The 249,894-nt window shown below is 39.7% G+C and overlaps 1 protein-coding gene across 5 annotated transcripts; it reads right to left on the bottom strand.

Annotated features, from left to right (window-relative positions):
- Positions 1-6,907: 6,907 nt before the first annotated feature.
- LOC142918193 (uncharacterized) lies at positions 6,908-248,629 on the bottom strand. Of its 5 annotated transcripts, XM_076062320.1 has the most exons (17): positions 248,053-248,438; positions 239,702-239,815; positions 237,388-237,467; positions 230,472-230,636; positions 227,280-227,347; positions 225,972-226,045; positions 225,562-225,620; positions 225,360-225,429; positions 224,989-225,062; positions 224,223-224,331; positions 223,988-224,082; positions 222,904-223,079; positions 219,654-219,721; positions 219,423-219,475; positions 216,896-217,000; positions 216,600-216,703; positions 6,908-9,055 (listed from the first exon to the last, which is right to left on the bottom strand). In XM_076062320.1, the coding sequence occupies exons 2-17, from the start codon at positions 239,760-239,762 to the stop codon at positions 8,779-8,781; spliced, it is 1,638 nt and encodes a 545-aa protein (XP_075918435.1). In that variant the 5' UTR covers positions 239,763-239,815; positions 248,053-248,438; the 3' UTR covers positions 6,908-8,778. The 5 variants fall into 5 exon arrangements, with proteins under 5 accessions (XP_075918435.1, XP_075918436.1, XP_075918433.1 ...); XM_076062321.1 differs by lacking the exon at positions 239,702-239,815 and having other exon boundaries at positions 248,053-248,629; XM_076062318.1 differs by lacking the exon at positions 248,053-248,438 and having other exon boundaries at positions 238,935-239,810.
- Positions 248,630-249,894: the final 1,265 nt, after the last annotated feature.

The following is a 249,894-nucleotide window of genomic DNA, read 5'->3' as shown; positions in this document are numbered from 1 at the left end:
ACCACTCACCACCACTCAGCGCACCACTCACCACACCCCTCACTCACCACTCACCACCCCTCACTCACCACTCACCACCCTCACTCATCACTCACCACCCTCACTCACCACTCACCACACCGCACTCACCACTCACCACCCCTCACTCACCACCCCTCACTCACCACTCACCACTCACCACCCCTCACTCACCACTCACCACCCTCACTCATCACTCACCACCCTCACACACCACTCACCACACCGCACTCACCACTCACCACCCCTCACTCACCACCCCTCACTCACCACTCACCACTCACCACCCCTCACTCACCACTCACCACACCTCACTCACCACACCCCTCACTCACCACTCACCACCACTCACCACCCCTCACTCACCAGGTGAGCAAACGTGGGAACCTTCTCAGCTACACCACCATGGACCTCATGAGGCTGAACTGCCGCAGCCAGGAGGCCGTGAAGGAGATCTACCTCATGTCCAACGTGTGAGGGAACACCCCTACCCCAGGCAGAGTGTGGTGGACTAATCTCCATCTGTTCCTCGACTCACTGCCCCTTCTACCTGTGGGGGTTGCAGAGGAACCCTCTGGCTATGCACTGCACTACTATACACTACACTATACACTACACTATACACTACACTATACACTACACACTACTATACACTACACTATACACTACACTATACTATTATACACTACACTATACACTACACTATACACTAATGTACACTACACTGTATACTACACTATACACTACTATACACTACCCTATACACTACTATACACTACACTATACACTACTATACACTACACTATAGACTACACTATGCTACTATACACTACACTATACACTACTATACACTACTGTACACTACTACACTACACTATGCACTACACTATACACTACACAACACTATACACTACTGTACACTACACTATACACTACTATACACTACACTATACACTACTGTACACTACTACACTACACTATGCACTACACTATACACTACACAACACTATACACTATACACAACACTAGTCTAACTCAAACTGAATGTTAAAGGCAATTATTCAATAAAAGTGATCAAATGCAATTTTTTTCACGCAGAGATGGTTACAGTAAAACAAAGAGTACAGTTACTTAATCAATTTTCCAGTAGGAAACAGCCAGTTTCACCTTAGACTCCACCCTGATTAGCCAAATGTGTCTGAGCACATGCTTAATGTGCAGTTGTATTTTTTATTTTACTATTTTTCTGGATGCATAACTATTTATGTTCCAAATTGTAATATCGAAGCCAATACACAAGGCAGGGAAATTCCTACTGGCAGCAGATCGATGTCTCAATTTGGAAAGATGCCACAAGAAACACGAGAATATCTTCTGGCATCTCTTCAAGAGGTCACACTTAACCAGCACATTCCTGTGCTCCATTAGAGCAGTTCAATGCGTGTCAGTCATCTGACATGTGCTACTTATATCTCACTCTCAGAGTTGGTCGAATCCAAATTAAGTTAAACGAAAAATGCAAGGTGGCTCTCTGATGTAGGTGTAACAATGATGTCACTAGTTACACCTCATGATTAGATGAATTGCCGCAATTTAAATAAAATCATCTATCCGTTTTTTAATAACATTGTGGTGATTTTGGGCCCATTGCATAAACATTCAGATCAAAATAATCCATTGTTTTCATATTCGATTCAAAGCATGCTTAATTAAATGCGAAATCGATATTGATATCAATTAATCAATCCATCATTCCATTTTACTGTCTGTCATTAAAAACGGTGCTGGCTCATTCTAATGTGGGTATTAGCTGCCCCAAGTGATACAGCCAACTTGGAGGGATGGATGAGTAAAGAATCCGCTTATTTGGCCAATCTTAGCAAAGGTCAAGGCAATGGTCGAGAAGACTTAAACCTATCACCTGGCTCACCTGTGGAGTCACGCCGTGAAATAGGTGACGTTGGGTCATTACGACGTCTTCCTTCTATTTAAACAGTAACATGAAAGTGTGGGGGCTACCGTCCCCCGCCATCACTGAATTGTCGGGGCCGCTGCCCACCGACTCCCCCGTTCCACTCACACCGCTACCCCCCGGCTGCTCTGTCAGGTCCAGACTAACGACCCCTAACGTCTCGCCCCCCTGTACCTCTGCCTGGGATGTCGACCGCGTTTGCATAGTTTAATTAGCAGCTCGTACGCTTCGCGCTTGCGATGTGTTACACTGTGCAACGGCGGGGTGGGGCTGTGAGCGCGCTCGCCAGTAAATGTCCGTACCGCCCTAAACAAACAGGCGCGGCGCGTGTTTCCCTCCCACCCGCGCTTCACGCGTGCCGACAATAACAAACACGCCCCTACCCTCTGCCCGTAAACAGACCAATCGCACACGAAGGGGTTGGAGCCGGGGGACGGGCGGGCGGGGTTTCTGCCGTGCGCGCGCCGCTGATTGGGGACGCTCGCTTGGCTCTGAGTTAAAGGTCCCGCTCAAACAGTCGCGCGAATACGCGCGCGCTCGGCGCTCTAACTCGCTATCTCGCGACCAGACCCGTGTGCGGGTGCGTGACCGCGGCACCGCCACCCAGGTACGCGATCGCTAAGCACTATTGTGAGCAATCCTGCGGGCACGTAAACACCCCCACGCTTCGTCCCGAGGTGCACAGCTGCGCATACACGTAGACACCCAGCGCACACTGCCCTCCACTTCACACTCCCGAAACGACCACGCAACACAGTTTTATCCCCCCACTAGCGAATTTTATTTACCTGTGATGGTATGGTCAGTGGACGCTAAGCTATCCCTCGGAGGTCTTCGGGTCGATTTCCCCTACCGCTCGCCCCGCTCTCTATCCTGGATTTAAAATGCCTAAACTTACGCTTCTCTCACTCGTACTTACTTCTCCCCGATGTACTGACCGCTGTAAGGAAATGAGGCGGCGACCCTGCCGATGCTGGAGTACGTCTCACGGACGTCTCGGATGGCTGACTCTCCTGCTCCCGGGACCGCGATGATCTTGAACAAGAAGAACCCCCCTGCTACCCCAGCCCCCCTCCTTTTATTCTACCTACAACAAAGGAATTTTTGCTCTTTCAGACCCTTGGCCTCCCGTCCAATCAGGGGCTCGGATTCTCCCGCCCTATCGATGCCCGGATCCCAGCTCGGGTGACGTCGCCGCAGTGATCTCACCGATGTCCGCTCTCTGTTCTCCCGCTACCAGTCCACTGACCCGTGCTTGTGCGTGTGTGGCTCCACTCGCGGTGGTTCGATGGCCCTTGCCGTGACCATGCAACTTTAATATTAGGTCGCGGTGCCGCAGTGCATGTCAGCTACAGGGGGAAGATCGCCCAATTTCCCGGCCGCAGGAAACCATGAAGTTCGATCCCATTAGGGACTTCTGGACAAAAACCTATCAGCCGGGTGACCTCCCCTCCTGGCTCTACGTGGGGCGTGTGTACGTTCGTGTGGGGGGGGGGGGTGGTGAGGGTGCGCAGCGTCAGCGTCGACATCCCCCGGTGGCGGCTTTGCGGTGGTGGGCACGACCTCGGCAGAGCGGCCCTGCTGCAGCGGCCTCACGACTGTGCAGGGGCCACAACGCGGACGTCTGAGAAGGCACCGGCTCCGGGAGAGTGGCGGGAAATCCGAGGCATCGGTGACGGCGTCACGGTGGTGGGCGCGGCTCCGCTGCGGCGGCACCACAACTCCACAACATAACATTTAACAACACGTAAACGTGTGAATGTATTTGTGCAAAAGCTCTGAGGCCGTATCCAGACCACTGAGAACTGAGTGTGTGCACAAATAGCAGTTATAATGAAAAATATTTGTAAGTAGTGCTTGGAATCAAGCTTTATTATAGTACCATACCTTATCTAGAAATGTCACGGACTTCACTCCAGCCAGAATGAGGTTCTTCACAACCTCAGCTCCAAGCCCTTTCATCCCCACGATCTGCAGCTTGGAAGCCCTCTGTCTGCAGAGGACGATTTACCGTTATTGTCGTCAACGTACCAGCATCACCACCATCACAACCGTCACCAGCACCACCATTACCACCACCACTACCATCATCACCACCATCGTCACCATCATCACCATCATCACCATCATAACCATCACAACCATCACCATCATCACCACCATCATTAACATCGTCGACAATATCGCCATCACCACCACCATCAACTCTCTCACCTGACCTGGCGATGGCCCGCCACGTAATAAAATATCGTGTGGGAGGAGGATTCTCTGGTCCCTCTCCCCTTCCTCCCCTCCATGCCTCTCGTTCCGTTCCTCTTCCTCCCCCCTCGCCTCTCTCCATCTCTTTTTTTTCGCCTCCTCACTCCTCTTCAATGACGAGCTTCTTCCTCCCTCTGCTGCTGCTGCTTTCACTGCCCCTCTCTCTCTCTCCCTGTGCCATGCCTCTCTCCCTGCCTGCCTCTGTCACTGTCCTCTCGTTTTTTTAAGGATCAGAAGACTCGCTGGATTCGGCAACTTGGTTCCGTTCATCATTTCGTTTTTTTGGGGATTTTTTTATGCTTTGTTTAACGTAACCCCCCCCCCCCTTCTCTTCTTTTCTAGAAGGATTTTTTTCATTTTTTTGGGTTTTCTTCACGGCTCGTGCCGCGCGGCCCCCCCGTGCCGCGAGGCGGAGCGCGTGGGCAGCGCAGCGCAGTACCGGAAGCCCGACCGGGGTTAATTCTCACAGGAGGCAGGGGATTAATTGTGTATGTCTGTGGATGTCTGTACGCATGTATCTGAACACCCGGATAAAATGGGAGGGGTGGGGCTGGGTGGAGAGGGGTGGGAAGTGGCTGGGTGGGGAGGGTGGGGCTGGGTGGGGGGTGGGAGGGGTGGGGCTGGGTGGGGAGGGGCTGGATGGAGAGGGTGGGGAGGGGCTGGGTGGGGAGGGTGGGGCTGGGTGGGGGTGGGAGGGGTGGGGCTGGGTGGGGAGGGGCTGGTCACCCCGTGGTGCCCTTTTAAAACTCAACGTTTAACCTACTCACGCCGGCTTGTGCCCGCCCTCACAGATGGGCATATTTGCTGAATGCACCACGTGGTGCCGCCGTTGACCCTGGCCATTGACCGAGCAACCCAACGTTCCTACCAGCTCCCTCCGCAGGAATGTGTTTCAACAAAGTGCGATCACCACGCGTGTGCATCCACTAAAAAGCGCCATTGTCAAGCCACGCGCAAGCTTCAGCGCTTTGAATTTAAAGACGTCACACGAGACGGGGGGGGGGGGGGTGTGTGAGCCAGCAACCACGCCTGGCCGCCTTTGTCTCTCCCCCCCTCCCCCCCCCCAACCCCAGAGGGACCGGTTACGTCTTTGATGGTGTTGGGTAGGGTGCATCCGTGAGCGGGAATCGAACTCGGGTGTCTGTCGGGCGCCTCTCTTCGGATGTGTTTGGCCGTGAATTGTTTTGTACTTTGTTTTGGCTGCGCGCGAGTCTATGGGTCTCTGTGTGAGTCTGTGTGAGTCTGTGATTCTGTCTCTCCGTGTGAGTTGATGGCTCTGTGAGTGTGTGGCTCTCTGTGTGAGTCGATGGCTCTCCGTGTGAGTCTGTCTTTGATTCTGTGGCTCTCAGTGTGAGTCTATGGCTATGAGTCTGTGGCTCTCTGTGTGAGTCGATGGCTCTGTCATTGTGGCTCTCTGCGTGAGTCGATGGCTCTCTGTGTGAGTCGATGGCTCTGTGTGAGTCTATGGCTCTGCGTCTGTGGCTCTCTGTGTGAGTCGATGGCTCTGTGAGTCTGTGGCTCTGTGAGTCAATGGCTCTCCGTGTGAGTCTATGTCTCTGATTCTGTGGCTCTCCATGTGAGTCTGTCTCTGTGATTCTGTGGCTCTCCGTGTGAGTCTATGGCTCTGAGTCTGTGGCTGTGTGAGTCGATGGCTCTCCGTGTGAGTCTATTTCTCTGATTCTGTGGCTCTCCGTGTGAGTCGATGGCTCTGTGATTCTGTGGATCTCTGTGTGAGTCGATGGCTCTCCGTGTGAGTCTATGTCTCTGATTCTGTGACTTTACTGAAAAAAACAGAGAATATGAATAAGCGGTAAGGCTCTGTGTGAACGGACAGAAGTAAGAACATCACAAAACAATGACGTGAACAATTATCGACGGATCCTACTAATGTAGTGTCGTAGTGTATAGTGTAGTGTATAGTGTGTAGTGTATAGTGTAGTGTATATAGTGTGGTGTAGTATATAGTGTATAGTGCAGTATATATAGTGTAGTATATATTGTGTAGTGTAGTGTATAGTGTAGTATATATAGTGTAGTATATATAGTGTGTAGTGTAGTGTATAGTATAGTGTGTACTGTATAGTGTAGTGTATAGTGTAGTATATATAGTGTAGTGTATAGTGCAGTGTAGTATAGTGTAGTATATATAGTGTATAGTAGTGTATAGTGTAGTATATATAGTGTGTAGTGTAGTGTATAGTGTAGTGTATAGTGTAGTGTAGTATATATAGTGTGTAGTGTAGTGTATAGTATAGTGTAGTATATATAGTGTGTAGTGTATAGTGCGTAGTGTAGTATATATAGTGTAGTATATAGTGTAGTGTATAGTGTAGTGTAGTGTCTAGTGTAGTGTATAGTGTAGTATACATAGTGTAGTATAGTGTGTAGTGTATAGTGTAGTGTATAGTGTAGTGTATAGTGTAGTGTATAGTGTAGTATACATAGTGTAGTATATATAGTGTGTAGTGTAGTGTATAGTGTAGTGTATAGTGTAGTATACATAGTGTAGTATATATAGTGTGTAGTGTAGTGTAAAGTGTAGTGTAGTACACTAGTACAGCACACTGGTGGGTTGGCAAGCCAAGCAACAACATTTGCACTCTGGATACCGTGACATTTCGCCAGTAATCACAACAACCAGCTTCATCAGGCGACAGCCACATTTGTACATTGATTTATTTACACAATCTAACCCGGATGATATCGGTTCGCCGAAAACCAACAGCGTCAAACTATGAAAGTACCGCGGCATCGCGGGAGCGGCCGATGAAACTGGCCGGGTTTGGGAAGAAATAAAAAACCGAGACGCTGACAGGGCGCACGAAGGCTCACGGTGTTGTACGCGCCATCGTGACGCCGCTTGTCGCCCCGATAAAACAATAATACAAACCGCCGGCCGGCACGTGCGGAACTCCCTCTCCGTGCCGGACGTCGTGATGGACCGTGCCGATGTCGCCGCTCGTTGACCCCCGGCCACGCGAGGGCGAATTTAAATTCTCCCCCCACCCCCCTCCCCCTGGCTCCCTGGCACGACGCCCAGTCGCCTCCCGTCCAGCGGCACACCACAAGCTGGGAGAAAGCGCTGGGAGGTGAGAGACCGTCGCGAGTCTAAAATAAAATAACAAAAAACTGCGTCCAGTAACAGAGAGAGCTCTTCGTGTGGTGAGTCTATGGGTCTCTGTGTGGTGAGTCTGTGGGTCTCTGTGTGGTGAGTCTGTGGGTATTATTTTGGCAATCGTCATCAGGAGGAGAAACGAGGGGGAAGAAAGCTGCTGAGCAGGCAGCAGGCTGTTTTAAAGTTGGGTGTAGCCCAAGGGTCATAAACAAAGTGGGCACAACTTTACCGAAAGACCCAAAGAAAATAAATTCCTGCAGTCACGAAAGCTTTAGGTCGAGTCTAACTGTTTCTCTGTATATGCACTACACTATACACTACACTATACACTACACTATACACTACTATACACTACACTATACACTACACACTACACTACACTATACACTACACACTTCACTATATACTACACTATACACTACACTACTATATACTACACTATACACTACACTACACACTAAACTACACTATACACTACACTACACACTACACTATACACTACACTATACACTACACTATACACTACACACTACACCATACACTATACACTACACTATTATACACAACACTATACACTACACTATACACTACACTACACACTACTACACACTACACTATACACTACACTACAATATACACTACACTATACATTACACTATACACTACACTACACACTACACTATATACTACACTATACACTACACTATACACTACACCTCACACTATACACAAGTATACACTACACTATACACTACACTATACACTACTATACACTACACTACTATACACTGCACTATACACTACACTACTATATACTACACTACACACTTTACACTACACTATACACTACACTACTATACACTACACTATACACTATACTATACACTACACTATACACTACACACTACACTATACACTACACTATACACTACACTACACACTACACTACACACTACACTATACACTACACACTACACCATACACTATACACTACACTATACACTACACCATACACTATACATTACACTATTATACACTACACTATACACTACTACACACTACACTATACACTACACTACACACTACACTATACACTACACTATTATACACTATACACTACACACTACACCTCACACTATACACTACTATACACTACACTACTATACACTACACTATACACTACACTATACACTGCACAACTATACACTACACTACTATACACTACACTATACACTACACTATACACTACACACACCATACACTACACTATACACTACTACACACTACACTACACTATACACTACACTATACACTACACTACACTCACGTAGCCACGGTCACCCTCCGCGTTTCTCCGCGGTGCCTTGGGGAGCGTGGGGGGATCCTCCCTGCACGCATGTGGGTAGTGGGGGGGTTAGTGGGGGGTTAGTGGGGGGGTGGTGGGGGGGTAGTAGGGGGGTGGTGGAGGGTAGTGGGGGGGTAGTGGGGGGGTAGCGGGGGGGGTGGTGGGGGGGGCACAGCGGCAGGTCGTCACACAGACGACCCCGCGGGCACCGTCGACGTCCGCTGACGCTGACGGCGGTGGCGGTAGAGCAGCAGCAGCAGCGTGGCCACCAGGGCGAGGGACACGGCGAGGATCGCGGCCGGAGCGGCCCAGCTGGCCCGGCCCGCCGCCGCCGCCGCCGCCTTCTCTGCGTGGCCAAACAACGATCCCCCGCATGGCGTCAGTGTGCCGCCGTAGCACGACGACGACGACCGTCGCGACGGTAACCGCCGCAATGACGACACGCGCCAGGCTAGGTGCGCTTTGAGGCGTTGCGGGTTAAGGGAGTGAGATGAAGGGACAGACGGAGACAAAGAATCACCCGTAAAGGCCCTGGCGGACTGTCGGGGCGGGTGCCGTCTGCATGTAAGTGTCTCAGTGTCTGTATGTAAGTGTCTGTATGTAAGTGTCTCAGTGTCTGTATGTAAGTGTCTGTATGTAAGTGTCTGTATATAAGTGTCTCAGTGTCTGTATGGAAGTGTCTGTATGTAAGTGTCTCAGTGTCTGTATGTAAGTGTCTGTATGTAAGTGTCTGTATGTAAGTATATGTATGTAAGTGTCTCAGTGTCTGTATGTAAGTATATGTATGTAAGTGTCTGTATGTAAGTGTCTTAGTGTCTGTATGTAAGTGTTTGTATGTAATTGTCTGTATGTAAGGGTCTTTATGTAAGAGTCTGTATGTAAGTGTCTGTATGTAAGTGTCTAAGTGTCTGTATGTAAGTGTCTGTATGTAAGAGTCTGTATGTAAGTGTCTGTATGTAAGTGTCTAAGTGTCTGTATGTAAGTGTCTTTATGTAAGAGTCTGTATGTAAGTGTCTGTATGTAAGTGTCTAAGTGTTTGTATGTAAGGGTCTGTATGTAAGTGTCTGTATGTAAGTGTCTGTATGTAAGTGTTTGTATGTAAGTGTCTGTATGTAAGTGTCTCAGTGTCTGTTTGTGTCAGTATGTAAGTGTCTGTATGTAAGTGTCTGTATGTAAGTGTCTGTATTTAAGTGTCTCAGTGTCTGTAAGTAAGTGTCTAAGTAAGTGTCTGTATGTAAGTGTCTCTATGTAAGTGTCTGTATATAAGTGTCTGTATGTAAGTGTCTGTATGTTAAGTGTTTGTATGTAAGTGTCTGTATGTAAATATCTCAGTGTCTGTATGTAAGTGTCTGTATGTAAGTGTCTGTATGTAAGTGTCTCAGTGTCTGTATGTAAGTGTGTGTATGTAAGTGTCTGTATGTGTCTGTATGTAAGTGTCTGTATGTAAGTCTCTGTATGTAGGTGGCTGTATGTAAGTGTCTGTAAGTGTCTGTATGTAAGTATCTGTATGTAAGTGTCTGTGTGTAAGTTTCTGTATGTAAGTGTCTGTTTGTAAGTGTCTGTATGTAAGAGTCTGTATGTAAGTGTCTGTATGTAAGTGTCTGTATGTAAGTGTCTTCGTGTCTGTATGTAAGTGTCTGTATGTAAGTGTCTGTATGTAAGTGTCTCAACGTCTGTATGTGTCTGTATGTAAGTGTCTGTATGTAAGTGTCTCAGTGTCTGTATGTAAGTGTCTGTATGTAAGTGTCTCAGTGTCTGTATGTAAGTGTCTGTATGTAAGTATATGTATGTAAGTGTCTCAGTGTCTGTATGTAAGTGTATGTATGTAAGTGTCTGTATGTAAGTGTCTTAGTGTCTGTATGTAAGTGTTTGTATGTAATTGTCTGTATGTAAGTGTCTTTATGTAAGAGTCTGTATGTAAGTGTCTGTATGTAAGTGTCTAAGTGTCTGTATGTAAGTGTCTTTATGTAAGAGTCTGTATGTAAGTGTCTGTATGTAAGTGTCTAAGTGTCTGTATGTAAGTGTCTTTATGTAAGAGTCTGTATGTAAGTGTCTGTATGTAAGTGTCTGTATGTAAGTGTCTGTATGTAAGTGTCTGTATGTTAAGTGTTTGTATGTAAGTGTCTGTATGTAAGTGTCTTCGTGTCTGTATGTAAGTGTCTGTATGTAAGTGTCTGTATGTAAGTGTCTCAGCGTCTGTATGTGTCTGTATGTAAGTGTCTGTATGTAAGTGTCTGTATGTAAGTCTCAGTGTCTGTATGTCAGTGTGTGTTTGTAAGTGTCTGTATGTAAGTATCTCTATGTAAGTGTCTGTATATAAGTGTCTGTATGTAAGTGTCGGTATGTTAAGTGTTTGTATGTAAGTGTCTGTATGTAAATATCTCAGTGTCTGTATGTAAGTGTCTGTATGTAAGTGTCTGTATGTAAGTGTCTCAGTGTCTGTATGTAAGTGTCTGTATCTAAGTGTCTGTATGTGTCTGTATGTAAGTGTCTGTATGTAAGTGTCTGTATGTAAGTCTCTGTATGTAGGTGGCTGTATTTAAGTGTCTGTAAGTGTCTGTATGTAAGTATCTGTATGTAAGTGTCTGTGTGTAAGTTTCTGTATGTAAGTGTCTGTTTGTAAGTGTCTGTATGTAAGTGTCTGTATGTAAGTGTCAGTATGTAAGTGTCTGTATGTAAGTGTCTTCGTGTCTGTATGTAAGTGTCTGTATGTAAGTGTCTGTATGTAAGTGTCTCAGCGTCTGTATGTGTCTGTATGTAAGTGTCTGTATGTAAGTGTCTATGTAAGTGTCTCAGTGTCTTTATGTAAGTGTCTGTATGTAAGTGTCTCAGTGTCTGTATGTAAGTGTCTATATGTAAGTGTCTCAGTGTCTGTATGTAAGTGTCTGTATGTAAGTGTCTGTATGTAAGTGTCTGTATGTAAGTGTCTCAGTGTCTGTATGGAAGTGTCTGTATGTAAGTGTCTCAGTGTCTGTATGTAAGTGTCTGTATGTAAGTGTCTGTATGTAAGTATATGTATGTAAGTGTCTCAGTGTCTGTATGTAAGTGTATGTATGTAAGTGTCTGTATGTAAGTGTCTTAGTGTCTGTATGTAAGTGTTTGTATGTAATTGTCTGTATGTAAGTGTCTTTATGTAAGAGTCTGTATGTAAGTGTCTGTATGTAAGTGTCTAAGTGTCTGCATGTAAGTGTCTTTATGTAAGAGTCTGTATGTAAGTGTCTGTATGTAAGTGTCTAAGTGTCTGTATGTAAGGGTCTGTATGTAAGTGTCTCTATGTAAGTGTCTGTATGTACGTGTCTCAGTGTCTGTTTGTGTCAGTATGTAAGTGTCTGTATTCATAATAAAGGTTTTTGCGTTAGATCGCGTTTATTTATAAATGTGTCGTAACCCTCCACCACCCGACACGGCCAATCAGCAAAAAAAAGTGTCACGTTGACAAAAGACAAATAATTCACTACTTCAGCCCACCGGTGTGTTGAAGAGTTAATCCACATTTACAGTTTGAGTATGTAAGTGTCTATGTAAGTGTCTGTATGTAAGTGCCTGTATGTAAGTGTTTGTATGTAAGTGTGTGTAAGTGTCTGTATGTAAGTGTCTGTATGTAAGTGTCTGTATGTAAGTGTCTGTATGTAAGTGTCTCAGTGTCTGTATGGAAGTGTCTGTATGTAAGTGTCTCAGTGTCTGTATGTAAGTGTCTGTATGTAAGTGTCTGTATGTAAGTATATGTATGTAAGTGTCTCAGTGTCTGTATGTAAGTGTATGTATGTAAGTGTCTGTATGTAAGTGTCTTAGTGTCTGTATGTAAGTGTTTGTATGTAATTGTCTGTATGTAAGTGTCTTTATGTAAGAGTCTGTATGTAAGTGTCTGTATGTAAGTGTCTAAGTGTCTGTATGTAAGTGTCTTTATGTAAGAGTCTGTATGTAAGTGTCTGTATGTAAGTGTCTAAGTGTCTGTATGTAAGGGTCTGTATGTAAGTGTCTCTATGTAAGTGTCTGTATGTACGTGTCTCAGTGTCTGTTTGTGTCAGTATGTAAGTGTCTGTATTCATAATAAAGGTTTTTGGGTTAGATCGCGTTTATTTATAAATGTGTCGTAACCCTCCACCACCCGACACGGCCAATCAGCAAAAAAAAGTGTCACGTTGACAAAAGACAAATAATTCACTACTTCAGCCCACCGGTGTGTTGAAGAGTTAATCCACATTTACAGTTTGAGTATGTAAGTGTCTATGTAAGTGTCTGTATGTAAGTGCCTGTATGTAAGTGTTTGTATGTAAGTGTGTGTAAGTGTCTGTATGTAAGTGTCTGTATGTAAGTGTCTCAGTATCTGTATGTAAATGTCTTTATGTAAGTGTCTGTATGTAAGTGTCTGTATGTCCGGCAAAACAACCCCCTACCTCCTCGCGGTGCCGGACGGGCAACTCTGTCGTGGACAGTGCTGTGGGGGGAGTTCCAATTTTGATTGGCTCCTCCCCTCATGGCATATGTGTCCACCACAGGGGCTAAACGGGGGCTCTGGACGGGTGCGAGGGGCTGGTAACCCCTCCACCTTCAATTAATTACCACAAAACCACGAATTAAAGTGAAATATGTAACAACTAAGCTTGTGCCGGAGGCCCCGGGGGGCCAGGCGTCTATGACGTCTCCTGGCCAAACCCCAATTGGCGGAGCCAGGAGATTGAATACCTACCCTCGGGGCTACTCCAGAAACAACGAAAAGCCACTACGGGTGGCCACGTGGAATGTTCGAACGCTCACTGCAGAGGAGAGGCTGCCACTCCTCTGTCGGGAGCTGGACCGGTACCGCCTGGATCTATGCGGCATTCAGGAGGTCCGGTGGACCGGCTCTGGCTCCTGCCACCATGAGGGGTGGACAGTCCTCTACTCGGGGCAGCAGACTGCCAAACAACAGGGTGTGGGTCTTCTTTTGAACAAAAGAATGAAGGGGGCGTGGGAGCGTGGCGGTGAGGTGTGGGAAGCTGTAAGCCCCAGGCTACTTTGGGCTCGCCTTCCCATCAACCGGAGGCGAGGAATGGTGGTCGTGGTTACTTATGCCCCCAACGAAGATGAACATCCGTGGAGGGATGCAGGCAAAGCCGATGAGTCAGATGCCTTCTATGACCTCCTGTCACAGGTGCTGGCTAAAGTGGCCCCTCGGGATAGAGTCATCATGTTGGGTGACTTCAATGCCCGAGTTGGTCATGATACTGGCACCTGGTCTGGAGTGATTGGAGGGCATGGGCCAGATCAGCTCAATAACAACGGTAGGAGGCTGCTAGATTTTTGTGCAGCCCATGGGCTTGTAATTACCAACACGCTGTTCCGGCATCGGCGCATCCACACAACATCATGGATGCATGCCGGGTCCAAGCAAGAACATCTGCTGGACTACATAGTGACGGACCAGCGAATGCGAGCCCATGTCCTTGACACCAGGACCTACCGTGGAGCTGATCTGCCCTCTGACCATCGACTAGTCATCTGTAAGATGCGCCTGCCATTCTTCCACTCCGGTGGTGGGTGTACACCCAGGACCCCATTCCAACCTAAAGTGGCCTGGTCTCAGTTATCTGATGAAAGTTGCAAGCGAGAATTTCATCATCGCTTGCGGCTGGGATTGGCATCGTCCCCGACTCCTCCTGATGTCGAGGGTAAATGGGCGAGGTTTAGGACTGTGACTCATGCAGCTGCAATGGCTGCTTTGGGTACGCGGTCCAGACCTCCCCAGACACCCTGGATGACAGAGGAGTTGTTCAGGATGGTTGAGAAAAAGCGACAGGCCCACTGTCATCGGCTACAGAATCCCACGTCAGAGAATGAGGAGGCTTACCGCAGCCTTCGCTCGGAGGTTCGGAGAGCCGTGAGGCGCTGCAAGGATGGGTGGTGGTCGCGGGTTGCTGAGGAGATGGAGTCTGCCTCAGTGGCCCGTGATCACAAATCGCTATTTAACTCCATCAAAAAAGTAACCTGCAGCGCCACACCTATTACCATCATTAGGGGAAAAAACGGTGATCCAATTTCCGACCCCCAGGAACAGGTTCGCAGATTTGCTGAGCATTTTTGTGAGGTCCTGGGGGAGGGAAAATCCCACAGCCAGGAAAACATCGTGGCACAAAGTGAGGATGACCCTGCTGAGGCTGCGGTGCCTCAAATATTGGATGAAGTCACCCCCTGTGAGTGGCTGGCTGAGGTGCCATCTGCTGAGGAAGTATTGAAGGCGATCCGGAGTCTGAGACCAGGAAAGGCAGCGGGCAGAGATGATCTCCCAAGCGAAATGCTGAGGGAGGGTGGCGTTTGTGCACAGACTGCCCTATATGACATCATAACAACAGTCTGGACCACTGGACGGGTTCCGCAGGATTGGAAGGATGCCCTGGTGGTCCCCCTTTTTAAGAAGGGGGACCGCACAGACTGTAACAACTACAGGGGCATCTCACTCCTCAGTGTGCCGGGAAAGGTCCTGGCAAGGATTATTCAGCATCGCCTTGCCAGGCACGCTGAGGAGAGGCTTGCGGAGCCCCAATGCGGTTTCAGGAAAGGGCGGTCCTGCACAGATGCCATATTTTCTGTCCGTCTGCTACAGCAGAGGTGTAGGGAATTCCAACAAGACCTACATCTCTGCTTTATTGACCTGGTCAAGGCCTATGATACCATCAGTAGGCCTGGGCTCTGGGTCGTTCTTCGTGCTTTTGGAGTACCTGACCCTCTGCTCACGATCATTAAGGACCTTCATGATGGTGAGCGGGCCCGGGTAAAACTACGTGGCCGGGAGTCAGAGCCATTCCCTGTACACCTTGGGGTGCGACAGGGATGTCCTCTGGCTCCCACATTATTTAACATCTATTTTGACCACGTAGTTCGTGAAGCCTTCAATAGCTGTACCGGGGGAATCTCCATATGGTACAGATATAATGGGAGGCTAATCGATGCCCGGGTGCGGTCAAGGGATGGCTCCCTATTGCTCAACCACGTTATGTATGCTGATGACTTGGTAATAGCTGCTCAGTCAGAGGAGGAGTTGGAGACGCTGCTGCTGAGACTGGAGCGTGCCACTAAGAGGTGGGGCCTTACCATCAGCCCCACCAAAACTAAGCACCTGCCTGGGTATTTTGTACCATCGGACACTCCACCCCCACAACTCCCAATCGGTGATGGGGCAGTTGTGGAGAGAGTGGAGAGTTTCCCATACCTGGGCAGTGTGCTTATGACTGGCTCCAGTTTAACAGCAGAGGTCTCACTCCGAATCAGTCGAGCGGCAATATCTTTTCATCGGTTGCGTAACGCTGTGTGGAAGCTACCTGGTCTGTCGCTCCGCACTAAGCTTCAGGTCTTCTCGGCCACGGTCATTCCCTCCCTTCTCTACGCTTGCGAAACGTGGACCCCCCTAATGGAACATCTTCGCCGGTTAGAAACATTTAGGCTGACCTGCCTACGATCCATCCTGGGTTTAACCAGACTGGATTGTGTGAGGAGCTCACAAATCCTTGAAAGATCTGGGCAGGGTCCCATCGGTGAGCTCCTCCGGCAGGCAAGGCTGCGATGGCTGGGTCATGTAGCCCGCATGCCCAGCCACCGCATGCCGAAACAGCTTTTGTTTGGCCGGATTGAGGGGGCTAAGCGGGCGCGGCACGGGCTAGAGAAGAGATGGAGTGATGTGGTACAGGAGGACGTGGAGCTGAGTGGACTTGCCGATGACTGGTACCAGCGGTGTCAAGATCGGCCTCTGTGGAGGAGGCTCGTGAAGGATGCTACTGGGCAGTTGGAGGCAGTCGCCCTCCAACAACAACGGAGGGCGGAGGAGCGACGCTCACAACAGCGAGCGGAGCGCCGGGTGGCTAAAGCACAGCAGGTTGGCACAGTAGGGGGCACAGGTGGTGCATCAGCCAGTCATCTCAGTCAGTCGACCCGTGGCACCTGGGTCTGCCCCGTGACCTCCTGCCAGCGGGCGTTCGACACTTCACGTGGCCTCAGGGTGCACATAGCCTGGCACAAGCGTCGTGGTGACGTCACCGCCACTTAGTGGCGAATGGCGGTTGTTGTTGTTGTATGTAAGTGTCTGTATGTAAGTCTCAGTGTCTGTATGTCAGTGTGTGTTTGTAAGTGTCTGTATGTAAGTATCTCTATGTAAGTGTCTGTATATAAGTGTCTGTATGTAAGTGTCGGTATGTTAAGTGTTTGTATGTAAGTGTCTGTATGTAAATATCTCAGTGTCTGTATGTAAGTGTCTGTATGTAAGTGTCTGTATGTAAGTGTCTGTATGTAAGTGTCTCAGTGTCTGTATGTAAGTGTCTGTATCTAAGTGTCTGTATGTGTCTGTATGTAAGTGTCTGTATGTAAGTGTCTGTATGTAAGTCTCTGTATGTAGGTGGCTGTATTTAAGTGTCTGTAAGTGTCTGTATGTAAGTATCTGTATGTAAGTGTCTGTGTGTAAGTTTCTGTATGTAAGTGTCTGTTTGTAAGTGTCTGTATGTAAGTGTCTGTATGTAAGTGTCAGTATGTAAGTGTCTGTATGTAAGTGTCTTCGTGTCTGTATGTAAGTGTCTGTATGTAAGTGTCTGTATGTAAGTGTCTCAGCGTCTGTATGTGTCTGTATGTAAGTGTCTGTATGTAAGTGTCTCAGTGTCTGTATGTAAGTGTCTGTATGTAAGCGTCTGTATGTAAGTGTCTATGTAAGTGTCTCAGTGTCTTTATGTAAGTGTCTGTATGTAAGTGTCTCAGTGTCTGTATGTAAGTGTCTATATGTAAGTGTCTCAGTGTCTGTATGTAAGTGTCTGTATGTAAGTGTCTGTATGTAAGTGTCTGTATGTAAGTGTCTCAGTGTCTGTATGGAAGTGTCTGTATGTAAGTGTCTCAGTGTCTGTATGTAAGTGTCTGTATGTAAGTGTCTGTATGTAAGTATATGTATGTAAGTGTCTCAGTGTCTGTATGTAAGTGTATGTATGTAAGTGTCTGTATGTAAGTGTGTTAGTGTCTGTATGTAAGTGTTTGTATGTAATTGTCTGTATGTAAGTGTCTTTATGTAAGAGTCTGTATGTAAGTGTCTGTATGTAAGTGTCTAAGTGTCTGTATGTAAGTGTCTTTATGTAAGAGTCTGTATGTAAGTGTCTGTATGTAAGTGTCTAAGTGTCTGTATGTAAGTGTCTGTATGTAAGTGTCTTTATGTAAGAGTCTGTATGTAAGTGTCTGTATGTACGTGTCTCAGTGTCTGTTTGTGTCAGTATGTAAGTGTCTGTATTCATAATAAAGGTTTTTGGGTTAGATCGCGTTTATTTATAAATGTGTCGTAACCCTCCACCACCCGACACGGCCAATCAGCAAAAAAAAGTGTCACGTTGACAAAAGACAAATAATTCACTACTTCAGCCCACCGGTGTGTTGAAGAGTTAATCCACATTTACAGTTTGAGTATGTAAGTGTCTATGTAAGTGTCTGTATGTAAGTGCCTGTATGTAAGTGTTTGTATGTAAGTGTGTGTAAGTGTCTGTATGTAAGTGTCTGTATGTAAGTGTCTCAGTATCTGTATGTAAATGTCTTTATGTAAGTGTCTGTATGTAAGTGTCTGTATGTAAGTGTCTGTATGTAAGTCTCAGTGTCTGTATGTCAGTGTGTGTTTGTAAGTGTCTGTATGTAAGTGTCTGTATGTAAGTGTTTGTATTTAAGTGTCTCAGTGTCTGTAAGTAAGTGTCTAAGTAAGTGTCTGTATGTAAGTGTTTCTATGTAAGTGTCTGTATATAAGTGTCTGTATGTAAGTGTCTGTATGTCAAGTGTTTGTATGTAAGTGTCTGTATGTAAATATCTCAGTGTCTGTATGTAAGTGTCTGTATGTAAGTGTCTGTATGTGAGTGTCTCAGTGTCTGTATGTAAGTGTCTGTATCTAAGTGTCTGTATGTAAGTGTCTGTATGTAAGTGTCTGTATGTAAGTCTCTGTATGTAGGTGGCTGTATTTAAGTGTCTGTAAGTGTCTGTATGTAAGTATCTGTATGTAAGTGTCTGTGTGTAAGTTTCTGTATGTAAGTGTCTGTTTGTAAGTGTCTGTATGTAAGTGTCTGTATGTAAGTGTCAGTATGTAAGTGTCTGTATGTAAGTGTCTTCGTGTCTGTATGTAAGTGTCTGTATGTAAGTGTCTGTATGTAAGTGTCTCAGCGTCTGTATGTGTCTGTATGTAAGTGTCTGTATGTAAGTGTCTCAGTGTCTGTATGTAAGTGTCTGTATGTAAGCATCTGTATGTAAGTGTCTATGTAAGTGTCTCAGTGTCTTTATGTAAGTGTCTGTATGTAAGTGTCTCAGTGTCTGTATGTAAGTGTCTCAGTGTCTGTATGTAAGTGTCTGTATGTAAGTGTCTCAGTGTCTGTATGTAAGTGTCTGTATGTAAGTGTCTGTATGTAAGTGTCTGTATGTAAGTGTCTCAGTGTCTGTATGGAAGTGTCTGTATGTAAGTGTCTCAGTGTCTGTATGTAAGTGTCTGTATGTAAGTGTCTGTATGTAAGTATATGTATGTAAGTGTCTCGGTATCTGTATGTAAGTGTATGTAAGCGTCTGTATGTAAGTGTCTATGTAGGTGTCTCAGTGTCTGTATGTAAGTGTCTGTATGTAAGTGTCTGTATGTAAGTGTCTTAGTGTCTGTATGTAAGTGTCTGTATGTAATTATCTGTATGTAAGTGTCTTTATGTAAGAGTCTGTATGTAAGTGTCTGTATGTAAGTGTCTAAGTGTCTGTATGTAAGTGTCTTTATGTAAGAGTCTGTATGTAAGTGTCTGTATGTAAGTGTCTAAGTGTCTGTATGTAAGGGTCTGTATGTAAGTGTCTCTATGTAAGTGTCTGTATGTAAGTGTCTGTATGTACGTGTTTGTATGTAAGTGTCTGTATGTAAGTGTCTGTATGTAAGTGTCTCAGTTTCTGTATGTAAGTGTCTGTATGTAAGTGTCTGTATGTAAGTGTCTGTATGTACGTGTTTGTATGTAAGTGTCTGTATGTAAGTGTCTGTATGTAAGTGTCTCAGTATCTGTATGTAAGTGTCTGTATGTAAGTGTCTGTATGTAAGTGTCTGTATGTAAGTGTCTGTATGTAAGTCTCAGTGTCTGTATGTCAGTGTGTGTTTGTAAGTGTCTGTATGTAAGTGTCTGTATGTAAGTGTTTGTATTTAAGTGTCTCAGTGTCTGTAAGTAAATGTCTAAGTAAGTGTCTGTATGTAAGTGTCTGTATGTAAGTGTCTGTATGTTAAGTGTTTGTATGTAAGTGTCTGTATGTGAATATCTCAGTGTCTGTATGTAAGTGTCTTTATGTAAGAGTCTGTATGTAAGTGTCTGTATGTAAGTGTCTAAGTGTCTGTATGTAAGTGTCTGTATGTAAGTGTCTGTATGTAAGTGTCTGTATGTAAGTGTCTGTATGTTAAGTGTTTGTATGTAAGTGTCTGTATGTAAGTGTCTAAGTGTCTGTATGTAAGTGTCTTTATGTAAGAGTCTGTATGTAAGTGTCTGTATGTAAGTGTCTAAGTGTCTGTATGTAAGTGTCTGTATGTAAGTGTCTGTATGTAAGTGTCTGTATGTTAAGTGTCTGTATGTAAGTGTCTGTATGTAAGTATCTCAGTGTCTGTATGTAAGTTTCTGTATGTAAGTGTCTGTATGTAAGTGTCTCAGTGTCTGTATGTAAGTGTCTGTATGTAAGTGTCTGTATGTAAGTATCTGTATGTAAATGTCTGTGTGTAAGTGTCTGTATGTAAGTGTCTTAGGGTCTGTGTGTAAGTGTCTGTATGTAAGTGTCTGTATGTCTGTATGTAAGTGTCTGTATGTAAGTGTCTGTATGTAAGTGTCTGTAAGTGTCTGTATGTAAGTATCTGTATGTAAGTGTCTGTATGTAAGTTTCTGTATGTAAGTGTCTCTATGTAAGTATCTGTATGTAAGTGTCTTTATGTCAGTGTCACAGTGTCAGTATGTAAGTGTCTGTATGTAAGTGTCTGTATGTAAGTGTCTGTATGTAAGTGTCTGTATGTAAGTGTCTCAGTGTCTGTTTGTGTCAGTATGTAAGTGTCTGTATGTAAGTGTCTATGTAAGTGTCTGTATGTAAGTGCCTGTATGTAAGTGTCTGTATGTAAGTGTGTGTATGTAAGTGTCTGTATGTAAGTGTCTGTATGTAAGTGTCTCAGTATCTGTATGTAAATGTCTTTATGTAAGTGTCTGTATGTAAGTGTCTGTATGTAAGTGTCTGTATGTAAGTGTCAGTATTTAAGTGTCTGTATGTAAGTGTCTTCGTGTCTGTATGTAAGTGTCTGTATGTAAGTGTCTGTATGTAAGTGTCTCAGCGTCTGTATGTGTCTGTATGTAAGTGTCTGTATGTAAGTGTCTCAGTGTCTGTATGTAAGTGTCTGTATGTAAGCATCTGTATGTAAGTGTCTATGTAAGTGTCTCAGTGTCTTTATGTAAGTGTCTGTATGTAAGTGTCTCAGTGTCTGTATGTAAGTGTCTCAGTGTCTGTATGTAAGTGTCTGTATGTAAGTGTCTCAGTGTCTGTATGTAAGTGTCTGTATGTAAGTGTCTGTATGTAAGTGTCTGTATGTAAGTGTCTCAGTGTCTGTATGGAAGTGTCTGTATGTAAGTGTCTCAGTGTCTGTATGTAAGTGTCTGTATGTAAGTGTCTGTATGTAAGTATATGTATGTAAGTGTCTCGGTATCTGTATGTAAGTGTATGTAAGCGTCTGTATGTAAGTGTCTATGTAGGTGTCTCAGTGTCTGTATGTAAGTGTCTGTATGTAAGTGTCTGTATGTAAGTGTCTTAGTGTCTGTATGTAAGTGTCTGTATGTAATTATCTGTATGTAAGTGTCTTTATGTAAGAGTCTGTATGTAAGTGTCTGTATGTAAGTGTCTAAGTGTCTGTATGTAAGTGTCTTTATGTAAGAGTCTGTATGTAAGTGTCTGTATGTAAGTGTCTAAGTGTCTGTATGTAAGGGTCTGTATGTAAGTGTCTCTATGTAAGTGTCTGTATGTAAGTGTCTGTATGTACGTGTTTGTATGTAAGTGTCTGTATGTAAGTGTCTGTATGTAAGTGTCTCAGTATCTGTATGTAAGTGTCTGTATGTAAGTGTCTGTATGTAAGTGTCTGTATGTACGTGTTTGTATGTAAGTGTCTGTATGTAAGTGTCTGTATGTAAGTGTCTCAGTATCTGTATGTAAGTGTCTGTATGTAAGTGTCTGTATGTAAGTGTCTGTATGTAAGTGTCTGTATGTAAGTCTCAGTGTCTGTATGTCAGTGTGTGTTTGTAAGTGTCTGTATGTAAGTGTCTGTATGTAAGTGTTTGTATTTAAGTGTCTCAGTGTCTGTAAGTAAATGTCTAAGTAAGTGTCTGTATGTAAGTGTCTGTATGTAAGTGTCTGTATGTTAAGTGTTTGTATGTAAGTGTCTGTATGTGAATATCTCAGTGTCTGTATGTAAGTGTCTTTATGTAAGAGTCTGTATGTAAGTGTCTGTATGTAAGTGTCTAAGTGTCTGTATGTAAGTGTCTGTATGTAAGTGTCTGTATGTAAGTGTCTGTATGTAAGTGTCTGTATGTTAAGTGTTTGTATGTAAGTGTCTGTATGTAAGTGTCTAAGTGTCTGTATGTAAGTGTCTTTATGTAAGAGTCTGTATGTAAGTGTCTGTATGTAAGTGTCTAAGTGTCTGTATGTAAGTGTCTGTATGTAAGTGTCTGTATGTAAGTGTCTGTATGTTAAGTGTCTGTATGTAAGTGTCTGTATGTAAGTATCTCAGTGTCTGTATGTAAGTTTCTGTATGTAAGTGTCTGTATGTAAGTGTCTCAGTGTCTGTATGTAAGTGTCTGTATGTAAGTGTCTGTATGTAAGTATCTGTATGTAAATGTCTGTGTGTAAGTGTCTGTATGTAAGTGTCTTAGGGTCTGTGTGTAAGTGTCTGTATGTAAGTGTCTGTATGTCTGTATGTAAGTGTCTGTATGTAAGTGTCTGTATGTAAGTGTCTGTAAGTGTCTGTATGTAAGTATCTGTATGTAAGTGTCTGTATGTAAGTTTCTGTATGTAAGTGTCTCTATGTAAGTATCTGTATGTAAGTGTCTTTATGTCAGTGTCACAGTGTCAGTATGTAAGTGTCTGTATGTAAGTGTCTGTATGTAAGTGTCTGTATGTAAGTGTCTGTATGTAAGTGTCTCAGTGTCTGTTTGTGTCAGTATGTAAGTGTCTGTATGTAAGTGTCTATGTAAGTGTCTGTATGTAAGTGCCTGTATGTAAGTGTCTGTATGTAAGTGTGTGTATGTAAGTGTCTGTATGTAAGTGTCTGTATGTAAGTGTCTCAGTATCTGTATGTAAATGTCTTTATGTAAGTGTCTGTATGTAAGTGTCTGTATGTAAGTGTCTGTATGTAAGTCTCAGTGTCTGTATGTCAGTGTGTTTGTAAGTGTCTGTATGTAAGTGTCTGTATGTAAGTGTTTGTATTTAAGTGTCTCAGTGTCTCTAAGTAAATGTCTAAGTGTCTGTATGTAAGTGTCTGTATGTAAGTGTCTGTATGTAAGTGTCTCAGTGTCTGTATGTAAGTGTCTGTATGTAAGTGTCTGTATGTAAGTGTCTCAGCGTCTGTATGTAAGTGTCTGTATGTAAGTGTCTCAGCGTCTGTATGTAAGTGTCTGTGTGTAAGTGTCTGTATGTAAGTGTCTTAGGGTCTGTATGTAAATGTCTGTATACAAGTGTCTGTATGTGTCTGTATGTAAGTGTCTGTATGTAAGTGTCTGTATGTAAGTGTCTGTAAGTGTCTGTATGTAAGTATCTGTATGTAAGTGTCTGTATGTAAGTTTCTGTATGTAAGTGTCTCTATGTAAGTATCTATATGTAAGTGTCTGTATGTAAGTGTCTGTATGTAAGTGTCTGTATGTAAGTGTCTCAGTATCTATGTAAGTGTCTTTATGTAAATGTCTTTATGTAAGTTTCTGTATGTAAGTGTCTGTATGTAAGTGTCTGTATGTAAGTCTCAGTGTCTGTATGTCAGTGTGTGTTTGTAAGTGTCTGTATGTAAGTGTGTGTATGGAAGTGTTTGTATTTAAGTGTCTCAGTGTCTGTAAGTAAATGTCTAAGTAAGTGTCTGTATATAAGTGTCTGTATGTAAGTGTCTGTATGTTAAGTGTTTGTATGTAAGTGTCTGTATGTGAATATCTCAGTGTCTGTATGTAAGTGTCTGTATGTAAGTGTCTGTATGTAAGTGTCTCAGTGTCTGTATGTAAGTGTCTGTATGTAAGTGTCTGTATGTAAGTGTCTGTATGTAAGTGTCCGTATGTTAATTGTCTGTATGTAAGTGTCTGTATGTAAGTATCTCAGTGTCTCTATGTAAGTTTCTGTATGTAAGTGTCTGTATGTAAGTGTCTCAGTGTCTGTATGTAAGTGTCTGTATGCAAGTATCTGTATGTAAATGTCTGTGTGTAAGTGTCTGTATGTAAGTGTCTGTATGTAAGTGTCTGTATGTAAGTGTCTTCGTGTCTGTATGTAAGTGTCTGTATGTAAGTGTCTGTATGTAAGTGTCTCAGCGTCTGTATGTGTCTGTATGTAAGTGTCTGTATGTAAGTGTCTCAGTGTCTGTATGTAAGTGTCTGTATGTAAGTGTCTCAGTGTCTGTATGTAAGTGTCTGTATGTAAGTATATGTATGTAAGTGTCTCAGTGTCTGTATGTAAGTGTATGTATGTAAGTGTCTGTATGTAAGTGTCTTAGTGTCTGTATGTAAGTGTTTGTATGTAATTGTCTGTATGTAAGTGTCTTTATGTAAGAGTCTGTATGTAAGTGTCTGTATGTAAGTGTCTAAGTGTCTGTATGTAAGTGTCTTTATGTAAGAGTCTGTATGTAAGTGTCTGTATGTAAGTGTCTAAGTGTCTGTATGTAAGTGTCTTTATGTAAGAGTCTGTATGTAAGTGTCTGTATGTAAGTGTCTAAGTGTTTGTATGTAAGGGTCTGTATGTAAGTGTCTGTATGTAAGTGTCTGTATGTAAGTGTCTGTATGTAAGTGTTTGTATGTAAGTTTCTGTATGTAAGTGTCTCAGTGTCTGTTTGTGTCAGTATGTAAGTGTCTGTATGTAAGTGTCTATGTAAGTGCGTGTATGTAAGTGTCTGTATGTAAGTGTGTGTATAAAAGTGTCTGTATGTAAGTGTCTGTATGTAAGTGTCTCAGTATCTGTATGTAAATGTCTTTATGTAAGGGTCTGTATGTAAGTGTCTCTATGTAAGTGTCTGTATGTAAGTGTCTGTATGTACGTGTTTGTATGTAAGTGTCTGTATGTAAGTGTCTGTATGTAAGTGTCTCAGTATCTGTATGTAAGTGTCTGTATGTAAGTGTCTGTATGTAAGTGTCTGTATGTACGTGTTTGTATGTAAGTGTCTGTATGTAAGTGTCTGTATGTAAGTGTCTCAGTATCTGTATGTAAGTGTCTGTATGTAAGTGTCTGTATGTAAGTGTCTGTATGTAAGTGTCTGTATGTAAGTCTCAGTGTCTGTATGTCAGTGTGTGTTTGTAAGTGTCTGTATGTAAGTGTCTGTATGTAAGTGTTTGTATTTAAGTGTCTCAGTGTCTGTAAGTAAATGTCTAAGTAAGTGTCTGTATGTAAGTGTCTGTATGTAAGTGTCTGTATGTTAAGTGTTTGTATGTAAGTGTCTGTATGTGAATATCTCAGTGTCTGTATGTAAGTGTCTTTATGTAAGAGTCTGTATGTAAGTGTCTGTATGTAAGTGTCTAAGTGTCTGTATGTAAGTGTCTGTATGTAAGTGTCTGTATGTAAGTGTCTGTATGTAAGTGTCTGTATGTTAAGTGTTTGTATGTAAGTGTCTGTATGTAAGTGTCTAAGTGTCTGTATGTAAGTGTCTTTATGTAAGAGTCTGTATGTAAGTGTCTGTATGTAAGTGTCTAAGTGTCTGTATGTAAGTGTCTGTATGTAAGTGTCTGTATGTAAGTGTCTGTATGTTAAGTGTCTGTATGTAAGTGTCTGTATGTAAGTATCTCAGTGTCTGTATGTAAGTTTCTGTATGTAAGTGTCTGTATGTAAGTGTCTCAGTGTCTGTATGTAAGTGTCTGTATGTAAGTGTCTGTATGTAAGTATCTGTATGTAAATGTCTGTGTGTAAGTGTCTGTATGTAAGTGTCTTAGGGTCTGTGTGTAAGTGTCTGTATGTAAGTGTCTGTATGTCTGTATGTAAGTGTCTGTATGTAAGTGTCTGTATGTAAGTGTCTGTAAGTGTCTGTATGTAAGTATCTGTATGTAAGTGTCTGTATGTAAGTTTCTGTATGTAAGTGTCTCTATGTAAGTATCTGTATGTAAGTGTCTTTATGTCAGTGTCACAGTGTCAGTATGTAAGTGTCTGTATGTAAGTGTCTGTATGTAAGTGTCTGTATGTAAGTGTCTGTATGTAAGTGTCTCAGTGTCTGTTTGTGTCAGTATGTAAGTGTCTGTATGTAAGTGTCTATGTAAGTGTCTGTATGTAAGTGCCTGTATGTAAGTGTCTGTATGTAAGTGTGTGTATGTAAGTGTCTGTATGTAAGTGTCTGTATGTAAGTGTCTCAGTATCTGTATGTAAATGTCTTTATGTAAGTGTCTGTATGTAAGTGTCTGTATGTAAGTGTCTGTATGTAAGTCTCAGTGTCTGTATGTCAGTGTGTTTGTAAGTGTCTGTATGTAAGTGTCTGTATGTAAGTGTTTGTATTTAAGTGTCTCAGTGTCTCTAAGTAAATGTCTAAGTGTCTGTATGTAAGTGTCTGTATGTAAGTGTCTGTATGTAAGTGTCTCAGTGTCTGTATGTAAGTGTCTGTATGTAAGTGTCTGTATGTAAGTGTCTCAGCGTCTGTATGTAAGTGTCTGTATGTAAGTGTCTCAGCGTCTGTATGTAAGTGTCTGTGTGTAAGTGTCTGTATGTAAGTGTCTTAGGGTCTGTATGTAAATGTCTGTATACAAGTGTCTGTATGTGTCTGTATGTAAGTGTCTGTATGTAAGTGTCTGTATGTAAGTTTCTGTATGTAAGTGTCTCTATGTAAGTATCTATATGTAAGTGTCTGTATGTAAGTGTCTGTATGTAAGTGTCTGTATGTAAATGTCTGTGTGTAAGTGTCTGTATGTAAGTGTCTGTATGTAAGTGTCTGTATGTAAGTGTCTTCGTGTCTGTATGTAAGTGTCTGTATGTAAGTGTCTGTATGTAAGTGTCTCAGCGTCTGTATGTGTCTGTATGTAAGTGTCTGTATGTAAGTGTCTCAGTGTCTGTATGTAAGTGTCTGTATGTAAGTGTCTCAGTGTCTGTATGTAAGTGTCTGTATGTAAGTATATGTATGTAAGTGTCTCAGTGTCTGTATGTAAGTGTATGTATGTAAGTGTCTGTATGTAAGTGTCTTAGTGTCTGTATGTAAGTGTTTGTATGTAATTGTCTGTATGTAAGTGTCTTTATGTAAGAGTCTGTATGTAAGTGTCTGTATGTAAGTGTCTAAGTGTCTGTATGTAAGTGTCTTTATGTAAGAGTCTGTATGTAAGTGTCTGTATGTAAGTGTCTAAGTGTCTGTATGTAAGTGTCTTTATGTAAGAGTCTGTATGTAAGTGTCTGTATGTAAGTGTCTAAGTGTTTGTATGTAAGGGTCTGTATGTAAGTGTCTGTATGTAAGTGTCTGTATGTAAGTGTCTGTATGTAAGTGTTTGTATGTAAGTTTCTGTATGTAAGTGTCTCAGTGTCTGTTTGTGTCAGTATGTAAGTGTCTGTATGTAAGTGTCTATGTAAGTGCGTGTATGTAAGTGTCTGTATGTAAGTGTGTGTATAAAAGTGTCTGTATGTAAGTGTCTGTATGTAAGTGTCTCAGTATCTGTATGTAAATGTCTTTATGTAAGGGTCTGTATGTAAGTGTCTCTATGTAAGTGTCTGTATGTAAGTGTCTGTATGTACGTGTTTGTATGTAAGTGTCTGTATGTAAGTGTCTGTATGTAAGTGTCTCAGTATCTGTATGTAAGTGTCTGTATGTAAGTGTCTGTATGTAAGTGTCTGTATGTACGTGTTTGTATGTAAGTGTCTGTATGTAAGTGTCTGTATGTAAGTGTCTCAGTATCTGTATGTAAGTGTCTGTATGTAAGTGTCTGTATGTAAGTGTCTGTATGTAAGTGTCTGTATGTAAGTCTCAGTGTCTGTATGTCAGTGTGTGTTTGTAAGTGTCTGTATGTAAGTGTCTGTATGTAAGTGTTTGTATTTAAGTGTCTCAGTGTCTGTAAGTAAATGTCTAAGTAAGTGTCTGTATGTAAGTGTCTGTATGTAAGTGTCTGTATGTTAAGTGTTTGTATGTAAGTGTCTGTATGTGAATATCTCAGTGTCTGTATGTAAGTGTCTTTATGTAAGAGTCTGTATGTAAGTGTCTGTATGTAAGTGTCTAAGTGTCTGTATGTAAGTGTCTGTATGTAAGTGTCTGTATGTAAGTGTCTGTATGTAAGTGTCTGTATGTTAAGTGTTTGTATGTAAGTGTCTGTATGTAAGTGTCTAAGTGTCTGTATGTAAGTGTCTTTATGTAAGAGTCTGTATGTAAGTGTCTGTATGTAAGTGTCTAAGTGTCTGTATGTAAGTGTCTGTATGTAAGTGTCTGTATGTAAGTGTCTGTATGTTAAGTGTCTGTATGTAAGTGTCTGTATGTAAGTATCTCAGTGTCTGTATGTAAGTTTCTGTATGTAAGTGTCTGTATGTAAGTGTCTCAGTGTCTGTATGTAAGTGTCTGTATGTAAGTGTCTGTATGTAAGTATCTGTATGTAAATGTCTGTGTGTAAGTGTCTGTATGTAAGTGTCTTAGGGTCTGTGTGTAAGTGTCTGTATGTAAGTGTCTGTATGTCTGTATGTAAGTGTCTGTATGTAAGTGTCTGTATGTAAGTGTCTGTAAGTGTCTGTATGTAAGTATCTGTATGTAAGTGTCTGTATGTAAGTTTCTGTATGTAAGTGTCTCTATGTAAGTATCTGTATGTAAGTGTCTTTATGTCAGTGTCACAGTGTCAGTATGTAAGTGTCTGTATGTAAGTGTCTGTATGTAAGTGTCTGTATGTAAGTGTCTGTATGTAAGTGTCTCAGTGTCTGTTTGTGTCAGTATGTAAGTGTCTGTATGTAAGTGTCTATGTAAGTGTCTGTATGTAAGTGCCTGTATGTAAGTGTCTGTATGTAAGTGTGTGTATGTAAGTGTCTGTATGTAAGTGTCTGTATGTAAGTGTCTCAGTATCTGTATGTAAATGTCTTTATGTAAGTGTCTGTATGTAAGTGTCTGTATGTAAGTCTCAGTGTCTGTATGTCAGTGTGTTTGTAAGTGTCTGTATGTAAGTGTCTGTATGTAAGTGTTTGTATTTAAGTGTCTCAGTGTCTCTAAGTAAATGTCTAAGTGTCTGTATGTAAGTGTCTGTATGTAAGTGTCTGTATGTAAGTGTCTCAGTGTCTGTATGTAAGTGTCTGTATGTAAGTGTCTGTATGTAAGTGTCTCAGCGTCTGTATGTAAGTGTCTGTATGTAAGTGTCTCAGCGTCTGTATGTAAGTGTCTGTGTGTAAGTGTCTGTATGTAAGTGTCTTAGGGTCTGTATGTAAATGTCTGTATACAAGTGTCTGTATGTGTCTGTATGTAAGTGTCTGTATGTAAGTGTCTGTATGTAAGTTTCTGTATGTAAGTGTCTCTATGTAAGTATCTATATGTAAGTGTCTGTATGTAAGTGTCTGTATGTAAGTGTCTGTATGTAAGTGTCTCAGTATCTATGTAAGTGTCTTTATGTAAATGTCTTTATGTAAGTTTCTGTATGTAAGTGTCTGTATGTAAGTGTCTGTATGTAAGTCTCAGTGTCTGTATGTCAGTGTGTGTTTGTAAGTGTCTGTATGTAAGTGTGTGTATGGAAGTGTTTGTATTTAAGTGTCTCAGTGTCTGTAAGTAAATGTCTAAGTAAGTGTCTGTATATAAGTGTCTGTATGTAAGTGTCTGTATGTTAAGTGTTTGTATGTAAGTGTCTGTATGTGAATATCTCAGTGTCTGTATGTAAGTGTCTGTATGTAAGTGTCTGTATGTAAGTGTCTCAGTGTCTGTATGTAAGTGTCTGTATGTAAGTGTCTGTATGTAAGTGTCTGTATGTAAGTGTCCGTATGTTAATTGTCTGTATGTAAGTGTCTGTATGTAAGTATCTCAGTGTCTCTATGTAAGTTTCTGTATGTAAGTGTCTGTATGTAAGTGTCTCAGTGTCTGTATGTAAGTGTCTGTATGCAAGTATCTGTATGTAAATGTCTGTGTGTAAGTGTCTGTCTGTAAGTGTCTGTATGTAAGTGTCTGTATGTAAGTGTCTTCGTGTCTGTATGTAAGTGTCTGTATGTAAGTGTCTGTATGTAAGTGTCTCAGCGTCTGTATGTGTCTGTATGTAAGTGTCTGTATGTAAGTGTCTCAGTGTCTGTATGTAAGTGTCTGTATGTAAGTGTCTCAGTGTCTGTATGTAAGTGTCTGTATGTAAGTATATGTATGTAAGTGTCTCAGTGTCTGTATGTAAGTGTATGTATGTAAGTGTCTGTATGTAAGTGTCTTAGTGTCTGTATGTAAGTGTTTGTATGTAATTGTCTGTATGTAAGTGTCTTTATGTAAGAGTCTGTATGTAAGTGTCTGTATGTAAGTGTCTAAGTGTCTGTATGTAAGTGTCTTTATGTAAGAGTCTGTATGTAAGTGTCTGTATGTAAGTGTCTAAGTGTCTGTATGTAAGTGTCTTTATGTAAGAGTCTGTATGTAAGTGTCTGTATGTAAGTGTCTAAGTGTTTGTATGTAAGGGTCTGTATGTAAGTGTCTGTATGTAAGTGTCTGTATGTAAGTGTCTGTATGTAAGTGTTTGTATGTAAGTTTCTGTATGTAAGTGTCTCAGTGTCTGTTTGTGTCAGTATGTAAGTGTCTGTATGTAAGTGTCTATGTAAGTGCGTGTATGTAAGTGTCTGTATGTAAGTGTGTGTATAAAAGTGTCTGTATGTAAGTGTCTGTATGTAAGTGTCTCAGTATCTGTATGTAAATGTCTTTATGTAAGTGTCTGTATGTAAATGTCTGTATGTAAGTGTCTGTATGTAAGTCTCAGTGTCTGTATGTCAGTGTGTGTTTGTAAGTGTCTGTATGTAAGTGTCTGTATGTAAGTGTCTGTATTTAAGTGTCTCAGTGTCTGTAAGTAAGTGTCTAAGTAAGTGTCTGTATGTAAGTGTCTCTATGTAAGTGTCTGTATATAAGTGTCTGTATGTAAGTGTCGGTATGTTAAGTGTTTGTATGTAAGTGTCTGTATGTAAATATCTCAGTGTCTGTATGTAAGTGTGTGTATGTAAGTGTCTGTATGTGTCTGTATGTAAGTCTCTGTATGTAGGTGGCTGTATGTAAGTGTCTGTAAGTGTCTGTATGTAAGTGTCTGTGTGTAAGTTTCTGTGTGTAAGTGTCTGTTTGTAAGTGTCTGTATGTAAGTGTCTGTATGTAAGTGTCTGTATGTAAGTGTCTGTATGTAAGTGTCTTCGTGTCTGTATGTAAGTGTCTGTATGTAAGTGTCTGTATGTAAGTGTCTCAGCGTCTGTATGTGTCTGTATGTAAGTGTCTATATGTAAGTGTCTCAGTGTCTGTATGTAAGTGTCTCAGTGTCTGTATGTAAGTGTCTGTATGTAAGTGTCTCAGTGTCTGTATGTAAGTGTCTGTATGTAAGTGTCTGTATGTAAGTGTCTGTATGTAAGTGTCTCAGTGTCTGTATGGAAGTGTCTGTATGTAAGTGTCTCAGTGTCTGTATGTAAGTGTCTGTATGTAAGTGTCTGTGTGTAAGTGTATGTATGTAAGTGTCTCAGTGTCTGTATGTAAGTGTATGTAAGCGTCTGTATGTAAGTGTCTATGTAAGTGTCTGAGTGTCTGTATGTAAGTGTCTGTATGTAAGTGTCTGTATGTAAGTGTCTTAGTGTCTGTATGTAAGTGTCTGTATGTAATTGTCTGTATGTAAGTGTCTTTATGTAAGAGTCTGTATGTAAGTGTCTGTATGTAAGTGTCTAAGTGTCTGTATGTAAGTGTCTTTATGTAAGAGCCTGTATGTAAGTGTCTGTATGTAAGTGTCTAAGTGTTTGTATGTAAGGGTCTGTATGTAAGTGTCTGTATGTAAGTGTCTGTATGTAAGTGTCTGTATGTAAGTGTTTGTATGTAAGTGTCTGTATGTAAGTGTCTCAGTGTCTGTTTGTGTCGGTATGTAAGTGTCTGTATGTAAGTGTCTGTATGTAAGTGTCTGTATTTAAGTGTCTCAGTGTCTGTTTGTGTCGGTATGTAAGTGTCTGTATGTAAGTGTCAGTATGTAAGTGTCTGTATGTAAGTGTCTTCGTGTCTGTATGTAAGTGTCTGTATGTAAGTGTCTGTATGTAAGTGTCTCAGCGTCTGTATGTGTCTGTATGTAAGTGTCTGTATGTAAGTGTCTCAGTGTCTGTATGTAAGTGTCTGTATGTAAGCGTCTGTATGTAAGTGTCTATGTAAGTGTCTCAGTGTCTTTATGTAAGTGTCTGTATGTAAGTGTCTCAGTGTCTGTATGTAAGTGTCTATATGTAAGTGTCTCAGTGTCTGTATGTAAGTGTCTGTATGTAAGTGTCTGTATGTAAGTGTCTGTATGTAAGTGTCTCAGTGTCTGTATGGAAGTGTCTGTATGTAAGTGTCTCAGTGTCTGTATGTAAGTGTCTGTATGTAAGTGTCTGTATGTAAGTATATGTATGTAAGTGTCTCAGTGTCTGTATGTAAGTGTATGTATGTAAGTGTCTGTATGTAAGTGTGTTAGTGTCTGTATGTAAGTGTTTGTATGTAATTGTCTGTATGTAAGTGTCTTTATGTAAGAGTCTGTATGTAAGTGTCTGTATGTAAGTGTCTAAGTGTCTGTATGTAAGTGTCTTTATGTAAGAGTCTGTATGTAAGTGTCTGTATGTAAGTGTCTCAGTGTCTGTATGTAAGTGTCTGTATGCAAGTATCTGTATGTAAATGTCTGTGTGTAAGTGTCTGTATGTAAGTGTCTGTATGTAAGTGTCTGTATGTAAGTGTCTTCGTGTCTGTATGTAAGTGTCTGTATGTAAGTGTCTGTATGTAAGTGTCTCAGCGTCTGTATGTGTCTGTATGTAAGTGTCTGTATGTAAGTGTCTCAGTGTCTGTATGTAAGTGTCTGTATGTAAGTGTCTCAGTGTCTGTATGTAAGTGTCTGTATGTAAGTATATGTATGTAAGTGTCTCAGTGTCTGTATGTAAGTGTATGTATGTAAGTGTCTGTATGTAAGTGTCTTAGTGTCTGTATGTAAGTGTTTGTATGTAATTGTCTGTATGTAAGTGTCTTTATGTAAGAGTCTGTATGTAAGTGTCTGTATGTAAGTGTCTAAGTGTCTGTATGTAAGTGTCTTTATGTAAGAGTCTGTATGTAAGTGTCTGTATGTAAGTGTCTAAGTGTCTGTATGTAAGTGTCTTTATGTAAGAGTCTGTATGTAAGTGTCTGTATGTAAGTGTCTAAGTGTTTGTATGTAAGGGTCTGTATGTAAGTGTCTGTATGTAAGTGTCTGTATGTAAGTGTCTGTATGTAAGTGTTTGTATGTAAGTTTCTGTATGTAAGTGTCTCAGTGTCTGTTTGTGTCAGTATGTAAGTGTCTGTATGTAAGTGTCTATGTAAGTGCGTGTATGTAAGTGTCTGTATGTAAGTGTGTGTATAAAAGTGTCTGTATGTAAGTGTCTGTATGTAAGTGTCTCAGTATCTGTATGTAAATGTCTTTATGTAAGGGTCTGTATGTAAGTGTCTCTATGTAAGTGTCTGTATGTAAGTGTCTGTATGTACGTGTTTGTATGTAAGTGTCTGTATGTAAGTGTCTGTATGTAAGTGTCTCAGTATCTGTATGTAAGTGTCTGTATGTAAGTGTCTGTATGTAAGTGTCTGTATGTACGTGTTTGTATGTAAGTGTCTGTATGTAAGTGTCTGTATGTAAGTGTCTCAGTATCTGTATGTAAGTGTCTGTATGTAAGTGTCTGTATGTAAGTGTCTGTATGTAAGTGTCTGTATGTAAGTCTCAGTGTCTGTATGTCAGTGTGTGTTTGTAAGTGTCTGTATGTAAGTGTCTGTATGTAAGTGTTTGTATTTAAGTGTCTCAGTGTCTGTAAGTAAATGTCTAAGTAAGTGTCTGTATGTAAGTGTCTGTATGTAAGTGTCTGTATGTTAAGTGTTTGTATGTAAGTGTCTGTATGTGAATATCTCAGTGTCTGTATGTAAGTGTCTTTATGTAAGAGTCTGTATGTAAGTGTCTGTATGTAAGTGTCTAAGTGTCTGTATGTAAGTGTCTGTATGTAAGTGTCTGTATGTAAGTGTCTGTATGTAAGTGTCTGTATGTTAAGTGTTTGTATGTAAGTGTCTGTATGTAAGTGTCTAAGTGTCTGTATGTAAGTGTCTTTATGTAAGAGTCTGTATGTAAGTGTCTGTATGTAAGTGTCTAAGTGTCTGTATGTAAGTGTCTGTATGTAAGTGTCTGTATGTAAGTGTCTGTATGTTAAGTGTCTGTATGTAAGTGTCTGTATGTAAGTATCTCAGTGTCTGTATGTAAGTTTCTGTATGTAAGTGTCTGTATGTAAGTGTCTCAGTGTCTGTATGTAAGTGTCTGTATGTAAGTGTCTGTATGTAAGTATCTGTATGTAAATGTCTGTGTGTAAGTGTCTGTATGTAAGTGTCTTAGGGTCTGTGTGTAAGTGTCTGTATGTAAGTGTCTGTATGTCTGTATGTAAGTGTCTGTATGTAAGTGTCTGTATGTAAGTGTCTGTAAGTGTCTGTATGTAAGTATCTGTATGTAAGTGTCTGTATGTAAGTTTCTGTATGTAAGTGTCTCTATGTAAGTATCTGTATGTAAGTGTCTTTATGTCAGTGTCACAGTGTCAGTATGTAAGTGTCTGTATGTAAGTGTCTGTATGTAAGTGTCTGTATGTAAGTGTCTGTATGTAAGTGTCTCAGTGTCTGTTTGTGTCAGTATGTAAGTGTCTGTATGTAAGTGTCTATGTAAGTGTCTGTATGTAAGTGCCTGTATGTAAGTGTCTGTATGTAAGTGTGTGTATGTAAGTGTCTGTATGTAAGTGTCTGTATGTAAGTGTCTCAGTATCTGTATGTAAATGTCTTTATGTAAGTGTCTGTATGTAAGTGTCTGTATGTAAGTGTCTGTATGTAAGTCTCAGTGTCTGTATGTCAGTGTGTTTGTAAGTGTCTGTATGTAAGTGTCTGTATGTAAGTGTTTGTATTTAAGTGTCTCAGTGTCTCTAAGTAAATGTCTAAGTGTCTGTATGTAAGTGTCTGTATGTAAGTGTCTGTATGTAAGTGTCTCAGTGTCTGTATGTAAGTGTCTGTATGTAAGTGTCTGTATGTAAGTGTCTCAGCGTCTGTATGTAAGTGTCTGTATGTAAGTGTCTCAGCGTCTGTATGTAAGTGTCTGTGTGTAAGTGTCTGTATGTAAGTGTCTTAGGGTCTGTATGTAAATGTCTGTATACAAGTGTCTGTATGTGTCTGTATGTAAGTGTCTGTATGTAAGTGTCTGTATGTAAGTTTCTGTATGTAAGTGTCTCTATGTAAGTATCTATATGTAAGTGTCTGTATGTAAGTGTCTGTATGTAAGTGTCTGTATGTAAGTGTCTCAGTATCTATGTAAGTGTCTTTATGTAAATGTCTTTATGTAAGTTTCTGTATGTAAGTGTCTGTATGTAAGTGTCTGTATGTAAGTCTCAGTGTCTGTATGTCAGTGTGTGTTTGTAAGTGTCTGTATGTAAGTGTGTGTATGGAAGTGTTTGTATTTAAGTGTCTCAGTGTCTGTAAGTAAATGTCTAAGTAAGTGTCTGTATATAAGTGTCTGTATGTAAGTGTCTGTATGTTAAGTGTTTGTATGTAAGTGTCTGTATGTGAATATCTCAGTGTCTGTATGTAAGTGTCTGTATGTAAGTGTCTGTATGTAAGTGTCTCAGTGTCTGTATGTAAGTGTCTGTATGTAAGTGTCTGTATGTAAGTGTCTGTATGTAAGTGTCCGTATGTTAATTGTCTGTATGTAAGTGTCTGTATGTAAGTATCTCAGTGTCTCTATGTAAGTTTCTGTATGTAAGTGTCTGTATGTAAGTGTCTCAGTGTCTGTATGTAAGTGTCTGTATGCAAGTATCTGTATGTAAATGTCTGTGTGTAAGTGTCTGTCTGTAAGTGTCTGTATGTAAGTGTCTGTATGTAAGTGTCTTCGTGTCTGTATGTAAGTGTCTGTATGTAAGTGTCTGTATGTAAGTGTCTCAGCGTCTGTATGTGTCTGTATGTAAGTGTCTGTATGTAAGTGTCTCAGTGTCTGTATGTAAGTGTCTGTATGTAAGTGTCTCAGTGTCTGTATGTAAGTGTCTGTATGTAAGTATATGTATGTAAGTGTCTCAGTGTCTGTATGTAAGTGTATGTATGTAAGTGTCTGTATGTAAGTGTCTTAGTGTCTGTATGTAAGTGTTTGTATGTAATTGTCTGTATGTAAGTGTCTTTATGTAAGAGTCTGTATGTAAGTGTCTGTATGTAAGTGTCTAAGTGTCTGTATGTAAGTGTCTTTATGTAAGAGTCTGTATGTAAGTGTCTGTATGTAAGTGTCTAAGTGTCTGTATGTAAGTGTCTTTATGTAAGAGTCTGTATGTAAGTGTCTGTATGTAAGTGTCTAAGTGTTTGTATGTAAGGGTCTGTATGTAAGTGTCTGTATGTAAGTGTCTGTATGTAAGTGTCTGTATGTAAGTGTTTGTATGTAAGTTTCTGTATGTAAGTGTCTCAGTGTCTGTTTGTGTCAGTATGTAAGTGTCTGTATGTAAGTGTCTATGTAAGTGCGTGTATGTAAGTGTCTGTATGTAAGTGTGTGTATAAAAGTGTCTGTATGTAAGTGTCTGTATGTAAGTGTCTCAGTATCTGTATGTAAATGTCTTTATGTAAGTGTCTGTATGTAAATGTCTGTATGTAAGTGTCTGTATGTAAGTCTCAGTGTCTGTATGTCAGTGTGTGTTTGTAAGTGTCTGTATGTAAGTGTCTGTATGTAAGTGTCTGTATTTAAGTGTCTCAGTGTCTGTAAGTAAGTGTCTAAGTAAGTGTCTGTATGTAAGTGTCTCTATGTAAGTGTCTGTATATAAGTGTCTGTATGTAAGTGTCGGTATGTTAAGTGTTTGTATGTAAGTGTCTGTATGTAAATATCTCAGTGTCTGTATGTAAGTGTGTGTATGTAAGTGTCTGTATGTGTCTGTATGTAAGTCTCTGTATGTAGGTGGCTGTATGTAAGTGTCTGTAAGTGTCTGTATGTAAGTGTCTGTGTGTAAGTTTCTGTGTGTAAGTGTCTGTTTGTAAGTGTCTGTATGTAAGTGTCTGTATGTAAGTGTCTGTATGTAAGTGTCTGTATGTAAGTGTCTTCGTGTCTGTATGTAAGTGTCTGTATGTAAGTGTCTGTATGTAAGTGTCTCAGCGTCTGTATGTGTCTGTATGTAAGTGTCTATATGTAAGTGTCTCAGTGTCTGTATGTAAGTGTCTCAGTGTCTGTATGTAAGTGTCTGTATGTAAGTGTCTCAGTGTCTGTATGTAAGTGTCTGTATGTAAGTGTCTGTATGTAAGTGTCTGTATGTAAGTGTCTCAGTGTCTGTATGGAAGTGTCTGTATGTAAGTGTCTCAGTGTCTGTATGTAAGTGTCTGTATGTAAGTGTCTGTGTGTAAGTGTATGTATGTAAGTGTCTCAGTGTCTGTATGTAAGTGTATGTAAGCGTCTGTATGTAAGTGTCTATGTAAGTGTCTGAGTGTCTGTATGTAAGTGTCTGTATGTAAGTGTCTGTATGTAAGTGTCTTAGTGTCTGTATGTAAGTGTCTGTATGTAATTGTCTGTATGTAAGTGTCTTTATGTAAGAGTCTGTATGTAAGTGTCTGTATGTAAGTGTCTAAGTGTCTGTATGTAAGTGTCTTTATGTAAGAGCCTGTATGTAAGTGTCTGTATGTAAGTGTCTAAGTGTTTGTATGTAAGGGTCTGTATGTAAGTGTCTGTATGTAAGTGTCTGTATGTAAGTGTCTGTATGTAAGTGTTTGTATGTAAGTGTCTGTATGTAAGTGTCTCAGTGTCTGTTTGTGTCGGTATGTAAGTGTCTGTATGTAAGTGTCTGTATGTAAGTGTCTGTATTTAAGTGTCTCAGTGTCTGTTTGTGTCGGTATGTAAGTGTCTGTATGTAAGTGTCAGTATGTAAGTGTCTGTATGTAAGTGTCTTCGTGTCTGTATGTAAGTGTCTGTATGTAAGTGTCTGTATGTAAGTGTCTCAGCGTCTGTATGTGTCTGTATGTAAGTGTCTGTATGTAAGTGTCTCAGTGTCTGTATGTAAGTGTCTGTATGTAAGCGTCTGTATGTAAGTGTCTATGTAAGTGTCTCAGTGTCTTTATGTAAGTGTCTGTATGTAAGTGTCTCAGTGTCTGTATGTAAGTGTCTATATGTAAGTGTCTCAGTGTCTGTATGTAAGTGTCTGTATGTAAGTGTCTGTATGTAAGTGTCTGTATGTAAGTGTCTCAGTGTCTGTATGGAAGTGTCTGTATGTAAGTGTCTCAGTGTCTGTATGTAAGTGTCTGTATGTAAGTGTCTGTATGTAAGTATATGTATGTAAGTGTCTCAGTGTCTGTATGTAAGTGTATGTATGTAAGTGTCTGTATGTAAGTGTGTTAGTGTCTGTATGTAAGTGTTTGTATGTAATTGTCTGTATGTAAGTGTCTTTATGTAAGAGTCTGTATGTAAGTGTCTGTATGTAAGTGTCTAAGTGTCTGTATGTAAGTGTCTTTATGTAAGAGTCTGTATGTAAGTGTCTGTATGTAAGTGTCTAAGTGTCTGTATGTAAGTGTCTGTATGTAAGTGTCTTTATGTAAGAGTCTGTATGTAAGTGTCTGTATGTACGTGTCTCAGTGTCTGTTTGTGTCAGTATGTAAGTGTCTGTATTCATAATAAAGGTTTTTGGGTTAGATCGCGTTTATTTATAAATGTGTCGTAACCCTCCACCACCCGACACGGCCAATCAGCAAAAAAAAGTGTCACGTTGACAAAAGACAAATAATTCACTACTTCAGCCCACCGGTGTGTTGAAGAGTTAATCCACATTTACAGTTTGAGTATGTAAGTGTCTATGTAAGTGTCTGTATGTAAGTGCCTGTATGTAAGTGTTTGTATGTAAGTGTGTGTAAGTGTCTGTATGTAAGTGTCTGTATGTAAGTGTCTCAGTATCTGTATGTAAATGTCTTTATGTAAGTGTCTGTATGTAAGTGTCTGTATGTAAGTGTCTGTATGTAAGTCTCAGTGTCTGTATGTCAGTGTGTGTTTGTAAGTGTCTGTATGTAAGTGTCTGTATGTAAGTGTTTGTATTTAAGTGTCTCAGTGTCTGTAAGTAAGTGTCTAAGTAAGTGTCTGTATGTAAGTGTTTCTATGTAAGTGTCTGTATATAAGTGTCTGTATGTAAGTGTCTGTATGTCAAGTGTTTGTATGTAAGTGTCTGTATGTAAATATCTCAGTGTCTGTATGTAAGTGTCTGTATGTAAGTGTCTGTATGTGAGTGTCTCAGTGTCTGTATGTAAGTGTCTGTATCTAAGTGTCTGTATGTGTCTGTATGTAAGTGTCTGTATGTAAGTGTCTGTATGTAAGTCTCTGTATGTAGGTGGCTGTATTTAAGTGTCTGTAAGTGTCTGTATGTAAGTATCTGTATGTAAGTGTCTGTGTGTAAGTTTCTGTATGTAAGTGTCTGTTTGTAAGTGTCTGTATGTAAGTGTCTGTATGTAAGTGTCAGTATGTAAGTGTCTGTATGTAAGTGTCTTCGTGTCTGTATGTAAGTGTCTGTATGTAAGTGTCTGTATGTAAGTGTCTCAGCGTCTGTATGTGTCTGTATGTAAATGTCTGTATGTAAGTGTCTCAGTGTCTGTATGTAAGTGTCTGTATGTAAGCATCTGTATGTAAGTGTCTATGTAAGTGTCTCAGTGTCTTTATGTAAGTGTCTGTATGTAAGTGTCTCAGTGTCTGTATGTAAGTGTCTCAGTGTCTGTATGTAAGTGTCTGTATGTAAGTGTCTCAGTGTCTGTATGTAAGTGTCTGTATGTAAGTGTCTGTATGTAAGTGTCTCAGTGTCTGTATGGAAGTGTCTGTATGTAAGTGTCTCAGTGTCTGTATGTAAGTGTCTGTATGTAAGTGTCTGTATGTAAGTATATGTATGTAAGTGTCTCGGTATCTGTATGTAAGTGTATGTAAGCGTCTGTATGTAAGTGTCTATGTAGGTGTCTCAGTGTCTGTATGTAAGTGTCTGTATGTAAGTGTCTGTATGTAAGTGTCTTAGTGTCTGTATGTAAGTGTCTGTATGTAATTATCTGTATGTAAGTGTCTTTATGTAAGAGTCTGTATGTAAGTGTCTGTATGTAAGTGTCTAAGTGTCTGTATGTAAGTGTCTTTATGTAAGAGTCTGTATGTAAGTGTCTGTATGTAAGTGTCTAAGTGTCTGTATGTAAGGGTCTGTATGTAAGTGTCTCTATGTAAGTGTCTGTATGTAAGTGTCTGTATGTACGTGTTTGTATGTAAGTGTCTGTATGTAAGTGTCTGTATGTAAGTGTCTCAGTATCTGTATGTAAGTGTCTGTATGTAAGTGTCTGTATGTAAGTGTCTGTATGTACGTGTTTGTATGTAAGTGTCTGTATGTAAGTGTCTGTATGTAAGTGTCTCAGTATCTGTATGTAAGTGTCTGTATGTAAGTGTCTGTATGTAAGTGTCTGTATGTAAGTGTCTGTATGTAAGTCTCAGTGTCTGTATGTAAGTGTCTGTATGTAAGTGTCTCAGTGTCTGTATGTAAGTGTCTGTATGTAAGTGTCTGTATGTAAGTGTCTCAGTGTCTGTATGTAAGTGTCTGTATGTAAGTGTCTCAGTGTCTGTATGTAAGTGTCTGTATGTAAGTGTCTGTATGTAAGTATATGTATGTAAGTGTCTCGGTATCTGTATGTAAGTGTATGTAAGCGTCTGTATGTAAGTGTCTATGTAGGTGTCTCAGTGTCTGTATGTAAGTGTCTGTATGTAAGTGTCTGTATGTAAGTGTCTTAGTGTCTGTATGTAAGTGTCTGTATGTAATTATCTGTATGTAAGTGTCTTTATGTAAGAGTCTGTATGTAAGTGTCTGTATGTAAGTGTCTAAGTGTCTGTATGTAAGTGTCTTTATGTAAGAGTCTGTATGTAAGTGTCTGTATGTAAGTGTCTAAGTGTCTGTATGTAAGGGTCTGTATGTAAGTGTCTCTATGTAAGTGTCTGTATGTAAGTGTCTGTATGTACGTGTTTGTATGTAAGTGTCTGTATGTAAGTGTCTGTATGTAAGTGTCTCAGTATCTGTATGTAAGTGTCTGTATGTAAGTGTCTGTATGTAAGTGTCTGTATGTACGTGTTTGTATGTAAGTGTCTGTATGTAAGTGTCTGTATGTAAGTGTCTCAGTATCTGTATGTAAGTGTCTGTATGTAAGTGTCTGTATGTAAGTGTCTGTATGTAAGTGTCTGTATGTAAGTCTCAGTGTCTGTATGTCAGTGTGTGTTTGTAAGTGTCTGTATGTAAGTGTCTGTATGTAAGTGTTTGTATTTAAGTGTCTCAGTGTCTGTAAGTAAATGTCTAAGTAAGTGTCTGTATGTAAGTGTCTGTATGTAAGTGTCTGTATGTTAAGTGTTTGTATGTAAGTGTCTGTATGTGAATATCTCAGTGTCTGTATGTAAGTGTCTTTATGTAAGAGTCTGTATGTAAGTGTCTGTATGTAAGTGTCAAGTGTCTGTATGTAAGTGTCTGTATGTAAGTGTCTGTATGTAAGTGTCTGTATGTAAGTGTCTGTATGTTAAGTGTTTGTATGTAAGTGTCTGTATGTAAGTGTCTAAGTGTCTGTATGTAAGTGTCTTTATGTAAGAGTCTGTATGTAAGTGTCTGTATGTAAGTGTCTAAGTGTCTGTATGTAAGTGTCTGTATGTAAGTGTCTGTATGTAAGTGTCTGTATGTTAAGTGTCTGTATGTAAGTGTCTGTATGTAAGTATCTCAGTGTCTGTATGTAAGTTTCTGTATGTAAGTGTCTGTATGTAAGTGTCTCAGTGTCTGTATGTAAGTGTCTGTATGTAAGTGTCTGTATGTAAGTATCTGTATGTAAATGTCTGTGTGTAAGTGTCTGTATGTAAGTGTCTTAGGGTCTGTGTGTAAGTGTCTGTATGTAAGTGTCTGTATGTCTGTATGTAAGTGTCTGTATGTAAGTGTCTGTATGTAAGTGTCTGTAAGTGTCTGTATGTAAGTATCTGTATGTAAGTGTCTGTATGTAAGTTTCTGTATGTAAGTGTCTCTATGTAAGTATCTGTATGTAAGTGTCTTTATGTCAGTGTCACAGTGTCAGTATGTAAGTGTCTGTATGTAAGTGTCTGTATGTAAGTGTCTGTATGTAAGTGTCTGTATGTAAGTGTCTCAGTGTCTGTTTGTGTCAGTATGTAAGTGTCTGTATGTAAGTGTCTATGTAAGTGTCTGTATGTAAGTGCCTGTATGTAAGTGTCTGTATGTAAGTGTGTGTATGTAAGTGTCTGTATGTAAGTGTCTGTATGTAAGTGTCTCAGTATCTGTATGTAAATGTCTTTATGTAAGTGTCTGTATGTAAGTGTCTGTATGTAAGTGTCTGTATGTAAGTCTCAGTGTCTGTATGTCAGTGTGTTTGTAAGTGTCTGTATGTAAGTGTCTGTATGTAAGTGTTTGTATTTAAGTGTCTCAGTGTCTCTAAGTAAATGTCTAAGTGTCTGTATGTAAGTGTCTGTATGTAAGTGTCTGTATGTAAGTGTCTCAGTGTCTGTATGTAAGTGTCTGTATGTAAGTGTCTGTATGTAAGTGTCTCAGCGTCTGTATGTAAGTGTCTGTATGTAAGTGTCTCAGCATCTGTATGTAAGTGTCTGTGTGTAAGTGTCTGTATGTAAGTGTCTTAGGGTCTGTATGTAAATGTCTGTATACAAGTGTCTGTATGTGTCTGTATGTAAGTGTCTGTATGTAAGTGTCTGTATGTAAGTGTCTGTAAGTGTCTGTATGTAAGTATCTGTATGTAAGTGTCTGTATGTAAGTTTCTGTATGTAAGTGTCTCTATGTAAGTATCTATATGTAAGTGTCTGTATGTAAGTGTCTGTATGTAAGTGTCTGTATGTAAGTGTCTCAGTATCTATGTAAGTGTCTTTATGTAAATGTCTTTATGTAAGTTTCTGTATGTAAGTGTCTGTATGTAAGTGTCTGTATGTAAGTCTCAGTGTCTGTATGTCAGTGTGTGTTTGTAAGTGTCTGTATGTAAGTGTCTGTATGGAAGTGTTTGTATTTAAGTGTCTCAGTGTCTGTAAGTAAATGTCTAAGTAAGTGTCTGTATATAAGTGTCTGTATGTAAGTGTCTGTATGTTAAGTGTTTGTATGTAAGTGTCTGTATGTGAATATCTCAGTGTCTGTATGTAAGTGTCTGTATGTAAGTGTCTGTATGTAAGTGTCTCAGTGTCTGTATGTAAGTGTCTGTATGTAAGTGTCTGTATGTAAGTGTCTGTATGTAAGTGTCCGTATGTTAATTGTCTGTATGTAAGTGTCTGTATGTAAGTATCTCAGTGTCTCTATGTAAGTTTCTGTATGTAAGTGTCTGTATGTAAGTGTCTCAGTGTCTGTATGTAAGTGTCTGTATGCAAGTATCTGTATGTAAATGTCTGTGTGTAAGTGTCTGTATGTAAGTGTCTGTATGTAAGTGTCTGTATGTAAGTGTCTTCGTGTCTGTATGTAAGTGTCTGTATGTAAGTGTCTGTATGTAAGTGTCTCAGCGTCTGTATGTGTCTGTATGTAAGTGTCTGTATGTAAGTGTCTCAGTGTCTGTATGTAAGTGTCTGTATGTAAGTGTCTCAGTGTCTGTATGTAAGTGTCTGTATGTAAGTATATGTATGTAAGTGTCTCAGTGTCTGTATGTAAGTGTATGTATGTAAGTGTCTGTATGTAAGTGTCTTAGTGTATGTATGTAAGTGTTTGTATGTAATTGTCTGTATGTAAGTGTCTTTATGTAAGAGTCTGTATGTAAGTGTCTGTATGTAAGTGTCTAAGTGTCTGTATGTAAGTGTCTTTATGTAAGAGTCTGTATGTAAGTGTCTGTATGTAAGTGTCTAAGTGTCTGTATGTAAGTGTCTTTATGTAAGAGTCTGTATGTAAGTGTCTGTATGTAAGTGTCTAAGTGTTTGTATGTAAGGGTCTGTATGTAAGTGTCTGTATGTAAGTGTCTGTATGTAAGTGTCTGTATGTAAGTGTTTGTATGTAAGTTTCTGTATGTAAGTGTCTCAGTGTCTGTTTGTGTCAGTATGTAAGTGTCTGTATGTAAGTGTCTATGTAAGTGCGTGTATGTAAGTGTCTGTATGTAAGTGTGTGTATAAAAGTGTCTGTATGTAAGTGTCTGTATGTAAGTGTCTCAGTATCTGTATGTAAATGTCTTTATGTAAGTGTCTGTATGTAAATGTCTGTATGTAAGTGTCTGTATGTAAGTCTCAGTGTCTGTATGTCAGTGTGTGTTTGTAAGTGTCTGTATGTAAGTGTCTGTATGTAAGTGTCTGTATTTAAGTGTCTCAGTGTCTGTAAGTAAGTGTCTAAGTAAGTGTCTGTATGTAAGTGTCTCTATGTAAGTGTCTGTATATAAGTGTCTGTATGTAAGTGTCGGTATGTTAAGTGTTTGTATGTAAGTGTCTGTATGTAAATATCTCAGTGTCTGTATGTAAGTGTGTGTATGTAAGTGTCTGTATGTGTCTGTATGTAAGTCTCTGTATGTAGGTGGCTGTATGTAAGTGTCTGTAAGTGTCTGTATGTAAGTGTCTGTGTGTAAGTTTCTGTGTGTAAGTGTCTGTTTGTGTCTGTATGTAAGTGTCTGTATGTAAGTGTCTGTATGTAAGTGTCTGTATGTAAGTGTCTTCGTGTCTGTATGTAAGTGTCTGTATGTAAGTGTCTGTATGTAAGTGTCTCAGCGTCTGTATGTGTCTGTATGTAAGTGTCTATATGTAAGTGTCTCAGTGTCTGTATGTGAGCGTCTGTATGTAAGTGTCTATGTAAGTGTCTCAGTGTCTTTATGTAAGTGTCTGTATGTAAGTGTCTCAGTGTCTGTATGTAAGTGTCTCAGTGTCTGTATGTAAGTGTCTGTATGTAAGTGTCTCAGTGTCTGTATGTAAGTGTCTGTATGTAAGTGTCTGTATGTAAGTGTCTGTATGTAAGTGTCTCAGTGTCTGTATGGAAGTGTCTGTATGTAAGTGTCTCAGTGTCTGTATGTAAGTGTCTGTATGTAAGTGTCTGTGTGTAAGTGTATGTATGTAAGTGTCTCAGTGTCTGTATGTAAGTGTATGTAAGCGTCTGTATGTAAGTGTCTATGTAAGTGTCTGAGTGTCTGTATGTAAGTGTCTGTATGTAAGTGTCTGTATGTAAGTGTCTTAGTGTCTGTATGTAAGTGTCTGTATGTAATTGTCTGTATGTAAGTGTCTTTATGTAAGAGTCTGTATGTAAGTGTCTGTATGTAAGTGTCTAAGTGTCTGTATGTAAGTGTCTTTATGTAAGAGCCTGTATGTAAGTGTCTGTATGTAAGTGTCTAAGTGTTTGTATGTAAGGGTCTGTATGTAAGTGTCTGTATGTAAGTGTCTGTATGTAAGTGTCTGTATGTAAGTGTTTGTATGTAAGTGTCTGTATGTAAGTGTCTCAGTGTCTGTTTGTGTCGGTATGTAAGTGTCTGTATGTAAGTGTCTGTATGTAAGTGTCTGTATTTAAGTGTCTCAGTGTCTGTAAGTAAGTGTCTAAGTAAGTGTCTGTATGTAAGTGTCTCTATGTAAGTGTCTGTATATAAGTGTCTGTATGTAAGTGTCTGTATGTTAAGTGTTTGTATGTAAGTGTCTGTATGTAAATATCTCAGTGTCTGTATGTAAGTGTCTGTATGTAAGTGTCTGTATGTAAGTGTCTCAGTGTCTGTATGTAAGTGTGTGTATGTAAGTGTCTGTATGTGTCTGTATGTAAGTGTCTGTATGTAAGTCTCTGTATGTAGGTGGCTGTATGTAAGTGTCTGTAAGTGTCTGTATGTAAGTATCTGTATGTAAGTGTCTGTGTGTAAGTTTCTGTATGTAAGTGTCTGTTTGTAAGTGTCTGTATGTAAGAGTCTGTATGTAAGTGTCTGTATGTAAGTGTCTGTATGTAAGTGTCTTCGTGTCTGTATGTAAGTGTCTGTATGTAAGTGTCTGTATGTAAGTGTCTCAACGTCTGTATGTGTCTGTATGTAAGTGTCTGTATGTAAGTGTCTCAGTGTCTGTATGTAAGTGTCTGTATGTAAGTGTCTCAGTGTCTGTATGTAAGTGTCTGTATGTAAGTATATGTATGTAAGTGTCTCAGTGTCTGTATGTAAGTGTATGTATGTAAGTGTCTGTATGTAAGTGTCTTAGTGTCTGTATGTAAGTGTTTGTATGTAATTGTCTGTATGTAAGTGTCTTTATGTAAGAGTCTGTATGTAAGTGTCTGTATGTAAGTGTCTAAGTGTCTGTATGTAAGTGTCTTTATGTAAGAGTCTGTATGTAAGTGTCTGTATGTAAGTGTCTAAGTGTCTGTATGTAAGTGTCTTTATGTAAGAGTCTGTATGTAAGTGTCTGTATGTAAGTGTCTGTATGTAAGTGTCTGTATGTAAGTGTCTGTATGTAAGTGTTTGTATGTAAGTTTCTGTATGTAAGTGTCTCAGTGTCTGTTTGTGTCAGTATGTAAGTGTCTGTATGTAAGTGTCTATGTAAGTGCCTGTATGTAAGTGTCTGTATGTAAGTGTGTGTATAAAAGTGTCTGTATGTAAGTGTCTGTATGTAAGTGTCTCAGTATCTGTATGTAAATGTCTTTATGTAAGTGTCTGTATGTAAATGTCTGTATGTAAGTGTCTGTATGTAAGTCTCAGTGTCTGTATGTCAGTGTGTGTTTGTAAGTGTCTGCATGTAAGTGTCTGTATGTAAGTGTCTGTATTTAAGTGTCTCAGTGTCTGTAAGTAAGTGTCTAAGTAAGTGTCTATATGTAAGTGTCTCTATGTAAGTGTCTGTATATAAGTGTCTGTATGTAAGTGTCGGTATGTTAAGTGTTTGTATGTAAGTGTCTGTATGTAAATATCTCAGTGTCTGTAGGTAAGTGTCTGTATGTAGGTGTCTGTATGTAAGTGTCTGTATGTAAGTCTCTTTATGTAGGTGGCTGTATTTAAGTGTCTGTAAGTGTCTGTATGTAAGTATCTGTATGTAAGTTTCTGTGTGTAAGTTTCTGTATGTAAGTGTCTGTTTGTAAGTGTCTGTATGTAAGTGTCTGTATGTAAGTGTCAGTATGTAAGTGTCTGTATGTAAGTGTCTTCGTGTCTGTATGTAAGTGTCTATGTAAGTGTCTGTATGTAAGTGTCTCAGCGTCTGTATGTGTCTGTATGTAAGTGTCTGTATGTAAGTGTCTCAGTGTCTGTATGTAAGTGTCTGTATGTAAGCGTCTGTATGTAAGTGTCTATGTAAGTGTCTCAGTGTCTTTATGTAAGTGTCTGTATGTAAGTGTCTCAGTGTCTGTATGTAAGTGTCTGTATGTAAGTGTCTCAGTGTCTGTATGTAAGTGTCTGTATGTAAGTGTCTGTATGTAAGTGTCTCAGTGTCTGTATGGAAGTGTCTGTATGTAAGTGTCTCAGTGTCTGTATGTAAGTGTCTGTATGTAAGTGTCTGTATGTAAGTATATGTATGTAAGTGTCTCAGTGTCTGTATGTAAGTGTATGTATGTAAGTGTCTGTATGTAAGTGTCTTAGTGTCTGTATGTAAGTGTTTGTATGTAATTGTCTGTATGTAAGTGTCTTTATGTAAGAGTCTGTATGTAAGTGTCTGTATGTAAGTGTCTAAGTGTCTGTATGTAAGTGTCTTTATGTAAGAGTCTGTATGTAAGTGTCTGTATGTAAGTGTCTAAGTGTCTGTATGTAAGGGTCTGTATGTAAGTGTCTCTATGTAAGTGTCTGTATGTAAGTGTCTCAGTGTCTGTTTGTGTCAGTATGTAAGTGTCTGTATGTAAGTGTCTATGTAAGTGTCTGTATGTAAGTGCCTGTATGTAAGTGTTTGTATGTAAGTGTGTGTATGTAAGTGTCTGTATGTAAGTGTCTCAGTATCTGTATGTAAATGTCTTTATGTAAGTGTCTGTATGTAAGTGTCTGTATGTAAGTGTCTAAGTGTCTGTATGTAAGTGTCTTTATGTAAGAGTCTGTATGTAAGTGTCTGTATGTAAGTGTCTGTATGTAAGTGTCTGTATGTAAGTGTCTGTATGTAAGTGTTTGTATGTAAGTTTCTGTATGTAAGTGTCTCAGTGTCTGTTTGTGTCAGTATGTAAGTGTCTGTATGTAAGTGTCTATGTAAGTGCCTGTATGTAAGTGTCTGTATGTAAGTGTGTGTATAAAAGTGTCTGTATGTAAGTGTCTGTATGTAAGTGTCTCAGTATCTGTATGTAAATGTCTTTATGTAAGTGTCTGTATGTAAATGTCTGTATGTAAGTGTCTGTATGTAAGTCACAGTGTCTGTATGTCAGTGTGTGTTTGTAAGTGTCTGCATGTAAGTGTCTGTATGTAAGTGTCTGTATTTAAGTGTCTCAGTGTCTGTAAGTAAGTGTCTAAGTAAGTGTCTATATGTAAGTGTCTCTATGTAAGTGTCTGTATATAAGTGTCTGTATGTAAGTGTCGGTATGTTAAGTGTTTGTATGTAAGTGTCTGTATGTAAATATCTCAGTGTCTGTAGGTAAGTGTCTGTATGTAGGTGTCTGTATGTAAGTGTCTGTATGTAAGTCTCTGTATGTAGGTGGCTGTATTTAAGTGTCTGTAAGTGTCTGTATGTAAGTATCTGTATGTAAGTTTCTGTGTGTAAGTTTCTGTATGTAAGTGTCTGTTTGTAAGTGTCTGTATGTAAGTGTCTGTATGTAAGTGTCAGTATGTAAGTGTCTGTATGTAAGTGTCTTCGTGTCTGTATGTAAGTGTCTGTATGTAAGTGTCTGTATGTAAGTGTCTCAGCGTCTGTATGTGTCTGTATGTAAGTGTCTGTATGTAAGTGTCTCAGTGTCTGTATGTAAGTGTCTGTATGTAAGCGTCTGTATGTAAGTGTCTATGTAAGTGTCTCAGTGTCTTTATGTAAGTGTCTGTATGTAAGTGTCTCAGTGTCTGTATGTAAGTGTCTGTATGTAAGTGTCTCAGTGTCTGTATGTAAGTGTCTGTATGTAAGTGTCTGTATGTAAGTGTCTCAGTGTCTGTATGGAAGTGTCTGTATGTAAGTGTCTCAGTGTCTGTATGTAAGTGTCTGTATGTAAGTGTCTGTATGTAAGTATATGTATGTAAGTGTCTCAGTGTCTGTATGTAAGTGTATGTATGTAAGTGTCTGTATGTAAGTGTCTTAGTGTCTGTATGTAAGTGTTTGTATGTAATTGTCTGTATGTAAGTGTCTTTATGTAAGAGTCTGTATGTAAGTGTCTGTATGTAAGTGTCTAAGTGTCTGTATGTAAGTGTCTTTATGTAAGAGTCTGTATGTAAGTGTCTGTATGTAAGTGTCTAAGTGTCTGTATGTAAGGGTCTGTATGTAAGTGTCTCTATGTAAGTGTCTGTATGTAAGTGTCTCAGTGTCTGTTTGTGTCAGTATGTAAGTGTCTGTATGTAAGTGTCTATGTAAGTGTCTGTATGTAAGTGCCTGTATGTAAGTGTTTGTATGTAAGTGTGTGTATGTAAGTGTCTGTATGTAAGTGTCTCAGTATCTGTATGTAAATGTCTTTATGTAAGTGTCTGTATGTAAGTGTCTGTATGTAAGTGTCTGTATGTAAGTCTCAGTGTCTGTATGTCAGTGTGTGTTTGTAAGTGTCTGTATGTAAGTATCTCTATGTAAGTGTCTGTATATAAGTGTCTGTATGTAAGTGTCGGTATGTTAAGTGTTTGTATGTAAGTGTCTGTATGTAAATATCTCAGTGTCTGTATGTAAGTGTCTGTATGTAAGTGTCTGTATGTAAGTGTCTCAGTGTCTGTATGTAAGTGTCTGTATCTAAGTGTCTGTATGTGTCTGTATGTAAGTGTCTGTATGTAAGTGTCTGTATGTAAGTCTCTGTATGTAGGTGGCTGTATTTAAGTGTCTGTAAGTGTCTGTATGTAAGTATCTGTATGTAAGTGTCTGTGTGTAAGTTTCTGTATGTAAGTGTCTGTTTGTAAGTGTCTGTATGTAAGTGTCTGTATGTAAGTGTCAGTATGTAAGTGTCTGTATGTAAGTGTCTTCGTGTCTGTATGTAAGTGTCTGTATGTAAGTGTCTGTATGTAAGTGTCTCAGCGTCTGTATGTGTCTGTATGTAAGTGTCTGTATGTAAGTGTCTCAGTGTCTGTATGTAAGTGTCTGTATGTAAGCGTCTGTATGTAAGTGTCTATGTAAGTGTCTCAGTGTCTTTATGTAAGTGTCTGTATGTAAGTGTCTCAGTGTCTGTATGTAAGTGTCTATATGTAAGTGTCTCAGTGTCTGTATGTAAGTGTCTGTATGTAAGTGTCTGTATGTAAGTGTCTGTATGTAAGTGTCTCAGTGTCTGTATGGAAGTGTCTGTATGTAAGTGTCTCAGTGTCTGTATGTAAGTGTCTGTATGTAAGTGTCTGTATGAAAGTATATGTATGTAAGTGTCTCAGTGTCTGTATGTAAGTGTATGTATGTAAGTGTCTGTATGTAAGTGTCTTAGTGTCTGTATGTAAGTGTTTGTATGTAATTGTCTGTATGTAAGTGTCTTTATGTAAGAGTCTGTATGTAAGTGTCTGTATGTAAGTGTCTAAGTGTCTGTATGTAAGTGTCTTTATGTAAGAGTCTGTATGTAAGTGTCTGTATGTAAGTGTCTAAGTGTCTGTATGTAAGGGTCTGTATGTAAGTGTCTCTATGTAAGTGTCTGTATGTACGTGTCTCAGTGTCTGTTTGTGTCAGTATGTAAGTGTCTGTATTCATAATAAAGGTTTTTGGGTTAGATCGCGTTTATTTATTAATGTGTCGTAACCCTCCACCAACCGACACGGCCAATCAGCAAAAAAAAGTGTCACGTTGACAAAAGACAAATAATTCACTACTTCAGCCCACCGGTGTGTTGAAGAGTTAATCCACATTTACAGTTTGAGTATGTAAGTGTCTATGTAAGTGTCTGTATGTAAGTGCCTGTATGTAAGTGTTTGTATGTAAGTGTGTGTAAGTGTCTGTATGTAAGTGTCTGTATGTAAGTGTCTCAGTATCTGTATGTAAATGTCTTTATGTAAGTGTCTGTATGTAAGTGTCTGTATGTAAGTGTCTGTATGTAAGTCTCAGTGTCTGTATGTCAGTGTGTGTTTGTAAGTGTCTGTATGTAAGTGTCTGTATGTAAGTGTTTGTATTTAAGTGTCTCAGTGTCTGTAAGTAAGTGTCTAAGTAAGTGTCTGTATATAAGTGTCTGTATGTAAGTGTCTGTATGTCAAGTGTTTGTATGTAAGTGTCTGTATGTAAATATCTCAGTGTCTGTATGTAAGTGTCTGTATGTAAGTGTCTGTATGTGAGTGTCTCAGTGTCTGTATGTAAGTGTCTGTATCTAAGTGTCTGTATGTGTCTGTATGTAAGTCTCTGTATGTAGGTGGCTGTATTTAAGTGTCTGTAAGTGTCTGTATGTAAGTATCTGTATGTAAGTGTCTGTGTGTAAGTTTCTGTATGTAAGTGTCTGTTTGTAAGTGTCTTTATGTAAGTGTCTGTATGTAAGTGTCAGTATGTAAGTGTCTGTATGTAAGTGTCTTCGTGTCTGTATGTAAGTGTCTGTATGTAAGTGTCTGTATGTAAGTGTCTCAGCGTCTGTATGTGTCTGTATGTAAGTGTCTGTATGTAAGTGTCTCAGTGTCTGTATGTAAGTGTCTGTATGTAAGCATCTGTATGTAAGTGTCTATGTAAGTGTCTCAGTGTCTTTATGTAAGTGTCTGTATGTAAGTGTCTCAGTGTCTGTATGTAAGTGTCTCAGTGTCTGTATGTAAGTGTCTGTATGTAAGTGTCTCAGTGTCTGTATGTAAGTGTCTGTATGTAAGTGTCTGTATGTAAGTGTCTGTATGTAAGTGTCTCAGTGTCTGTATGGAAGTGTCTGTATGTAAGTGTCTCAGTGTCTGTATGTAAGTGTCTGTATGTAAGTGTCTGTATGTAAGTATATGTATGTAAGTGTCTCGGTATCTGTATGTAAGTGTATGTAAGCGTCTGTATGTAAGTGTCTATGTAGGTGTCTCAGTGTCTGTATGTAAGTGTCTGTATGTAAGTGTCTGTATGTAAGTGTCTTAGTGTCTGTATGTAAGTGTCTGTATGTAATTGTCTGTATGTAAGTGTCTTTATGTAAGAGTCTGTATGTAAGTGTCTGTATGTAAGTGTCTAAGTGTCTGTATGTAAGTGTCTTTATGTAAGAGTCTGTATTTAAGTGTCTGTATGTAAGTGTCTAAGTGTCTGTATGTAAGGGTCTGTATGTAAGTGTCTCTATGTAAGTGTCTGTATGTAAGTGTCTGTATGTACGTGTTTGTATGTAAGTGTCTGTATGTAAGTGTCTCAGTGTCTGTTTGTGTCAGTATGCAAGTGTCTGTATGTAAGTGTCTATGTAAGTGTCTGTATGTAAGTGCCTGTATGTAGGTGTTTGTATGTAAGTGTGTGTATGTAAGTGTCTGTATGTAAGTGTCTGTATGTAAGTGTCTCAGTATCTGTATGTAAGTGTCTGTATGTAAGTGTCTGTATGTTAGTGTCTGTATGTAAGTGTCTGTATGTAAGTCTCAGTGTCTGTATGTCAGTGTGTGTTTGTAAGTGTCTGTATGTAAGTGTCTGTATGTAAGTGTTTGTATTTAAGTGTCTCAGTGTCTGTAAGTAAATGTCTAAGTAAGTGTCTGTATGTAAGTGTCTGTATGTAAGTGTCTGTATGTTAAGTGTTTGTATGTAAGTGTCTGTATGTGAATATCTCAGTGTCTGTATGTAAGTGTCTGTATGTAAGTGTCTGTATGTAAGTGTCTGTATGTTAAGTGTCTGTATGTAAGTGTCTGTATGTAAGTATCTCAGTGTCTGTATGTAAGTTTCTGTATGTAAGTGTCTGTATGTAAGTGTCTCAGTGTCTGTATGTAAGTGTCTGTATGTAAGTGTCTGTATGTAAGTATCTGTATGTAAATGTCTGTGTGTAAGTGTCTGTATGTAAGTGTCTTAGGGTCTGTATGTAAGTGTCTGTATGTAAGTGTCTGTATGTCTGTATGTAAGTGTCTGTATGTAAGTGTCTGTATGTAAGTGTCTGTAAGTGTCTGTATGTAAGTATCTGTATGTAAGTGTCTGTATGTAAGTTTCTGTATGTAAGTGTCTCTATGTAAAATATCTGTATGAAAGTGTCTGTATGTCAGTGTCACAGTGTCAGTATGTAAGTGTCTGTATGTAAGTGTCTGTATGTAAGTGTCTGTATGTAAGTGTCTGTATGTAAGTGTCTCAGTGTCTGTTTGTGTCAGTATGTAGGTGTCTGTATGTAAGTGTCTATGTAAGTGTCTGTATGTAAGTGCCTGTATGTAAGTGTCTGTATGTAAGTGTGTGTATGTAAGTGTCTGTATGTAAGTGTCTCAGTATCTGTATGTAAATGTCTTTATGTAAGTGTCTGTATGTAAGTGTCTGTATGTAAGTGTCTGTATGTAAGTCTCAGTGTCTGTATGTCAGTGTGTGTTTGTAAGTGTCTGTATGTAAGTGTCTGTATGTAAGTGTTTGTATTTAAGTGTCTCAGTGTCTCTAAGTAAATGTCTAAGTGTCTGTATGTAAGTGTCTGTATGTAAGTGTCTGTATGTAAGTGTCTCAGTGTCTGTATGTAAGTGTCTGTATGTAAGTGTCTGTATGTAAGTGTCTGTATGTAAGTGTCTCAGCGTCTGTATGTAAGTGTCTGTATGTAAGTGTCTCAGCGTCTGTATGTAAGTGTCTGTGTGTAAGTGTCTGTATGTAAGTGTCTTAGGGTCTGTATGTAAATGTCTGTATACAAGTGTCTGTATGTGTCTGTATGTAAGTGTCTGTATGTAAGTGTCTGTATGTAAGTGGCTGTATGTAAGTGTCTGTAAGTGTCTGTATGTAAGTATCTGTATGTAAGTGTCTGTATGTAAGTTTCTGTATGTAAGTGTCTCTATGTAAGTATCTATATGTAAGTGTCTGTATGTAAGTGTCTGTATGTAAGTGTCTGTATGTAAGTGTCTCAGTATCTATGTAAGTGTCTTTATGTAAATGTTTTTATATAAGTTTCTGTATGTAAGTGTCTGTATGTAAGTGTCTGTATGTAAGTCTCAGTGTCTGTATGTCAGTGTGTGTTTGTAAGTGTCTGTATGTAAGTGTCTGTATGGAAGTGTCTGTATGTAAGTGTCTCAGCGTCTGTATGTGTCTGTATGTAAGTGTCTGTATGTAAGTGTCTCAGTGTCTGTATGTAAGTGTCTGTATGTAAGCGTCTGTATGTAAGTGTCTATGTAAGTGTCTCAGTGTCTTTATGTAAGTGTCTGTATGTAAGTGTCTCAGTGTCTGTATGTAAGTGTCTATATGTAAGTGTCTCAGTGTCTGTATGTAAGTGTCTGTATGTAAGTGTCTGTATGTAAGTGTCTGTATGTAAGTGTCTCAGTGTCTGTATGGAAGTGTCTGTATGTAAGTGTCTCAGTGTCTGTATGTAAGTGTCTGTATGTAAGTGTCTGTATGAAAGTATATGTATGTAAGTGTCTCAGTGTCTGTATGTAAGTGTATGTATGTAAGTGTCTGTATGTAAGTGTCTTAGTGTCTGTATGTAAGTGTTTGTATGTAATTGTCTGTATGTAAGTGTCTTTATGTAAGAGTCTATATGTAAGTGTCTGTATGTAAGTGTCTAAGTGTCTGTATGTAAGTGTCTTTATGTAAGAGTCTGTATGTAAGTGTCTGTATGTAAGTGTCTAAGTGTCTGTATGTAAGGGTCTGTATGTAAGTGTCTCTATGTAAGTGTCTGTATGTACGTGTCTCAGTGTCTGTTTGTGTCAGTATGTAAGTGTCTGTATTCATAATAAAGGTTTTTGGGTTAGATCGCGTTTATTTATTAATGTGTCGTAACCCTCCACCAACCGACACGGCCAATCAGCAAAAAAAAGTGTCACGTTGACAAAAGACAAATAATTCACTACTTCAGCCCACCGGTGTGTTGAAGAGTTAATCCACATTTACAGTTTGAGTATGTAAGTGTCTATGTAAGTGTCTGTATGTAAGTGCCTGTATGTAAGTGTTTGTATGTAAGTGTGTGTAAGTGTCTGTATGTAAGTGTCTGTATGTAAGTGTCTCAGTATCTGTATGTAAATGTCTTTATGTAAGTGTCTGTATGTAAGTGTCTGTATGTAAGTGTCTGTATGTAAGTCTCAGTGTCTGTATGTCAGTGTGTGTTTGTAAGTGTCTGTATGTAAGTGTCTGTATGTAAGTGTTTGTATTTAAGTGTCTCAGTGTCTGTAAGTAAGTGTCTAAGTAAGTGTCTGTATGTAAGTGTTTCTATGTAAGTGTCTGTATATAAGTGTCTGTATGTAAGTGTCTGTATGTCAAGTGTTTGTATGTAAGTGTCTGTATGTAAATATCTCAGTGTCTGTATGTAAGTGTCTGTATGTAAGTGTCTGTATGTGAGTGTCTCAGTGTCTGTATGTAAGTGTCTGTATCTAAGTGTCTGTATGTGTCTGTATGTAAGTCTCTGTATGTAGGTGGCTGTATTTAAGTGTCTGTAAGTGTCTGTATGTAAGTATCTGTATGTAAGTGTCTGTGTGTAAGTTTCTGTATGTAAGTGTCTGTTTGTAAGTGTCTTTATGTAAGTGTCTGTATGTAAGTGTCAGTATGTAAGTGTCTGTATGTAAGTGTCTTCGTGTCTGTATGTAAGTGTCTGTATGTAAGTGTCTGTATGTAAGTGTCTCAGCGTCTGTATGTGTCTGTATGTAAGTGTCTGTATGTAAGTGTCTCAGTGTCTGTATGTAAGTGTCTGTATGTAAGCATCTGTATGTAAGTGTCTATGTAAGTGTCTCAGTGTCTTTATGTAAGTGTCTGTATGTAAGTGTCTCAGTGTCTGTATGTAAGTGTCTCAGTGTCTGTATGTAAGTGTCTGTATGTAAGTGTCTCAGTGTCTGTATGTAAGTGTCTGTATGTAAGTGTCTGTATGTAAGTGTCTGTATGTAAGTGTCTCAGTGTCTGTATGGAAGTGTCTGTATGTAAGTGTCTCAGTGTCTGTATGTAAGTGTCTGTATGTAAGTGTCTGTATGTAAGTATATGTATGTAAGTGTCTCGGTATCTGTATGTAAGTGTATGTAAGCGTCTGTATGTAAGTGTCTATGTAGGTGTCTCAGTGTCTGTATGTAAGTGTCTGTATGTAAGTGTCTGTATGTAAGTGTCTTAGTGTCTGTATGTAAGTGTCTGTATGTAATTGTCTGTATGTAAGTGTCTTTATGTAAGAGTCTGTATGTAAGTGTCTGTATGTAAGTGTCTAAGTGTCTGTATGTAAGTGTCTTTATGTAAGAGTCTGTATTTAAGTGTCTGTATGTAAGTGTCTAAGTGTCTGTATGTAAGGGTCTGTATGTAAGTGTCTCTATGTAAGTGTCTGTATGTAAGTGTCTGTATGTACGTGTTTGTATGTAAGTGTCTGTATGTAAGTGTCTCAGTGTCTGTTTGTGTCAGTATGCAAGTGTCTGTATGTAAGTGTCTATGTAAGTGTCTGTATGTAAGTGCCTGTATGTAGGTGTTTGTATGTAAGTGTGTGTATGTAAGTGTCTGTATGTAAGTGTCTGTATGTAAGTGTCTCAGTATCTGTATGTAAGTGTCTGTATGTAAGTGTCTGTATGTTAGTGTCTGTATGTAAGTGTCTGTATGTAAGTCTCAGTGTCTGTATGTCAGTGTGTGTTTGTAAGTGTCTGTATGTAAGTGTCTGTATGTAAGTGTTTGTATTTAAGTGTCTCAGTGTCTGTAAGTAAATGTCTAAGTAAGTGTCTGTATGTAAGTGTCTGTATGTAAGTGTCTGTATGTTAAGTGTTTGTATGTAAGTGTCTGTATGTGAATATCTCAGTGTCTGTATGTAAGTGTCTGTATGTAAGTGTCTGTATGTAAGTGTCTGTATGTTAAGTGTCTGTATGTAAGTGTCTGTATGTAAGTATCTCAGTGTCTGTATGTAAGTTTCTGTATGGAAGTGTCTGTATGTAAGTGTCTCAGTGTCTGTATGTAAGTGTCTGTATGTAAGTGTCTGTATGTAAGTATCTGTATGTAAATGTCTGTGTGTAAGTGTCTGTATGTAAGTGTCTTAGGGTCTGTATGTAAGTGTCTGTATGTAAGTGTCTGTATGTCTGTATGTAAGTGTCTGTATGTAAGTGTCTGTATGTAAGTGTCTGTAAGTGTCTGTATGTAAGTATCTGTATGTAAGTGTCTGTATGTAAGTTTCTGTATGTAAGTGTCTCTATGTAAAATATCTGTATGAAAGTGTCTGTATGTCAGTGTCACAGTGTCAGTATGTAAGTGTCTGTATGTAAGTGTCTGTATGTAAGTGTCTGTATGTAAGTGTCTGTATGTAAGTGTCTCAGTGTCTGTTTGTGTCAGTATGTAAGTGTCTGTATGTAAGTGTCTATGTAAGTGTCTGTATGTAAGTGCCTGTATGTAAGTGTCTGTATGTAAGTGTGTGTATGTAAGTGTCTGTATGTAAGTGTCTCAGTATCTGTATGTAAATGTCTTTATGTAAGTGTCTGTATGTAAGTGTCTGTATGTAAGTGTCTGTATGTAAGTCTCAGTGTCTGTATGTCAGTGTGTGTTTGTAAGTGTCTGTATGTAAGTGTCTGTATGTAAGTGTTTGTATTTAAGTGTCTCAGTGTCTCTAAGTAAATGTCTAAGTGTCTGTATGTAAGTGTCTGTATGTAAGTGTCTGTATGTAAGTGTCTCAGTGTCTGTATGTAAGTGTCTGTATGTAAGTGTCTGTATGTAAGTGTCTGTATGTAAGTGTCTCAGCGTCTGTATGTAAGTGTCTGTATGTAAGTGTCTCAGCGTCTGTATGTAAGTGTCTGTGTGTAAGTGTCTGTATGTAAGTGTCTTAGGGTCTGTATGTAAATGTCTGTATACAAGTGTCTGTATGTGTCTGTATGTAAGTGTCTGTATGTAAGTGTCTGTATGTAAGTGGCTGTATGTAAGTGTCTGTAAGTGTCTGTATGTAAGTATCTGTATGTAAGTGTCTGTATGTAAGTTTCTGTATGTAAGTGTCTCTATGTAAGTATCTATATGTAAGTGTCTGTATGTAAGTGTCTGTATGTAAGTGTCTGTATGTAAGTGTCTCAGTATCTATGTAAGTGTCTTTATGTAAATGTTTTTATATAAGTTTCTGTATGTAAGTGTCTGTATGTAAGTGTCTGTATGTAAGTCTCAGTGTCTGTATGTCAGTGTGTGTTTGTAAGTGTCTGTATGTAAGTGTCTGTATGGAAGTGTTTGTATTTAAGTGTCTCAGTGTCTGTAAGTAAATGTCTAAGTAAGTGTCTGTATATAAGTGTCTGTATGTAAGTGTCTGTATGTTAAGTGTTTGTATGTAAGTGTCTGTATGTGAATATCTCAGTGTCTGTATGTAAGTGTCTGTATGTAAGTGTCTGTATGTAAGTGTCTCAGTGTCTGTATGTAAGTGTCTGTATGTAAGTGTCTGTATGTAAGTGTCTGTATGTAAGTGTCCGTATGTTAATTGTCTGTATGTAAGTGTCTGTATGTAAGTATCTCAGTGTCTCTATGTAAGTTTCTGTATGTAAGTGTCTGTATATAAGTGTCTCAGTGTCTGTATGTAAGTGTCTGTATGCAAGTATCTGTATGTAAATGTCTGTGTGTAAGTGTCTGTATGTAAGTGTCTTAGGGTCTGTATGTAAATGTCTGTATGTAAGTGTCTGTATGTGTCTGTATGTAAGTGTCTGTATGTAAGTTTCTCTATGTAAGTGTCTGTATGTAAGTGGCTGTATGTAAGTGTCTGTAAGTGTCTGTATGTAAGTATCTGTATGTAAGTGTCTGTATGTAAGTTTCTGTATGTAAGTGTCTCTATGTAAGTATCTGTATGTAAGTGTCTGTATGTCAGTGTCACAGTGTCAGTATGTAAGTGTCTGTATGTAAGTGTCTGTATGTAAGTGTCTGTATGTAAGTGTCTGTATGTTAGTGTCTGTATGTAAGTGTCTCAGTGTCTGTATGTAAGTGTCTGTATGTAAGCGTCTGTATGTAAGTGTCTCAGTGTCTGTATGTAAGTGTCTGTATGTAAGTGTCTGTATGTAAGTGTCTCAGTGTCTGTATGTAAGCGTCTGTATGTAAGTGTCTATGTAAGTGTCTCAGTGTCTTTATGTAAGTGTCTGTATGTAAGTGTCTCAGTGCCTGTATGTAAGTGTCTCAGTGTCTGTATGTAAGTGTCTGTATGTAAGTGTCTCAGTGTCTGTATGTAAGTGTCTGTATGTAAGTGTCTGTATGTAAGTGTCTGTATGTAAGTGTCTCAGTGTCTGTATGTAAGTGTCTCTATGTAATTGTCTGTATGTAAGTGTCTTAGTGTCTGTATGTAAGTGTCTGTATGTAATTGTCTGTATGTAAGTGTCTTTATGTAAGAGTCTGTATGTAAGTGTCTGTATGTAAGTGTCTAAGTGTCTGTATGTAAGTGTCTTTATGTAAGAGTCTGTATGTAAGTGTCTGTATGTTAGTGTGTAAGTGTGTGTATGTAAGGGTCTGTATGTAAGTGTCTGTATGTAAGTGTCTGTATGTAAGTGTCTGTATGTAAGTGTTTGTATGTAAGTGTCTGTATGTAAGTGTCTCAGTGTCTGTTTGTGTCAGTATGTAAGTGTCTGTATGTAAGTGTCTATGTAAGTGTCTGTATGTAAGTGTCTGTATGTAAGTGTGTGTATGTAAGTGTCTGTATGTAAGTGTCTGTATGTAAGTGTCTCAGTGTCTGTATGTAAGTGTCTGTATGTAAGTGTCTGTATGTAAGTGTCTGTATGTAAGTCTCAGTGTCTGTATGTCAGTGTGTGTTTGTAAGTGTCTGTATGTAAGTGTCTGTATGTAAGTGTCTGTATTTAAGTGTCTCAGTGTCTGTAAGTAAGTGTCTGTATGTAAGTGTCTGTATGCAAGTGTCTGTATGTTAAGTGTTTGTATGTAAGTGTCTGTATGTGAATATCTCAGTGTCTGTATGTAAGTGTCTGTTTGTAAGTGTCTGTATGTAAGTGTCTCAGTGTCTGTATGTAAGTGTCTGTATCTAAGTGTCTGTATGTGTCTGTATGTAAGTGTCTGTATGTAAGTGTCTGTATGTAAGTCTCTGTATGTAGGTGGCTGTATTTAAGTGTCTGTAAGTGTCTGTATGTAAGTATCTGTATGTAAGTGTCTGTGTGTAAGTTTCTGTATGTAAGTGTCTGTTTGTAAGTGTCTGTATGTAAGTGTCTGTATGTAAGTGTCAGTATGTAAGTGTCTGTATGTAAGTGTCTTCGTGTCTGTATGTAAGTGTCTGTATGTAAGTGTCTCAGTGTCTGTATGTAAGTGTCTGTATGTAAGTGTCTCAGCGTCTGTATGTGTCTGTATGTAAGTGTCTGTATGTAAGTGTCTCAGTGTCTGTATGTAAGTGTCTGTATGTAAACGTCTGTATGTAAGTGTCTATGTAAGTGTCTCAGTGTCTTTATGTAAGCGTCTGTATGTAAGTGTCTCAGTGTCTGTATGTAAGTGTCTGTATGTAAGTGTCTGTGTGTAAGTTTCTGTATGTAAGTGTCTGTTTGTAAGTGTCTGTATGTAAGTGTCTGTATGTAAGTGTCAGTATGTAAGTGTCTGTATGTAAGTGTCTTCGTGTCTGTATGTAAGTGTCTGTATGTAAGTGTCTCAGTGTCTGTATGTAAGTGTCTGTATGTAAGTGTCTCAGCGTCTGTATGTGTCTGTATGTAAGTGTCTGTATGTAAGTGTCTCAGTGTCTGTATGTAAGTGTCTGTATGTAAGCGTCTGTATGTAAGTGTCTATGTAAGTGTCTCAGTGTCTTTATGTAAGCGTCTGTATGTAAGTGTCTCAGTGTCTGTATGTAAGTGTCTGTATGTAAGTGTCTGTATATAAGTGTCTCAGTGTCTGTATGTAAGTGTCTGTATGCAAGTATCTGTATGTAAATGTCTGTGTGTAAGTGTCTGTATGTAAGTGTCTTAGGGTCTGTATGTAAATGTCTGTATGTAAGTGTCTGTATGTGTCTGTATGTAAGTGTCTGTATGTAAGTTTCTCTATGTAAGTGTCTGTATGTAAGTGGCTGTATGTAAGTGTCTGTAAGTGTCTGTATGTAAGTATCTGTATGTAAGTGTCTGTATGTAAGTTTCTGTATGTAAGTGTCTCTATGTAAGTATCTGTATGTAAGTGTCTGTATGTCAGTGTCACAGTGTCAGTATGTAAGTGTCTGTATGTAAGTGTCTGTATGTAAGTGTCTGTATGTAAGTGTCTGTATGTTAGTGTCTGTATGTAAGTGTCTCAGTGTCTGTATGTAAGTGTCTGTATGTAAGCGTCTGTATGTAAGTGTCTCAGTGTCTGTATGTAAGTGTCTGTATGTAAGTGTCTGTATGTAAGTGTCTCAGTGTCTGTATGTAAGCGTCTGTATGTAAGTGTCTATGTAAGTGTCTCAGTGTCTTTATGTAAGTGTCTGTATGTAAGTGTCTCAGTGCCTGTATGTAAGTGTCTCAGTGTCTGTATGTAAGTGTCTGTATGTAAGTGTCTCAGTGTCTGTATGTAAGTGTCTGTATGTAAGTGTCTGTATGTAAGTGTCTGTATGTAAGTGTCTCAGTGTCTGTATGTAAGTGTCTGTATGTAATTGTCTGTATGTAAGTGTCTTAGTGTCTGTATGTAAGTGTCTGTATGTAATTGTCTGTATGTAAGTGTCTTTATGTAAGAGTCTGTATGTAAGTGTCTGTATGTAAGTGTCTAAGTGTCTGTATGTAAGTGTCTTTATGTAAGAGTCTGTATGTAAGTGTCTGTATGTTAGTGTGTAAGTGTGTGTATGTAAGGGTCTGTATGTAAGTGTCTGTATGTAAGTGTCTGTATGTAAGTGTCTGTATGTAAGTGTTTGTATGTAAGTGTCTGTATGTAAGTGTCTCAGTGTCTGTTTGTGTCAGTATGTAAGTGTCTGTATGTAAGTGTCTATGTAAGTGTCTGTATGTAAGTGCCTGTATGTAAGTGTCTGTATGTAAGTGTCTGTATGTAAGTGTGTGTATGTAAGTGTCTGTATGTAAGTGTCTGTATGTAAGTGTCTCAGTGTCTGTATGTAAGTGTCTGTATGTAAGTGTCTGTATGTAAGTGTCTGTATGTAAGTCTCAGTGTCTGTATGTCAGTGTGTGTTTGTAAGTGTCTGTATGTAAGTATCTGTATGTAAGTGTCTGTATTTAAGTGTCTCAGTGTCTGTAAGTAAGTGTCTGTATGTAAGTGTCTGTATGCAAGTGTCTGTATGTTAAGTGTTTGTATGTAAGTGTCTGTATGTGAATATCTCAGTGTCTGTATGTAAGTGTCTGTTTGTAAGTGTCTGTATGTAAGTGTCTCAGTGTCTGTATGTAAGTGTCTGTATCTAAGTGTCTGTATGTGTCTGTATGTAAGTGTCTGTATGTAAGTGTCTGTATGTAAGTCTCTGTATGTAGGTGGCTGTATTTAAGTGTCTGTAAGTGTCTGTATGTAAGTATCTGTATGTAAGTGTCTGTGTGTAAGTTTCTGTATGTAAGTGTCTGTTTGTAAGTGTCTGTATGTAAGTGTCTGTATGTAAGTGTCAGTATGTAAGTGTCTGTATGTAAGTGTCTTCGTGTCTGTATGTAAGTGTCTGTATGTAAGTGTCTCAGTGTCTGTATGTAAGTGTCTGTATGTAAGTGTCTCAGCGTCTGTATGTGTCTGTATGTAAGTGTCTGTATGTAAGTGTCTCAGTGTCTGTATGTAAGTGTCTGTATGTAAACGTCTGTATGTAAGTGTCTATGTAAGTGTCTCAGTGTCTTTATGTAAGCGTCTGTATGTAAGTGTCTCAGTGTCTGTATGTAAGTGTCTGTATGTAAGTGTCTGTATGTAAGTGTCTGTATGTAAGTCTCAGTGTCTGTATGTCAGTGTGTGTTTGTAAGTGTCTGTATGTAAGTGTCTGTATGTAAGTGTTTGTATTTAAGTGTCTCAGTGTCTGTAAGTAAATGTCTAAGTAAGTGTCTGTATGTAAGTGTCTGTATGTAAGTGTCTGTATGTTAAGTGTTTGTATGTAAGTGTCTGTATGTAAGTGTCTTCGTGTCTGTATGTAAGTGTCTGTATGTAAGTGTCTGTATGTAAGTCTCAGTGTCTGTATGTCAGTGTGTGTTTGTAAGTGTCTGTATGTAAGTATCTCTATGTAAGTGTCTGTATATAAGTGTCTGTATGTAAGTGTCGGTATGTTAAGTGTTTGTATGTAAGTGTCTGTATGTAAATATCTCAGTGTCTGTATGTAAGTGTCTGTATGTAAGTGTCTCAGTGTCTGTATGTAAGTGTCTGTATCTAAGTGTCTGTATGTGTCTGTATGTAAGTGTCTGTATGTAAGTGTCTGTATGTAAGTGTCTGTATGTAAGTCTCTGTATGTAGGTGGCTGTATTTAAGTGTCTGTAAGTGTCTGTATGTAAGTATCTGTATGTAAGTGTCTGTGTGTAAGTTTCTGTATGTAAGTGTCTGTTTGTAAGTGTCTGTATGTAAGTGTCTGTATGTAAGTGTCAGTATGTAAGTGTCTGTATGTAAGTGTCTTCGTGTCTGTATGTAAGTGTCTGTATGTAAGTGTCTGTATGTAAGTGTCTCAGCGTCTGTATGTGTCTGTATGTAAGTGTCTGTATGTAAGTGTCTCAGTGTCTGTATGTAAGTGTCTGTATGTAAGCGTCTGTATGTAAGTGTCTATGTAAGTGTCTCAGTGTCTTTATGTAAGTGTCTGTATGTAAGTGTCTCAGTGTCTGTATGTAAGTGTCTATATGTAAGTGTCTCAGTGTCTGTATGTAAGTGTCTGTATGTAAGTGTCTGTATGTAAGTGTCTGTATGTAAGTGTCTCAGTGTCTGTATGGAAGTGTCTGTATGTAAGTGTCTCAGTGTCTGTATGTAAGTGTCTGTATGTAAGTGTCTGTATGTAAGTATATGTATGTAAGTGTCTCAGTGTCTGTATGTAAGTGTATGTATGTAAGTGTCTGTATGTAAGTGTCTTAGTGTCTGTATGTAAGTGTTTGTATGTAATTGTCTGTATGTAAGTGTCTTTATGTAAGAGTCTGTATGTAAGTGTCTGTATGTAAGTGTCTAAGTGTCTGTATGTAAGTGTCTTTATGTAAGAGTCTGTATGTAAGTGTCTGTATGTAAGTGTCTAAGTGTCTGTATGTAAGGGTCTGTATGTAAGTGTCTCTATGTAAGTGTCTGTATGTACGTGTCTCAGTGTCTGTTTGTGTCAGTATGTAAGTGTCTGTATTCATAATAAAGGTTTTTGGGTTAGATCGCGTTTATTTATTAATGTGTCGTAACCCTCCACCAACCGACACGGCCAATCAGCAAAAAAAAGTGTCACGTTGACAAAAGACAAATAATTCACTACTTCAGCCCACCGGTGTGTTGAAGAGTTAATCCACATTTACAGTTTGAGTATGTAAGTGTCTATGTAAGTGTCTGTATGTAAGTGCCTGTATGTAAGTGTTTGTATGTAAGTGTGTGTAAGTGTCTGTATGTAAGTGTCTGTATGTAAGTGTCTCAGTATCTGTATGTAAATGTCTTTATGTAAGTGTCTGTATGTAAGTGTCTGTATGTAAGTGTCTGTATGTAAGTCTCAGTGTCTGTATGTCAGTGTGTGTTTGTAAGTGTCTGTATGTAAGTGTCTGTATGTAAGTGTTTGTATTTAAGTGTCTCAGTGTCTGTAAGTAAGTGTCTAAGTAAGTGTCTGTATGTAAGTGTTTCTATGTAAGTGTCTGTATATAAGTGTCTGTATGTAAGTGTCTGTATGTCAAGTGTTTGTATGTAAGTGTCTGTATGTAAATATCTCAGTGTCTGTATGTAAGTGTCTGTATGTAAGTGTCTGTATGTGAGTGTCTCAGTGTCTGTATGTAAGTGTCTGTATCTAAGTGTCTGTATGTGTCTGTATGTAAGTGTCTGTATGTAAGTGTCTGTATGTAAGTCTCTGTATGTAGGTGGCTGTATTTAAGTGTCTGTAAGTGTCTGTATGTAAGTATCTGTATGTAAGTGTCTGTGTGTAAGTTTCTGTATGTAAGTGTCTGTTTGTAAGTGTCTGTATGTAAGTGTCTGTATGTAAGTGTCAGTATGTAAGTGTCTGTATGTAAGTGTCTTCGTGTCTGTATGTAAGTGTCTGTATGTAAGTGTCTCAGTGTCTGTATGTAAGTGTCTGTATGTAAGTGTCTCAGCGTCTGTATGTGTCTGTATGTAAGTGTCTGTATGTAAGTGTCTCAGTGTCTGTATGTAAGTGTCTGTATGTAAGCGTCTGTATGTAAGTGTCTATGTAAGTGTCTCAGTGTCTTTATGTAAGCGTCTGTATGTAAGTGTCTCAGTGTCTGTATGTAAGTGTCTGTATGTAAGTGTCTGTATATAAGTGTCTCAGTGTCTGTATGTAAGTGTCTGTATGCAAGTATCTGTATGTAAATGTCTGTGTGTAAGTGTCTGTATGTAAGTGTCTTAGGGTCTGTATGTAAATGTCTGTATGTAAGTGTCTGTATGTGTCTGTATGTAAGTGTCTATATGTAAGTTTCTCTATGTAAGTGTCTGTATGTAAGTGGCTGTATGTAAGTGTCTGTAAGTGTCTGTATGTAAGTATCTGTATGTAAGTGTCTGTATGTAAGTTTCTGTATGTAAGTGTCTCTATGTAAGTATCTGTATGTAAGTGTCTGTATGTCAGTGTCACAGTGTCAGTATGTAAGTGTCTGTATGTAAGTGTCTGTATGTAAGTGTCTGTATGTAAGTGTCTGTATGTTAGTGTCTGTATGTAAGTGTCTCAGTGTCTGTATGTAAGTGTCTGTATGTAAGCGTCTGTATGTAAGTGTCTCAGTGTCTGTATGTAAGTGTCTGTATGTAAGTGTCTGTATGTAAGTGTCTCAGTGTCTGTATGTAAGCGTCTGTATGTAAGTGTCTATGTAAGTGTCTCAGTGTCTTTATGTAAGTGTCTGTATGTAAGTGTCTCAGTGCCTGTATGTAAGTGTCTCAGTGTCTGTATGTAAGTGTCTGTATGTAAGTGTCTCAGTGTCTGTATGTAAGTGTCTGTATGTAAGTGTCTGTATGTAAGTGTCTGTATGTAAGTGTCTCAGTGTCTGTATGTAAGTGTCTGTATGTAATTGTCTGTATGTAAGTGTCTTAGTGTCTGTATGTAAGTGTCTGTATGTAATTGTCTGTATGTAAGTGTCTTTATGTAAGAGTCTGTATGTAAGTGTCTGTATGTAAGTGTCTAAGTGTCTGTATGTAAGTGTCTTTATGTAAGAGTCTGTATGTAAGTGTCTGTATGTTAGTGTGTAAGTGTGTGTATGTAAGGGTCTGTATGTAAGTGTCTGTATGTAAGTGTCTGTATGTAAGTGTCTGTATGTAAGTGTTTGTATGTAAGTGTCTGTATGTAAGTGTCTCAGTGTCTGTTTGTGTCAGTATGTAAGTGTCTGTATGTAAGTGTCTATGTAAGTGTCTGTATGTAAGTGCCTGTATGTAAGTGTCTGTATGTAAGTGTCTGTATGTAAGTGTGTGTATGTAAGTGTCTGTATGTAAGTGTCTGTATGTAAGTGTCTCAGTGTCTGTATGTAAGTGTCTGTATGTAAGTGTCTGTATGTAAGTGTCTGTATGTAAGTCTCAGTGTCTGTATGTCAGTGTGTGTTTGTAAGTGTCTGTATGTAACAACCCCCTACCTCCTCGCGGTGCCGGACGGGCAACTCTGTCGTGGACAGTGCTGTGGGGGGAGTTCCAATTTTGATTGGCTCCTCCCCTCATGGCATATGTGTCCACCACAGGGGCTAAACGGGGGCTCTGGACGGGTGCGAGGGGCTGGTAACCCCTCCACCTTCAATTAATTACCACAAAACCACGAATTAAAGTGAAATATGTAACAACTAAGCTTGTGCCGGAGGCCCCGGGGGGCCAGGCGTCTATGACGTCTCCTGGCCAAACCCCAATTGGCGGAGCCAGGAGATTGAATACCTACCCTCGGGGCTACTCCAGAAACAACGAAAAGCCACTACGGGTGGCCACGTGGAATGTTCGAACGCTCACTGCAGAGGAGAGGCTGCCACTCCTCTGTCGGGAGCTGGACCGGTACCGCCTGGATCTATGCGGCATTCAGGAGGTCCGGTGGACCGGCTCTGGCTCCTGCCACCATGAGGGGTGGACAGTCCTCTACTCGGGGCAGCAGACTGCCAAACAACAGGGTGTGGGTCTTCTTTTGAACAAAAGAATGAAGGGGGCGTGGGAGCGTGGCGGTGAGGTGTGGGAAGCTGTAAGCCCCAGGCTACTTTGGGCTCGCCTTCCCATCAACCGGAGGCGAGGAATGGTGGTCGTGGTTACTTATGCCCCCACCGAAGATGAACATCCGTGGAGGGATGCAGGCAAAGCCGATGAGTCAGATGCCTTCTATGACCTCCTGTCACAGGTGCTGGCTAAAGTGGCCCCTCGGGATAGAGTCATCATGTTGGGTGACTTCAATGCCCGAGTTGGTCATGATACTGGCACCTGGTCTGGAGTGATTGGAGGGCATGGGCCAGATCAGCTCAATAACAATGGTAGGAGGCTGCTAGATTTTTGTGCAGCCCATGGGCTTGTAATTACCAACACGCTGTTCCGGCATCGGCGCATCCACACAACATCATGGATGCATGCCGGGTCCAAGCAAGAACATCTGCTGGACTACATAGTGACGGACCAGCGAATGCGAGCCCATGTCCTTGACACCAGGACCTACCGTGGAGCTGATCTGCCCTCTGACCATCGACTAGTCATCTGTAAGATGCGCCTGCCATTCTTCCACTCCGGTGGTGGGTGTACACCCAGGACCCCATTCCAACCTAAAGTGGCCTGGTCTCAGTTATCTGATGAAAGTTGCAAGCGAGAATTTCATCATCGCTTGCGGCTGGGATTGGCATCGTCCCCGACTCCTCCTGATGTCGAGGGTAAATGGGCGAGGTTTAGGACTGTGACTCATGCAGCTGCAATGGCTGCTTTGGGTACGCGGTCCAGACCTCCCCAGACACCCTGGATGACAGAGGAGTTGTTCAGGATGGTTGAGAAAAAGCGACAGGCCCACTGCCATCGGCTACAGAATCCCACGTCAGAGAATGAGGAGGCTTACCGCAGCCTTCGCTCGGAGGTTCGGAGAGCCGTGAGGCGCTGCAAGGATGGGTGGTGGTCGCGGGTTGCTGAGGAGATGGAGTCTGCCTCAGTGGCCCGTGATCACAAATCGCTATTTAACTCCATCAAAAAAGTAACCTGCAGCGCCACACCTATTACCATCATTAGGGGAAAAAACGGTGATCCAATTTCCGACCCCCAGGAACAGGTTCGCAGATTTGCTGAGCATTTCTGTGAGGTCCTGGGGGAGGGAAAATCCGACAGCCAGGAAAACATCGTGGCACAAAGTGAGGATGACCCTGCTGAGGCTGCGGTGCCTCAAATATTGGATGAAGTCACCCCCTGTGAGTGGCTGGCTGAGGTGCCATCTGCTGAGGAAGTATTGAAGGCGATCCGGAGTCTGAGACCAGGAAAGGCAGCGGGCAGAGATGATCTCCCAAGCGAAATGCTGAGGGAGGGTGGCGTTTGTGCACAGACTGCCCTATATGACATCATAACAACAGTCTGGACCACTGGACGGGTTCCGCAGGATTGGAAGGATGCCCTGGTGGTCCCCCTTTTTAAGAAGGGGGACCGCACAGACTGTAACAACTACAGGGGCATCTCACTCCTCAGTGTGCCGGGAAAGGTCCTGGCAAGGATTATTCAGCATCGCCTTGCCAGGCACGCTGAGGAGAGGCTTGCGGAGCCCCAATGCGGTTTCAGGAAAGGGCGGTCCTGCACAGATGCCATATTTTCTGTCCGTCTGCTACAGCAGAGGTGTAGGGAATTCCAACAAGACCTACATCTCTGCTTTATTGACCTGGTCAAGGCCTATGATACCATCAGTAGGCCTGGGCTCTGGGTCGTTCTTCGTGCTTTTGGAGTACCTGACCCTCTGCTCACGATCATTAAGGACCTTCATGATGGTGAGCGGGCCCGGGTAAAACTACGTGGCCGGGAGTCAGAGCCATTCCCTGTACACCTTGGGGTGCGACAGGGATGTCCTCTGGCTCCCACATTATTTAACATCTATTTTGACCACGTAGTTCGTGAAGCCTTCAATAGCTGTACCGGGGGAATCTCCATATGGTACAGATATAATGGGAGGCTAATCGATGCCCGGGTGCGGTCAAGGGATGGCTCCCTATTGCTCAACCACGTTATGTATGCTGATGACTTGGTAATAGCTGCTCAGTCAGAGGAGGAGTTGGAGACGCTGCTGCTGAGACTGGAGCGTGCCACTAAGAGGTGGGGCCTTACCATCAGCCCCACCAAAACTAAGCACCTGCCTGGGTATTTTGTACCATCGGACACTCCACCCCCACAACTCCCAATCGGTGATGGGGCAGTTGTGGAGAGAGTGGAGAGTTTCCCATACCTGGGCAGTGTGCTTATGACTGGCTCCAGTTTAACAGCAGAGGTCTCACTCCGAATCAGTCGAGCGGCAATATCTTTTCATCGGTTGCGTAACGCTGTGTGGAAGCTACCTGGTCTGTCGCTCCGCACTAAGCTTCAGGTCTTCTCGGCCACGGTCATTCCCTCCCTTCTCTACGCTTGCGAAACGTGGACCCCCCTAATGGAACATCTTCGCCGGTTAGAAACATTTAGGCTGACCTGCCTACGATCCATCCTGGGTTTAACCAGACTGGATTGTGTGAGGAGCTCACAAATCCTTGAAAGATCTGGGCAGGGTCCCATCGGTGAGCTCCTCCGGCAGGCAAGGCTGCGATGGCTGGGTCATGTAGCCCGCATGCCCAGCCACCGCATGCCGAAACAGCTTTTGTTTGGCCGGATTGAGGGGGCTAAGCGGGCGCGGCACGGGCTAGAGAAGAGATGGAGTGATGTGGTACAGGAGGACGTGGAGCTGAGTGGACTTGCCGATGACTGGTACCAGCGGTGTCAAGATCGGCCTCTGTGGAGGAGGCTCGTGAAGGATGCTACTGGGCAGTTGGAGGCAGTCGCCCTCCAACAACAACGGAGGGCGGAGGAGCGACGCTCACAACAGCGAGCGGAGCGCCGGGTGGCTAAAGCACAGCAGGTTGGCACAGTAGGGGGCACAGGTGGTGCATCAGCCAGTCATCTCAGTCAGTCGACCCGTGGCACCTGGGTCTGCCCCGTGACCTCCTGCCAGCGGGCGTTCGACACTTCACGTGGCCTCAGGGTGCACATAGCCTGGCACAAGCGTCGTGGTGACGTCACCGCCACTTAGTGGCGAATGGCGGTTGTTGTTGTTGTATGTAAGTGTCTGTATGTAAGTCTCAGTGTCTGTATGTCAGTGTGTGTTTGTAAGTGTCTGTATGTAAGTATCTCTATGTAAGTGTCTGTATATAAGTGTCTGTATGTAAGTGTCGGTATGTTAAGTGTTTGTATGTAAGTGTCTGTATGTAAATATCTCAGTGTCTGTATGTAAGTGTCTGTATGTAAGTGTCTGTATGTAAGTGTCTGTATGTAAGTGTCTCAGTGTCTGTATGTAAGTGTCTGTATCTAAGTGTCTGTATGTGTCTGTATGTAAGTGTCTGTATGTAAGTGTCTGTATGTAAGTCTCTGTATGTAGGTGGCTGTATTTAAGTGTCTGTAAGTGTCTGTATGTAAGTATCTGTATGTAAGTGTCTGTGTGTAAGTTTCTGTATGTAAGTGTCTGTTTGTAAGTGTCTGTATGTAAGTGTCTGTATGTAAGTGTCAGTATGTAAGTGTCTGTATGTAAGTGTCTTCGTGTCTGTATGTAAGTGTCTGTATGTAAGTGTCTGTATGTAAGTGTCTCAGCGTCTGTATGTGTCTGTATGTAAGTGTCTGTATGTAAGTGTCTCAGTGTCTGTATGTAAGTGTCTGTATGTAAGCGTCTGTATGTAAGTGTCTATGTAAGTGTCTCAGTGTCTTTATGTAAGTGTCTGTATGTAAGTGTCTCAGTGTCTGTATGTAAGTGTCTATATGTAAGTGTCTCAGTGTCTGTATGTAAGTGTCTGTATGTAAGTGTCTGTATGTAAGTGTCTGTATGTAAGTGTCTCAGTGTCTGTATGGAAGTGTCTGTATGTAAGTGTCTCAGTGTCTGTATGTAAGTGTCTGTATGTAAGTGTCTGTATGTAAGTATATGTATGTAAGTGTCTCAGTGTCTGTATGTAAGTGTATGTATGTAAGTGTCTGTATGTAAGTGTGTTAGTGTCTGTATGTAAGTGTTTGTATGTAATTGTCTGTATGTAAGTGTATTTATGTAAGAGTCTGTATGTAAGTGTCTGTATGTAAGTGTCTAAGTGTCTGTATGTAAGTGTCTTTATGTAAGAGTCTGTATGTAAGTGTCTGTATGTAAGTGTCTAAGTGTCTGTATGTAAGTGTCTGTATGTAAGTGTCTTTATGTAAGAGTCTGTATGTAAGTGTCTGTATGTACGTGTCTCAGTGTCTGTTTGTGTCAGTATGTAAGTGTCTGTATTCATAATAAAGGTTTTTGGGTTAGATCGCGTTTATTTATAAATGTGTCGTAACCCTCCACCACCCGACACGGCCAATCAGCAAAAAAAAGTGTCACGTTGACAAAAGACAAATAATTCACTACTTCAGCCCACCGGTGTGTTGAAGAGTTAATCCACATTTACAGTTTGAGTATGTAAGTGTCTATGTAAGTGTCTGTATGTAAGTGCCTGTATGTAAGTGTTTGTATGTAAGTGTGTGTAAGTGTCTGTATGTAAGTGTCTGTATGTAAGTGTCTCAGTATCTGTATGTAAATGTCTTTATGTAAGTGTCTGTATGTAAGTGTCTGTATGTAAGTGTCTGTATGTAAGTCTCAGTGTCTGTATGTCAGTGTGTGTTTGTAAGTGTCTGTATGTAAGTGTCTGTATGTAAGTGTTTGTATTTAAGTGTCTCAGTGTCTGTAAGTAAGTGTCTAAGTAAGTGTCTGTATGTAAGTGTTTCTATGTAAGTGTCTGTATATAAGTGTCTGTATGTAAGTGTCTGTATGTCAAGTGTTTGTATGTAAGTGTCTGTATGTAAATATCTCAGTGTCTGTATGTAAGTGTCTGTATGTAAGTGTCTGTATGTGAGTGTCTCAGTGTCTGTATGTAAGTGTCTGTATCTAAGTGTCTGTATGTAAGTGTCTGTATGTAAGTGTCTGTATGTAAGTCTCTGTATGTAGGTGGCTGTATTTAAGTGTCTGTAAGTGTCTGTATGTAAGTATCTGTATGTAAGTGTCTGTGTGTAAGTTTCTGTATGTAAGTGTCTGTTTGTAAGTGTCTGTATGTAAGTGTCTGTATGTAAGTGTCAGTATGTAAGTGTCTGTATGTAAGTGTCTTCGTGTCTGTATGTAAGTGTCTGTATGTAAGTGTCTGTATGTAAGTGTCTCAGCGTCTGTATGTGTCTGTATGTAAGTGTCTGTATGTAAGTGTCTCAGTGTCTGTATGTAAGTGTCTGTATGTAAGCATCTGTATGTAAGTGTCTATGTAAGTGTCTCAGTGTCTTTATGTAAGTGTCTGTATGTAAGTGTCTCAGTGTCTGTATGTAAGTGTCTCAGTGTCTGTATGTAAGTGTCTGTATGTAAGTGTCTCAGTGTCTGTATGTAAGTGTCTGTATGTAAGTGTCTGTATGTAAGTGTCTGTATGTAAGTGTCTCAGTGTCTGTATGGAAGTGTCTGTATGTAAGTGTCTCAGTGTCTGTATGTAAGTGTCTGTATGTAAGTGTCTGTATGTAAGTATATGTATGTAAGTGTCTCGGTATCTGTATGTAAGTGTATGTAAGCGTCTGTATGTAAGTGTCTATGTAGGTGTCTCAGTGTCTGTATGTAAGTGTCTGTATGTAAGTGTCTGTATGTAAGTGTCTTAGTGTCTGTATGTAAGTGTCTGTATGTAATTATCTGTATGTAAGTGTCTTTATGTAAGAGTCTGTATGTAAGTGTCTGTATGTAAGTGTCTAAGTGTCTGTATGTAAGTGTCTTTATGTAAGAGTCTGTATGTAAGTGTCTAAGTGTCTGTATGTAAGGGTCTGTATGTAAGTGTCTCTATGTAAGTGTCTGTATGTAAGTGTCTGTATGTACGTGTTTGTATGTAAGTGTCTGTATGTAAGTGTCTGTATGTAAGTGTCTCAGTATCTGTATGTAAGTGTCTGTATGTAAGTGTCTGTATGTAAGTGTCTGTATGTACGTGTTTGTATGTAAGTGTCTGTATGTAAGTGTCTGTATGTAAGTGTCTCAGTATCTGTATGTAAGTGTCTGTATGTAAGTGTCTGTATGTAAGTGTCTGTATGTAAGTGTCTGTATGTAAGTCTCAGTGTCTGTATGTCAGTGTGTGTTTGTAAGTGTCTGTATGTAAGTGTCTGTATGTAAGTGTTTGTATTTAAGTGTCTCAGTGTCTGTAAGTAAATGTCTAAGTAAGTGTCTGTATGTAAGTGTCTGTATGTAAGTGTCTGTATGTTAAGTGTTTGTATGTAAGTGTCTGTATGTGAATATCTCAGTGTCTGTATGTAAGTGTCTTTATGTAAGAGTCTGTATGTAAGTGTCTGTATGTAAGTGTCTAAGTGTCTGTATGTAAGTGTCTGTATGTAAGTGTCTGTATGTAAGTGTCTGTATGTAAGTGTCTGTATGTTAAGTGTTTGTATGTAAGTGTCTGTATGTAAGTGTCTAAGTGTCTGTATGTAAGTGTCTTTATGTAAGAGTCTGTATGTAAGTGTCTGTATGTAAGTGTCTAAGTGTCTGTATGTAAGTGTCTGTATGTAAGTGTCTGTATGTAAGTGTCTGTATGTTAAGTGTCTGTATGTAAGTGTCTGTATGTAAGTATCTCAGTGTCTGTATGTAAGTTTCTGTATGTAAGTGTCTGTATGTAAGTGTCTCAGTGTCTGTATGTAAGTGTCTGTATGTAAGTGTCTGTATGTAAGTATCTGTATGTAAATGTCTGTGTGTAAGTGTCTGTATGTAAGTGTCTTAGGGTCTGTGTGTAAGTGTCTGTATGTAAGTGTCTGTATGTCTGTATGTAAGTGTCTGTATGTAAGTGTCTGTATGTAAGTGTCTGTAAGTGTCTGTATGTAAGTATCTGTATGTAAGTGTCTGTATGTAAGTTTCTGTATGTAAGTGTCTCTATGTAAGTATCTGTATGTAAGTGTCTTTATGTCAGTGTCACAATGTCAGTATGTAAGTGTCTGTATGTAAGTGTCTGTATGTAAGTGTCTGTATGTAAGTGTCTGTATGTAAGTGTCTCAGTGTCTGTTTGTGTCAGTATGTAAGTGTCTGTATGTAAGTGTCTATGTAAGTGTCTGTATGTAAGTGCCTGTATGTAAGTGTCTGTATGTAAGTGTGTGTATGTAAGTGTCTGTATGTAAGTGTCTGTATGTAAGTGTCTCAGTATCTGTATGTAAATGTCTTTATGTAAGTGTCTGTATGTAAGTGTCTGTATGTAAGTGTCTGTATGTAAGTGTCAGTATGTAAGTGTCTGTATGTAAGTGTCTTCGTGTCTGTATGTAAGTGTCTGTATGTAAGTGTCTGTATGTAAGTGTCTCAGCGTCTGTATGTGTCTGTATGTAAGTGTCTGTATGTAAGTGTCTCAGTGTCTGTATGTAAGTGTCTGTATGTAAGCATCTGTATGTAAGTGTCTATGTAAGTGTCTCAGTGTCTTTATGTAAGTGTCTGTATGTAAGTGTCTCAGTGTCTGTATGTAAGTGTCTCAGTGTCTGTATGTAAGTGTCTGTATGTAAGTGTCTCAGTGTCTGTATGTAAGTGTCTGTATGTAAGTGTCTGTATGTAAGTGTCTGTATGTAAGTGTCTCAGTGTCTGTATGGAAGTGTCTGTATGTAAGTGTCTCAGTGTCTGTATGTAAGTGTCTGTATGTAAGTGTCTGTATGTAAGTATATGTATGTAAGTGTCTCGGTATCTGTATGTAAGTGTATGTAAGCGTCTGTATGTAAGTGTCTATGTAGGTGTCTCAGTGTCTGTATGTAAGTGTCTGTATGTAAGTGTCTGTATGTAAGTGTCTTAGTGTCTGTATGTAAGTGTCTGTATGTAATTATCTGTATGTAAGTGTCTTTATGTAAGAGTCTGTATGTAAGTGTCTGTATGTAAGTGTCTAAGTGTCTGTATGTAAGTGTCTTTATGTAAGAGTCTGTATGTAAGTGTCTGTATGTAAGTGTCTAAGTGTCTGTATGTAAGGGTCTGTATGTAAGTGTCTCTATGTAAGTGTCTGTATGTAAGTGTCTGTATGTACGTGTTTGTATGTAAGTGTCTGTATGTAAGTGTCTGTATGTAAGAGTCTGTATGTAAGTGTCTGTATGTAAGTGTCTAAGTGTCTGTATGTAAGGGTCTGTATGTAAGTGTCTCAGTGTCTGTTTGTGTCAGTATGTAAGTGTCTATGTAAGTGTCTGTATGTAAGTGCCTGTATGTAAGTGTTTGTATGTAAGTGTGTGTATGTAAGTGTCTGTATGTAAGTGTCTGTATGTAAGTGTCTCAGTATCTGTATGTAAATGTCTTTATGTAAGTGTCTGTATGTAAGTGTCTGTATGTAAGTGTCTGTATGTAAGTCTCAGTGTCTGTATGTCAGTGTGTGTTTGTAAGTGTCTGTATGTAAGTGTCTGTATGTAAGTGTTTGTATTTAAGAGTCTCAGTGTCTGTAAGTAAGTGTCTAAGTAAGTGTCTGTATGTAAGTGTTTCTATGTAAGTGTCTGTATATAAGTGTCTGTATGTTAATATCTCAGTGTCTGTATGTAAGTGTCTGTATGTAAGTGTTGGTATGTAAGTGTCTCAGTGTCTGTATGTAAGTGTCTGTATCTAAGTGTCTGTATGTGTCTGTATGTAAGTGTCTGTATGTAAGTGTCTGTATGTAAGTGTCTGTATGTAAGTGTCTGTATGTAAGTGTCTGTAAGTGTCTGTATGTAAGTATCTGTATGTAAGTGTCTGTATGTAAGTGTTTGTATTTAAGAGTCTCAGTGTCTGTAAGTAAGTGTCTAAGTAAGTGTCTGTATGTAAGTGTTTCTATGTAAGTGTCTGTATATAAGTGTCTGTATGTTAATATCTCAGTGTCTGTATGTAAGTGTCTGTATGTAAGTGTTGGTATGTAAGTGTCTCAGTGTCTGTATGTAAGTGTCTGTATCTAAGTGTCTGTATGTGTCTGTATGTAAGTGTCTGTATGTAAGTGTCTGTATGTAAGTGTCTGTATGTAAGTGTCTGTATGTAAGTGTCTGTATGTAAGTGTCTGTAAGTGTCTGTATGTAAGTATCTGTATGTAAGTGTCTGTATGTAAGTTTCTGTATGTAAGTGTCTCTATGTAAGTATCTGTATGTAAGTGTCTGTATGTCAGTGTCACAGTGTCAGTATGTAAGTGTCTGTATGTAAGTGTCTGTATGTAAGTGTCTGTATGTAAGTGTCTGTATGTAAGTGTCTCAGTGTCTGTTTGTGTCAGTATGTAAGTGTCTGTATGTAAGTGTCTATGTAAGTGTCTGTATGTAAGTGCCTGTATGTAAGTGTCTGTATGTAAGTGTGTGTATGTAAGTGTCTGTATGTAAGTGTCTGTATGTAAGTGTCTCAGTATCTGTATGTAAATGTCTTTATGTAAGTGTCTGTATGTAAGTGTCTGTATGTAAGTGTTTGTATTTAAGTGTCTCAGTGTCTCTAAGTAAATGTCTAAGTAAGTGTCTGTATGTAAGTGTCTGTATGTAAGTGTCTGTATGTAAGTGTCTCAGTGTCTGTATGTAAGTGTCTGTATGTAAGTGTCTGTATGTAAGTGTCTGTATGTAAGTGTCTGTATGTTAAGTGTCTGTATGTAAGTGTCTGTATGTAAGTATCTCAGTGTCTGTATGTAAGTTTCTGTATGTAAGTGTCTGTATGTAAGTGTCTCAGCGTCTGTATGTAAGTGTCTGTATGTAAGTGTCTGTATGTAATTATCTGTATGTAAATGTCTGTGTGTAAGTGTCTGTATGTAAGTGTCTTAGGGTCTGTATGTAAATGTCTGTATACAAGTGTCTGTATGTGTCTGTATGTAAGTGTCTGTATGTAAGTATCTGTATGTAAGTGTCTGTATGTAAGTGGCTGTATGTAAGTGTCTGTAAGTGTCTGTATGTAAGTATCTGTATGTAAGTGTCTGTATGTAAGTTTCTGTATGTAAGTGTCTCTATGTAAGTATCTGTATGTAAGTGTCTGTATGTAAGTGTCTGTATGTAAGTGTCTGTATGTAAGTGTCCCAGTATCTATGTAAGTGTCTTTATGTAAATGTCTTTATGTAAGTTTCTGTATGTAAGTGTCTGTATGTAAGTGTCTGTATGTAAGTCTCAGTGTCTGTATGTCAGTGTGTGTTTGTAAGTGTCTGTATGTAAGTGTCTGTATGGAAGTGTTTGTATTTAAGTGTCTCAGTGTCTGTAAGTAAATGTCTAAGTAAGTGTCTGTATATAAGTGTCTGTATGTAAGTGTCTGTATGTTAAGTGTTTGTATGTAAGTGTCTGTATGTGAATATCTCAGTGTCTGTATGTAAGTGTCTGTTTGTAAGTGTCTGTATGTAAGTGTCTCAGTGTCTGTATGTAAGTGTCTGTATGTAAGTGTCTCAGTGTCTGTATGTAAGTGTCTGTATGTAAGTGTCTGTATGTAAGTGTCTGTATGTAAGTGTCTCAGTGTCTGTATGGAAGTGTCTGTATGTAAGTGTCTCAGTGTCTGTATGTAAGTGTCTGTATGTAAGTGTCTGTATGTAAGTATATGTATGTAAGTGTCTCAGTGTCTGTATGTAAGTGTATGTAAGCGTCTGTATGTAAGTGTCTATGTAAGTGACTCAGTGTCTGTATGTAAGTGTCTGTATGTAAGTGTCTTAGTGTCTGTATGTAAGTGTTTGTATGTAATTGTCTGTATGTAAGTGTCTTTATGTAAGAGTCTGTATGTAAGTGTCTGTATGTAAGTGTCTAAGTGTCTGTATGTAAGTGTCTTTATGTAAGAGTCTGTATGTAAGTGTCTGTATGTTAGTGTGTAAGTGTGTGTATGTAAGGGTCTGTATGTAAGTGTCTGTATGTAAGTGTCTGTATGTAAGTGTTTGTATGTAAGTGTCTGTATGTAAGTGTATGTATATAAGTGTCTGTATGTAAGTGTCTGTATGTAAGTGTCTATGTAAGTGTCTGTATGTAAGTGCCTGTATGTAAGTGTCTGTATGTAAGTGTCTATGTAAGTGTCTGTATGTAAGGGCCTGTATGTAAGTGTCTGTATGTAAGTGTCTGTATGTAAGTGTCTGTATGTAAGTGTGTGTATATAAGTGTCTGTATGTAAGTGTCTGTATGTAAGTGTCTCAGTGTCTGTATGTAAGTGTCTGTATGTAAGTGTCTGTATGTAAGTGTCTGTATGTAAGTCTCAGTGTCTGTATGTCAGTGTGTGTTTGTAAGTGTCTGTATGTAAGTGTCTGTATGTAAGTGTCTGTATTTAAGTGTCTCAGTGTCTGTAAGTAAGTGTCTAAGTAAGTGTCTGTATGTAAGTGTCTGTATGCAAGTGTCTGTATGTTAAGTGTTTGTATGTAAGTGTCTGTATGTGAATATCTCAGTGTCTGTATGTAAGTGTCTGTATGTAAGTGTCTGTATGTGTCTGTATGTAAGTGTCTGTATGTAAGTCTCTGTATGTAGGTGGCTGTATTTAAGTGTCTGTAAGTGTCTGAATGTAAGTATCTGTATGTAAGTGTCTGTGTGTAAGTTTCTGTATGTAAGTGTCTGTTTGTAAGTGTCTGTATGTAAGTGTCTGTATGTGTCAGTATGTAAGTGTCTGTATGTAAGTGTCTCAGCGTCTGTATGTGTCTGTATGTAAGTGTCTGTATGTAAGTGTCTCAGTGTCTGTATGTAAGTGTCTGTATGTAAGCGTCTGTATGTAAGTGTCTATGTAAGTGTCTCAGTGTCTTTATGTAAGCGTCTGTATGTAAGTGTCTCAGTGTCTGTATGTAAGTGTCTGTATGTAAGTGTCTGTATGTAAGTGTCTCAGTGTCTGTATGTAAGTGTCTGTATGTAAGTGTCTGTATGTAAGTGTCTCAGTGTCTGTATGGAAGTGTCTGTATGTAAGTGTCTCAGTGTCTGTATGTAAGTGTCTGTATGTAAGTGTCAGTATGTAAGTGTCTGTATGTAAGTGTCTTCGTGTCTGTATGTAAGTGTCTGTATGTAAGTGTCTGTATGTAAGTGTCTCAGCGTCTGTATGTGTCTGTATGTAAGTGTCTGTATGTAAGTGTCTCAGTGTCTGTATGTAAGTGTCTGTATGTAAGCATCTGTATGTAAGTGTCTATGTAAGTGTCTCAGTGTCTTTATGTAAGTGTCTGTATGTAAGTGTCTCAGTGTCTGTATGTAAGTGTCTCAGTGTCTGTATGTAAGTGTCTGTATGTAAGTGTCTCAGTGTCTGTATGTAAGTGTCTGTATGTAAGTGTCTGTATGTAAGTGTCTGTATGTAAGTGTCTCAGTGTCTGTATGGAATTGTCTGTATGTAAGTGTCTCAGTGTCTGTATGTAAGTGTCTGTATGTAAGTGTCTGTATGTAAGTATATGTATGTAAGTGTCTCGGTATCTGTATGTAAGTGTATGTAAGCGTCTGTATGTAAGTGTCTATGTAGGTGTCTCAGTGTCTGTATGTAAGTGTCTGTATGTAAGTGTCTGTATGTAAGTGTCTTAGTGTCTGTATGTAAGTGTCTGTATGTAATTGTCTGTATGTAAGTGTCTTTATGTAAGAGTATGTATGTAAGTGTCTGTATGTAAGTGTCTAAGTGTCTGTATGTAAGGGTCTGTATGTAAGTGTCTCTATGTAAGTGTCTGTATGTAAGTGTCTGTATGTAAGTGTCTGTATGTAAGTGTCAGTATGTAAGTGTCTAAGTGTCTGTATGTAAGTGTCTTTATGTAAGAGTCTGTATGTAAGTGTCTGTATGTAAGTGTCTAAGTGTCTGTATGTAAGGGTCTGTATGTAAGTGTCTCAGTGTCTGTTTGTGTCAGTATGTAAGTGTCTATGTAAGTGTCTGTATGTAAGTGCCTGTATGTAAGTGTTTGTATGTAAGTGTGTGTATGTAAGTGTCTGTATGTAAGTGTCTGTATGTAAGTGTCTCAGTATCTGTATGTAAATGTCTTTATGTAAGTGTCTGTATGTAAGTGTCTGTATGTAAGTGTCTGTATGTAAGTCTCAGTGTCTGTATGTCAGTGTGTGTTTGTAAGTGTCTGTATGTAAGTGTCTGTATGTAAGTGTTTGTATTTAAGAGTCTCAGTGTCTGTAAGTAAGTGTCTAAGTAAGTGTCTGTATGTAAGTGTTTCTATGTAAGTGTCTGTATATAAGTGTCTGTATGTTAATATCTCAGTGTCTGTATGTAAGTGTCTGTATGTAAGTGTTGGTATGTAAGTGTCTCAGTGTCTGTATGTAAGTGTCTGTATCTAAGTGTCTGTATGTGTCTGTATGTAAGTGTCTGTATGTAAGTGTCTGTATGTAAGTGTCTGTATGTAAGTGTCTGTATGTAAGTGTCTGTAAGTGTCTGTATGTAAGTATCTGTATGTAAGTGTCTGTATGTAAGTTTATGTATGTAAGTTTCTGTATGTAAGTGTCTCTATGTAAGTATCTGTATGTAAGTGTCTGTATGTCAGTGTCACAGTGTCAGTATGTAAGTGTCTGTATGTAAGTGTCTGTATGTAAGTGTCTGTATGTAAGTGTCTGTATGTAAGTGTCTCAGTGTCTGTTTGTGTCAGTATGTAAGTGTCTGTATGTAAGTGTCTATGTAAGTGTCTGTATGTAAGTGCCTGTATGTAAGTGTCTGTATGTAAGTGTGTGTATGTAAGTGTCTGTATGTAAGTGTCTGTATGTAAGTGTCTCAGTATCTGTATGTAAATGTCTTTATGTAAGTGTCTGTATGTAAGTGTCTGTATGTAAGTCTCAGTGTCTGTATGTCAGTGTGTGTTTGTAAGTGTCTGTATGTAAGTGTCTGTATGTAAGTGTTTGTATTTAAGTGTCTCAGTGTCTCTAAGTAAATGTCTAAGTAAGTGTCTGTATGTAAGTGTCTGTATGTAAGTGTCTGTATGTAAGTGTCTCAGTGTCTGTATGTAAGTGTCTGTATGTAAGTGTCTGTATGTAAGTTTCTGTATGTAAGTGTCTGTATGTAAGTGTCTCAGCGTCTGTATGTAAGTGTCTGTATGTAAGTGTCTGTATGTAATTATCTGTATGTAAATGTCTGTGTGTAAGTGTCTGTATGTAAGTGTCTTAGGGTCTGTATGTAAATGTCTGTATACAAGTGTCTGTATGTGTCTGTATGTAAGTGTCTGTATGTAAGTGTCTGTATGTAAGTGTCTGTATGTAAGTGGCTGTATGTAAGTGTCTGTAAGTGTCTGTATGTAAGTATCTGTATGTAAGTGTCTGTATGTAAGTTTCTGTATGTAAGTGTCTCTATGTAAGTATCTGTATGTAAGTGTCTGTATGTAAGTGTCTGTATGTAAGTGTCTGTATGTAAGTGTCCCAGTATCTATGTAAGTGTCTTTATGTAAATGTCTTCATGTAAGTTTCTGTATGTAAGTGTCTGTATGTAAGTGTCTGTATGTAAGTCTCAGTGTCTGTATGTCAGTGTGTGTTTGTAAGTGTCTGTATGTAAGTGTCTGTATGGAAGTGTTTGTATTTAAGTGTCTCAGTGTCTGTAAGTAAATGTCTAAGTGTCTGTATATAAGTGTCTGTATGTAAGTGTCTGTATGTTAAGTGTTTGTATGTAAGTGTCTGTATGTGAATATCTCAGTGTCTGTATGTAAGTGTCTGTATGTAAGTGTCTGTATGTAAGTGTCTCAGTGTCTGTATGTAAGTGTCTGTATGTAAGTGTCTGTATGTTAATTGTCTGTATGTAAGTGTCTGTATGTAAGTATCTCAGTGTCTCTATGTAAGTTTCTGTATGTAAGTGTCTGCATGTAAGTGTCTCAGTGTCTGTATGTAAGTGTCTGTATGTAAGTGTCTGTATGCAAGTATCTGTATGTAAATGTCTGTGTGTAAGTGTCTGTATGTAAGTGTCTTAGGGTCTGTATGTAAGTGTCTGTATGTAAGTGTCTGTATGTGTCTGTATGTAAGTGTCTGTATGTAAGTTTCTGTATGTAAGTGTCTGTATGTAAGTGGATGTATGTAAGTGTCTGTAAGTGTCTGTATGTAAGTATTTGTATGTAAGTGTCTGTATGTAAGTTTCTGTATGTAAGTGTCTCTATGTAAGTATCTGTATGTAAGTGTCTGTATGTCAGTGTCACAGTGTCAGTATGTAAGTGTCTGTATGTAAGTGTCTGTATGTAAGTGTCTGTATGTAAGTGTCTGTATGTTAGTGTCTGTATGTAAGTGTCTCAGTGTCTGTATGTAAGTGTCTGTATGTAAGCGTCTGTATGTAAGTGTCTCAGTGTCTGTATGTAAGTGTCTGTATGAAAGTGTATGTATGTAAGTGTCTCAGTGTCTGTATGTAAGCGTCTGTATGTAAGTGTCTATGTAAGTGTCTCAGTGTCTTTATGTAAGTGTCTGTATGTAAGTGTCTCAGTGCCTGTATGTAAGTGTCTCAGTGTCTGTATGTAAGTGTCTGTATGTAAGTGTCTCAGTGTCTGTATGTAAGTGTCTGTATGTAAGTGTATGTATGTAAGTGTCTGTATGTAAGTGTCTCAGTGTCTGTATGTAAGTGTCTGTATGTAAGTGCCTCAGTGTCTGTATGTAAGTGTCTGTATGTAAGTGTCTGTATGTAAGTGTCTGTATGTAAATGTCTCAGTGTCTGTATGTAAGTGTATGTAAGCGTCTGTATGTAAGTATCTATGTAAGTGTCTCAGTGTCTGTATGTAAGTGTCTGTATGTAATTGTCTGTATGTAAGTGTCTTAGTGTCTGTATGTAAGTGTCTGTATGTAATTGTCTGTATGTAAGTGTCTTTATGTAAGAGTCTGTATGTAAGTGTCTGTATGTAAGTGTCTAAGTGTCTGTATGTAAGTGTCTTTATGTAAGAGTCTGTATGTAAGTGTCTGTATGTTAGTGTGTAAGTGTGTGTATGTAAGGGTCTGTATGTAAGTGTCTGTATGTAAGTGTCTGTATGTAAGTGTCTGTATGTAAGTGTTTGTATGTAAGTGTCTGTATGTAAGTGTATGTATATAAGTGTCTGTATGTAAGTGTCTGTATGTAAGTGTCTATGTAAGTGTCTGTATGTAAGTGCCTGTATGTAAGTGTCTGTATGTAAGTGTCTATGTAAGTGTCTGTATGTAAGTGCCTGTATGTAAGTGTCTGTATGTAAGTGTCTGTATGTAAGTGTCTGTATGTAAGTGTGTGTATATAAGTGTCTGTATGTAAGTGTCTGTATGTAAGTGTCTCAGTGTCTGTATGTAAGTGTCTGTATGTAAGTGTCTGTATGTAAGTGTCTGTATGTAAGTCTCAGTGTCTGTATGTCAGTGTGTGTTTGTAAGTGTCTGTATGTAAGTGTCTGTATGTAAGTGTCTGTATTTAAGTGTCTCAGTGTCTGTAAGTAAGTGTCTAAGTAAGTGTCTGTATGTAAGTGTCTGTATGCAAGTGTCTGTATGTTAAGTGTTTGTATGTAAGTGTCTGTATGTGAATATCTCAGTGTCTGTATGTAAGTGTCTGTATGTAAGTGTATGTATGTGTCTGTATGTAAGTGTCTGTATGTAAGTCTCTGTATGTAGGTGGCTGTATTTAAGTGTCTGTAAGTGTCTGTATGTAAGTATCTGTATGTAAGTGTCTGTGTGTAAGTTTCTGTATGTAAGTGTCTGTTTGTAAGTGTCTGTATGTAAGTGTCTGTATGTGTCAGTATGTAAGTGTCTGTATGTAAGTGTCTCAGCGTCTGTATGTGTCTGTATGTAAGTGTCTGTATGTAAGTGTCTCAGTGTCTGTATGTAAGCGTCTGTATGTAAGTGTCTATGTAAGTGTCTCAGTGTCTTTATGTAAGCGTCTGTATGTAAGTGTCTCAGTGTCTGTATGTAAGTGTCTGTATGTAAGTGTCTCAGTGTCTGTATGTAAGTGTCTGTATGTAAGTGTCTGTATGTAAGTGTCTGTATGTAAGTGGCTCAGTGTCTGTATGGAAGTGTCTGTATGTAAGTGTCTCAGTGTCTGTATGTAAGTGTCTGTATGTAAGTGTCAGTATGTAAGTGTCTGTATGTAAGTGTCTTCGTGTCTGTATGTAAGTGTCTGTATGTAAGTGTCTGTATGTAAGTGTCTCAGCGTCTGTATGTGTCTGTATGTAAGTGTCTGTATGTAAGTGTCTCAGTGTCTGTATGTAAGTGTCTGTATGTAAGCATCTGTATGTAAGTGTCTATGTAAGTGTCTCAGTGTCTTTATGTAAGTGTCTGTATGTAAGTGTCTCAGTGTCTGTATGTAAGTGTCTCAGTGTCTGTATGTAAGTGTCTGTATGTAAGTGTCTCAGTGTCTGTATGTAAGTGTCTGTATGTAAGTGTCTGTATGTAAGTGTCTGTATGTAAGTGTCTCAGTGTCTGTATGGAAGTGTCTGTATGTAAGTGTCTCAGTGTCTGTATGTAAGTGTCTGTATGTAAGTGTCTGTATGTAAGTATATGTATGTAAGTGTCTCGGTATCTGTATGTAAGTGTATGTAAGCGTCTGTATGTAAGTGTCTATGTAGGTGTCTCAGTGTCTGTATGTAAGTGTCTGTATGTAAGTGTCTGTATGTAAGTGTCTTAGTGTCTGTATGTAAGTGTCTGTATGTAATTGTCTGTATGTAAGTGTCTTTATGTAAGAGTCTGTATGTAAGTGTCTGTATGTAAGTGTCTAAGTGTCTGTATGTAAGGGTCTGTATGTAAGGGTCTCTATGTAAGTGTCTGTATGTAAGTGTCTGTATGTAAGTGTCTGTATGTAAGTGTCAGTATGTAAGTGTCTGTATGTAAGTGTCTTCGTGTCTGTATGTAAGTGTCTGTATGTAAGTGTCTGTATGTAAGTGTCTCAGCGTCTGTATGTGTCTGTATGTAAGTGTCTGTATGTAAGTGTCTCAGTGTCTGTATGTAAGTGTCTGTATGTAAGCATCTGTATGTAAGTGTCTATGTAAGTGTCTCAGTGTCTTTATGTAAGTGTCTGTATGTAAGTGTCTCAGTGTCTGTATGTAAGTGTCTCAGTGTCTGTATGTAAGTGTCTCAGTGTCTGTATGTAAGTGTCTGTATGTAAGTGTCTCAGTGTCTGTATGTAAGTGTCTGTATGTAAGTGTCTGTATGTAAATGTCTGTATGTAAGTGTCTCAGTGTCTGTGTGGAAGTGTCTGTATGTAAGTGTCTCAGTGTCTGTATGTAAGTGTCTGTATGTAAGTGTCTGTATGTAAGTATATGTATGTAAGTGTCTCGGTATCTGTATGTAAGTGTATGTAAGCGTCTGTATGTAAGTGTCTATGTAGGTGTCTCAGTGTCTGTATGTAAGTGTCTATATGTAAGTGTCTGTATGTAAGTGTCTTAGTGTCTGTATGTAAGTGTCTGTATGTAATTGTCTGTATGTAAGTGTCTTTATGTAAGAGTCTGTATGTAAGTGTCTGTATGTAAGTGTCTAAGTGTCTGTATGTAAGGGTCTGTATGAAAGTGTCTCTATGTAAGTGTCTGTATGTAAGTGTCTGTATGTAAGTGTCTGTATGTAAGTGTCAGTATGTAAGTGTCTGTATGTAAGTGTCTTCGTGTCTGTATGTAAGTGTCTGTATGTAAGTGTCTGTATGTAAGTGTCTGTATGTAAGTGTCTTAGTGTCTGTATGTAAGTGTCTGTATGTAATTGTCTGTATGTAAGTGTCTTTATGTAAGAGTCTGTATGTAAGTGTCTGTATGTAAGTGTCTAAGTGTCTGTATGTAAGGGTCTGTATGTAAGTGTCTCTATGTAAGTGTCTGTATGTAAGTGTCTGTATGTACGTGTTTGTATGTAAGTGTCTGTATGTAAGTGTCTCAGTGTCTGTTTGTGTCAGTATGCAAGTGTCTGTATGTAAGTGTCTATGTAAGTGTCTGTATGTAAGTGCCTGTATGTAGGTGTTTGTATGTAAGTGTGTGTATGTAAGTGTCTGTATGTAAGTGTCTGTATGTAAGTGTCTCAGTATCTGTATGTAAGTGTCTGTATGTAAGTGTCTGTATGTAAGTGTCTGTATGTACGTGTCTGTATGTAATTCTCAGTGTCTGTATGTCAGTGTGTGTTTGTAAGTGTCTGTATGTAAGTGTCTGTATGTAAGTGTTTGTATTTAAGTGTCTCAGTGTCTGTAAGTAAATGTCTAAGTAAGTGTCTGTATGTAAGTGTCTGTATGTAAGTGTCTGTATGTTAAGTGTTTGTATGTAAGTGTCTGTATGTAAGTGTCTTCGTGTCTGTATGTAAGTGTCTGTATGTAAGTGTCTGTATGTAAGTGTCTCAGCGTCTGTATGTGTCTGTATGTAAGTGTCTGTATGTAAGTCTCAGTGTCTGTATGTCAGTGTGTGTTTGTAAGTGTCTGTATGTAAGTATCTCTATGTAAGTGTCTGTATATAAGTGTCTGTACGTAAGTGTCGGTATGTTAAGTGTTTGTATGTAAGTGTCTGTATGTAAATATCTCAGTGTCTGTATGTAAGTGTCTGTATGTAAGTGTCTCAGTGTCTGTATGTAAGTGTCTGTATCTAAGTGTCTGTATGTGTCTGTATGTAAGTGTCTGTATGTAAGTGTCTGTATATAAGTGTCTGTATGTAAGTCTCTGTATGTAGGTGGATGTATTTAAGTGTCTGTAAGTGTCTGTATGTAAGTATCTGTATGTAAGTGTCTGTGTGTAAGTTTCTGTATGTAAGTGTCTGTTTGTAAGTGTCTGTATGTAAGTGTCTGTATGTAAGTGTCAGTATGTAAGTGTCTGTATGTAAGTGTCTTCGTGTCTGTATGTGGGTGTCTGTATGTAAGTGTCTGTATGTAAGTGTCTCAGCGTCTGTATGTGTCTGTATGTAAGTGTCTGTATGTAAGTGTCTCAATGTCTGTATGTAAGTGTCTGTATGTAAGCGTCTGTATGTAAGTGTCTATGTAAGTGTCTCAGTGTCTTTATGTAAGTGTCCGTATGTAAGTGTCTCAGTGTCTGTATGTAAGTGTCTATATGTAAGTGTCTCAGTGTCTGTATGTAAGTGTATGTATGTAAGTGTCTGTATGTAAGTGTCTGTATGTAAGTGTCTCAGTGTCTGTATGGAAGTGTCTGTATGTAAGTGTCTCAGTGTCTGTATGTAAGTGTCTGTATGTAAGTGTCTGTAGGTAAGTATATGTATGTAAGTGTCTCAGTGTCTGTATGTAAGTGTATGTATGTAAGTGTCTGTATGTAAGTGTCTTAGTGTCTGTATGTAAGTGTTTGTATGTAATTGTCTGTATGTAAGTGTCTTTATGTAAGAGTCTGTATGTAAGTGTCTGTATGTAAGTGTCTAAGTGTCTGTATGTAAGTGTCTAAGTGTCTGTATGTAAGGGTCTGTATATAAGTGTCTCTATGTAAGTGTCTGTATGTACGTGTCTCAGTGTCTGTTTGTGTCAGTATGTAAGTGTCTGTATTCATAATAAAGGTTTTTGGGTTAGATCGCGTTTATTTATAAATGTGTCGTAACCCTCCACCACCCGACACGGCCAATCAGCAAAAAAAAGTGTCACGTTGACAAAAGACAAATAATTCACTACTTCAGCCCACCGGTGTGTTGAAGAGTTAATCCACATTTACAGTTTGAGTATGTAAGTGTCTATGTAAGTGTCTGTATGTAAGTGCCTGTATGTAAGTGTTTGTATGTAAGTGTGTGTAAGTGTCTGTATGTAAGTGTCTGTATGTAAGTGTCTCAGTATCTGTATGTAAATGTCTTTATGTAAGTGTCTGTATGTAAGTGTCTGTATGTAAGTGTCTGTATGTAAGTCTCAGTGTCTGTATGTCAGTGTGTGTTTGTAAGTGTCTGTATGTAAGTGTTTGTATTTAAGTGTCTCAGTGTCTGTAAGTAAGTGTCTAAGTAAGTGTCTGTATGTAAGTGTTTCTATGTAAGTGTCTGTATATAAGTGTCTGTATGTAAGTGTCTGTATGTCAAGTGTTTGTATGTAAGTGTCTGTATGTAAATATCTCAGTGTCTGTATGTAAGTGTCTGTATGTAAGTGTCTGTATGTGAGTGTCTCAGTGTCTGTATGTAAGTGTCTGTATCTAAGTGTCTGTATGTGTCTGTATGTAAGTGTCTGTATGTAAGTGTCTGTATGTAAGTCTCTGTATGTAGGTGGCTGTATTTAAGTGTCTGTAAGTGTCTGTATGTAAGTATCTGTATGTAAGTGTCTGTGTGTAAGTTTCTGTATGTAAGTGTCTGTTTGTAAGTGTCTTTATGTAAGTGTCTGTATGTAAGTGTCAGTATGTAAGTGTCTGTATGTAAGTGTCTTCGTGTCTGTATGTAAGTGTCTGTATGTAAGTGTCTGTATGTAAGTGTCTCAGCGTCTGTATGTGTCTGTATGTAAGTGTCCGTATGTAAGTGTCTCAGTGTCTGTATGTAAGTGTCTGTATGTAAGTGTCTCAGTGTCTGTATGTAAGTGTCTGTATGTAAGTGTCTGTATGTAAGTGTCTGTATGTAAGTGTCTCAGTGTCTGTATGGAAGTGTCTGTATGTAAGTGTCTCAGTGTCTGTATGTAAGTGTCTGTATGTAAGTGTCTGTATGTAAGTATATGTATGTAAGTGTCTCGGTATCTGTATGTAAGTGTATGTAAGCGTCTGTATGTAAGTGTCTATGTAAGTGACTCAGTGTCTGTATGTAAGTGTCTGTATGTAAGTGTCTTAGTGTCTGTATGTAAGTGTTTGTATGTAATTGTCTGTATGTAAGTGTCTTTATGTAAGAGTCTGTATGTAAGTGTCTGTATGTAAGTGTCTAAGTGTCTGTATGTAAGTGTCTTTATGTAAGAGTCTGTATGTAAGTGTCTGTATGTAAGTGTCTAAGTGTCTGTATGTAAGGGTCTGTATGTAAGTGTCTCAGTGTCTGTTTGTGTCAGTATGTAAGTGTCTATGTAAGTGTCTGTATGTAAGTGCCTGTATGTAAGTGTGTGTATGTAAGTGTCTGTATGTAAGTGTCTGTATGTAAGTGTCTCAGTATCTGTATGTAAATGTCTTTATGTAAGTGTCTGTATGTAAGTGTCTGTATGTAAGTGTCTGTATGTAAGTCTCAGTGTCTGTATGTCAGTGTGTGTTTGTAAGTGTCTGTATGTAAGTGTCTGCATGTAAGTGTTTGTATTTAAGAGTCTCAGTGTCTGTAAGTAAGTGTCTAAGTAAGTGTCTGTATGTAAGTGTTTCTATGTAAGTGTCTGTATATAAGTGTCTGTATGTAAGTGTCTGTACGTTAAGTGTTTGTATGTAAGTGTCTGTATGTTAATATCTCAGTGTCTGTATGTAAGTGTCTGTATGTAAGTGTCGGTATGTAAGTGTCTCAGTGTCTGTATGTAAGTGTCTGTATGTGTCTGTATGTAAGTGTCTGTATGTAAGTGTCAGTATGTAAGTGTCTGTATGTAAGTGTCTTCGTGTCTGTATGTAAGTGTCTGTATGTAAGTGTCTGTATGTAAGTGTCTCAGCGTCTGTATGTGTCTGTATGTAAGTGTCTGTATGTAAGTGTCTCAGTGTCTGTATGTACGTGTCTGTATGTAAGCATCTGTATGTAAGTGTCTATGTAAGTGTCTCAGTGTCTTTATGTAAGTGTCTGTATGTAAGTGTCTCAGTGTCTGTATGTAAGTGTCTTTATGTAAGAGTCTGTATGTAAGTGTCTGTATGTAAGTGTCTAAGTGTCTGTATGTAAGGGTCTGTATGTAAGTGTCTCTATGTAAGTGTCTGTATGTAAGTGTCTGTATGTAAGTGTCTGTATGTAAGTGTCAGTATGTAAGTGTCTGTATGTAAGTGTCTTCGTGTCTGTATGTAAGTGTCTGTATGTAAGTGTCTGTATGTAAGTGTCTCAGCGTCTGTATGTGTCTGTATGTAAGTGTCTGTATGTAAGTGTCTCAGTGTCTGTATGTAAGTGTCTGTATGTAAGCATCTGTATGTAAGTGTCTATGTAAGTGTCTCAGTGTCTTTATGTAAGTGTCTGTATGTAAGTGTCTCAGTGTCTGTATGTAAGTGTCTTTATGTAAGAGTCTGTATGCAAGTGTCTGTATGTAAGTGTCTCAGTGTCTGTATGTAAGTGTCTCAGTGTCTGTATGTAAGTGTCTGTATGTAAGTGTCTCAGTGTCTGTATGTAAGTGTCTGTATGTAAGTGTCTGTATGTAAATGTCTGTATGTAAGTGTCTCAGTGTCTGTATGGAAGTGTCTGTATGTAAGTGTCTCAGTGTCTGTATGTAAGTGTCTGTATGTAAGTGTCTGTATGTAAGTATATGTATGTAAGTGTCTCGGTATCTGTATGTAAGTGTATGTAAGCGTCTGTATGTAAGTGTCTATGTAGGTGTCTCAGTGTCTGTATGTAAGTGTCTGTATGTAAGTGTCTGTATGTAAGTGTCTTAGTGTCTGTATGTAAGTGTCTGTATGTAATTGTCTGTATGTAAGTGTCTTTATGTAAGAGTCTGTATGTAAGTGTCTGTATGTAAGTGTCTAAGTGTCTGTATGTAAGGGTCTGTATGTAAGTGTCTCTATGTAAGTGTCTGTATGTAAGTGTCTGTATGTAAGTGTCTGTATGTAAGTGTCAGTATGTAAGTGTCTGTATGTAAGTGTCTTCGTGTCTGTATGTAAGTGTCTGTATGTAAGTGTCTGTATGTAAGTGTCTCAGCGTCTGTATGTGTCTGTATGTAAGTGTCTGTATGTAAGTGCCTCAGTGTCTGTATGTAAGTGTCTGTATGTAAGCATCTGTATGTAAGTGTCTATGTAAGTGTCTCAGTGTCTTTATGTAAGTGTCTGTATGTAAGTGTCTCAGTGTCTGTATGTAAGTGTCTCAGTGTCTGTATGTAAGTGTCTCAGTGTCTGTATGTAAGTGTCTGTATGTAAGTGTCTCAGTGTCTGTATGTAAGTGTCTGTATGTAAGTGTCTGTATGTAAATGTCTGTATGTAAGTGTCTCAGTGTCTGTATGGAAGTGTCTGTATGTAAGTGTCTCAGTGTCTGTATGTAAGTGTCTGTATGTAAGTGTCTGTATGTAAGTATATGTATGTAAGTGTCTCGGTATCTGTATGTAAGTGTATGTAAGCGTCTGTATGTAAGTGTCTATGTAGGTGTCTCAGTGTCTGTATGTAAGTGTCTGTATGTAAGTGTCTGTATGTAAGTGTCTTAGTGTCTGTATGTAAGTGTCTGTATGTAATTGTCTGTATGTAAGTGTCTTTATGTAAGAGTCTGTATGTAAGTGTCTGTATGTAAGTGTCTAAGTGTCTGTATGTAAGGGTCTGTATGTAAGTGTCTCTATGTAAGTGTCTGTATGTAAGTGTCTGTATGTACGTGTTTGTATGTAAGTGTCTGTATGTAAGTGTCTCAGTGTCTGTTTGTGTCAGTATGCAAGTGTCTGTATGTAAGTGTCTATGTAAGTGTCTGTATGTAAGTGCCTGTATGTAGGTGTTTGTATGTAAGTGTGTGTATGTAAGTGCCCTCTGACCATCGACTAGTCATCTGTAAGATGCGCCGGCCATTCTTCCACTCCGGTGGTGGGTGTACACCCAGGACCCCATTCCAACCTAAAGTGGCCTGGTCTCAGTTATCTGATGAAAGTTGCAAGCGAGAATTTCATCATCGCTTGCGGCTGGGATTGGTATCGTCCCCGACTCCTCCTGATGTCGAGGGTAAATGGGCGAGGTTTAGGACTGTGACTCATGCAGCTGCAATGGCTGCTTTGGGTACGCGGTCCAGACCTCCCCAGACACCCTGGATGACAGAGGAGTTGTTCACGATGGTTGAGAAAAAGCGACAGGCCCACTGTCATCGGCTACAGAATCCCACGTCAGAGAATGAGGAGGCTTACCGCAGCCTTCGCTCGGAGGTTCGGAGAGCCGTGAGGCGCTGCAAGGATGGGTGGTGGTCGCGGGTTGCTGAGGAGATGGAGTCTGCCTCAGTGGCCCGTGATCACAAATCTCTATTTAACTCCATCAAAAAAGTAACCTGCAGCGCCACACCTATTACCATCGTTAGGGGAAAAAACGGTGATCCAATTTCCGACCCCCAGGAACAGGTTCGCAGATTTGCTGAGCATTTCTGTGAGGTCCTGGGGGAGGGAAAATCCCTCAGCCAGGAAAACATCGTGGCACAAAGTGAGGATGACCCTGCTGAGGCTGCGGTGCCTCAAATATTGGATGAAGTCACCCCCTGTGAGTGGCTGGCTGAGGTGCCATCTGCTGAGGAAGTATTGAAGGCGATACGGAGTCTGAGACCAGGAAAGGCAGCGGGCAGAGATGATCTCCCAAGCGAAATGCTGAGGGAGGGTGGCGTTTGTGCACAGACTGCCCTATATGACATCATAACAACAGTCTGGACCACTGGACGGGTTCCGCAGGATTGGAAGGATGCCCTGGTGGTCCCCCTTTTTAAGAAGGGGGACCGCACAGACTGTAACAACTACAGGGGCATCTCACTCCTCAGTGTGCCGGGAAAGGTCCTGGCAAGGATTATTCAGCATCGCCTTGCCAGGCACGCTGAGGAGAGGCTTGCGGAGCCCCAATGTGGTTTCAGGAAAGGGCGGTCCTGCACAGATGCCATATTTTCTGTCCGTCTGCTACAGCAGAGGTGTAGGGAATTCCAACAAGACCTACATCTCTGCTTTATTGACCTGGTCAAGGCCTATGATACCATCAGTAGGCCTGGGCTCTGGGTCGTTCTTCGTGCTTTTGGAGTACCTGACCCTCTGCTCACGATCATTAAGGACCTTCATGATGGTGAGCGGGCCCGGGTAAAACTACGTGGCCGGGAGTCAGAGCCATTCCCTGTACACCTTGGGGTGCGACAGGGATGTCCTCTGGCTCCCACATTATTTAACATCTATTTTGACCACGTAGTTCGTGAAGCCTTCAATAGCTGTACCGGGGGAATCTCCATATGGTACAGATATAATGGGAGGCTAATCGATGCCCGGGTGCGGTCAAGGGATGGCTCCCTATTGCTCAACCACGTTATGTATGCTGATGACTTGGTAATAGCTGCTCAGTCAGAGGAGGAGTTGAAGACGCTGCTGCTGAGACTGGAGCGTGCCACTAAGAGGTGGGGCCTTACCATCAGCCCCTCCAAAACTAAGCACCTGCCTGGGTATTTTGTACCATCGGACACTCCACCCCCACAACTCCCAATCGGTGATGGGGCAGTTGTGGAGAGAGTGGAGAGTTTCCCATACCTGGGCAGTGTGCTTATGACTGGCTCCAGTTTAACAGCAGAGGTCTCACTCCGAATCAGTCGAGCGGCAATATCTTTTCATCGGTTGCGTAACGCTGTGTGGAAGCTACCTGGTCTGTCGCTCCGCACTAAACTTCAGGTCTTCTCGGCCACGGTCATTCCCTCCCTTCTCTACGCTTGCGAAACGTGGACCCCCCTAATGGAACATCTTCGCCGGTTAGAAACATTTAGGCTGGCCTGCCTACGATCCATCCTGGGTTTAACCAGACTGGATTGTGTGAGGAGCTCACAAATCCTTGAAAGATCTGGGCAGGGTCCCATCGGTGAGCTCCTCCGGCAGGCAAGGCTGCGATGGCTGGGTCATGTAGCCCGCATGCCCAGCCACCGCATGCCGAAACAGCTTTTGTTTGGCCGGATTGAGGGGGCTAAGCGGGCGCGGCACGGGCTAGAGAAGAGATGGAGTGATGTGGTACAGGAGGACGTGGAGCTGAGTGGACTTGCCGATGACTGGTACCAGCGGTGTCAAGATCGGCCTCTGTGGAGGAGGCTCGTGAAGGATGCTACTGGGCAGTTGGAGGCAGTCGCCCTCCAACAACAACGGAGGGCGGAGGAGCGACGCTCACAACAGCGAGCGGAGCGCCGGGTGGCTAAAGCACAGCAGGTTGGCACAGTAGGGGGCACAGGTGGTGCATCAGCCAGTCATCTCAGTCAGTCGACCCGTGGCACCTGGGTCTGCCCCGTGACCTCCTGCCAGCGGGCGTTCGACACTTCACGTGGCCTCAGGGTGCACATAGCCTGGCACAAGCGTCGTGGTGACGTCACCGCCACTTAGTGGCGAATGGCGGTTGTTGTTGTTGTTGTATGTAAGTGTCTGTATGTAAGTGTCTCAGTATCTGTATGTAAGTGTCTGTATGTAAGTGTCTGTATGTAAGTGTCTGTATGTAAGTGTCTGTATGTAAGTCTCAGTGTCTGTATGTCAGTGTGTGTTTGTAAGTGTCTGTATGTAAGTGTCTGTATGTAAGTGTTTGTATTTAAGTGTCTCAGTGTCTGTAAGTAAATGTCTAAGTAAGTGTCTGTATGTAAGTGTCTGTATGTTAAGTGTTTGTATGTAAGTGTCTGTATGTAAGTGTCTTCGTGTCTGTATGTAAGTGTCTGTATGTAAGTGTCTGTATGTAAGTGTCTCAGCGTCTGTATGTGTCTGTATGTAAGTGTCTGTATGTAAGTCTCAGTGTCTGTATGTCAGTGTGTGTTTGTAAGTGTCTGTATGTAAGTATCTCTATGTAAGTGTCTGTATATAAGTGTCTGTATGTAAGTGTCGGTATGTTAAGTGTTTGTATGTAAGTGTCTGTATGTAAATATCTCAGTGTCTGTATGTAAGTGTCTGTATGTAAGTGTCTCAGTGTCTGTATGTAAGTGTCTGTATCTAAGTGTCTGTATGTGTCTGTATGTAAGTGTCTGTATGTAAGTGTCTGTATATAAGTGTCTGTATGTAAGTCTCTGTATGTAGGTGGCTGTATTTAAGTGTCTGTAAGTGTCTGTATGTAAGTATCTGTATGTAAGTGTCTGTGTGTAAGTTTCTGTATGTAAGTGTCTGTTTGTAAGTGTCTGTATGTAAGTGTCTGTATGTAAGTGTCAGTATGTAAGTGTCTGTATGTAAGTGTCTTCGTGTCTGTATGTGGGTGTCTGTATGTAAGTGTCTGTATGTAAGTGTCTCAGCGTCTGTATGTGTCTGTATGTAAGTGTCTGTATGTAAGTGTCTCAGTGTCTGTATGTAAGTGTCTGTATGTAAGCGTCTGTATGTAAGTGTCTATGTAAGTGTCTCAGTGTCTTTATGTAAGTGTCCGTATGTAAGTGTCTCAGTGTCTGTATGTAAGTGTCTATATGTAAGTGTCTCAGTGTCTGTATGTAAGTGTCTGTATGTAAGTGTCTGTATGTAAGTGTCTGTATGTAAGTGTCTCAGTGTCTGTATGGAAGTGTCTGTATGGAAGTGTCTCAGTGTCTGTATGTAAGTGTCTGTATGTAAGTGTCTGTATGTAAGTATATGTATGTAAGTGTCTCAGTGTCTGTATGTAAGTGTATGTATGTAAGTGTCTGTATGTAAGTGTCTTAGTGTCTGTATGTAAGCGTTTGTATGTAATTGTCTGTATGTAAGTGTCTTTATGTAAGAGTCTGTATGTAAGTGTCTGTATGTAAGTGTCTAAGTGTCTGTATGTAAGTGTCTAAGTGTCTGTATGTAAGGGTCTGTATATAAGTGTCTCTATGTAAGTGTCTGTATGTACGTGTCTCAGTGTCTGTTTGTGTCAGTATGTAAGTGTCTGTATTCATAATAAAGGTTTTTGGGTTAGATCGCGTTTATTTATAAATGTGTCGTAACCCTCCACCACCCGACACGGCCAATCAGCAAAAAAAAGTGTCACGTTGACAAAAGACAAATAATTCACTACTTCAGCCCACCGGTGTGTTGAAGAGTTAATCCACATTTACAGTTTGAGTATGTAAGTGTCTATGTAAGTGTCTGTATGTAAGTGTCTCAGTATCTGTATGTAAATGTCTTTATGTAAGTGTCTGTATGTAAGTGTCTGTATGTAAGTGTCTGTATGTAAGTCTCAGTGTCTGTATGTCAGTGTGTGTTTGTAAGTGTCTGTATGTAAGTGTTTGTATTTAAGTGTCTCAGTGTCTGTAAGTAAGTGTCTAAGTAAGTGTCTGTATGTAAGTGTTTCTATGTAAGTGTCTGTATATAAGTGTCTGTATGTAAGTGTCTGTATGTCAAGTGTTTGTATGTAAGTGTCTGTATGTAAATATCTCAGTGTCTGTATGTAAGTGTCTGTATGTAAGTGTCTGTATGTGAGTGTCTCAGTGTCTGTATGTAAGTGTCTGTATCTAAGTGTCTGTATGTGTCTGTATGTAAGTGTCTGTATGTAAGTGTCTGTATGTAAGTCTCTGTATGTAGGTGGCTGTATTTAAGTGTCTGTAAGTGTCTGTATGTAAGTATCTGTATGTAAGTGTCTGTGTGTAAGTTTCTGTATGTAAGTGTCTGTTTGTAAGTGTCTTTATGTAAGTGTCTGTATGTAAGTGTCAGTATGTAAGTGTCTGTATGTAAGTGTCTTCGTGTCTGTATGTAAGTGTCTGTATGTAAGTGTCTGTATGTAAGTGTCTCAGCGTCTGTATGTGTCTGTATGTAAGTGTCCGTATGTAAGTGTCTCAGTGTCTGTATGTAAGTGTCTGTATGTAAGTGTCTCAGTGTCTGTATGTAAGTGTCTGTATGTAAGTGTCTGTATGTAAGTGTCTCAGTGTCTGTATGTAAGTGTCTGTATGTAAGTGTCTCAGTGTCTGTATGTAAGTGTCTGTATGTAAGTGTCTGTATGTAAGTATATGTATGTAAGTGTCTCGGTATCTGTATGTAAGTGTATGTAAGTGTCTATGTAGGTGTCTCAGTGTCTGTATGTAAGTGTCTGTATGTAAGTGTCTGTATGTAAGTGTCTTAGTGTCTGTATGTAAGTGTCTGTATGTAATTGTCTGTATGTAAGTGTCTTTATGTAAGAGTCTGTATGTAAGTGTCTGTATGTAAGTGTCTAAGTGTCTGTATGTAAGTGTCTTTATGTAAGAGTCTGTATGTAAGTGTCTGTATGTAAGTGTCTAAGTGTCTGTATGTAAGGGTCTGTATGTGTCTCTATGTAAGTGTCTGTATGTAAGTGTCTGTATGTACGTGTTTGTATGTAAGTGTCTGTATGTAAGTGTCTCAGTGTCTGTTTGTGTCAGTATGCAAGTGTCTGTATGTAAGTGTCTATGTAAGTGTCTGTATGTAAGTGCCTGTATGTAGGTGTTTGTATGTAAGTGTGTGTATGTAAGTGTCTGTATGTAAGTGTCTGTATGTAAGTGTCTCAGTATCTGTATGTAAGTGTCTGTATGTAAGTGTCTGTATGTAAGTGTCTGTATGTAAGTCTCAGTGTCTGTATGTCAGTGTGTGTTTGTAAGTGTCTGTATGTAAGTGTCTGTATGTAAGTGTTTGTATTTAAGTGTCTCAGTGTCTGTAAGTAAATGTCTAAGTAAGTGTCTGTATGTAAGTGTCTGTATGTGAATATCTCAGTGTCTGTATGTAAGTGTCTGTATGTAAGTGTCTGTATGTAAGTGTCTGTATGTTAAGTGTCTGTATGTAAGTGTCTGTATGTAAGTATCTCAGTGTCTGTATGTAAGTTTCTGTATGTAAGTGTCTGTATGTAAGTGTCTCAGTGTCTGTATGTAAGTGTCTGTATGTAAGTGTCTGTATGTAAGTATCTGTATGTAAATGTCTGTGTGTAAGTGTCTGTATGTAAGTGTCTGTATGTAAGTGGCTGTATGTAAGTGTCTGTAAGTGTCTGTATGTAAGTATCTGTATGTAAGTGTCTGTATGTAAGTTTCTGCATGTAAGTGTCTCTATGTAAGTATCTATATGTAAGTGTCTGTATGTAAGTGTCTGTATGTAAGTGTCTGTATGTAAGTGTCTCAGTATCTATGTAAGTGTCTTTATGTAAATGTCTTTATGTAAGTTTCTGTATGTAAGTGTCTGTATGTAAGTGTCTGTATGTAAGTCTCAGTGTCTGTATGTCAGTGTGTGTTGGTAAGTGTCTGTATGTAAGTGTCTGTATGGAAGTGTTTGTATTTAAGTGTCTCAGTGTCTGTAAGTAAATGTCTAAGTAAGTGTCTGTATATAAGTGTCTGTATGTAAGTGTCTGTATGTTAAGTGTTTGTATGTAAGTGTCTGTATGTGAATATCTCAGTGTCTGTATGTAAGTGTCTGTATGTAAGTGTCTGTATGTAAGTGTCTCAGTGTCTGTATGTAAGTGTCTGTATTTAAGTGTCTGTATGTAAGTGTCTGCATGTAAGTGTCCGTATGTTAATTGTCTGTATGTAAGTGTCTGTATGTAAGTATCTCAGTGTCTCTATGTAAGTTTCTGTATGTAAGTGTCTGTATGTAAGTGTCTCAGTGTCTGTATGTAAGTGTCTGTATGCAAGTATCTGTATGTAAATGTCTGTGTGTAAGTGTCTGTATGTAAGTGTCTTAGGGTCTGTATGTAAGTGTCTGTATGTAAGTGTCTGTATGTAAGTTTCTCTATGTAAGTGTCTGTATGTAAGTGGCTGTATGTAAGTGTCTGTAAGTGTCTGTATGTAAGTATCTGTATGTAAGTGTCTGTATGTAAGTTTCTGTATGTAAGTGTCTCTATGTAAGTATCTGTATGTAAGTGTCTGTATGTCAGTGTCACAGTGTCAGTATGTAAGTGTCTGTATGTAAGTGTCTGTATGTAAGTGTCTGTATGTAAGTGTCTGTATGTTAGTGTCTGTATGTAAGTGTCTCAGTGTCTGTATGTAAGTGTCTGTATGTAAGCGTCTGTATGTAAGTGTCTCAGTGTCTGTATGTAAGTGTCTGTATGTAAGTGTCTGTATGTAAGTGTCTCAGTGTCTGTATGTAAGCGTCTGTATGTAAGTGTCTATGTAAGTGTCTCAGTGTCTTTATGTAAGTGTCTGTATGTAAGTGTCTCAGTGCCTGTATGTAAGTGTCTCATGTCTGTATGTAAGTGTCTGTATGTAAGTGTCTCAGTGTCTATATGTAAGTGTCTGTATGTAAGTGTCTGTATGTAAGTGTCTGTATGTAAGTGTCTCAGTGTCTGTATGTAAGTATCTGTATGTAAGTGTCTGTATGTAAGTGTCTGTATGTAAATGTCTCAGTGTCTGTATGTAAGTGTATGTAAGCGTCTGTATGTAAGTATCTATGTAAGTGTCTCAGTGTCTGTATGTAAGTGTCTGTATGTAATTGTCTGTATGTAAGTGTCTTAGTGTCTGTATGTAAGTGTCTGTATGTAATTGTCTGTATGTAAGTGTCTTTATGTAAGAGTCTGTATGTAAGTGTCTGTATGTAAGTGTCTAAGTGTCTGTATGTAAGTGTCTTTATGTAAGAGTCTGTATGTAAGTGTCTGTATGTTAGTGTGTAAGTGTGTGTATGTAAGGGTCTGTATGTAAGTGTCTGTATGTAAGTGTCTGTATGTAAGTGTCTGTATGTAAGTGTTTGTATGTAAGTGTCTGTATGTAAGTGTCTCAGTGTCTGTTTGTGTCAGTATGTAAGTGTCTGTATGTAAGTGTCTATGTAAGTGTCTGTATGTAAGTGCCTGTATGTAAGTGTCTGTATGTAAGTGTCTGTATGTAAGTGTGTGTATGTAAGTGTCTGTATGTAAGTGTCTGTATGTAAGGGTCTCAGTGTCTGTATGTAAGTGTCTGTATGTAAGTGTCTGTATGTAAGTGTCTGTATGTAAGTCTCAGTGTTTGTATGTCAGTGTGTGTTTGTAAGTGTCTGTATGTAAGTGTCTGTATGTAAGTGTCTGTATTTAAGTGTCTCAGTGTCTGTAAGTAAGTGTCTAAGTAAGTGTCTGTATGTAAGTGTCTGTATGCAAGTGTCTGTATGTTAAGTGTTTGTATGTAAGTGTCTGTATGTGAATATCTCAGTGTCTGTATGTAAGTGTCTGTATGTAAGTGTCTGTATGTAAGTGTCTCAGTGTCTGTATGTAAGTGTCTGTATCTAAGTGTCTGTATGTGTCTGTATGTAAGTGTCTGTATGTAAGTGTCTGTATGTAAGTCTCTGTATGTAGGTGGCTGTATTTAAGTGTCTGTAAGTGTCTGTATGTAAGTATCTGTATGTAAGTGTCTGTGTGTAAGTTTCTGTATGTAAGTGTCTGTTTGTAAGTGTCTGTATGTAAGTGTCTGTATGTAAGTGTCAGTATGTAAGTGTCTGTATGTAAGTGTCTTCGTGTCTGTATGTAAGTGTCTGTATGTAAGTGTCTCAGTGTCTGTATGTAAGTGTCTGTATGTAAGTGTCTCAGCGTCTGTATGTGTCTGTATGTAAGTGTCTGTATGTAAGTGTCTCAGTGTCTGTATGTAAGTGTCTGTATGTAAGCGTCTGTATGTAAGTGTCTATGTAAGTGTCTCAGTGTCTTTATGTAAGCGTCTGTATGTAAGTGTCTCAGTGTCTGTATGGAAGTGTCTGTATGTAAGTGTCTGTGTGTAAGTTTCTGTATGTAAGTGTCTGTTTGTAAGTGTCTGTATGTAAGTGTCTGTATGTAAGTGTCAGTATGTAAGTGTCTGTATGTAAGTGTCTTCGTGTCTGTATGTAAGTGTCTGTATGTAAGTGTCTCAGTGTCTGTATGTAAGTGTCTGTATGTAAGTGTCTCAGCGTCTGTATGTGTCTGTATGTAAGTGTCTGTATGTAAGTGTCTCAGTGTCTGTATGTAAGTGTCTGTATGTAAGCGTCTGTATGTAAGTGTCTATGTAAGTGTCTCAGTGTCTTTATGTAAGCATCTGTATGTAAGTGTCTCAGTGTCTGTATGTAAGTGTCTGTATGTAAGTGTCTCAGTGTCTGTATGTAAGTGTCTGTATGTAAGTGTCTGTATGTAAGTGTCTGTATGTAAGTGTCTCAGTGTCTGTATGGAAGTGTCTGTATGTAAGTGTCTCAGTGTCTGTATGTAAGTGTCTGTATGTAAGTGTCTCTATGTAAGTATATGTATGTAAGTGTCTCAGTGTCTGTATGTAAGTGTATGTAAGCGTCTGTATGTAAGTGTCTATGTAAGTGACTCAGTGTCTGTATGTAAGTGTCTGTATGTAAGTGTCTTAGTGTCTGTATGTAAGTGTTTGTATGTAATTGTCTGTATGTAAGTGTCTTTAAGTAAGAGTCTGTATGTAAGTGTCTGTATGTAAGTGTCTAAGTGTCTGTATGTAAGTGTCTTTATGTAAGAGTCTGTATGTAAGTGTCTGTATGTAAGTGTCTAAGTGTCTGTATGTAAGGGTCTGTATGTAAGTGTCTCAGTGTCTGTTTGTGTCAGTATGTAAGTGTCTATGTAAGTGTCTGTATGTAAGTGCCTGTATGTAAGTGTGTGTATGTAAGTGTCTGTATGTAAGTGTCTCAGTATCTGTATGTAAATGTCTTTATGTAAGTGTCTGTATGTAAGTGTCTGTATGTAAGTGTCTGTATGTAAGTCTCAGTGTCTGTATGTCAGTGTGTGTTTGTAAGTGTCTGTATGTAAGTGTCTGCATGTAAGTGTTTGTATTTAAGAGTCTCAGTGTCTGTAAGTAAGTGTCTAAGTAAGTGTCTGTATGTAAGTGTTTCTATGTAAGTGTCTGTATATAAGTGTCTGTATGTAAGTGTCTGTACGTTAAGTGTTTGTATGTAAGTGTCTGTATGTTAATATCTCAGTGTCTGTATGTAAGTGTCTGTATGTAAGTGTCGGTATGTAAGTGTCTCAGTGTCTGTATGTAAGTGTCTGTATCTAAGTGTCTGTATGTGTCTGTATGTAAGTGTCTGTATGTAAGTGTCTGTATGTAAGTGTCTGTATGTAAGTGTCAGTATGTAAGTGTCTGTATGTAAGTGTCTTCGTGTCTGTATGTAAGTGTCTGTATGTAAGTGTCTGTATGTAAGTGTCTCAGCGTCTGTATGTGTCTGTATGTAAGTGTCTGTATGTAAGTGTCTCAGTGTCTGTATGTACGTGTCTGTATGTAAGCATCTGTATGTAAGTGTCTATGTAAGTGTCTCAGTGTCTTTATGTAAGTGTCTGTATGTAAGTGTCTCAGTGTCTGTATGTAAGTGTCTTTATGTAAGAGTCTGTATGTAAGTGTCTGTATGTAAGTGTCTAAGTGTCTGTATGTAAGGGTCTGTATGTAAGTGTCTCTATGTAAGTGTCTGTATGTAAGTGTCTGTATGTAAGTGTCTGTATGTAAGTGTCAGTATGTAAGTGTCTGTATGTAAGTGTCTTCGTGTCTGTATGTAAGTGTCTGTATGTAAGTGTCTGTATGTAAGTGTCTCAGCGTCTGTATGTGTCTGTATGTAAGTGTCTGTATGTAAGTGTCTCAGTGTCTGTATGTAAGTGTCTGTATGTAAGCATCTGTATGTAAGTGTCTATGTAAGTGTCTCAGTGTCTTTATGTAAGTGTCTGTATGTAAGTGTCTCAGTGTCTGTATGTAAGTGTCTCAGTGTCTGTATGTAAGTGTCTCAGTGTCTGTATGTAAGTGTCTGTATGTAAGTGTCTCAGTGTCTGTATGTAAGTGTCTGTATGTAAGTGTCTGTATGTAAATGTCTGTATGTAAGTGTCTCAGTGTCTGTATGGAAGTGTCTGTATGTAAGTGTCTCAGTGTCTGTATGTAAGTGTCTGTATGTAAGTGTCTGTATGTAAGTATATGTATGTAAGTGTCTCGGTATCTGTATGTAAGTGTATGTAAGCGTCTGTATGTAAGTGTCTATGTAGGTGTCTCAGTGTCTGTATGTAAGTGTCTGTATGTAAGTGTCTGTATGTAAGTGTCTTAGTGTCTGTATGTAAGTGTCTGTATGTAATTGTCTGTATGTAAGTGTCTTTATGTAAGAGTCTGTATGTAAGTGTCTGTATGTAAGTGTCTAAGTGTCTGTATGTAAGGGTCTGTATGTAAGTGTCTGTATGTAAGTGTCTGTATGTAAGTGTCTGTATGTAAGTGTCTGTATGTAAGTGTCAGTATGTAAGTGTCTGTATGTAAGTGTCTTCGTGTCTGTATGTAAGTGTTTGTATGTAAGTGTCTCAGCGTCTGTATGTGTCTGTATGTAAGTGTCTGTATGTAAGTGTCTCAGTGTCTGTATGTAAGTGTCTGTATGTAAGCATCTGTATGTAAGTGTCTATGTAAGTGTCTCAGTGTCTTTATGTAAGTGTCTGTATGTAAGTGTCTCAGTGTCTGTATGTAAGTGTCTCAGTGTCTGTATGTAAGTGTCTCAGTGTCTGTATGTAAGTGTCTGTATGTAAGTGTCTCAGTGTCTGTATGTAAGTGTCTGTATGTAAGTGTCTGTATGTAAATGTCTGTATGTAAGTGTCTCAGTGTCTGTATGGAAGTGTCTGTATGTAAGTGTCTCAGTGTCTGTATGTAAGTGTCTGTATGTAAGTGTCTGTATGTAAGTATATGTATGTAAGTGTCTCGGTATCTGTATGTAAGTGTATGTAAGCGTCTGTATGTAAGTGTCTATGTAGGTGTCTCAGTGTCTGTATGTAAGTGTCTGTATGTAAGTGTCTGTATGTAAGTGTCTTAGTGTCTGTATGTAAGTGTCTGTATGTAATTGTCTGTATGTAAGTGTCTTTATGTAAGAGTCTGTATGTAAGTGTCTGTATGTAAGTGTCTAAGTGTCTGTATGTAAGGGTCTGTATGTAAGTGTCTCTATGTAAGTGTCTGTATGTAAGTGTCTAAGTGTCTGTATGTAAGGGTCTGTATGTAAGTGTCTGTATGTAAGTGTCTGTATGTAAGTGTCTGTATGTAAGTGTCTGTATGTAAGTGTCAGTATGTAAGTGTCTGTATGTAAGTGTCTTCGTGTCTGTATGTAAGTGTCTGTATGTAAGTGTCTGTATGTAAGTGTCTCAGCGTCTGTATGTGTCTGTATGTAAGTGTCTGTATGTAAGTGTCTCAGTGTCTGTATGTAAGTGTCTGTATGTAAGCATCTGTATGTAAGTGTCTATGTAAGTGTCTCAGTGTCTTTATGTAAGTGTCTGTATGTAAGTGTCTCAGTGTCTGTATGTAAGTGTCTCAGTGTCTGTATGTAAGTGTCTCAGTGTCTGTATGTAAGTGTCTGTATGTAAGTGTCTCAGTGTCTGTATGTAAGTGTCTGTATGTAAGTGTCTGTATGTAAATGTCTGTATGTAAGTGTCTCAGTGTCTGTATGGAAGTGTCTGTATGTAAGTGTCTCAGTGTCTGTATGTAAGTGTCTGTATGTAAGTGTCTGTATGTAAGTATATGTATGTAAGTGTCTCGGTATCTGTATGTAAGTGTATGTAAGCGTCTGTATGTAAGTGTCTATGTAGGTGTCTCAGTGTCTGTATGTAAGTGTCTGTATGTAAGTGTCTGTATGTAAGTGTCTTAGTGTCTGTATGTAAGTGTCTGTATGTAATTGTCTGTATGTAAGTGTCTTTATGTAAGAGTCTGTATGTAAGTGTCTGTATGTAAGTGTCTAAGTGTCTGTATGTAAGGGTCTGTATGTAAGTGTCTCTATGTAAGTGTCTGTATGTAAGTGTCTGTATGTACGTGTTTGTATGTAAGTGTCTGTATGTAAGTGTCTCAGTGTCTGTTTGTGTCAGTATGCAAGTGTCTGTATGTAAGTGTCTATGTAAGTGTCTGTATGTAAGTGCCTGTATGTAGGTGTTTGTATGTAAGTGTGTGTATGTAAGTGTCTGTATGTAAGTGTCTCAGTATCTGTATGTAAGTGTCTGTATGTAAGTGTCTGTATGTAAGTGTCTGTATGTAAGTGTCTGTATGTAAGTCTCAGTGTCTGTATGTCAGTGTGTGTTTGTAAGTGTCTGTATGTAAGTGTCTGTATGTAAGTGTTTGTATTTAAGTGTCTCAGTGTCTGTAAGTAAATGTCTAAGTAAGTGTCTGTATGTAAGTGTCTGTATGTTAAGTGTTTGTATGTAAGTGTCTGTATGTAAGTGTCTTCGTGTCTGTATGTAAGTGTCTGTATGTAAGTGTCTGTATGTAAGTGTCTCAGCGTCTGTATGTGTCTGTATGTAAGTGTCTGTATGTAAGTCTCAGTGTCTGTATGTCAGTGTGTGTTTGTAAGTGTCTGTATGTAAGTATCTCTATGTAAGTGTCTGTATATAAGTGTCTGTATGTAAGTGTCGGTATGTTAAGTGTTTGTATGTAAGTGTCTGTATGTAAATATCTCAGTGTCTGTATGTAAGTGTCTGTATGTAAGTGTCTCAGTGTCTGTATGTAAGTGTCTGTATCTAAGTGTCTGTATGTGTCTGTATGTAAGTGTCTGTATGTAAGTGTCTGTATATAAGTGTCTGTATGTAAGTCTCTGTATGTAGGTGGCTGTATTTAAGTGTCTGTAAGTGTCTGTATGTAAGTATCTGTATGTAAGTGTCTGTGTGTAAGTTTCTGTATGTAAGTGTCTGTTTGTAAGTGTCTGTATGTAAGTGTCTGTATGTAAGTGTCAGTATGTAAGTGTCTGTATGTAAGTGTCTTCGTGTCTGTATGTGGGTGTCTGTATGTAAGTGTCTGTATGTAAGTGTCTCAGCGTCTGTATGTGTCTGTATGTAAGTGTCTGTATGTAAGTGTCTCAGTGTCTGTATGTAAGTGTCTGTATGTAAGCGTCTGTATGTAAGTGTCTATGTAAGTGTCTCAGTGTCTTTATGTAAGTGTCCGTATGTAAGTGTCTCAGTGTCTGTATGTAAGTGTCTATATGTAAGTGTCTCAGTGTCTGTATGTAAGTGTCTGTATGTAAGTGCCTGTATGTAAGTGTCTGTATGTAAGTGTCTGTATGTAAGTGTGTGTATGTAAGTGTCTGTATGTAAGTGTCTGTATGTAAGGGTCTCAGTGTCTGTATGTAAGTGTCTGTATGTAAGTGTCTGTATGTAAGTGTCTGTATGTAAGTCTCAGTGTCTGTATGTCAGTGTGTGTTTGTAAGTGTCTGTATGTAAGTGTCTGTATGTAAGTGTCTGTATGTAAGTGTCTGTATTTAAGTGTCTCAGTGTCTGTAAGTAAGTGTCTAAGTAAGTGTCTGTATGTAAGTGTCTGTATGCAAGTGTCTGTATGTTAAGTGTTTGTATGTAAGTGTCTGTATGTGAATATCTCAGTGTCTGTATGTAAGTGTCTGTATGTAAGTGTCTGTATGTAAGTGTCTCAGTGTCTGTATGTAAGTGTCTGTATCTAAGTGTCTGTATGTGTCTGTATGTAAGTGTCTGTATGTAAGTGTCTGTATGTAAGTCTCTGTATGTAGGTGGCTGTATTTAAGTGTCTGTAAGTGTCTGTATGTAAGTATCTGTATGTAAGTGTCTGTGTGTAAGTTTCTGTATGTAAGTGTCTGTTTGTAAGTGTCTGTATGTAAGTGTCTGTATGTAAGTGTCAGTATGTAAGTGTCTGTATGTAAGTGTCTTCGTGTCTGTATGTAAGTGTCTGTATGTAAGTGTCTCAGTGTCTGTATGTAAGTGTCTGTATGTAAGTGTCTCAGCGTCTGTATGTGTCTGTATGTAAGTGTCTGTATGTAAGTGTCTCAGTGTCTGTATGTAAGTGTCTGTATGTAAGCGTCTGTATGTAAGTGTCTATGTAAGTGTCTCAGTGTCTTTATGTAAGCGTCTGTATGTAAGTGTCTCAGTGTCTGTATGGAAGTGTCTGTATGTAAGTGTCTGTGTGTAAGTTTCTGTATGTAAGTGTCTGTTTGTAAGTGTCTGTATGTAAGTGTCTGTATGTAAGTGTCAGTATGTAAGTGTCTGTATGTAAGTGTCTTCGTGTCTGTATGTAAGTGTCTGTATGTAAGTGTCTCAGTGTCTGTATGTAAGTGTCTGTATGTAAGTGTCTCAGCGTCTGTATGTGTCTGTATGTAAGTGTCTGTATGTAAGTGTCTCAGTGTCTGTATGTAAGTGTCTGTATGTAAGCGTCTGTATGTAAGTGTCTATGTAAGTGTCTCAGTGTCTTTATGTAAGCGTCTGTATGTAAGTGTCTCAGTGTCTGTATGTAAGTGTCTGTATGTAAGTGTCTCAGTGTCTGTATGTAAGTGTCTGTATGTAAGTGTCTGTATGTAAGTGTCTGTATGTAAGTGTCTCAGTGTCTGTATGGAAGTGTCTGTATGTAAGTGTCTCAGTGTCTGTATGTAAGTGTCTGTATGTAAGTGTCTCTATGTAAGTATATGTATGTAAGTGTCTCAGTGTCTGTATGTAAGTGTATGTAAGCGTCTGTATGTAAGTGTCTATGTAAGTGACTCAGTGTCTGTATGTAAGTGTCTGTATGTAAGTGTCTTAGTGTCTGTATGTAAGTGTTTGTATGTAATTGTCTGTATGTAAGTGTCTTTAAGTAAGAGTCTGTATGTAAGTGTCTGTATGTAAGTGTCTAAGTGTCTGTATGTAAGTGTCTTTATGTAAGAGTCTGTATGTAAGTGTCTGTATGTAAGTGTCTAAGTGTCTGTATGTAAGGGTCTGTATGTAAGTGTCTCAGTGTCTGTTTGTGTCAGTATGTAAGTGTCTATGTAAGTGTCTGTATGTAAGTGCCTGTATGTAAGTGTGTGTATGTAAGTGTCTGTATGTAAGTGTCTCAGTATCTGTATGTAAATGTCTTTATGTAAGTGTCTGTATGTAAGTGTCTGTATGTAAGTGTCTGTATGTAAGTCTCAGTGTCTGTATGTCAGTGTGTGTTTGTAAGTGTCTGTATGTAAGTGTCTGCATGTAAGTGTTTGTATTTAAGAGTCTCAGTGTCTGTAAGTAAGTGTCTAAGTAAGTGTCTGTATGTAAGTGTTTCTATGTAAGTGTCTGTATATAAGTGTCTGTATGTAAGTGTCTGTACGTTAAGTGTTTGTATGTAAGTGTCTGTATGTTAATATCTCAGTGTCTGTATGTAAGTGTCTGTATGTAAGTGTCGGTATGTAAGTGTCTCAGTGTCTGTATGTAAGTGTCTGTATCTAAGTGTCTGTATGTGTCTGTATGTAAGTGTCTGTATGTAAGTGTCTGTATGTAAGTGTCTGTATGTAAGTGTCAGTATGTAAGTGTCTGTATGTAAGTGTCTTCGTGTCTGTATGTAAGTGTCTGTATGTAAGTGTCTGTATGTAAGTGTCTCAGCGTCTGTATGTGTCTGTATGTAAGTGTCTGTATGTAAGTGTCTCAGTGTCTGTATGTACGTGTCTGTATGTAAGCATCTGTATGTAAGTGTCTATGTAAGTGTCTCAGTGTCTTTATGTAAGTGTCTGTATGTAAGTGTCTCAGTGTCTGTATGTAAGTGTCTTTATGTAAGAGTCTGTATGTAAGTGTCTGTATGTAAGTGTCTAAGTGTCTGTATGTAAGGGTCTGTATGTAAGTGTCTCTATGTAAGTGTCTGTATGTAAGTGTCTGTATGTAAGTGTCTGTATGTAAGTGTCAGTATGTAAGTGTCTGTATGTAAGTGTCTTCGTGTCTGTATGTAAGTGTCTGTATGTAAGTGTCTGTATGTAAGTGTCTCAGCGTCTGTATGTGTCTGTATGTAAGTGTCTGTATGTAAGTGTCTCAGTGTCTGTATGTAAGTGTCTGTATGTAAGCATCTGTATGTAAGTGTCTATGTAAGTGTCTCAGTGTCTTTATGTAAGTGTCTGTATGTAAGTGTCTCAGTGTCTGTATGTAAGTGTCTCAGTGTCTGTATGTAAGTGTCTCAGTGTCTGTATGTAAGTGTCTGTATGTAAGTGTCTCAGTGTCTGTATGTAAGTGTCTGTATGTAAGTGTCTGTATGTAAATGTCTGTATGTAAGTGTCTCAGTGTCTGTATGGAAGTGTCTGTATGTAAGTGTCTCAGTGTCTGTATGTAAGTGTCTGTATGTAAGTGTCTGTATGTAAGTATATGTATGTAAGTGTCTCGGTATCTGTATGTAAGTGTATGTAAGCGTCTGTATGTAAGTGTCTATGTAGGTGTCTCAGTGTCTGTATGTAAGTGTCTGTATGTAAGTGTCTTAGTGTCTGTATGTAAGTGTCTGTATGTAATTGTCTGTATGTAAGTGTCTTTATGTAAGAGTCTGTATGTAAGTGTCTGTATGTAAGTGTCTAAGTGTCTGTATGTAAGGGTCTGTATGTAAGTGTCTGTATGTAAGTGTCTGTATGTAAGTGTCTGTATGTAAGTGTCTGTATGTAAGTGTCAGTATGTAAGTGTCTGTATGTAAGTGTCTTCGTGTCTGTATGTAAGTGTCTGTATGTAAGTGTCTGTATGTAAGTGTCTCAGCGTCTGTATGTGTCTGTATGTAAGTGTCTGTATGTAAGTGTCTCAGTGTCTGTATGTAAGTGTCTGTATGTAAGCATCTGTATGTAAGTGTCTATGTAAGTGTCTCAGTGTCTTTATGTAAGTGTCTGTATGTAAGTGTCTCAGTGTCTGTATGTAAGTGTCTCAGTGTCTGTATGTAAGTGTCTCAGTGTCTGTATGTAAGTGTCTGTATGTAAGTGTCTCAGTGTCTGTATGTAAGTGTCTGTATGTAAGTGTCTGTATGTAAATGTCTGTATGTAAGTGTCTCAGTGTCTGTATGGAAGTGTCTGTATGTAAGTGTCTCAGTGTCTGTATGTAAGTGTCTGTATGTAAGTGTCTGTATGTAAGTATATGTATGTAAGTGTCTCGGTATCTGTATGTAAGTGTATGTAAGCGTCTGTATGTAAGTGTCTATGTAGGTGTCTCAGTGTCTGTATGTAAGTGTCTGTATGTAAGTGTCTGTATGTAAGTGTCTTAGTGTCTGTATGTAAGTGTCTGTATGTAATTGTCTGTATGTAAGTGTCTTTATGTAAGAGTCTGTATGTAAGTGTCTGTATGTAAGTGTCTAAGTGTCTGTATGTAAGGGTCTGTATGTAAGTGTCTCTATGTAAGTGTCTGTATGTAAGTGTCTGTATGTACGTGTTTGTATGTAAGTGTCTGTATGTAAGTGTCTCAGTGTCTGTTTGTGTCAGTATGCAAGTGTCTGTATGTAAGTGTCTATGTAAGTGTCTGTATGTAAGTGTCTATGTAAGTGTCTCAGTGTCTTTATGTAAGCGTCTGTATGTAAGTGTCTCAGTGTCTGTATGTAAGTGTCTGTATGTAAGTGTCTCAGTGTCTGTATGTAAGTGTCTGTATGTAAGTGTCTGTATGTAAGTGTCTGTATGTAAGTGTCTCAGTGTCTGTATGGAAGTGTCTGTATGTAAGTGTCTCAGTGTCTGTATGTAAGTGTCTGTATGTAAGTGTCTCTATGTAAGTATATGTATGTAAGTGTCTCAGTGTCTGTATGTAAGTGTATGTAAGCGTCTGTATGTAAGTGTCTATGTAAGTGACTCAGTGTCTGTATGTAAGTGTCTGTATGTAAGTGTCTTAGTGTCTGTATGTAAGTGTTTGTATGTAATTGTCTGTATGTAAGTGTCTTTAAGTAAGAGTCTGTATGTAAGTGTCTGTATGTAAGTGTCTAAGTGTCTGTATGTAAGTGTCTTTATGTAAGAGTCTGTATGTAAGTGTCTGTATGTAAGTGTCTAAGTGTCTGTATGTAAGGGTCTGTATGTAAGTGTCTCAGTGTCTGTTTGTGTCAGTATGTAAGTGTCTATGTAAGTGTCTGTATGTAAGTGCCTGTATGTAAGTGTGTGTATGTAAGTGTCTGTATGTAAGTGTCTCAGTATCTGTATGTAAATGTCTTTATGTAAGTGTCTGTATGTAAGTGTCTGTATGTAAGTGTCTGTATGTAAGTCTCAGTGTCTGTATGTCAGTGTGTGTTTGTAAGTGTCTGTATGTAAGTGTCTGCATGTAAGTGTTTGTATTTAAGAGTCTCAGTGTCTGTAAGTAAGTGTCTAAGTAAGTGTCTGTATGTAAGTGTTTCTATGTAAGTGTCTGTATATAAGTGTCTGTATGTAAGTGTCTGTACGTTAAGTGTTTGTATGTAAGTGTCTGTATGTTAATATCTCAGTGTCTGTATGTAAGTGTCTGTATGTAAGTGTCGGTATGTAAGTGTCTCAGTGTCTGTATGTAAGTGTCTGTATCTAAGTGTCTGTATGTGTCTGTATGTAAGTGTCTGTATGTAAGTGTCTGTATGTAAGTGTCTGTATGTAAGTGTCAGTATGTAAGTGTCTGTATGTAAGTGTCTTCGTGTCTGTATGTAAGTGTCTGTATGTAAGTGTCTGTATGTAAGTGTCTCAGCGTCTGTATGTGTCTGTATGTAAGTGTCTGTATGTAAGTGTCTCAGTGTCTGTATGTACGTGTCTGTATGTAAGCATCTGTATGTAAGTGTCTATGTAAGTGTCTCAGTGTCTTTATGTAAGTGTCTGTATGTAAGTGTCTCAGTGTCTGTATGTAAGTGTCTTTATGTAAGAGTCTGTATGTAAGTGTCTGTATGTAAGTGTCTAAGTGTCTGTATGTAAGGGTCTGTATGTAAGTGTCTCTATGTAAGTGTCTGTATGTAAGTGTCTGTATGTAAGTGTCTGTATGTAAGTGTCAGTATGTAAGTGTCTGTATGTAAGTGTCTTCGTGTCTGTATGTAAGTGTCTGTATGTAAGTGTCTGTATGTAAGTGTCTCAGCGTCTGTATGTGTCTGTATGTAAGTGTCTGTATGTAAGTGTCTCAGTGTCTGTATGTAAGTGTCTGTATGTAAGCATCTGTATGTAAGTGTCTATGTAAGTGTCTCAGTGTCTTTATGTAAGTGTCTGTATGTAAGTGTCTCAGTGTCTGTATGTAAGTGTCTCAGTGTCTGTATGTAAGTGTCTCAGTGTCTGTATGTAAGTGTCTGTATGTAAGTGTCTCAGTGTCTGTATGTAAGTGTCTGTATGTAAGTGTCTGTATGTAAATGTCTGTATGTAAGTGTCTCAGTGTCTGTATGGAAGTGTCTGTATGTAAGTGTCTCAGTGTCTGTATGTAAGTGTCTGTATGTAAGTGTCTGTATGTAAGTATATGTATGTAAGTGTCTCGGTATCTGTATGTAAGTGTATGTAAGCGTCTGTATGTAAGTGTCTATGTAGGTGTCTCAGTGTCTGTATGTAAGTGTCTGTATGTAAGTGTCTTAGTGTCTGTATGTAAGTGTCTGTATGTAATTGTCTGTATGTAAGTGTCTTTATGTAAGAGTCTGTATGTAAGTGTCTGTATGTAAGTGTCTAAGTGTCTGTATGTAAGGGTCTGTATGTAAGTGTCTGTATGTAAGTGTCTGTATGTAAGTGTCTGTATGTAAGAGTCTGTATGTAAGTGTCTGTATGTAAGTGTCTAAGTGTCTGTATGTAAGGGTCTGTATGTAAGTGTCTGTATGTAAGTGTCTGTATGTAAGTGTCTGTATGTAAGTGTCTGTATGTAAGTGTCAGTATGTAAGTGTCTGTATGTAAGTGTCTTCGTGTCTGTATGTAAGTGTCTGTATGTAAGTGTCTGTATGTAAGTGTCTCAGCGTCTGTATGTGTCTGTATGTAAGTGTCTGTATGTAAGTGTCTCAGTGTCTGTATGTAAGTGTCTGTATGTAAGCATCTGTATGTAAGTGTCTATGTAAGTGTCTCAGTGTCTTTATGTAAGTGTCTGTATGTAAGTGTCTCAGTGTCTGTATGTAAGTGTCTCAGTGTCTGTATGTAAGTGTCTCAGTGTCTGTATGTAAGTGTCTGTATGTAAGTGTCTCAGTGTCTGTATGTAAGTGTCTGTATGTAAGTGTCTGTATGTAAATGTCTGTATGTAAGTGTCTCAGTGTCTGTATGGAAGTGTCTGTATGTAAGTGTCTCAGTGTCTGTATGTAAGTGTCTGTATGTAAGTGTCTGTATGTAAGTATATGTATGTAAGTGTCTCGGTATCTGTATGTAAGTGTATGTAAGCGTCTGTATGTAAGTGTCTATGTAGGTGTCTCAGTGTCTGTATGTAAGTGTCTGTATGTAAGTGTCTGTATGTAAGTGTCTTAGTGTCTGTATGTAAGTGTCTGTATGTAATTGTCTGTATGTAAGTGTCTTTATGTAAGAGTCTGTATGTAAGTGTCTGTATGTAAGTGTCTAAGTGTCTGTATGTAAGGGTCTGTATGTAAGTGTCTCTATGTAAGTGTCTGTATGTAAGTGTCTGTATGTACGTGTTTGTATGTAAGTGTCTGTATGTAAGTGTCTCAGTGTCTGTTTGTGTCAGTATGCAAGTGTCTGTATGTAAGTGTCTATGTAAGTGTCTGTATGTAAGTGCCTGTATGTAGGTGTTTGTATGTAAGTGTGTGTATGTAAGTGTCTGTATGTAAGTGTCTCAGTATCTGTATGTAAGTGTCTGTATGTAAGTGTCTGTATGTAAGTGTCTGTATGTAAGTGTCTGTATGTAAGTCTCAGTGTCTGTATGTCAGTGTGTGTTTGTAAGTGTCTGTATGTAAGTGTCTGCATGTAAGTGTTTGTATTTAAGAGTCTCAGTGTCTGTAAGTAAGTGTCTAAGTAAGTGTCTGTATGTAAGTGTTTCTATGTAAGTGTCTGTATATAAGTGTCTGTATGTAAGTGTCTGTACGTTAAGTGTTTGTATGTAAGTGTCTGTATGTTAATATCTCAGTGTCTGTATGTAAGTGTCTGTATGTAAGTGTCGGTATGTAAGTGTCTCAGTGTCTGTATGTAAGTGTCTGTATCTAAGTGTCTGTATGTGTCTGTATGTAAGTGTCTGTATGTAAGTGTCTGTATGTAAGTGTCTGTATGTAAGTGTCAGTATGTAAGTGTCTGTATGTAAGTGTCTTCGTGTCTGTATGTAAGTGTCTGTATGTAAGTGTCTGTATGTAAGTGTCTCAGCGTCTGTATGTGTCTGTATGTAAGTGTCTGTATGTAAGTGTCTCAGTGTCTGTATGTACGTGTCTGTATGTAAGCATCTGTATGTAAGTGTCTATGTAAGTGTCTCAGTGTCTTTATGTAAGTGTCTGTATGTAAGTGTCTCAGTGTCTGTATGTAAGTGTCTTTATGTAAGAGTCTGTATGTAAGTGTCTGTATGTAAGTGTCTAAGTGTCTGTATGTAAGGGTCTGTATGTAAGTGTCTCTATGTAAGTGTCTGTATGTAAGTGTCTGTATGTAAGTGTCTGTATGTAAGTGTCAGTATGTAAGTGTCTGTATGTAAGTGTCTTCGTGTCTGTATGTAAGTGTCTGTATGTAAGTGTCTGTATGTAAGTGTCTCAGCGTCTGTATGTGTCTGTATGTAAGTGTCTGTATGTAAGTGTCTCAGTGTCTGTATGTAAGTGTCTGTATGTAAGCATCTGTATGTAAGTGTCTATGTAAGTGTCTCAGTGTCTTTATGTAAGTGTCTGTATGTAAGTGTCTCAGTGTCTGTATGTAAGTGTCTCAGTGTCTGTATGTAAGTGTCTCAGTGTCTGTATGTAAGTGTCTGTATGTAAGTGTCTCAGTGTCTGTATGTAAGTGTCTGTATGTAAGTGTCTGTATGTAAATGTCTGTATGTAAGTGTCTCAGTGTCTGTATGGAAGTGTCTGTATGTAAGTGTCTCAGTGTCTGTATGTAAGTGTCTGTATGTAAGTGTCTGTATGTAAGTATATGTATGTAAGTGTCTCGGTATCTGTATGTAAGTGTATGTAAGCGTCTGTATGTAAGTGTCTATGTAGGTGTCTCAGTGTCTGTATGTAAGTGTCTGTATGTAAGTGTCTTAGTGTCTGTATGTAAGTGTCTGTATGTAATTGTCTGTATGTAAGTGTCTTTATGTAAGAGTCTGTATGTAAGTGTCTGTATGTAAGTGTCTAAGTGTCTGTATGTAAGGGTCTGTATGTAAGTGTCTGTATGTAAGTGTCTGTATGTAAGTGTCTGTATGTAAGTGTCTGTATGTAAGTGTCAGTATGTAAGTGTCTGTATGTAAGTGTCTTCGTGTCTGTATGTAAGTGTCTGTATGTAAGTGTCTGTATGTAAGTGTCTCAGCGTCTGTATGTGTCTGTATGTAAGTGTCTGTATGTAAGTGTCTCAGTGTCTGTATGTAAGTGTCTGTATGTAAGCATCTGTATGTAAGTGTCTATGTAAGTGTCTCAGTGTCTTTATGTAAGTGTCTGTATGTAAGTGTCTCAGTGTCTGTATGTAAGTGTCTCAGTGTCTGTATGTAAGTGTCTCAGTGTCTGTATGTAAGTGTCTGTATGTAAGTGTCTCAGTGTCTGTATGTAAGTGTCTGTATGTAAGTGTCTGTATGTAAATGTCTGTATGTAAGTGTCTCAGTGTCTGTATGGAAGTGTCTGTATGTAAGTGTCTCAGTGTCTGTATGTAAGTGTCTGTATGTAAGTGTCTGTATGTAAGTATATGTATGTAAGTGTCTCGGTATCTGTATGTAAGTGTATGTAAGCGTCTGTATGTAAGTGTCTATGTAGGTGTCTCAGTGTCTGTATGTAAGTGTCTGTATGTAAGTGTCTGTATGTAAGTGTCTTAGTGTCTGTATGTAAGTGTCTGTATGTAATTGTCTGTATGTAAGTGTCTTTATGTAAGAGTCTGTATGTAAGTGTCTGTATGTAAGTGTCTAAGTGTCTGTATGTAAGGGTCTGTATGTAAGTGTCTCTATGTAAGTGTCTGTATGTAAGTGTCTGTATGTACGTGTTTGTATGTAAGTGTCTGTATGTAAGTGTCTCAGTGTCTGTTTGTGTCAGTATGCAAGTGTCTGTATGTAAGTGTCTATGTAAGTGTCTGTATGTAAGTGCCTGTATGTAGGTGTTTGTATGTAAGTGTGTGTATGTAAGTGTCTGTATGTAAGTGTCTCAGTATCTGTATGTAAGTGTCTGTATGTAAGTGTCTGTATGTAAGTGTCTGTATGTAAGTGTCTGTATGTAAGTCTCAGTGTCTGTATGTCAGTGTGTGTTTGTAAGTGTCTGTATGTAAGTGTCTGTATGTAAGTGTTTGTATTTAAGTGTCTCAGTGTCTGTAAGTAAATGTCTAAGTAAGTGTCTGTATGTAAGTGTCTGTATGTTAAGTGTTTGTATGTAAGTGTCTGTATGTAAGTGTCTTCGTGTCTGTATGTAAGTGTCTGTATGTAAGTGTCTGTATGTAAGTGTCTCAGCGTCTGTATGTGTCTGTATGTAAGTGTCTGTATGTAAGTCTCAGTGTCTGTATGTCAGTGTGTGTTTGTAAGTGTCTGTATGTAAGTATCTCTATGTAAGTGTCTGTATATAAGTGTCTGTATGTAAGTGTCGGTATGTTAAGTGTTTGTATGTAAGTGTCTGTATGTAAATATCTCAGTGTCTGTATGTAAGTGTCTGTATGTAAGTGTCTCAGTGTCTGTATGTAAGTGTCTGTATCTAAGTGTCTGTATGTGTCTGTATGTAAGTGTCTGTATGTAAGTGTCTGTATATAAGTGTCTGTATGTAAGTCTCTGTATGTAGGTGGCTGTATTTAAGTGTCTGTAAGTGTCTGTATGTAAGTATCTGTATGTAAGTGTCTGTGTGTAAGTTTCTGTATGTAAGTGTCTGTTTGTAAGTGTCTGTATGTAAGTGTCTGTATGTAAGTGTCAGTATGTAAGTGTCTGTATGTAAGTGTCTTCGTGTCTGTATGTGGGTGTCTGTATGTAAGTGTCTGTATGTAAGTGTCTCAGCGTCTGTATGTGTCTGTATGTAAGTGTCTGTATGTAAGTGTCTCAGTGTCTGTATGTAAGTGTCTGTATGTAAGCGTCTGTATGTAAGTGTCTATGTAAGTGTCTCAGTGTCTTTATGTAAGTGTCCGTATGTAAGTGTCTCAGTGTCTGTATGTAAGTGTCTATATGTAAGTGTCTCAGTGTCTGTATGTAAGTGTCTGTATGTAAGTGCCTGTATGTAAGTGTCTGTATGTAAGTGTCTGTATGTAAGTGTGTGTATGTAAGTGTCTGTATGTAAGTGTCTGTATGTAAGGGTCTCAGTGTCTGTATGTAAGTGTCTGTATGTAAGTGTCTGTATGTAAGTGTCTGTATGTAAGTCTCAGTGTCTGTATGTCAGTGTGTGTTTGTAAGTGTCTGTATGTAAGTGTCTGTATGTAAGTGTCTGTATTTAAGTGTCTCAGTGTCTGTAAGTAAGTGTCTAAGTAAGTGTCTGTATGTAAGTGTCTGTATGCAAGTGTCTGTATGTTAAGTGTTTGTATGTAAGTGTCTGTATGTGAATATCTCAGTGTCTGTATGTAAGTGTCTGTATGTAAGTGTCTGTATGTAAGTGTCTCAGTGTCTGTATGTAAGTGTCTGTATCTAAGTGTCTGTATGTGTCTGTATGTAAGTGTCTGTATGTAAGTGTCTGTATGTAAGTCTCTGTATGTAGGTGGCTGTATTTAAGTGTCTGTAAGTGTCTGTATGTAAGTATCTGTATGTAAGTGTCTGTGTGTAAGTTTCTGTATGTAAGTGTCTGTTTGTAAGTGTCTGTATGTAAGTGTCTGTATGTAAGTGTCAGTATGTAAGTGTCTGTATGTAAGTGTCTTCGTGTCTGTATGTAAGTGTCTGTATGTAAGTGTCTCAGTGTCTGTATGTAAGTGTCTGTATGTAAGTGTCTCAGCGTCTGTATGTGTCTGTATGTAAGTGTCTGTATGTAAGTGTCTCAGTGTCTGTATGTAAGTGTCTGTATGTAAGCGTCTGTATGTAAGTGTCTATGTAAGTGTCTCAGTGTCTTTATGTAAGCGTCTGTATGTAAGTGTCTCAGTGTCTGTATGGAAGTGTCTGTATGTAAGTGTCTGTGTGTAAGTTTCTGTATGTAAGTGTCTGTTTGTAAGTGTCTGTATGTAAGTGTCTGTATGTAAGTGTCAGTATGTAAGTGTCTGTATGTAAGTGTCTTCGTGTCTGTATGTAAGTGTCTGTATGTAAGTGTCTCAGTGTCTGTATGTAAGTGTCTGTATGTAAGTGTCTCAGCGTCTGTATGTGTCTGTATGTAAGTGTCTGTATGTAAGTGTCTCAGTGTCTGTATGTAAGTGTCTGTATGTAAGCGTCTGTATGTAAGTGTCTATGTAAGTGTCTCAGTGTCTTTATGTAAGCGTCTGTATGTAAGTGTCTCAGTGTCTGTATGTAAGTGTCTGTATGTAAGTGTCTCAGTGTCTGTATGTAAGTGTCTGTATGTAAGTGTCTGTATGTAAGTGTCTGTATGTAAGTGTCTCAGTGTCTGTATGGAAGTGTCTGTATGTAAGTGTCTCAGTGTCTGTATGTAAGTGTCTGTATGTAAGTGTCTCTATGTAAGTATATGTATGTAAGTGTCTCAGTGTCTGTATGTAAGTGTATGTAAGCGTCTGTATGTAAGTGTCTATGTAAGTGACTCAGTGTCTGTATGTAAGTGTCTGTATGTAAGTGTCTTAGTGTCTGTATGTAAGTGTTTGTATGTAATTGTCTGTATGTAAGTGTCTTTAAGTAAGAGTCTGTATGTAAGTGTCTGTATGTAAGTGTCTAAGTGTCTGTATGTAAGTGTCTTTATGTAAGAGTCTGTATGTAAGTGTCTGTATGTAAGTGTCTAAGTGTCTGTATGTAAGGGTCTGTATGTAAGTGTCTCAGTGTCTGTTTGTGTCAGTATGTAAGTGTCTATGTAAGTGTCTGTATGTAAGTGCCTGTATGTAAGTGTGTGTATGTAAGTGTCTGTATGTAAGTGTCTCAGTATCTGTATGTAAATGTCTTTATGTAAGTGTCTGTATGTAAGTGTCTGTATGTAAGTGTCTGTATGTAAGTCTCAGTGTCTGTATGTCAGTGTGTGTTTGTAAGTGTCTGTATGTAAGTGTCTGCATGTAAGTGTTTGTATTTAAGAGTCTCAGTGTCTGTAAGTAAGTGTCTAAGTAAGTGTCTGTATGTAAGTGTTTCTATGTAAGTGTCTGTATATAAGTGTCTGTATGTAAGTGTCTGTACGTTAAGTGTTTGTATGTAAGTGTCTGTATGTTAATATCTCAGTGTCTGTATGTAAGTGTCTGTATGTAAGTGTCGGTATGTAAGTGTCTCAGTGTCTGTATGTAAGTGTCTGTATCTAAGTGTCTGTATGTGTCTGTATGTAAGTGTCTGTATGTAAGTGTCTGTATGTAAGTGTCTGTATGTAAGTGTCAGTATGTAAGTGTCTGTATGTAAGTGTCTTCGTGTCTGTATGTAAGTGTCTGTATGTAAGTGTCTGTATGTAAGTGTCTCAGCGTCTGTATGTGTCTGTATGTAAGTGTCTGTATGTAAGTGTCTCAGTGTCTGTATGTACGTGTCTGTATGTAAGCATCTGTATGTAAGTGTCTATGTAAGTGTCTCAGTGTCTTTATGTAAGTGTCTGTATGTAAGTGTCTCAGTGTCTGTATGTAAGTGTCTTTATGTAAGAGTCTGTATGTAAGTGTCTGTATGTAAGTGTCTAAGTGTCTGTATGTAAGGGTCTGTATGTAAGTGTCTCTATGTAAGTGTCTGTATGTAAGTGTCTGTATGTAAGTGTCTGTATGTAAGTGTCAGTATGTAAGTGTCTGTATGTAAGTGTCTTCGTGTCTGTATGTAAGTGTCTGTATGTAAGTGTCTGTATGTAAGTGTCTCAGCGTCTGTATGTGTCTGTATGTAAGTGTCTGTATGTAAGTGTCTCAGTGTCTGTATGTAAGTGTCTTTATGTAAGAGTCTGTATGTAAGTGTCTGTATGTAAGTGTCTAAGTGTCTGTATGTAAGGGTCTGTATGTAAGTGTCTCTATGTAAGTGTCTGTATGTAAGTGTCTGTATGTAAGTGTCTGTATGTAAGTGTCAGTATGTAAGTGTCTGTATGTAAGTGTCTTCGTGTCTGTATGTAAGTGTCTGTATGTAAGTGTCTGTATGTAAGTGTCTCAGCGTCTGTATGTGTCTGTATGTAAGTGTCTGTATGTAAGTGTCTCAGTGTCTGTATGTAAGTGTCTGTATGTAAGCATCTGTATGTAAGTGTCTATGTAAGTGTCTCAGTGTCTTTATGTAAGTGTCTGTATGTAAGTGTCTCAGTGTCTGTATGTAAGTGTCTCAGTGTCTGTATGTAAGTGTCTCAGTGTCTGTATGTAAGTGTCTGTATGTAAGTGTCTCAGTGTCTGTATGTAAGTGTCTGTATGTAAGTGTCTGTATGTAAATGTCTGTATGTAAGTGTCTCAGTGTCTGTATGGAAGTGTCTGTATGTAAGTGTCTCAGTGTCTGTATGTAAGTGTCTGTATGTAAGTGTCTGTATGTAAGTATATGTATGTAAGTGTCTCGGTATCTGTATGTAAGTGTATGTAAGCGTCTGTATGTAAGTGTCTATGTAGGTGTCTCAGTGTCTGTATGTAAGTGTCTGTATGTAAGTGTCTGTATGTAAGTGTCTTAGTGTCTGTATGTAAGTGTCTGTATGTAATTGTCTGTATGTAAGTGTCTTTATGTAAGAGTCTGTATGTAAGTGTCTGTATGTAAGTGTCTAAGTGTCTGTATGTAAGGGTCTGTATGTAAGTGTCTGTATGTAAGTGTCTGTATGTAAGTGTCTGTATGTAAGTGTCTGTATGTAAGTGTCAGTATGTAAGTGTCTGTATGTAAGTGTCTTCGTGTCTGTATGTAAGTGTCTGTATGTAAGTGTCTGTATGTAAGTGTCTCAGCGTCTGTATGTGTCTGTATGTAAGTGTCTGTATGTAAGTGTCTCAGTGTCTGTATGTAAGTGTCTGTATGTAAGCATCTGTATGTAAGTGTCTATGTAAGTGTCTCAGTGTCTTTATGTAAGTGTCTGTATGTAAGTGTCTCAGTGTCTGTATGTAAGTGTCTCAGTGTCTGTATGTAAGTGTCTCAGTGTCTGTATGTAAGTGTCTGTATGTAAGTGTCTCAGTGTCTGTATGTAAGTGTCTGTATGTAAGTGTCTGTATGTAAATGTCTGTATGTAAGTGTCTCAGTGTCTGTATGGAAGTGTCTGTATGTAAGTGTCTCAGTGTCTGTATGTAAGTGTCTGTATGTAAGTGTCTGTATGTAAGTGTCTCGGTATCTGTATGTAAGTGTATGTAAGCGTCTGTATGTAAGTGTCTATGTAGGTGTCTCAGTGTCTGTATGTAAGTGTCTGTATGTAAGTGTCTGTATGTAAGTGTCTTAGTGTCTGTATGTAAGTGTCTGTATGTAATTGTCTGTATGTAAGTGTCTTTATGTAAGAGTCTGTATGTAAGTGTCTGTATGTAAGTGTCTAAGTGTCTGTATGTAAGGGTCTGTATGTAAGTGTCTCTATGTAAGTGTCTGTATGTAAGTGTCTAAGTGTCTGTATGTAAGGGTCTGTATGTAAGTGTCTGTATGTAAGTGTCTGTATGTAAGTGTCTGTATGTAAGTGTCTGTATGTAAGTGTCAGTATGTAAGTGTCTGTATGTAAGTGTCTTCGTGTCTGTATGTAAGTGTCTGTATGTAAGTGTCTGTATGTAAGTGTCTCAGCGTCTGTATGTGTCTGTATGTAAGTGTCTGTATGTAAGTGTCTCAGTGTCTGTATGTAAGTGTCTGTATGTAAGCATCTGTATGTAAGTGTCTATGTAAGTGTCTCAGTGTCTTTATGTAAGTGTCTGTATGTAAGTGTCTCAGTGTCTGTATGTAAGTGTCTCAGTGTCTGTATGTAAGTGTCTCAGTGTCTGTATGTAAGTGTCTGTATGTAAGTGTCTCAGTGTCTGTATGTAAGTGTCTGTATGTAAGTGTCTGTATGTAAATGTCTGTATGTAAGTGTCTCAGTGTCTGTATGGAAGTGTCTGTATGTAAGTGTCTCAGTGTCTGTATGTAAGTGTCTGTATGTAAGTGTCTGTATGTAAGTATATGTATGTAAGTGTCTCGGTATCTGTATGTAAGTGTATGTAAGCGTCTGTATGTAAGTGTCTATGTAGGTGTCTCAGTGTCTGTATGTAAGTGTCTGTATGTAAGTGTCTGTATGTAAGTGTCTTAGTGTCTGTATGTAAGTGTCTGTATGTAATTGTCTGTATGTAAGTGTCTTTATGTAAGAGTCTGTATGTAAGTGTCTGTATGTAAGTGTCTAAGTGTCTGTATGTAAGGGTCTGTATGTAAGTGTCTCTATGTAAGTGTCTGTATGTAAGTGTCTGTATGTACGTGTTTGTATGTAAGTGTCTGTATGTAAGTGTCTCAGTGTCTGTTTGTGTCAGTATGCAAGTGTCTGTATGTAAGTGTCTATGTAAGTGTCTGTATGTAAGTGCCTGTATGTAGGTGTTTGTATGTAAGTGTGTGTATGTAAGTGTCTGTATGTAAGTGTCTCAGTATCTGTATGTAAGTGTCTGTATGTAAGTGTCTGTATGTAAGTGTCTGTATGTAAGTGTCTGTATGTAAGTCTCAGTGTCTGTATGTCAGTGTGTGTTTGTAAGTGTCTGTATGTAAGTGTCTGTATGTAAGTGTTTGTATTTAAGTGTTTCAGTGTCTGTAAGTAAATGTCTAAGTAAGTGTCTGTATGTAAGTGTCTGTATGTTAAGTGTTTGTATGTAAGTGTCTGTATGTAAGTGTCTTCGTGTCTGTATGTAAGTGTCTGTATGTAAGTGTCTGTATGTAAGTGTCTCAGCGTCTGTATGTGTCTGTATGTAAGTGTCTGTATGTAAGTCTCAGTGTCTGTATGTCAGTGTGTGTTTGTAAGTGTCTGTATGTAAGTATCTCTATGTAAGTGTCTGTATATAAGTGTCTGTATGTAAGTGTCGGTATGTTAAGTGTTTGTATGTAAGTGTCTGTATGTAAATATCTCAGTGTCTGTATGTAAGTGTCTGTATGTAAGTGTCTCAGTGTCTGTATGTAAGTGTCTGTATCTAAGTGTCTGTATGTGTCTGTATGTAAGTGTCTGTATGTAAGTGTCTGTATATAAGTGTCTGTATGTAAGTCTCTGTATGTAGGTGGCTGTATTTAAGTGTCTGTAAGTGTCTGTATGTAAGTATCTGTATGTAAGTGTCTGTGTGTAAGTTTCTGTATGTAAGTGTCTGTTTGTAAGTGTCTGTATGTAAGTGTCTGTATGTAAGTGTCAGTATGTAAGTGTCTGTATGTAAGTGTCTTCGTGTCTGTATGTGGGTGTCTGTATGTAAGTGTCTGTATGTAAGTGTCTCAGCGTCTGTATGTGTCTGTATGTAAGTGTCTGTATGTAAGTGTCTCAGTGTCTGTATGTAAGTGTCTGTATGTAAGCGTCTGTATGTAAGTGTCTATGTAAGTGTCTCAGTGTCTTTATGTAAGTGTCCGTATGTAAGTGTCTCAGTGTCTGTATGTAAGTGTCTATATGTAAGTGTCTCAGTGTCTGTATGTAAGTGTCTGTATGTAAGTGCCTGTATGTAAGTGTCTGTATGTAAGTGTCTGTATGTAAGTGTGTGTATGTAAGTGTCTGTATGTAAGTGTCTGTATGTAAGGGTCTCAGTGTCTGTATGTAAGTGTCTGTATGTAAGTGTCTGTATGTAAGTGTCTGTATGTAAGTCTCAGTGTCTGTATGTCAGTGTGTGTTTGTAAGTGTCTGTATGTAAGTGTCTGTATGTAAGTGTCTGTATTTAAGTGTCTCAGTGTCTGTAAGTAAGTGTCTAAGTAAGTGTCTGTATGTAAGTGTCTGTATGCAAGTGTCTGTATGTTAAGTGTTTGTATGTAAGTGTCTGTATGTGAATATCTCAGTGTCTGTATGTAAGTGTCTGTATGTAAGTGTCTGTATGTAAGTGTCTCAGTGTCTGTATGTAAGTGTCTGTATCTAAGTGTCTGTATGTGTCTGTATGTAAGTGTCTGTATGTAAGTGTCTGTATGTAAGTCTCTGTATGTAGGTGGCTGTATTTAAGTGTCTGTAAGTGTCTGTATGTAAGTATCTGTATGTAAGTGTCTGTGTGTAAGTTTCTGTATGTAAGTGTCTGTTTGTAAGTGTCTGTATGTAAGTGTCTGTATGTAAGTGTCAGTATGTAAGTGTCTGTATGTAAGTGTCTTCGTGTCTGTATGTAAGTGTCTGTATGTAAGTGTCTCAGTGTCTGTATGTAAGTGTCTGTATGTAAGTGTCTCAGCGTCTGTATGTGTCTGTATGTAAGTGTCTGTATGTAAGTGTCTCAGTGTCTGTATGTAAGTGTCTGTATGTAAGCGTCTGTATGTAAGTGTCTATGTAAGTGTCTCAGTGTCTTTATGTAAGCGTCTGTATGTAAGTGTCTCAGTGTCTGTATGGAAGTGTCTGTATGTAAGTGTCTGTGTGTAAGTTTCTGTATGTAAGTGTCTGTTTGTAAGTGTCTGTATGTAAGTGTCTGTATGTAAGTGTCAGTATGTAAGTGTCTGTATGTAAGTGTCTTCGTGTCTGTATGTAAGTGTCTGTATGTAAGTGTCTCAGTGTCTGTATGTAAGTGTCTGTATGTAAGTGTCTCAGCGTCTGTATGTGTCTGTATGTAAGTGTCTGTATGTAAGTGTCTCAGTGTCTGTATGTAAGTGTCTGTATGTAAGCGTCTGTATGTAAGTGTCTATGTAAGTGTCTCAGTGTCTTTATGTAAGCGTCTGTATGTAAGTGTCTCAGTGTCTGTATGTAAGTGTCTGTATGTAAGTGTCTCAGTGTCTGTATGTAAGTGTCTGTATGTAAGTGTCTGTATGTAAGTGTCTGTATGTAAGTGTCTCAGTGTCTGTATGGAAGTGTCTGTATGTAAGTGTCTCAGTGTCTGTATGTAAGTGTCTGTATGTAAGTGTCTCTATGTAAGTATATGTATGTAAGTGTCTCAGTGTCTGTATGTAAGTGTATGTAAGCGTCTGTATGTAAGTGTCTATGTAAGTGACTCAGTGTCTGTATGTAAGTGTCTGTATGTAAGTGTCTTAGTGTCTGTATGTAAGTGTTTGTATGTAATTGTCTGTATGTAAGTGTCTTTAAGTAAGAGTCTGTATGTAAGTGTCTGTATGTAAGTGTCTAAGTGTCTGTATGTAAGTGTCTTTATGTAAGAGTCTGTATGTAAGTGTCTGTATGTAAGTGTCTAAGTGTCTGTATGTAAGGGTCTGTATGTAAGTGTCTCAGTGTCTGTTTGTGTCAGTATGTAAGTGTCTATGTAAGTGTCTGTATGTAAGTGCCTGTATGTAAGTGTGTGTATGTAAGTGTCTGTATGTAAGTGTCTCAGTATCTGTATGTAAATGTCTTTATGTAAGTGTCTGTATGTAAGTGTCTGTATGTAAGTGTCTGTATGTAAGTCTCAGTGTCTGTATGTCAGTGTGTGTTTGTAAGTGTCTGTATGTAAGTGTCTGCATGTAAGTGTTTGTATTTAAGAGTCTCAGTGTCTGTAAGTAAGTGTCTAAGTAAGTGTCTGTATGTAAGTGTTTCTATGTAAGTGTCTGTATATAAGTGTCTGTATGTAAGTGTCTGTACGTTAAGTGTTTGTATGTAAGTGTCTGTATGTTAATATCTCAGTGTCTGTATGTAAGTGTCTATATGTAAGTGTCGGTATGTAAGTGTCTCAGTGTCTGTATGTAAGTGTCTGTATCTAAGTGTCTGTATGTGTCTGTATGTAAGTGTCTGTATGTAAGTGTCTGTATGTAAGTGTCTGTATGTAAGTGTCAGTATGTAAGTGTCTGTATGTAAGTGTCTTCGTGTCTGTATGTAAGTGTCTGTATGTAAGTGTCTGTATGTAAGTGTCTCAGCGTCTGTATGTGTCTGTATGTAAGTGTCTGTATGTAAGTGTCTCAGTGTCTGTATGTACGTGTCTGTATGTAAGCATCTGTATGTAAGTGTCTATGTAAGTGTCTCAGTGTCTTTATGTAAGTGTCTGTATGTAAGTGTCTCAGTGTCTGTATGTAAGTGTCTTTATGTAAGAGTCTGTATGTAAGTGTCTGTATGTAAGTGTCTAAGTGTCTGTATGTAAGGGTCTGTATGTAAGTGTCTCTATGTAAGTGTCTGTATGTAAGTGTCTGTATGTAAGTGTCTCAGCGTCTGTATGTGTCTGTATGTAAGTGTCTGTATGTAAGTGTCTTCGTGTCTGTATGTAAGTGTCTGTATGTAAGTGTCTGTATGTAAGTGTCTCAGCGTCTGTATGTGTCTGTATGTAAGTGTCTGTATGTAAGTGTCTCAGTGTCTGTATGTAAGTGTCTGTATGTAAGCATCTGTATGTAAGTGTCTATGTAAGTGTCTCAGTGTCTTTATGTAAGTGTCTGTATGTAAGTGTCTCAGTGTCTGTATGTAAGTGTCTCAGTGTCTGTATGTAAGTGTCTCAGTGTCTGTATGTAAGTGTCTGTATGTAAGTGTCTCAGTGTCTGTATGTAAGTGTCTGTATGTAAGTGTCTGTATGTAAATGTCTGTATGTAAGTGTCTCAGTGTCTGTATGGAAGTGTCTGTATGTAAGTGTCTCAGTGTCTGTATGTAAGTGTCTGTATGTAAGTGTCTGTATGTAAGTATATGTATGTAAGTGTCTCGGTATCTGTATGTAAGTGTATGTAAGCGTCTGTATGTAAGTGTCTATGTAGGTGTCTCAGTGTCTGTATGTAAGTGTCTGTATGTAAGTGTCTTAGTGTCTGTATGTAAGTGGCTGTATGTAATTGTCTGTATGTAAGTGTCTTTATGTAAGAGTCTGTATGTAAGTGTCTGTATGTAAGTGTCTAAGTGTCTGTATGTAAGGGTCTGTATGTAAGTGTCTGTATGTAAGTGTCTGTATGTAAGTGTCTGTATGTAAGTGTCTGTATGTAAGTGTCAGTATGTAAGTGTCTGTATGTAAGTGTCTTCGTGTCTGTATGTAAGTGTCTGTATGTAAGTGTCTGTATGTAAGTGTCTCAGCGTCTGTATGTGTCTGTATGTAAGTGTCTGTATGTAAGTGTCTCAGTGTCTGTATGTAAGTGTCTGTATGTAAGCATCTGTATGTAAGTGTCTATGTAAGTGTCTCAGTGTCTTTATGTAAGTGTCTGTATGTAAGTGTCTCAGTGTCTGTATGTAAGTGTCTCAGTGTCTGTATGTAAGTGTCTCAGTGTCTGTATGTAAGTGTCTGTATGTAAGTGTCTCAGTGTCTGTATGTAAGTGTCTGTATGTAAGTGTCTGTATGTAAATGTCTGTATGTAAGTGTCTCAGTGTCTGTATGGAAGTGTCTGTATGTAAGTGTCTCAGTGTCTGTATGTAAGTGTCTGTATGTAAGTGTCTGTATGTAAGTATATGTATGTAAGTGTCTCGGTATCTGTATGTAAGTGTATGTAAGCGTCTGTATGTAAGTGTCTATGTAGGTGTCTCAGTGTCTGTATGTAAGTGTCTGTATGTAAGTGTCTGTATGTAAGTGTCTTAGTGTCTGTATGTAAGTGTCTGTATGTAATTGTCTGTATGTAAGTGTCTTTATGTAAGAGTCTGTATGTAAGTGTCTGTATGTAAGTGTCTAAGTGTCTGTATGTAAGGGTCTGTATGTAAGTGTCTGTATGTAAGTGTCTGTATGTAAGTGTCTGTATGTAAGTGTCTGTATGTAAGTGTCAGTATGTAAGTGTCTGTATGTAAGTGTCTTCGTGTCTGTATGTAAGTGTCTGTATGTAAGTGTCTGTATGTAAGTGTCTCAGCGTCTGTATGTGTCTGTATGTAAGTGTCTGTATGTAAGTGTCTCAGTGTCTGTATGTAAGTGTCTGTATGTAAGCATCTGTATGTAAGTGTCTATGTAAGTGTCTCAGTGTCTTTATGTAAGTGTCTGTATGTAAGTGTCTCAGTGTCTGTATGTAAGTGTCTCAGTGTCTGTATGTAAGTGTCTCAGTGTCTGTATGTAAGTGTCTGTATGTAAGTGTCTCAGTGTCTGTATGTAAGTGTCTGTATGTAAGTGTCTGTATGTAAATGTCTGTATGTAAGTGTCTCAGTGTCTGTATGGAAGTGTCTGTATGTAAGTGTCTCAGTGTCTGTATGTAAGTGTCTGTATGTAAGTGTCTGTATGTAAGTGTCTCGGTATCTGTATGTAAGTGTATGTAAGCGTCTGTATGTAAGTGTCTATGTAGGTGTCTCAGTGTCTGTATGTAAGTGTCTGTATGTAAGTGTCTGTATGTAAGTGTCTTAGTGTCTGTATGTAAGTGTCTGTATGTAATTGTCTGTATGTAAGTGTCTTTATGTAAGAGTCTGTATGTAAGTGTCTGTATGTAAGTGTCTAAGTGTCTGTATGTAAGGGTCTGTATGTAAGTGTCTCTATGTAAGTGTCTGTATGTAAGTGTCTAAGTGTCTGTATGTAAGGGTCTGTATGTAAGTGTCTGTATGTAAGTGTCTGTATGTAAGTGTCTGTATGTAAGTGTCTGTATGTAAGTGTCAGTATGTAAGTGTCTGTATGTAAGTGTCTTCGTGTCTGTATGTAAGTGTCTGTATGTAAGTGTCTGTATGTAAGTGTCTCAGCGTCTGTATGTGTCTGTATGTAAGTGTCTGTATGTAAGTGTCTCAGTGTCTGTATGTAAGTGTCTGTATGTAAGCATCTGTATGTAAGTGTCTATGTAAGTGTCTCAGTGTCTTTATGTAAGTGTCTGTATGTAAGTGTCTCAGTGTCTGTATGTAAGTGTCTCAGTGTCTGTATGTAAGTGTCTCAGTGTCTGTATGTAAGTGTCTGTATGTAAGTGTCTCAGTGTCTGTATGTAAGTGTCTGTATGTAAGTGTCTGTATGTAAATGTCTGTATGTAAGTGTCTCAGTGTCTGTATGGAAGTGTCTGTATGTAAGTGTCTCAGTGTCTGTATGTAAGTGTCTGTATGTAAGTGTCTGTATGTAAGTATATGTATGTAAGTGTCTCGGTATCTGTATGTAAGTGTATGTAAGCGTCTGTATGTAAGTGTCTATGTAGGTGTCTCAGTGTCTGTATGTAAGTGTCTGTATGTAAGTGTCTGTATGTAAGTGTCTTAGTGTCTGTATGTAAGTGTCTGTATGTAATTGTCTGTATGTAAGTGTCTTTATGTAAGAGTCTGTATGTAAGTGTCTGTATGTAAGTGTCTAAGTGTCTGTATGTAAGGGTCTGTATGTAAGTGTCTCTATGTAAGTGTCTGTATGTAAGTGTCTGTATGTACGTGTTTGTATGTAAGTGTCTGTATGTAAGTGTCTCAGTGTCTGTTTGTGTCAGTATGCAAGTGTCTGTATGTAAGTGTCTATGTAAGTGTCTGTATGTAAGTGCCTGTATGTAGGTGTTTGTATGTAAGTGTGTGTATGTAAGTGTCTGTATGTAAGTGTCTCAGTATCTGTATGTAAGTGTCTGTATGTAAGTGTCTGTATGTAAGTGTCTGTATGTAAGTGTCTGTATGTAAGTCTCAGTGTCTGTATGTCAGTGTGTGTTTGTAAGTGTCTGTATGTAAGTGTCTGTATGTAAGTGTTTGTATTTAAGTGTTTCAGTGTCTGTAAGTAAATGTCTAAGTAAGTGTCTGTATGTAAGTGTCTGTATGTTAAGTGTTTGTATGTAAGTGTCTGTATGTAAGTGTCTTCGTGTCTGTATGTAAGTGTCTGTATGTAAGTGTCTGTATGTAAGTGTCTCAGCGTCTGTATGTGTCTGTATGTAAGTGTCTGTATGTAAGTCTCAGTGTCTGTATGTCAGTGTGTGTTTGTAAGTGTCTGTATGTAAGTATCTCTATGTAAGTGTCTGTATATAAGTGTCTGTATGTAAGTGTCGGTATGTTAAGTGTTTGTATGTAAGTGTCTGTATGTAAATATCTCAGTGTCTGTATGTAAGTGTCTGTATGTAAGTGTCTCAGTGTCTGTATGTAAGTGTCTGTATCTAAGTGTCTGTATGTGTCTGTATGTAAGTGTCTGTATGTAAGTGTCTGTATATAAGTGTCTGTATGTAAGTCTCTGTATGTAGGTGGCTGTATTTAAGTGTCTGTAAGTGTCTGTATGTAAGTATCTGTATGTAAGTGTCTGTGTGTAAGTTTCTGTATGTAAGTGTCTGTTTGTAAGTGTCTGTATGTAAGTGTCTGTATGTAAGTGTCAGTATGTAAGTGTCTGTATGTAAGTGTCTTCGTGTCTGTATGTGGGTGTCTGTATGTAAGTGTCTGTATGTAAGTGTCTCAGCGTCTGTATGTGTCTGTATGTAAGTGTCTGTATGTAAGTGTCTCAGTGTCTGTATGTAAGTGTCTGTATGTAAGCGTCTGTATGTAAGTGTCTATGTAAGTGTCTCAGTGTCTTTATGTAAGTGTCCGTATGTAAGTGTCTCAGTGTCTGTATGTAAGTGTCTATATGTAAGTGTCTCAGTGTCTGTATGTAAGTGTCTGTATGTAAGTGCCTGTATGTAAGTGTCTGTATGTAAGTGTCTGTATGTAAGTGTGTGTATGTAAGTGTCTGTATGTAAGTGTCTGTATGTAAGGGTCTCAGTGTCTGTATGTAAGTGTCTGTATGTAAGTGTCTGTATGTAAGTGTCTGTATGTAAGTCTCAGTGTCTGTATGTCAGTGTGTGTTTGTAAGTGTCTGTATGTAAGTGTCTGTATGTAAGTGTCTGTATTTAAGTGTCTCAGTGTCTGTAAGTAAGTGTCTAAGTAAGTGTCTGTATGTAAGTGTCTGTATGCAAGTGTCTGTATGTTAAGTGTTTGTATGTAAGTGTCTGTATGTGAATATCTCAGTGTCTGTATGTAAGTGTCTGTATGTAAGTGTCTGTATGTAAGTGTCTCAGTGTCTGTATGTAAGTGTCTGTATCTAAGTGTCTGTATGTGTCTGTATGTAAGTGTCTGTATGTAAGTGTCTGTATGTAAGTCTCTGTATGTAGGTGGCTGTATTTAAGTGTCTGTAAGTGTCTGTATGTAAGTATCTGTATGTAAGTGTCTGTGTGTAAGTTTCTGTATGTAAGTGTCTGTTTGTAAGTGTCTGTATGTAAGTGTCTGTATGTAAGTGTCAGTATGTAAGTGTCTGTATGTAAGTGTCTTCGTGTCTGTATGTAAGTGTCTGTATGTAAGTGTCTCAGTGTCTGTATGTAAGTGTCTGTATGTAAGTGTCTCAGCGTCTGTATGTGTCTGTATGTAAGTGTCTGTATGTAAGTGTCTCAGTGTCTGTATGTAAGTGTCTGTATGTAAGCGTCTGTATGTAAGTGTCTATGTAAGTGTCTCAGTGTCTTTATGTAAGCGTCTGTATGTAAGTGTCTCAGTGTCTGTATGGAAGTGTCTGTATGTAAGTGTCTGTGTGTAAGTTTCTGTATGTAAGTGTCTGTTTGTAAGTGTCTGTATGTAAGTGTCTGTATGTAAGTGTCAGTATGTAAGTGTCTGTATGTAAGTGTCTTCGTGTCTGTATGTAAGTGTCTGTATGTAAGTGTCTCAGTGTCTGTATGTAAGTGTCTGTATGTAAGTGTCTCAGCGTCTGTATGTGTCTGTATGTAAGTGTCTGTATGTAAGTGTCTCAGTGTCTGTATGTAAGTGTCTGTATGTAAGCGTCTGTATGTAAGTGTCTATGTAAGTGTCTCAGTGTCTTTATGTAAGCGTCTGTATGTAAGTGTCTCAGTGTCTGTATGTAAGTGTCTGTATGTAAGTGTCTCAGTGTCTGTATGTAAGTGTCTGTATGTAAGTGTCTGTATGTAAGTGTCTGTATGTAAGTGTCTCAGTGTCTGTATGGAAGTGTCTGTATGTAAGTGTCTCAGTGTCTGTATGTAAGTGTCTGTATGTAAGTGTCTCTATGTAAGTATATGTATGTAAGTGTCTCAGTGTCTGTATGTAAGTGTATGTAAGCGTCTGTATGTAAGTGTCTATGTAAGTGACTCAGTGTCTGTATGTAAGTGTCTGTATGTAAGTGTCTTAGTGTCTGTATGTAAGTGTTTGTATGTAATTGTCTGTATGTAAGTGTCTTTAAGTAAGAGTCTGTATGTAAGTGTCTGTATGTAAGTGTCTAAGTGTCTGTATGTAAGTGTCTTTATGTAAGAGTCTGTATGTAAGTGTCTGTATGTAAGTGTCTAAGTGTCTGTATGTAAGGGTCTGTATGTAAGTGTCTCAGTGTCTGTTTGTGTCAGTATGTAAGTGTCTATGTAAGTGTCTGTATGTAAGTGCCTGTATGTAAGTGTGTGTATGTAAGTGTCTGTATGTAAGTGTCTCAGTATCTGTATGTAAATGTCTTTATGTAAGTGTCTGTATGTAAGTGTCTGTATGTAAGTGTCTGTATGTAAGTCTCAGTGTCTGTATGTCAGTGTGTGTTTGTAAGTGTCTGTATGTAAGTGTCTGCATGTAAGTGTTTGTATTTAAGAGTCTCAGTGTCTGTAAGTAAGTGTCTAAGTAAGTGTCTGTATGTAAGTGTTTCTATGTAAGTGTCTGTATATAAGTGTCTGTATGTAAGTGTCTGTACGTTAAGTGTTTGTATGTAAGTGTCTGTATGTTAATATCTCAGTGTCTGTATGTAAGTGTCTATATGTAAGTGTCGGTATGTAAGTGTCTCAGTGTCTGTATGTAAGTGTCTGTATCTAAGTGTCTGTATGTGTCTGTATGTAAGTGTCTGTATGTAAGTGTCTGTATGTAAGTGTCTGTATGTAAGTGTCAGTATGTAAGTGTCTGTATGTAAGTGTCTTCGTGTCTGTATGTAAGTGTCTGTATGTAAGTGTCTGTATGTAAGTGTCTCAGCGTCTGTATGTGTCTGTATGTAAGTGTCTGTATGTAAGTGTCTCAGTGTCTGTATGTACGTGTCTGTATGTAAGCATCTGTATGTAAGTGTCTATGTAAGTGTCTCAGTGTCTTTATGTAAGTGTCTGTATGTAAGTGTCTCAGTGTCTGTATGTAAGTGTCTTTATGTAAGAGTCTGTATGTAAGTGTCTGTATGTAAGTGTCTAAGTGTCTGTATGTAAGGGTCTGTATGTAAGTGTCTCTATGTAAGTGTCTGTATGTAAGTGTCTGTATGTAAGTGTCTCAGCGTCTGTATGTGTCTGTATGTAAGTGTCTGTATGTAAGTGTCTTCGTGTCTGTATGTAAGTGTCTGTATGTAAGTGTCTGTATGTAAGTGTCTCAGCGTCTGTATGTGTCTGTATGTAAGTGTCTGTATGTAAGTGTCTCAGTGTCTGTATGTAAGTGTCTGTATGTAAGCATCTGTATGTAAGTGTCTATGTAAGTGTCTCAGTGTCTTTATGTAAGTGTCTGTATGTAAGTGTCTCAGTGTCTGTATGTAAGTGTCTCAGTGTCTGTATGTAAGTGTCTCAGTGTCTGTATGTAAGTGTCTGTATGTAAGTGTCTCAGTGTCTGTATGTAAGTGTCTGTATGTAAGTGTCTGTATGTAAATGTCTGTATGTAAGTGTCTCAGTGTCTGTATGGAAGTGTCTGTATGTAAGTGTCTCAGTGTCTGTATGTAAGTGTCTGTATGTAAGTGTCTGTATGTAAGTATATGTATGTAAGTGTCTCGGTATCTGTATGTAAGTGTATGTAAGCGTCTGTATGTAAGTGTCTATGTAGGTGTCTCAGTGTCTGTATGTAAGTGTCTGTATGTAAGTGTCTTAGTGTCTGTATGTAAGTGGCTGTATGTAATTGTCTGTATGTAAGTGTCTTTATGTAAGAGTCTGTATGTAAGTGTCTGTATGTAAGTGTCTAAGTGTCTGTATGTAAGGGTCTGTATGTAAGTGTCTGTATGTAAGTGTCTGTATGTAAGTGTCTGTATGTAAGTGTCTGTATGTAAGTGTCAGTATGTAAGTGTCTGTATGTAAGTGTCTTCGTGTCTGTATGTAAGTGTCTGTATGTAAGTGTCTGTATGTAAGTGTCTCAGCGTCTGTATGTGTCTGTATGTAAGTGTCTGTATGTAAGTGTCTCAGTGTCTGTATGTAAGTGTCTGTATGTAAGCATCTGTATGTAAGTGTCTATGTAAGTGTCTCAGTGTCTTTATGTAAGTGTCTGTATGTAAGTGTCTCAGTGTCTGTATGTAAGTGTCTCAGTGTCTGTATGTAAGTGTCTCAGTGTCTGTATGTAAGTGTCTGTATGTAAGTGTCTCAGTGTCTGTATGTAAGTGTCTGTATGTAAGTGTCTGTATGTAAATGTCTGTATGTAAGTGTCTCAGTGTCTGTATGGAAGTGTCTGTATGTAAGTGTCTCAGTGTCTGTATGTAAGTGTCTGTATGTAAGTGTCTGTATGTAAGTATATGTATGTAAGTGTCTCGGTATCTGTATGTAAGTGTATGTAAGCGTCTGTATGTAAGTGTCTATGTAGGTGTCTCAGTGTCTGTATGTAAGTGTCTGTATGTAAGTGTCTGTATGTAAGTGTCTTAGTGTCTGTATGTAAGTGTCTGTATGTAATTGTCTGTATGTAAGTGTCTTTATGTAAGAGTCTGTATGTAAGTGTCTGTATGTAAGTGTCTAAGTGTCTGTATGTAAGGGTCTGTATGTAAGTGTCTCTATGTAAGTGTCTGTATGTAAGTGTCTGTATGTACGTGTTTGTATGTAAGTGTCTGTATGTAAGTGTCTCAGTGTCTGTTTGTGTCAGTATGCAAGTGTCTGTATGTAAGTGTCTATGTAAGTGTCTGTATGTAAGTGCCTGTATGTAGGTGTTTGTATGTAAGTGTGTGTATGTAAGTGTCTGTATGTAAGTGTCTCAGTATCTGTATGTAAGTGTCTGTATGTAAGTGTCTGTATGTAAGTGTCTGTATGTAAGTGTCTGTATGTAAGTCTCAGTGTCTGTATGTCAGTGTGTGTTTGTAAGTGTCTGTATGTAAGTGTCTGTATGTAAGTGTTTGTATTTAAGTGTCTCAGTGTCTGTAAGTAAATGTCTAAGTAAGTGTCTGTATGTAAGTGTCTGTATGTTAAGTGTTTGTATGTAAGTGTCTGTATGTAAGTGTCTTCGTGTCTGTATGTAAGTGTCTGTATGTAAGTGTCTGTATGTAAGTGTCTCAGCGTCTGTATGTGTCTGTATGTAAGTGTCTGTATGTAAGTCTCAGTGTCTGTATGTCAGTGTGTGTTTGTAAGTGTCTGTATGTAAGTATCTCTATGTAAGTGTCTGTATATAAGTGTCTGTATGTAAGTGTCGGTATGTTAAGTGTTTGTATGTAAGTGTCTGTATGTAAATATCTCAGTGTCTGTATGTAAGTGTCTGTATGTAAGTGTCTCAGTGTCTGTATGTAAGTGTCTGTATCTAAGTGTCTGTATGTGTCTGTATGTAAGTGTCTGTATGTAAGTGTCTGTATATAAGTGTCTGTATGTAAGTCTCTGTATGTAGGTGGCTGTATTTAAGTGTCTGTAAGTGTCTGTATGTAAGTATCTGTATGTAAGTGTCTGTGTGTAAGTTTCTGTATGTAAGTGTCTGTTTGTAAGTGTCTGTATGTAAGTGTCTGTATGTAAGTGTCAGTATGTAAGTGTCTGTATGTAAGTGTCTTCGTGTCTGTATGTGGGTGTCTGTATGTAAGTGTCTGTATGTAAGTGTCTCAGCGTCTGTATGTGTCTGTATGTAAGTGTCTGTATGTAAGTGTCTCAGTGTCTGTATGTAAGTGTCTGTATGTAAGCGTCTGTATGTAAGTGTCTATGTAAGTGTCTCAGTGTCTTTATGTAAGTGTCCGTATGTAAGTGTCTCAGTGTCTGTATGTAAGTGTCTATATGTAAGTGTCTCAGTGTCTGTATGTAAGTGTCTGTATGTAAGTGCCTGTATGTAAGTGTCTGTATGTAAGTGTCTGTATGTAAGTGTGTGTATGTAAGTGTCTGTATGTAAGTGTCTGTATGTAAGGGTCTCAGTGTCTGTATGTAAGTGTCTGTATGTAAGTGTCTGTATGTAAGTGTCTGTATGTAAGTCTCAGTGTCTGTATGTCAGTGTGTGTTTGTAAGTGTCTGTATGTAAGTGTCTGTATGTAAGTGTCTGTATTTAAGTGTCTCAGTGTCTGTAAGTAAGTGTCTAAGTAAGTGTCTGTATGTAAGTGTCTGTATGCAAGTGTCTGTATGTTAAGTGTTTGTATGTAAGTGTCTGTATGTGAATATCTCAGTGTCTGTATGTAAGTGTCTGTATGTAAGTGTCTGTATGTAAGTGTCTCAGTGTCTGTATGTAAGTGTCTGTATCTAAGTGTCTGTATGTGTCTGTATGTAAGTGTCTGTATGTAAGTGTCTGTATGTAAGTCTCTGTATGTAGGTGGCTGTATTTAAGTGTCTGTAAGTGTCTGTATGTAAGTATCTGTATGTAAGTGTCTGTGTGTAAGTTTCTGTATGTAAGTGTCTGTTTGTAAGTGTCTGTATGTAAGTGTCTGTATGTAAGTGTCAGTATGTAAGTGTCTGTATGTAAGTGTCTTCGTGTCTGTATGTAAGTGTCTGTATGTAAGTGTCTCAGTGTCTGTATGTAAGTGTCTGTATGTAAGTGTCTCAGCGTCTGTATGTGTCTGTATGTAAGTGTCTGTATGTAAGTGTCTCAGTGTCTGTATGTAAGTGTCTGTATGTAAGCGTCTGTATGTAAGTGTCTATGTAAGTGTCTCAGTGTCTTTATGTAAGCGTCTGTATGTAAGTGTCTCAGTGTCTGTATGGAAGTGTCTGTATGTAAGTGTCTGTGTGTAAGTTTCTGTATGTAAGTGTCTGTTTGTAAGTGTCTGTATGTAAGTGTCTGTATGTAAGTGTCAGTATGTAAGTGTCTGTATGTAAGTGTCTTCGTGTCTGTATGTAAGTGTCTGTATGTAAGTGTCTCAGTGTCTGTATGTAAGTGTCTGTATGTAAGTGTCTCAGCGTCTGTATGTGTCTGTATGTAAGTGTCTGTATGTAAGTGTCTCAGTGTCTGTATGTAAGTGTCTGTATGTAAGCGTCTGTATGTAAGTGTCTATGTAAGTGTCTCAGTGTCTTTATGTAAGCGTCTGTATGTAAGTGTCTCAGTGTCTGTATGTAAGTGTCTGTATGTAAGTGTCTCAGTGTCTGTATGTAAGTGTCTGTATGTAAGTGTCTCAGTGTCTGTATGTAAGTGTCTGTATGTAAGCATCTGTATGTAAGTGTCTATGTAAGTGTCTCAGTGTCTTTATGTAAGTGTCTGTATGTAAGTGTCTCAGTGTCTGTATGTAAGTGTCTCAGTGTCTGTATGTAAGTGTCTCAGTGTCTGTATGTAAGTGTCTGTATGTAAGTGTCTCAGTGTCTGTATGTAAGTGTCTGTATGTAAGTGTCTGTATGTAAATGTCTGTATGTAAGTGTCTCAGTGTCTGTATGGAAGTGTCTGTATGTAAGTGTCTCAGTGTCTGTATGTAAGTGTCTGTATGTAAGTGTCTGTATGTAAGTATATGTATGTAAGTGTCTCGGTATCTGTATGTAAGTGTATGTAAGCGTCTGTATGTAAGTGTCTATGTAGGTGTCTCAGTGTCTGTATGTAAGTGTCTGTATGTAAGTGTCTGTATGTAAGTGTCTTAGTGTCTGTATGTAAGTGTCTGTATGTAATTGTCTGTATGTAAGTGTCTTTATGTAAGAGTCTGTATGTAAGTGTCTGTATGTAAGTGTCTAAGTGTCTGTATGTAAGGGTCTGTATGTAAGTGTCTCTATGTAAGTGTCTGTATGTAAGTGTCTGTATGTACGTGTTTGTATGTAAGTGTCTGTATGTAAGTGTCTCAGTGTCTGTTTGTGTCAGTATGCAAGTGTCTGTATGTAAGTGTCTATGTAAGTGTCTGTATGTAAGTGCCTGTATGTAGGTGTTTGTATGTAAGTGTGTGTATGTAAGTGTCTGTATGTAAGTGTCTCAGTATCTGTATGTAAGTGTCTGTATGTAAGTGTCTGTATGTAAGTGTCTGTATGTAAGTGTCTGTATGTAAGTCTCAGTGTCTGTATGTCAGTGTGTGTTTGTAAGTGTCTGTATGTAAGTGTCTGTATGTAAGTGTTTGTATTTAAGTGTCTCAGTGTCTGTAAGTAAATGTCTAAGTAAGTGTCTGTATGTAAGTGTCTGTATGTTAAGTGTTTGTATGTAAGTGTCTGTATGTAAGTGTCTTCGTGTCTGTATGTAAGTGTCTGTATGTAAGTGTCTGTATGTAAGTGTCTCAGCGTCTGTATGTGTCTGTATGTAAGTGTCTGTATGTAAGTCTCAGTGTCTGTATGTCAGTGTGTGTTTGTAAGTGTCTGTATGTAAGTATCTCTATGTAAGTGTCTGTATATAAGTGTCTGTATGTAAGTGTCGGTATGTTAAGTGTTTGTATGTAAGTGTCTGTATGTAAATATCTCAGTGTCTGTATGTAAGTGTCTGTATGTAAGTGTCTCAGTGTCTGTATGTAAGTGTCTGTATCTAAGTGTCTGTATGTGTCTGTATGTAAGTGTCTGTATGTAAGTGTCTGTATATAAGTGTCTGTATGTAAGTCTCTGTATGTAGGTGGCTGTATTTAAGTGTCTGTAAGTGTCTGTATGTAAGTATCTGTATGTAAGTGTCTGTGTGTAAGTTTCTGTATGTAAGTGTCTGTTTGTAAGTGTCTGTATGTAAGTGTCTGTATGTAAGTGTCAGTATGTAAGTGTCTGTATGTAAGTGTCTTCGTGTCTGTATGTGGGTGTCTGTATGTAAGTGTCTGTATGTAAGTGTCTCAGCGTCTGTATGTGTCTGTATGTAAGTGTCTGTATGTAAGTGTCTCAGTGTCTGTATGTAAGTGTCTGTATGTAAGCGTCTGTATGTAAGTGTCTATGTAAGTGTCTCAGTGTCTTTATGTAAGTGTCCGTATGTAAGTGTCTCAGTGTCTGTATGTAAGTGTCTATATGTAAGTGTCTCAGTGTCTGTATGTAAGTGTCTGTATGTAAGTGCCTGTATGTAAGTGTCTGTATGTAAGTGTCTGTATGTAAGTGTGTGTATGTAAGTGTCTGTATGTAAGTGTCTGTATGTAAGGGTCTCAGTGTCTGTATGTAAGTGTCTGTATGTAAGTGTCTGTATGTAAGTGTCTGTATGTAAGTCTCAGTGTCTGTATGTCAGTGTGTGTTTGTAAGTGTCTGTATGTAAGTGTCTGTATGTAAGTGTCTGTATTTAAGTGTCTCAGTGTCTGTAAGTAAGTGTCTAAGTAAGTGTCTGTATGTAAGTGTCTGTATGCAAGTGTCTGTATGTTAAGTGTTTGTATGTAAGTGTCTGTATGTGAATATCTCAGTGTCTGTATGTAAGTGTCTGTATGTAAGTGTCTGTATGTAAGTGTCTCAGTGTCTGTATGTAAGTGTCTGTATCTAAGTGTCTGTATGTGTCTGTATGTAAGTGTCTGTATGTAAGTGTCTGTATGTAAGTCTCTGTATGTAGGTGGCTGTATTTAAGTGTCTGTAAGTGTCTGTATGTAAGTATCTGTATGTAAGTGTCTGTGTGTAAGTTTCTGTATGTAAGTGTCTGTTTGTAAGTGTCTGTATGTAAGTGTCTGTATGTAAGTGTCAGTATGTAAGTGTCTGTATGTAAGTGTCTTCGTGTCTGTATGTAAGTGTCTGTATGTAAGTGTCTCAGTGTCTGTATGTAAGTGTCTGTATGTAAGTGTCTCAGCGTCTGTATGTGTCTGTATGTAAGTGTCTGTATGTAAGTGTCTCAGTGTCTGTATGTAAGTGTCTGTATGTAAGCGTCTGTATGTAAGTGTCTATGTAAGTGTCTCAGTGTCTTTATGTAAGCGTCTGTATGTAAGTGTCTCAGTGTCTGTATGGAAGTGTCTGTATGTAAGTGTCTGTGTGTAAGTTTCTGTATGTAAGTGTCTGTTTGTAAGTGTCTGTATGTAAGTGTCTGTATGTAAGTGTCAGTATGTAAGTGTCTGTATGTAAGTGTCTTCGTGTCTGTATGTAAGTGTCTGTATGTAAGTGTCTCAGTGTCTGTATGTAAGTGTCTGTATGTAAGTGTCTCAGCGTCTGTATGTGTCTGTATGTAAGTGTCTGTATGTAAGTGTCTCAGTGTCTGTATGTAAGTGTCTGTATGTAAGCGTCTGTATGTAAGTGTCTATGTAAGTGTCTCAGTGTCTTTATGTAAGCGTCTGTATGTAAGTGTCTCAGTGTCTGTATGTAAGTGTCTGTATGTAAGTGTCTCAGTGTCTGTATGTAAGTGTCTGTATGTAAGTGTCTGTATGTAAGTGTCTGTATGTAAGTGTCTCAGTGTCTGTATGGAAGTGTCTGTATGTAAGTGTCTCAGTGTCTGTATGTAAGTGTCTGTATGTAAGTGTCTCTATGTAAGTATATGTATGTAAGTGTCTCAGTGTCTGTATGTAAGTGTATGTAAGCGTCTGTATGTAAGTGTCTATGTAAGTGACTCAGTGTCTGTATGTAAGTGTCTGTATGTAAGTGTCTTAGTGTCTGTATGTAAGTGTTTGTATGTAATTGTCTGTATGTAAGTGTCTTTAAGTAAGAGTCTGTATGTAAGTGTCTGTATGTAAGTGTCTAAGTGTCTGTATGTAAGTGTCTTTATGTAAGAGTCTGTATGTAAGTGTCTGTATGTAAGTGTCTAAGTGTCTGTATGTAAGGGTCTGTATGTAAGTGTCTCAGTGTCTGTTTGTGTCAGTATGTAAGTGTCTATGTAAGTGTCTGTATGTAAGTGCCTGTATGTAAGTGTGTGTATGTAAGTGTCTGTATGTAAGTGTCTCAGTATCTGTATGTAAATGTCTTTATGTAAGTGTCTGTATGTAAGTGTCTGTATGTAAGTGTCTGTATGTAAGTCTCAGTGTCTGTATGTCAGTGTGTGTTTGTAAGTGTCTGTATGTAAGTGTCTGCATGTAAGTGTTTGTATTTAAGAGTCTCAGTGTCTGTAAGTAAGTGTCTAAGTAAGTGTCTGTATGTAAGTGTTTCTATGTAAGTGTCTGTATATAAGTGTCTGTATGTAAGTGTCTGTACGTTAAGTGTTTGTATGTAAGTGTCTGTATGTTAATATCTCAGTGTCTGTATGTAAGTGTCTGTATGTAAGTGTCGGTATGTAAGTGTCTCAGTGTCTGTATGTAAGTGTCTGTATCTAAGTGTCTGTATGTGTCTGTATGTAAGTGTCTGTATGTAAGTGTCTGTATGTAAGTGTCTGTATGTAAGTGTCAGTATGTAAGTGTCTGTATGTAAGTGTCTTCGTGTCTGTATGTAAGTGTCTGTATGTAAGTGTCTGTATGTAAGTGTCTCAGCGTCTGTATGTGTCTGTATGTAAGTGTCTGTATGTAAGTGTCTCAGTGTCTGTATGTACGTGTCTGTATGTAAGCATCTGTATGTAAGTGTCTATGTAAGTGTCTCAGTGTCTTTATGTAAGTGTCTGTATGTAAGTGTCTCAGTGTCTGTATGTAAGTGTCTTTATGTAAGAGTCTGTATGTAAGTGTCTGTATGTAAGTGTCTAAGTGTCTGTATGTAAGGGTCTGTATGTAAGTGTCTCTATGTAAGTGTCTGTATGTAAGTGTCTGTATGTAAGTGTCTGTATGTAAGTGTCAGTATGTAAGTGTCTGTATGTAAGTGTCTTCGTGTCTGTATGTAAGTGTCTGTATGTAAGTGTCTGTATGTAAGTGTCTCAGCGTCTGTATGTGTCTGTATGTAAGTGTCTGTATGTAAGTGTCTCAGTGTCTGTATGTAAGTGTCTGTATGTAAGCATCTGTATGTAAGTGTCTATGTAAGTGTCTCAGTGTCTTTATGTAAGTGTCTGTATGTAAGTGTCTCAGTGTCTGTATGTAAGTGTCTCAGTGTCTGTATGTAAGTGTCTCAGTGTCTGTATGTAAGTGTCTGTATGTAAGTGTCTCAGTGTCTGTATGTAAGTGTCTGTATGTAAGTGTCTGTATGTAAATGTCTGTATGTAAGTGTCTCAGTGTCTGTATGGAAGTGTCTGTATGTAAGTGTCTCAGTGTCTGTATGTAAGTGTCTGTATGTAAGTGTCTGTATGTAAGTATATGTATGTAAGTGTCTCGGTATCTGTATGTAAGTGTATGTAAGCGTCTGTATGTAAGTGTCTATGTAGGTGTCTCAGTGTCTGTATGTAAGTGTCTGTATGTAAGTGTCTTAGTGTCTGTATGTAAGTGTCTGTATGTAATTGTCTGTATGTAAGTGTCTTTATGTAAGAGTCTGTATGTAAGTGTCTGTATGTAAGTGTCTAAGTGTCTGTATGTAAGGGTCTGTATGTAAGTGTCTGTATGTAAGTGTCTGTATGTAAGTGTCTGTATGTAAGTGTCTGTATGTAAGTGTCAGTATGTAAGTGTCTGTATGTAAGTGTCTTCGTGTCTGTATGTAAGTGTCTGTATGTAAGTGTCTGTATGTAAGTGTCTCAGCGTCTGTATGTGTCTGTATGTAAGTGTCTGTATGTAAGTGTCTCAGTGTCTGTATGTAAGTGTCTGTATGTAAGCATCTGTATGTAAGTGTCTATGTAAGTGTCTCAGTGTCTTTATGTAAGTGTCTGTATGTAAGTGTCTCAGTGTCTGTATGTAAGTGTCTCAGTGTCTGTATGTAAGTGTCTCAGTGTCTGTATGTAAGTGTCTGTATGTAAGTGTCTCAGTGTCTGTATGTAAGTGTCTGTATGTAAGTGTCTGTATGTAAATGTCTGTATGTAAGTGTCTCAGTGTCTGTATGGAAGTGTCTGTATGTAAGTGTCTCAGTGTCTGTATGTAAGTGTCTGTATGTAAGTGTCTGTATGTAAGTATATGTATGTAAGTGTCTCGGTATCTGTATGTAAGTGTATGTAAGCGTCTGTATGTAAGTGTCTATGTAGGTGTCTCAGTGTCTGTATGTAAGTGTCTGTATGTAAGTGTCTGTATGTAAGTGTCTTAGTGTCTGTATGTAAGTGTCTGTATGTAATTGTCTGTATGTAAGTGTCTTTATGTAAGAGTCTGTATGTAAGTGTCTGTATGTAAGTGTCTAAGTGTCTGTATGTAAGGGTCTGTATGTAAGTGTCTCTATGTAAGTGTCTGTATGTAAGTGTCTGTATGTACGTGTTTGTATGTAAGTGTCTGTATGTAAGTGTCTCAGTGTCTGTTTGTGTCAGTATGCAAGTGTCTGTATGTAAGTGTCTATGTAAGTGTCTGTATGTAAGTGCCTGTATGTAGGTGTTTGTATGTAAGTGTGTGTATGTAAGTGTCTGTATGTAAGTGTCTCAGTATCTGTATGTAAGTGTCTGTATGTAAGTGTCTGTATGTAAGTGTCTGTATGTAAGTGTCTGTATGTAAGTCTCAGTGTCTGTATGTCAGTGTGTGTTTGTAAGTGTCTGTATGTAAGTGTCTGTATGTAAGTGTTTGTATTTAAGTGTCTCAGTGTCTGTAAGTAAATGTCTAAGTAAGTGTCTGTATGTAAGTGTCTGTATGTTAAGTGTTTGTATGTAAGTGTCTGTATGTAAGTGTCTTCGTGTCTGTATGTAAGTGTCTGTATGTAAGTGTCTGTATGTAAGTGTCTCAGCGTCTGTATGTGTCTGTATGTAAGTGTCTGTATGTAAGTCTCAGTGTCTGTATGTCAGTGTGTGTTTGTAAGTGTCTGTATGTAAGTATCTCTATGTAAGTGTCTGTATATAAGTGTCTGTATGTAAGTGTCGGTATGTTAAGTGTTTGTATGTAAGTGTCTGTATGTAAATATCTCAGTGTCTGTATGTAAGTGTCTGTATGTAAGTGTCTCAGTGTCTGTATGTAAGTGTCTGTATCTAAGTGTCTGTATGTGTCTGTATGTAAGTGTCTGTATGTAAGTGTCTGTATATAAGTGTCTGTATGTAAGTCTCTGTATGTAGGTGGCTGTATTTAAGTGTCTGTAAGTGTCTGTATGTAAGTATCTGTATGTAAGTGTCTGTGTGTAAGTTTCTGTATGTAAGTGTCTGTTTGTAAGTGTCTGTATGTAAGTGTCTGTATGTAAGTGTCAGTATGTAAGTGTCTGTATGTAAGTGTCTTCGTGTCTGTATGTGGGTGTCTGTATGTAAGTGTCTGTATGTAAGTGTCTCAGCGTCTGTATGTGTCTGTATGTAAGTGTCTGTATGTAAGTGTCTCAGTGTCTGTATGTAAGTGTCTGTATGTAAGCGTCTGTATGTAAGTGTCTATGTAAGTGTCTCAGTGTCTTTATGTAAGTGTCCGTATGTAAGTGTCTCAGTGTCTGTATGTAAGTGTCTATATGTAAGTGTCTCAGTGTCTGTATGTAAGTGTCTGTATGTAAGTGTCTGTATGTAAGTGTCTGTATGTAAGTGTCTCAGTGTCTGTATGGAAGTGTCTGTATGTAAGTGTCTCAGTGTCTGTATGTAAGTGTCTGTATGTAAGTGTCTGTATGTAAGTATATGTATGTAAGTGTCTCAGTGTCTGTATGTAAGTGTATGTATGTAAGTGTCTGTATGTAAGTGTCTTAGTGTCTGTATGTAAGCGTTTGTATGTAATTGTCTGTATGTAAGTGTCTTTATGTAAGAGTCTGTATGTAAGTGTCTGTATGTAAGTGTCTAAGTGTCTGTATGTAAGTGTCTAAGTGTCTGTATGTAAGGGTCTGTATATAAGTGTCTCTATGTAAGTGTCTGTATGTACGTGTCTCAGTGTCTGTTTGTGTCAGTATGTAAGTGTCTGTATTCATAATAAAGGTTTTTGGGTTAGATCGCGTTTATTTATAAATGTGTCGTAACCCTCCACCACCCGACACGGCCAATCAGCAAAAAAAAGTGTCACGTTGACAAAAGACAAATAATTCACTACTTCAGCCCACCGGTGTGTTGAAGAGTTAATCCACATTTACAGTTTGAGTATGTAAGTGTCTATGTAAGTGTCTGTATGTAAGTGTCTCAGTATCTGTATGTAAATGTCTTTATGTAAGTGTCTGTATGTAAGTGTCTGTATGTAAGTGTCTGTATGTAAGTCTCAGTGTCTGTATGTCAGTGTGTGTTTGTAAGTGTCTGTATGTAAGTGTTTGTATTTAAGTGTCTCAGTGTCTGTATGTAAGTGTCTAAGTGTCTGTATGTAAGTGTCTTTATGTAAGAGTCTGTATGTAAGTGTCTGTATGTTAGTGTGTAAGTGTGTGTATGTAAGGGTCTGTATGTAAGTGTCTGTATGTAAGTGTCTGTATGTAAGTGTCTGTATGTAAGTGTTTGTATGTAAGTGTCTGTATGTAAGTGTCTCAGTGTCTGTTTGTGTCAGTATGTAAGTGTCTGTATGTAAGTGTCTATGTAAGTGTCTGTATGTAAGTGCCTGTATGTAAGTGTCTGTATGTAAGTGTCTCAGTGTCTGTTTGTGTCAGTATGTAAGTGTCTGTATGTAAGTGTCTATGTAAGTGTCTGTATGTAAGTGCCTGTATGTAAGTGTCTGTATGTAAGTGTCTCAGTGTCTGTTTGTGTCAGTATGTAAGTGTCTGTATGTAAGTGTCTATGTAAGTGTCTGTATGTAAGTGCCTGTATGTAAGTGTCTGTATGTAAGTGTCTGTATGTAAGTGTCTGTATGTAAGTGTGTGTATGTAAGTGTCTGTATGTAAGTGTCTGTATGTAAGGGTCTCAGTGTCTGTATGTAAGTGTCTGTATGTAAGTGTCTGTATGTAAGTGTCTGTATGTAAGTCTCAGTGTCTGTATGTCAGTGTGTGTTTGTAAGTGTCTGTATGTAAGTGTCTGTATGGAAGTGTCTGTATTTAAGTGTCTCAGTGTCTGTAAGTAAGTGTCTAAGTAAGTGTCTGTATGTAAGTGTCTGTATGCAAGTGTCTGTATGTTAAGTGTTTGTATGTAAGTGTCTGTATGTGAATATCTCAGTGTCTGTATGTAAGTGTCTGTATGTAAGTGTCTGTATGTAAGTGTCTCAGTGTCTGTATGTAAGTGTCTGTATCTAAGTGTCTGTATGTGTCTGTATGTAAGTGTCTGTATGTAAGTGTCTGTATGTAAGTCTCTGTATGTAGGTGGCTGTATTTAAGTGTCTGTAAGTGTCTGTAGGTAAGTATCTGTATGTAAGTGTCTGTATGTAAGTGTCAGTATGTAAGTGTCTGTATGTAAGTGTCTTCGTGTCTGTATGTAAGTGTCTGTATGTAAGTGTCTCAGTGTCTGTATGTAAGTGTCTGTATGTAAGTGTCTCAGCGTCTGTATGTGTCTGTATGTAAGTGTCTGTATGTAAGTGTCTCAGTGTCTGTATGTAAGTGTCTGTATGTAAGCGTCTGTATGTAAGTGTCTATGTAAGTGTCTCAGTGTCTTTATGTAAGCGTCTGTATGTAAGTGTCTCAGTGTCTGTATGTAAGTGTCTGTATGTAAGTGTCTGTGTGTAAGTTTCTGTATGTAAGTGTCTGTTTGTAAGTGTCTGTATGTAAGTGTCTGTATGTAAGTGTCAGTATGTAAGTGTCTGTATGTAAGTGTCTTCGTGTCTGTATGTAAGTGTCTGTATGTAAGTGTCTCAGTGTCTGTATGTAAGTGTCTGTATGTAAGTGTCTCAGCGTCTGTATGTGTCTGTATGTAAGTGTCTGTATGTAAGTGTCTCAGTGTCTGTATGTAAGTGTCTGTATGTAAGCGTCTGTATGTAAGTGTCTATGTAAGTGTCTCAGTGTCTTTATGTAAGCGTCTGTATGTAAGTGTCTCAGTGGCTGTATGTAAGTGTCTGTATGTAAGTGTCTGTGTGTAAGTTTCTGTATGTAAGTGTCTGTTTGTAAGTGTCTGTATGTAAGTGTCTGTATGTAAGTGTCAGTATGTAAGTGTCTGTATGTAAGTGTCTTCGTGTCTGTATGTAAGTGTCTGTATGTAAGTGTCTCAGTGTCTCTATGTAAGTGTCTGTATGTAAGTGTCTCAGCGTCTGTATGTGTCTGTATGTAAGTGTCTGTATGTAAGTGTCTCAGTGTCTGTATGTAAGTGTCTGTATGTAAGCGTCTGTATGTAAGTGTCTATGTAAGTGTCTCAGTGTCTTTATGTAAGCGTCTGTATGTAAGTGTCTCAGTGTCTGTATGGAAGTGTCTGTATGTAAGTGTCTCAGTGTCTGTATGTAAGTGTCTCTATGTAAGTATATGTATGTAAGTGTCTCAGTGTCTGTATGTAAGTGTATGTAAGCGTCTGTATGTAAGTGTCTATGTAAGTGACTCAGTGTCTGTATGTAAGTGTCTGTATGTAAGTGTCTTAGTGTCTGTATGTAAGTGTTTGTATGTAATTGTCTGTATGTAAGTGTCTTTATGTAAGAGTCTGTATGTAAGTGTCTGTATGTAAGTGTCTAAGTGTCTGTATGTAAGTGTCTTTATGTAAGAGTCTGTATGTAAGTGTCTGTATGTAAGTGTCTAAGTGTCTGTATGTAAGGGTCTGTATGTAAGTGTCTCAGTGTCTGTTTGTGTCAGTATGTAAGTGTCTATGTAAGTGTCTGTATGTAAGTGCCTGTATGTAAGTGTGTGTATGTAAGTGTCTGTATGTAAGTGTCTGTATGTAAGTGTCTCAGTATCTGTATGTAAATGTCTTTATGTAAGTGTCTGTATGTAAGTGTCTGTATGTAAGTGTCTGTATGTAAGTCTCAGTGTCTGTATGTCAGTGTGTGTTTGTAAGTGTCTGTATGTAAGTGTCTGTATGTAAGTGTTTGTATTTAAGAGTCTCAGTGTCTGTAAGTAAGTGTCTAAGTAAGTGTCTGTATGTAAGTGTTTCTATGTAAGTGTCTGTATGTAAGTGTCTGTACGTTAAGTGTTTGTATGTAAGTGTCTGTATGTTAATATCTCAGTGTCTGTATGTAAGTGTCTGTATGTAAGTGTCGGTATGTAAGTGTCTCAGTGTCTGTATGTAAGTGTCTGTATCTAAGTGTCTGTATGTGTCTGTATGTAAGTGTCTGTATGTAAGTGTCTGTATGTAAGTCTCTGTATGTAAGTGTCTGTGTGTAAGTTTCTGTATGTAAGTGTCTGTTTGTAAGTGTCTGTATGTAAGTGTCTGTATGTAAGTGTCAGTATGTAAGTGTCTGTATGTAAGTGTCTTCGTGTCTGTATGTAAGTGTCTGTATGTAAGTGTCTGTATGTAAGTGTCTCAGCGTCTGTATGTGTCTGTATGTAAGTGTCTGTATGTAAGTGTCTCAGTGTCTGTATGTACGTGTCTGTATGTAAGCATCTGTATGTAAGTGTCTATGTAAGTGTCTCAGTGTCTTTATGTAAGTGTCTGTATGTAAGTGTCTCAGTGTCTGTATGTAAGTGTCTCAGTGTCTGTATGTAAGTGTCTGTATGTAAGTGTCTCAGTGTCTGTATGTAAGTGTCTGTATGTAAGTGTCTGTATGTAAGTATATGTATGTAAGTGTCTCAGTGTCTGTATGTAAGTGTATGTAAGCGTCTGTATGTAAGTGTCTATGTAAGTGTCTCAGTGTCTGTATGTAAGTGTCTGTATGTAAGTGTCTGTATGTAAGTGTCTCAGTGTCTGTATGTAAGTGTCTCAGTGTCTGTATGGAAGTGTCTGTATGTAAGTGTCTCAGTGTCTGTATGTAAGTGTCTGTATGTAAGTGTCTGTATGTAAGTATATGTATGTAAGTGTCTCAGTGTCTGTATGTAAGTGTATGTAAGCGTCTGTATGTAAGTGTCTATGTAAGTGTCTCAGTGTCTGTATGTAAGTGTCTGTATGTAAGTGTCTGTATGTAAGTGTCTTAGTGTCTGTATGTAAGTGTCTGTATGTAATTGTCTGTATGTAAGTGTCTTTATGTAAGAGTCTGTATGTAAGTGTCTGTATGTAAGTGTCTAAGTGTCTGTATGTAAGTGTCTCTATGTAAGAGTCTGTATGTAAGTGTCTGTATGTAAGTGTCTAAGTGTCTGTATGTAAGGGTCTATATGTAAGTGTCTCTATGTAAGTGTCTGTATGTAAGTGTCTGTATGTACGTGTTTGTATGCAAGTGTCTGTATGTAAGTGTCTCAGTGTCTGTTTGTGTCAGTATGTAAGTGTCTGTATGTAAGTGTCTATGTAAGTGTCTGTATGTAAGTGCCTGTATGTAGGTGTTTGTATGTAAGTGTGTGTATGTAAGTGTCTGTATGTAAGTGTCTGTATGTAAGTGTCTCAGTATCTGTATGTAAATGTCTTTATGTAAGTGTCTGTATGTAAGTGTCTGTATGTAAGTGTCTGTATGTAAGTCTCAGTGTCTGTATGTCAGTGTGTGTTTGTAAGTGTCTGTATGAAAGTGTCTGTATGTAAGTGTCTCAGTGTCTGTATGTAAGTGTCTGTATCTAAGTGTCTGTATGTGTCTGTATGTAAGTGTCTGTATGTAAGTGTCTGTATGTAAGTCTCTGTATGTAGGTGGCTGTATTTAAGTGTCTGTAAGTGTCTGTATGTAGGTATCTGTATGTAGGTATCTGTATGTAAGTGTCTGTGTGTAAGTTTCTGTATGTAAGTGTCTGTTTGTAAGTGTCTGTATGTAAGTGTCTGTATGTAAGTGTCAGTATGTAAGTGTCTGTATGTAAGTGTCTTCGTGTCTGTATGTAAGTGTCTGTATGTAAGTGTCTGTATGTAAGTGTCTCAGCGTCTGTATGTGTCTGTATGTAAGTGTCTGTATGTAAGTGTTTCAGTGTCTGTATGTAAGTGTCTGTATGTAAGCATCTGTATGTAAGTGTCTATGTAAGTGTCTCAGTGTCTGTATGTAAGTGTCTGTATGTAAGTGTCTCAGTGTCTGTATGTAAGTGTCTGTATGTAAGTCTCTGTATGTAGGTGGCTGTATTTAAGTGTCTGTAAGTGTCTGTATGTAGGTATCTGTATGTAAGTGTCTGTGTGTAAGTTTCTGTTTGTAAGTGTCTGTATGTAAGTGTCTGTATGTAAGTGTCTGTATGTAAGTGTCTTAGTGTCTGTATGTAAGTGTCTGTATGTAAGTGTCTGTATGTAATTGTCTTTATGTAAGAGTCTGTATGTAAGTGTCTGTATGTAAGTGTCTAAGTGTCTGTATGTAAGTGTCTCTATGTAAGAGTCTGTATGTAAGTGTCTGTATGTAAGTGTCTAAGTGTCTGTATGTAAGTGTCTCTATGTAAGTGTCTGTATGTAAGTGTCTGTATGTACGTGTTTGTATGTAAGTGTCTGTATGTAAGTGTCTCAGTGTCTGTTTGTGTCAGTATGTAAGTGTCTGTATGTAAGTGTCTATGTAAGTGTCTGTATGTAAGTGCCTGTATGTAGGTGTTTGTATGTAAGTGTGTGTATGTAAGTGTCTGTATGTAAGTGTCTGTATGTAAGTGTCTCAGTATCTGTATGTAAATGTCTTTATGTAAGTGTCTGTATGTAAGTGTCTGTATGTAAGTGTCTGTATGTAAGTCTCAGTGTCTGTATGTCAGTGTGTGTTTGTAAGTGTCTGTATGAAAGTGTCTGTATGTAAGTGTTTGTATTTAAGTGTCTCAGTGTCTGTATGTAAGTGTCTGTATCTAAGTGTCTGTATGTGTCTGTATGTAAGTGTCTGTATGTAAGTGTCTGTATGTAAGTCTCTGTATGTAGGTGGCTGTATTTAAGTGTCTGTAAGTGTCTGTATGTAGGTATCTGTATGTAAGTGTCTGTGTGTAAGTTTCTGTATGTAAGTGTCTGTTTGTAAGTGTCTGTATGTAAGTGTCTGTATGTAAGTGTCAGTATGTAAGTGTCTGTATGTAAGTGTCTTCGTGTCTGTATGTAAGTGTCTGTATGTAAGTGTCTGTATGTAAGTGTCTCAGCGTCTGTATGTGTCTGTATGTAAGTGTCTGTATGTAAGTGTCTCAGTGTCTGTATGTAAGTGTCTGTATGTAAGCATCTGTATGTAAGTGTCTATGTAAGTGTCTCAGTGTCTGTATGTAAGTGTCTGTATGTAAGTGTCTCAGTGTCTGTATGTAAGTGTCTGTATGTAAGTGTCTGTATGTAAGTGTCTCAGCGTCTGTATGTGTCTGTATGTAAGTGTCTGTATGTAAGTGTCTCAGTGTCTGTATGTAAGCGTCTGTATGTAAGTGTCTATGTAAGTGTCTCAGTGTCTGTATGTAAGTGTCTGTATGTAAGTGTCTGTATGTAAGTGTCTCAGTGTCTGTATGTAAGTGTCTCAGTGTCTGTATGGAAGTGTCTGTATGTAAGTGTCTCAGTGTCTGTATGTAAGTGTTTGTATGTAAGTGTCTGTATGTAAGTATATGTATGTAAGTGTCTCAGTGTCTGTATGTAAGTGTATGTAAGCGTCTGTATGTAAGTGTCTATGTAAGTGTCTCAGTGTCTGTATGTAAGTGTCTGTATGTAAGTGTCTTAGTGTCTGTATGTAAGTGTCTGTATGTAATTGTCTGTATGTAAGTGTCTTTATGTAAGAGTCTGTATGTAAGTGTCTGTATGTAAGTGTCTAAGTGTCTGTATGTAAGTGTCTTTATGTAAGAGTCTGTATGTAAGTGTCTGTATGTAAGTGTCTAAGTGTCTGTATGTAAGGGTCTGTATGTAAGTGTCTCTATGTAAGTGTCTGTATGTAAGTGTCTGTATGTACGTGTTTGTATGTAAGTGTCTGTATGTAAGTGTCTCAGTGTCTGTTTGTGTCAGTATGTAAGTGTCTGTATGTAAGTGTCTATGTAAGTGTCTGTATGTAAGTGCCTGTATGTAGGTGTTTGTATGTAAGTGTGTGTATGTAAGTGTCTGTATGTAAGTGTCTGTATGTAAGTGTCTCAGTATCTGTATGTAAATGTCTTTATGTAAGTGTCTGTATGTAAGTGTCTGTATGAAAGTGTCTGTATGTAAGTCTCAGTGTCTGTATGTCAGTGTGTGTTTGTAAGTGTCTGTATGAAAGTGTCTGTATGTAAGTGTTTGTATTTAAGTGTCTCAGTGTCTGTAAGTAAATATCTAAGTAAGTGTCTGTATGTAAGTGTCTGTATGTAAGTGTCTGTATGTTAAGTGTTTGTATGTAAGTGTCTGTATGTGAATATCTCAGTGTCTGTATGTAAGTGTCTGTATGTAAGTGGACCCCCCTAATGGAACATCTTCGCCGGTTAGAAACATTTAGGCTGGCCTGCCTACGATCCATCCTGGGTTTAACCAGACTGGATTGTGTGAGGAGCTCACAAATCCTTGAAAGATCTGGGCAGGGTCCCATCGGTGAGCTCCTCCGGCAGGCAAGGCTGCGATGGCTGGGTCATGTAGCCCGCATGCCCAGCCACCGCATGCCGAAACAGCTTTTGTTTGGCCGGATTGAGGGGGCTAAGCGGGCGCGGCACGGGCTAGAGAAGAGATGGAGTGATGTGGTACAGGAGGACGTGGAGCTGAGTGGACTTGCCGATGACTGGTACCAGCGGTGTCAAGATCGGCCTCTGTGGAGGAGGCTCGTGAAGGATGCTACTGGGCAGTTGGAGGCAGTCGCCCTCCAACAACAACGGAGGGCGGAGGAGCGACGCTCACAACAGCGAGCGGAGCGCCGGGTGGCTAAAGCACAGCAGGTTGGCACAGTAGGGGGCACAGGTGGTGCATCAGCCAGTCATCTCAGTCAGTCGACCCGTGGCACCTGGGTCTGCCCCGTGACCTCCTGCCAGCGGGCGTTCGACACTTCACGTGGCCTCAGGGTGCACATAGCCTGGCACAAGCGTCGTGGTGACGTCACCGCCACTTAGTGGTGAATGGCGGTTGTTGTTGTTGTTGTATGTAAGTGTCTGTATGTAAGTGTCTGTATGTAAGTGTCTGTATGTTAAGTGTCTGTATGTAAGTGTCTGTATGTAAGTATCTCAGTGTCTGTATGTAAGTTTCTGTATGTAAGTGTCTGTATGTAAGTGTCTCAGTGTCTGTATGTAAGTGTCTGTATGTAAGTGTCTGTATGTCAGTGTTTGTATGTAAGTGTCTGTATGTAAGTGTCTCAGTATCTGTATGCAAATGTCTTTATGTAAGTGTCTGTATGTAAGTGTCTGTATGTAAGTGTCTGTATGTAAGTCTCAGTGTCTGTATGTCAGTGTGTGTTTGTAAGTGTCTGTATGTAAGTGTCTGTATGTAAGTGTTTGTATTTAAGTGTCTCAGTGTCTGTAAGTAAGTGTCTAAGTAAGTGTCTGTATGTAAGTGTTTCTATGTAAGTGTCTGTATATAAGTGTCTGTATGTAAGTGTCTGTACGTTAAGTGTTTGTATGTAAGTGTCTGTATGTAAATATCTCAGTGTCTGTATGTAAGTGTCTGTATGTAAGTGTCTGTATGTAAGTGTCTCAGTGTCTGTATGTAAGTGTCTGTATCTAAGTGTCTGTATGTGTCTGTATGTAAGTGTCTGTATGTAAGTGTCTGTATGTAAGTCTCTGTATGTAGGTGGCTGTATTTAAGTGTCTGTAAGTGTCTGTATGTAAGTATCTGTATGTAAGTGTCTGTGTGTAAGTTTCTGTATGTAAGTGTCTGTTTGTAAGTGTCTGTATGTAAGTGTCTGTATGTAAGTGTCAGTATGTAAGTGTCTGTATGTAAGTGTCTTCGTGTCTGTATGTAAGTGTCTGTATGTAAGTGTCTCAGTGTCTGTATGTAAGTGTCTGTATGTAAGCATCTGTATGTAAGTGTCTAGGTAAGTGTCTCAGTGTCTGTATGTAAGTGTCTGTATGTAAGTGTCTGTATGTAAGTGTTTGTATTTAAGTGTCTCAGTGTCTCTAAGTAAATGTCTAAGTAAGTGTCTGTATGTAAGTGTCTGTATGTAAGTGTCTCAGTGTCTGTATGTAAGTGTCTGTATGTAAGTGTCTGTATGTAAGTGTCTGTATGTAAGTGTCTGTATGTTAAGTGTCCGTATGTAAGTGTCTGTATGTAAGTATCTCAGTGTCTGTATGTAAGTTTCTGTATGTAAGTGTCTGTATGTAAGTGTCTGTATGTAAGTGTCTCAGTGTCTGTATGTAAGTGTCTGTATCTAAGTGTCTGTATGTGTCTGTATGTAAGTGTCTGTATGTAAGTCTCTGTATGTAAGTCTCTGTATGTAGGTGGCTGTATTTAAGTGTCTGTAAGTGTCTGTATGTAAGTATCTGTATGTAAGTGTATGTGTGTAAGTTTCTGTATGTAAGTGTCTGTTTGTAAGTGTCTGTATGTAAGTGTCTGTATGTAAGTGTCAGTATGTAAGTGTCTGTATGTAAGTGTCTTCGTGTCTGTATGTAAGTGTCTGTATGTAAGTGTCTGTATGTAAGTGTCTCAGCGTCTGTATGTGTCTGTATGTAAGTGTCTGTATGTAAGTGTCTCAGTGTCTGTATGTAAGTGTCTGTATGTAAGCATCTGTATGTAAGTGTCTATGTAAGTGTCTCAGTGTCTTTATGTAAGCGTCTGTATGTAAGTGTCTCAGTGTTTGTATGTAAGTGTCTGTATGTAAGTGTCTCAATGTCTGTATGTAAGTGTCTGTATGTAAGTGTCTGTATGTAAGTGTATGTATGTAAGTGTCTCAGTGTCTGTATGGAAGTGTCTGTATGTAAGTGTCTCAGTGTCTGTATGTAAGTGTCTGTATGTAAGTGTCTGTATGTAAGTACATGTATGTAAGTGTCTCAGTGTCTGTATGTAAGTGTATGTAAGCGTCTGTATGTAAGTGTCTATGTAAGTGACTCAGTGTCTGTATGTAAGTGTCTGTATGTAAGTGTCTGTATGTAAGTGTCTTAGTGTCTGTATGTAAGTGTTTGTATGTAACTGTCTGTATGTAAGTGTCTTTATGTAAGAGTCTGTATGTAAGTGTCTGTATGTAAGTGGCTAAGTGTCTGTATGTAAGTGTCTTTATGTAAGAGTCTGTATGTAAGTGTCTGTATGTAAGTGTCTGTATGTTTGTTTCTGTATGTAAGTGTCTGTAAGTGTCTGTATGTCAGTGTCTGTATGTATTGGTCTGTTTGTAAGTGTCTGTATGTAAGTGTCTCAGTGTCTGTATGTAAGTGTCTGTATGTAAGCGTCTGTATGTGTCTATGTAAGTGTCTCAGTGTCTGTATGTAAGTGTCTGTATGTAAGTGTCTGTATGTAAGTGTCTCAGTGTCTGTATGTAAGTGGATGTAAGCATCTGTATGTAAGTGTCTATGTAAGTGTGTCAGTGTCTGTATGTAAGTGTCTGTATGTAAGTGTCTGTATGTAAGTGTCTGTATGTAAGTGTCTGTATGTAATTGTCTGTATGTAAGTGTCTTTATGTAAGAGTGTATGTAAGTGTCTGTATGTAAGTGGCTAAGTGTCTGTATGTAAGTGTCTTTATGTAAGAGTCTGTATGTAAGTGTCTGTATGTAATTGTCTAAGTGTCTGTATGTAAGGGTCTGTATGTAAGTGTCTGTATGTAAGAGTCTGTATGTAAGTGTTTGTATGTAAGTGTCTGTATGTAAGTGTCTCAGTGTCTGTTTGTAAGTGTCAGTATGTAAGTGTCTGTATGTAAGTGTCTATGTAAGTGTCTGTATGTAAGTGTCTGTATGTAAGTGTCTGTATGTAAGTGTCTGTATGTAAGTGTCTGTATGTAAGTGTCTCAGTATCTGTATGTAAGTGTCTGTGTGTAAGTGTCTGTATGTAAGTGTCTGTATGTAAGTGTCTGTATGTAAGTGTTTGTATGTAAGTGTCTGTATGTAAGTGTCTCAGTGTCTGTTTGTAAGTGTCAGTATGTAAGTGTCTGTAAGTGCCTGTATGTAAGTGTCTGTATGTAAGTGTCTGTATGTAAGTGTCTGTATGTAAGTGTCTGTAAGTGTCTGTATGCAAGTGTCTGTGTGTCTGTATGTAAGTGTATGTATGTAAGTGTCTGTATGTAAGTGTCTGTATGAAAGTGTCTGTATGTAAGTGTCTGTATGTAAATGGCTGTGCGTCTGTATGTAAGTGTTTGTATGTAAGTGGCTGTAAGTAAGTGTCTACTTGTCTGTATGTAAGTGTCTGTATGTAAGTGTCTGTATGTAAGTGTCTGTATGTAAGTGTCTGTAAGTGTCTGTATGTAAGTGTCTGTGTGTCTGTATGTAAGTTTATGTATGTAAGTTTCTGTATGTAAGTGTCTGTATGAAAGTGTCTGTATGTAAGTGTCTGTATGTAAGTGGCTGTGTGTCTGTATGTAAGTGTTTGTATGTAAGTGTCTGTAAGTAAGTGTCTACTTGTCTGTATGTAAGTGTCTGTATGTAAGTGTCTGTATGTAAGTGTCTGTATGTAAGTGTCTGTATGTAAGTGTCTGTGTGTCTGTATGTAAGTGTATGTAAGTGTCTGTACGTAAGTGTCTGTATGTAAGTGTCTGTATTTAAGTGTCCGTATGTAAGTGTCTGTATGTAAAAGTCTGTATGTAAGTGTCTGTATATAAGTGTCTGTCTGTAAGTGTCTGTATGTAAGTGTGTGTATGTAAGTGTGTGTATGTAAGTGTCTGTATGTAAGTATCTGTATGTAAATGTGTGAATGTAAGTGTGTGTACATGAGTGGCTGTATGTGAGTGTCTTTACGTAAGTGTCTGTACGTGTCTGTACATAAGTGTCTGTATGTAAGTGTCTGTATGTAAGTGTCTGTCTGTATGTAAGTGTCTGTATGTAAGTGTGTATGTAAGTGTCTCAGTGTCTGTTTGTAAGTGTCAGTATGTAAGTGTCTGTATGTAAGTGTCTGTCTGTATGTAAGTGTCTGTACGTAAGTGTCTGTAAGTGTCTGTATGTGAGTGTCTGTATGTAAGTGTCTGTATGTAAGTGTCTGTAAGTGTCTCTATGTAAGTGCCTGTATGTAAGTGTCTCAGTGTCTATGTAAGTGTCTTTATGTAAGTGTCTGTATGTAAGTGTCTGTATGTTTGTTTCTGTATGTAAGTGTCTGTAAGTGTCTGTATGTCAGTGTCTGTATGTATTGGTCTGTTTGTAAGTGTCTGTACATAAGTGTCTCAGTGTCTGTATGTAAGTGTCTGTATGTAAGCGTCTGTATGTGTCTATGTAAGTGTCTCAGTGTCTGTATGTAAGTGTCTGTATGTAAGTGTCTGTATGTAAGTGTCTCAGTGTCTGTATGTAAGTGTCTGTATGTAATTGTCTGTATGTAAGTGTCTGTATGTAAGTGTTTGTATGTAAGTGTCTGTATGTAAGTGTCTCAGTGTCTGTTTGTAAGTGTCAGTATGTAAGTTTCTGTATGTAAGTGGCTAAGTGTCTGTATGTAAGTGTCTTTATGTAAAAGTCTGTATGTAAGTGTCTGTATGTAATTGTCTAAGTGTCTGTATGTAAGGGTCTGTATGTAAGTGTCTGTATGTAAGTGTCTGTATGTAAGTGTTTGTATGTAAGTGTCTGTATGTAAGTGTCTCAGTGTCTGTTTGTAAGTGTCAGTATGTAAGTGTCTGTATGTAAGTGTCTATGTAAGTGTCTGTATGTAAGTGTCTGTATGTAAGTGTCTGTATGTAAGTGTCTGTATGTGTCTGTATGTAAGTGTCTGTATGTAAGTGTCTGTATGTAAGTGTATGTATGTAAGTGTCTGTATGTAAGTGTCTGTATGTAAGTGTCTGTATGTAAGTGTTTGTATGTAAGTGTCTGTATGTAAGTGTCTCAGTGTCTGTTTGTAAGTGTCAGTATGTAAGTGTCTGTATGTAAGTGTCTATGTAAGTGTCTGTATGTAAGTGCCTGTATGTAAGTGTCTGTATGTAAGTGTCTGTATGTAAGTGTTTGTATGTAAGTGTCTGTATGTAAGTGTCTGTATGTAGGTGTCTGTATGTAAGTGTCTCAGTATCTGTATGTAAGTGTCCGTATGCAAGTGTCTGTATGTAAGTGTCTCAGTGTCTGTTTGTGTCAGTATGTAAGTGTCTGTATGTAAGTGTCTGTATGTAAGTGTCTCAGTGTCTGTATGTAAGGGTCTGTATGTAAGTGTCTCTATGTAAGTGTCTGTATGTAAGTGTCTGTATGTACGTGTTTGTATGTAAGTGTCTGTATGTAAGTGTCTCAGTGTCTGTTTGTGTCAGTATGTAAGTGTCTGTATGTAAGTGTCTATGTAAGTGTCTGTATGTAAGTGCCTGTATGTAGGTGTTTGTATGTAAGTGTGTGTATGTAAGTGTCTGTATGTAAGTGTCTGTATGTAAGTGTCTCAGTATCTGTATGTAAATGTCTTTATGTAAGTGTCTGTATGTAAGTGTCTGTATGAAAGTGTCTGTATGTAAGTCTCAGTGTCTGTATGTCAGTGTGTGTTTGTAAGTGTCTGTATGAAAGTGTCTGTATGTAAGTGTTTGTATTTAAGTGTCTCAGTGTCTGTAAGTAAATATCTAAGTAAGTGTCTGTATGTAAGTGTCTGTATGTAAGTGTCTGTATGTTAAGTGTTTGTATGTAAGTGTCTGTATGTGAATATCTCAGTGTCTGTATGTAAGTGTCTGTATGTAAGTGGACCCCCCTAATGGAACATCTTCGCCGGTTAGAAACATTTAGGCTGGCCTGCCTACGATCCATCCTGGGTTTAACCAGACTGGATTGTGTGAGGAGCTCACAAATCCTTGAAAGATCTGGGCAGGGTCCCATCGGTGAGCTCCTCCGGCAGGCAAGGCTGCGATGGCTGGGTCATGTAGCCCGCATGCCCAGCCACCGCATGCCGAAACAGCTTTTGTTTGGCCGGATTGAGGGGGCTAAGCGGGCGCGGCACGGGCTAGAGAAGAGATGGAGTGATGTGGTACAGGAGGACGTGGAGCTGAGTGGACTTGCCGATGACTGGTACCAGCGGTGTCAAGATCGGCCTCTGTGGAGGAGGCTCGTGAAGGATGCTACTGGGCAGTTGGAGGCAGTCGCCCTCCAACAACAACGGAGGGCGGAGGAGCGACGCTCACAACAGCGAGCGGAGCGCCGGGTGGCTAAAGCACAGCAGGTTGGCACAGTAGGGGGCACAGGTGGTGCATCAGCCAGTCATCTCAGTCAGTCGACCCGTGGCACCTGGGTCTGCCCCGTGACCTCCTGCCAGCGGGCGTTCGACACTTCACGTGGCCTCAGGGTGCACATAGCCTGGCACAAGCGTCGTGGTGACGTCACCGCCACTTAGTGGTGAATGGCGGTTGTTGTTGTTGTTGTATGTAAGTGTCTGTATGTAAGTGTCTGTATGTAAGTGTCTGTATGTTAAGTGTCTGTATGTAAGTGTCTGTATGTAAGTATCTCAGTGTCTGTATGTAAGTTTCTGTATGTAAGTGTCTGTATGTAAGTGTCTCAGTGTCTGTATGTAAGTGTCTGTATGTAAGTGTCTGTATGTCAGTGTTTGTATGTAAGTGTCTGTATGTAAGTGTCTCAGTATCTGTATGCAAATGTCTTTATGTAAGTGTCTGTATGTAAGTGTCTGTATGTAAGTGTCTGTATGTAAGTCTCAGTGTCTGTATGTCAGTGTGTGTTTGTAAGTGTCTGTATGTAAGTGTCTGTATGTAAGTGTTTGTATTTAAGTGTCTCAGTGTCTGTAAGTAAGTGTCTAAGTAAGTGTCTGTATGTAAGTGTTTCTATGTAAGTGTCTGTATATAAGTGTCTGTATGTAAGTGTCTGTACGTTAAGTGTTTGTATGTAAGTGTCTGTATGTAAATATCTCAGTGTCTGTATGTAAGTGTCTGTATGTAAGTGTCTGTATGTAAGTGTCTCAGTGTCTGTATGTAAGTGTCTGTATCTAAGTGTCTGTATGTGTCTGTATGTAAGTGTCTGTATGTAAGTGTCTGTATGTAAGTCTCTGTATGTAGGTGGCTGTATTTAAGTGTCTGTAAGTGTCTGTATGTAAGTATCTGTATGTAAGTGTCTGTGTGTAAGTTTCTGTATGTAAGTGTCTGTTTGTAAGTGTCTGTATGTAAGTGTCTGTATGTAAGTGTCAGTATGTAAGTGTCTGTATGTAAGTGTCTTCGTGTCTGTATGTAAGTGTCTGTATGTAAGTGTCTCAGTGTCTGTATGTAAGTGTCTGTATGTAAGCATCTGTATGTAAGTGTCTAGGTAAGTGTCTCAGTGTCTGTATGTAAGTGTCTGTATGTAAGTGTCTGTATGTAAGTGTTTGTATTTAAGTGTCTCAGTGTCTCTAAGTAAATGTCTAAGTAAGTGTCTGTATGTAAGTGTCTGTATGTAAGTGTCTCAGTGTCTGTATGTAAGTGTCTGTATGTAAGTGTCTGTATGTAAGTGTCTGTATGTAAGTGTCTGTATGTTAAGTGTCCGTATGTAAGTGTCTGTATGTAAGTATCTCAGTGTCTGTATGTAAGTTTCTGTATGTAAGTGTCTGTATGTAAGTGTCTGTATGTAAGTGTCTCAGTGTCTGTATGTAAGTGTCTGTATCTAAGTGTCTGTATGTGTCTGTATGTAAGTGTCTGTATGTAAGTCTCTGTATGTAAGTCTCTGTATGTAGGTGGCTGTATTTAAGTGTCTGTAAGTGTCTGTATGTAAGTATCTGTATGTAAGTGTATGTGTGTAAGTTTCTGTATGTAAGTGTCTGTTTGTAAGTGTCTGTATGTAAGTGTCTGTATGTAAGTGTCAGTATGTAAGTGTCTGTATGTAAGTGTCTTCGTGTCTGTATGTAAGTGTCTGTATGTAAGTGTCTGTATGTAAGTGTCTCAGCGTCTGTATGTGTCTGTATGTAAGTGTCTGTATGTAAGTGTCTCAGTGTCTGTATGTAAGTGTCTGTATGTAAGCATCTGTATGTAAGTGTCTATGTAAGTGTCTCAGTGTCTTTATGTAAGCGTCTGTATGTAAGTGTCTCAGTGTTTGTATGTAAGTGTCTGTATGTAAGTGTCTCAATGTCTGTATGTAAGTGTCTGTATGTAAGTGTCTGTATGTAAGTGTATGTATGTAAGTGTCTCAGTGTCTGTATGGAAGTGTCTGTATGTAAGTGTCTCAGTGTCTGTATGTAAGTGTCTGTATGTAAGTGTCTGTATGTAAGTACATGTATGTAAGTGTCTCAGTGTCTGTATGTAAGTGTATGTAAGCGTCTGTATGTAAGTGTCTATGTAAGTGACTCAGTGTCTGTATGTAAGTGTCTGTATGTAAGTGTCTGTATGTAAGTGTCTTAGTGTCTGTATGTAAGTGTTTGTATGTAACTGTCTGTATGTAAGTGTCTTTATGTAAGAGTCTGTATGTAAGTGTCTGTATGTAAGTGGCTAAGTGTCTGTATGTAAGTGTCTTTATGTAAGAGTCTGTATGTAAGTGTCTGTATGTAAGTGTCTGTATGTTTGTTTCTGTATGTAAGTGTCTGTAAGTGTCTGTATGTCAGTGTCTGTATGTATTGGTCTGTTTGTAAGTGTCTGTATGTAAGTGTCTCAGTGTCTGTATGTAAGTGTCTGTATGTAAGCGTCTGTATGTGTCTATGTAAGTGTCTCAGTGTCTGTATGTAAGTGTCTGTATGTAAGTGTCTGTATGTAAGTGTCTCAGTGTCTGTATGTAAGTGGATGTAAGCATCTGTATGTAAGTGTCTATGTAAGTGTGTCAGTGTCTGTATGTAAGTGTCTGTATGTAAGTGTCTGTATGTAAGTGTCTGTATGTAAGTGTCTGTATGTAATTGTCTGTATGTAAGTGTCTTTATGTAAGAGTGTATGTAAGTGTCTGTATGTAAGTGGCTAAGTGTCTGTATGTAAGTGTCTTTATGTAAGAGTCTGTATGTAAGTGTCTGTATGTAATTGTCTAAGTGTCTGTATGTAAGGGTCAGTATGTAAGTGTCTGTATGTAAGTGTCTATGTAAGTGTCTGTATGTAAGTGTCTGTATGTAAGTGTCTGTATGTAAGTGTCTGTATGTAAGTGTCTGTATGTAAGTGTCTCAGTATCTGTATGTAAGTGTCTGTGTGTAAGTGTCTGTATGTAAGTGTCTGTATGTAAGTGTCTGTATGTAAGTGTTTGTATGTAAGTGTCTGTATGTAAGTGTCTCAGTGTCTGTTTGTAAGTGTCAGTATGTAAGTGTCTGTAAGTGCCTGTATGTAAGTGTCTGTATGTAAGTGTCTGTATGTAAGTGTCTGTATGTAAGTGTCTGTATGTAAGTGTCTGTATGTAATTGTCTGTATGTAAGTGTCTTTATGTAAGAGTGTATGTAAGTGTCTGTATGTAAGTGGCTAAGTGTCTGTATGTAAGTGTCTTTATGTAAGAGTCTGTATGTAAGTGTCTGTATGTAATTGTCTAAGTGTCTGTATGTAAGGGTCAGTATGTAAGTGTCTGTATGTAAGTGTCTATGTAAGTGTCTGTATGTAAGTGTCTGTATGTAAGTGTCTGTATGTAAGTGTCTGTATGTAAGTGTCTGTATGTAAGTGTCTCAGTATCTGTATGTAAGTGTCTGTGTGTAAGTGTCTGTATGTAAGTGTCTGTATGTAAGTGTCTGTATGTAAGTGTTTGTATGTAAGTGTCTGTATGTAAGTGTCTCAGTGTCTGTTTGTAAGTGTCAGTATGTAAGTGTCTGTAAGTGCCTGTATGTAAGTGTCTGTATGTAAGTGTCTGTATGTAAGTGTCTGTATGTAAGTGTCTGTAAGTGTCTGTATGCAAGTGTCTGTGTGTCTGTATGTAAGTGTATGTATGTAAGTGTCTGTATGTAAGTGTCTGTATGAAAGTGTCTGTATGTAAGTGTCTGTATGTAAATGGCTGTGCGTCTGTATGTAAGTGTTTGTATGTAAGTGGCTGTAAGTAAGTGTCTACTTGTCTGTATGTAAGTGTCTGTATGTAAGTGTCTGTATGTAAGTGTCTGTATGTAAGTGTCTGTAAGTGTCTGTATGTAAGTGTCTGTGTGTCTGTATGTAAGTTTATGTATGTAAGTTTCTGTATGTAAGTGTCTGTATGAAAGTGTCTGTATGTAAGTGTCTGTATGTAAGTGGCTGTGTGTCTGTATGTAAGTGTTTGTATGTAAGTGTCTGTAAGTAAGTGTCTACTTGTCTGTATGTAAGTGTCTGTATGTAAGTGTCTGTATGTAAGTGTCTGTATGTAAGTGTCTGTATGTAAGTGTCTGTGTGTCTGTATGTAAGTGTATGTAAGTGTCTGTACGTAAGTGTCTGTATGTAAGTGTCTGTATTTAAGTGTCCGTATGTAAGTGTCTGTATGTAAAAGTCTGTATGTAAGTGTCTGTATATAAGTGTCTGTCTGTAAGTGTCTGTATGTAAGTGTGTGTATGTAAGTGTGTGTATGTAAGTGTCTGTATGTAAGTATCTGTATGTAAATGTGTGAATGTAAGTGTGTGTACATGAGTGGCTGTATGTGAGTGTCTTTACGTAAGTGTCTGTACGTGTCTGTACATAAGTGTCTGTACGTAAGTGTCTGTATGTAAGTGTCTGTCTGTATGTAAGTGTCTGTATGTAAGTGTGTATGTAAGTGTCTCAGTGTCTGTTTGTAAGTGTCAGTATGTAAGTGTCTGTATGTAAGTGTCTGTCTGTATGTAAGTGTCTGTACGTAAGTGTCTGTAAGTGTCTGTATGTGAGTGTCTGTATGTAAGTGTCTGTATGTAAGTGTCTGTAAGTGTCTCTATGTAAGTGCCTGTATGTAAGTGTCTCAGTGTCTATGTAAGTGTCTTTATGTAAGTGTCTGTATGTAAGTGTCTGTATGTTTGTTTCTGTATGTAAGTGTCTGTAAGTGTCTGTATGTCAGTGTCTGTATGTAAGTGTCTGTATGTAAGTGTCTGTATGTAAGTACATGTATGTAAGTGTCTCAGTGTCTGTATGTAAGTGTATGTAAGCGTCTGTATGTAAGTGTCTATGTAAGTGACTCAGTGTCTGTATGTAAGTGTCTGTATGTAAGTGTCTGTATGTAAGTGTCTTAGTGTCTGTATGTAAGTGTTTGTATGTAACTGTCTGTATGTAAGTGTCTTTATGTAAGAGTCTGTATGTAAGTGTCTGTATGTAAGTGGCTAAGTGTCTGTATGTAAGTGTCTTTATGTAAGAGTCTGTATGTAAGTGTCTGTATGTAAGTGTCTGTATGTTTGTTTCTGTATGTAAGTGTCTGTAAGTGTCTGTATGTCAGTGTCTGTATGTATTGGTCTGTTTGTAAGTGTCTGTATGTAAGTGTCTCAGTGTCTGTATGTAAGTGTCTGTATGTAAGCGTCTGTATGTGTCTATGTAAGTGTCTCAGTGTCTGTATGTAAGTGTCTGTATGTAAGTGTCTGTATGTAAGTGTCTCAGTGTCTGTATGTAAGTGGATGTAAGCATCTGTATGTAAGTGTCTATGTAAGTGTGTCAGTGTCTGTATGTAAGTGTCTGTATGTAAGTGTCTGTATGTAAGTGTCTGTATGTAAGTGTCTGTATGTAATTGTCTGTATGTAAGTGTCTTTATGTAAGAGTGTATGTAAGTGTCTGTATGTAAGTGGCTAAGTGTCTGTATGTAAGTGTCTTTATGTAAGAGTCTGTATGTAAGTGTCTGTATGTAATTGTCTAAGTGTCTGTATGTAAGGGTCAGTATGTAAGTGTCTGTATGTAAGTGTCTATGTAAGTGTCTGTATGTAAGTGTCTGTATGTAAGTGTCTGTATGTAAGTGTCTGTATGTAAGTGTCTGTATGTAAGTGTCTCAGTATCTGTATGTAAGTGTCTGTGTGTAAGTGTCTGTATGTAAGTGTCTGTATGTAAGTGTCTGTATGTAAGTGTTTGTATGTAAGTGTCTGTATGTAAGTGTCTCAGTGTCTGTTTGTAAGTGTCAGTATGTAAGTGTCTGTAAGTGCCTGTATGTAAGTGTCTGTATGTAAGTGTCTGTATGTAAGTGTCTGTATGTAAGTGTCTGTATGTAAGTGTCTGTATGTAATTGTCTGTATGTAAGTGTCTTTATGTAAGAGTGTATGTAAGTGTCTGTATGTAAGTGGCTAAGTGTCTGTATGTAAGTGTATTTATGTAAGAGTCTGTATGTAAGTGTCTGTATGTAATTGTCTAAGTGTCTGTATGTAAGGGTCAGTATGTAAGTGTCTGTATGTAAGTGTCTATGTAAGTGTCTGTATGTAAGTGTCTGTATGTAAGTGTCTGTATGTAAGTGTCTGTATGTAAGTGTCTGTATGTAAGTGTCTCAGTATCTGTATGTAAGTGTCTGTGTGTAAGTGTCTGTATGTAAGTGTCTGTATGTAAGTGTCTGTATGTAAGTGTTTGTATGTAAGTGTCTGTATGTAAGTGTCTCAGTGTCTGTTTGTAAGTGTCAGTATGTAAGTGTCTGTAAGTGCCTGTATGTAAGTGTCTGTATGTAAGTGTCTGTATGTAAGTGTCTGTATGTAAGTGTCTGTAAGTGTCTGTATGCAAGTGTCTGTGTGTCTGTATGCAAGTGTATGTATGTAAGTGTCTGTATGTAAGTGTCTGTATGAAAGTGTCTGTATGTAAGTGTCTGTATGTAAATGGCTGTGCGTCTGTATGTAAGTGTTTGTATGTAAGTGGCTGTAAGTAAGTGTCTACTTGTCTGTATGTAAGTGTCTGTATGTAAGTGTCTGTATGTAAGTGTCTGTATGTAAGTGTCTGTAAGTGTCTGTATGTAAGTGTCTGTGTGTCTGTATGTAAGTTTATGTATGTAAGTTTCTGTATGTAAGTGTCTGTATGAAAGTGTCTGTATGTAAGTGTCTGTATGTAAGTGGCTGTGTGTCTGTATGTAAGTGTTTGTATGTAAGTGTCTGTAAGTAAGTGTCTACTTGTCTGTATGTAAGTGTCTGTATGTAAGTGTCTGTATGTAAGTGTCTGTATGTAAGTGTCTGTATGTAAGTGTCTGTGTGTCTGTATGTAAGTGTATGTAAGTGTCTGTACGTAAGTGTCTGTATGTAAGTGTCTGTATTTAAGTGTCCGTATGTAAGTGTCTGTATGTAAAAGTCTGTATGTAAGTGTCTGTATATAAGTGTCTGTCTGTAAGTGTCTGTATGTAAGTGTGTGTATGTAAGTGTGTGTATGTAAGTGTCTGTATGTAAGTATCTGTATGTAAATGTGTGAATGTAAGTGTGTGTACATGAGTGGCTGTATGTGAGTGTCTTTACGTAAGTGTCTGTACGTGTCTGTACATAAGTGTCTGTACGTAAGTGTCTGTATGTAAGTGTCTGTCTGTATGTAAGTGTCTGTATGTAAGTGTGTATGTAAGTGTCTCAGTGTCTGTTTGTAAGTGTCAGTATGTAAGTGTCTGTATGTAAGTGTCTGTCTGTATGTAAGTGTCTGTACGTAAGTGTCTGTAAGTGTCTGTATGTGAGTGTCTGTATGTAAGTGTCTGTATGTAAGTGTCTGTAAGTGTCTCTATGTAAGTGCCTGTATGTAAGTGTCTCAGTGTCTATGTAAGTGTCTTTATGTAAGTGTCTGTATGTAAGTGTCTGTATGTTTGTTTCTGTATGTAAGTGTCTGTAAGTGTCTGTATGTCAGTGTCTGTATGTATTGGTCTGTTTGTAAGTGTCTGTACATAAGTGTCTCAGTGTCTGTATGTAAGTGTCTCAGTGTTTGTATGTAAGTGTCTGTATGTAAGTGTCTCAATGTCTGTATGTAAGTGTCTGTATGTAAGTGTCTGTATGTAAGTGTATGTATGTAAGTGTCTCAGTGTCTGTATGGAAGTGTCTGTATGTAAGTGTCTCAGTGTCTGTATGTAAGTGTCTGTATGTAAGTGTCTGTATGTAAGTACATGTATGTAAGTGTCTCAGTGTCTGTATGTAAGTGTATGTAAGCGTCTGTATGTAAGTGTCTATGTAAGTGACTCAGTGTCTGTATGTAAGTGTCTGTATGTAAGTGTCTGTATGTAAGTGTCTTAGTGTCTGTATGTAAGTGTTTGTATGTAACTGTCTGTATGTAAGTGTCTTTATGTAAGAGTCTGTATGTAAGTGTCTGTATGTAAGTGGCTAAGTGTCTGTATGTAAGTGTCTTTATGTAAGAGTCTGTATGTAAGTGTCTGTATGTAAGTGTCTGTATGTTTGTTTCTGTATGTAAGTGTCTGTAAGTGTCTGTATGTCAGTGTCTGTATGTATTGGTCTGTTTGTAAGTGTCTGTATGTAAGTGTCTCAGTGTCTGTATGTAAGTGTCTGTATGTAAGCGTCTGTATGTGTCTATGTAAGTGTCTCAGTGTCTGTATGTAAGTGTCTGTATGTAAGTGTCTGTATGTAAGTGTCTCAGTGTCTGTATGTAAGTGGATGTAAGCATCTGTATGTAAGTGTCTATGTAAGTGTGTCAGTGTCTGTATGTAAGTGTCTGTATGTAAGTGTCTGTATGTAAGTGTCTGTATGTAAGTGTCTGTATGTAATTGTCTGTATGTAAGTGTCTTTATGTAAGAGTGTATGTAAGTGTCTGTATGTAAGTGGCTAAGTGTCTGTATGTAAGTGTCTTTATGTAAGAGTCTGTATGTAAGTGTCTGTATGTAATTGTCTAAGTGTCTGTATGTAAGGGTCTGTATGTAAGTGTCTGTATGTAAGAGTCTGTATGTAAGTGTTTGTATGTAAGTGTCTGTATGTAAGTGTCTCAGTGTCTGTTTGTAAGTGTCAGTATGTAAGTGTCTGTATGTAAGTGTCTATGTAAGTGTCTGTATGTAAGTGTCTGTATGTAAGTGTCTGTATGTAAGTGTCTGTATGTAAGTGTCTGTATGTAAGTGTCTCAGTATCTGTATGTAAGTGTCTGTGTGTAAGTGTCTGTATGTAAGTGTCTGTATGTAAGTGTCTGTATGTAAGTGTTTGTATGTAAGTGTCTGTATGTAAGTGTCTCAGTGTCTGTTTGTAAGTGTCAGTATGTAAGTGTCTGTAAGTGCCTGTATGTAAGTGTCTGTATGTAAGTGTCTGTATGTAAGTGTCTGTATGTAAGTGTCTGTAAGTGTCTGTATGCAAGTGTCTGTGTGTCTGTATGTAAGTGTATGTATGTAAGTGTCTGTATGTAAGTGTCTGTATGAAAGTGTCTGTATGTAAGTGTCTGTATGTAAATGGCTGTGCGTCTGTATGTAAGTGTTTGTATGTAAGTGGCTGTAAGTAAGTGTCTACTTGTCTGTATGTAAGTGTCTGTATGTAAGTGTCTGTATGTAAGTGTCTGTATGTAAGTGTCTGTAAGTGTCTGTATGTAAGTGTCTGTGTGTCTGTATGTAAGTTTATGTATGTAAGTTTCTGTATGTAAGTGTCTGTATGAAAGTGTCTGTATGTAAGTGTCTGTATGTAAGTGGCTGTGTGTCTGTATGTAAGTGTTTGTATGTAAGTGTCTGTAAGTAAGTGTCTACTTGTCTGTATGTAAGTGTCTGTATGTAAGTGTCTGTATGTAAGTGTCTGTATGTAAGTGTCTGTATGTAAGTGTCTGTGTGTCTGTATGTAAGTGTATGTAAGTGTCTGTACGTAAGTGTCTGTATGTAAGTGTCTGTATTTAAGTGTCCGTATGTAAGTGTCTGTATGTAAAAGTCTGTATGTAAGTGTCTGTATATAAGTGTCTGTCTGTAAGTGTCTGTATGTAAGTGTGTGTATGTAAGTGTGTGTATGTAAGTGTCTGTATGTAAGTATCTGTATGTAAATGTGTGAATGTAAGTGTGTGTACATGAGTGGCTGTATGTGAGTGTCTTTACGTAAGTGTCTGTACGTGTCTGTACATAAGTGTCTGTACGTAAGTGTCTGTATGTAAGTGTCTGTCTGTATGTAAGTGTCTGTATGTAAGTGTGTATGTAAGTGTCTCAGTGTCTGTTTGTAAGTGTCAGTATGTAAGTGTCTGTATGTAAGTGTCTGTCTGTATGTAAGTGTCTGTACGTAAGTGTCTGTAAGTGTCTGTATGTGAGTGTCTGTATGTAAGTGTCTGTATGTAAGTGTCTGTAAGTGTCTCTATGTAAGTGCCTGTATGTAAGTGTCTCAGTGTCTATGTAAGTGTCTTTATGTAAGTGTCTGTATGTAAGTGTCTGTATGTTTGTTTCTGTATGTAAGTGTCTGTAAGTGTCTGTATGTCAGTGTCTGTATGTATTGGTCTGTTTGTAAGTGTCTGTACATAAGTGTCTCAGTGTCTGTATGTAAGTGTCTGTATGTAAGCGTCTGTATGTGTCTATGTAAGTGTCTCAGTGTCTGTATGTAAGTGTCTGTATGTAAGTGTCTGTATGTAAGTGTCTCAGTGTCTGTATGTAAGTGTCTGTATGTAATTGTCTGTATGTAAGTGTCTGTATGTAAGTGTTTGTATGTAAGTGTCTGTATGTAAGTGTCTCAGTGTCTGTTTGTAAGTGTCAGTATGTAAGTTTCTGTATGTAAGTGGCTAAGTGTCTGTATGTAAGTGTCTTTATGTAAAAGTCTGTATGTAAGTGTCTGTATGTAATTGTCTAAGTGTCTGTATGTAAGGGTCTGTATGTAAGTGTCTGTATGTAAGTGTCTGTATGTAAGTGTTTGTATGTAAGTGTCTGTATGTAAGTGTCTCAGTGTCTGTTTGTAAGTGTCAGTATGTAAGTGTCTGTATGTAAGTGTCTATGTAAGTGTCTGTATGTAAGTGTCTGTATGTAAGTGTCTGTATGTAAGTGTCTGCATGTGTCTGTATGTAAGTGTCTGTATGTAAGTGTCTGTATGTAAGTGTATGTATGTAAGTGTCTGTATGTAAGTGTCTGTATGTAAGTGTCTGTATGTAAGTGTTTGTATGTAAGTGTCTGTATGTAAGTGTCTCAGTGTCTGTTTGTAAGTGTCAGTATGTAAGTGTCTGTATGTAAGTGTCTATGTAAGTGTCTGTATGTAAGTGCCTGTATGTAAGTGTCTGTATGTAAGTGTCTGTATGTAAGTGTTTGTATGTAAGTGTCTGTATGTAAGTGTCTGTATGTAAGTGTCTGTATGTAAGTGTCTCAGTATCTGTATGTAAGTGTCTGTATGCCAGTGTCTGTATGTAAGTGTCTCAGTGTCTGTTTGTGTCAGTATGTAAGTGTCTGTATGTAAGTGTCTGTATGTAAGTGTCTCAGTGTCTGTATGTAAGTGTCTATATGTAAGTGTCTGTATGTAAGTGTCGCAGTGTCTGTATGTAAGTGTCGCAGTGTCTGTATGTAGGTGTCTGTATGTAAGTGTCTGTATGTAAGTGTCTGTATGTAAGTGTCTGTATGTAAGTGTCTGTATGTAATTGTCTGTATGTGTCTGTATGTAAGTGTCTAAGTGTCTGTATGTAAGTGTTTGTGTGTCTGTATGTAAGGGTATGTATGTAAGTGTCTGTATGTAAGTGTCTGTATGTAAGTGTCTGTATGTAAGTGTCTGTAAGTGTCTGTATGTAAGTGTCTGTATGTAAGTTTATGTATGTAAGTGTCTGTATGTAAGTGTCTGTATGAAAGTGTCTGTATGTAAGTGTCTGTATGTAAGTAGCTGTGTGTCTGTATGTAAGTGTTTGTATGTAAGTGTCTGTAAGTAAGTGTATACTTGTCTGTATGTAAGTGTCTGTATGTAAGTGTCTGTATGTAAGTGTCTGTATGTAAGTGTCTGTATGTAAGTGTCTGTATGTAAGTGTCTGTTGGTAAGTGTCTGTGTGTCTGTATGTAAGTTTATGTAAGTGTCTGTACGTAAGTGTCTGTACGTGTCTGTACGTAAGTGTCTGTACGTAAGTGTCTGTATGTTAGTGTCATTATGTAAGTGTCTGTACATAAGTGTCTGTACGCAAGTGTATGTACGTAAGTGTCTGTGCGTAAGTGTCTGTATGTAAGTGTCTGTCTGTATGTAAGTGTCTGTATGTAAGTGTGTGTATGTAAGTGTCTCAGTGTCTGTTTGTAAGTGTCAGTATGTAAGTGTCTGTATGTAAGTGTCTGTCTGTATGTAAGTGTCTGTATGTAAGTGTCTGTAAGTGTTTGTAGGTCAGTGTCTGTATGTTTGTTTCTGTATGTAAGTGTCTGTAAGTGTCTGTATGTCAGTGTCTGTATGTAATGGTCTGTATGTAAGTGTCTGTATGTAAGTGTCTCAGTGTCTGTATGTAAGTGTCTGTATGTAAGCGTCTGTATGTGTATATGTAAGTGTCTCAGTGTCTGTATGTAAGTGTCTGTATGTAAGTGTCTCAGTGTCTGTATGTAAGTGTATGTAAGCATCTGTATGTAAGTGTCTATGTAAGTGTCTCAGTGTCTGTATGTAAGTGTCTGTATGTAAGTGTCTATGTAAGTGTCTCAGTGTCTTAATGTAAGTGTCTGTATGTAATTGTCTGTATGTAAGTGTCTTTATGCAAGAGTGTATGTAAGTGTCTGTATGTAAGTGTCTAAGTGTCTGTATGTAAGTGTCTTTATGTAAGAGTCTGTATGTAAGTGTCTGTATGTAATTGTCTAAGTGTCTGTATGTAAGGGTCTGTATGTAAGTGTCTGTATGTAAGTGTCTGTATGTAAGTGTATGTATGTAAGTGTCTGTATGTAAGTGTCTCAGTGTCTGTTTGTAAGTGTCAGTATGTAAGTGTCTGTATGTAAGTGTCTATGTAAGTGTCTGTATGTAAGTGCCTGTATGTAAGTGTCTGTATGTAAGTGTCTGTATGTAAGTGCCTGTATGTAAGTGTCAGTATGTAAGTGTCTGTATGTAAGTGTCTGTCTGTATGTAAGTGTCTGTATGTAAGTGTCTGTAAGTGTCTGTATGTCAGTGTCTGTATGTAAGTGTCTGTATGTAAGTGTCTGTAAGTGTCTGTATGTAAGTGTCTGTATGTAAGTGTCTCAGTGTCTATGTAAGTGTCTTTATGTAAGTGTCTGTATGTAAGTGTCTGTATGTTTGTTTCTGTATGTAAGTGTCTGTAAGTGTCTGTATGTCAGTGTCTGTATGTAATGGTCTGTATGTAAGTGTCTGTATGTAAGTGTCTCAGTGTCTGTATGTAAGTGTCTGTATGTAAGCGTCTGTATGTGTCTATGTAAGTGTCTCAGTGTCTGTATGTAAGTGTCTGTATGTAAGTGTCTGTATGTAAGTGTCTCAGTGTCTGTATGTAAGTGTATGTAAGCATCTGTATGTAAGTGTCTATGTAAGTGTCTCAGTGTCTGTATGTAAGTGTCTGTATGTAAGTGTCTATGTAAGTGTCTCAGTGTCTTAATGTAAGTGTCTGTATGTAATTGTCTGTATGTAAGTGTCTTTATGCAAGAGTGTATGTAAGTGTCTGTATGTAAGTGTCTAAGTGTCTGTATGTAAGTGTCTCTATGTAAGAGTCTGTATGTAAGTGTCTGTATGTAAGTGTCTAAGTGTCTGTATGTAAGGGTCTGTATGTAAGTGTCTCTATGTAAGTGTCTGTATGTAAGTGTCTGTATGTACGTGTTTGTATGTAAGTGTCTGTATGTAAGTGTCTCAGTGTCTGTTTGTGTCAGTATGTAAGTGTCTGTATGTAAGTGTCTATGTAAGTGTCTGTATGTAAGTGCCTGTATGTAGGTGTTTGTATGTAAGTGTGTGTATGTAAGTGTCTGTATGTAAGTGTCTGTATGTAAGTGTCTCAGTATCTGTATGTAAATGTCTTTATGTAAGTGTCTGTATGTAAGTGTCTGTATGTAAGTGTCTGTATGTAAGTCTCAGTGTCTGTATGTCAGTGTGTGTTTGTAAGTGTCTGTATGAAAGTGTCTGTATGTAAGTGTTTGTATTTAAGTGTCTCAGTGTCTGTATGTAAGTGTCTGTATCTAAGTGTCTGTATGTAAGTGTCTGTATGTAAGTGTCTGTATGTAAGTCTCTGTATGTAGGTGGCTGTATTTAAGTGTCTGTAAGTGTCTGTATGTAAGTATCTGTATGTAAGTGTCTGTGTGTAAGTTTCTGTATGTAAGTGTCTGTTTGTAAGTGTCTGTATGTAAGTGTCTGTATGTAAGTGTCAGTATGTAAGTGTCTGTATGTAAGTGTCTTCGTGTCTGTATGTAAGTGTCGGTATGTAAGTGTCTGTATGTAAGTGTCTCAGCGTCTGTATGTGTCTGTATGTAAGTGTCTGTATGTAAGTGTCTCAGTGTCTGTATGTAAGTGTCTGTATGTAAGCATCTGTATGTAAGTGTCTATGTAAGTGTCTCAGTGTCTGTATGTAAGTGTCTGTATGTAAGTGTCTCAGTATCTGTATGTAAATGTCTTTATGTAAGTGTCTGTATGTAAGTGTCTGTATGTAAGTGTCTGTATGTAAGTCTCAGTGTCTGTATGTCAGTGTGTGTTTGTAAGTGTCTGTATGAAAGTGTCTGTATGTAAGTGTTTGTATTTAAGTGTCTCAGTGTCTGTATGTAAGTGTCTGTATCTAAGTGTCTGTATGTGTCTGTATGTAAGTGTCTGTATGTAAGTGTCTGTATGTAAGTCTCTGTATGTAGGTGGCTGTATTTAAGTGTCTGTAAGTGTCTGTATGTAGGTATCTGTATGTAAGTGTCCGTGTGTAAGTTTCTGTATGTAAGTGTCTGTTTGTAAGTGTCTGTATGTAAGTGTCTGTATGTAAGTGTCAGTATGTAAGTGTCTGTATGTAAGTGTCTTCGTGTCTGTATGTAAGTGTCTGTATGTAAGTGTCTGTATGTAAGTGTCTCAGCGTCTGTATGTGTCTGTATGTAAGTGTCTGTATGTAAGTGTCTCAGTGTCTGTATGTAAGTGTCTGTATGTAAGCATCTGTATGTAAGTGTCTATGTAAGTGTCTCAGTGTCTGTATGTAAGTGTCTGTATGTAAGTGTCTCAGTGTCTGTATGTAAGTGTCTGTATGTAAGTCTCTGTATGTAGGTGGCTGTATTTAAGTGTCTGTAAGTGTCTGTATGTAGGTATCTGTATGTAAGTGTCTGTGTGTAAGTTTCTGTATGTAAGTGTCTGTTTGTAAGTGTCTGTATGTAAGTGTCTGTATGTAAGTGTCTGTATGTAAGTGTCTTAGTGTCTGTATGTAAGTGTCTGTATGTAATTGTCTGTATGTAAGTGTCTTTATGTAAGAGTCTGTATGTAAGTGTCTGTATGTAAGTGTCTAAGTGTCTGTATGTAAGTGTCTCTATGTAAGAGTCTGTATGTAAGTGTCTGTATGTAAGTGTCTAAGTGTCTGTATGTAAGTGTCTCTATGTAAGTGTCTGTATGTAAGTGTCTGTATGTACGTGTTTGTATGTAAGTGTCTGTATGTAAGTGTCTCAGTGTCTGTTTGTGTCAGTATGTAAGTGTCTGTATGTAAGTGTCTATGTAAGTGTCTGTATGTAAGTGCCTGTATGTAGGTGTTTGTATGTAAGTGTGTGTATGTAAGTGTCTGTATGTAAGTGTCTGTATGTAAGTGTCTCAGTATCTGTATGTAAATGTCTTTATGTAAGTGTCTGTATGTAAGTGTCTGTATGTAAGTGTGTGTATGTAAGTCTCAGTGTCTGTATGTCAGTGTGTGTTTGTAAGTGTCTGTATGAAAGTGTCTGTATGTAAGTGTTTGTATTTAAGTGTCTCAGTGTCTGTATGTAAGTGTCTGTATCTAAGTGTCTGTATGTGTCTGTATGTAAGTGTCTGTATGTAAGTGTCTGTATGTAAGTCTCTGTATGTAGGTGGCTGTATTTAAGTGTCTGTAAGTGTCTGTATGTAGGTATCTGTATGTAAGTGTCTGTGTGTAAGTTTCTGTATGTAAGTGTCTGTTTGTAAGTGTCTGTATGTAAGTGTCTGTATGTAAGTGTCAGTATGTAAGTGTCTGTATGTAAGTGTCTTCGTGTCTGTATGTAAGTGTCTGTATGTAAGTGTCTGTATGTAAGTGTCTCAGCGTCTGTATGTGTCTGTATGTAAGTGTCTGTATGTAAGTGTCTCAGTGTCTGTATGTAAGTGTCTGTATGTAAGCATCTGTATGTAAGTGTCTATGTAAGTGTCTCAGTGTCTGTATGTAAGTGTCTGTATGTAAGTGTCTCAGTGTCTGTATGTAAGTGTCTGTATGTAAGTGTCTCAGCGTCTGTATGTGTCTGTATGTAAGTGTCTGTATGTAAGTGTCTCAGTGTCTGTATGTAAGCGTCTGTATGTAAGTGTCTATGTAAGTGTCTCAGTGTCTGTATGTAAGTGTCTGTATGTAAGTGTCTGTATGTAAGTGTCTCAGTGTCTGTATGTAAGTGTCTCAGTGTCTGTATGGAAGTGTCTGTATGTAAGTGTCTCAGTGTCTGTATGTAAGTGTCTGTATGTAAGTGTCTGTATGTAAGTATATGTATGTAAGTGTCTCAGTGTCTGTATGTAAGTGTATGTAAGCGTCTGTATGTAAGTGTCTATGTAAGTGTCTCAGTGTCTGTATGTAAGTGTCTGTATGTAAGTGTCTTAGTGTCTGTATGTAAGTGTCTGTATGTAATTGTCTGTATGTAAGTGTCTTTATGTAAGAGTCTGTATGTAAGTGTCTGTATGTAAGTGTCTAAGTGTCTGTATGTAAGTGTCTTTATGTAAGAGTCTGTATGTAAGTGTCTGTATGTAAGTGTCTAAGTGTCTGTATGTAAGTGTCTTTATGTAAGAGTCTGTATGTAAGAGTCTGTATGTAAGTGTCTGTATGTAAGTGTCTAAGTGTCTGTATGTAAGTGTCTCTATGTAAGAGTCTGTATGTAAGTGTCTGTATGTAAGTGTCTAAGTGTCTGTATGTAAGTGTCTCTATGTAAGTGTCTGTATGTAAGTGTCTGTATGTACGTGTTTGTATGTAAGTGTCTGTATGTAAGTGTCTCAGTGTCTGTTTGTGTCAGTATGTAAGTGTCTGTATGTAAGTGTCTATGTAAGTGTCTGTATGTAAGTGCCTGTATGTAGGTGTTTGTATGTAAGTGTGTGTATGTAAGTGTCTGTATGTAAGTGTCTGTATGTAAGTGTCTCAGTATCTGTATGTAAATGTCTTTATGTAAGTGTCTGTATGTAAGTGTCTGTATGTAAGTGTCTGTATGTAAGTCTCAGTGTCTGTATGTCAGTGTGTGTTTGTAAGTGTCTGTATGAAAGTGTCTGTATGTAAGTGTTTGTATTTAAGTGTCTCAGTGTCTGTATGTAAGTGTCTGTATCTAAGTGTCTGTATGTGTCTGTATGTAAGTGTCTGTATGTAAGTGTCTGTATGTAAGTCTCTGTATGTAGGTGGCTGTATTTAAGTGTCTGTAAGTGTCTGTATGTAGGTATCTGTATGTAAGTGTCTGTGTGTAAGTTTCTGTATGTAAGTGTCTGTTTGTAAGTGTCTGTATGTAAGTGTCTGTATGTAAGTGTCAGTATGTAAGTGTCTGTATGTAAGTGTCTTCGTGTCTGTATGTAAGTGTCTGTATGTAAGTGTCTGTATGTAAGTGTCTCAGCGTCTGTATGTGTCTGTATGTAAGTGTCTGTATGTAAGTGTCTCAGTGTCTGTATGTAAGTGTCTGTATGTAAGCATCTGTATGTAAGTGTCTATGTAAGTGTCTCAGTGTCTGTATGTAAGTGTCTGTATGTAAGTGTCTCAGTGTCTGTATGTAAGTGTCTGTATGTAAGTGTCTCAGCGTCTGTATGTGTCTGTATGTAAGTGTCTGTATGTAAGTGTCTCAGTGTCTGTATGTAAGCGTCTGTATGTAAGTGTCTATGTAAGTGTCTCAGTGTCTGTATGTAAGTGTCTGTATGTAAGTGTCTGTATGTAAGTGTCTCAGTGTCTGTATGTAAGTGTCTCAGTGTCTGTATGGAAGTGTCTGTATGTAAGTGTCTCAGTGTCTGTATGTAAGTGTCTGTATGTAAGTGTCTGTATGTAAGTATATGTATGTAAGTGTCTCAGTGTCTGTATGTAAGTGTATGTAAGCGTCTGTATGTAAGTGTCTATGTAAGTGTCTCAGTGTCTGTATGTAAGTGTCTGTATGTAAGTGTCTTAGTGTCTGTATGTAAGTGTCTGTATGTAATTGTCTGTATGTAAGTGTCTTTATGTAAGAGTCTGTATGTAAGTGTCTGTATGTAAGTGTCTAAGTGTCTGTATGTAAGTGTCTTTATGTAAGAGTCTGTATGTAAGTGTCTGTATGTAAGTGTCTAAGTGTCTGTATGTAAGGGTCTGTATGTAAGTGTCTCTATGTAAGTGTCTGTATGTAAGTGTCTGTATGTACGTGTTTGTATGTAAGTGTCTGTATGTAAGTGTCTCAGTGTCTGTTTGTGTCAGTATGTAAGTGTCTGTATGTAAGTGTCTATGTAAGTGTCTGTATGTAAGTGCCTGTATGTAGGTGTTTGTATGTAAGTGTGTGTATGTATGTGTCTGTATGTAAGTGTCTGTATGTAAGTGTCTCAGTATCTGTATGTAAATGTCTTTATGTAAGTGTCTGTATGTAAGTGTCTGTATGAAAGTGTCTGTATGTAAGTCTCAGTGTCTGTATGTCAGTGTGTGTTTGTAAGTGTCTGTATGAAAGTGTCTGTATGTAAGTGTTTGTATTTAAGTGTCTCAGTGTCTGTAAGTAAATATCTAAGTAAGTGTCTGTATGTAAGTGTCTGTATGTAAGTGTCTGTATGTTAAGTGTTTGTATGTAAGTGTCTGTATGTGAATATCTCAGTGTCTGTATGTAAGTGTCTGTATGTAAGTGGACCCCCCTAATGGAACATCTTCGCCGGTTAGAAACATTTAGGCTGGCCTGCCTACGATCCATCCTGGGTTTAACCAGACTGGATTGTGTGAGGAGCTCACAAATCCTTGAAAGATCTGGGCAGGGTCCCATCGGTGAGCTCCTCCGGCAGGCAAGGCTGCGATGGCTGGGTCATGTAGCCCGCATGCCCAGCCACCGCATGCCGAAACAGCTTTTGTTTGGCCGGATTGAGGGGGCTAAGCGGGCGCGGCACGGGCTAGAGAAGAGATGGAGTGATGTGGTACAGGAGGACGTGGAGCTGAGTGGACTTGCCGATGACTGGTACCAGCGGTGTCAAGATCGGCCTCTGTGGAGGAGGCTCGTGAAGGATGCTACTGGGCAGTTGGAGGCAGTCGCCCTCCAACAACAACGGAGGGCGGAGGAGCGACGCTCACAACAGCGAGCGGAGCGCCGGGTGGCTAAAGCACAGCAGGTTGGCACAGTAGGGGGCACAGGTGGTGCATCAGCCAGTCATCTCAGTCAGTCGACCCGTGGCACCTGGGTCTGCCCCGTGACCTCCTGCCAGCGGGCGTTCGACACTTCACGTGGCCTCAGGGTGCACATAGCCTGGCACAAGCGTCGTGGTGACGTCACCGCCACTTAGTGGTGAATGGCGGTTGTTGTTAAAGTTGTATGTAAGTGTCTGTATGTAAGTGTCTGTATGTAAGTGTCTGTATGTTAAGTGTCTGTATGTAAGTGTCTGTATGTAAGTATCTCAGTGTCTGTATGTAAGTTTCTGTATGTAAGTGTCTGTATGTAAGTGTCTCAGTGTCTGTATGTAAGTGTCTGTATGTCAGTGTTTGTATGTAAGTGTCTGTATGTAAGTGTCTCAGTATCTGTATGCAAATGTCTTTATGTAAGTGTCTGTATGTAAGTGTCTGTATGTAAGTCTCAGTGTCTGTATGTCAGTGTGTGTTTGTAAGTGTCTGTATGTAAGTGTCTGTATGTAAGTGTTTGTATTTAAGTGTCTCAGTGTCTGTAAGTAAGTGTCTAAGTAAGTGTCTGTATGTAAGTGTTTCTATGTAAGTGTCTGTATATAAGTGTCTGTATGTAAGTGTCTGTACGTTAAGTGTTTGTATGTAAGTGTCTGTATGTAAATATCTCAGTGTCTGTATGTAAGTGTCTGTATGTAAGTGTCTGTATGTAAGTGTCTCAGTGTCTGTATGTAAGTGTCTGTATCTAAGTGTCTGTATGTGTCTGTATGTAAGTGTCTGTATGTAAGTCTCTGTATGTAGGTGGCTGTATTTAAGTGTCTGTAAGTGTCTGTATGTAAGTATCTGTATGTAAGTGTCTGTGTGTAAGTTTCTGTATGTAAGTGTCTGTTTGTAAGTGTCTGTATGTAAGTGTCTGTATGTAAGTGTCAGTATGTAAGTGTCTGTATGTAAGTGTCTTCGTGTCTGTATGTAAGTGTCTGTATGTAAGTGTCTCAGTGTCTGTATGTAAGTGTCTGTATGTAAGCATCTGTATGTAAGTGTCTAGGTAAGTGTCTCAGTGTCTTTATGTAAGTGTATGTATGTAAGTGTCTCAGTGTCTGTATGTAAGTGTCTGTATGTAAGTGTCTGTATGTAAGTGTTTGTATTTAAGTGTCTCAGTGTCTCTAAGTAAATGTCTAAGTAAGTGTCTGTATGTAAGTGTCTGTATGTAAGTGTCTCAGTGTCTGTATGTAAGTGTCTGTATGTAAGTGTCTGTATGTAAGTGTCTGTATGTAAGTGTCTGTATGTTAAGTGTCCGTATGTAAGTGTCTGTATGTAAGTATCTCAGTGTCTGTATGTAAGTTTCTGTATGTAAGTGTCTGTATGTAAGTGTCTGTATGTAAGTGTCTCAGTGTCTGTATGTAAGTGTCTGTATCTAAGTGTCTGTATGTGTCTGTATGTAAGTGTCTGTATGTAAGTCTCTGTATGTAAGTCTCTGTATGTAGGTGGCTGTATTTAAGTGTCTGTAAGTGTCTGTATGTAAGTATCTGTATGTAAGTGTCTGTGTGTAAGCTTCTGTATGTAAGTGTCTGTTTGTAAGTGTCTGTATGTAAGTGTCTGTATGTAAGTGTCAGTATGTAAGTGTCTGTATGTAAGTGTCTTCGTGTCTGTATGTAAGTGTCTGTATGTAAGTGTCTGTATGTAAGTGTCTCAGCGTCTGTATGTGTCTGTATGTAAGTGTCTGTATGTAAGTGTCTCAGTGTCTGTATGTAAGTGTCTGTATGTAAGCATCTGTATGTAAGTGTCTATGTAAGTGTCTCAGTGTCTTTATGTAAGCGTCTGTATGTAAGTGTCTCAGTGTTTGTATGTAAGTGTCTGTATGTAAGTGTCTCAATGTCTGTATGTAAGTGTCTGTATGTAAGTGTCTGTATGTAAGTGTATGTATGTAAGTATATGTATGTAAGTGTCTCAGTGTCTGTATGTAAGTGTATGTAAGCGTCTGTATGTAAGTGTCTATGTAAGTGACTCAGTGTCTGTATGTAAGTGTCTGTATGTAAGTGTCTGTATGTAAGTGTCTTAGTGTCTGTATGTAAGTGTTTGTATGTAACTGTCTGTATGTAAGTGTCTTTATGTAAGAGTCTGTATGTAAGTGTCTGTATGTAAGTGGCTAAGTGTCTGTATGTAAGTGTCTTATGTAAGAGTCTGTATGTAAGTGTCTGTATGTAAGTGTCTGTATGTTTGTTTCTGTATGTAAGTGTCTGTAAGTGTCTGTATGTCAGTGTCTGTATGTATTGGTCTGTTTGTAAGTGTCTGTATGTAAGTGTCTCAGTGTCTGTATGTAAGTGTCTGTATGTAAGCGTCTGTATGTGTCTATGTAAGTGTCTCAGTGTCTGTATGTAAGTGTCTGTATGTAAGTGTCTGTATGTAAGTGTCTCAGTGTCTGTATGTAAGTGGATGTAAGCGTCTGTATGTAAGTGTCTATGTAAGTGTGTCAGTGTCTGTATGTAAGTGTCTGTATGTAAGTGTCTGTATGTAAGTGTCTGTATGTAAGTGTCTGTATGTAATTGTCTGTATGTAAGTGTCTTTATGTAAGAGTGTATGTAAGTGTCTGTATGTAAGTGGCTAAGTGTCTGTATGTAAGTGTCTTTATGTAAGAGTCTGTATGTAAGTGTCTGTATGTAATTGTCTAAGTGTCTGTATGTAAGGGTCTGTATGTAAGTGTCTGTATGTAAGAGTCTGTATGTAAGTGTTTGTATGTAAGTGTCTGTATGTAAGTGTCTCAGTGTCTGTTTGTAAGTGTCAGTATGTAAGTGTCTGTATGTAAGTGTCTATGTAAGTGTCTGTATGTAAGTGTCTGTATGTAAGTGTCTGTATGTAAGTGTCTGTATGTAAGTGTCTGTATGTAAGTGTCTCAGTATCTGTATGTAAGTGTCTGTGTGTAAGTGTCTGTATGTAAGTGTCTGTATGTAAGTGTCTGTATGTAAGTGTTTGTATGTAAGTGTCTGTATGTAAGTGTCTCAGTGTCTGTTTGTAAGTGTCAGTATGTAAGTGTCTGTATGTAAGTGTCTATGTAAGTGTCTGTATGTAAGTGTCTGTATGTAAGTGTCTGTATGTAAGTGTCTGTATGTAAGTGTCTGTAAGTGTCTGTATGCAAGTGTCTGTGTGTCTGTATGTAAGTGTATGTATGTAAGTGTCTGTATGTAAGTGTCTGTATGAAAGTGTCTGTATGTAAGTGTCTGTATGTAAATGGCTGTGCGTCTGTATGTAAGTGTTTGTATGTAAGTGGCTGTAAGTAAGTGTCTACTTGTCTGTATGTAAGTGTCTGTATGTAAGTGTCTGTATGTAAGAGGTGGGGCCTTACCATCAGCCCCACCAAAACTAAGCACCTGCCTGGGTATTTTGTACCATCGGACACTCCAACCCCACAACTCCCAATCGGTGATGGGGCAGTTGTGGAGAGAGTGGAGAGTTTCCCATACCTGGGCAGTGTGCTTATGACTGGCTCCAGTTTAACAGCAGAGGTCTCACTCCGAATCAGTCGAGCGGCAATATCTTTTCATCGGTTGCGTAACGCTGTGTGGAAGCTACCTGGTCTGTCGCTCCGCACTAAGCTTCAGGTCTTCTCGGCCACGGTCATTCCCTCCCTTCTCTACGCTTGCGAAACGTGGACCCCCCTAATGGAACATCTTCGCCGGTTAGAAACATTTACGCTGACCTGCCTACGATCCATCCTGGGTTTAACCAGACTGGATTGTGTGAGGAGCTCACAAATCCTTGAAAGATCTGGGCAGGGTCCCATCGGTGAGCTCCTCCGGCAGGCAAGGCTGCGATGGCTGGGTCATGTAGCCCGCATGCCCAGCCACCGCATGCCGAAACAGCTTTTGTTTGGCCGGATTGAGGGGGCTAAGCGGGCGCGGCACGGGCTAGAGAAGAGATGGAGTGATGTGGTACAGGAGGACGTGGAGCTGAGTGGACTTGCCGATGACTGGTACCAGCGGTGTCAAGATCGGCCTCTGTGGAGGAGGCTCGTGAAGGATGCTACTGGGCAGTTGGAGGCAGTCGCCCTCCAACAACAACGGAGGGCGGAGGAGCGACGCTCACAACAGCGAGCGGAGCGCCGGGTGGCTAAAGCACAGCAGGTTGGCACAGTAGGGGGCACAGGTGGTGCATCAGCCAGTCATCTCAGTCAGTCGACCCGTGGCACCTGGGTCTGCCCCGTGACCTCCTGCCAGCGGGCGTTCGACACTTCACGTGGCCTCAGGGTGCACATAGCCTGGCACAAGCGTCGTGGTGACGTCACCGCCACTTAGTGGCGAATGGCGGTTGTTGTTGTTGTTGTTGTATGTAAGTGTCTGTATGTAAGTGTCTGTAAGTGTCTGTATGTAAGTGTCTGTGTGTCTGTATGTAAGTTTATGTATGTAAGTTTCTGTATGTAAGTGTCTGTATGAAAGTGTCTGTATGTAAGTGTCTGTATGTAAGTGGCTGTGTGTCTGTATGTAAGTGTTTGTATGTAAGTGTCTGTAAGTAAGTGTCTACTTGTCTGTATGTAAGTGTCTGTATGTAAGTGTCTGTATGTAAGTGTCTGTATGTAAGTGTCTGTATGTAAGTGTCTGTGTCTGTATGTAAGTGTATGTAAGTGTCTGTACGTAAGTGTCTGTATGTAAGTGTCTGTATGTAAGTGTCCGTATGTAAGTGTCTGTATGTAAAAGTCTGTATGTAAGTGTCTGTATATAAGTGTCTGTCTGTAAGTGTCTGTATGTAAGTGTGTGTATGTAAGTGTGTGTATGTAAGTGTCTGTATGTAAGTATCTGTATGTAAATGTGTGAATGTAAGTGTGTGTACATGAGTGGCTGTATGTGAGTGTCTGTACGTAAGTGTCTGTACGTGTCTGTACATAAGTGTCTGTACGTAAGTGTCTGTATGTAAGTGTCTGTCTGTATGTAAGTGTCTGTATGTAAGTGTGTATGTAAGTGTCTCAGTGTCTGTTTGTAAGTGTCAGTATGTAAGTGTCTGTATGTAAGTGTCTGTCTGTATGCAAGTGTCTGTACGTAAGTGTCTGTAAGTGTCTGTATGTGAGTGTCTGTATGTAAGTGTCTGTATGTAAGTGTCTGTAAGTGTCTGTATGTAAGTGCCTGTATGTAAGTGTCTCAGTGTCTATGTAAGTGTCTTTATGTAAGTGTCTGTATGTAAGTGTCTGTATGTTTGTTTCTGTATGTAAGTGTCTGTAAGTGTCTGTATGTCAGTGTCTGTATGTATTGGTCTGTTTGTAAGTGTCTGTACATAAGTGTCTCAGTGTCTGTATGTAAGTGTCTGTATGTAAGCATCTGTATGTGTCTATGTAAGTGTCTCAGTGTCTGTATGTAAGTGTCTGTATGTAAGTGTCTGTATGTAAGTGTCTCAGTGTCTGTATGTAAGTGGATGTAAGCGTCTGTATGTAAGTGTCTGTATGTAAGTGTCTCAGTGTCTGTATGTAAGTGTCTGTATGTAATTGTCTGTATGTAAGTGTCTGTATGTAAGTGTTTGTATGTAAGTGTCTGTATGTAAGTGTCTCAGTGTCTGTTTGTAAGTGTCAGTATGTAAGTTTCTGTATGTAAGTGGCTAAGTGTCTGTATGTAAGTGTCTTTATGTAAAAGTCTGTATGTAAGTGTCTGTATGTAATTGTCTAAGTGTCTGTATGTAAGGGTCTGTATGTAAGTGTCTGTATGTAAGTGTCTGTATGTAAGTGTTTGTATGTAAGTGTCTGTATGTAAGTGTCTCAGTGTCTGTTTGTAAGTGTCAGTATGTAAGTGTCTGTATGTAAGTGTCTATGTAAGTGTCTGTATGTAAGTGTCTGTATGTAAGTGTCTGTATGTAAGTGTCTGTATGTGTCTGTATGTAAGTGTCTGTATGTAAGTGTCTGTATGTAAGTGTCTGTCTGTATGTAAGTGTCTGTATGTAAGTGTGTATGTAAGTGTCTCAGTGTCTGTTTGTAAGTGTCAGTATGTAAGTGTCTGTATGTAAGTGTCTGTCTGTATGCAAGTGTCTGTACGTAAGTGTCTGTAAGTGTCTGTATGTGAGTGTCTGTATGTAAGTGTCTGTATGTAAGTGTCTGTAAGTGTCTGTATGTAAGTGCCTGTATGTAAGTGTCTCAGTGTCTATGTAAGTGTCTTTATGTAAGTGTCTGTATGTAAGTGTCTGTATGTTTGTTTCTGTATGTAAGTGTCTGTAAGTGTCTGTATGTCAGTGTCTGTATGTATTGGTCTGTTTGTAAGTGTCTGTACATAAGTGTCTCAGTGTCTGTATGTAAGTGTCTGTATGTAAGCATCTGTATGTGTCTATGTAAGTGTCTCAGTGTCTGTATGTAAGTGTCTGTATGTAAGTGTCTGTATGTAAGTGTCTCAGTGTCTGTATGTAAGTGGATGTAAGCATCTGTATGTAAGTGTCTGTATGTAAGTGTCTCAGTGTCTGTATGTAAGTGTCTGTATGTAATTGTCTGTATGTAAGTGTCTGTATGTAAGTGTTTGTATGTAAGTGTCTGTATGTAAGTGTCTCAGTGTCTGTTTGTAAGTGTCAGTATGTAAGTTTCTGTATGTAAGTGGCTAAGTGTCTGTATGTAAGTGTCTTTATGTAAAAGTCTGTATGTAAGTGTCTGTATGTAATTGTCTAAGTGTCTGTATGTAAGGGTCTGTATGTAAGTGTCTGTATGTAAGTGTCTGTATGTAAGTGTTTGTATGTAAGTGTCTGTATGTAAGTGTCTCAGTGTCTGTTTGTAAGTGTCAGTATGTAAGTGTCTGTATGTAAGTGTCTATGTAAGTGTCTGTATGTAAGTGTCTGTATGTAAGTGTCTGTATGTAAGTGTCTGTATGTGTCTGTATGTAAGTGTCTGTATGTAAGTGTCTGTATGTAAGTGTATGTATGTAAGTGTCTGTATGTAAGTGTCTGTATGTAAGTGTCTGTATGTAAGTGTTTGTATGTAAGTGTCTGTATGTAAGTGTCTCAGTGTCTGTTTGTAAGTGTCAGTATGTAAGTGTCTGTATGTAAGTGTCTATGTAAGTGTCTGTATGTAAGTGCCTGTATGTAAGTGTCTGTATGTAAGTGTCTGTATGTAAGTGTTTGTATGTAAGTGTCTGTATGTAAGTGTCTGTATGTAAGTGTCTGTATGTAAGTGTCTCAGTATCTGTATGTAAGTGTCTGTATGCAAGTGTCTGTATGTAAGTGTCTCAGTGTCTGTTTGTGTCAGTATGTAAGTGTCTGTATGTAAGTGTCTGTATGTAAGAGTCTGTATGTAAGTGTCTCAGTGTCTGTATGTAAGTGTCTATATGTAAGTGTCTGTATGTAAGTGTCGCAGTGTCTGTATGTAAGTGTCGCAGTGTCTGTATGTAGGTGTCTGTATGTAAGTGTCTGTATGTAAGTGTCTGTATGTAAGTGTCTGTATGTAATTGTCTGTATGTGTCTGTATGTAAGTGTCTAAGTGTCTGTATGTAAGTGTTTGTGTGTCTGTATGTAAGTGTATGTATGTAAGTGTCTGTATGTAAGTGTCTGTATGTAAGTGTCTGTATGTAAGTGTCTGTAAGTGTCTGTATGTAAGTGTCTGTATGTAAGTTTATGTATGTAAGTGTCTGTATGTAAGTGTCTGTATGAAAGTGTCTGTATGTAAGTGTCTGTATGTAAGTAGCTGTGTGTCTGTATGTAAGTGTTTGTATGTAAGTGTCTGTAAGTAAGTGTATACTTGTCTGTATGTAAGTGTCTGTATGTAAGTGTCTGTATGTAAGTGTCTGTATGTAAGTGTCTGTATGTAAGTGTCTGTATGTAAGTGTCTGTTGGTAAGTGTCTGTGTGTCTGTATGTAAGTTTATGTAAGTGTCTGTACGTAAGTGTCTGTACGTGTCTGTACGTAAGTGTCTGTACGTAAGTGTCTGTATGTTAGTGTCATTATGTAAGTGTCTGTACATAAGTGTCTGTACGCAAGTGTATGTACGTAAGTGTCTGTGCGTAAGTGTCTGTATGTAAGTGTCTGTCTGTATGTAAGTGTCTGTATGTAAGTGTGTGTATGTAAGTGTCTCAGTGTCTGTTTGTAAGTGTCAGTATGTAAGTGTCTGTATGTAAGTGTCTGTCTGTATGTAAGTGTCTGTATGTAAGTGTCTGTAAGTGTTTGTAGGTCAGTGTCTGTATGTTTGTTTCTGTATGTAAGTGTCTGTAAGTGTCTGTATGTCAGTGTCTGTATGTAATGGTCTGTATGTAAGTGTCTGTATGTAAGTGTCTCAGTGTCTGTATGTAAGTGTCTGTATGTAAGCGTCTGTATGTGTATATGTAAGTGTCTCAGTGTCTGTATGTAAGTGTCTGTATGTAAGTGTCTCAGTGTCTGTATGTAAGTGTATGTAAGCATCTGTATGTAAGTGTCTATGTAAGTGTCTCAGTGTCTGTATGTAAGTGTCTGTATGTAAGTGTCTGTATGTAAGTCTCAGTGTCTGTATGTCAGTGTGTGTTTGTAAGTGTCTGTATGTAAGTGTCTGTATGTAAGTGTTTGTATTTAAGTGTCTCAGTGTCTGTAAGTAAGTGTCTAAGTAAGTGTCTGTATGTAAGTGTTTCTATGTAAGTGTCTGTATATAAGTGTCTGTATGTAAGTGTCTGTACGTTAAGTGTTTGTATGTAAGTGTCTGTATGTAAATATCTCAGTGTCTGTATGTAAGTGTCTGTATGTAAGTGTCTGTATGTAAGTGTCTCAGTGTCTGTATGTAAGTGTCTGTATCTAAGTGTCTGTATGTGTCTGTATGTAAGTGTCTGTATGTAAGTGTCTGTATGTAAGTCTCTGTATGTAGGTGGCTGTATTTAAGTGTCTGTAAGTGTCTGTATGTAAGTATCTGTATGTAAGTGTCTGTGTGTAAGTTTCTGTATGTAAGTGTCTGTTTGTAAGTGTCTGTATGTAAGTGTCTGTATGTAAGTGTCAGTATGTAAGTGTCTGTATGTAAGTGTCTTCGTGTCTGTATGTAAGTGTCTGTATGTAAGTGTCTCAGTGTCTGTATGTAAGTGTCTGTATGTAAGCATCTGTATGTAAGTGTCTAGGTAAGTGTCTCAGTGTCTTTATGTAAGTGTATGTATGTAAGTGTCTCAGTGTCTGTATGTAAGTGTCTGTATGTAAGTGTCTGTATGTAAGTGTTTGTATTTAAGTGTCTCAGTGTCTCTAAGTAAATGTCTAAGTAAGTGTCTGTATGTAAGTGTCTGTATGTAAGTGTCTCAGTGTCTGTATGTAAGTGTCTGTATGTAAGTGTCTGTATGTAAGTGTCTGTATGTAAGTGTCTGTATGTTAAGTGTCCGTATGTAAGTGTCTGTATGTAAGTATATCAGTGTCTGTATGTAAGTTTCTGTATGTAAGTGTCTGTATGTAAGTGTCTGTATGTAAGTGTCTCAGTGTCTGTATGTAAGTGTCTGTATCTAAGTGTCTGTATGTGTCTGTATGTAAGTGTCTGTATGTAAGTCTCTGTATGTAAGTCTCTGTATGTAGGTGGCTGTATTTAAGTGTCTGTAAGTGTCTGTATGTAAGTATCTGTATGTAAGTGTCTGTGTGTAAGTTTCTGTATGTAAGTGTCTGTTTGTAAGTGTCTGTATGTAAGTGTCTGTATGTAAGTGTCAGTATGTAAGTGTCTGTATGTAAGTGTCTTCGTGTCTGTATGTAAGTGTCTGTATGTAAGTGTCTGTATGTAAGTGTCTCAGCGTCTGTATGTGTCTGTATGTAAGTGTCTGTATGTAAGTGTCTCAGTGTCTGTATGTAAGTGTCTGTATGTAAGCATCTGTATGTAAGTGTCTATGTAAGTGTCTCAGTGTCTTTATGTAAGCGTCTGTATGTAAGTGTCTCAGTGTTTGTATGTAAGTGTCTGTATGTAAGTGTCTCAATGTCTGTATGTAAGTGTCTGTATGTAAGTGTCTGTATGTAAGTGTATGTATGTAAGTGTCTCAGTGTCTGTATGGAAGTGTCTGTATGTAAGTGTCTCAGTGTCTGTATGTAAGTGTCTGTATGTAAGTGTCTGTATGTAAGTATATGTATGTAAGTGTCTCAGTGTCTGTATGTAAGTGTATGTAAGCGTCTGTATGTAAGTGTCTATGTAAGTGACTCAGTGTCTGTATGTAAGTGTCTGTATGTAAGTGTCTGTATGTAAGTGTCTTAGTGTCTGTATGTAAGTGTTTGTATGTAACTGTCTGTATGTAAGTGTCTTTATGTAAGAGTCTGTATGTAAGTGTCTGTATGTAAGTGGCTAAGTGTCTGTATGTAAGTGTCTTTATGTAAGAGTCTGTATGTAAGTGTCTGTATGTAAGTGTCTGTATGTTTGTTTCTGTATGTAAGTGTCTGTAAGTGTCTGTATGTCAGTGTCTGTATGTATTGGTCTGTTTGTAAGTGTCTGTATGTAAGTGTCTCAGTGTCTGTATGTAAGTGTCTGTATGTAAGCGTCTGTATGTGTCTATGTAAGTGTCTCAGTGTCTGTATGTAAGTGTCTGTATGTAAGTGTCTGTATGTAAGTGTCTCAGTGTCTGTATGTAAGTGGATGTAAGCGTCCGTATGTAAGTGTCTATGTAAGTGTGTCAGTGTCTGTATGTAAGTGTCTGTATGTAAGTGTCTGTATGTAAGTGTCTGTATGTAAGTGTCTGTATGTAATTGTCTGTATGTAAGTGTCTTTATGTAAGAGTGTATGTAAGTGTCTGTATGTAAGTGGCTAAGTGTCTGTATGTAAGTGTCTTTATGTAAGAGTCTGTATGTAAGTGTCTGTATGTAATTGTCTAAGTGTCTGTATGTAAGGGTCTCTATGTAAGTGTTTGTATGTAAGAGTCTGTATGTAAGTGTTTGTATGTAAGTGTCTGTATGTAAGTGTCTCAGTGTCTGTTTGTAAGTGTCAGTATGTAAGTGTCTGTATGTAAGTGTCTATGTAAGTGTCTGTATGTAAGTGTCTGTATGTAAGTGTCTGTATGTAAGTGTCTGTATGTAAGTGTCTGTATGTAAGTGTCTCAGTATCTGTATGTAAGTGTCTGTGTGTAAGTGTCTGTATGTAAGTGTCTGTATGTAAGTGTCTGTATGTAAGTGTTTGTATGTAAGTGTCTGTATGTAAGTGTCTCAGTGTCTGTTTGTAAGTGTCAGTATGTAAGTGTCTGTATGTAAGTGTCTATGTAAGTGTCTGTAAGTGCCTGTAGGTAAGTGTCTGTATGTAAGTGTCTGTATGTAAGTGTCTGTATGTAAGTGTCTGTAAGTGTCTGTATGCAAGTGTCTGTGTGTCTGTATGTAAGTGTATGTATGTAAGTGTCTGTATGTAAGTGTCTGTATGAAAGTGTCTGTATGTAAGTGTCTGTATGTAAATGGCTGTGCGTCTGTATGTAAGTGTTTGTATGTAAGTGGCTGTAAGTAAGTGTCTACTTGTCTGTATGTAAGTGTCTGTATGTAAGTGTCTGTATGTAAGTGTCTGTATGTAAGTGTCTGTAAGTGTCTGTATGTAAGTGTCTGTGTGTCTGTATGTAAGTTTATGTATGTAAGTTTCTGTATGTAAGTGTCTGTATGAAAGTGTCTGTATGTAAGTGTCTGTATGTAAGTGGCTGTGTGTCTGTATGTAAGTGTTTGTATGTAAGTGTCTGTAAGTAAGTGTCTACTTGTCTGTATGTAAGTGTCTGTATGTAAGTGTCTGTATGTAAGTGTCTGTATGTAAGTGTCTGTATGTAAGTGTCTGTGTGTCTGTATGTAAGTGTATGTAAGTGTCTGTACGTAAGTGTCTGTATGTAAGTGTCTGTATGTAAGTGTCCGTATGTAAGTGTCTGTATGTAAAAGTCTGTATGTAAGTGTCTGTATATAAGTGTCTGTCTGTAAGTGTCTGTATGTAAGTGTGTGTATGTAAGTGTGTGTATGTAAGTGTCTGTATGTAAGTATCTGTATGTAAATGTGTGAATGTAAGTGTGTGTACATGAGTGGCTGTATGTGAGTGTCTGTACGTAAGTGTCTGTACGTGTCTGTACATAAGTGTCTGTACGTAAGTGTCTGTATGTAAGTGTCTGTCTGTATGTAAGTGTCTGTATGTAAGTGTGTATGTAAGTGTCTCAGTGTCTGTTTGTAAGTGTCAGTATGTAAGTGTCTGTATGTAAGTGTCTGTCTGTATGTAAGTGTCTGTACGTAAGTGTCTGTAAGTGTCTGTATGTGAGTGTCTGTATGTAAGTGTCTGTATGTAAGTGTCTGTAAGTGTCTGTATGTAAGTGCCTGTATGTAAGTGTCTCAGTGTCTATGTAAGTGTCTTTATGTAAGTGTCTGTATGTAAGTGTCTGTATGTTTGTTTCTGTATGTAAGTGTCTGTAAGTGTCTGTATGTCAGTGTCTGTATGTATTGGTCTGTTTGTAAGTGTCTGTACATAAGTGTCTCAGTGTCTGTATGTAAGTGTCTGTATGTAAGCGTCTGTATGTGTCTATGTAAGTGTCTCAGTGTCTGTATGTAAGTGTCTGTATGTAAGTGTCTGTATGTAAGTGTCTCAGTGTCTGTATGTAAGTGGATGTAAGCGTCTGTATGTAAGTGTCTGTATGTAAGTGTCTCAGTGTCTGTATGTAAGTGTCTGTATGTAATTGTCTGTATGTAAGTGTCTGTATGTAAGTGTTTGTATGTAAGTGTCTGTATGTAAGTGTCTCAGTGTCTGTTTGTAAGTGTCAGTATGTAAGTTTCTGTATGTAAGTGGCTAAGTGTCTGTATGTAAGTGTCTTTATGTAAAAGTCTGTATGTAAGTGTCTGTATGTAATTGTCTAAGTGTCTGTATGTAAGGGTCTGTATGTAAGTGTCTGTATGTAAGTGTCTGTATGTAAGTGTTTGTATGTAAGTGTCTGTATGTAAGTGTCTCAGTGTCTGTTTGTAAGTGTCAGTATGTAAGTGTCTGTATGTAAGTGTCTATGTAAGTGTCTGTATGTAAGTGTCTGTATGTAAGTGTCTGTATGTAAGTGTCTGTATGTGTCTGTATGTAAGTGTCTGTATGTAAGTGTCTGTATGTAAGTGTATGTATGTAAGTGTCTGTATGTAAGTGTCTGTATGTAAGTGTCTCAGTGTCTGTTTGTAAGTGTCAGTATGTAAGTGTCTGTATGTAAGTGTCTATGTAAGTGTCTGTATGTAAGTGCCTGTATGTAAGTGTCTGTATGTAAGTGTCTGTATGTAAGTGTTTGTATGTAAGTGTCTGTATGTAAGTGTCTGTATGTAAGTGTCTGTATGTAAGTGTCTCAGTATCTGTATGTAAGTGTCTGTATGCAAGTGTCTGTATGTAAGTGTCTCAGTGTCTGTTTGTGTCAGTATGTAAGTGTCTGTATGTAAGTGTTTGTATGTAAGTGTCTCAGTGTCTGTATGTAAGTGTCTATATGTAAGTGTCTGTATGTAAGTGTCGCAGTGTCTGTATGTAAGTGTCGCAGTGTCTGTATGTAGGTGTCTGTATGTAAGTGTCTGTATGTAAGTGTCTGTATGTAAGTGTCTGTATGTAAGTGTCTGTATGTAATTGTCTGTATGTGTCTGTATGTAAGTGTCTAAGTGTCTGTATGTAAGTGTTTGTGTGTCTGTATGTAAGTGTATGTATGTAAGTGTCTGTATGTAAGTGTCTGTATGTAAGTGTCTGTATGTAAGTGTCTGTAAGTGTCTGTATGTAAGGGTCTGTATGTAAGTTTATGTATGTAAGTGTCTGTATGTAAGTGTCTGTATGAAAGTGTCTGTATGTAAGTGTCTGTATGTAAGTAGCTGTGTGTCTGTATGTAAGTGTTTGTATGTAAGTGTCTGTAAGTAAGTGTATACTTGTCTGTATGTAAGTGTCTGTATGTAAGTGTCTGTATGTAAGTGTCTGTATGTAAGTGTCTGTATGTAAGTGTCTGTATGTAAGTGTCTGTTGGTAAGTGTCTGTGTGTCTGTATGTAAGTTTATGTAAGTGTCTGTACGTAAGTGTCTGTACGTGTCTGTACGTAAGTGTCTGTACGTAAGTGTCTGTATGTTAGTGTCATTATGTAAGTGTCTGTACATAAGTGTCTGTACGAAAGTGTATGTACGTAAGTGTCTGTGCGTAAGTGTCTGTATGTAAGTGTCTGTCTGTATGTAAGTGTCTGTATGTAAGTGTGTGTATGTAAGTGTCTCAGTGTCTGTTTGTAAGTGTCAGTATGTAAGTGTCTGTATGTAAGTGTCTGTCTGTATGTAAGTGTCTGTATGTAAGTGTCTGTAAGTGTTTGTAGGTCAGTGTCTGTATGTTTGTTTCTGTATGTAAGTGACTGTAAGTGTCTGTATGTCAGTGTCTGTATGTAATGGTCTGTATGTAAGTGTCTGTATGTAAGTGTCTCAGTGTCTGTATGTAAGTGTCTGTATGTAAGCGTCTGTATGTGTATATGTAAGTGTCTCAGTGTCTGTATGTAAGTGTCTGTATGTAAGTGTCTCAGTGTCTGTATGTAAGTGTATGTAAGCATCTGTATGTAAGTGTCTATGTAAGTGTCTCAGTGTCTGTATGTAAGTGTCTGTATGTAAGTGTCTATGTAAGTGTCTCAGTGTCTTAATGTAAGTGTCTGTATGTAATTGTCTGTATGTAAGTGTCTTTATGCAAGAGTGTATGTAAGTGTCTGTATGTAAGTGTCTAAGTGTCTGTATGTAAGTGTCTTTATGTAAGAGTCTGTATGTAAGTGTCTGTATGTAATTATCTAAGTGTCTGTATGTAAGGGTCTGTATGTAAGTGTCTGTATGTAAGTGTCTGTATGTAAGTGTATGTATGTAAGTGTCTGTATGTAAGTGTCTCAGTGTCTGTTTGTAAGTGTCAGTATGTAAGTGTCTGTATGTAAGTGTCTATGTAAGTGTCTGTATGTAAGTGCCTGTATGTAAGTGTCTGTATGTAAGTGTCTGTATGTAAGTGCCTGTATGTAAGTGTCTGTATGTAAGTGTCTGTATGTAAGTGTGTGTATGTAAGTGTCTCAGTGTCTGTTTGTAAGTGTCAGTATGTAAGTGTCTGTATGTAAGTGTCTGTCTGTATGTAAGTGTCTGTATGTAAGTGTCTGTAAGTGTCTGTATGTCAGTGTCTGTATGTAAGTGTCTGTATGTAAGTGTCTGTAAGTGTCTGTATGTAAGTGTCTGTATGTAAGTGTCTCAGTGTCTATGTAAGTGTCTTTATGTAAGTGTCTGTATGTAAGTGTCTGTATGTTTGTTTCTGTATGTAAGTGTCTGTAAGTGTCTGTATGTCAGTGTCTGTATGTAATGGTCTGTATGTAAGTGTCTGTATGTAAGTGTCTCAGTGTCTGTATGTAAGTGTCTGTATGTAAGCGTCTGTATGTGTCTATGTAAGTGTCTCAGTGTCTGTATGTAAGTGTCTGTATGTAAGTGTCTGTATGTAAGTGTCTCAGTGTCTGTATGTAAGTGTATGTAAGCATCTGTATGTAAGTGTCTATGTAAGTGTCTCAGTGTCTGTATGTAAGTGTCTGTATGTAAGTGTCTATGTAAGTGTCTCAGTGTCTTAATGTAAGTGTCTGTATGTAATTGTCTGTATGTAAGTGTCTTTATGCAAGAGTGTATGTAAGTGTCTGTATGTAAGTGTCTAAGTGTCTGTATGTAAGTGTCTTTATGTAAGAGTCTGTATGTAAGTGTCTGTATGTAATTGTCTAAGTGTCTGTATGTAAGGGTCTGTATGTAAGTGTCTGTATGTAAGTGTCTGTATGTAAGTGTTTGTATGTAAGTGTCTGTATGTAAGTGTCTCAGTGTCTGTTTGTAAGTGTCAGTATGTAAGTGTCTGTATGTAAGTGTCTATGTAAGTGTCTGTATGTAAGTGCCTGTATGTAAGTGTCTGTATGTAAGTGTCTGTATGTAAGTGTCTGTATGTAAGTGTCTGTATGTAAGTGTCTCAGTGTCTGTATGTAAGTGTCTGTATCTAAGTGTCTGTATGTGTCTGTATGTAAGTGTCTGTATGTAAGTGTCTGTATGTAAGTCTCTGTATGTAGGTGGCTGTATTTAAGTGTCTGTAAGTGTCTGTATGTAAGTATCTGTATGTAAGTGTCTGTGTGTAAGTTTCTGTATGTAAGTGTCTGTTTGTAAGTGTCTGTATGTAAGTGTCTGTATGTAAGTGTCAGTATGTAAGTGTCTGTATGTAAGTGTCTTCGTGTCTGTATGTAAGTGTCTGTATGTAAGTGTCTCAGTGTCTGTATGTAAGTGTCTGTATGTAAGCATCTGTATGTAAGTGTCTAGGTAAGTGTCTCAGTGTCTTTATGTAAGTGTATGTATGTAAGTGTCTCAGTGTCTGTATGTAAGTGTCTGTATGTAAGTGTCTGTATGTAAGTGTTTGTATTTAAGTGTCTCAGTGTCTCTAAGTAAATGTCTAAGTAAGTGTCTGTATGTAAGTGTCTGTATGTAAGTGTCTCAGTGTCTGTATGTAAGTGTCTGTATGTAAGTGTCTGTATGTAAGTGTCTGTATGTAAGTGTCTGTATGTTAAGTGTCCGTATGTAAGTGTCTGTATGTAAGTATCTCAGTGTCTGTATGTAAGTTTCTGTATGTAAGTGTCTGTATGTAAGTGTCTGTATGTAAGTGTCTCAGTGTCTGTATGTAAGTGTCTGTATCTAAGTGTCTGTATGTGTCTGTATGTAAGTGTCTGTATGTAAGTCTCTGTATGTAAGTCTCTGTATGTAGGTGGCTGTATTTAAGTGTCTGTAAGTGTCTGTATGTAAGTATCTGTATGTAAGTGTCTGTGTGTAAGTTTCTGTATGTAAGTGTCTGTTTGTAAGTGTCTGTATGTAAGTGTCTGTATGTAAGTGTCAGTATGTAAGTGTCTGTATGTAAGTGTCTTCGTGTCTGTATGTAAGTGTCTGTATGTAAGTGTCTGTATGTAAGTGTCTCAGCGTCTGTATGTGTCTGTATGTAAGTGTCTGTATGTAAGTGTCTCAGTGTCTGTATGTAAGTGTCTGTATGTAAGCATCTGTATGTAAGTGTCTATGTAAGTGTCTCAGTGTCTTTATGTAAGCGTCTGTATGTAAGTGTCTCAGTGTTTGTATGTAAGTGTCTGTATGTAAGTGTCTCAATGTCTGTATGTAAGTGTCTGTATGTAAGTGTCTGTATGTAAGTGTATGTATGTAAGTGTCTCAGTGTCTGTATGGAAGTGTCTGTATGTAAGTGTCTCAGTGTCTGTATGTAAGTGTCTGTATGTAAGTGTCTGTATGTAAGTATATGTATGTAAGTGTCTCAGTGTCTGTATGTAAGTGTATGTAAGCGTCTGTATGTAAGTGTCTATGTAAGTGACTCAGTGTCTGTATGTAAGTGTCTGTATGTAAGTGTCTGTATGTAAGTGTCTTAGTGTCTGTATGTAAGTGTTTGTATGTAACTGTCTGTATGTAAGTGTCTTTATGTAAGAGTCTGTATGTAAGTGTCTGTATGTAAGTGGCTAAGTGTCTGTATGTAAGTGTCTTTATGTAAGAGTCTGTATGTAAGTGTCTGTATGTAAGTGTCTGTATGTTTGTTTCTGTATGTAAGTGTCTGTAAGTGTCTGTATGTCAGTGTCTGTATGTATTGGTCTGTTTGTAAGTGTCTGTATGTAAGTGTCTCAGTGTCTGTATGTAAGTGTCTGTATGTAAGCGTCTGTATGTGTCTATGTAAGTGTCTCAGTGTCTGTATGTAAGTGTCTGTATGTAAGTGTCTGTATGTAAGTGTCTCAGTGTCTGTATGTAAGTGGATGTAAGCGTCCGTATGTAAGTGTCTATGTAAGTGTGTCAGTGTCTGTATGTAAGTGTCTGTATGTAAGTGTCTGTATGTAAGTGTCTGTATGTAAGTGTCTGTATGTAATTGTCTGTATGTAAGTGTCTTTATGTAAGAGTGTATGTAAGTGTCTGTATGTAAGTGGCTAAGTGTCTGTATGTAAGTGTCTTTATGTAAGAGTCTGTATGTAAGTGTCTGTATGTAATTGTCTAAGTGTCTGTATGTAAGGGTCTGTATGTAAGTGTCTGTATGTAAGAGTCTGTATGTAAGTGTTTGTATGTAAGTGTCTGTATGTAAGTGTCTCAGTGTCTGTTTGTAAGTGTCAGTATGTAAGTGTCTGTATGTAAGTGTCTATGTAAGTGTCTGTATGTAAGTGTCTGTATGTAAGTGTCTGTATGTAAGTGTCTGTATGTAAGTGTCTCAGTATCTGTATGTAAGTGTCTGTGTGTAAGTGTCTGTATGTAAGTGTCTGTATGTAAGTGTCTGTATGTAAGTGTTTGTATGTAAGTGTCTGTATGTAAGTGTCTCAGTGTCTGTTTGTAAGTGTCAGTATGTAAGTGTCTGTATGTAAGTGTCTATGTAAGTGTCTGTAAGTGCCTGTAGGTAAGTGTCTGTATGTAAGTGTCTGTATGTAAGTGTCTGTATGTAAGTGTCTGTAAGTGTCTGTATGCAAGTGTCTGTGTGTCTGTATGTAAGTGTATGTATGTAAGTGTCTGTATGTAAGTGTCTGTATGAAAGTGTCTGTATGTAAGTGTCTGTATGTAAATGGCTGTGCGTCTGTATGTAAGTGTTTGTATGTAAGTGGCTGTAAGTAAGTGTCTACTTGTCTGTATGTAAGTGTCTGTATGTAAGTGTCTGTATGTAAGTGTCTGTATGTAAGTGTCTGTAAGTGTCTGTATGTAAGTGTCTGTGTGTCTGTATGTAAGTTTATGTATGTAAGTTTCTGTATGTAAGTGTCTGTATGAAAGTGTCTGTATGTAAGTGTCTGTATGTAAGTGGCTGTGTGTCTGTATGTAAGTGTTTGTATGTAAGTGTCTGTAAGTAAGTGTCTACTTGTCTGTATGTAAGTGTCTGTATGTAAGTGTCTGTATGTAAGTGTCTGTATGTAAGTGTCTGTATGTAAGTGTCTGTGTGTCTGTATGTAAGTGTATGTAAGTGTCTGTACGTAAGTGTCTGTATGTAAGTGTCTGTATGTAAGTGTCCGTATGTAAGTGTCTGTATGTAAAAGTCTGTATGTAAGTGTCTGTATATAAGTGTCTGTCTGTAAGTGTCTGTATGTAAGTGTGTGTATGTAAGTGTGTGTATGTAAGTGTCTGTATGTAAGTATCTGTATGTAAATGTGTGAATGTAAGTGTGTGTACATGAGTGGCTGTATGTGAGTGTCTGTACGTAAGTGTCTGTACGTGTCTGTACATAAGTGTCTGTACGTAAGTGTCTGTATGTAAGTGTCTGTCTGTATGTAAGTGTCTGTATGTAAGTGTGTATGTAAGTGTCTCAGTGTCTGTTTGTAAGTGTCAGTATGTAAGTGTCTGTATGTAAGTGTCTGTCTGTATGTAAGTGTCTGTACGTAAGTGTCTGTAAGTGTCTGTATGTGAGTGTCTGTATGTAAGTGTCTGTATGTAAGTGTCTGTAAGTGTCTGTATGTAAGTGCCTGTATGTAAGTGTCTCAGTGTCTATGTAAGTGTCTTTATGTAAGTGTCTGTATGTAAGTGTCTGTATGTTTGTTTCTGTATGTAAGTGTCTGTAAGTGTCTGTATGTCAGTGTCTGTATGTATTGGTCTGTTTGTAAGTGTCTGTACATAAGTGTCTCAGTGTCTGTATGTAAGTGTCTGTATGTAAGCGTCTGTATGTGTCTATGTAAGTGTCTCAGTGTCTGTATGTAAGTGTCTGTATGTAAGTGTCTGTATGTAAGTGTCTCAGTGTCTGTATGTAAGTGGATGTAAGCGTCTGTATGTAAGTGTCTGTATGTAAGTGTCTCAGTGTCTGTATGTAAGTGTCTGTATGTAATTGTCTGTATGTAAGTGTCTGTATGTAAGTGTTTGTATGTAAGTGTCTGTATGTAAGTGTCTCAGTGTCTGTTTGTAAGTGTCAGTATGTAAGTTTCTGTATGTAAGTGGCTAAGTGTCTGTATGTAAGTGTCTTTATGTAAAAGTCTGTATGTAAGTGTCTGTATGTAATTGTCTAAGTGTCTGTATGTAAGGGTCTGTATGTAAGTGTCTGTATGTAAGTGTCTGTATGTAAGTGTTTGTATGTAAGTGTCTGTATGTAAGTGTCTCAGTGTCTGTTTGTAAGTGTCAGTATGTAAGTGTCTGTATGTAAGTGTCTATGTAAGTGTCTGTATGTAAGTGTCTGTATGTAAGTGTCTGTATGTGTCTGTATGTAAGTGTCTGTATGTAAGTGTCTGTATGTAAGTGTATGTATGTAAGTGTCTGTATGTAAGTGTCTGTATGTAAGTGTCTGTATGTAAGTGTTTGTATGTAAGTGTCTGTATGTAAGTGTCTCAGTGTCTGTTTGTAAGTGTCAGTATGTAAGTGTCTGTATGTAAGTGTCTATGTAAGTGTCTGTATGTAAGTGCCTGTATGTAAGTGTCTGTATGTAAGTGTCTGTATGTAAGTGTTTGTATGTAAGTGTCTGTATGTAAGTGTCTGTATGTAAGTGTCTGTATGTAAGTGTCTCAGTATCTGTATGTAAGTGTCTGTATGCAAGTGTCTGTATGTAAGTGTCTCAGTGTCTGTTTGTGTCAGTATGTAAGTGTCTGTATGTAAGTGTTTGTATGTAAGTGTCTGTATGTAAGTGTCTCAGTGTCTGTATGTAAGTGTCTATATGTAAGTGTCTGTATGTAAGTGTCGCAGTGTCTGTATGTAAGTGTCGCAGTGTCTGTATGTAGGTGTCTGTATGTAAGTGTCTGTATGTAAGTGTCTGTATGTAAGTGTCTGTATGTAAGTGTCTGTATGTAATTGTCTGTATGTGTCTGTATGTAAGTGTCTAAGTGTCTGTATGTAAGTGTTTGTGTGTCTGTATGTAAGTGTATGTATGTAAGTTTCTGTATGTAAGTGTCTGTATGTAAGTGTCTGTATGTAAGTGTCTGTAAGTGTCTGTATGTAAGTGTCTGTATGTAAGTTTATGTATGTAAGTGTCTGTATGTAAGTGTCTGTATGAAAGTGTCTGTATGTAAGTGTCTGTATGTAAGTAGCTGTGTGTCTGTATGTAAGTGTTTGTATGTAAGTGTCTGTAAGTAAGTGTATACTTGTCTGTATGTAAGTGTCTGTATGTAAGTGTCTGTATGTAAGTGTCTGTATGTAAGTGTCTGTATGTAAGTGTCTGTATGTAAGTGTCTGTTGGTAAGTGTCTGTGTGTCTGTATGTAAGTTTATGTAAGTGTCTGTACGTAAGTGTCTGTACGTGTCTGTACGTAAGTGTCTGTACGTAAGTGTCTGTATGTTAGTGTCATTATGTAAGTGTCTGTACATAAGTGTCTGTACGAAAGTGTATGTACGTAAGTGTCTGTGCGTAAGTGTCTGTATGTAAGTGTCTGTCTGTATGTAAGTGTCTGTATGTAAGTGTGTGTATGTAAGTGTCTCAGTGTCTGTTTGTAAGTGTCAGTATGTAAGTGTCTGTATGTAAGTGTCTGTCTGTATGTAAGTGTCTGTATGTAAGTGTCTGTAAGTGTTTGTAGGTCAGTGTCTGTATGTTTGTTTCTGTATGTAAGTGTCTGTAAGTGTCTGTATGTCAGTGTCTGTATGTAATGGTCTGTATGTAAGTGTCTGTATGTAAGTGTCTCAGTGTCTGTATGTAAGTGTCTGTATGTAAGCGTCTGTATGTGTATATGTAAGTGTCTCAGTGTCTGTATGTAAGTGTCTGTATGTAAGTGTCTCAGTGTCTGTATGTAAGTGTATGTAAGCATCTGTATGTAAGTGTCTATGTAAGTGTCTCAGTGTCTGTATGTAAGTGTCTGTATGTAAGTGTCTATGTAAGTGTCTCAGTGTCTTAATGTAAGTGTCTGTATGTAATTGTCTGTATGTAAGTGTCTTTATGCAAGAGTGTATGTAAGTGTCTGTATGTAAGTGTCTAAGTGTCTGTATGTAAGTGTCTTTATGTAAGAGTCTGTATGTAAGTGTCTGTATGTAATTGTCTAAGTGTCTGTATGTAAGGGTCTGTATGTAAGTGTCTGTATGTAAGTGTCTGTATGTAAGTGTATGTATGTAAGTGTCTGTATGTAAGTGTCTCAGTGTCTGTTTGTAAGTGTCAGTATGTAAGTGTCTGTATGTAAGTGTCTATGTAAGTGTCTGTATGTAAGTGCCTGTATGTAAGTGTCTGTATGTAAGTGTCTGTATGTAAGTGCCTGTATGTAAGTGTCTGTATGTAAGTGTCTGTATGTAAGTGTGTGTATGTAAGTGTCTCAGTGTCTGTTTGTAAGTGTCAGTATGTAAGTGTCTGTATGTAAGTGTCTGTCTGTATGTAAGTGTCTGTATGTAAGTGTCTGTAAGTGTCTGTATGTCAGTGTCTGTATGTAAGTGTCTGTATGTAAGTGTCTGTAAGTGTCTGTATGTAAGTGTCTGTATGTAAGTGTCTCAGTGTCTATGTAAGTGTCTTTATGTAAGTGTCTGTATGTAAGTGTCTGTATGTTTGTTTCTGTATGTAAGTGTCTGTAAGTGTCTGTATGTCAGTGTCTGTATGTAATGGTCTGTATGTAAGTGTCTGTATGTAAGTGTCTCAGTGTCTGTATGTAAGTGTCTGTATGTAAGCGTCTGTATGTGTCTATGTAAGTGTCTCAGTGTCTGTATGTAAGTGTCTGTATGTAAGTGTCTGTATGTAAGTGTCTCAGTGTCTGTATGTAAGTGTATGTAAGCATCTGTATGTAAGTGTCTATGTAAGTGTCTCAGTGTCTGTATGTAAGTGTCTGTATGTAAGTGTCTATGTAAGTGTGTCAGTGTCTTAATGTAAGTGTCTGTATGTAATTGTCTGTATGTAAGTGTCTTTATGCAAGAGTGTATGTAAGTGTCTGTATGTAAGTGTCTAAGTGTCTGTATGTAAGTGTCTTTATGTAAGAGTCTGTATGTAAGTGTCTGTATGTAATTGTCTAAGTGTCTGTATGTAAGGGTCTGTATGTAAGTGTCTGTATGTAAGTGTTTGTATGTAAGTGTCTGTATGTAAGTGTCTCAGTGTCTGTTTGTAAGTGTCAGTATGTAAGTGTCTGTATGTAAGTGTCTATGTAAGTGTCTGTATGTAAGTGCCTGTATGTAAGTGTCTGTATGTAAGTGTCTGTATGTAAGTGTCTGTATGTAAGTGTCTGTATGTAAGTGTCTCAGTATCTGTATGTAAGTGTCTGTATGTAAGTGTCTGTATGTAAGTGTCTGTATGTAAGTCTCAGTGTCTGTATGTCAGTGTGTGTTTGTAAGTGTCTGTATGTAAGTGTCTGTATGTAAGTGTCTGTATGTCAGTGTCTGTATGTAAGTGTCTGTATGTAAGTGTCTGTATATAAGTGCCTGTATGTAAGTGTCTGTATGTAAGTGTCTCAGTGTCTGTATGTAAGTGTCTGTATGTAAGTGTCTCAATGTAAGTGTCTGTATGTAAGTGTCTGTATGTAAGTGTCTCAATGTAAGTGTTTGTATGTAATTGTCTGTATGTAAGTGTCTTTATGTAAGAGTCTGTATGTAAGTGTCTGTATGTACGTGTCTAAGTGTCTGTATGTAAGTATCTCTATGTAAGAGTCTGTATGTAAGTGTCTGTATGTAAGTGTCTAAGTGTCTGTATGTAAGGGTCTGTATGTAAGTGTCTATATGTAAGTGTCTGTATGTTAGTGTCTGTATGTAAGTGTCTGTATGTAAGTGTCTGTATGTAAGTATCTGTATGTAAATGTCTGTGTGTAAGTGTCTGTATGTAAGTGTCTTAGTGTCTGTATGTAAGTGTCTGTATGTAAGTGTCTGTTTGTGTCTGTATGTAAGTGTCTGTATGTAAGTGTCTGTATGTAAGTGGCTGTATGTAAGTGTCTGAAAGTGTCTGTATGTAAGTATCTGTTTGTAAGTGTCTGTATGTAAGTTTCTGTATGTAAGTGTATGGTTGTAAGTGTCTGTATGTAAGTGTCTGTATGTAAGTGCCTGTTTGTAAGTGTCTGTATGTAAGTGTCTGTATATAAGTGCCTGTATGTAAGTGTCTGTATGTAAGTGTCTCAGTGTCTGTATGTAAGTGTCTGTATGTAAGTGTCTCAGTGTCTGTATGTAAGTGTCTGTATGTAAGCTTCTGTATGTAAGTGTCTGTAAGTAGTGTCTCTATGTAAGTGTCTCAGTGTCTGTATGTAAGTTTCTGTATGTAAGTGTCTCAATGTAAGTGTCTGTATGTAAGTGTCTGTATGTCAGTGTCACAGTGTCTGTATGTAAGTGTCTGTATGTAAGTGTCTCAGTGTCTGTATGTAAGTGTCTGTATGTAAGCGTCTGTATGTGTCTATGTAAGTGTCTCAGTGTCTGTATTTAAGTGTCTGTATGTAAGTGTCTGTATGTAAGTGTCTCAGTGTCTGTATGTAAGTGTATGTAAGTGTCTGTATGTAAGTGTCTGTATGTAAGTGTATGTAACTTTCTGTATGTGTCTATGTAAGTGTTTCAGTGTCTGTATGTAAGTGTCTGTATGTAAGTGGATGTAAGCGTCTGTATGTAAGTGTCTGTATGTAAGTGTCTCAGTGTCTGTATGTAAGTGTCTGTATGTAATTGTCTGTATGTAAGTGTCTGTATGTAAGTGTTTGTATGTAAGTGTCTGTATGTAAGTGTCTCAGTGTCTGTTTGTAAGTGTCAGTATGTAAGTTTCTGTATGTAAGTGGCTAAGTGTCTGTATGTAAGTGTCTTTATGTAAAAGTCTGTATGTAAGTGTCTGTATGTAATTGTCTAAGTGTCTGTATGTAAGGGTCTGTATGTAAGTGTCTGTATGTAAGTGTCTGTATGTAAGTGTTTGTATGTAAGTGTCTGTATGTAAGTGTCTCAGTGTCTGTTTGTAAGTGTCAGTATGTAAGTGTCTGTATGTAAGTGTCTATGTAAGTGTCTGTATGTAAGTGTCTGTATGTAAGTGTCTGTATGTGTCTGTATGTAAGTGTCTGTATGTAAGTGTCTGTATGTAAGTGTATGTATGTAAGTGTCTGTATGTAAGTGTCTGTATGTAAGTGTCTGTATGTAAGTGTTTGTATGTAAGTGTCTGTATGTAAGTGTCTCAGTGTCTGTTTGTAAGTGTCAGTATGTAAGTGTCTGTATGTAAGTGTCTATGTAAGTGTCTGTATGTAAGTGCCTGTATGTAAGTGTCTGTATGTAAGTGTCTGTATGTAAGTGTTTGTATGTAAGTGTCTGTATGTAAGTGTCTGTATGTAAGTGTCTGTATGTAAGTGTCTCAGTATCTGTATGTAAGTGTCTGTATGCAAGTGTCTGTATGTAAGTGTCTCAGTGTCTGTTTGTGTCAGTATGTAAGTGTCTGTATGTAAGTGTTTGTATGTAAGTGTCTGTATGTAAGTGTCTCAGTGTCTGTATGTAAGTGTCTATATGTAAGTGTCTGTATGTAAGTGTCGCAGTGTCTGTATGTAAGTGTCGCAGTGTCTGTATGTAGGTGTCTGTATGTAAGTGTCTGTATGTAAGTGTCTGTATGTAAGTGTCTGTATGTAAGTGTCTGTATGTAATTGTCTGTATGTGTCTGTATGTAAGTGTCTAAGTGTCTGTATGTAAGTGTTTGTGTGTCTGTATGTAAGTGTATGTATGTAAGTTTCTGTATGTAAGTGTCTGTATGTAAGTGTCTGTATGTAAGTGTCTGTAAGTGTCTGTATGTAAGTGTCTGTATGTAAGTTTATGTATGTAAGTGTCTGTATGTAAGTGTCTGTATGAAAGTGTCTGTATGTAAGTGTCTGTATGTAAGTAGCTGTGTGTCTGTATGTAAGTGTTTGTATGTAAGTGTCTGTAAGTAAGTGTATACTTGTCTGTATGTAAGTGTCTGTATGTAAGTGTCTGTATGTAAGTGTCTGTATGTAAGTGTCTGTATGTAAGTGTCTGTATGTAAGTGTCTGTTGGTAAGTGTCTGTGTGTCTGTATGTAAGTTTATGTAAGTGTCTGTACGTAAGTGTCTGTACGTGTCTGTACGTAAGTGTCTGTACGTAAGTGTCTGTATGTTAGTGTCATTATGTAAGTGTCTGTACATAAGTGTCTGTACGAAAGTGTATGTACGTAAGTGTCTGTGCGTAAGTGTCTGTATGTAAGTGTCTGTCTGTATGTAAGTGTCTGTATGTAAGTGTGTGTATGTAAGTGTCTCAGTGTCTGTTTGTAAGTGTCAGTATGTAAGTGTCTGTATGTAAGTGTCTGTCTGTATGTAAGTGTCTGTATGTAAGTGTCTGTAAGTGTTTGTAGGTCAGTGTCTGTATGTTTGTTTCTGTATGTAAGTGTCTGTAAGTGTCTGTATGTCAGTGTCTGTATGTAATGGTCTGTATGTAAGTGTCTGTATGTAAGTGTCTCAGTGTCTGTATGTAAGTGTCTGTATGTAAGCGTCTGTATGTGTATATGTAAGTGTCTCAGTGTCTGTATGTAAGTGTCTGTATGTAAGTGTCTCAGTGTCTGTATGTAAGTGTATGTAAGCATCTGTATGTAAGTGTCTATGTAAGTGTCTCAGTGTCTGTATGTAAGTGTCTGTATGTAAGTGTCTATGTAAGTGTCTCAGTGTCTTAATGTAAGTGTCTGTATGTAATTGTCTGTATGTAAGTGTCTTTATGCAAGAGTGTATGTAAGTGTCTGTATGTAAGTGTCTTTATGTAAGAGTCTGTATGTAAGTGTCTGTATGTAATTGTCTAAGTGTCTGTATGTAAGGGTCTGTATGTAAGTGTCTGTATGTAAGTGTCTGTATGTAAGTGTATGTATGTAAGTGTCTGTATGTAAGTGTCTCAGTGTCTGTTTGTAAGTGTCAGTATGTAAGTGTCTGTATGTAAGTGTCTATGTAAGTGTCTGTATGTAAGTGCCTGTATGTAAGTGTCTGTATGTAAGTGTCTGTATGTAAGTGTCTGTCTGTATGTAAGTGTCTGTATGTAAGTGTCTGTAAGTGTCTGTATGTCAGTGTCTGTATGTAAGTGTCTGTATGTAAGTGTCTGTAAGTGTCTGTATGTAAGTGTCTGTATGTAAGTGTCTCAGTGTCTATGTAAGTGTCTTTATGTAAGTGTCTGTATGTAAGTGTATGTAAGCATCTGTATGTAAGTGTCTATGTAAGTGTCTCAGTGTCTGTATGTAAGTGTCTGTATGTAAGTGTCTATGTAAGTGTCTCAGTGTCTTAATGTAAGTGTCTGTATGTAATTGTCTGTATGTAAGTGTCTTTATGCAAGAGTGTATGTAAGTGTCTGTATGTAAGTGTCTTTATGTAAGAGTCTGTATGTAAGTGTCTGTATGTAATTGTCTAAGTGTCTGTATGTAAGGGTCTGTATGTAAGTGTCTGTATGTAAGTGTCTGTATGTAAGTGTATGTATGTAAGTGTCTGTATGTAAGTGTCTCAGTGTCTGTTTGTAAGTGTCAGTATGTAAGTGTCTGTATGTAAGTGTCTATGTAAGTGTCTGTATGTAAGTGCCTGTATGTAAGTGTCTGTATGTAAGTGTCTGTATGTAAGTGTCTGTCTGTATGTAAGTGTCTGTATGTAAGTGTCTGTAAGTGTCTGTATGTCAGTGTCTGTATGTAAGTGTCTGTATGTAAGTGTCTGTAAGTGTCTGTATGTAAGTGTCTGTATGTAAGTGTCTCAGTGTCTATGTAAGTGTCTTTATGTAAGTGTCTGTATGTAAGTGTCTGTATGTTTGTTTCTGTATGTAAGTGTCTGTAAGTGTCTGTATGTCAGTGTCTGTATGTAATGGTCTGTATGTAAGTGTCTGTATGTAAGTGTCTCAGTGTCTGTATGTAAGTGTCTGTATGTAATTGTCTGTATGTAAGTGTCTTTATGCAAGAGTGTATGTAAGTGTCTGTATGTAAGTGTCTTTATGTAAGAGTCTGTATGTAAGTGTCTGTATGTAATTGTCTAAGTGTCTGTATGTAAGGGTCTGTATGTAAGTGTCTGTATGTAAGTGTCTGTATGTAAGTGTATGTATGTAAGTGTCTGTATGTAAGTGTCTCAGTGTCTGTTTGTAAGTGTCAGTATGTAAGTGTCTGTATGTAAGTGTCTATGTAAGTGTCTGTATGTAAGTGCCTGTATGTAAGTGTCTGTATGTAAGTGTCTGTATGTAAGTGTCTGTCTGTATGTAAGTGTCTGTATGTAAGTGTCTGTAAGTGTCTGTATGTCAGTGTCTGTATGTAAGTGTCTGTATGTAAGTGTCTGTAAGTGTCTGTATGTAAGTGTCTGTATGTAAGTGTCTCAGTGTCTATGTAAGTGTCTTTATGTAAGTGTCTGTATGTAAGTGTCTGTATGTTTGTTTCTGTATGTAAGTGTCTGTAAGTGTCTGTATGTCAGTGTCTGTATGTAATGGTCTGTATGTAAGTGTCTGTATGTAAGTGTCTCAGTGTCTGTATGTAAGTGTCTGTATGTAATTGTCTGTATGTAAGTGTCTTTATGCAAGAGTGTATGTAAGTGTCTGTATGTAAGTGTCTTTATGTAAGAGTCTGTATGTAAGTGTCTGTATGTAATTGTCTAAGTGTCTGTATGTAAGGGTCTGTATGTAAGTGTCTGTATGTAAGTGTCTGTATGTAAGTGTATGTATGTAAGTGTCTGTATGTAAGTGTCTCAGTGTCTGTTTGTAAGTGTCAGTATGTAAGTGTCTGTATGTAAGTGTCTATGTAAGTGTCTGTATGTAAGTGCCTGTATGTAAGTGTCTGTATGTAAGTGTCTGTATGTAAGTGTCTGTCTGTATGTAAGTGTCTGTATGTAAGTGTCTGTAAGTGTCTGTATGTCAGTGTCTGTATGTAAGTGTCTGTATGTAAGTGTCTGTAAGTGTCTGTATGTAAGTGTCTGTATGTAAGTGTCTCAGTGTCTATGTAAGTGTCTTTATGTAAGTGTCTGTATGTAAGTGTCTGTATGTTTGTTTCTGTATGTAAGTGTCTGTAAGTGTCTGTATGTCAGTGTCTGTATGTAATGGTCTGTATGTAAGTGTCTGTATGTAAGTGTCTCAGTGTCTGTATGTAAGTGTCTGTATGTAATTGTCTGTATGTAAGTGTCTTTATGCAAGAGTGTATGTAAGTGTCTGTATGTAAGTGTCTTTATGTAAGAGTCTGTATGTAAGTGTCTGTATGTAATTGTCTAAGTGTCTGTATGTAAGGGTCTGTATGTAAGTGTCTGTATGTAAGTGTCTGTATGTAAGTGTATGTATGTAAGTGTCTGTATGTAAGTGTCTCAGTGTCTGTTTGTAAGTGTCAGTATGTAAGTGTCTGTATGTAAGTGTCTATGTAAGTGTCTGTATGTAAGTGCCTGTATGTAAGTGTCTGTATGTAAGTGTCTGTATGTAAGTGTCTGTCTGTATGTAAGTGTCTGTATGTAAGTGTCTGTAAGTGTCTGTATGTCAGTGTCTGTATGTAAGTGTCTGTATGTAAGTGTCTGTAAGTGTCTGTATGTAAGTGTCTGTATGTAAGTGTCTCAGTGTCTATGTAAGTGTCTTTATGTAAGTGTCTGTATGTAAGTGTCTGTATGTTTGTTTCTGTATGTAAGTGTCTGTAAGTGTCTGTATGTCAGTGTCTGTATGTAATGGTCTGTATGTAAGTGTCTGTATGTAAGTGTCTCAGTGTCTGTATGTAAGTGTCTGTATGTAATTGTCTGTATGTAAGTGTCTTTATGCAAGAGTGTATGTAAGTGTCTGTATGTAAGTGTCTTTATGTAAGAGTCTGTATGTAAGTGTCTGTATGTAATTGTCTAAGTGTCTGTATGTAAGGGTCTGTATGTAAGTGTCTGTATGTAAGTGTCTGTATGTAAGTGTATGTATGTAAGTGTCTGTATGTAAGTGTCTCAGTGTCTGTTTGTAAGTGTCAGTATGTAAGTGTCTGTATGTAAGTGTCTATGTAAGTGTCTGTATGTAAGTGCCTGTATGTAAGTGTCTGTATGTAAGTGTCTGTATGTAAGTGTCTGTCTGTATGTAAGTGTCTGTATGTAAGTGTCTGTAAGTGTCTGTATGTCAGTGTCTGTATGTAAGTGTCTGTATGTAAGTGTCTGTAAGTGTCTGTATGTAAGTGTCTGTATGTAAGTGTCTCAGTGTCTATGTAAGTGTCTTTATGTAAGTGTCTGTATGTAAGTGTCTGTATGTTTGTTTCTGTATGTAAGTGTCTGTAAGTGTCTGTATGTCAGTGTCTGTATGTAATGGTCTGTATGTAAGTGTCTGTATGTAAGTGTCTCAGTGTCTGTATGTAAGTGTCTGTATGTAATTGTCTGTATGTAAGTGTCTTTATGCAAGAGTGTATGTAAGTGTCTGTATGTAAGTGTCTTTATGTAAGAGTCTGTATGTAAGTGTCTGTATGTAATTGTCTAAGTGTCTGTATGTAAGGGTCTGTATGTAAGTGTCTGTATGTAAGTGTCTGTATGTAAGTGTATGTATGTAAGTGTCTGTATGTAAGTGTCTCAGTGTCTGTTTGTAAGTGTCAGTATGTAAGTGTCTGTATGTAAGTGTCTATGTAAGTGTCTGTATGTAAGTGCCTGTATGTAAGTGTCTGTATGTAAGTGTCTGTATGTAAGTGTCTGTCTGTATGTAAGTGTCTGTATGTAAGTGTCTGTAAGTGTCTGTATGTCAGTGTCTGTATGTAAGTGTCTGTATGTAAGTGTCTGTAAGTGTCTGTATGTAAGTGTCTGTATGTAAGTGTCTCAGTGTCTATGTAAGTGTCTTTATGTAAGTGTCTGTATGTAAGTGTCTGTATGTTTGTTTCTGTATGTAAGTGTCTGTAAGTGTCTGTATGTCAGTGTCTGTATGTAATGGTCTGTATGTAAGTGTCTGTATGTAAGTGTCTCAGTGTCTGTATGTAAGTGTCTGTATGTAAGCGTCTGTATGTGTCTATGTAAGTGTCTCAGTGTCTGTATGTAAGTGTCTGTATGTAAGTGTCTGTATGTAAGTGTCTCAGTGTCTGTATGTAAGTGTATGTAAGCATCTGTATGTAAGTGTCTATGTAAGTGTCTCAGTGTCTGTATGTAAGTGTCTGTATGTAAGTGTCTATGTAAGTGTGTCAGTGTCTTAATGTAAGTGTCTGTATGTAATTGTCTGTATGTAAGTGTCTTTATGCAAGAGTGTATGTAAGTGTCTGTATGTAAGTGTCTAAGTGTCTGTATGTAAGTGTCTTTATGTAAGAGTCTGTATGTAAGTGTCTGTATGTAATTGTCTAAGTGTCTGTATGTAAGGGTCTGTATGTAAGTGTCTGTATGTAAGTGTTTGTATGTAAGTGTCTGTATGTAAGTGTCTCAGTGTCTGTTTGTAAGTGTCAGTATGTAAGTGTCTGTATGTAAGTGTCTATGTAAGTGTCTGTATGTAAGTGCCTGTATGTAAGTGTCTGTATGTAAGTGTCTGTATGTAAGTGTCTGTATGTAAGTGTCTGTATGTAAGTGTCTCAGTATCTGTATGTAAGTGTCTGTATGTAAGTGTCTGTATGTAAGTGTCTGTATGTAAGTCTCAGTGTCTGTATGTCAGTGTGTGTTTGTAAGTGTCTGTATGTAAGTGTCTGTATGTAAGTGTCTGTATGTCAGTGTCTGTATGTAAGTGTATGTATGTAAGTGTCTGTATATAAGTGCCTGTATGTAAGTGTCTGTATGTAAGTGTCTCAGTGTCTGTATGTAAGTGTCTGTATGTAAGTGTCTCAATGTAAGTGTCTGTATGTAAGTGTCTGTATGTAAGTGTCTCAATGTAAGTGTTTGTATGTAATTGTCTGTATGTAAGTGTCTTTATGTAAGAGTCTGTATGTAAGTGTCTGTATGTACGTGTCTAAGTGTCTGTATGTAAGTATCTCTATGTAAGAGTCTGTATGTAAGTGTCTGTATGTAAGTGTCTAAGTGTCTGTATGTAAGGGTCTGTATGTAAGTGTCTATATGTAAGTGTCTGTATGTTAGTGTCTGTATGTAAGTGTCTGTATGTAAGTGTCTGTATGTAAGTATCTGTATGTAAATGTCTGTGTGTAAGTGTCTGTATGTAAGTGTCTTAGTGGCTGTATGTAAGTGTCTGAAAGTGTCTGTATGTAAGTATCTGTATGTAAGTGTCTGTATGTAAGTGTATGGTTGTAAGTGTCTGTATGTAAGTGTCTGTATGTAAGTGCCTGTTTGTAAGTGTCTGTATGTAAGTGTCTGTATATAAGTGCCTGTATGTAAGTGTCTGTATGTAAGTGTCTCAGTGTCTGTATGTAAGTGTCTGTATGTAAGTGTCTCAGTGTCTGTATGTAAGTGTCTGTATGTAAGCTTCTGTATGTAAGTGTCTGTAAGTAGTGTCTCTATGTAAGTGTCTCAGTGTCTGTATGTAAGTTTCTGTATGTAAGTGTCTCAATGTAAGTGTCTGTATGTAAGTGTCTGTATGTCAGTGTCACAGTGTCTGTATGTAAGTGTCTGTATGTAAGTGTCTCAGTGTCTGTATGTAAGTGTCTGTATGTAAGTGTCTGTATGTAAGTGTCTCAGTGTCTGTATGTAAGTGTATGTAAGTGTCTGTATGTAAGTGTCTGTATGTAAGTGTATGTAACTTTCTGTATGTGTCTATGTAAGTGTTTCAGTGTCTGTATGTAAGTGTCTGTATGTAAGTGTCTGTATGTAAGTGTCTGTATGTAAGTGTCTGTATATAAGTGTCTGTATGTAAGTGTCTGTATGTAAGCTTCTGTATGTACGTGTCTGTAAGTAGTGTCTCTATGTAAGTGTCTCAGTGTCTGTATGTAAGTGTCTGTATGTAAGTGTCTCAATGTAAGTGTCTGTATGTAAGTGTCTGTATGTACGTGTCTCAAGGTAAGTGTCTGTATGTAATTGTCTGTATGTAAGTGTCTTTATGTAAGAGTCTGTATGCAAGTGTCTGTATGTACGTGTCTAAGTGTCTGTATGTAAGTATCTCTATGTAAGAGTCTGTATGTAAGTGTCAGTATGTAAGTGTCTAAGTGTCTGTATGTAAGGGTCTGTATGTAAGTGTCTATATGTAAGTGTCTGTATGTAAGTGTCTGTATGTAAGTGTCTGTATGTAAGTATCTGTATGTAAGTGTCTGTATGTAAGTGTCTGTATGTAAGTGTCTGTATGTAAGTGTCTGTATGTAAGTGTCTGTATGTAAGTGTCTCAGTATCTGTATGTAAGTGTCTGTATGTAAGTGTATGTAAGTGTCTGTATGTAAGTGTCTGTATGTAAGTGTCTTTATGTAAGTGGCTGTATGTAAGTGTCTGTAAGTGTCTGTATGTAAGTATCTGTATGTAAGTGTCTGTATGTAAGTTTCTGTATGTAAGTATATGTTTGTAAGTGTCTGTATGTAAGTGTCTGTATGTAAGCGCCTGTTTGTAAGTGTCTGTATGTAAGTGTCTGTATATAAGTGCCTGTATGTAAGTGTCTGTATGTAAGTGTCTCAGTGTCTGTATGTAAGTGTCTGTGTGTAAGTGTCTCAGTGTCTGTATGTAAGTGTCTGTATGTAAGCTTCTGTATGTAAGTGTCTCAATGTAAGTGTCTGTATGTAAGTGTCTGTATGTCAGTGTCACAGTGTCTGTATGTAAGTGTCTGTATGTAAGTGTCTCAGTGTCTGTATGTAAGTGTCTGTATGTAAGCGTCTGTATGTGTCTATGTAAGTGTCTCAGTGTCTGTATTTAAGTGTCTGTATGTAAGTGTCTGTATGTAAGTGTCTCAGTGTCTGTATGTAAGTGTATGTAAGTGTCTGTATGTAAGTGTCTGTATGTAAGTGTCTCAGTGTCTGTATGTAAGTGTATGTAAGTTTCTGTATGTAAGTGTCTATGTAAGTGTTTCAGTGTCTGTATGTAAGTGTCTGTATGTAAGTGTCTGTATGTAACTGTCTGTATGTAAGTGTCTGTATATAAGTGTCTGTATGTAAGTGTCTGTATGTAAGTGTATGTAAGTTTCTGTATGTAAGTGTCTATGTAAGTGTCTCAGTGTCTGTATGTAAGTGTCTGTATGTAACTGTCTGAATGTAAGTGTCTGTATATAAGTGTCTGTATGTAAGTGTCTGTATGTAAGTGTATGTAAGTTTCTGTATTTAAGTGTCTATGTAAGTGTCTCAGTGTCTGTATGTAAGTGTCTGTATGTAAGCGTCTGTATGTGTCTATGTAAGTGTCTCAGCGTCTGTATTTAAGTGTCTGTATGTAAGTGTCTGTATGTAAGTGTCTCAGTGTCTGTATGTAAGTGTATGTAAGTGTCTGTATGTAAGTGTCTGTATGTAAGTGTATGTAAGTTTCTGTATGTGTCTATGTAAGTGTTTCAGTGTCTGTATGTAAGTGTCTGTATGTAAGTGTCTGTATGTAAGTGTCTGTATGTAAGTGTCTGTATATAAGTGTCTGTATGTAAGTGTCTGTATGTAAGCTTCTGTATGTAAGTGTCTGTAAGTAGTGTCTCTATGTAAGTGTCTCAGTGTCTGTATGTGTCTGTATGTAAGTGTCTCAATGTAAGTGTCTGTATGTAAGTGTCTGTATGTACGTGTCTCAAGGTAAGTGTCTGTATGTAATTGTCTGTATGTAAGTGTCTTTATGTAAGAGTCTGTATGCAAGTGTCTGTATGTACGTGTCTAAGTGTCTGTATGTAAGTGTCTCTATGTAAGAGTCTGTATGTAAGTGTCAGTATGTAAGTGTCTAAGTGTCTGTATGTAAGGGTCTGTATGTAAGTGTCTATATGTAAGTGTCTGTATGTAAGTGTCTGTATGTAAGTGTCTGTATGTAAGTGTCTGTATGTAAGTATCTGTATGTAAATGTCTGTGTGTAAGTGTCTGTATGTAAGTCCGGCAAAACAACCCCCTACCTCCTCGCGGTGCCGGACGGGCAACTCTGTCGTGGACAGTGCTGTGGGGGGAGTTCCAATTTTGATTGGCTCCTCCCCTCATGGCATATGTGTCCACCACAGGGGCTAAACGGGGGCTCTGGACGGGTGCGAGGGGCTGGTAACCCCTCCACCTTCAATTAATTACCACAAAACCACGAATTAAAGTGAAATATGTAACAACTAAGCTTGTGCCGGAGGCCCCGGGGGGCCAGGCGTCTATGACGTCTCCTGGCCAAACCCCAATTGGCGGAGCCAGGAGATTGAATACCTACCCTCGGGGCTACTCCAGAAACAACGAAAAGCCACTACGGGTGGCCACGTGGAATGTTCGAACGCTCACTGCAGAGGAGAGGCTGCCACTCCTCTGTCGGGAGCTGGACCGGTACCGCCTGGATCTATGCGGCATTCAGGAGGTCCGGTGGACCGGCTCTGGCTCCTGCCACCATGAGGGGTGGACAGTCCTCTACTCGGGGCAGCAGACTGCCAAACAACAGGGTGTGGGTCTTCTTTTGAACAAAAGAATGAAGGGGGCGTGGGAGCGTGGCGGTGAGGTGTGGGAAGCTGTAAGCCCCAGGCTACTTTGGGCTCGCCTTCCCATCAACCGGAGGCGAGGAATGGTGGTCGTGGTTACTTATGCCCCCACCGAAGATGAACATCCGTGGAGGGATGCAGGCAAAGCCGATGAGTCAGATGCCTTCTATGACCTCCTGTCACAGGTGCTGGCTAAAGTGGCCCCTCGGGATAGAGTCATCATGTTGGGTGACTTCAATGCCCGAGTTGGTCATGATACTGGCACCTGGTCTGGAGTGATTGGAGGGCATGGGCCAGATCAGCTCAATAACAACGGTAGGAGGCTGCTAGATTTTTGTGCAGCCCATGGGCTTGTAATTACCAACACGCTGTTCCGGCATCGGCGCATCCACACAACATCATGGATGCATGCCGGGTCCAAGCAAGAACATCTGCTGGACTACATAGTGACGGACCAGCGAATGCGAGCCCATGTCCTTGACACCAGGACCTACCGTGGAGCTGATCTGCCCTCTGACCATCGACTAGTCATCTGTAAGATGCGCCTGCCATTCTTCCACTCCGGTGGTGGGTGTACACCCAGGACCCCATTCCAACCTAAAGTGGCCTGGTCTCAGTTATCTGATGAAAGTTGCAAGCGAGAATTTCATCATCGCTTGCGGCTGGGATTGGCATCGTCCCCGACTCCTCCTGATGTCGAGGGTAAATGGGCGAGGTTTAGGACTGTGACTCATGCAGCTGCAATGGCTGCTTTGGGTACGCGGTCCAGACCTCCCCAGACACCCTGGATGACAGAGGAGTTGTTCAGGATGGTTGAGAAAAAGCGACAGGCCCACTGTCATCGGCTACAGAATCCCACGTCAGAGAATGAGGAGGCTTACCGCAGCCTTCGCTCGGAGGTTCGGAGAGCCGTGAGGCGCTGCAAGGATGGGTGGTGGTCGCGGGTTGCTGAGGAGATGGAGTCTGCCTCAGTGGCCCGTGATCACAAATCGCTATTTAACTCCATCAAAAAAGTAACCTGCAGCGCCACACCTATTACCATCATTAGGGGAAAAAACGGTGATCCAATTTCCGACCCCCAGGAACAGGTTCGCAGATTTGCTGAGCATTTCTGTGAGGTCCTGGGGGAGGGAAAATCCCACAGCCAGGAAAACATCGTGGCACAAAGTGAGGATGACCCTGCTGAGGCTGCGGTGCCTCAAATATTGGATGAAGTCACCCCCTGTGAGTGGCTGGCTGAGGTGCCATCTGCTGAGGAAGTATTGAAGGCGATCCGGAGTCTGAGACCAGGAAAGGCAGCGGGCAGAGATGATCTCCCAAGCGAAATGCTGAGGGAGGGTGGCGTTTGTGCACAGACTGCCCTATATGACATCATAACAACAGTCTGGACCACTGGACGGGTTCCGCAGGATTGGAAGGATGCCCTGGTGGTCCCCCTTTTTAAGAAGGGGGACCGCAGAGACTGTAACAACTACAGGGGCATCTCACTCCTCAGTGTGCCGGGAAAGGTCCTGGCAAGGATTATTCAGCATCGCCTTGCCAGGCACGCTGAGGAGAGGCTTGCGGAGCCCCAATGCGGTTTCAGGAAAGGGCGGTCCTGCACAGATGCCATATTTTCTGTCCGTCTGCTACAGCAGAGGTGTAGGGAATTCCAACAAGACCTACATCTCTGCTTTATTGACCTGGTCAAGGCCTATGATACCATCAGTAGGCCTGGGCTCTGGGTCGTTCTTCGTGCTTTTGGAGTACCTGACCCTCTGCTCACGATCATTAAGGACCTTCATGATGGTGAGCGGGCCCGGGTAAAACTACGTGGCCGGGAGTCAGAGCCATTCCCTGTACACCTTGGGGTGCGACAGGGATGTCCTCTGGCTCCCACATTATTTAACATCTATTTTGACCACGTAGTTCGTGAAGCCTTCAATAGCTGTACCGGGGGAATCTCCATATGGTACAGATATAATGGGAGGCTAATCGATGCCCGGGTGCGGTCAAGGGATGGCTCCCTATTGCTCAACCACGTTATGTATGCTGATGACTTGGTAATAGCTGCTCAGTCAGAGGAGGAGTTGGAGACGCTGCTGCTGAGACTGGAGCGTGCCACTAAGAGGTGGGGCCTTACCATCAGCCCCACCAAAACTAAGCACCTGCCTGGGTATTTTGTACCATCGGACACTCCACCCCCACAACTCTCCATCGGTGATGGGGCAGTTGTGGAGAGAGTGGAGAGTTTCCCATACCTGGGCAGTGTGCTTATGACTGGCTCCAGTTTAACAGCAGAGGTCTCACTCCGAATCAGTCGAGCGGCAATATCTTTTCATCGGTTGCGTAACGCTGTGTGGAAGCTACCTGGTCTGTCGCTCCGCACTAAGCTTCAGGTCTTCTCGGCCACGGTCATTCCCTCCCTTCTCTACGCTTGCGAAACGTGGACCCCCCTAATGGAACATCTTCGCCGGTTGGAAACATTTAGGCTGACCTGCCTACGATCCATCCTGGGTTTAACCAGACTGGATTGTGTGAGGAGCTCACAAATCCTTGAAAGATCTGGGCAGGGTCCCATCGGTGAGCTCCTCCGGCAGGCAAGGCTGCGATGGCTGGGTCATGTAGCCCGCATGCCCAGCCACCGCATGCCGAAACAGCTTTTGTTTGGCCGGATTGAGGGGGCTAAGCGGGCGCGGCACGGGCTAGAGAAGAGATGGAGTGATGTGGTACAGGAGGACGTGGAGCTGAGTGGACTTGCCGATGACTGGTACCAGCGGTGTCAAGATCGGCCTCTGTGGAGGAGGCTCGTGAAGGATGCTACTGGGCAGTTGGAGGCAGTCGCCCTCCAACAACAACGGAGGGCGGAGGAGCGACGCTCACAACAGCGAGCGGAGCGCCGGGTGGCTAAAGCACAGCAGGTTGGCACAGTAGGGGGCACAGGTGGTGCATCAGCCAGTCATCTCAGTCAGTCGACCCGTGGCACCTGGGTCTGCCCCGTGACCTCCTGCCAGCGGGCGTTCGACACTTCACGTGGCCTCAGGGTGCACATAGCCTGGCACAAGCGTCGTGGTGACGTCACCGCCACTTAGTGGCGAATGGCGGTTGTTGTTGTTGTATGTAAGTGTCTTAGTGTCTGTATGTAAGTGTCTGTATGTAAGTGTCTGTGTCTGTATGTAAGTGTCTGTATGTAAGTGTCTGTATGTAAGCGTCTGTATGTAAGTGGCTGTATGTAAGTGTCTGTAAGTGTCTGTATGTAAGTATCTGTATCTAAGTGTCTGTATGTAAGTTTCTGTATGTAAGTGTATGTTTGTAAGTGTCTGTATGTAAGTGTCTGTATGTAAGTGCCTGTTTGTAAGTGTCTGTATGTAAGTGTCTGTATATAAGTGCCTGTATGTAAGTGTCTGTATGTAAGTGTCTCAGTGTCTGTATGTAAGTGTCTGTATGTAAGTGTCTCAGTGTCTGTATGTAAGTGTCTGTATGTAAGCTTCTGTATGTAAGTGTCTGTAAGTAGTGTCTCTATGTAAGTGTCTCAGTGTCTGTATGTAAGTTTCTGTATGTAAGTGTCTCAATGTAAGTGTCTGTATGTAAGTGTCTGTATGTCAGTGTCACAGTGTCTGTATGTAAGTGTCTGTATGTAAGTGTCTCAGTGTCTGTATGTAAGTGTCTGTATGTAAGCGTCTGTATGTGTCTATGTAAGTGTCTCAGTGTCTGTATTTAAGTGTCTGTATGTAAGTGTCTGTATGTAAGTGTCTCAGTGTCTGTATGTAAGTGTATGTAAGTGTCTGTATGTAAGTGTCTGTATGTAAGTGTCTCAGTGTCTGTATGTAAGTGTATGTAAGTTTCTGTATGTAAGTGTCTATGTAAGTGTTTCAGTGTCTGTATGTAAGTGTCTGTATGTAAGTGTCTGTATGTAACTGTCTGTATGTAAGTGTCTGTATATAAGTGTCTGTATGTAAGTGTCTGTATGTAAGTGTTTGTATGTAAGTGTCTCAGTATCTGTATGTAAATGTCTTTATGTAAGTGTCTGTATGTAAGTGTCTCAGTGTCTGTTTGTGTCAGTATGTAAGTGTCTGTATGTAAGTGTCTGTATGTAAGTGTCTATGTAAGTGTCTCAGTGTCTGTATGTAAGTGTCTGTATGTAAGTGTCTGTATGTAAGTGTCTTAGTGTCTGTATGTAAGTGTCTGTATGTAATTGTCCATATGTAAGTGTCTTTATGTAAGAGTCTGTATGTAAGTGTCTGTATGTAATGTCGTCTGTCTGTGTGTGTGTGTGTACCTTAAGCGTACATGTATGTAATGTCGTATGTAATGTCGTCTGTCTGTGTGTGTGTGTGTACGCTTAAGGTACACACACACAGACAGACGACATTGCCTGGGACTTGACACCTGTCAAGCACGCCGATTATTCACCGGCGTTTTATATCTTTAACCCGTCGATGCCATGTGTTTAAATAAACTCTACTTCCCTGGTGTCTACTTCCTTAACTCGGATAACCCTGTAGGGCAGTGGCTCTTCACAACCTGAGGGTGCGAGATTCCCTTTCTGGGGGGGTGCGAGACACGGCCAGATTTGTTTTCTTTAGAAGGTGAAAAAACAAAACGCAAATTTAGCGTGGATACGTTAGTACAACTACTTTGTTTCATCAACCCCTGTGTATTTATTGTGGCCTTACGTCCCACAGGGGGTGCAGAGGAGTTGCTGTGTACAGTAAAACCTTGGATTGCGAGTAACTTGGCCTGCGAGTGTTTGGCGAGACGGGCTACATTTGTAAATAAATATTAACTTGATAAACGAGCGAGGTTCTCGCAATACGCGCAGCGCACGTGTAGACACGCTTTGTACTGCCGGGCGTCACGTGATCACAACTGATGTACCGAGTGCTCTGATTATACGCGAGTGCTTTGGATTACAAAACACGTTTCCGGAACGAATCGAGCTCGCGATCCCACGGTTTCTACCGTATCGACGTTGTACGACGTTGTTAACGGCTGAGAGCCACAAGGGGTGGCAGGCTGCGGTCAAGGTGAAGAGACACCGCTCTCGGGGGAAGGACGGCCGGGGGTTGAAACGATAAAAGGGAGAGAGGGCGAAGGGGGAGGAGGAGGGGAACGCCTAAATGCGCCCGAATGAGCGAGCTGAAAAATAACGCTCCAACATTTACCTCTCCTGAGACAGCTCTGATTCCAGGACGTTCACCGCGTTCAAGGCGTCTCTGAGGTCATTCTCCAAGACGCGCTCTTTTGCTTTCGCTCCGTTGAGTTCGCTCTGGAAGGTAAACGACGCCCCAAGATGCGGCGCCGGGCGACGCGAATTGCCACATTTGTGCGCGCAAAAAAGAGCATCCGCAGCGACGACAATTGACGCAATTCTAACACGCGTTTGCAAACGATAACGCTCACAGGGAAGTGTTGCGCGGGTTATTATTTTACCCGTAGATTTAAGAAACGTTCGAAATACCTTGCTTTCGTTTTTCAGCGTTTCCATGGCGGCTATCCGCTGTTCCATTTGACAGACGGCTTCTTGGAGTGAAGCTCTCTCTCGTTTGAACGCGTCTAAGGATTCCTTCACGCAAGACACGACACGAGACCAACACTTCCTACGATACCCCAAGATGTGTTTATTGCACCACGGTGGGCGTAAGCTCTCGGATGCCGTAGCGATAGGTTTTACCCTTTTAACTGGCACCAAAAACTGACACCTTTATTCAAGGCATCATGTCTGCAATAACCGCAACACAAGCAGTCAAAATGCAAGCAAAAAAGAGACAACTCTGATAATGATATTGGCACTGTCCTTGAATTTGATTGGGCCACACCCGAGACGGCTTTTCTTAGAGCCTAGTCTCCACTGGTGTTGGACCAGAAGACGCCAAAAGGCGTACAACTCAAAAACAGCGCACTATCAGAGTATTGAGGGCTCGGGGTGAGCATTTACATTATGAGACCTCCTTTGCCAGTAACAAGATATAGGAATAGGTTTTTACCCTTTTAACTGGCACCAAAAACTGACACCTTTATTCAAGGCATCATGTCTGCAATAACCGCAACACAAGCAGTCAAAATGCAAGCAAAAAGACAACTCTGATAACGATATTGGCACTGTCCTTGAATTTGATTGGTCCACACCCGAGACGGCTTTTCTTAGAGCCTAGTCTCCACTGGTGTTGGACCAGAAGATGTCAAAAGGCGTACAACTCAAAAACAACGCACTATCAGAGTATTGAGGGCTCGGGGTGAGCATTTACATTATGAGACCTCCTTTGCCAGTAACAAGATATAGGAATAGGTTTTTACCCTTTTAACTGGCACAAAAAACTCAAATTCAAGGACAGTGCCAATATTATTATCAGAGTTGTCTCTTTTGTTTGCATTTTGACTGCTTGTGTTGTGGTTATTGCAGACATGATGCCTTGAATAAAGGTGTCAGTTTTTCGTGCCAGTTTAAAAGGGTAGAACCTATTACTATATCTTGTTACTGGCAAAGGAGGTCTCATAATGTAAATGCTCTCGGATGCCGTCTGAACGTTCCCTTTCTCTCCCCCCTCCCCCCCCCCCACGTGCTCCCCGAGCCTCTCAGGAGCTCAACGTGAAACGCCTTGCCAAGCAAAACAAAAAATATTGGGACGCGACCCAAAGGCCGTTGCGAGCACAGCGACGGAGACCGACGCAGTGGCCGGCGTTCCGTGTTTGATAAAATCGAAAAGCACCGTTAGACCTCCTTTGCCAGTGCCAAAATATAATAATATAATAGGGGTTTTCCCCCTTTTTTCTGGCAACAAAACTGAAACCTTTTTTTACAAGGATTCATGTCGCTGCATCGACCACAATACCTGCAGTCAAAACGCAAACAAAAAAACCTACTATGATAATATATGTGGCATTGTCCTTGAAACTGATTGGTCCACACCTAGGGACGGCTTTCTTTTGAGCCTCGACCCAATTGGTGCTAGACCACATGACGCCAAAAGGCGTCACACAGCTCAAAGACAATGCACTATCCAGGTAATGAGGGCTCGGGGTGAGCATCTACATCATTGGACCTCCTTTGCCAGTGCCAAAATATAATAATAGAGGGGTTTTCCCCCTTTTTTTGGCAACAAAACTGAAACCTTTTTTTACGAGGAGTCACGTCGCTGCATTGACCACAATATACCTGCAGTCAAAATTCAAACAAAAAACCTACTATGATAATATATGTGGCATTGTCCTTGAAACTGATTGGTCCACGCCAAAAGGCGTCACACAGCTCAAAGACAATGTACGCCTTTTGGCGTCATCTTGTCGAGCACCAATTGGGTCGAGGCTCAAAAGAAAGCCGTCCCTTGGTGTGGACCAATCAGTTTCAAGGACAATGCCACATATATATTATCATAGTAGGTTTTTTGTTTGCATTTTGACTGCAGGTATTGTGGTTAATGCAGTGACGTGAATCCTCGTAAAAAGGTTTCAGTTTTATTGCCAGAAAAAAAGGGGAAAAACCCTATTATTATAAATCGAAAAGCGATTGTGTTTTTTTTTGGGTAACAAAGTGCGAGCCCCAATATGGCAACGCTGCATAGCTTGCTCAAGCAGGTGACTTCGCTGGCGGAAAACAATCCCAACGCAATTGAACCATTTCAGAGAAGTGGGGTGGGTGGGAAGATAAATCGAAATCATTTAATGTAGCTGCTACAAAGCTTTGGAACCATCTAGCATCGTCTCTTAGCACCTTCACTCTGTCATCTCTGTCCTCACCTAAACCGACTGTTAAGATCACAAAAGTTTCAAATGTGAATGTAAATAGTACAATCTAATTGATTTATTTTAAAAATGTGAACCTGTGTAATTGTTCAAATAGAATGATTTGCTGAGCCACCATTGACAAAGAGCTTTTTTGGCTCATTGGGCTTTACTTGGCTAATGAACTTGTGAACTACAATCGCGACGTTGAACGTCGTCCGCTCTTCTGGCTGATATTGCGATAGACGACATTGAAATGTGCTCACCAGCGTTTCGCGATGTTTCATGTCGTTATTGTCGCTTGCAATCTTCAAATTACCTAAAAATATTAATCGAGTGATAATATTAATTAAGGATTACCAATAAACGTTGGACAACGATGAAAATATATTAAACAGACGTTAACAATGTACACTCCTGATAGAGGTCAAATGTCACACGTGCGATAAATAATTAACACTCGCAATGGTCACTGACACTCTCAAAACGTTGCCTACCTATTTCTGTATTTTTTTCACGAATATTTCTTTCAAGCCTGCTACGAATCTCAGCTTCTTCGCTGCGCCTGATAAAAAAAAAAAAACATAACAAGACATCTGCCTCATTTAATTGTTAAAAAAAATGTCATACGCAACGCAGCACACAATCAATGCAAGACGAAAATCGTCCCCGTGTAGCCTTAACAGACTGTTGGGTCAAGTGCTGCTCGCGAGCATCATTGTTAAGGCCGGCACGGTACACGAGGGGGTGGGTGGCCAGCACCACGCCCGGCCGCCTTTGTCTCCCCAGTGGCAATGTTCACACACCGCACCAGGGTACTCATTTGAGGCCGAGTTGAGTGGAGGCCCGGGACCGGTTCGGATAATCGTCACGCGGACGTTGTGTTCGTGATGTGCGGCAGAAGCCAGATTAAACGATGCAGAAAACTGCATCGGTAAACAAACTGTACTCTATTATTGGTTCTTTCGGTAAAGTCACCACGTAGAAGGGAAACAATAAAATAATAAAAATATAAAACGATAAAATTCTCACGTGTGAAAACCACATATCAAGAAAATTTTCTTGCAGTGGTTTTCACACCTGACGATGATTGCTTGCGTTGCAGTCGAAACGTCGTGAGAATTTAATTGTTTTATATTTTTATTATTTTAGTGTTTCCCTTCTACGTGGTGACTTTACCGAAAGAACCAAGAATATAAATCGCTGCAGTCACGAAAGCTTTAAATAAAAATTTAAACTGTACTGTATTTGTTTTGCTTTACAGATACAACAACAGTCAGAGATGTTCTACGCAATGCAGCGCCTTCTCCTTAGTAGCTCCCAACGTCTGAAATTCACAAACTTGAAAACTCGCTAATAACTTAATTGGGGGAAACACGAAGCAACTGTCGCCCCCTACTGCAAAATAATTGCAGACCCAGCGCATCGTGGCTGCTTCTCCCTCTCCCCCCTCCTCCGTTCCGAACAATGATGGACTCGTCCGTCTGAACAAAGCTCGTCGCTTTCCGTGGTGCTAACGTTGAAACAAGGAAAAAATAAACCGGCATGCTAATCCCTCACACTAACATTCTGCCTTTAACATCCTGCTAATCCAACACATTAACACAGCTATTTCAATGCTAAATTATTCTGTTGATATGTAAACTCGGACTTTAACACCCTGCTAATCCAACACATTAACACAGCTACTTCAATGCTAAATCCTTCTGTTGATATGTAAACTCTGACTTTAACATAGTTACTTCCGTGACCAGTCACATGCTGATCCCTCACACTAACATCATGCTAATCTCCCAGTTACATTCTAATTTGTTGACTTTAACATCCTGCTAATCCAACACATTAACACAGCTACATCAATGCTAAATCCTTATGTTGATATGTAAACTCGGACTTTAACATAGCTACTTCCGTGACCAGTCACATGCTGATCCCTCACGTTAACATTCTGCTAATCTCCCAGTTACATGCTAATTCCTCACATCAACATCATGCTAATCTCCCAGTTACATGCTAATTCCTCACATTAACATCCTGCTAATCTCCCAGTTACATGCTAATTCCTCACATCAACATCATGCTAATCCAACACATTAACTTAGCTACTTCAATGCTAAATCCTTCTGTTGATATGTAAACTCTGACTTTAACATAGCTACTTCCGTGACCAGTCACATGCTGATCCCTCACACTAACATCATGCTAATCTCCCAGTTACATGCTAATTTCTGACTTTAACATCCTGCTAATCCAACACATTAACACAGCTACATCAATACTAAATCCTTATGTTGATATGTAAACTCGGACTTTAACATAGCTACTTCCGTGACCAGTCACATGCTGATCCCTCACGTTAACATTCTGCTAATCTCCCAGTTACATGCTAATTCCTCACATCAACATCATGCTAATCTCCCAGTTACATGCTAATTCCTCACATTAACATCCTGCTAATCTCCCAGTTACATGCTAATTCCTCACATCAACATCATGCTAATCTCCCAGTTACATGCTAATTCCTCACATTAACATCATGCTAATCCAACACATTAACTTAGCTACTTCAATGCTAAATCCTTCTGTTGATATGTAAACTCCTTCGTCAAGGGGCTCTGCTCCTCCCACCCAGCTTAAAAGACGCTGCCAAGCTTAGCAGTGTTCACTCGAGCGCCGTCTTCCCGACAGTTCTGTTCCTTCACCTGAGGAAGGCTACTTGTGTTGTGGCCGAAACGTCGTGAGAATTTTATTTTATGTTTTATTTTTATTATTTTATTTCCATTCTACGTGGTGGTGACTTTACCGAAAGAACCAAGAATATGAATCCCTGCAGTCACGAAAGCTTTAAATGGAAATTTAAACTGTACTGTATTTGTTTTGCTTTACAGATACCACAACAGTCAGAGATGTTCTACGCAATGCAGCGCCTTCTCCTTAGTAGCTCCCAACGTCTGAAATTCACAAACTTGAAAACTCGCTAATAACTTAATTGGGGGAAACACGAAGCAATTGTCGCCCCCTACTGCAAAACAATTGCAGACCCCCTTCTAAACGTGAACACTGCGGGGCAGTGTCCTTCACTGCAAGGCCGGCGGGCCACGAGCGGCCCCTGGTGGCCTCTTGTGCGGCCCCTGACAATACCCAGATCTGAAATCACCTCCCCATCGTCGTCGTCGTCGTCGTCCTCGTGTGCTGCTGTCAAACCCAGCGGTGTTAAAACGTGTGGCGGCCCTCACGCTGTACCGTGTCTTATCGGCGGACGTGCCCCACCCCCCCCGACCCGCCCTCGCCCTCCGCCACCTCTGAAAATGAGTGAAGAACACCACCGTGGTGCTTTCCTGCGTCAACCAGCGTAGTACGTGACAATAGCGACGCAACGATAATTAACATCTTCTTTGGTTCTTTCGGTAAAGTCACCATCACGTAGATTGAGAATAAAATAATAAATTGATAAAATGACACGATAAAATTCTCACGACATTTCGGGCCACGACACAAGCGGCCTTCATCAGGTGAAGGGACGAGAATGTCTGGAGGACAGCGCTGGAGCGCTGAGGCAGTCTCGTCCCTTCACCTGATGAAGGCCGCTTGTGTTGTGGCCGAAACGTCGTGAGAATTTTATCGTGTTATTTAATTTTATTAATTTATTATTTAATACAATTAATCCTTGCAGTCACGAACGCTTTAAATCGATGATTAATGTCTCGGCACGCGCCACGTTCCGTGTTGTAAAAGTTCACCACTTGCCTCTGGCTGGCTGCTGCTGTCAACTCTTCGTTTGCCTTCTCCAGGTTTTGCACAATCACGTTCAGGTCCCGACGTTCGTGCTGCAGCTTGTCGCACGACAGCCGCTGCCCCGCGGTGCTTGCGGTGAACTCTCGCTCCTTCTCCGCAAAACTTCTCTCCGCGTTTTGCATCCCAGCCTGCATTCAGACCGTACAATGATGAAATCGATGAGGCGGGTGACCCGCTGCATTTGTTCAGATACAGTGAAAAAAGCTTGAGACTTTTCCAAAAAGGCTAAGAGAAAACCATTCCTTATTCTTGATTCTTTCGGTAAAGTCGCCACGTAGAAGGGAAACTATAAAATGATTAAAATATCAAACAATTAAATTCTCACGACGTTTCGACGGCAACACAAGCAATCATCATCAGATGTGAAAACCACAGCAAGAACATTTGGAATAAGTGGCGGTGAAAAATGTTTCTTGCTGTGGTGTTCACACCTGATGACGATTGCTTGAGTTGCCGTCGAAACGTCGTGAGAATTTTATTGTTGTATATTTTTATTATTTTATTGTTTCCTTTCTACGTGGCGACTTTACCCGAAAGAACCAAGAATATGAATCCCTGCAGTGACCAAAGCTTTAAATCAAAAAGAAAACCATTCCGTAAAAAATATCCAGTTAAGGAATGCAGACAATATTAGCGATGTAATAAATATGAACGGATACATATTCTTAGCTCTTTCGGTAAAGTCACGTTGAAGGGAAACAATAAAAATAATAAAATATATATAAAACAATAAAAATTCTCACGACGTTTCGACCATAACACAAACGGTCATCATCAGGTGTGTCGGTTTGCATTAATGTATTTATTTTTAAAACACCGTTTAAACACCGTTTAAAAATAAATTAATTAATGCAAACCGACACACCTGATGACGACCGTTTGTGTTATGGTCGAAACGTCGTGAGAATTTTTATTGTTTTAAATATATTTTATTATTTTGTTTCCCTTCAACGTGGTGACTTTACCGAAAGAGCTAAGAATATGAATCGCTGCAGTCACGAAAGCTTTAAATAAAAAAAATGAACGGATAGGTCACCTGCAGCGTGCTTTCAATTTCCCGATGGCGATTTACTTCGAGTTTCAGGGTACCACTTTCTTTCTGCATTTGCTCAAGCCGTGCTTGAAAGTTGCCTGTTAATTCACGCAAAACAAATGAAATCGGGATCGACTTTCACGGTCGGGACGTGCAGACATTTGCCCACCGCGCACACGCACAAACACATCCGGGCTCGTTGGCAATAAAAAGCGGGCAACTTGAAGTGTGCTCTCACGCTCTGTTTCTTCGAGTCGAGCGCAGCTTTCAATGGAATCTTGCAGTTTTTGCGAGGCCATTTTGAGCTCTTCATTTTTTAACTCCAACAGCTCGGACATTTCTTTGGCCTAAGAGCGAAAAGACGGAACTCTCTGTTTGCTAACTACTGAACGACAAAGATAATAATACGACTTTACGCACGGATCTATGAAATGACCTACTGCTGGGCAAGGCGAGTTTTCTGGTTTGAAAGTCATCATTGAAGTCAGATAAGTTGTGTTTACCAGACTGAAATGAACTTGAGAAATCAAGACAAAGAGGTCGAAATGTGCAGATCCCATATATTTCGTTGAACAAATGCGTTTAGGGCACTGAATACGTTCTAAAGTGGAAATAATTCACATTTTAAGCATTATATTGTTATACAGACGTTTGTAAATTGTAAAAGCAATGTATGAACACTGTACACAATGGCAATAGTAGGCGTTAAAGGCAATAGTTTGGGATAGGAACATTAATATATCAGTTTTTATTTGAAGGTGATCTTGATCTTCAAAGGATATTTTATGATTGAGACAGGCATGCCTTTAGGAGCTGCATTTCTTACATTTGAAATCAACAAAAATTAATGAGCCTGAATTATAACAGACCCTTGGGGTTTGAGCTATATATATACACACTGGTTTGTAAAAGGTAATGCATGGTCATTTAATCCAATTTTTTTTTTATCCCAACGTGCATTTAAAATGTGAGCAAAAGCGATCAGCTCGTGGATTCGCCCGAACCTGGCTTTCTTTAATCGTCAACTTGTTTACAAAGTCCCACCGCGCTCTTTCCATTTCTTCCACAGCTGCTTCCACTGCGTACGACACACGCGTCATGCATTTAAAATGTGAGCAAAAGCGATGAGCTCATGAATTCGCGCGAACCTGGCTTTCTTTAATCGTCAACTTGTTTACAAAGTCCCACCGCGCTCTCCCCGTCGCTTCCACGGCTGCTTCCACTGCGTACGACACACGCGCGTCGCACGTTCGACAAAGTGGCTGAGCGCGTCAATATTCATCCAGTAAAAACCACAACGGTCATTGATCATCATCGACAGTGCTCTGCGTATCACTGAGCAGCCGTGCATTGCGTCACCCGGCACGAGACTCACCTTTGCCCAACGCAATATTCTTGTCATTTTGAGACTTTAAATTCAATTCGCTGAAAGTCACCGCAAACGTCTTTAAGAGAGGATGACAGCGGGGATCCAGCATTAATGTTAAATGTGCACGTGCGTACGTTTATACCGTTACACGTTTCTCAAGAAATACAATTAAATGAAAACAAAATTTAAAAAGCATCACACATTTTACCTTCAGTTCTGCTTTCAGCGACGAATGAACAGCTTCCACTTCTTCTTGTTCTGTTTCAGCTGCCATTATCACCGTGCGGACGTGACCCACGTGAGTCAACGACAAGCAAGTTTAATCACTAAACGTGTTACACCGTCAACGTCCATTATCACCGTACGCACGTGACCCACGTGAGTCAACGACAATCAAGTTTAATCACTAAACGTGTTACACCGTCAATGTCATTATCACCGTACGCATGTGACCCACGTGAGTCAACGACAATCAAGTTTAATCACTAAACGTGTTACACCGTCAACGTCCATTATCACCGTACGCACGTGACCCACGTGAGTCAACGACAAGCAAGTTTAATCACTAAACGTGTAACACCGGCAACGTCCAATGGTCGGCGAATGTTGAGAATGTACCTCTGGTTAATGTTTGTTGCACTGAAGAGGACTGGCCCTTCAGATCGTCACACATCTGCCTGGTGGCACGGATCCTTACGGACACGGGCACATTGCAAGGACGGCGGGTCAGAAAACCTTCGTAGGAACGTATCCGCCATTTTAAGGCAAAGCGCATTGCAGATGAAGATATTCTTGGTTCTTTCGGTGAAGTCACGTAGAAGGGAAACAACAAAATAAAAACTCACCGTGATTTTGTTGTTTTCTGTGACTTTACAGAAATAACCAAAGAACGTGAATTCCTGCAGTCGCGAAAGTTTTTAAAATGAAAATGCAGAGAGGATGTTGGTGTCATCAACAAGTCGCTTGTTTGTTCTGCCGGCGTGACCTCTGACCTCCACCCAGTAGTCCACTCAGGGGCGGAGCAACAGGGGGGGATGGGGGGGGTCAGCCCCCCCCCCTGAAAATTTGGGGAAGTCGGCAATCGGGATAACCGGATATCCGGCTGCTGCAAAATGCCGCAGGCTGCCACCTTGTGATGCCACCTTGTGTGCTGCCCTGCAGGCTGTCACCTTGTGCTGCCCTGCAGGCTGCCACCTCGTGTGCTGCCCTGCAGGCTACCACCTTGTGTGCTGCCCTGCAGGCTACCACCCCGTGTGCTGCCCTGCAGGCTACCACCTTGTGATGTCACCTTGTGCTGCCCTGCAGACTGCCACCTTGTGCTGCTGCCCTGCCAGCTGCCACCTTGTGATGTCACCTTGTGTGCTGCCACCTCGTGCTGCCCTGCAGGCTGCCACCTTGTGCTGCCCTGCAGGCTGCCACCTTGTGTGCTGCCCTGCAGGCTGTCACCTTGTGCTGCCCTGCAGGCTACCACCTTGTGCTGCCACCTTGTGATGTCACCTTGTGATGTCACCTCGTGCTGCCCTGCAGGCTGCCACCTTGTGTGCTGCCCTGCAGGCTGCCACCTTGCGTGCTGCCCTGCAGGCTGCTTGAGCGGCAGCCTTGCGAACTTATCGAACTTACTGGCCACGTCGGCGGCTCCGACCTATTAATAAACTCCGCAGCTCAAATCCAATAATTAGTTTTATACATTTGTGGTGCCCATTGGAAAACACAAACACACTGAGATATCTCAGAATGTTGAAGTCAGCAACCCCCCCAAAGTCAAAATCCTGGCTCCTCGCCCCTGAGTCCACCGGACATCTCTGAAATCTACCGGACATTTGTTACAAAAAAAAGAGCTTCATTGCTCTTCGGGTTTCTCCAGTAAGTTTAGGAACCTAAACAGAGGACAAAGATGAAATTCGAGGGAAATGAATAACTTCTTACTTCTCCATTAAATCTCCTTTGATGTCAATCACGTCTTGAAGTTGCACGCTGAGGTGTACATTTTCAAGCTGAAAGGAAACACGACACACACACTTCGCTGAGGTGACGCATACCGCTTCAACACAGTTGTCTGATAATTGTTATCTGACACACAGCACTGATAATGACGTTCGGGTTTCATAAAGCATCGTCAATCATGCAGACAAAGCGATCGCTGAGGAACCACAGACACAAATCTTATTGCTGTCCAGTTGAAGCTACAAACAGATTAGAAGCACCTTTAAATTATTGTCTTGGCAAACCAAGTGTTTCTCTATTTTAGTTAACAATGACGAATGATGAGTGGACACAATTACCAATCATAATGATGACTATGGGGAATCCACAAAAACAACCTAATCGTGATTATAACCAGACGAAATTAATGAGTCTGAAACAATATGCAAATGTAGCAACGTTATTTGAGATGCCACTGCATCTCCCATTGAGCACGGTTGGCTACGTACGGTGTGAAAGAAGTTCAACATACACACACGTAGCACGGTTGGCTACGTACTGTGTGAAAGATGTTCAACATACACACACATAGCACGGTTGGCTACGTACGGTGTGAAAGAAGTTCAACAAACACACACACAGCACGGTTGGCTACGTACGGTGTGAAAGATGTTCCACATACACACACGTAGCACGGTTGGCTACGTACGGTGTGAAAGATGTTCAACATACACACACACATAGCACGGTTGGCTACGTACGGTGTGAAAGAAGTTCAACATACACACACGTAGCACGGTTGGCTACGTACGGTGTGAAAGAAGTTCAACATACACACACATAGCACAGGTGGCTACGTACGGTGTGAAAGAAGTTCAACAAACACACACATAGCACGGTTGGCTACGTACGGTGTGAAAGAAGTTCAACATACACACACACGTAGCACGGTTGGCTACGTACGGTGTGAAAGAAGTTCAACATACACACACGTAGCACGGTTGGCTACGTACGGTGTGAAAGATGTTCAACATACACACACATAGCACGGTTGGCTACGTACGGTGTGAAAGAAGTTCAACATACACACACACACATAGCACGGTTGGCTACGTACGGTGTGAAAGAAGTTCAACATACACACACATAGCACGGTTGGCTACGTACGGTGTGAAAGATGTTCAACATACACACACGTAGCACGGTTGGCTATGTACGGTGTGAAAGAAGTTCAACATACACACACGTAGCATGGTTGGCTACGCACGGTGTGAAAGATGTTCAACATACACACACGTAGCACGGTTGGCTACGTACGGTGTGAAAGATGTTCAATATACACACACAGCACGGTTGGCTACGTACGGTGTGAAAGAAGTTCAACATACACACAGTGCACTGAGGAAAACCAAACCTGATCATTGGCTACGTGTCTACGTCAAAAGATTGATGAAGTTTACCGATTAGCTGACAATAAATGTTTGGGTTTGGAGAAATGAGGAGCCACTCACACCAACATTGAATGAAAGCGTTTCACTGCTTTAGTCGACAAGACTAAGAGATTTATTTTTGGTTCTTTCGGTAAAGTCACCACGTAGAAGGGAAACAATAAAGTAATAAAAATATAAAACAATATAATTCTCACGACGTTTCGATGGCAACACAAGCAATCATCGTCAGGTGTGAAAACCACAGCAAGAAAATTTTAAAAAAGTGGCGGTGACATTTTTTTCTTGCGGTGGTTTTCACACCTGATGATGATCGCTTGCGTTGCAGTCGAAACGTCGTGAGAATTTTATTGTTTTAAATTTTTATTATTTTATTTTTTCCCTTCTACGTGGCGACTTTACCGAAAGAATCAAGAAGAAGACGAAGAAGAGATTTGAAGTTTACGTCACTGCAGGAATCCATAATCTTTGGTTCATTCGGTAAAGTCACCACCACGTAGAAGGGAAACAATAAAATAATAAAAAATATCAAACAATAAAAGTCTCACGACGTTTCGACTGCAACACAAGCAATCATCATCAGGTGTGAAAACCACAGCAAGAATTTTTTTTTAAAGAGCGGCGGTGAAAATTGTTTTCTTGCTGTGGTTTTCACACCTGACGATGATCGCTTGCGTTGCAGTCGAAACGTCATGATAATTTGATCGTTTTAAATTTTTATTATTTTATTGATTCCCTTCTACGTGGCGGTGACTTTACCGAAAGAACCAAGAATATGAATCCCTGCAGTCACGAAATATTTAAATAAAAATTTAATAAGACTAAGAGATTTGAAGTTTTTCGTCACCGCAGGAATCCACAGTCTTTGCTTTCATTCAAGTAAAGTCGCGTAGCGCGTATAAAAATACAACACAAAATAATAAATCAAATCACGACGTTTCCATCGCGACACCACAGGCGGCGGTCGTCCTCAGGCGAAAATAAAAATTAAACCTCTTGCTGCTGCTGCTGTTGTTGTTGTTGTTGTGACAGGACTCTCTCGCTGGTTCAGCAGTTCCACTGCAGGGATTACTTTTTTTACCGCCCTAGGACAAAGCGCTTGAGGTGTTGCGATCGAAACGTCGTGGACATTTTATCATCTTTATACCTACCACGTGACTTTACCGAAGTAACCAAAGATTAAAGGCCAAGAGAATGACCGCGCGCAATGCACAAATACTCCGCGGAAACTCGACAAGTCGTCGGCCCGCAAACCAACTCAGCCATTCGCTTGTTTCTCTAAATAGCAGTAACACTAAATCACTCATATTACGGGAATACAAACGCTTTATTTTTTTAAACGCAGCTACGAGGTTTTTTTTTAGGGGGGGCGCATTTAGACCCGAGGGTTAAGGTCGTTTTTCCTCACCTAATTTTTAAATATCACGAGTTTAATTTAATAATAATAATGACGTACATTGTAATTACTCTCCGGATCAGCCTGCGTCACAACCCCGCGACCACCCGGAGGAGCATGGAGGACCACCGGTGGTACGGGGGAGGGAGGGAGGGTGACCACACTGTGAGAAGCACTGCTTTAGAGAAATAAGACCACTTACTGCTGCTGCTGTTGCCCACCTGTGTTACTCACAGCCCTGAGGACCACCCGGAGGAGCGTGGTGGACCACCGGTGATACCGGGGGTGAGTGACCACACTGAGAAGCACTGCTTTAGAGAAATGAGACCACTTACTGCTGCTGCTACCCACCTGTGTTTGTCGAGTTGATTTCTGCAGAGTGTCGGCCGTCTCCTGGGCCATTCTGACAGCTTCCTCCTTTTTGCTGAGCTCAGAGTGAACTCTGACCTTCCACATGTTCAACTTGTTCATTTCACAGCGCAAAGAATTGTACGTCCTTGACACGTGATCTTTATTCTGCGAAGAAAAAAAAACAACCAAACACAACACACGGCATGAGGAGCGTGTGTCAGCAGCTTCCCAAGCCGTAGTGTCGTGAACACATCAAGATTTTCCGCTGCCCGATGACCGATCATTCGCGATAAACGTTCTTGGGTTGGCTCGCGTAAGTGTGTGTCGTTACCCTCCACCACCCGACCCAGCCAGTGAGGTTTGTCACGTAAACAAAACGCGCCAGTGAATTACTACTTCGGCCCACCGGTGTGTCGGAGAGTAAATCCACAACATTTACACATTCATACTTTACGCGATATAACCCAAAAAACATTTATTATACGAATATAATTGGTCGTGAAAGCCTACGTGTTGAACTGATTATTATTACTCCATTTCAACCGAAAACTCGATCAAGTCATGTACAAGCACAAATACACGGTTTTTTTATTTTTTAAATTAACTTTCCCTTAAAACGTCTTTGCCAAGTGCTGTGAACGTAAAAATGTTTAAGGCGCAGATCTGAAATTGTTTGATCGTAATCACTGCTGGCAAAAGGGCCTCCACTAGAGGGCGCTCAGTAGAGGCTGAACTCTTCCACGCTGTTCAAGACGTCTTGGAAGAGAAACCCTCACTAGGGGCTGAACTCTTCCACGCTGGGGAGACGTCTTGGTAGAGAAACCCTCACTAGGGGCTGAACTCTTCCACGCTGTTCAAGACGTCTTGGAAGAGAAACCCTCCCTAGGGGCTGAACTCTTCCACGCTGGGGAGACGTCTTGGTAGAGAAACCCTCACTAGGGGCTGAACTCTTCCACGCTGTTCAAGACGTCTTGGAAGAGAAACCCTCCCTAGGGGCTGAACTCTTCCACGCTGGGGAGACGTCTTGGTAGAGAAACCCTCACTAGGGGCTGAACTCTTCCACGCTGTTCAAGACGTCTTGGAAGTGAAACCCTCACTAGGGGCTGAACTCTTCCACGCTGTTCAAGACGTCTTGGTAGAGAAACCCTCACTAGGGGCTGAACTCTTCCACGCTGTTCAAGACGTCTTGGAAGAGAAACCCTCACTAAGGGCTGAACTCTTCCACGCAGTTCAAGACGTCTTCGTAGAGAAACCCTCACTAGGGGCTGAACTCTTCCACGCTGTTCAAGACGTCTTAAAGGAAGAGAAACCCTCACTAGGGGCTGAACTCTTCCACGCTGTTCAAGACGTCTTGGTTAGAGAAACCCTCACTAGGGGCTGAACTCTTCCATGCTGTTCAAGACGTCTTGGTAGAGAAACCCTCACTAGGGGCTGAACTCTTCCACGCTGTTCAAGACGTCTTGGAAGAGAAACCCTCACTAGGGGCTGAACTCTTCCACGCTGTTCAAGACGTCTTGGTAGAGAAACCCTCACTAGGGGCTGAACTCTTCCACGCTGGGGAGACGTCTTGGAAGAGAAACCCTCACTAGGGGCTGAACTCTTCCATGCTGTTCAAGACGTCTTGGAAGAGAAACCCTCACTAGGGGCTGAACTCTTCCACGCTGTTCAAGACGTTTTGGTAGAGAAACCCTCACTAGGGGCTGAACTCTTCCACGCTGTTCAAGACGTCTTGGTAGAGGAACCCTCACTAGGGGCTGAACTCTTCCACGCTGTTCAAGACGTCTTGGTAGAGAAACCCTCACTAGGGGCTGAACTCTTCCACGCTGTTCAAGACGTCTTGGAAGTGAAACCCTCACTAGGGGCTGAACTCTTCCACGCCGTTCAAGACGTCTTGGTAGAGGAACCCTCACTAGGGGCTGAACTCTTCCACGCTGTTCAAGACGTCTTGGTAGAGAAACCCTCACTAGGGGCTGAACTCTTCCACGCTGTTCAAGACATCTTGGAAGAGAAACCCTCACTAGGGGCTGAACTCTTCCACGCTGTTCAAGACGTCTTGGAAGAGAAACCCTCACTAGGGGCTGAACTCTTCCACGCTGTTCAAGACCTCTTGGTAGAGAAACCCTCACTAGGGGCTGAACTCTTCCACGCTGTTCAAGACGTCTTGGTAGAGGAACCCTCACTAGTGGCTGAACTCTTCCACGCTGTTCAAGACGTCTTGGTAGAGGAACCCTCACTAGGGGCTGAACTCTTCCACGCTGTTCAAGACGTCTTGGAAGAGAAACCCTCACTAGGGGCTGAACTCTTCCACGCTGTTCAAGATGTCTTGGTAGAGAAACCCTCACTAGAGACTGAACTCTTCCACGCTGTTCAAGATGTCTTGGTAGAGAAGCCCTCACTAGGGGCTGAACTCTTCCACGCTGTTCAAGACGTCTTGGAAGAGAAACCCTCACTAGGGGCTGAACTCTTCCACGCTGTTCAAGACGTCTTCGTAGAGAAACCCTCACTAGGGGCTGAACTCTTCCACGCTGTTCAAGACGTCTTGGAAGAGAAACCCTCACTAGGGGCTGAACTCTTCCACGCTGTTCAAGACGTCTTAAAGGAAGAGAAACCCTCACTAGGGGCTGAACTCTTCCACGCTGTTCAAGACGTCTTGGTAGAGGAACCCTCACTAGGGGCTGAACTCTTCCACGCCGTTCAAGACGTCTTGGTAGAGAAACCCTCACTAGGGGCTGAACTCTTCCACGCTGTTCAAGACGCCTTGGAAGTGAAACCCTCACTAGGGGCTGAACTCTTCCACGCCGTTCAAGACGTCTTGGTAGAGGAACCCTCACTAGGGGCTGAACTCTACCACGCTGTTCAAGACGTCTTGGTAGAGAAACCTTCACTAGGGGCTGAACTCTTCCACGCTGTTCAAGACATCTTGGAAGAGAAACCCTCACTAGGGGCTGAACTCTTCCACGCTGTTCAAGACGTCTTGGAAGAGAAACCCTCACTAGGGGCTGAACTCTTCCACGCTGTTCAAGACGTCTTGGTAGAGAAACCCTCACTAGGGGCTGAACTCTTCCACGCTGTTCAAGACGTCTTGGTAGAGGAACCCTCACTAGGGGCTGAACTCTTCCACGCTGTTCAAGACATCTTGGAAGAGAAACCCTCACTAGGGGCTGAACTCTTCCATGCTGTTCAAGATGTCTTGGTAGAGAAACCCTCACTAGGGGCTGAACTCTTCCATGCTGTTCAAGACGTCTTGGAAGAGAAACCCTCACTAGGGGCTGAACTCTTCCACGCTGTTCAAGACGTCTTAAAGGAAGAGAAACCCTCACTAGGGGCTGAACTCTTCCACGCTGTTCAAGACGTCTTGGTAGAGGAACCCTCACTAGGGGCTGAACTCTTCCACGCCGTTCAAGACGTCTTGGTAGAGAAACCCTCACCAGGGGCTGAACTCTTCCACGCTGTTCAAGACGTCTTGGAAGTGAAACCCTCACTAGGGGCTGAACTCTTCCACGCCGTTCAAGACGTCTTGGTAGAGGAACCCTCACTAGGGGCTGAACTCTTCCACGCTGTTCAAGACGTCTTGGTAGAGAAACCCTCACTAGGGGATGAACTCTTCCACGCTGTTCAAGACATCTTGGAAGAGAAACCCTCACTAGGGGCTAAACTCTTCCACGCTGTTCAAGACGTCGTGGAAGAGAAACCCTCACTAAGGGCTAAACTCTTCCACGCTGTTCAAGACGTCTTGGAAGAGAAACCCTCACTAGGGGCTGAACTCTTCCACGCTGTTCAAGACGTCTTGGAAGAGAAACCCTCACTAGGGGCTGAACTCTTCCACGCTGTTCAAGACGTCTTGGTAGAGGAACCCTCACTAGGGGCTGAACTCTTTCACGCCGTTCAAGACGTCTTGGTAGAGAAACCCTCACTAGGGGCTGAACTCTTCCACGCTGTTCAAGACGTCTTGGAAGTGAAACCCTCACTAGGGGCTGAACTCTTCCACGCCATTCAAGACGTCTTGGTAGAGGAACCCTCACTAGGGGCTGAACTCTTCCACGCTGTTCAAGACGTCTTGGTAGAGAAACCCTCACTAGGGGCTGAACTCTTCCACGCTGTTCAAGACATCTTGGAAGAGAAACCCTCACTAGGGGCTGAACTCTTCCACGCTGTTCAAGACGTCTTGGAAGAGAAACCCTCACTAGGGGCTGAACTCTTCCACGCTGTTCAAGACCTCTTGGTAGAGAAACCCTCACTAGGGGCTGAACTCTTCCACGCTGTTCAAGACGTCTTGGTAGAGGAACCCTCACTAGTGGCTGAACTCTTCCACGCTGTTCAAGACGTCTTGGTAGAGGAACCCTCACTAGGGGCTGAACTCTTCCACGCTGTTCAAGACGTCTTGGAAGAGAAACCCTCACTAGGGGATGAACTCTTCCACGCTGTTCAAGATGTCTTGGTAGAGAAACCCTCACTAGAGACTGAACTCTTCCACGCTGTTCAAGATGTCTTGGTAGAGAAGCCCTCACTAGGGGCTGAACTCTTCCACGCTGTTCAAGACGTCTTGGAAGAGAAACCCTCACTAGGGGCTGAACTCTTCCACGCTGTTCAAGACGTCTTGGTAGAGAAACCCTCACTAGGGGCTGAACTCTTCCACGCTGTTCAAGACGTCTTGGAAGAGAAACCCTCACTAGGGGCTGAACTCTTCCACGCTGTTCAAGACGTCTTCGTAGAGAAACCCTCACTAGGGGCTGAACTCTTCCACGCTGTTCAAGACGTCTTGGAAGAGAAACCCTCACTAGGGGCTGAACTCTTCCACGCTGTTCAAGACGTCTTAAAGGAAGAGAAACCCTCACTAGGGGCTGAACTCTTCCACGCTGTTCAAGACGTCTTGGTAGAGGAACCCTCACTAGGGGCTGAACTCTTCCACGCCGTTCAAGACGTCTTGGTAGAGAAACCCTCACTAGGGGCTGAACTCTTCCACGCTGTTCAAGACGCCTTGGAAGTGAAACCCTCACTAGGGGCTGAACTCTTCCACGCCGTTCAAGACGTCTTGGTAGAGGAACCCTCACTAGGGGCTGAACTCTTCCACGCTGTTCAAGACGTCTTGGTAGAGAAACCTTCACTAGGGGCTGAACTCTTCCACGCTGTTCAAGACATCTTGGAAGAGAAACCCTCACTAGGGGCTGAACTCTTCCACGCTGTTCAAGACGTCTTGGAAGAGAAACCCTCACTAGGGGCTGAACTCTTCCACGCTGTTCAAGACGTCTTGGTAGAGAAACCCTCACTAGGGGCTGAACTCTTCCACGCTGTTCAAGACGTCTTGGTAGAGGAACCCTCACTAGGGGCTGAACTCTTCCACGCTGTTCAAGACGTCTTGGAAGAGAAACCCTCACTAGGGGCTGAACTCTTCCACGCTGTTCAAGATGTCTTGGTAGAGAAACCCTCACTAGGGGCTGAACTCTTCCACGCTGTTCAAGACGTCTTGGAAGAGAAACCCTCACTAGGGGCTGAACTCTTCCACGCTGTTCAAGACGTCTTAAAGGAAGAGAAACCCTCACTAGGGGCTGAACTCTTCCACGCTGTTCAAGACGTCTTGGTAGAGGAACCCTCACTAGGGGCTGAACTCTTCCACGCCGTTCAAGACGTCTTGGTAGAGAAACCCTCACTAGGGGCTGAACTCTTCCACGCTGTTCAAGACGTCTTGGAAGTGAAACCCTCACTAGGGGCTGAACTCTTCCACGCCGTTCAAGACGTCTTGGTAGAGGAACCCTCACTAGGGGCTGAACTCTTCCACGCTGTTCAAGACGTCTTGGTAGAGAAACCCTCACTAGGGGATGAACTCTTCCACGCTGTTCAAGACATCTTGGAAGAGAAACCCTCACTAGGGGCTGAACTCTTCCACGCTGTTCAAGACATCTTGGAAGAGAAACCCTCACTAGGGGCTGAACTCTTCCACGCTGTTCAAGACGTCTTGGAAGAGAAACCCTCACTAGGGGCTGAACTCTTCCACGCTGTTCAAGACGTCTTGGAAGAGAAACCCTCACTAGGGGCTGAACTCTTCCACGCTGTTCAAGATGTCTTGGAAGAGAAACCCTCACTAGAGACTGAACTCTTCCACGCTGTTCAAGATGTCTTGGTAGAGAAGCCCTCACTAGGGGCTGAACTCTTCCACGCTGTTCAAGACGTCTTGGTAAAGACACCCTCACTAGGGGCTGAACTCTTCCACGCTGTTCAAGACGTCTTGGTAGAAAAACCCTCACTAGGGGCTGAACTCCTCCACGCTGGGGAGACATCTTGGAAGTGATGGTAGTACCCACACTTTACCCCACCACATGCGGCCTGCCATTCAACTGCGGTGTACCAATATATACTGCAGAGTGGACAGAGGTGGGACATTGTAGACACGTGCCTATTAAACCTGGCACGCCTGGACATCACGACCTTGTGGACCGCAAGTCCAGCGTGCTGAACCATTGCGCACCGTGGCAGCAGCCCCAAGCTTCGTGAAACTAAATAAATTTTCACTTGAAGCTTTCACGACTGCAGTGATTCACATTCTCGGTTCTTTCGGTAAAGTCACCGCCACGTAGAAAGGGAAACAATAAAATTATCACGACGTTTCGACTGCAACACAAGCAGCGATCATCGTCAGGTGTGAAAACCACAGCAAGAAAATTTGAAAAAGTTTTTTTTAAACGTCAGTACCACGGAGAGCGATTTGGCAGCTTGTTCAGATGTTTGAAACGTCGCGATAATTTTATTGTTTTATATTTTTATTATTGTATCGTTTCCCTTCTACGTGGTGACTTTACCGAAAGAACCGAGAATATGAAACTAGATGAATCGGTATTTTCTTAGAATGACCGTATTATTAATGTGAAATAACGATGCACATCTGTGGACACGTTTCAATGTGATCAGCGAGTCATCTTGCCTCTTGCCCATCAAGCGGCAGCGGCGGCGGCGGTGGCGTGCTCTGCCGAGGTTGATGCTGCTCAGTGATGTTTGCTTGAGCTGCGAACAAAAATTGCGCACAATTAAGTTAAAGTACATCCTAGATTTAAAGCTTTCGTGACTGCTAGGATCCATACTCTTTGGTTCTATTGGGTTTATTTTCACCTACGTGACTTTACCCAATAGAACCAAAGAGTATTAAAGTACATCGTTCATAATAGCACCGCACGAGATGTACATTGGTACACGTTGACACACGTATCGCTTTTTAGAACTTTCCAACTGAGGTTTAGTGCTCAGCTCAGTCGGGGTGTCTGTCGGCAATGAGAGGTTATGATGAGCATCATAAATATGAATAAATCTTCAGTAAAATTGCGTTCTGATATAAAGTGCTTGCCCTGTAGAAAAATCGGCGAACTGACCAAAAGTTTTTTCCCAAAAAAACTTTGGAGACAAAAGCCAGCATTAAAGGAACCCATCAACTAAACGAAACTAAACTTGTTATTTTACCACGTAAGAGCCCGCTCGGATACGTAGCTCTTGTTCAGAAGCGACCTGGCCACAGTTGATAAGCTCAACAAAGTGGTTCATCACCACGTGTCAATGTATATCAGCCGCATTACTCTTAAACGTCACGTTTTTCTAAATGCGCGGGGAAACAACGCAGGGCATGGAGCAACATCAACACCGCCGTGGGGAGAACGCGCAAACTTTCAAACGCACGGGCGTCAGGGGTCGGGATCGAACCCATGCCCCTCCTGCGTACCGGGCGAGGTAGTTAACATCTCCTAGCCAGCGTGATGATGATGATGATGATGAGAGAGAGACACGCAAACTCCAAATACACAGCAACAGGCGTCAGGGTTGGGATCGAACCCACGACCCTCCTGCGTACCGGGCGAGGTAGTTAACATCTCCTAGCCACCGTGATGATGATGATGAGAGAGAGACACGCAAACTCCAAATACACAGCAACAGGCGTCAGGGGTCGGGATCGAACCCACGACCTCCTGCGTACCGGGCGAGGTAGTTAACGTCTCCTAGCCACCGTGATGATGATGATGAGAGAGAGACACGCAAACTCCAAATACACAGCAACAGGCGTCAGGGGTCGGGATCGAACCCACGACCCTCCTGCGTACCAGGCGAGGTAGTTAACGTCTCCTAGCCAACGCGGTCCACCTGCCCTAGGCACGCACACCTAGGCCGAGCCGCTTTTCATCGCGGCGTGACGGACGTACCGCCTCTTGCGTTCCTGGGGCAAGCGCTGCCTAACCATCGTTATCGTCAATGACTAAGCAGAGCACCGCACCGTACTTCTGACGTCAAACGCCGGTTGAAAAGCGCAAGCGGAATTCGTGCTCGGCGATCAATGTGGACATCGGAGGATTGAGATCGTTTTAAGTAAAATAAGCGGCGCGATTGGTTTACAGATTGGAGCCAGGCGATACACGGGGCCATGATCTACAGCTGAAAGGAATACCTTGACCTTGGCGGTGTCACTTGACCATGACCAAGTTGACTGACCTTGCAATAGCATCCTCTGTGCTTGACCTTGTTGAACCTGTCCAGTTTCACCACGACCCACTTGACCTTGTCCAAGTTGACCCCAAGCGTGACCCAATGGCTCCTGGACTTGGCCCAGTGGACAATGAGATTGCCTTGGCTGACTCAGGCCCTGATTAGGTTGACCTCGGCCTTGCCCCAGCAGACCATGGGCGTGCCCTGACAGTCCCTGGCCCTGCTCGGGTTGACGCTGACCCTGTTTTGGCTGAGTCTGACCTCGGCCCAATTGGGGTTTTTTTTTCCCGTCGTGATATTGGCTCTGCCCTGGCTGATTGTGGCCTTGAATTGCCACTCCGTCGCCTTCCCCCGGCTGACCCTGCCCTTTATTACCCCAACCTTGAGTCGATGGCCCCTGCCCTGGCTGATTGTGGCCTTGAATTGCCACTCCGTCGCCTTCCCCCGGCTGACCCTGCCCTTTATTACCCCAACCTTGAATCGAAGGCCCCTGCCCTGGCTGATTGTGGCCTTGAATTGCCACTCCGTCGCCTTCCCCCGGCTGACCCTGCCCTTTATTACCCCAACCTTGAACCGATGGCCCCTGGATTTGCCCACCAGATTGACCTTCACCTTTTCCCATCTGACACCACCCGTGACCCAACATCACCTGGAATGGCCCCATTTGACCGCGACCTTGCCCTAGCTGACTCTGGCCACGGCTCGATGGCTCCCGGACCTGCCTAGATTGACGGTGACCTCGTTCATTCTCTGAAACACTGCCCAAGATGCACCGTATTTTGAAGTCGGGGAGCGTGGAAAAACTGCTGCCCAAATTTCGGCTGAAGGTTTCATTGTCGTTCCCCTCCATGTTGTATTCTTTGCACACTCCTCCGATAGCCGTCTTCCTGCATGACGCACAGACACCGTGTACGTGCACGCAAGAAAAAAACAAATGTGGAATTTATTAAGACAGCGCCACTGCTGCAGAGCAATCCAGATGGCACCAGCGAGATCTCTCGGCAAAGCAACTTACAAGTTTAAATGGGAATCATTTTTTTTAATTGCCACCGCCCGTCTGTTTACGCTGTAGCGTTAATGGAGGTGGGGGCAAACAGCGTTGTTGCTGCAATTTTTACATTTTTCAAAAATACGAATGCAACAAGTTTCCCAATACGTCAATCGGTAATTGTATTTTCATGGTGTTACTGTATTGATTTTGTGCTTTGCTGCACTGACAATGAGAATCTAGATTCATTTGTCGATTTAAAGCTTTCGTGACTGCAAGGATTCATCTTCTTTGGTTCTTTCGGTAAAGTCACCATCACGTAGAAAGAGAATAAAATAATAAATTGATAAAATAAAATAACACAATAAAATTCTCACGACGTTTCGGCCACAACACAAGTGGCCTTCATCAGATGAAGGGACGAGACTGTCTAGAGGACAGCGCTGGAGCGAGCGCTGTCCCTTCACCTGATGAAGGCCACTTGTGTTGTGGCCGAAACGTCGTGAGAATTTTATCGTGTTATTTTATTTTATTAATTTATTATTTTATTCTCATTCTACGTGGTGGTGACTTTACCGAAAGAACCAAAGAAGATGAATCTAGCTTAACATCAAAGTTCTTCAAATGGAGTTCCCTCAACGTAAGGCCTACCCCGTGCTCCTGATCATTGTGACCACACAATGCTATAATTAGCTGACACGTGCCTATTGATCCAAGAGCCACATCGAGTGAAATTTTTTTTTTCTTAAGTGTCCTGCATTTAGTTTTTATTTTATTTTAAGATGTAATAACAGTTGTGCTTATTATTGTTATTATACACGTGTGGGAGGAAATCGCAGCACCGGGAGAAAACTCCACGTGGCGTGCGAGGGGGAAACACTCAAACCCCCCCCAAAGAGATGGAAAGTGATGGCGATTTGAATACTTGCTGCCACTGCCTTCACCTGGCGTGCCCAGGGTATGGCCATCCCCTCGACGTCCACGGGAATAGAATTTCACAACATGTTGACATGTTTACACCAAACAATAACACAAAGATCCCACACCGTGTAGCCTGTAACAGGCTGTAGGGGCAAGTGCTGTTAGCGAGCAGCAGCTATGAAGGCTACCGGCACTGTGGCACACGAGGGGGGTGGGTGGCCAGCACCACGCCCGGCCGAATTTGTCTCCCCAGTGCTAGCGATGTTTTACTACTACACACCGCTACACCAGCTACTCATTTGAGGCTGAGTCGACCTAGGGGAGTCCCAGAACCGGTTGAGATAATCATCGCCGGCGGTGTTGGAAGGCCCGAAGTGAATCACTCAACAACAACAACACGGTGTGGTGATTAGACCACTAAGCTAGACACATTGTCAAGGCCCCAAGTGAATCACTCAACAACAACACCACGGTGTGGTGATTAGACCACTAAGCTAGACACATTGTCAAGGCCCCAAGTGAATCACTCAACAACAACAAGAACACCACGGTGTGGTGATTAGACCACTAAGCTAGACGCATTGTCAAGGCCCCAAGTGAATCAATCAACAACAACACCACGGTGTGGTGATTAGACCACTAAGCTAGACACATTGTCAAGGCCCCAAGTGAATCACTCAACAACAACAAAACAACACGGTGTGGTGATTAGACCACTAAGCTAGACACATTGTCAAGGCCCCAAGTGAATCACTCAACAACAACAACACCATGGTGTGGTGATTAGACCACTAAGCTAGACACATTGTCAAGGTCCCAAGTGAATCACTCAACAACAACAACACAGTGTGGTGATTAGACCACTAAGCTAGACACATTGTCAAGGCCACAAGTGAATCACTCAACAACAACATGGTGTGGTGATTAGACCACTAAGCTAGACACATTGTCAAGGCCCCAAGTGAATCACTCAACAACAACTACACGGTGTGGTGATTAGACCACTAAGCTAGACACATTGTCAAGGCCCCAAGTGAATCACTCAACAACAACAACAACACGGTGTGGTGATTAGACCACTAAGCTAGACACATTGTCAAGGCCCCAAGTGAATCACTCAACAACAACAACACTGTGTGGTGATTAGACCACTAAGCTAGACACATTGTCAAGGCCCCAAGTGAATCACTCAACAACACGGTGTGGTGATTAGACCACTAAGCTAGACACATTGTCAAGGCCCCAAGTGAATCACTCAACAACAACATGGTGTGGTGATTAGACCACTAAGCTAGACACATTGTCAAGGCCCCAAGTGAATCACTCAACAACAACTACACGGTGTGGTGATTAGACCACTAAGCTAGACACATTGTCAAGGCCCCAAGTGAATCACTCAACAACAACAACACCACGGTGTGGTGATTAGACCACTAAGCTAGACACATTGTCAAGGCCCCAAGTGGATCACTCAACAACAACACTGTGTGGTGATTAGACCACTAAGCTAGACACATTGTCAAGGCCCCAAGTGAATCACTCAACAACAACACCACGGTGTGGTGATTAGACCACTAAGCTAGACACATTGTCAAGGCCCCAAGTGAATCACTCAACAACAACAAGGTGTGGTGATTAGACCACTAAGCTAGACACATTGTCAAGGCCCCAAGTGAATCACTCAACAACAACAACACTGTGTGGTGATTAGGCCACTAAGCTAGACACATTGTCAAGGCCCCAAGTGAATCACTCAACAACACGGTGTGGTGATTAGACCACTAAGCTAGACACATTGTCAAGGCCCCAAGTGAATTACTCAACAACAACAACAACACCACGGTGTGGTGATTAGACCACTAAGCTAGACGCATTGTCAAGGCCCCAAGTGAATCACTCAACAACAACACTGTGTGGTGATTAGACCACTAAGCTAGACACATTGTCAAGGCCCCAAGTGAATCACTCAACAACAACAACAACACTGTGTGGTGATTAGACCACTAAGCTAGACACATTGTCAAGGCCCCAAGTGAATCACTCAACAACAACAACACCAAGGTGTGGTGATTAGACCACTAAGCTAGACACATTGTCAAGGCCCCAAGTGAATCACTCAACAACAACAACACCAAGGTGTGGTGATTAGACCACTAAGCTAGACACATTGTCAAGGCCCCAAGTGAATCACTCAACAACAACAACACTGTGTGGTGATTAGACCACTAAGCTAGACACATTGTCAAGGCCCCAAGTGAATCACTCAACAACACGGTGTGGTGATTAGACCACTAAGCTAGACACATTGTCAAGGCCCCAAGTGAATCACTCAACAACAACATGGTGTGGTGATTAGACCACTAAGCTAGACACATTGTCAAGGCCCCAAGTGAATCACTCAACAACAACTACACGGTGTGGTGATTAGACCACTAAGCTAGACACATTGTCAAGGCCCCAAGTGAATCACTCAACAACAACAACACCACGGTGTGGTGATTAGACCACTAAGCTAGACACATTGTCAAGGCCCCAAGTGGATCACTCAACAACAACAACACTGTGTGCTGATTAGACCACTAAGCTAGACACATTGTCAAGGCCCCAAGTGAATCACTCAACAACAACACCACGGTGTGGTGATTAGACCACTAAGCTAGACACATTGTCAAGGCCCCAAGTGAATCACTCAACAACAACAAGGTGTGGTGATTAGACCACTAAGCTAGACACATTGTCAAGGCCCCAAGTGAATCACTCAACAACACCAACACTGTGTGGTGATTAGGCCACTAAGCTAGACACATTGTCAAGGCCCCAAGTGAATCACTCAACAACACGGTGTGGTGATTAGACCACTAAGCTAGACACATTGTCAAGGCCCCAAGTGAATTACTCACCAACAACAACAACACCACGGTGTGGTGATTAGACCACTAAGCTAGACGCATTGTCAAGGCCCCAAGTGAATCACTCAACAACAACAACAACACTGTGTGGTGATTAGACCACTAAGCTAGACACATTGTCAAGGCCCCAAGTGAATCACTCAACAACAACAACAACACTGAGTGGTGATTAGACCAGTAAGCTAGACACATTGTCAAGGCCCCAAGTGAATCACTCAACAACAACAACACCAAGGTGTGGTGATTAGACCACTAAGCTAGACACATTGTCAAGGCCCCAAGTGAATCACTCAACAACAACAACACCAAGGTGTGGTGATTAGACCACTAAGCTAGACACATTGTCAAGGCCCCAAGTGAATCACTCAACAACAACACCAAGGTGTGGTGATTAGACCACTAAGCTAGACGCATTGTCAAGGCCCCTAGTGAATCACTCAACAACAACAACACCAAGGTGTGGTGATTAGACCACTAAGCTAGACGCATTGTCAAGGCCCCAAGTGAATCACTAAACAACAACAAAACAACACGGTGTGGTGATTAGACCACTAAGCTAGACACATTGTCAAGGCCCCAAGTGAATCACTCAACAACAACACCACGGTGTGGTGATTAGACCACTAAGCTAGACACATTGTCAAGGCCCCAAGTGAATCACTCAACAACAACACCAAGGTGTGGTGATTAGACCACTAAGCTAGACGCATTGTCAAGGCCCCTAGTGAATCACTCAACAACAACAACACCAAGGTGTGGTGATTAGACCACTAAGCTAGACGCATTGTCAAGGCCCCAAGTGAATCACTAAACAACAACAAAACAACAGGGTGTGGTGATTAGACCACTAAGCTAGACACATTGTCAAGGCCCCAAGTGAATCACTCAACAACAACACCACGGTGTGGTGATTAGACCACTAAGCTAGACACATTGTCAAGGCCCCAAGTGAATCACTCAACAACAACAAGAACACCACGGTGTGGTGATTAGACCACTAAGCTAGACGCATTGTCAAGGCCCCAAGTGAATCAATCAACAACAACAACACGGTCTGGTGATTAGACCACTAAGCTAGACACATTATCAAGGCCCCAAGTGAATCACTCAACAACAACAACAACACCACGGTGTGGTGATTAGACCACTAAGCTAGACACATTGTCAAGGCCCCAAGTGAATCACTTAACAACAACAAAACAACACGGTGTGGTGATTAGACCACTAAGCTAGACACATTGTCAAGGCCCCAAGTGAATCACTCAACAACAACAACACCATGGTGTGGTGATTAGACCACTAAGCTAGACACATTGTCAAGGTCCCAAGTGAATCACTCAACAACAACAACACAGTGTGGTGATTAGACCACTAATCTAGACACATTGTCAAGGCCACAAGTGAATCACTCAACAACAACATGGTGTGGTGATTAGACCACTAAGCTAGACACATTGTCAAGGCCCCAAGTGAATCACTCAACAACAACTACACAGTGTGGTGATTAGACCACTAAGCTAGACACATTGTCAAGGCCCCAAGTGAATCACTCAACAACAACAACAACACGGTGTGGTGATTAGACCACTAAGCTAGACACATTGTCAAGGCCCCAAGTGAATCACTCAACAACAACAACAACACTGTGTGGTGATTAGACCACTAAGCTAGACACATTGTCAAGGCCCCAAGTGAATCACTCAACAACACGGTGTGGTGATTAGACCACTAAGCTAGACACATTGTCAAGGCCCCAAGTGAATCACTCAACAACAACATGGTGTGGTGATTAGACCACTAAGCTAGACACATTGTCAAGGCCCCAAGTGAATCACTCAACAACAACTACACGGTGTGGTGATTAGACTACTAAGCTAGTCACATTGTCAAGGCCCCAAGTGAATCACTCAACAACAACAACACCACGGTGTGGTGATTAGACCACTAAGCTAGACACATTGTCAAGGCCCCAAGTGGATCACTCAACAACAACAACACTGTGTGGTGATTAGACCACTAAGCTAGACACATTGTCAAGGCCCCAAGTGAATCACTCAACAACAACACCACGGTGTGGTGATTAGACCACTAAGCTAGACACATTGTCAAGGCCCCAAGTGAATCACTCAACAACAACAAGGTGTGGTGATTAGACCACTAAGCTAGACACATTGTCAAGGCCCCATGTGAATCACTCAACAACAACAACACTGTGTGGTGATTAGGCCACTAAGCTAGACACATTGTCAAGGCCCCAAGTGAATCACTCAACAACACGGTGTGGTGATTAGACCACTAAGATAGACACATTGTCAAGGCCCCAAGTGAATTACTCACCAACAACAACAACACCACGGTGTGGTGATTAGACCACTAAGCTAGACGCATTGTCAAGGCCCCAAGTGAATCACTCAACAACAACAACAACACTGTGTGGTGATTAGACCACTAAGCTAGACACATTGTCAAGGCCCCAAGTGAATCACTCAACAACAACAACAACACTGTGTGGTGATTAGACCACTAAGCTAGACACATTGTCAAGGCCCCAAGTGAATCACTCAACAACAACAACACCAAGGTGTGGTGATTAGACCACTAAGCTAGACACATTGTCAAGGCCCCAAGTGAATCACTCAACAACAACAACAACACCAAGGTGTGGTGATTAGACCACTAAGCTAGACACATTGTCAAGGCCCCAAGTGAATCACTCAACAACAACACCAAGGTGTGGTGATTAGACCACTAAGCTAGACGCATTGTCAAGGCCCCAAGTGAATCACTCAACAACAACAACACCAAGGTGTGGTGATTAGACCATTAAGCTAGACGCATTGTCAAGGCCCCAAGTGAATCACTCAACAACAACAACACCACGGTGTGGTGATTAGACCACTAAGCTAGACGCATTGTCAAGGCCCCAAGTGAATCACTCAACAACAACAACACCACGGTGTGGTGATTAGACCACTAAGCTAGACACATTGTCAAGGCCCCAAGTGAATCACTCAACAACAACAACACCAAGGTGTGGTGATTAGACCACTAAGCTAGACACATTGTCAAGGCCCCAAGTGAATCACTCAACAACAACAACAACACAGTGTGGTGATTAGAACACTAAGCTAGACACATTGTCAAGGCCCCAAGTGAATCACTCAACAACAACACGGTGTGGTGATTAGACCACTAAGCTAGACACATTGTCAAGGCCCCAAGTGAATCACTCAACAACAACAACACCAAGGTGTGGTGATTAGACCACTAAGCTAGACACATTGTCAAGGCCCCAAGTGAATCACTCAACAACAACACCAAGGTGTGGTGATTAGACCACTAAGCTAGACACATTGTCAAGGCCCCAAGTGAATCACTCAACAACAACACCAACACGGTGTGGTGATTAGACCACTAAGCTAGACGCATTGTCAAGGCCCCAAGTGAATCACTCAACAACAACAACACCACGGTGTGGTGATTAGACCACTAAGCTAGACACATTGTCAAGGCCCCAAGTGAATCACTCAACAACAACACCAAGGTGTGGTGATTAGACCACTAAGCTAGACGCATTGTCAAGGCCCCAAGTGAATCACTCAACAACAACAACACCAAGGTGTGGTGATTAGACCATTAAGCTAGACGCATTGTCAAGGCCCCAAGTGAATCACTCAACAATCTCTCTGTAATGATGATGATGATCGTGAACAATGTCTCTCTGTAATGATGATGATGATCGTGAACAATCTCTCTCTGTAATGATGATGATGATCGTGAACAATGTCTCTCTGTAATGATGATGATCGTGAACAATCTCTCTCTGTAATAATGCTGATCGTGAACAATCTCTCTCTCCATAATGATGATGATTGTGAACAATCTCTCTCTCTGTAATGATGATCATGAACAATCTCTCTCTGTAATGATGATGATCGTGAACAATCTCTCTCTGTAATGATGATGATGATCGTGAACAATCTCTCTCTGTAATAATGCTGATCGTGAACAATCTCTCTCTCCATAATGATGATGATCGTGAACAATCTCTCTCTCTGTAATGATGATCGTGAACAATCTCTCTCTGTAATGATGATGATCGTGAACAATCTCTCTCTGTAATGATGATGATGATCGTGAACAATCTCTCTCTGTAATGATGATGATCGTGAACAATCTCTCTCTGTAATGATGATGATCGTGAACAATCTCTCTCTGTAATGATGATCGTGAACAATCTCTCTGTAATGATGATGATGATCGTGACGTCTGGCACAGATGATGATAGAGTTAGGCCCAAATCAACCTTCGCGATGCTTTGATCCGCCGGCGATTGTAGGCGCAGGAGTCGCCTCGATTGTTGCGGCCTGTACGCCTTGCGGTATACTTCGTACAACTACAGACTCCTAAAGCAACTTAACGGGACGTGAAAGTTAAAACTTTTAAAAATAAAAACCTCCACCACCAAGCCGCGCTGCGTGAGTAGAATAGTGACGCTCGCGCGCCAAGAATCGACTCTTTAAATCGAGAGTAAAGGAATCGAAGGTTGTAGATTCCTTTAGAATCGGCCTATTCCCGTTTAATCGATGCCACAGACGCTCACCGGATATCGATTCTCGCCGGTCGTGCACCGTGCGATAAAGGTCCGTTACCCGAAACGTCGCCTGTTAAATATTGGTGATTAGACCACTAAGCTAGACACATTGTCAAGGCCCCAAGTGAATCACTCAACAACAACACCACGGTGTGGTGATTAGACCACTAAGCTAGACACATTGTCAAGGCCCCAAGTGAATCACTCAACAACAACAAGAACACCACGGTGTGGTGATTAGACCACTAAGCTAGACGCATTGTCAAGGCCCCAAGTGAATCAATCAACAACAACAACACGGTCTGGTGATTAGACCACTAAGCTAGACACATTGTCAAGGCCCCAAGTGAATCACTCAACAACAACAACAACACCACGGTGTGGTGATTAGACCACTAAGCTAGACACATTGTCAAGGCCCCAAGTGAATCACTCAACAACAACAAAACAACACGGTGTGGTGATTAGACCACTAAGCTAGACACATTGTCAAGGCCCCAAGTGAATCACTCAACAACAACAACACCATGGTGTGGTGATTAGACCACTAAGCTAGACACATTGTCAAGGTCCCAAGTGAATCACTCAACAACAACAACACAGTGTGGTGATTAGACCACTAAGCTAGACACATTGTCAAGGCCACAAGTGAATCACTCAACAACAACATGGTGTGGTGATTAGACCACTAAGCTAGACACATTGTCAAGGCCCCAAGTGAATCACTCAACAACAACTACACAGTGTGGTGATTAGACCACTAAGCTAGACACATTGTCAAGGCCCCAAGTGAATCACTCAACAACAACAACAACACGGTGTGGTGATTAGACCACTAAGCTAGACACATTGTCAAGGCCCCAAGTGAATCACTCAACAACAACAACACTGTGTGGTGATTAGACCACTAAGCTATACACATTGTCAAGGCCCCAAGTGAATCACTCAACAACACGGTGTGGTGATTAGACCACTAAGCTAGACACATTGTCAAGGCCCCAAGTGAATCACTCAACAACAACATGGTGTGGTGATTAGACCACTAAGCTAGACACATTGTCAAGGCCCCAAGTGAATCACTCAACAACAACTACACGGTGTGGTGATTAGACTACTAAGCTAGTCACATTGTCAAGGCCCCAAGTGAATCACTCAACAACAACAACACCACGGTGTGGTGATTAGACCACTAAGCTAGACACATTGTCAAGGCCCCAAGTGGATCACTCAACAACAACAACACTGTGTGGTGATTAGACCACTAAGCTAGACACATTGTCAAGGCCCCAAGTGAATCACTCAACAACAACACCACGGTGTGGTGATTAGACCACTAAGCTAGACACATTGTCAAGGCCCCAAGTGAATCACTCAACAACAACAACACCAAGGTGTGGTGATTAGACCATTAAGCTAGACGCATTGTCAAGGCCCCAAGTGAATCACTCAACAATCTCTCTGTAATGATGATGATGATCGTGAACAATGTCTCTCTGTAATGATGATGATGATCGTGAACAATCTCTCTCTGTAATGATGATGATGATCGTGAAC

Source organism: Petromyzon marinus, unplaced genomic scaffold (genome assembly GCF_048934315.1).
Source record: "Petromyzon marinus isolate PM22_M1 ecotype Great Lakes invasive population unplaced genomic scaffold, UKy_Petmar_22M1.pri1.0 PM_G_Scaffold_57, whole genome shotgun sequence".
Taxonomy (NCBI): domain Eukaryota; kingdom Metazoa; phylum Chordata; class Hyperoartia; order Petromyzontiformes; family Petromyzontidae; genus Petromyzon; species Petromyzon marinus.
The sequence above is the reverse complement of the archived record's forward strand: the minus strand, read 5'-3'. Positions and strand labels throughout refer to the sequence as shown.

Bases quoted from the DNA above. Each gene is read 5' to 3' on its own strand.
- LOC142918193 (XM_076062318.1), bottom strand. From the start codon at position 239,778: ATGGAGGGGAACGACAATGAAACCTTCAGCCGAAATTTGGGCAGCAGT. The intron at 225,430-225,561 runs GTAAAATGTGTG...CCTCTCTTAAAG, and splicing joins CGCTGAAAGCAGAACTGAAG to ACGTTTGCGGTGACTTTCAG. The intron at 217,001-219,422 runs GTGAGCACATTT...TCTTGCGTGAAG, and splicing joins TGAAACATCGCGAAACGCTG to GAATCCTTAGACGCGTTCAA.